This window comes from Haemaphysalis longicornis, unplaced genomic scaffold (assembly GCF_048455015.1).
Source record: "Haemaphysalis longicornis isolate Haplotype H1 unplaced genomic scaffold, Haemaphysalis longicornis Haplotype H1 scaffold_1, whole genome shotgun sequence".
Taxonomy (NCBI): Eukaryota; Metazoa; Arthropoda; class Arachnida; order Ixodida; family Ixodidae; genus Haemaphysalis; species Haemaphysalis longicornis.
In genome coordinates, this window is record NW_027526203.1 from 38,718,897 (window position 1) to 39,007,254 (window position 288,358).

A 288,358-nucleotide genomic window follows, 5' to 3' on the forward strand; every position below is an offset into this window, starting at 1 on the left:
GTGAAGTTCGTTATAGGGAATGTGTTTCGGGTGTATTTCCGTAACTGATTTATTTTTGTTCGTTATATAGCATAATTCGCTCTATGCGGGCTCGTTATAGTAGGGTTTGACTGTATTGGATATATTGAACTAATCGCCCGCATATTACAGTTAGGTGGAACCGGGTTTGACTGACATGAACGAAACTGGTGGCGTTGAGCCGCGCTCCGCCGTTACGGCGGTACTGTAAATGGCGTCCTGTGGGAATCAAAGAGCTGTCGTCTACGACGACGATTGCCCGGCCGCAGAATATCTCGGATAGCGGCCTTGACGGAGACTCTGGGTCAAATAGAAGAAGAGCAAGAGGGGGTCACTCTCTTCACAGACGCTTCGTTACCCAAGTTTTCCTCGAAAGCCACGCTGACAGTTACGACGCGGGATGTGCTCGTAACCTGCGCCTCCATCAAGACGTCTTTTCCGGAGGTGGCAGAAGAGGCCGCAATAGCGCTGGCGCTCGCGCAGCCCAACGTAGGAAGAATTGTCACCGACTCCCAAAAGGCGTATAACAGCTACAGAAAAGGGTGGGTGTCTCTTGCGGCACTAGGTATTCTAAACAGTAAATGCGACATATCTGAAAGCAAAGTTGAATTGATATGGACGCCGGCTCACTCTGGGCTGGAGGGCAACGAACTTGCCCACCAGTTCGCCCGAGAGATGGAACACCGGGTAGAGGAAGGTGAGCCACAGTCCATAATTAGTTATAAGGACATTACGAACCACTACAGGACGGAGAGGCGACGTTACCCCGATCCTCACAAATCGCTTAGCAGAGAACAGCAAGCGATTTACAGGCAGATGCAAGCAGGATCCTTCCCGCACCCTTACCTTCAAAACAAGATGTACCCGGAAAGGTACGACAAGGAATGCAATTTTTGCAAGATTCAGTTAGGCACGCTCCAACACGTCATTGGAGTATGCGATTTCTACAAGCCAATCCCCCCACCTCTTACCTTTCCCACTACCCCATCCCATCCATCATCCACCCTTACCGAGCGATGGGAGACCTTGTTAACGAGCCCCGCCCTGGAAGACTGGAAGACCAGCTCGTTCTGATCTCCAGGGGCCAGGCGGCTAGAGAAGCATATGGGTCTCGTGAAGAGGGAACCACTTCCATCGACGGCGTCTAAGAAGACGTCGTAGTAGCTCGATTCAATAAAAGTTGTTTCTCTCTCTCTCTCTGCCCGGGCACCGGCGACCCGCGTCGCAAACACATCCTGATTTTGGATTTCTTTATCAGGCGTAATTCCATCAATCAATACGAATGCAACGCCTTTGTAACGAGAGATAGGCTGATGCAGTGTGTATATGTGAACGATGTTTTTTTCTCTACCCACCTTAAAAGCCCTAGCATAAAACACCGGCGGTAAACTTAAAGGGATACTGAAAAACTTTTTACAAAAAAAGGGCTTTTGCTCCCATTTTATTATTTTTCATACGGCGAACTCGAAAATCAAGTCAAAACTTGGCATAAACTATTGCAAAGCACTTAATTTTGGCAAAAACGAACAACGGGTGCCTAGAGGCATTTGGCGAGCCTCACCGCCGTTCGTGATTGGTCAAGTCTTCGTGACGTCGTCGTGAGAGAGAGAGGAAACACTTTATTTGAGCACTAGTTGGGCTAACGACGAGTGGTGACCAGCGCTTGGAGGGTGCCGGTGACCTGAGCTGCTCGTTCAGCAAGTCCTTGCTGGACTTGAGGGTCCGAGCTGCGTAACGCCGCCTCCCAGTGCTCTTCAGAAGAGATGAGAGGGAATGAGTTGTGGGGGCATTGCCAAACGATATGAGAGACTGTTTCGGTGGCTCCGCAGTCGGGGCATTGGGGAGAAGGAAATATTGAGGGATAAATTGCATGTAGTCTGGCGCGACAAGGGAGGGTATTGGTTTGTATAAGGCGCCAGTATCGTTCCTCTGCGATAGAAAGCGACCAGTGGGGTGGAGGGTAGCGCCGGCGAGAGAGGCGGTAATGGCAGGTAATTTCCTGGAAAGGGCTGTCACGGGCTGATTGGGCTCCATGGGAAGGGATGCAACTTGGCCCAGCTCGGACGGTTAGCTCTCGAGCTGCAAGGTTAGCCGCTTCACTACCTTCCAGCCCCGCATGGGCTGGAGTCCAAATCAGCTCCGCGTGGGAGGTGGGAGGATTTTGAAGAAGAATTTTGAGAGCCTGAGGGGAAATGTTACCACGGGCAAAATTTCGAATGGCCGTTTTCGAATCAGAAATAACAATTGTTGGTGTAGGCCGGTGAGTGAGCGCAAGTGCAATGGCCGCCTCTTCCGCAGCGGCAGGGGAGCGCGTTACGATAGTTAGTGATTGGTAAGGGGGTGCTCGTCGTCGTGAGGACTCTCGGAGGAGGCTCAGCACGAAACGCGTTCACAGCGGGTCGTCGCCGTAGAAGACGCTGTATTTGCATTTGTTTAATTGATCCAACGATGGCCAGTCCGAGTAGTGAGTTTATAGTACACCCGTACTGTTCGAGCCTCTCGCCCGTGCACGAGCGGCGACGGCGACAAGTGCCGGCGACGATAACAACACTTCCGAGGAAGACGTGTCCCAACCGGCAACGTTCACCCGCCTGGGAAACCGACGAGTCGCCAAACCACCGGCCAAGTGCCGAGTTGCCCGACCGCGCTGTCATACTACGCCGACGGCGACACAAACACGTCGGCCGATGGAAAGTCGCCGCAGTGTGACTGACTCGCCGACCGAAGAAGCCAACAAAATCGGTCACCCGACCGGCCGCCCGACGCGTCGTCGGGAATCGACCGAGAGGCGAAAACTGCTCCCCGACAACATCCGTGCCGCAATGAATGCGGCTCTATTTTGATAGTTTCTGGAGTGTAATAAACTCAGTAAGGTCCACGAAGCCCATGCAACTCAACACTAGCGCTAATGCAATCCGTATTTTGGCTTTCGACGCTTCGGCTGTGCTCTTCGGCGACGCCGCTACCCCGGAGCTGCAAGCTGTAAATGCGTGTGCGATCGGCTCGCCTGTAGAAAATGTAAGGTCAGTTTCGTGCAGAAGAAGACTTACGTAGGGTAATTTGGGTAATAAGGAATCAATATCGGCAAAGGTTTTTAACGTTAAACGTAAAACCAAAGTACGGCGAGCACTATCCCCGCAGTGGGAAATCGCAGTCGCAGCCGCGCACACATTTTTGCGAGCGCTTTCGCGAAGCAGCGAAGTTGATGGCGATAAGCTATTGTGGGGGCTTCGGGGAACCTTGCTGTGCAAGCGCTATTTAAGAAATTTCAGTTTACCAGCCAGGAATTCTGCAAACCGGCTAGTAAACACCGACATATGACACGGAAGGATGGGCCTTCATCTATTACCTAGGCTATTTTGAACACTGTTACCATTTGTGCGGTGGCACAGTGCTCTCGCGCGTCGCGCCCGTGCGCTCAACTTTGCGGGTTCTATTGCCCGGGAAGTCAGTTTTTTTTTTTTTTTTGGTTTTTTTAAGGGGTATGGTTTGCGTATGCAATTTGTGAATCATTTTCTGCGCTGATTTTGAGAAGCAACTACCTTTGCAATGGAAAATTTCCTTCGAAACAGCGAGTGGCGTCTTGAGCCACAACAATTAATTTCCTTTTCTTGCACCGTGTTTCTCGAAAATGCGGTACCATGGTGCAAAGTAAGGCCTTCTTTATTAGAGGAGGTTAAATTTCTGCTGACGTACGCACTAATTTATATGCAAATTTTAAGTGCTACAGAGGTCTTTTCGCCGGGGGTTCATCCATAACATCCATATTATTACTGCCGCGGCAGCAGCGCACAGCTCTTTTTTCTTTGTCCGTGATCCAACAAGAAGTTAAGGAGTACATACTGTACAAGCAGCGCACACACCAGTACGCACGAACGGCTTCAGTCGTGCAGCGGTGACACGATACTCCAATTTTGATTAGAGAGAGCCGCTCCTCACAGCTGTTTTTTGCGACGTCACCACTGCTGTTCCAGATTTTAGAGCCGATATCCCGCCACTGGGGCTTTTGTAACTGCAGTGGCGTCGTCACTTAGTTCAGCATGAGCTGTATTGAAACGCTTTGGCCAGTAGTGGTCCCTTCTGAGGCACTCATATCCCGATAAGCACGTTTTCATAACAGGTGCTCATGCGCGCACTGCGTTACAATGACCGACAAAGAAGATTGCTGCTGTTGCCACGAGATACGGGAGGTTCGAGAGAGGCAAAGGCACCCCAGGTGCGCCACAACCACCAGAAAACTAAAAAAATGTGTGCCTCAACAGGGTTGTGCTGGAGGTTGCACTTCGACAGAATGGCACCCCGATACTGCCTAGAAGCAGCCTGTCTGGAAATGTCTGGAACACTACACACTCGCCTTTGTGGGCTTGAAGTGTTCCCTCTTTACAGTAGCAACCCACTGAGCAGCGAGTTTCGGCTCCCGCGGGAAGCTGTGAAAGACCACTTTATCGCGGCTGTAGGTGATGTTGCAACCGAATGCCGAGAAGAACCTCGGCATGGTTACTCCGCTTCCTCGGCACGATTGTGAAGCAGTACAACGCAGCACTGAAAAAGTTTCCACTACTAGTTGCTAAATAAAAAAAACAGGCTGTTTTAAAACTAAGAAAGAAGAATTACACCATCTTTCCGTGGGGAACCGCGATGAGGATGCGAAGCATCGTGGCGGTTCCGTGTGGTTCCATTGTGTTGCCGTTATGTTGAGTGATCTGGTGTTTACTAGCGCCAGAAAGAATTCCGCGCCCGGGTCCACACCAGCGGCAAAGGCACGCAAGTACTGTTGTGTTACGGTGAGTAGGCGGTGGTTCTCGAGGCGCCGAAACTCGTCCAACATGTTCTTGTCGATGTTGTCGTCTCTGTGGTAGAATCGGTAGTCTCCATCAGCGTTGGTGAGGTAAAGGTTGTTGACATTGGTGCACCGGCTGAGAGTAATGTACACGCCCTCCTCATCACAACTTTGTGTTCTCCTTTTTCTTCGGCGGTTTCCTTACGGGAAGATGACGACGGTGGTTGAACGCGATGCTATCTCGTGATGGATTCTTTGGTTGGCCATTCCCTAGAGGCATCCTGCCACAATCATTATCAGAGGTGCTGCGGACGGGGCGAGATCAACGAACAGGCCGCTCTTCGCAGCTTTGTATTCTTCTCCTTCTTCGGTTACTTTATCGGTTCACCTACGGGAAGATGACGACGGTGGTTGAACGCGAAGCTATCTCGTGATGGATTCTTTGGTTGGCCAATCCCAAGGGGCATCGTGCCACAATCAGCATAAGAAGCTCTGCGGACGGGGCTGGTTGAGCTGCAAGGCGCGTGGCGCTTCCCGCTACAGCTTTCCCACGGGAAATTCAACATTCTCCTCTAAAGTTTTCAGTTCGTCGTTTTCGTTGACATTCAGCTTCGCGTGCCTTCGCTGTATCAGTAGCTTCTTGACGTAGTTTGAATGAGTCAAGGACATAAGGCGCGTTCGTAGCACTTGCGCCTGCCCCGGTTTTGTAGCGTAGTGGAAAGAGCACCGCGTACCTCTAATTGCGGCCAGAGAGTCGTGGGGTTGAAACCAGGTGCCGCTAACTATTTCTTTTTTTTTTTTTAGTGTAGGAGGAGAGGTTCGTACAACGAACGGACGCCGGACATAGCCCCGAGCAAGAGATGCTTTGCATCTAAAACCCCCCCGTGGTCAAAGTTAACCCGGAGCCCTCCACTACGGCGCGCCTCATCTCCTGCCTTGCGTCGGCACGTTAACCCCTGCAATCCATCAATCTTAGAGCCATGGAACCATGGTACCATGGAGTTAGCACAGGACCGGTAGTTAGCACATGACCGGGATAACTGGACATTGATGGGAGAGGCCTTTGCCCTGCAGTGGGCGTAGATAGGCTGGGGATGATGATGGTGGTGTGATGATGATGATGATGATAATGAGCCGCCTAGGGTTTCATAGCTCTTGAATTCACACCTGCTCGGAGAGGTGGAATTTGAGGCGGCCGCAACGGCAGCGGCTTTCGGTCATTTTTATGCCCATTCGCGCTTGTGTGTGTTCTGTGCAATAATCTGATTAAGGCGCTACCGCCGTTGCCAGCCGGTAGCGCAACTTCTGGAAGAGGCATGGGTGGTAGCGCGAGGGGATAGCAGTTGTGATAGAGCGGATGGCAGTGGCGAGGACGAGCCCCGGTGTGGCACCCAGTAAATCGGCCTTACCGGAATGAAAACAGGGGGGTTAGACATATACTGCTTCGCAGTAAAAAATCAATTTACAGTAGCGCTCACACCGTCCACTTCGTGTGTCTTAATTTTTCTCACCATGTAACCTGAAGCGCACTCTCCAAAACGGAGGGTAAATTCATTTTATGTATTGAGGGCGTAATGATCGGCCTAGCAAAGTAGCAGACGCCACTGCCTGTAGCCTGCCGTTAAAGCTGAAAGACTGTCGCCATAGAGAAATATTTTTGTAGCTGTTGCGCTTAGCAACTGCATTGCCGCTTTGGGAGGTTACGTGTTACTCCTTTTTCAGCGTGTGCTTTTAACAGTGAGGCTGTTGTTGCTGGCCATGATGTGTGCGGTGTGCGGCGTCATCAAAAAGAAACATCCCCCTCGCGAGGGGCACGATCAAATGCAGAGCATTTCCGCGGGGGGCGCGCCTGCAAGTCGTATGGATTACGTATTGGTTGTTGTTGTAATTGTTGTCTTCCAGCGTAGACATTGTCGATGAAGTCGATGGTGAAACGTTAAACGTGCCGTGAACCCCCTGCCGAGGCTATGACGCAATGTGGAGCGGCTATGACGCAACGTGGCGCGGCTATGACGCAACACAATCCAAAACAATCCACTTTAATCCAATCCAATCCAAATCCAAACCAATCCAAGCCAAGCGAATCCAAGCCAATCCAATCGAATCCAATCCAATGCCAGCGCGAACCCAACGCGGTGAGAGAGGGTGTTGCGCACATCCCCACCTGTTGTGCGCCCGAACCGAACGCGGCGAGAGAGGGTGTTGCGAGCGGAGAGAAGGCGAGGAGGATGCGGGGGAGAGGGTGCACCTGTGGCCGACGGTTGAATGAGTCAAGGATATAAGGCGCGTTCGTAACCTTCCGTTTTGTGTCGGCTTTGTGGCCCAGTGGGTTGAGCATCATGTACCTTGCGTCCCGGCCGCAGAGTCGTGGGATCGAAACCTGGCGCCGGTAAGTATTATTTTTTAAATGCAGAGCATTTCAGTAACTCACGATGTCACCCGCGTTGGCGTCCGTAGTCCGCATCGCTCCCCCTACACTATATAAAAAAATAATACTTACCGGCGCCAGTTTTGCTGCGTCTCCACGCTTTTCATTAATGCCAAATATTTCTAGACAAAGCTCCTACAGATTAGGGTGCTAAGTAGCACCCAAGGATACTTTTAGGCTGAAAATGGTGTTATAAGGCACCCGTCTTCTGGGGTGCTTCACAAAGGGTGCTCCTGTGGCGACAGAATCCAAGCACCCTAAAGGATGTAAAATTTTGTATCTCCCCAGCCCAATACCTCCTCAACTGTAACTTCTGCCCTTCTCTTAATCGCCCTACCGCATGGTGTTGGCTTGTCAAAAAGCACCCCATCGCAACCCATCTCGCATATGAAAACACCCCTAATCCCAACCCATCTCCTGAGCAGCGCATGGAAGGGCCTGCTGACCACCTCCCATCAGGCTTTCCAGATCTTAGTAAGGTTAAAGTTGGGACTAGTCTGGTTAGCCGTACCAGAGCTGCAGCCAAGGCCCAAGGGTACCTGGACCGAGGACAACCTATCCCACCGAGTGACGGCTCAACCACCACCGTTTTCTCAAATAAACATTTATTCTAACTTTCAAAACACTAGTGATTGGAATTGTCTACCTTGCCACGTTGTTAGTGGGCAGAACAATGATGCCTGCTTTTTACATAGTGTACGGGGAGCGATGCGGACTACGGACGCCAACGCGGGTGACATCGTGAGTTACTGAAATGCTCTGCATTTAAAACGAAACACAGTACGGGGCCGAGGAAAGCTAACGCTGGCGGGCTGCACGCTGAGAAAGGCAGCAGCAGGGGCCGAACACCTACCGCGGCTGCCGATCGCTCCTCACGACGACGTCACCACGACCCCTTTCCCTCTCGTCCCACGATGTGAGCGCGTACGAGTCGGCGCCTAACGGTACGGTCAAGGGAGTGATACGGGGCGTTCCGCTGACGGACACCGCCCGAGAAATCCAAGAACTCGTGGTCCACGAGCACAACCCGTCGGCCCTCCAGGCGAGCCGGATAGGCAAGACCACGTCCGTCGTCATCGCCTTCGCGGGGCCCAAGGTCCCCAACTACGTCCGGTATGGGAACCTCGTGGTCGAGTGCTCGCTGTACCGCAAACAGATTGACATCTGTTACCAGTGCGGCCGCGTCGGTCATCGGATGGATGTGTGCGCCAATCCCCAAAACAGAATCTGCCGGGCGTGTGGCGTCGCCAACCCGGACTCTAAACACACCTGCAACCCAAAGTGCGGTCTCTGCGGGGGCAACCACCTCACCGCAGATCGGGCCTGCAAAGCCCGTTTCAAGACACCCTACGTGGTTCGGCGCCGGCGCTGGGAACGCCGACGGGTCGAAGCCGAAAAAATTCCCCCGCATTTCCCCGAAGGGGAGTATGAGGAAGTGCGAAGCACGGGGTGATGCTATGAGGGGGAGTTTGTTGAAGTTTGGTGGCATTTTGCCCGTTAGTTACATTAACACCCCCTCGTGATCACGTTCGGCTTAACACGCCTCGTTTGTCCCTCTGCGGAAATCTTGGTGAATTATCGTGTATGTTCGAGAGATGTTCGAGAGGGAATGTAATCACGCACACACACACACACACACGCAAAGTAAAGTGAAACGACAGTATTTATTTCAGCACTTGTTTGTGTTGTCGTTGTATGCGACGGTCATTACGACCGCCTTGTGGTCGCTAAAGTGGACCGTTAAGGGTTGTTGCAGGACAGCCCTTACATTACAGTTCCTAGCAAAGGCCAGGTCTATATACCCGCCGTTGACGGTGGTCGGAGACTCCAACGGTAGGCACGTCATGGAGTGATTGTCGAGCATGTAGTCCACCAACCACTCGCCGCCCTTTCGCACGTCCACGTTAAAGTCCCCGACCAAGACGACGGGGTCCGAGTCTCTTACGCGCGCACTCGCGCGTTTGAATGCGTTAAAGATATAAGGCGCGTTACTAACACTGATATCAGCGTCGCGTCCGTGGCTTAGTGGGAAGGCCATAGCCTTTCTATCTTTGCGCGCGCAACATTTTGCAATGTCTTCCTGGTCTCAAAACTTTGGTATATTATGCAGGCCCTCTCTTGCACTCGACTAAACGTTCAAAAGTTTCACCGCATTTTCGCGGTCTTTGTCTGGCAATCAGCTTTTGAGAGGACGAGTAGGAGCAACTTGTTTAGAAAAGTACAGCAGGGAGGGCTGTCACTCCCACATCTATTTGTGAGACAACTTGTTTCCCGTTTCTTGTTCCTAAGAGATCAGGAGGACCCGTTTATCCGTACTTTCTTGCAGCATACGGTCGCAAGCGCTTTACCCAACTTTGTAGTGTCGTCAGCGAATGTGACCCGTTACTCGGTTAGCCTCTTTTTGAAAGAAGTTGTTTTCAGTTGTCGTTTTTTAATGACTCGTTTTTCTTCTCAATTTTTGGCAGCAGTGAACCGCAAAAAACTCTCCTGTGACATTATCGATTGTCTGTTCCCAGAGCCGATGTATAGATCGTTGTACAAAGTCGGCTCCGGATAAGATGTACTACGGAGAGTAAAGAAAATGCCAGTGCCTGGTGCTGTGAAAACGTTCTTTTTTAAACTGCATTGTAATACACTCCCAGTTAAAACATGGATGTTAGAGAAGGGTTTATTTTTGCCGTGGGGTGCCGAATGTTCATTGTGTAAAAAACCAGAAAATGTTGAACACGTATTCATCGACTGTTGGGACGCCGTTTTCTTTTGGGATGTCTTGCAGCGTACCCTAAAAAAAGACCTTCCGATAACGGCTCGAGGAATCCGCTTCCTTGATGTGAAACCTGATGTTTTACCATACGATTTGTTTTTCCTTCTGGGTTTACATAGCATTTGGAGAAGCAGAATGGATGTGAGAAATGCAGATGTCAATGCAAAATCCGTGGGCAACCACTTTGTAGAGCACGTGTGTAAACTGCGGGAAGTTTTTGTTAAGCTGGAGTATGATGATGATGTGATCACTGTTATGAACGAACTAGCTGTATTGAAAGTTCACAAGAACGTAACCGCCAGCTAAAAGCTCGGCGGTTTCTTTGTATGTTCCTTCCTTTTCTCAGCCCTGAGGGCTGATTGTGTAGTAGTTGTTTTGTTGTGCGCAAACGGCAATAAAGAAAAAAAAAAAAGTCGCGTCCGTGGCTTAGTCGGTAGAGCGTCGCGCTGCGGCCGCAAAGTCCTCGGATCGAAACCTGGCGCCGGATGCTGTTTTTTTATATATAGTGTAGTGGCCTGGCTGGCGCGCCGAGAGAGGGTGTTGCGAGCTGGAGAGTAGTAAAGGGGCTTTAGGAGAGTAGGCGAGGGGGGAGAGGAGGCGCTATGCGAGCGCCCTCACGCGTCGGAAATCCGGCGCCGTTGCTAGGCACGGTAGCTAGCTCCGTTGCTAGGCTGCGGACGGCGGTGGAAGCAGGAGTAGGCCCGACTAAGAAGTGCTTCGCACTTAAAAAGTCAAGAACGCAGTGGTCCTACAGGGCGACCCCAACGCAGCAACAGCCCTCGCTGCCGATCGGCAACACCGGCCCGCAATGGGGGCCACCAGAGCCGACGACGCTCCACGTCCCGCGGCCCAAGGGGCACGGGCCGGACTCCATCGGGCGGCCCCTCGGGTCGCCGCCGTGCACCAACGTCGGGCGGTGCCAAGGATGCCAACGAGCACGGTGCCAAGGAGCAGCAGCCGCAGACGCGGGTCCCGTTCGAGATCGAGGTCCAAGTCCCGCGCCGGGTCCCTTCGACGGAGGAACGCCGAAAAACAGGTGGGCTGGACCGACAGGTCTTCCGTCGCTCTCGCAGATCGTCGGCCTACATGGCAGACGCTTCAAATTCGTTGGCCTACCTTCCTGCTATGGCCGAAGCCACCGACCCCAATGCTGCTGCTAACACTACAACAGCTGCCTTGCCTTCCCACCACATGGAGTGCGTGGTTGAGGGGGAGGACATCGACCCCCAAGTCCTCGAAGAGCCTGGCTGGCTGACCATCCGCCGCAAGATCGCCTTGAACTCCGCAACCACTGCACCTGACGCCGCGACGGCGGCACACCCCGACAGCAAGCAGACCTCCGGTCGCAAACGCCGGCCTCAGCGCCGACGGCGCAAAACTCCTCCGCCCGAAGACCCGCTACCTGAAGACGATGTCAAGGTGGTCCTCCGCCCTCAAGGAGGCCTTGACCTCACCACAGTCAACGCCGCGACTCTCGCAGACGTACTTCAGGACCAAGCCAAGCTCCCTCGCCATGCCGGAGACCAGGTTCGTCTCCATTATCGGTCCAACTTTATTGTGGTGAGCACCACCAATGAAAACCGAGCCCAACGCTACCTGGAGCTCCCTGCCTTGAACTGGAAAGGCACTGTGTACGCACTTGTTAACCACATCCCCCCACCAAGCGCCACAGCGGTGGGCGCCCTATTCACTGTGCCCCCCGAGGAAGACGCCGACACCATTCTTCAAAGCATCATACAGTACAATCCCTCGCTACGCATCATTGACGCCAAAAGACTTCATGGCTCCACGATAGTGCAGGTCCTATTTCAAGGTACCATCGTGCCGTATTGGATCCGCTACCGAGCCGCAACCATGAGATGCTACCCCTTTAGGAGGAAGCAAGAGGCTTGCTACGCCTGTTGGCGGCCTGGACACCGCAAGGATGTCTGCCCGCACCCACCCCCCACCGACCGCTGCACCACCTGCGGCACCACATCTCCTCAACCCAACCACCCCTGCACCCCGTCCTGCATCTTATGCGGGGCGGCCCACCTCACCGGAGCGGCTGGTTGTCGCAATCGCTTCCAGCCCCGGCGGAAGACTAGCACACCTGCCGTGACTCGACAGCACCTGGATGCCCTTTCGCCCCATGGACACTCACCGAAGTCGACCACTCTACCTGACCACCACCTGCATCACACTTCCGCCACAACACAAGCTCACGTCACCCATGTCGGCCCTTCTTCCTACAGCCAAGTGGCCCAAGGACTTCCCCGACGACCACACGTCAGTCACCAAGCGCAGGTGAGCCCCCAGAGCCTCCCAGTGACCCAAACCTCCCCTCCCACCTACTTCCACACCTCACCCAGCACCACCTATGACCACGTAATTCGTGAAATGAAAGCTCTGCGCGAAACAGTAATTCGCCTCCAACAAGAAAACGCCCGCTTGGTGCAGGAGAACCAATCGCTGGGCCAACGTCTTACCACCTCCCCCGCCATCCCTGCTACCCCCTCCGCAGCGCCCTCGCCTACTCAGTCATCCACTCCTCCTAATCCCGCCCAACCGCCCCCCTTGGAACGCAAAGCGGAAAGCGATACTCAGCCAGCCTCTACGGACGCGCCCCTTACTCCGCATGAGCTCCGCGCTGAATATCAATCTATGTTCGCGTCGCTTCAGGGCCAGTTGACGGCACTACAACTGTCCACACAAGAATTACATTCGGAAATGCTAGAATGGATGCGCTCGTTCGCTCAGAACCCACCGCCCTCTGCGAACCTAACTCCTGCGGACGCCCCCATACCCATAGACGCCGACAATGACCTCTAAAGACGTTATAGCCTGGCAATGGAACTGCCGCAGCTTCAAGACGAAGCGGGCATCGCTTCAAGCTTTCATCACCACACTGTCTCACACGCCTACAGTCATCGCACTTCAGGAAACGGGCCCTAATGTCAAAATGTTAAATTACAAAGCATACCGACACTCCGATTTTCCTCAGCTGGCAACTCTAATACACCGCAACTACAGTGTAGAGCAGCGCAGCCTGCCTTTCGACATTCCACACATATTCACGACCATCCTCCCCAAACGTATAGGACACAGACAACTTAACGTACTTAATATCTACAGCTCTCCCCGAAACACGCAACACACATTCCATGGCATCTTCCAATCGGCTCTCCAGCACGCAGGCCACCAACCCCTCCTCATTATGGACGATTTTAATGCCCCGCATATTGCGTGGGGCTACTCCCGCACAACTTGTAAAGGGCGCCTGCTGTGGGAGGCGATCCAACAACTCCACCTCACCACTCACAACGACCCTGACCTCGCCACACGCATAGGAAATAGTGTACAGCGCGACACAGCCCCCGATATCACTTGCTCACATCGTCTCGGCCCTGCCACTTGGCATCCTCTTCCACATACCTTGGGCAGCGATCACTTCATTACCGAGTTGCACACCATGATACACATCTCTTCAGACGAGCACCCACAGCACACGCATATAACGGACTGGGATGCATTTCGCTTACACAGTCAACATATTGCTCCCCCTGACCCTGACAAAGACACTGACCTCGAGCAGTGGGTCGCCAACCTGTTGCACGCTAAACAACAACACGAGAAACTCGTAGACCCGAAAATCCCCTCCGCCTACGTGGACTCCAAAATGATGCATCTATGGGAGGCTTACAGTAGCCGCGAGCGACGGTGGCGCAAACACAAGCACCGCCGAGCCCTGCGCCGCCGACTCGAACTCCTCCGCACCGAAATTACACGACACGCCGAATACCTTAGGCGGGCCAACTGGCACCAACTCTGCGACGAAATGCGGGGTACCCTCAACATGCGTCGCACCTGGGCTCTATTACGACACCTGCTTGACCCTTCCAAATCCAAATCCAGCCAATCCTTACGTATCACACAGCTTCTCCACAAGCAAGATGGCACCAAGCAAGATATCATATCCCGCCTTAAAGCCCTATACATACCGACCTCTAATTCCTCCGAGCCACCAATTGCACGCTACGCCGGAGCTCCCAACCTCACCCTCGATGCTGAAATTTCCCGCGAGGAAATCATACAGGCCTCACGTTCCCTGCGCCGCCAAACCGCACCAGGCGCGGACGCCATAACTAACAAGCTACTCCGACATCTTGACGATACTTGTATTGATCACATCACCACTTTGTTTAACTACCACTGGGAGCACGGCACTCTTCCCAGCTCGTGGAAACACGCAAACATCTCTCTAATCCCTAAACCCAACAAAACTCTTGCACTTGAACATCTCCGGCCTATATCGCTCACTTCATGCCTAGGCAAGCTCTTAGAGCATGTCATCAACACCCGCCTTACTGCCTACCTCGAAGAGAATCAGCTCCTCCCACCCAATATGATTGGTTTTCGTCCTAGCCTTTCGACCCAGGATGCTATGCTCCAGATTCACGCTGACATCCTCGCCCAGCCACCTAAATCTGACAACGCCGCCATCCTCGCACTTGATCTACATAAAGCTTTCGATCATGTTTCCCACCACGCCATCCTCGACTCCGTCAACCACCACAATCTTGGCAGTCGCACACACACCTACATAACAAACTTCCTTTCTAACCGCACCGCTACACTGCGCCTCGGCTCACTCCACACCACAACTTTCCCTATGCCCTCTCGCGGCACGCCCCAGGGCACCGTCCTTTCTCCGCTTCTCTTTAACCTGGCTATGACGCCTCTCGCTCGCGCACTTGAGCACACCCCCAACCTCCGATCTGTGATCTATGCTGACGACATCACATTATGGGTGCCCAGCGGTAGTGATGCCATGATCGAAGAGACCCTCAATCAGGGAGCCTCTATCGTACACCAGCATGCCCAAGCTGCCGGTCTCTCTTGCTCTGTCTCCAAATCAGAATTACTTATATTACCTCCACGGCGATCCCGGTCCACCTCCCTACACGGTGCCGCCGATTCCATCCAGGTCTCGCTCGATGGCACAATTATTCCCCATGTCTCACAAGTCCGCATCCTTGGCTTTATCATACAATCTACTCGCAGCAGCACACACACCATCGCCCAGCTTCGCACTTACACCACGCAGATCATTGCCCTCATTAAACGCATCACGACCCGTAAAAATGGCCTCGTTGAATCTGAGCGCCTTCGCCTCCTTCATAGCTTCCTCATATCTCGCTTCTGCTACCACCTACCGTATGCCACCCTCACCCTCACTCAGAAGCAGTCCTTGGACGCTCTTTTAAGACGTGCCTATCGTGCAGCGCTTCTCTTGCCTACACACGCCCCTACCGAACGACTTCTAGCCCTAGGTCTACACAACACGGTGACGGAGCTACTCGAAGCGCACCGCACTGCCCAAATCACTCGCCTATCCCAAACGCCCACCGGCCGCTGCATTCTTGAACGAGCGCATCTCGACCCACCCATTCTACTCGATCCTATGGCTACCATCCCTCTCTCAATCCGCTCCAGCATCCACATCAAACCCCTTCCTCGCAATATGAATCCCGCCTTCCACATTGGTCGCCGTTTAGCCCGTGCCCGGGATCATCTCAGACGCTACTCCCCTTCCCCGAGCGTCGTATATGTAGACGCGGCTGAGTATCCGAGCAAGCCCGCTTTTGGCATTGCGGTCATAGGAACACCTGGTGCCGACCCGCAAGCTTCAGCCACGGTGCTCACCTCGACCTCAGTTACCGCGGAGGAGGCGGCAATTGCCCTCGCTCTTACCCAAACACCCACCCCTCTCATTATATTATCAGATTCGCAACCCGCCATCCGAAATTACCTCAAGGGCCCCATTTCATCACTGGCCCTCCAAATTCTTCGCACTCGACCCCCTTCCGAACCCGTGACGCTGTTGTGGACCCCGGCCCACACCGGCATAGGTGGTAATGAGGCTTCCCACCACCAAGCCCGAGCTTTGACACACCGGGCAGGCGCTTCTTTTACACCTACACCCGGCGTTCCCGAGATGTCCCATTCGGTACTGCTCACATACCGGGACATCACCCAACATTACCGCCTCCTTCGCAGACAACTTCCCCCTCCCCACCCCTCCCTCACCGCCGAGGCTGCCCACATGTGGCGCCTTCTTCAGACTCACTCGTTTCCTCACCGCACTCTATTAATGCATACGCACCCTCACCTCTTTTCCTCTCCCAACTGCCCCTTGTGTGACGCACCGGACACGCTCTATCACTCGCTCTGCGAATGTCCGCGCGATCCTTTCCCACCTCTACCCTCCCCCACCCTCTGGGAACAGGCTCTGGGGTGCTCGGACCGCGACCTCCAAGAACTGGTCACCGGTCGTGCCCTCGACGTCGCGGCGGCCCTATGGGCCACAGCCACTCCCCCACCCTAAAACCAGAGTTTCAATAAAGTGGATTCTCTCTCTCTCTCTCTCTCTCTCTCTCGCTCTCGCATGCGAGAAGGAGTTCCCTCCTCTCAGTCCCCCTTCCTCCCCTCCTCCTCCCTCTAACCAAAGCGTTCCAACCGCTGAATGTAGCGAATGCGCGGATCTGAAAAAGCTAATCGAAAAGCAGAACGCTCAAATCCACCAACAGCTCTGCAGATCAGGGCGTTAATGGAGAAAATGGATGCGCTAGCTAGCGGAAGGCTCGCTGGGGCAGTTTTATCAAACGAAGCGTCCGGGGACGCCAACACGAAACGCAAGGTGCCACGGCGGGACCCCGCACCTCTACCCGATCGGGAGGCGGAACCGTCAACGTCGTTGTCGCCCCGTCACGAGAAAATGGACGCCGAGACCTCGAAGCCGGAGGGGGCGTCGCTAGAGCCAAGTCAGACGCAACAGCTAAAGGATGGCCTGGCGGCGGTCCCCGCGGCCGTTAACCAACTAACCCAACAGCAGAACGACATGCAAACGAAGCTGGAGCTCCTAGGGTCCAAAGTGGGAAGCCTGAAGCACGAAATGATCGAGATTGAGAGCAGGATGGAGGACTTATCCACCAAGCTGGACCAACAAGCCGCCAAGACCTCGTCCTTAGAAGCGAAAATTCGGTACACGGACCTCTCTGGGAAGAGAAGGGAGCGCGCGAGTACCAGTAAAATCAAGGGGGCGGTCGCAAGTAGGCGCGACCAGGTGACCTCGGACGACTATGAAGAGGAACAACAATAGACGCAACCGTGGGGGGGGGGGAGACCACGATCTTTTACCAATGGAACTGCAGGGGAATCAAGAACAAATCGGCAGAACTTCAATTACACATCGAGAACCTCGACCAGAAGCCGGACGTGATCGCGCTCCAGGAGACCCGCGGCAGACCCAGAATTCCGGGATACGTGACCTACACGGACCCGTCGGAAGAAGGGACGGCGGTCCTGGCACGCAGCAACGTGGCGGCCACCCAGCACCTCACGGCCCAGAAGGGCTGCGAACACACCCTGGTCGAGATACACACGAGAACCATAGGCAGCGGAGGGAACCTGTTCGTGATGAGCGCCTACTGCAGGCCGTCACGCAGGGACCTCGATTTCGACGAGACGGTCGGGCAGGCGAAGCAGCTGGCGGGGAACAGGCCGTTCCTGGTCCTCGGAGACCTCAACGCCCCGCACACCACATGGGGTTACAAGTTTCAATCCAAGCGGGGCAAGGCCCTCGCGAAGACGATGGAAGACCTGGAACTGGCGCTCCTCAACGAGCCTGGGGTAGCGACCCGAAGGGGAGCCGGCACAAACCGGAACACCGTCCCGGACCTCTCGTGGCTCGCGGGGACACTCGACGCGACCTGGCGCAACGAGGACGTCAGCCTGGGATCCGACCACGACATCCTGAGCGTGACGATCAGAGGACCCAAGTTCAGAGCGGAAATCGGCACGGCGAGGATCACCGACTGGGACCGCATGCGCAAGTGCGGGGCAGAAGCGGCCGAATCTTCCGCCGAAGCCGAGGAGAGTAGTGGAAGACCGTACGCGGAGTGGGCAAGAGAACAGAAGGCCGCGCTCGATAAGTTCACGGAGACCGTCGCCACGACAGCAAAGACACCGTTCATCGACGCCAAGCTCGCGCACATGTGGGCGGCTCGACACTCGCTGACTCGGAGGTGGAAACGGCAGAGAAGGAACACAAAACTGCCCAAGCGCATAGCCTCGCTGAACAAGCAAATCTCCGAGTACGCTGCCAAGCTCTGCCGGGAGAACTGGATGAGCACGTGCGACGGCCTGCAGGGCATGCTGTCCGCGCTCAAGACCTGGTGCCTCCTGCGTCACTTGGTCGACCCGCTAAATGGTAGGGCGGCCACGAACCGAAACCTCACCAAGGTACTCAATGCCTACGGCGGGGACGGCAAGAGGCTCATCGAAGACCTCAAGGCGAAGTATCTTAAGACGGAGCGCGGGCAGTTCCCGCTGCCGGAGGAATACGGGGGTTCCGAAAATCCGGAGCTGGACGAGCCCTTTACCACCACAGAACTACTGACGGCCATCGACGAGAGTAACAAAAAGAGCGCGCCCGGCATGGACGCTATTACCTACCGACTCCTGAACAACATGAGCGACGCGGCGACGGCCGAGCTCCTGGACCACATCAACCTGGCCTGGGAACGCTCGGAACTACCCGCGGAATGGAAGGAAGCAGAAGTGAGATTTATTCCCAAGCCGGGCAAACCGCTGACAATCGAGAACATGCGCCCGATCTCGCTCACGTCTTGCGTGGGCAAGGTCGTGAAACGCATGGTTCTCCGAAGACTCCAAGGGTTCCTCGACGAGACGAACCAGATGCCGGCCACTATGTACGGGTTCCGCCAGCACCTGTGCACCCAAGACGTCCTCCTCCAGCTAAACGAACTGGTGTTCAAGAAGGCCACAAGACACTCGCCCCGCGGGATACTTGCGTTGGACCTCAAGGGGGCCTTCGACAACGTGTCCCACGGAAGCGTGCTTGAGAACCTCCGCAAGACGGGCTGCGGCCGCAGGACGTACGGCTACGTCCAGAACTTTCTGACCAAGCGTACGGCGACCATAAGGATAGGAGAGGAACGGTCCGACCCGATCGAGCTCGGAGACAGGGGCACTCCGCAAGGGTCGGTATTGTCTCCGCTGCTCTTCAAGCTGGCCCTCCTGCCCCTGCCCAGGTTACTCCAAGAGATCGAAGGCATGGACCACGCATTCTACGCCGACGACATTACGGTGTGGACGTCCAGAGCGGGTTCCGAAGCCTAGGCGGAAGAAACCCTGCAGAGGGCGGCGACCACCGTCCATGAGTACGCCACGACCTGCGGGCTGAGCTGTGCCCCGCAGAAGTCGGAGCTGTTGATGGTGCAGCCAGGTAGGCCCAAGAAGGAACCGCCACCGAACGTAATCGTCACGATTGACGGCACGAAGATCGAGCCCACACAGCAGGTCCGCATCCTGGGCCTGTTGCTGCGCGACGACGGCAAGGCCACCGCGGCCATACACAAGATCAAGACCGTCTCCGAGCAGATCTCGAGCATGATCAGAAGAGTCCCCAACAGGAACCGAGGAATCAAGGAAGACGACGCCCTGAAATTGGTGCAGGCGTTCATCGTGTCCCGCATCACTTACTCTGCCCCGTACCTCCAGCTGACGAGGGCGGACCGTGAGGCCCTGGACACGGTGGTCAGAAAGGCGACCAAACTCGCCCTGGGAGTGCCCGTGCATTCGTCCACGCAGAAACTTCTGGGCATGGGTAGGCACAACACGGTGGACGAAATGGTGGAGGCCCACCTCTCTAACCAAAGGATCCGGCTAAGTCAGACCGAACACGGACGGGCCGTCTTGCGCAAGGTGGGATGGAGCATCGAACCACAACCAGACACCGAGACATTACCTATCGAGTGGAGGGACGTCGTAAAGACCAAGTCCCTTCCGAGGAACATGCAGCCCGGGAAAAGCGAAGGGAGGCGATCCGCAAGGGCCAGGGCGCTGTCCCGCCAGCTCGAAGAGGACCCCGACGTCCTCTACGCGGACGCGGCGCTTCCCAAGTACGGAACCAAGGCTACGGCGGCGGTCACCACCATAGACACCCTGGTGACCTGCGCATCGGTCCGCACGACCCAATCGATCGAAGCAGAGGAAGTTGCCGTGGCCTTCGCGCTAACACATCCGAGGGCCGGCACTATAGTAACGGACTCTAAGAAGGCGTACGCCAGCTTCCGAAAAGGGAGGGTGTCCCCCGCGGCACATGCGATATTGTCCAAGCGAAGGCCCCCGAGGCGAGCGATAGAGCTCGTGTAGGTGTCGGCTCACTCGAAGGTGGAAGGAAACGAACTCGCCGATCACCACGCCCGAGAGTTATCCGTCCGGGCCGAGGACGAGCCGGCGCAGCTGCGCCCCGTCACGAGCTATAGAGAAATAACTGAAATGTACAGAGAGCGTAGATGCAGATTTCCCAGGCCTCACCCACAATTGAGCCGAAAACAGCAGACCGTAATCCGAAGAATACAGGCGGGGTCGCTAGCGCATCCCACACTTCTAAACAAGATGTACCCTGACAGGTACGAGAGTACTTGCCCGTTCTGCAAGGAGAGACAAGGCACTCTGGCACACGTCCTAGCCGAGTGCGAGTCTCTTAAGATCCGCCCGCCCCCCACCCCTATTCCCACACCCGACCCCCGAGAGCGATGGGAGACCTTGTTGTCTAGCCCCGACCTGACGATCCAGCTCGCGCTGGCAGCCAGGGGCCAGGAGCTGCTAGACGCATATGGGACCCGAGAAGAGGGTTCCACCCCATCCGGTGCCTGCGTGCACTAGCCAATACCTCATTGGGCTCAATAAAAGTTGATTCTCTCTCTCTCTCTCGTGCCGTCCTCCTCCCCTGCGCTCTGCGCGTCGCGGGGGCGTGGCGATGGCGCTTGTTTATTCGCCTATTACGCCGCTATTTCAACCAAAAAAGAAAAAAGAAAAAGACCTCGTAGGTAAGGTGTTTAAGGTCAACGCTTCCGAAATTCTGTGTATTCAGCAGATTGAAAACTGCCTCAGTTTCCCTTTAACTGTACGTTAGCACTCAAGTGATACGATCAAACGGAATGGAGGCCCCACTGCAATTGCCCAGTTATGCTTTTTTTGCGGTGAATTAGGTCGGTGGCTGTCAGTTGCACAAACAAGATCCAGTGATATCTGGAAGGTGTGTATGGAACTTCCACTGCTGTACACATTTTCTGTACTACCTTATTTGTTTGAAGTTTACAATAAAATTGATGTCATTTGTTTTTCGGGCAAAGAAGTCTCTTTAATGAACACACCTTGTATTTTTTCGTCGTAGCCTCTGTAGCAGCCTGCCTACTGTGCCCCTAAACAGTGGTCGCTAAACAAATGCCCACTTGCCAGCCAGCTTCAGGGGCTTGCAACGATTTACTAGGATTTCTCATGGCCAACATAAATTCCAAGGAGTCCACGGTGGTACAATCCAGGGCAGTGCAAGTCTCGCAAGAAGTATGACAGCAGGACTGGACACTGTCACACAACTAACAGGCTTCATAGGTGGAAACCAGAAGCCTACCCACACAATGCCATGCAATAAGCCAATGCAGTGAGTCTGTAGTAGTAAGAGCGTAGGTTTTCATTGATTTTTATGCGAGGCACTCAACGTGTGGATTGACTAGTGAGGTCTAGCTGGCCAGTTTGGGCACAAAATACTCAGTTTTGTGATTTCAGACAGCTCTCAAAGCCCTATCTGGATGTCTGTTTTTTTTTCGAAAAAAAGAAGTGCAAGCTTACAGTTGTGGATCTTGAAAACATTGTTTAGCTTCTTCAGCAATCGTGCCAGCCTGAGGTAACCCTACCTATAGGTGGTCCTCATGTTTGCTAGCTCCCTCAGCAAGCACATGAATGCAGTGACTGAGAAAGATGGTGGCCAAAGGGAGAAGAGAGGGTGGTTCCTGAACAAACAGCCCTTGATCATCAAAACAGCAGAAAAGACTGCTGACGGCTCAGAGTCCTCGGCTGGGGTGTCAAAATACCTTCTGGCCTACGTGTACAGTGCATTCACAAACTTTTCTCTAAAAAACCTTGCGATTACACACACTCCCTCCATGGAAGGGGTTTGTTTCCAGCAAGGTGGTTGAGTTGAAATTTGTGATTAGTAACAACATCAACTCACCTTTCATCCCTTTCATTTATCATGATTCCGAGCTTCACTTTAAAAACCCTGCTTTTTCTAATTTACGTATAAATGGATTGATTACGCAATATTCTCTTATTTACCTCTGTTCAAATAAAACTGTGTTATAACTTAAACGCTGCTGTGTCCATGCAGGCGTAACATTCTTCGATGGTGTTAGGCGGGGTACATTAAGCTCAGTATTACACAATAAACCTAAAACCAGGGTAAGTGAATATAAATTTTTGTAAGCATTCTAACTGTCTACCAATACTTTGGGGGTAACTCAACTAGGCTCACCCTTTTTTCCCATGCCTTTATTATTGTTGTGCTCTACAAACACATTCCCAGCTGTAACATGCCTGCTGAATTTAGGGCCCAAACCATTCTTTTGCTATTTCACACGATTGCAGCAGTATGAAACATTGCTTTTGTTTAGTTTTATCCAGTGATTTCCAACAGGCCACTTAACTACCGTCAAAACCATATTAAAACATTAATTTCTATTTATAACAAACAGTATTCTTACATTTTACATAAAAAATTTTGTTGTAACCTCACTTGACGATTTTGTTACACAGCCAGCCTGGTTCATATTTATCTAGGTATGAAGGACAACTACACAACAAATGCTCTACTGTAATACATTCACATGCGTGTCTTACAGCTAATCAGCAGTGACAGAAGCCACACGTTTTGGCTTTCCAGCAGAGTTTTGGTGGCAACAAAAAAGGAATCTTTCTTGGCTTCTCTGCAGAGCTTTGCACTCAGGCAAAAAGATCGCTTGGTGGTTTGGCTTTCCTGCAGGACTGTTGCGTAGTGCTAGAAGGCATGACTTGCTTATTTGGCATTTTTTCTGTATATTGTGCCAGAAACCCTGGTGTTTTGTTTGGAAAAAGAACTTCACACCACATACTGTGCAGAGAAAGTAGAGCTACTCACTGACTTTTTTCACAGCCACGTAAGTTTGGTATAATCACTTGTCATTGACAAACACCATGTTTGCTTTCTGACTGAAGGTGTGAAGCTGGGAGAGTTGGTTTATATTTTGGGGAAAAATACAGCAACAATAACAGCACTGAAGTACAAGGAAAGGTGCTGTGATGAAAGTTTCCATGTGTTCGGAGCTTTTTTGTCCAGTTTCTTTCCCGTGTTTTTTTCATGAAGACTTGCTACAGTGCCTGATCAAGCCTGTTTTTGTGTAACATAAATGTCAACAGCGAAGCTCTAATCAATGCTCACATGCTGCCCATTGACACCAAAGCAGTAGTACGTTCATTGGAGTCATTTTATTGTTGAAGCCTTCCAGGATACCTACAGCTTTCAGCTGTACTGCAATATTCACAAACACCAATAAAGACATTCATGTCCACATAGGTGTCCTTGGCTCCAGTTCCTGCACAAGGTATTAAGTACTCTCGGGAGAGGGTAATGTCAAGCTGTACAAGAGCCATTCCCTCGTAGATGTGTTCCATAAATTGTTTTTTAGGCTTGTTAGCTTAAAAAATAGTTTCAGTGCCTTTTTTTTTCAAGCTAATTACCACCACCCAAGAATGTGCTTTCTAGCAGTTGGGCTCTGCTGGGTATGCATCATTGCAAACAAAATATGGGACACTGTATTGTGGCCCTTACGACTAAGCATAGTCACTTAGCAATTAGCCGAAACAGGTTTTTACACAGCACACAGTTACAAAGCAAAAGAACAGGAAATATCTCCTTGCAATTAGAAACTTTTACTGTTCACCCCCCTCCCACAAACACAGAGCAGACAATTACCAGCTGTGAACACAAGTATTAACGTCAAGTTGAATTCCACAGGGTGCTCCGGATGGGTACATTGATGTCACAGTCAATCAGAATTTGTGAATCCACTGTAAGCCTTCGAGAGAAGCTCTCACCATTACTGGCCATCCAACTGAGTGGGCATGAAAGTATTGTTGTTGGTTATGTTGACTTCCAAGCCAAACACGAGTAAACAAAAAACTAGCGTACCAAGATACATAATTAGAACAGATGCAGGATGAAGTTTAGTTGACTAACCGGGTTGAAGAAGGCAGAAGGCACTGGGGCAAATGTTAGGGAAATAAAATCCATACGGTAATTGTGAACGAAGTTATGAGATGCTGCTAGACCATCAGCTGGTGAAAAGGGAGGGCTATCCTATCCGTTGCTACCTCTTTACTATAATTGAGCAGACAACAACCTTTCATTCAACTTGCTAGCTGGCAGTTCCACGTACCCTATGGAGAAAATTTCAAGGTAGGCAAAACGTTTCTTGTGCATTCAGTGATGGCTGCCTATAGATTGCTTAGAATTCGCAGCTCATTTGAAGTCTTGCATATCTTTTCTGATGGAGGCGAAAAGCAAAAACGCCCGTGTGTACGAGATTTCGGCGCACGTTAAAGATCCCCAGGTGGTCAAAATTAATCCGGAGCCCTCCACTACGGCGCGCCTCATCGCCTGCGTTGCGTCGGCGCGTTAAACGCCTACAATCAGAATCAGAAGTCTTGCATATCATGAAAGCACAATAGTATTATTCGAAGCAACAAATTCGAAAAACGTGGATGAACAGCAAGTGTCACATGTTTACCTTGAGCACACCAAACTTGAAAGCACTATTTAACACAAGTGTCAAGCTTGGCACAAACGGCGATCTTATCGGCTTGACTTTTCCCGAACTGGCACATTAGGAGCTTGAGCCTCCTTGCACAGAAAGCCAACCAGTGAGCGGCTGGTTTCAGCGATAGCTTGAGTACCTATGCTGCCCATGGACGGGCGGCTGCTGGGCTCTCCCATTCACCAGGCCACCCACAAAAGTGGAGCTGCGCTCCCTGAATGCAGCGTGCACGGATCGTTTCCGCGGGGTAGTTAGGTTTCTTGCAGTGCCCCGCGAGAAAAATTGCAGAACAGGGTACATGCGAGGACGGATTGCGTTCGACGATGCCCTGCGCTACCTGACGATACTTGATTCGTGCACACACTGACGCCGCTGACACTGCGTCGCTCGCGTTATCACAAGTCAGCTACCTCGTTAGCCACGGCGCAAAGCGCTGAAAAACTGATCCGCACGTTTTACGCCAGAATCAAAATACAAGGCTTGGAATGCAAGTAGCGATCGGAACAAGTAGACAACGAATGCAGGAGCATAAAGCCGATGGCACGCGAACTGCAAGACAATATGAAGCTAGCAACATATTTAACGGCAACAAAGGAGCACGGAAAAAAGCGGGGCGAAGCAGCTTGCCAAAATAGGATGCGTTAGGCTTACCAAGACTAGCAGCAGCAAGTTCACGAAAAATACTCAATAAATAATTACAAACAATCCTCCCAACAAGAAAAAAGCGCCGCGAGGCAGCCGCTGTGCAAGGTGATAAGGACATAACGTTGCGCAGGCTTGCGGTTGGAGCCACGGCCGGAATTTTACATGGCGCGTGCACGCCGTCAAACAAGGTTCTCGATTGTGCAAAAAAAAAAAAAAAAAATAGTGACGTCACAGGAAGCCACGTGACTAGTTTAATTTGACGTCACTTCTGCGGGGCAGGAGCCACCGCGAGGGGGCTAGATCTCGTACCCCACGCGGGGCACGAGACTTACCCTTTTAAAAATTTTCCTGAGCGCGCCGCCGCTCTGTTCGCGCTCAAACTTGCCACGAAGGTCGCAATTTGTGGTCTTTTTTGTTTGATACCGGGAACAGCGATGGTACTCAGCTGTGTATTCTGAAAATAAATAACAACGATTTTCGCCAATGGGAAAATGGCGGCTGATTTGCACGTGCCAGCCAGCGCAAGTTGATGTTGGAACGACGGAACCGCCTGCAGAGTGACACGCACGTCTGGGATTCACGTACGAAGCCAAATGGTGCAGCAGACGATCAGAAAATGCACCTAGAAATGAGCTAGCAGACAATCAGAAAACCCGGTTTTCGGGCTCGCACGTCCAAATCGCCGCCATTTTCCCATAGGCGAAAATCGTTTTTATTTATTTTCAGGATTAACGGGTAAGTACCATCGTTTTTCCCGGTATCAAACAAAATAGACCACAAATTGCGACCTTCGTGGCAAGTTTGAGCGCGAACAGAGCGGCGGTTCGCCCAGGAAAAATTTTAAAGTGTTCCAATTACCGTCGCAACACACTGTAGAATGTAACAGAGGAAACTTGTCGAACCCAGCGGTCATTTGTGACAGCGGTACGGGCGTATTCGAATCGTCGCACCAAGAAAATGTGTGTGTGCGGCCACTTTTTGGTACCGTTGAGTAGAAGTTAGCTCATTTCTGTCCCGTAGCTCCCTTCTTAGCTGCCCCCCCCCCTTCCTTATCGAAAACGCCATCGGGTCAGGTTAGCCACACCGCGCAAAATTCAGGTGCTCACAAATTATGGCGCGAGCGGCAGGAAGCAGGGTCGAGTCGAAAAGACGTCGACCGCTGAGGAAAGTCGCACGGAAGTCGCAAGGAAAGTCGTTGCAAGGCTAGATCGCCTGGGTGCTGGCCGTCGCTTCCGTTCGGTGCTCGTGCTGACGCAGCGGCCTCAATGATGGCCTTGGGCCGCAGCGATGGAAAGCCTGCCAGGCCTTGGCGTTCCCTGCGGCTGGATCACCACGAAGGAGAGCAGGTCCGGAGGATGGGTCGCCTGGGGCCTGAAGGTTTGTGGGCTGAGCCACTTCTAAGAAAACTGCGACCGGTTCCTACGATGCCATGTCTACCATCCGCCAGCCCCAGCTTCTCGGTTCTTTTTTTGTAGCACAAGTTACACTACGCTTCCTCGGGCAGTCTTCGCGGGGCGACCAGTTTTCACCTCGCGAACTAAAGGTCAAACCACACCCCCTTCCGCAAGCGCCCGGCATGGATTGATTGATTGATTGAAAAACATTTATTAAGACAGGAAGACCACAGGTCCGAGCGTGGTAAGGGAAGAAAGGAGGGAAATGAAAGCCAATCACTTAAGCACTTGTCCACATTGATGTCTCGATGAAGTCCAATAGTTGAGGCAGCCGTAGGCCGGAGTCTTAATCGTGTCCATTGCTAAATAGTCCAAGCACGACAGTCACCGATGGCGCTCTTATACCAGTCGTGCTAGGCCACTATTTAGAGAATACGTCGCTATTTGTGCGAGTAAGGACGTGTCCAGTACAGTTGGGTCTGGTTGAGGGTTCGGGGCGGTGAAGGTACGCACGGTGGCGGTTGAAGGATGGACATATGTCCAGACCAAGTGGCGGAGGTCGGCTGGGAGGCTAGAGTGACAATGAGGACATCGGAGAGGAATTGCGAGGCGTGTACCATTTACGAACTGTTTCCGGTGTGAAGGCAGTGTTTGTTATAAACTTGTTGAGAAGATCTGGCCACTACGTGGTAAGGGCGGAAGTTTACTTAGGTAGCCTGTAGGAGTAAGGTTTTTTAGTCGTTGGCATCTATCCATTTTGTAGCGATGAATCCGCAACGATGGAGATGGTGTAGACGAACGAGACGGTTCCTAGTCAGAGACCAGCGGAGTTTGAGTTAATGTACACTCCTGTGCGGCCGCATGAGCCGCCTGGTTAACAGTCGAGTTCGGCTCGTGGCCAGGTACCCAGTCAAAGCGGACAGTGATGTGGTTCCATTGAAGAATTTACACTTGGTAGAGAATTTCATGCACAATGGTGTTAGTGGTGTTATGGGAGCGAAGTGCCTGTATGGCCTCGTAAGAGTCCGTGATGAGTCGACGCGAAGGTGGGAGAGCCGTAGTAGAGTCATACAGGAGGGATGATACAGCGGCGTTCAAAACGTGCAGTTCTGCTTCAAAACTTGTTAAGATGGGGTCCATCATGGTGCAATATCCCGACAGAGCAGGAAGTTTGGGGCACGTCCATGCAAGGCCAACACATTGAGGGGTCACGCTGGCATCAGTGTATCGACTGCGCCATCCTGCTGCGCCGATTGCATATGCAGAATGCGTTGTCTACGCAACTGAGGGTTTCTGCGTCCGATGGGGTGTGAGTGCGGCGCTGTGACTTAGTCACGTCGTGTCCAAGGTGCGATAGGCACTGGAAATGTGCATGTTGTGGGGATTTTGCGTTCGTCCCATGCAATCAGTGACAGCCCTTGGTGGGTTAGCGGCCGCTTGAAGAAGGCCTGTGCTTTGGCCTCTTCGGTGATTGCTGAGACAGGTGGAACGGGAACCGATTGCTCCAAACTGTGGATGGGGGTGTGCCGAGGCAGTCCGCTGATCACGCGAAGAGTGGCCCTATGTAGTACCTGTATGGTCTTCGTGCGAGTTTTATTGAGGTCGTAAGCCAGTGCCCCGTAAGTAAGAGGGCTCACTGTGACGGCCCTGGCTAACGCCTGTGTGGCGGCTTGAGTTGCTCCTCTATATTTGTTAGAGAGACGCCGAACGTTTTGAAGGATGCCTTTCCACTTTTTAGATGCAACGCATCTCTTTAACTCGCCTTGTCCCGCGTCGTTGTCGCGGCGTAATCCGCATCCCTCCCCTATTCTCCTCGCCGCGGCAGCTGCGCGCTCCGCCGCTCTCACCGCAGCGCCATCTGTGAGTCAGGGCAGTCAGCGCGCAGCTTGCGATCGGCTGCGCTCGCTCCCGTCGCCGTGCCAGCTGTGCGTTAGCGCGCAGCTTGCGCTCGGTTAAAAATTTACACCATCTTCCCGCGAGGGGAACCATGGGGTATATGCGACGCATCGGGGGTGAACATGTTGCGTAAATAGGATACACAACAACAGCAATCCACATGCTGACATCGCTAACATAATGGAAACGCAACGGCAACCCCCGATGCGTTGCATCTACCCCATGGTTCCCCTCGCGGGAAGATGGTGTAAATTTTCTTCAGGCGCTGTAGCCACGTGATAGCGCTGTTTTTCGTTCCAATGGGCAGTCCTAGCAATATTATTGGGTCTGTTGAGGCGATTATCGTCCCGTTCGAAATTGTCACTGGAGTGGTGGGGATCGACGGAGGCGGTTTGCAACCGTACACTGCCGAGACTTCTGTCTTCTCTGGAGCGAGCGTAAGCCCAACTCGGAAAATGATGACTCTAGACTGTGGGCAGCCGCTTGAAGTTCGTTTATTTGATCTTCCAGAGAAGGAAAGTCAGCTGCCTGTGTCCATATAGTAATATCGTCCGCATAACAGGTGAAGCGGGCTGCGGTTTCAGTGTCAAGCCGGCGTGCTGCCCGGGACGTTGCTAAGTTGAACAATAGATGTCCCAAGATTAAGCCTTGAGGGACTCCTCTATCCAGGTAGTAAGTAAGAGTATCCCATCCCGGGTGAGACCCCTGCAGTCGTATGGGGTGGCGTTGCAAGAAATTGCGAATGCAGGTTTGGGCTCGGCCACTAGTATAGGCTTGGGCTAGTTCCTCAAGTATCACCGCCTGGCTAACATTGTCAAATGCCTTTCGAAGATCGATGGCCATGACGAGGTCTGGATCTCTTCTGTTGTAAAGGGGCCTGTTCATGACCCGCCGTAATAGCCACAGCTGTCGTGCTTCCCTAAGTTGGGTCGAAAACCAGTCTGGGCAGGATGAAAGTAGGGCATTACGTATTCAAGGTAGAGGGTGATGCGGATATTGATGAGCTTCTCGATTAGTTTGAACAATACAGGTGGTAATGAGATAGGGCGCAGATTTTGGAGGTTATCGGCCGCCTTTGGCTTTGGTATGGGGAAAATGAGTGTAAGAAATGGTCCGGAACGAGACCTTGCTCCCATAAAGAATTAATTTGAGTGAGTAGGTGGGGCAGCGCCTCGGGAGGCAGATTGCAGAGGTGCTTCCAGGTCACGTTGTCGTGGCCGGGGGGCAGATTGTTGTCAACCCAACCTCATAGCCATACGGAGTTCCGCCATTGTAAACGGAGAATCTAATTGGGAATAAGGATTGTCGATGGGGATAGTGGGCAACGGTGGTGGAGGTAGCGTAGAAGCCGTAGGGAAAAATGGGGTAATGAGCCGTTTCTGCACATCACTTGCTGGTGCCGTCAGCGTGAGGGTCTCGAACAGTGGCTTGCAGCCCTTGCTTTTGACGCTCAACTTGCGATGCAGTTTCCACAGGCCCGAGAGTCCACGATCGTGGAAGACCGCTACACATTGTCGCCCAGGGATCCTGATTTAGTTACCGCTGATAGTCTGAAATCAGGCGATATTGCCGGCGGATTCGTTGTAAATCTCTGTGTCTTTTTCCTCTATCTCGGTAAGTGCGAGTAATCTCGTGCACTCTCCGCCCGAGCAGCAGCCTGATGGAAGGGAGAGATAGGCGAGGAGGGAACGGAGACGTGCGCGGCGTAGAATTTCTTAGTAAGTATATTGTAAGAAACTCTATGGTTTGCAGGACCCGGGTGTGGGACGTGCGCGGGACCTGACGGAGGAAGGTGAGGAGGCCGCCGCCGCAGCGATAAGCGCGGGACACGAAGGAAGCCGAGGAGGCGATGTGCGGCTCACAGCCGTGTGCGACGAAGGAAGACTAACAGCCAGCTCAGCTGTGGTCGCTCGTACAGCGGCGAGGCTTCAACAACGCCGTAAGGCGAAAAAGAGGAAACAAGCTCAGCTTCGCTACATTCAAGTCTTCCGCGTTAGTGTAAGCTTGCTCCATTTTTTTCCTCTTCCAGTCAGCCGCTTTTTTGCTGCATTTGCCACTGAACGTGCTGTCATCTCTTTCCCAAGCCTTCGCGCCTATACACTAAGAAAATGTCTGCATGTGGCCATTTTTAGGTACCGCTAAGAAGTTACACACAAAACAAAAGTTAGCCTGAATGGGAGTTTCTTGGCTGGAATACGTCTTTTAAACTCCTCACGACAGGCGGCCTGCTCCCACGTGTGGTAGTATGATGGTTGAAAAACTGCCAGTTTACACCGGGGGCCGCAAGCCGTCGTAAATAAGCGCATTTACCACGGTTGTACCTCTTCACAAAACGCAGTATCTGGCTGTGATTACTGCGTTTGTCCTAATGGGAGTATTAAAAACTCCCACGCCACCTCCATTTCCTTCTCCTCCTCCTTTACCCCTTCCTCCTCTACGCGTCCTTACAAAATGGCTGCCAGTTGGTGTCGTGTGTCGTGTGAACTCCCGCGTCCCCGAAAATTTATTGCCAGTGTGAACTTGCGGCCGGACGAACGGATGTGAAGTGCTTCCCAACAACCGAAGCTCGTTGCGAACATTGTGGAACCAGCCTGGACTGACGTGCGACGGACTGCAACGTCGCCTCCGTGTCACCGACCTTCGACCCGACGGAATACGCCAGCGAGCCGACGCGAGGCCTAAAAGCAGTGATCGCTGAGAGTGGCTCGTTAAAAACAACGCGGTTGTGCCTCTGCGAGGTGGTTGAAGGTAAGATTTTCACGTTTTTTATTGTACGCAACATTTTGGCAGACTTGTGCCCCTTCTAGCGTCAAATAAACTCATCGTGTTTCCCGCGCCACTGCACGGGCGATTCTCCGCCACTGGAGGTGAGCGTTGTGCGTGAAAGACGGCACCATGCCCGGAACGTCATTGCGGAGGCCGAACGGTGTGAAAGCAATGCGTATTTGCGCGGGCCTCGAGCAGAACACTCACTGGTTCACACTCGCAAGCAGAATGAAAACTGTCCGAACTCTGGACGGCTGTTAGGTGTTTTTGTTAGGCTGTGTCTGTGGCTTACTGGCAAGCGAGGGTGAAGTTGGCCGGTCAAACGTCGCAGGACGGCCGCTTTTCTTGAGAAGTAGGTGTGGTGCCAGCCGCGCCTGCTACGAGGAGGGTGACTGCCGCGTGCCGCCGGCGATTAATTGCTTTCACTGGAAAGGGAGAAGGTCGGGGCCCCGTGGGAGCTCTCCGTACGCTAGGCGCGTGTAACTATAACCAGCAAACGCCATTCGAGGGAGCATTCTGTAGAGTCGACAGACGACTGCTTATTTTATTTATTTATTTTTTTTTTGAAGGGGGGCACGCGCAGGCATCACACCGACCGAAATTTTTCCTTAAATTTCGGTGAGGGGAGAGAGGGGCAGTGCGGGGGGTAAAACCTGAAGCTCGTTCCCAGAACACTACACGCAAGGAAAAGAGGGAAAGGAAGCATTTTGAGAAGTTGGTCGCCACAAGGGTCGCGCACCTTTTTGAACAGCAGAACACTTCGTTTTGACGAACTAGTGAACGCAGGTGTCTCGGATAGAAGTGCAATAGACCATTTGCAAAATACTATCAGGCATAGCGGACAAGCGGAAGGCCAGTCGAGCAACATTGCGCGCGGCCATGATGAAGGAAACGGAGCGATTGTGCCGATATTGCCGGCTGCTCAGCTCAGCGCGCTCACGCATCGCCTAAGGTCGGACTTCACGGACTCGCGTACTGGGGTACTGGATGATATGGCATCTGCGTCGCGGGGATTTGTCTTTCCTATCACCGGGTGGGACACCAACCTCTCTGGTATACCGCGTTTGAGCGACGAGCGCATCCGTGCCGTTTGCAGAGTGGAACGCAGCAGTGAGTCGGCATGACTCCTGCAGAACTCGTAACCGCATGTGGTGATAAAATCATAAAATCAAAACAGCAAGCAAACGCTCAGAAACCTACCCGATCAGACCGAACGCCGAGGTCACTACGTGCTACGAATGGCTCTAAGAGAGCGCCGCGCAGCCGCGTTATGATGGAGCTGCGTTTTCTTTATCATGGCCGACGTTTGCGAATGACCTCAGTGTTGTCATCATGAAAGCTAGCGTATTTACTGCGTTGCCAACTTTTCTGAAAAGGGTCTATTTTGCGTAGCTTTAAACAAACATTCAGACATTACGGAAAGTTGGACACAAGAGTGACAAGTTCAGCGTCTTTACAGTGCCGTTTCTTTTTTTTTTTTTTTTTTCAGGTCAGATGCCCAATATGCTTATGTATTTGTTACCGCAGATTTAAAGCGTTTTGCTATCCCTCTAATGAATGTGCTGCTGTGGCTTCCAGAAGAACGTGCCAGGGGGTGCGGCAACGTCAGCGTTTGGGAGGCAGGTGCAAGCAAACAGCGCACCGACGACATGCTGACCTCATTGTTTGCAAATGGCTTAAATTTTTTTCGTTGAGGAGTGTTGTAGTAGATAAAGTTCTTACCAAGATACCTTGCGTTCTCGATGTAAGTGTTTTGTTGATTCAGTGTTTTTATTGTCTTATTAACGTGTTCACACGTATATCGTATCCATGTAATTTTTATGCAATAAATTGACTGTGCAGAAAACAAACTTTTCACGTTTCGCCATTCAACGTTTGAAGCGGAAAAAGACTAGAAATTACGTGATCCCTAACGAAAAATAAAAATGCGGCCTGTGCCCTTATTAAGAACTCCCAAATGCAGTAATAAATTCCACTGCAGCGCATATATATGAAGCGCACAAAAACACACACAAAAAAAAACCTCGAATGCAGGTCAACACTGCTCCCAATGCGCCCCCTGAAAACTCCCAGTTGGAGGAAACAATACACTCCCACTGGTACCCCTGGAAACTCCCATTGTAGTGGCAGTAAAATGAAACTCCCATATGCTACTGAAAAAACTGCCGAAATAATGGGAGTAAGGAGAAACTCCCATTGGAAGGAGTTTTGAAAACTCCGAATTGGTACTGAGTTATGACACAAGCCATTTACTCCCATTCCGGCTTATTTGTGTTCTGTGTGTAGTCCCCCCCCCCCCCCCCCGGCACCAGAAAACGTAATAGTTAAACCTGGATGTAACGAACCTCTGTGTAACGAATTCCTGGATTTAACGAAGTTCGCCGCACAGCAAACTACCGTGCGTTTCCACGTTTGAGTGCGGTGTCGGATAGGTGCTAGGCCTGCCTGTCGGCGTGTAGTCGTGCATCTCCACAGCTATCTGTGGTGTCGATTTCGTCGGTGATGAGTTCCGCTGCCAGAAAACAAAAGTTGTCTTTTCAAGACAACCTCGCAATTTTAAATGCTGTCTCCGCCAGCGAGAAAGAAGAACGACGCCGCCCGTTACAGTATCCCATGGAGCTATAACCCACTCAACAATTTTTAGTGCGGAAAAGAGCATCAAGTTCGCGAAAAGGGGCCCTTTTGGCATAAGTTTCGTTCTTGAAACGCGTTAAGGCACCGAAAAGTGTCAAAAGGCAAAAGTGATAATTAAGTTACGTTTCCCAACACGAGGCTAAGTGACCTGTGCTTCTTTGGAGTGCCGTGTAGTGACTAAGCTCGTGAGAAAGCAGCAGGAGCAAATCACGCACTTTTTCTTCGTGGAATAAATCCTTGAAGGGTAAATCCACAATCACTGATGTGTATCATTTTGGTTTTATTTTCTGCTTCATTTACGCAAGCCCTAACTCGAAACCAGCATGTAACGAAAACCTGCACGTAACGAAAAAAAATCGAATATTTGCCAACTTCCTTATTCGAGGTTTAACTGTAGTGGCATTTTGTTTAAGCCTGAACTATTTCCAGCCACCTCACCCCTGCATGAAATCATTACCGTATTTTGCTGGCTCACTATAATTGATTATTTTAATAATGTTCGCGGGTAGGTTAATGACAAAGCCCATAGCGACCTCTTTACGCATTATTCACGTCATCACAGAGATGCTGCACAAACAGCTCCTGCATTGTTGTCAATAGAAAAACCACTTGCGTAGCTAGTACACATTCAGAGCACAAAACTATAGTTTTGTGCACTCTGAAAGCAACACCGAGAGAGCTGGACTTGTTGGTAAATGGCTTGTCTGTTCGACGTTTTTCCCATCGCAGCAAACTCCAACTGGAACACAAACGGCCACCCGGGATGATCGAACTATATGAGCTCCGTCGAGTTTCCATTTCTGTGACCGAAATTGCATGCGTGAACCATTGAAAGATATTTCCCCGTGTTCCTGAAGGCCGCCGCACCCAGAGAACACCAACTTTTCAGCGGACGGACCATCGCTTAAAATTCAATGGCCTGTTTTCCACTCCGCCGGGCCTGAAATATGCTAGCCCCAACGAGGCCTGTCTCTTGCGCCTGCAGGGGCTTCCCCAGGAACCGAATCAAAGGTGATAAACTATACAAACTGTTTCTTTTTTAGTCCACTAGTTAAATGATAGACGTGTAATGTACGTTTCCCTTTTTCTCTATATACACCACCAAAGCGGTGTTTTCCGTTTAACCAGAAAAAAACTATTTTTTTAGAAATTCAGTTTTTTACCGAAAAAGGTCAGTATTTAGTTTTTAAATCTATGACCATTTTTCAACGTATGAGGGCATTTTCAAACTTGTTGCCAGGGCCAATGACGATATTTAAGTTTTGAAACAATGTTTATGGAGTACACGAATCAATGCTACAGAACGAATACATTCTGCGCTCGCAGTCTCTCTCCCTCTTTCTCTATCCCCAGTTGTTTTCAGCTATTCCCTTTCATTCCCCTTCTCCCTTTCCCCCGGACTGGGTTGTATGCTGGTGAACTTCAAATGAGTTCAAAATATCTCCAGTCTACTTTTTTCCACTTTCTGTATCAATAAATCACTCACTCACTCACTCATCCCCCACCTACAGCGACTCTAGAGACTCTCCCAATAATCACCAGTATCCAGGACCTCTCATTACGGCCCCCTAACCCCTCAGGATATACCATATACACTGATTCAATGCAAGCTATTCGCGCCATTCACATGGGTAGGATTCCTGAAGAACTGCAGTATGATCTACGCAAAGCCTTAACAAAACTACGTCCCCACACTGTCACACTGAGGTGGATTCCTGGTCACGCTGGAATCCCAGGCAATGAGGTTGTGCATAACCTCGCCCGCGAACTTCTGCACCGGGCGCCTGGGATTCCCTGGCCTTATCCACCGACGTGGGACACTACTCTCCACTACAAACAAGAAATAAAGCTTCACTACAAGAACATCAGAGAAACTCTTCGTACACTTCCTGTTCCAGACAAATCTCTAACAACCACGCAACTACGCATTCTTCGACGCGTACAGTTAAATACCATCCTTACACCTGCTCGTTCCTTCCTCTATCGTATCCGACACTCACCAGCATGACCCAATTGTCCCGAACCATACGCTAATTTAGAACACTGCATTTTCGCCTGCCCCATTGCAATTCGATCCCCACATTTTCCCCACCCACCTCCTTCAACGTGGCGGACTTGGCTAGCCTCGGACCAGCTCTCGGACCAGTTGGCGTTGGTGAACCTGACCCGGGACATTCTCGACGCTTAATGTTGCGTTTGAATAAAGTTTTTTCCTCCTCCTCCTCCTCCTCACTCACTCACTTCGGGTGTTTATGGTCACCATAGCGTGCTTATGCCCGAAGCGCTAACGGCAAAACAGCTCTCCTAGTGCTTCTGTACACGGCCCGAACATAGTACAGACACACACAACGCTCTTTCTGAGTTCGCGAGGGGCCGGCAGCACCAGCGCTCGCTGAGTCTGAGAGATGGGAAGGGGAGATCTCGGCTGCGTCCCGCCGGTGCAAGTTTCAACTTGAACCGTTGGCTGTCGCTGCAACGGCATGAGCCACAAGGCCGAGCCAACAACGAGGCGCCCACGAGGAAGGCGCACGTAGTGGTAGGCTCTGCCGCGAAGCACTGGAGCACTGCAGGAAGCTTGCAGTACGCTCGAACAGAGACTGACTAAGAGCTTTGTGGGGAAGTATACACATAATAATGAGGTATGCGTGGTCTGCGGAAAAGAAACGAAGTATGCCGCACATAATGTTAGAATGCGAGGGTATCCATCCAAATATAGAGGGAAATAGTCGACTTCCAGAAGCCAGTTGACTTTAAGGCTGTCGAGGCGACGAAAATATTAGAATGCTGGTGGACGAAAAGCAGAGAGGGGAATATTGCATAGGACAGCTACCACCTGCAGCAGAAGAAATGAGTAGATTGTGCCTAATAAGTATTTTTGAGCCTGCCCTAAGAGCAGCGCTAGAGTAAAACATGGGTATATTAGTTACTTTTTAGCTTTGGTAAGATGGCACGTCCTCCCCCAGCTTCGAAGGGGATACCACTATCACGGCCGCTCGATTGCGCGCACGAGGTGCGGCTGCGAAGTGGCCCGAAACCGGCGTGACGAGTCTACAATAGCTTTCTCTATGTCGCTAGTTCTGCATGCTTCGCGCAGCAGCCGCGCTTCGAGTTTACATTTATTGACACGGTATAGTGCATTGCATTTCCAAGAAAAATACTTTTACCTCAACGCTGCCTACAACGATATCAACATACACAAGTGGTCAGTATTGGGCCGCTAATGGCCTCACATAAGCCCGAACGGCCCACTTTTGCCGCTGGTTTCAAGCCGCACGACCAACATAACTAGCAAGTTGTTTATCGCTTGCTTGATTACCTGCTTCTCTTGATGCGCTTGTTTGCGCTTGAAAGAAAAACCCGTTAATTACCATTTATAATTTTCTGGTAGTTTTTTATTTCCAGCTTGGTAGAAAAATTAGGTCGAAGTCTACAACGGATCGCACGTTCAACTGCAATGGAGACGTGTTGGCACCTAAGATCGGGATGCAAAGAAAAATGTGTTGGGCGTGAATTGAGTACTCGCAATGTTAAAAAAAGACCGAGAGAGACCGAGCAAGGTTGAGTCAAGTCCACTGCTTTATTTAAAATATGTGCAGCCACAGAAAGCGCCTCGTTGGCCCGAAATCGCACCACCTTCTGTGATGAGGCTTGCAGGCGAGTTTCATCCGCTCTACAGTTGCTCTACTAATCCTTTCCTGGATTTGTTTGCTCTCCTCATAGGCCTGAAGTCGCTGCCTCATTGCGTCATGCTTGGACTGCAGCTTCTTTCCGAAACTCAATGAGATACCCAGACTTAGTCATAGTCTCTATGCAGACGACATTACCCTCTGGGTAGCAGGAGGCAGCGATGGGATGATACAAGATACCCTACAACAAGGAACAGAAGTGGTTTAGAGCTGTGCCATCCCTAGAGGTCTTTGCTGCTCCCCGCAAAAATTGGAAACAAACACTTGTCATCTATCCGAACGGCCGCCAGACTCAAGGTAGCCAAAGCATCTCAATCACAACCAAAGATGGGACTGCTATACCAAACGTAGATACCATTAGTATATTAGGCCTTCAGATACAAGCTAATGAATACAACACAGCAATTCTCTGAAAGTTGGCCTCATGATATCGAGAATCTCCAATAGATATCAAGGGGAAAGCAGCATCAGAAGACTCATTCAGGCTTTCATCATCAGTCGAATTGCATATGCCGCGCCGTTCTTACGACTACGAAGACTTGAAAAGGAGAAAATAAATACACTAATCCGCAAGATCTACAAACAAGCTCTAGGCATCTCTATTTCGGCACCCGCCGCGGTGGCTCAGTGGCTAAGGCGTTGCGCTGCTGAGCACGAGGTCGCGGGTTCGATTCCCGGCCGCGGCGGCCGCTTTTCTGATGGAGGCGAAAAGCAAAAACGCCCGTGTGTACGAGATTTCGGCGCACGTTAAAGATCCCCAGGTGGTCAAAATTCATCCGGGAGCCCTCCACTACGGCGCGCCTCATCGCCTGCGTTGCGTCGGCGCGTTAAACCCTACAATCAAATCAAAAAATCAATCTCTATTTCGGCCCCGACACACAGACTACTTGAACTGGGTATCCACAACTTTGTGGAAGAAATCATCGAGGCGCAACGCATGGCCTAACCAGTACGTCTCTCATCTACACGGACAGGACTAAAAGTTCTGAGCGATCTTAGAGTAGAGGTGAACACGGAGACCCCCGAGCAAGTTGACCTTCCAACTGCTCTCAGATCGCATATAAAATTCACTCCTCTCCCTAGAAACATGCGTCCCACCCAGGACGCAGGATTTAAGCTAGCCAGAGTCCGACCATTGTCCAAGGGACTTCGAGCGGAGCCCAATGTGTGATACACGGATGCAGCCGAATATCGGGAGAAGAGTGCCATGTGTATAGATGCAACCAACTATCCAGGAAATCAGCATGTGGCTGGCACAATTGTAACTACGCACACGGTTGAAGTAAAGGAAGCGGCTATCGCCCTAGCGATCTCCAGCATCCAAACGTCGGGTGTGGTCAGACTCGGGTGTGGTCTCAGACTCACAGGCTGCGATTCGAAACTTCACTAGAGGACGTATATCGCCCAAGACACTTGCCATTCTCAGACATCTAACCAACATGGAGAACCTCCCCACAGTCACGCTACTGCGGGTTCCTACACACGCTACCCTGGAAGGCAACGAGGAGGCACACGAGTTGGCTTGCGCTCTCACCGACCAAACCAACTTGCCAGTCGCATCCACAAACACTCCTCGGAACGGCGGCTGGCTTCTCACGTATCGGGAAATTCTCAACTACTAGATATATGGAGGGCAGCCGATCATATCCCGGCCCCCACCAGTCCCTTGATAGAAAACAGGCTGTAGCACTAAGACTATTGCGGACCAATTCCTTTCCAAACCCAGTCCTGTATCACCAGTTGTATCCCGACTATGCAGCGAAATGTAAATTTTGTTCAGGGTGGGCTACCTTCTCACACATGATGTGGAAGTGCCCGCACATCGGTACAAACTCACAGGAAAACAGCACATATTTGCTGTTGCACAGCATATATTGGCACAGGAAAACAGCACATACACAACGATGAGCAGTGGGAGGCCGCGCTGCACAGCTCTACCGCTGAAGATCAACAGGCCCTCGTCCGAATAGCAAGACAGGCCGAACTCTTGCAAGAAAGAAGACATAAGACCAGTCTTCCTATTTGGGCACAATAAAGTCTTGTCTCTCTCTCTCTCTCTTTCAAGCGCATCTTGCTGGCGCTGAATTTCCACTTTTAGCCGGTGCTCTGTCCTTTTCCCGTCGTCCAACACGCTCACGAGGTTCAGTGTCGTTCCGCATGGTTTGTAAACATGCGAGACAATTTCGCATGAAATTTGCGCTGGCGTCTGCATAACATGTTCTTGTTGCTTGTCGCCTAGGAGAAAACGAGGTCAAAGTCAGTATGCTGTTTCTTGGCTGTTGCTCCTTTCACTGCGTCAACAACACAATCACTGCTCTGACGTCGCTTTCGGCTTTGTTGGTGTCCATTTTCCTAGCGCATGCACTCGGGATTTATAGGAAAACAGTCGGAACAGCTGTTGGAATATCTCGATCTTTGTGGACTTCTTACAGTCCCCGTCGGTGAAATGACGTGAACACACCAACGGCCTGTCATTTGCTGCCACATGCTTCCTTTTCCAGTTATCCGTTCTTGAGAAATGTTCTTTAGCCGAGTTTTACGGTGCTATAAGTCGCACAGAAACTCGCGGTACCATATCAGTGGGTCCTTTCTTGCGTCCACTGTGCCACACAGCGCATGCAATAGTTGGGCGGCATAGCGCCGTGCGCTGCACGAGAAAGACCTCGACGCGTTTATACTGTTTATACTGCCACGTGTGCGGTCACAGGGCATGCAAGTGAGGTGCGGAATTTCTCCAACGCACACAGAAAACTCATTCTGCACTGTTCCGCAGTGCCTTCTCGGAGGGAGAGCCGGCAGAGTTGTCCTGTACCAGTGGCGCCCCCTCCAAAAAAAAAGTGGCGGCAAATGTCAACTTTTGCTTCACGGCTCCGCCTTTTATTCGCTGCGCGACGTAGCAGGCCACACCTGGTGCGCGCAATTGAGCGGTTCAGTAGAGCAGTAGAGAGGTATCTACAGCACGCTTATGCAGCTCGCATCAAGGCCGTCTGTCTCACCGTGGGCCATTATACCATGTACTCGCCTAAGTTTCACCATTGGCTCGCATTGAAACTTTTCAGTGGCCGTTAATTTAAATACAACGCCAGAAAAATGCAAAGTGTGTAATTATACATATATAGAATAATACACTCCCTCCTAAAGCTGAAGGAATGAAAAATAAAGCGCTCTTTTTACGGAAAGTCTGCCCGAATGGAAATGGCTACTGTTCTGCAGACCAAGCTGGTAGTTAACAATGTAACATTTTGGGAGAAACTCATAAAGGCTAATATTTTCAAGACATTTCAAATAATAAATTGTTTGAAAAGCTCAGAAAAGCTTTATGCACGTACCTCTGAAAACATCACCTTTGCGGTGTCTCGCAATGGCAAATTACCCACTCGGTCAAGATGTCCGGACGCTGCTAACACGTGTACTGCTGCTGCAGAAAAGAACCGGGAGGCGCACTCTCCTTACCACATTGTGGCCTTGTACTTGTGTAAATATGAACCGATGGTTGCTCGCCAGCACTAGTCCTCCCACTTGCTTACAGTGAAGCACAGCTGTCTTAGCATGAACTAACGGAGCTAATTTCGAGTTTCCAAGCGAAGCAAGAGAAGCGAAATGAGTTTTGGTAATGTTGGCCGGAGCAACTACCTCGCAGACGTAGCACTGCACAGAGGAGAAAGCAACCCTAAGATGCTTAAGAATACGACAGAAATGCCAAGCCAGCAGCTGTGGTCTTCCCATAAGGCCATAACCCACCCCGCAAACATGGATTCCAAGGTGCAGTTTCCTTACCCTAGCATACTTACTAAGAAACTCTATGCTTATCACGTTTTCTCGCGCGCATCAGATGGGCTGCTGCCCTCTCCGAGGCATCCATTCTTCTAGACGCTAAGAAATGCAGATCCCTCAAAACATAAACACGAAGTATAAGATAAAGCCGCGCTTGCAGTTTGTAAGATTGGGCAGCAGCACCTGATGGGAAAAAAAGACGAAATAGAGACTGTACCTCTGTTTCTAACTGGCATTCATTTGAGTGATGATAATCAAAGAATGATTGAAAGGTAGCTTGAGATATGGTTGGATTAACGCATGTTTTGTTTGTAGTGCGGTACAGCTTATAGTGCGGATTTTCACGGTTCCCACGATATAGATTGATAAGTGGTCTACACTGTAGTACTTATAAATTAGTCTCAATTAAGAACATTTACCAGACACACCTGCCCAATTTCTTGTGCAAACACCGTAAGCTCATCCCTGGGGCAACATAAGGGCTGGACAAGAAAGTGGATGGCGAAGCTCCACTACTTCATCTGTTTCCCTTAATAGCTGGCCCAACTGTTTAAAGTTGTCCTGGATACGGCACCACTGTTATTGGTGAAAAGCAGTATTTTGGATTTTTGCTTGTATTTTGTTTTTATGGTCACTTTAAACAAACTGGTTTGCCATTGTACTTCATTTACACCAAATCTATTGACGAGAGTTTCTTGCCGAGGGAATGGAAGACCGGCAGGGTGGTTCCACTTTACAAGTCAGGTGACGCGCATAACCCTTCAAACTACCGTCCCATATCCATTACTTCAATCCCTTGTAAAATCCTCGAACGCATAATATTCACTCATTTGGTCAACTTTCTCGAGTCTAAACAGTTTTTTCATAATTCCAAACATGGCTTCAGAAAAAACTTCTCTTGTGAAACTCAACTAATTACGTTTACCAATGACTTGCATGCATTTCTTGACTCCTCTTTTGTAACTGACTGTGTCTTTCTGGATTTTCCAAAGCGTTCGATAAAGTTAATCAACCTTCTCCTACTGAAATTACGCAATTTGAAAATTGATCCCCAAGTCTTACAATGGATAGAAGTATTTCTTTCTAACCGAACTCAGTTTGTGTCTGCCAACCAAACTAACTCCCCTGAGGTACCTGTGCGCTCAGGTGTACCTCAGGGATCTGTTCTAGGACCCTTACTTTTTATAATATACATCAACGACTTACCTAGTAATATTTCTTCTTCTCTTTGCCTCTTTGCTGATGATTGTGTGCTTTATCGTAACATTACTAGTTCCTCTGACGTTCAATGGCTACAATCTGATCTTAATATTATTTCTACTTGGTGCAAACTCTGGCATATGGAGCTCAGCATAACTAAATGTAAAGTGATGAGGATATCCCGTAATCAATTAATTTTTCCTGGTTATTTTCTTAACAGTACCCCATTAGAGTCTGTAGTAGAGTATAAATACCTTGGTGTGTACATGACTAACAATCTCTCGTGGTGCCGACATATTGATTTTATAACATCTAAGGCTAACCGCATGCTTGGATACTTAAAGCGAAATTTTTCCTTGGCACCTTCTTCTCTCAAAAAACAGTTACATGTTACTTACGTGCGCCCCATACTAGAGTATGCTTCGTCAACCTGGGATCCTGGATATACTAATCTCACTAACCAACTTGAAGCTGTACAAAACCGTTCTGCGAGATTCATACTTTCTAACTATCATCGTACGGCCAGTGTAACTTCTACCAAATCCAGCCTGAACCTAACTCCTCTTGCTACGCGTAGAAAACTGTCCCGTCGGTGCATATTTCAGAAAGTGTATCATAACAACTATGTACTCAAATCACGCTGGATACAACCCGCACGTTTCATATCTGAACGTCTTGACCATCGTCACAAAGTTCATATCCCGCACCAAAACACTGTCACCTACTCCCATTCTTTTTTACCGAAAACGTGCCGCGAGTGGAACCACCTGCCTGCTTCATTAGCTTGCATTACTAACCCTGACCATTTCCGGGAAGCATTGTCAAATTCAAATTTGTTGTAAGTTTTTTTTTGTTTTGTTTTTTCTTCTACTTCCTAGTAAGGAGCGCTTTTTCGTTTTTGTTGTGTATTGTTTCTTTCTTTCTTAGTGTGTTGTATGCTTGTGTCGACAGGCCGTTTCTGTGTTCTTTTACGGCGAATGATGTACGTTTACCATTTGCTTTTCTTTTGCTCCAAAAGTGATTGCGTGTACGGCTGCGTTTAGGGCATTTGCTTTACTTTCTTTACTGTATTTTTTTTTGTGTGTACAATGTCGCGTGCTTCTGACATCATTTTTGCTCTTTTATGTGAGCCCCTCCCCTCTACAATGCTTGTATGCCCTGAGGGTAAAATAAATAAATAAATAAATAAATTTAGTTGAACAGGAACTGAACTGGAACGAAATGAATTCATGTGAACCCGCACCGTCACCAAACCACTATTTCTTTTTGGTTAAACGCTGATTTATATATATACATACACACACACGGGAGAGAAAACCGGCCAAGTGGGCATAGCTTGGCACCAACAAGGGGCTTTGGCTCTGTAAGGCCCGAACAAAGACAAGACCCTAGTTGAAACGTTGGCACTGCCCACTTGCCCACCACCTGCCAAGTGTCATCGTTCTCTCCCTCTCTCTCTCTCTTCCTTGAAGGCTGATGCAACACAAATGTTTTAGTGCAAAACTGCGCATCTTCAAACCCGTGGTGCAGGGGACATTCTTGGTAAAGATCCCACCTTTTCAAATTCCATTAAGCGTGTCCTAGCTGTGCTTAGTTAGTTAAAACTCAGCTCATACTAACCATGGGCATCATAGGACCCCTGTCTGCATACGAAACTGCAAACGCCAGGTTATCACAAACACGTGCGGGTCACCACTTGGGGCAGCGACTTTTATTTACACAACAGTGCAGCACACGATGATAAAGGTGCACACCGAAACCGAGCAACTGCTCGCGGCCACCACAGCACAACACCAGTGCGTACAGTTGCAACTGCTATATTAGCTACATGGCAACGATTACAATACACATGTGCATCTCAGGTTTCACAATCGTACATCCAAATGACCCCAAAACAAGACGCATCTTAAAACAGTTGTGCGGCCGCGATGGAGGATCACCAGGAAAGTCCTCTGAACAAACGTGGAAACCACTTTGTGGGTGAACAGAACAGCAAGAAGGAAAAGAGGTAGCGTGAAAGAACACTAAAAATGTCCGTACGAGGAGACACTGCTACATCAGGCAGGCGACCTGTCTGCCATTATCTCACAATTGTTGAGTGCATCACTACGCCATAAGGGGATGAAACAGCACAATGAAAGGGGCAAAGTATGCAGGCACCCGTACGTAGATCAGTATATACAATTAAGAGAGTGGGTGTTCACACTTCAACGCTAGAGCGAGTTGATCCAACGACGGCCTTTGCGAATGCCTGCCACGTGCACAAAACGTCCCCACACATACGCTGAAATCTTCTTGCAGCGAGAGTCAGCTCTCTCGCCTTAAACGGGCAGCACAACTCGGCGTCACACAGCTGCTCCACATGGTGGCAGCCTGGGGAGGCTGCCCTGCAGTGCACTGTGCCCAGTGGCTCCCACCCCAGGGGCACAAGGGAGCACAAAGCGAACTGAGTCTCTTCCAGATGGGGCCAGGCGGCACTGGAAGACGGGGAAGAACACCCGAGGTCACCCGGCTGCAAGTTCCTGGAAGGAGAAGCTGCCAAGACGACAGCAATGTGCTGCTGCTGCTGCTGGTGATGGTGGTACAACGGTGCTCGGTACAGAAGGGCTACGCGTTTCGCGCCGCATCGTGTGTCCAGGAACGCTGGAACTCGACCCTGGGACAAGGAGAATAAGAAAGAGCAGACTTTAAGCAGTGCTGCATCAAAGCGACCAGAATGGGAGAGAGACACCTTCTTCTGACTTCCCTGAAATCCTGCCAATTATGCACTCGTTCTAAAAGCACAGCACAGTTCTGACATCGATACCGTGCTCCTTGTTGCATGCCAGGCTCGCTAAACACTGAGAAAGAAAAATCGATAATTTCTGACAGATCTGCCAAGATGGCTCAGTGGCTGAGAGCACTAAACAGGCACAAAGACTGCACAAGAATCAAGTTCAGATTAGAACCTAATTGTGCAGATAAGCAACCACCCTTTCCCTTCCCGAACCTCTGGAGATTGCAGAAGGTTTTGGCTACCTGCACCTTGCGCTGATAAGCCTTCTGCATCCGGAATGCGTTCTCATCACGTTGTCTAGCCAGCATAAGCCGGGCTTCTTCCCTCTCTGCGGCATTTATTCTTCTGGACGCTAAGAAACGCAGCTCCCTCAACACACAGAAAGCATACGTTAAAGCCACGCTTGCAGTTTGTGCGCAAACGTGCAGCAGCGTCTGATGTGGAAAAAACCAGATGGAATAAAGAAAGTATCAATGTTTTTAAGTGGTGCTCAGTTGAGTGATGATAAACATAGAATGATTGAAAGGTAGCCTCCGATATGGTTGTATTCGCACGTTTTGTTTATAGCGCATTACCACTTATAATGCAGATTTTCGCAGTTTCCGCGGCGTCCGTAAGATACTTATAAACGGCTTATATTGTACGACGTGTCAATTTTTTTCACTGCAGTGTTCCTTGCTTTTTTTTTATTGCACCACTGCGGTGCTCACTACACCATTTTTTTTACCTGCATTGTTTTCCTGGCCCATTCCAGCTAGCAGCGACTTGGAAATTAAGGGAAAAAAATATTGTTCTGTTATTCGAAAATTTGCAACATAAATTAGCTGATGACAGCTTGCAGTTTTAGTGTTTTTGAAGGCAAGAAATGTATGTAATTAGATTCAAAATTGCTTTCCAAAGAAATCTCCTTTACCCACTGGTCCCCTGCTAACCCAGGTCCGTCACTGTAGTTTTATTAGTTGGTAGCTGTTATAAGTCATGCACAGCCAGTGCAATATGAATGTCCTCTCATGGAATCTTTGCTTGCTACGTCTGTCAGCTAATGTAAAAAAAAGGTGGTGCCATTTTCTCATGTGGCCCATTTTTGGAGTACAGTCTACACCCATTATAACATACCCTCTTAATCCGAATAAAAATGTCTGCTATAGCTGAAGTATGCAGTATCCGACCAAGCGGGGGGGGGGGGGGGGGGGGGGGGGGGAAGGGGGGGGGAGGGGGTATACGAGCACAAAAGTGGGTACATTGACCGGTATTGCATATACAGTTAAACCTTGTATAACGAAATTGAAGGGGCGCCGCGATTTGCTTGTTATAGCCAATATTTCGTTATAGCCGTAGCCGACATTTACTGCAAATATTATGCATTGTAGTTAGCTAAAACAAAAAGCGTGCGAAATAGCATCTTGCTGCATGGCGATAGTCAGTAAAATAAACACATTCCGGAGGTAAAACGAAAAGTTACGAACCTACTTTATTGCAGTTCAAAACTCGTATTTCAAACAGACTTGGCTACGAAGAAGTCCATAATTGGACATTGATGCACCTTCCTGATGCGAGCGATGGCTCCCTCAGCTGCGGCTGCTACGTTCACGCCATCTTCACCGCCCTCGTGCGCGCCGAAGTAGCAACGCAGCACGTCCACCGCACCTAGTGCCTCCGACGCCGTCCTTAGCGCTTCTTTTCAAGCCATGTGCAACAGCGCTGACGATGGACTCTCGGTCGCTCACGATGGTGGACAGCGTACTCGTCCACCCGTCAAAGTCTCTTGCCACCTTACCACGGAGTGCACCTTACCTTCCTTCGCGCCCGATGCGACGGATTTTATCATAGCCGTCTTCTGTTCAAGCGTGATAGCCTTTCGCTTTCGCTCCCCGTCAGTCGCACTCACGTTGTTGTAAGCACGCCGGCAGTACGATAAAAGATAAGGCTGAAGACTGCCAAAACCCACGCACACACAACTACGCAGCGACGTCGGCGATACGAACAGGGGAGGAGGCGGGGGTGGAGAGGAAGGCGACGCAACCGCGCACGCCGTGTGCATTGGGGTTCTTCTCGGGCTCACCGCGGATAGTCCGCGGATTCCCTGAAGCCATAGGGGTACGTAGGAAAATCGAACGTCGGACTGCTTCTCGGGGAGCCCGCGGTGAGTCCGACACTAAATCGAAGACGAAAACGACACATTGTCTGCATACCGTGCGCAGCGAGAGGAGGGTGGGGGCCTCGCGGGCGCAGCGTCCGCATGGCGCGCCAGCCAGCTTCGTGCGCGTGGCGGGAGTTTTCAGCTGCTAATACAGTTGCCGCGTCTCAAATCCGCGTGGCGGACTGTTGTAAAATTAGCTCAAAATTTGATTTCTCAACGAAATTTGTTCGTTATATCCCGTAATGGGGAAATTTTACCTCGTTAAAATGAGGTTTTAAATACATTGGTTTCTATGGGAACTTTCAAGGGGAATTACGATTTGCTCGTTATATCCATTATTTCGTTATAGCCCGTCTCGTTATAACGAGGTTTAACTGTACATACTACCGACACTTTGTTCTTTCTACATGCCTGCAGCACCTCTGCACAGTGTTCGCGCGAGGGCAAAGAATCGCCTAAAGATCATTTCCAAAGCTTAGCACTGGCACCTGGAAAAGGCCTTCCGCACACAGTCAAGTGTGTAAAGCATGACAAGCTGAGCAAATAATGCAAGAATATACCATATTTACTTGCGTAATGAACGCGCTTTTTTTCGTGTAAAACAGAAGCAAAGTTGGGGGTGCGTTTATTATGCAAGGTAATTTTTCGGAAACTTTTTCGGGGGGACGAAAGAAGGCCCCAACGAAAAAAAATAATGCATTAGATAACATACCTTTGGCAGCAAATATACGCATACACACTTGGTCACCAAACAGCGTCTTTATTGAACTCCACTCGTCTTCGTTTGTCAAGACTTCACTTCGTAAATTCCGAAATGTCTACCGGCAGCACGGTTCCCTTCTCAACTACATACTCCTGAGCCTTTAACTTAAAACTGGCCGTGTAACTGACATTTCGGCTCATCGCCGACTGAAAGGTGCAAGACGAGCAGAAAAGCAAGTAAGTAACAATACTGACACGAAAAAAAGTAGGGCTAGACACTTAGCGGAGTGAGCGGACTGAGCGTCGTTTTGACTGGTTGTCCCACGACACCGCACCGGAGTGTTTGTTCGTTTTTTACTCCGACAGCTGGCTCTATGTTGCATGCGCGATCATCATCAGCGGGAGCGAGTGAAGTGGGTAAGCTAGAGTACGGTTTTTTGTGGGAGCGCAGGGTTGAAATGTTCGGGGTGCATTTGTTACGCGGGAAAAAAAAAAAGAAACCTAATTTTGATGACTAAAGTTGGGGGTGCGTTCATTACGTGAGTGCGTCCATTATGCAATAAATACGGTAACTAGGAGAAATTATAAACCAGCTACAAAAATCAGTCGTGGCCATGAGAATTAGCTAGGGTCTTTTAAATCCTTCATTAGGAAACAGAATTCCCCGAAACTGTTCGTCAGACAAATCGGATCGCTGCCTGACGTTCCCCCAAGGCAGCTGTCACATTTTTTATGATTTTAGTCTGGTCACTGAAACAGCTGATACGAAATAATCTGATGGACAGGTGTGAGATCGAAAGTTAGACCAGCTGGACTGCACACGGCCACCGGCAGATCGCACACAATGGAACCTACTTGAGGCATTTCTCACCTTTCTCACCTAGAGTTATGGGAACGATGCATGTGTGGGAATAATAAAAACCGAACTTCACAAAACCCGGGTTCTATATTAGATTCAAGAAAAACTGGCGAGGGCAAACTCGACCCTGGGTGGACCACTTTGCGTATTCAATAGCGCTGTTGTTCAATCCCACTGAAGTCGCGTTAATCGGCAGCGGCCTTGTCCTTGAGGGTAGAGCGGACTGCCTGCCTGGACAGGCCTGTACTTCTGGCGATGTTGGCCTGTTTTACCTCATGTTCGACAGTGTTAATTATCCTTAATTTATCCAACAGTGAAATCAGCTACCCTGTCGCTTATGCCCCTGGTCGCACAAAAAAAGGCCACTGGCACTGGCTTGGCTTGGCTGCGCCAAAGACCCGGCTGCCGATAATGTTGCCAGACATAATCAGTTTTCTTGCCGAACTAAAAGAAAAAGCACATCAGGTGCCGGCCCTGCGGAAGTCCGCTATAAACATTCAGTCGAAACAATTTTCGCATAAAATTTATTCTTTTGTAGCCGATAGTCTGCTCCAGCCGGGTCCGTTATGAGCGGAGTGGACTCCATTTAAAATGCATTGGGACCAAACAAACCAACAGAAACGGTCTGTTGTAATCGGAAGTCCACTGTTGCCGGATCCGATGTAACGAGAGTAGACTGTACTAACAGTGCAGATTGAAGTTGTTCTTTTTTGCCTTGCTGCTCCAGCAAAACTCCAGAAACTTCCTGCTGGTGCTCATTAACCTTCGAGGCTGAAAAAATCACATTCTAAAATGAGCTTACTTAGTGCTGTGTGTTGTCAGTAGTCTTAATTCTGTCTTGGGTATTTTTCTAACGGTGAGTGCTATCAAAGTGACAAAAAGATGTCCACAACAGCTCAGGCAATGCTCTGCAATTGGAGAAAATGTGTCAGGTTGGCAAGATTAACTCTACGTTAACGCTACATTGTACGTACTGTTGCATCGCAAACAAAAATGAACAGGATGAATCGTTTTGCACATGGGACAACCGAACAGTGAAGCTTAAATTTACAGTGGAATCTCGGTGATACGAATTCGGTTGATACGAATTTCGTTGTGATACGAATTTTCGAAATTCCCCCGCCAAAATGCATTGTGTGCAATGTAAAAAAATTCGGATGATCCGTACGCATTTATCACTCCGGTGCGGGTGATACGAACGCGCGAGCAGACGACTACGGCGTGGACGGGAGGCGGGAGTGTTGCTGCGGCCGTGCGGCCTTGGTTGGGTGCGGGCACAAAAGCATTAGTCCTCCCCCGTTGACGGTAATCCTCCTCATGGGGAGGTGCTGTTCCAAACGAACCGAACATTTTGTCCTCTCGACGCCTGTTCTTTCTCCCTCCCTTCTTTTATCTCCCGCTGCAATCTCTTCTCTCTGTACCTTTCGTTTGCGCTGGCTGCAGCTCGGGTACCTCTACCTTCCTTTTTTTGCATTATACTTATTTAATAAACCGCGGCAATCAAGCGTTCCCTCATTTCTGACGGTGAATACCCTCGCCATTTTGCCTTCTCCGCATTCCGTCTATGCCCTGCGCTCTACCTATCCTGTTGTCGCCTTGCCGTGTTGCCTGCCCCACTTGCGTGTCGATTATGTTGAAGCGGGAACCGTATGGAGCGTTTTCTGCTCACGAAAACACGCCGCAGGCGTGCTGACGCCGCCGCGAATACCACCCCTATGCTGCGCGTGGCGGCAACATGGCGGCGTCACCGGCCGCGAAGTCATGCGGGTAGCTCGACCGAACCGCTTCTGATCGCTCTTTAAGATGCCACTTAAGAAACAAATGAAGTCGCTTGTACAGTAAAGGAGCTTATAATGTGGGTGAAAACGACACTACAAAGCATCGTCCACGCGGTTAGGGAAAGCGCGCGTCCCCAATGGAGCAAGTCGGCAGACTACCCCCACTGCCGCGCGCGTCGCGCATCATTTTCCGAGCGAGGTAGAATCTGATGCAGGGGTGAAATCGTCGACGCAGGCGTGAAAATAACGCACGCGCAATGCCGACGCGCACGAATCGCATGTGGTTCACGCTTGAGTTCATGTGCGTGCGTCGCGTCGGCGATGAGCGCGCGTTCTTTTGACGCCCGTGTCGTAGATTTCACCCCCGTTATAGTGAACTAGAATAGTAGTATTCTAGTTGACTATACCCCTGCGTCAGATTCTACCTCGCTCGGAAAATAATGCGCGGCAGCGGGAGGAACCTGCCGACTTGCGCAAATGGGGAGGCGCGCTCTTCACGGCGGCAGTTTAAAAGCGCGCGCAGCAGCTGGTTGGGCCACCTCCGCGACGGATATTTGGTGCGGATGGTATTTTATAATGCAGTTTTCTCCAACACTGTTAGCTCCTTTTTACCGCATCAGCAATTTAGTTTGCTCCTTGAGCTGCACTTTAACAAAACGTTAGAAGCGGTCGCTGAAGCTACCTGCACCTCTTCACGGCAAGAGCCGACGCCATGTTGCCGCCGCCTGCGGCATGCGCGGCACATTTCCATTTTTTCTCGTTTTTTTATGATACGAATTTTCGGGTGATACGAATATTTTTGCCGCCCCTTGAGATTCGTATGACCGGTATTCCACTGTAGTGTAAATAAAGCCTTACCTATGTGTAGTTAACAATATATGCGCAAGCTCTGCCATCAAAAGGCATTAACTGGCCTAGATGAAGAGAACCATGTTGGGACCTACGCTGTCAAATGCTTATGGGATTCTGTAATGTGCCACCATTGTCTCATACACGAGAAGCATATACTGCTTCCCTGTTTCTTATATTAGACTGTTTGTATTGACAGCGGAAGGCATGAATTTGTGTGCCTTAATCGAGCCTGGAACCTGTCGGTTGACTACGTGCACGTACCTAAAATATCCCCGCCTGGCCCTTTGCCTTTACTGGGAAGGCGACGCTTTCGGAAGGTAACCCGGCTTCTTGGGAAAATGCACCCTTGCAAGGAACCAATAGGAAGTTGATTTTTTTCCTCTTAACCTTTTGCGTGTGCATCTCCACACAAATGTGATTTCTGTTCAATTACTGCCACTGATTTGAAGTTGCCCCGAGGCAATAGATCTCATTAGAGTTCATCAAATAAGCGAGGCCATCAAAGCCTAAGTTTTTCCCTTCTTTCACATCCTAACTGGAGAAATTGCCAGACTAAAAAATTATCCGCGGAGATAGTGGTTGTAAACAGCTGCAAGTATCCCAGTGTCTAGATTATGTTATGGTTGATATTTTTGTATGACTGCAACCGCGCACAGAGTCTGAGGGTGTCGTAGATACAAGTAAACCTGTGGATGGCTGAGTTTCTGGGTTTTCTGCATTTTAAATTACCGTGGAGAAAAAATCCTTTGTGTGGTTGTGATACCTTTACTTGTGCATTTTTTTTTTCATTCCTGGAAACGTATTTTCCTCTCACTACTGTGTATTGTCTTTGTTGTGCATTACTCACTGTTTATTATTATATGTGTGTTGCAAAGAATGATGACAATTTGAACTTGTTCCGTTTAGTGCCATGCAATAAATATTTCTTCATTTATGACGTGTCTCTTTTATGTGGCTCGGCAACATGTGAACACACGACAGAATTCTTAGCCAAGTGTGAGTGGTACTGTAAATTGCAATTTCACATTTTCAGAAAAAGGTTTTTTTTTTGTAGAAGCATACGGGCCCTAAGCCTGAGAGTGATATATTTAAATAAACACTAATTATTGCATGAAAGCGTCCAAATACCATACCGATGCCCGTCGCCGTGAGCAGCGCTTTCCAGTCCTTCAAACTACCCGCCAAAATCGGTGTCTGCGAAACCGAAACCGAAAGTGAACTATGAAAGTGAACGAAAGTATGGCTAGTAGTTTGGCTACCCGGCCGCTCGGTGCGCTACACTACAGTACAGTCATTCGGCCGCAGGGCTCTATGGGAGTGTCCACTCTTACCAGTATTTCTTCCTCTATGATGTCACTCAGAAACTTAAAGGTGCGTTGTACAGGAATCATGGGATCATCCGCTACAAACAATGCTGGGTGTAGTAGAATGTGTTGTCTGTAGAGGTCGGCGAAGTGTTTCTGTCATGTTGTGTGGAGTGCTTTGCATTGAAGTAGCACATGGATCACGGATAGGCCGTCTCCACACCTGCTACACAGGGGTCTTGGAGATCCCGTGAGCAGGTAGGAGTGCGTTGCATGCATGTGGCCTATCCGTAATCGAGCCAGGGTAACTTCATTGTGCCTGTTGTGTGTGTCAGTGGTGTATGCTCCCAAGAGTGTCTTTATAACGTGTAGTTTGTTGTCTGCCTGTTCTTTCCAGTGTGCTTGCTATATATTGCGAAGGTGTTGTCTGATGTGTGACTTAAGGTCAGTGTACGGTATTGTTGTTATGTCCACTGTGTTTGCAAGTGCAGCAGCAGCGGCCATTTGATCTGCTGTCTCGTTTCCGGCGATCCCCGAGTGACCTGGCACCCAGCATACGGTCACTTGAAGACTTAATGCATATGCTGACATAATGGTTTTGTAAACTACATGAATAACATGGTTTTTACAAAACTGCTTAGATGACAATGCACGTACTATACACTCAAGGAATCTGTGAAGATGATGGACTTGGGAATTTTATGATGAACTATGTGCTTTAAAACCCGAAATATGCCATAGGCTTCAGACGTAAAAATGCTGCTTTTCGAGTTTAAAGTGTTAGATTCAGGTCCGTGCGCAGCACACGACACGATGCGGGCTGTTTTTGACGCGTCGCTAAAAGATTCTGCACACTTGTATTTATCTTGAAGGAACAAGAAGTTCTGAAGAATTGCAGTTGTGGGTACTCGTTTTTTATTAATCGCTACAAAGGACAAATCGCACGACACGGGGCGCAGCTCCCATAGTGGTAAAAAGTCGGAAAGGGTTGATTTGTAGGTGTCTGAAAAGGTGACAGATAATTCTGACACTTCCTGTCTCACCCTATGTGAGAACAGAGCAGAGATAGATGGACGATTAAGAGTTGGGACATGGGTGTATCACAAATAAATGGTTTGAAAGGATGGTGGGTTATTGACGAAATTTTAAAAGCGTACAGAAGATCTATGTATCTATGTATGTTCGCTAATGATCTAGGGACCATTTATCGCACTCGACGTATAGGCTTTGTACGGGGCTTGTACGGAAAGCGCCAGACGCGAGGCGAAGCCCCAAGTGAAGCACTGGGTCTAGCATTTTCAGCGCTGTTTTTGTTGCCGACCCATAAACCACGCTCCCATAGTCCAAGCGGGACCCCACCAAGCTTTTGAAGACACGTAAGAGAAGTTGCTTGTCCGCGCCATAGGAGTGGTGTGAAAGGACCTTAAAGGGACAGACAACCGATTTTTCTCGCGTATATGTTATCTAGCTCATATGAAAGCCAGCGTTTTATATAGCCCGGTAACAACAAGCAATTTTTAAACAAACTAGCGGAAATAATTTTAATTTGGCAGCAAACTTCCTGAAATCGGAAGGGTGGCGGTTCGTAGTGTCGAAACTTGACACTACAATATGTGTCCCTGTCACGTGACCTGCAAACCTAGCAGCTACTGTAACTGCTGAAACGTTTATTTACATATTGAAAACCTTTTAACACAAGTATTTGTACAAGCTTAAATAGTACATGTATTTCTAAACATTACTTTGAAAATTCTAAAGACACGCCGCCCGCCGCCGCTGGGTTGCTCTCAGTGTGGCTAACTGAGCCACCATGCCCAGAATCAACGGCAGCGTTCAGTAAACAGACCCAGCGAAGGAGCTTTGACGATTCTGTCTGAGTCAGGGGCGTTTGTTTTGTCAAAATATTTGATTTCAGTCTCCAAATACGCCAACGGCAGCTTAAAAAAAAAAAAGAAAGAGTCGCGCCCGGGGAGAATCGAACTTCCCGCCTCCACAACGTGAAGCCAGATTCTACCTGTCGTCTACCCCAACAGATGGCGCATTCGTGCAAAATAGACCCTTGCATTAAAAAAACACATAAAAGAACAGGAAAGCCTGCGATTCACACTTTTCTTAGCTGGGAACAAGGTTTTAAATATCGTTTTTTATTTCGCATACAGACAAAAGTATGTTGCCGAGCTACTCTATATCATGGTTGCCAGCATTAGTTTTGGGAGGGACACATACGGCTTGTAGATCAGAAAATTCGATTTAAAAAGTTCTAGAGCGTTATCAGCAAAACCGTTTCTCGTCAAGGTGCTTTAAGTGATGCCCTTTCATTTGGGATAGAGAATATATACTCGACAAAAATCGGTTGTCTGTCCCTTTAAGTATGTTTATTGCTTTGAGGCATTTATGTTTTAGTTGTCTGATGTGAGGGATGAATGTTAGTTTCTCGTCTAATACGACGCCTAAAAAATTTGTGTTCCTTTATTACAGGAATCAAGTCACCATTCAATTTAATTTCAGGGTCGGGTTGGATACCGCCTCTTTGAGAAGACGACGCAGGTACTGTTGCCAGAATTAATCCCAAAACCGTTTTGATCAGCCCAGCGAGCAAGCTTGTTTGCCCCAAGCTGGATCTGTCGTTCACATATGGACATATTACACGATTTAAATGTTATTTGTATGTCGTCCACATACATCGAACAGGAGATTGTTGGTGGCAATGCCTTACGAACTGAATTCATTTTGACTATAAACAAAGTGCAGCTCAAAACACCACCTTGAGGCACGCCATTCTCCTGCACGTGAACGTTTGAGAGTGCCGAACCAACTCTGACACGAAATGTTCGTAAAGATAGGTAGCTGGACAGAGTGTTCAGCAAGTTACCAGATATACCAAAGGATTTGAGATCTCTAAGGATGTCATAGCGCCATGTAATATCATATGCCTTTTCAATATCAAAGAACACGGTCATGCAATATTGCTTATGTAGGTAGGTATCTCTAACGTAAGATTCTAGAGCTACTAGTTGGTCATTTGTAGACCGCCCCACCCTGAACCCTGCCTGGCAGCTCTCGAGAAGACCGTTGTACTCAAGAAAGTACACGAGTCTCCTGTTGATCATCTTCTCGATAAGCTTTCCCAGGCAGCTTGTGAGGGCGATAGGTCTATAACTGGTGGGACAAGAAGGGTCCTTACCCTCCTTCAGGAACGCCACTACAATAGCCTCCCTCCAAGATTTTGGGATGTGCCCCGAAAGCCATATGTTGTTGTATAGGTGTAGGAGTGTTTCAAGAGTGTCTGGGTGTAAGTGTTGTATCATGGTGTATGTAATCTTATAGCATCCTCGATTAACTGCACCGGTGCACACCGGGGCACACTGGTGCGCCTTTTCATCCTCGATAAACCGCACCGGTGTGCACCGTCCGTCCTCGATAAACCGGGGCGCACCGTCGTGGGGCAATTTTCGGTTGCACCGCCGCGCACCAAGAGAGTCGACGGTGCGCCGGGGCGCAATCCCGAGATGCATCGCGGACGACGCCGGCGAAGGGGCTTCCTCCGCCGTCTGCTGCAGCGACGGCGCATCGCCGCACTGGTGTCAAGGCGGGAAGAGCTCTGTATTGTTGCTGACAAGGATGGCGTGCTTGTGAATTGATCGGGCACCGATGCGACAGGCTCCTAACGGGCGGTAACAACGGTCAGAGATTGTAAATGAGGACGCGAACTTTGTGTACTTCAAAGACGGCTGCATGCATTGCCAGACAGTTGGGGATTGACATTCATTTCGTTCGATCAAATTATCATGAACCGTCACCGGAAAGCCTAGACGATGAAGACCTACTTGTTTTGCTGTAACGGAAGGGCGGAACAAAACAGGCACTCGCATTATGGCTCAAACGAAGATGAGAAGCAGCTTTATGTATAGCTGTTTAGTGGAAGCGGTGGCGGTACGTTGTTCCGCATGTGTGACGGATTTAAGTTGTGCGTACATATAATCATTGGCCTTCAATAAATACCACTTTCTAATAGCGCTGTGTCTCATTACAGTGCTGTATTGCTACTTGTGAACGTTTTTATGAGTTAATTTCTTAGATTAAGAGATGGCGCCTGGGTAGAACCGCCCCGTTTGTCCTCGATCAACGCTCCGTGCCGGTACGCACCGTCGAGGGGCACTGTGCACCGCGCTGGTTTTAGGGGCAACACCGGTGCGTGTTTATCGAGGACGCTATTATCTGCGCCTGGAGCTGAAGGTTTACATGTGCTCAGGGCAGCCCTCAACTCATAAAGTGTAAATTCAGAATTGTAACCAGATTTTGACCTGTTATTGTCATGTAGGGACTTCTTTTCAGAAGTATTTTTATGTTTCAGGAAAGTGTTTGTGTAGTGTGCAGAGCTGGAAACGTGTTGGAAGTGTTGTGCAAGTGTGTTAGCCTGGTCTTCGAGTGTGTCCCCTGTTGTACTGACCAGGGGCAGGCTATGTGTATGTTGTCCTTTAAGTTTGCGTATTCTTGTCCATACCTTGTGTGCGTCTGTGTACGAGTTAATGGATGTAAGGAAGGTGCGCCAACTCTCTCTTTTTGCCTCACGGCGCACACGTTTTCCTAACGCCTCGGCCCGTTTGAACAACAAAAGATTACCCGACGTGGGGTACCGACGGAGGATACCCAACGCCTTGTTCTGGGCCTCTCGCGCCCGCCTACAGTCCTCCTTTCACCACGGCCTCCTCTGATTGCGCGGGGCACCAGAGGCGTGGGGAATGGACTTCTCGGCGGCGTCGCGGATGAACGCCGTGAGGAGTTGGGTAGCTTCTTCAACGTGTAGGTGTTCAATGGATGTGTGGTGCAGTTTAGATGTTTCTGTAAATGTACTCCAGTTCGCTCTATCTTCATTGAACCTGTTATGGGAAGGTGAACTGTTCGAGCCTTTACCTATGTGTGTTAATGTGGTTGGGAAGTGGTAACTACCATATGGGTTAGTGCCAACATCCCGCTCAAGAGATGGAAAGAGTACTGCAGAGACAAGTCGGGGTGTGAATAAGGGTTGTGTCTTATATTATGGTATGTAGGCTTGTTTTATTGAATAGGAATGCTCCCGAAGATGTAGATAGTTTTCAATAAGCCGACCTCGGGCATCCCTGCGAGCAGAGCCCCAAATATAGTTATGTGCGTTGAGGTCGCCTAAAAGAATGAAAGGTCCGGGTAGCTGATCTACAAGGCCCCCGAAATCCGAGCTCAAGAGCTGGAAATCAGGAGGGATGTAAACCGAGCATAGAGTTACTAGCCTATTGAAAATTATGGTACGAATGGCAACAGCCTCAAGGTTGATTTGTAACTGGATAGAATGACACGCCAAGGACTTTCGGGCAATGATGGCCACACCCCCGGAAGATGTACCACCACCATCCCTGTCCTTCCTAAATACCCGGTAACTATTCAAAAAGTTTGTATGTTTGGAATTTAAATGTGTTTCTTGTATACACATGACACTTGGCTGATTGGAATGCAGTAACTCATAAACATCATCAAGATTTTTAAGAAGGCCTCTGCAGTTCAATTGCATGATATTTTCTCTTCCCATTATTAAAGTTTAGATCTACTGGAGTATGTGTGTGTTTATGTGTCGGCTTTCGGGGCTTGTACTCTTGGAGGGAGCTTTTTGATTTTCTCTACTGACCTGGACGCCGGAGCCCGTTCCTTCCGCCGTGGTGCATGCCGGAACGGCTCAACGTCTAGGTCGTCATCTGAGGCCAAGGGGGTGCCTAGTGGACTGGGCCCCCTAGACTTGGACTGGGCATCCTTTGCGGTGCCCTTCGTTTTGGCCGTGACAGGCAAGGGCGTCAGGAGCATTCCGGGTGGCACAGGCGGTGCGGCGGAGGTGGGAACTGCTGCGGTTTCCTCCAGCTCCATCTCCTCCGGGCCCTCGCATGTGCTTCGGGCCGGTGGAGAGGAGGAAACAGTGGGGGCAGCAGCATCCCCACCGGACGTGGATGCCACCACAGCCGCTGCTGGCTTAGCGAGCGGCGCGGAGGCAGGTTGGGCCGCCGGAGGCAACCCAGGGGGGGGGGACCAGGTCCGACTTGCGGTACTGGGTCCCCGCCGAAACAAGACACCGCTCCGCCCACCAGCGAGCTGCGTCGGCGTACCTGCCCAGAGGGAAGGAGGCGAACCTCTTTCGCGCCTCGGGGAAGGAGATGTTCTCGGTTACTTTCACGTGGATTATCTTCTTTTCCTGGTTGAACTTCTCACGTTTTCAAGAGTAGGCGGCATGGGGTCCCTGGCAGTTGGCGCAGGTGAGGGTTGAAGATGGACAATTGTCAGATGAGTGATCATGCTGGGCGCACTTTGCGCAGGTCAGACGGCCACGGCAAGAGTTGGTGCTGTGCCTGAACCGCTGGCACTTAAAGCAGCGGCGGGGGTTAGGGATGTATGGTCGAACCGAGCATCGAATGTATCCTGCGTTAATGAATTCTGGTAGTGTTGATCGATCAAAGGTTAAGATGAGATGTTTAGTAGGAATTTCTTTGTCTTCTCTGCGTATCGTTACGCGCCTCACTGCTGTTATGCCCTGACTTTTCAGGCCCTCCAGCAGATCGCTTTCAGTTTCAGTCATGAGGTCAGGATCTGAGTCACGCCCTGTGAACTGTTAAGGCTTCGGTGGGGCGTGACCGTGATGTCAAGATCTGCAATGCGTGTCTGGCTCAGAAGATTTGTTGCCTGCTGCTGGTTATTGACTTCGACCAACAGTTCTCCCGTTCTCTGTTTCTTTGCTTTGTAGGATTTTCCTATTATACCTTCTGTGAACTTTGTGATCAAGAAGACGAACAGAGAGGCAACAGGCTTTTCTTTTTCAACGGATTGAATGATCAGGAAGCGGGGATAGTTGGCTGGCTTTGGGATTGAGATCGTTGGTAAGGACGGAAATGATACTTCAGTGCGGCCCCTTTTCAGGGACCGATCCCGTTTGGAGGGGGGGTTTGAGAATACCATACAGCATGTATAGACGGTATTCGTTGAAAAGTTTAGCGGTCAATTTCTTCACTTGGCAACACTGGAAACGGCCACAGACATGGCCAATGTGCCACTGACACGGCGCAGCCTGGGCCACTGCGGCCACACACCGAAGAAAAAAAAAGACACCGGCGTGCGTCATCTGCTCCGTTCCAATCCGATTCTAAACTCTGGCGCCAATAGAGATGTTATTAATCGCACTCACAGTGAACTTGACGCAATACTTTAGCTCCATTCGATTCAGACGCAATTCCCTGCAACGCCTGCACCGTTGCACGGTGCGCTGCACCAAAGCGCTCGATTCGCCGCTGCAGGAATGGTGCCGTGCACCGTGTCGCTCGATTGCTCATGGTGCTGCAGCGGTGCCGCCGCGGTGCAGAGAACCGCTGTACCTGCTATGGAGGAGGTGCAGCGATTCGGTGCCGTGAGCGTTGGGGCGTTGCGGGTTGGCAGGCGGCTACAGGCAGTTTCGGCGACTGCCTGAAAATGGCCGTCAAGCTCGAAGATGCGTGGGACAAGCTTAGCGTCGCCGCTGATGCGTACGACGCAACCCAGATGGCCGTAACCATCCAGTTGTAGAGGACGACAGGTGAGGTAGCAGACGACTATGCCTACACCTCGCTCGATTGTAAACATGCAGGGGCGCTAGTGACGGTGCAACCATGACGCACGGCACCGCGGAACCACGCTGCTGCACTGCACCGGCACCACAGAACTTCCTCTGCAACGTTGCCGAGCACCCCTTCTGAATCGAATAGAGCTTTTGTGTTCGGCGAAGAGTTCGTAACGTGAAACACAGTCATGTGTTTCACAGTCGTGCTTAGCAAGGACAAGTGCCGCCATCCCGCGGAGCCCGACGTAACGAGTGACGGCGCACTTAGACGGCTGCATGGAGAAGAGGGGTGCCTGATCTGCGGGCCGTGCGCACGTCGCCTAGCAACAGACGCTTGGCCACAGATATGGGGCGATTCCACGAGAGAACGAACATGCGTGTACACGACCATTTTTTGTTCATTCTTGTTTTTTTATTATATATGCGCGCAATATGGAAACCCCCGAACATCAAGTTTGTTTTCTCCTGAGGTGCGTAGTTCGGGAGAAAAAAATGTTTGAATGTGCCCGGAGCGCAGCGGTGGTTTCGGCAACTGCAGATTTTTCCAAGTTTGCGTCTCTGTGTACGTCAAGGAGTACAAGGGGTGTGTATAAAATGTTTTGGACCATAAACTAGACCAGAATGCTAATCTGTATAACGCAAAATCAGCGTCCTGCAGTGAACAAAAAATTTAAAAAAAAAATCGTGAAATCGGCCCAGACGATAATTTGTTAGTGTTTTTGACGCCCCCTATCTACATTTCTTCTTTTCTGAAAAACTTGTAAGTCGGCCATTTTATTGGCCATACGTATCTGCACGTATAAACAAAAGATGGTGTTTGTAGAAAATTTAGAAGTACTAAAAAAAATTGAATAACTTCGGCTCTTTTTCAGAAATTGCGCAAATTCAAAACTCAATATAAAAAAAACCCCATACTCGATTTTCTTCAAAATTGCGAAAATAAGACTCCTTTACTTGGACAACAAAACTGTGGAAAAACATGTTGCATCATTTTGTTGAGAACAAAGTTATAAGGGGCCAAACTTGGGGCTCGCACGACGCGTCTTGGCGCGCCGCGGTAAGTTCTGGCCGCTGTTGCCGGACGTTGCGCGGGTGTACACGGGCGGTAATTCATATTCCACTGCCACATGCCGGCACGGTCAATCTCTCTCCAGTATTCCCAAACGAAAAAAACTATTCTGGAGATTCTTCTGTTTTTTTGTTTTTTTTATCCCGCCTGTTTCCCTAATGTGTTCTTTAACGAGCTAACTTTCTGGTCGATATCAGTTCGAAAGCGCTCCTTTGCGGCGCCAGTATTTTGCGGGATGCAAAAAAAAAAAAAAAAAACAAAGGTTCCTCCGATGCGCAGGCAACCGAAACAGATGGCGCTCGGGCAGTTACAAGGGAGGGAATGGATTGACCTTCAGACCCTAATCAGTTCCCCACCACGACGGGCGCATTTCCGCTGGTGGTGCATGGTGCGCTGGCGTCAGTACAGGGTATCCCACCGCATTCTTTGAGGCAAACATGAGAGAACGACCTTAAAAATAACTAAACAGGAAACACACACCTGCACCACGGCTTACGAGGCCGTAGGAGGCTTTTCGGAGACGCCACGTGCACGCGAACCTATTTTACTGGAATGAGAATCAGGTGCGGTCGGGTACCTGGCTTCTTGACGTATTATTAAATTCCGGTCTGTTGTCATATTATTGCCGTATATTTATTGTTTAGTCACATATCACAAAGGCGAAGCGTACATTACAGTATTACTAGCGATTTTGATACGCTTGCGTACGAAAATTGCAGTAAGGGGAGGCTACTGCCCCGTCCTTTTCTGTCCTTCAACTCACTGGTTGATGGGCTCTCAACGGATGCTTGCCTTTGCTTTACTCTTGCCATATTTTTGTTTGCTTTTGACTCCTCCCCTTAAAAGTTTTTTTTTTTTTTTTTTTCATAGGTGGATGCTTTCGTTTGTGCCTAAGTGTTTGCACGTGCATTAGTGCGCGTGTTTGCTTGCTCGACTACCCGCACACTCTTATCCAGATAGATGTGGCAGGGGAAGCCTAGCGGATGTTGTTCTGAAAAAAAAAGTATGACTCGTTCACCCACCCACAGTTCATTCCCGCCCAAGTCTTGCACTCACCCCAGCATGAAGTGTGCGTCTGCGTTTATTGTGCGAATGCCGACCTGTCTGCTTTGGCCCTGCAAATTGTTACAGGGGTTGACCGAAGAAAGAGCAACTTAAAGGAGCTTTGTCTTTGCACCTCACCATCGACGCAGTGTTTCTTGGGCGCGTGCCGGCAATTCCCAATGGCCGACAACCTTACCATATCCGCTTTGGGCGTTTCGGACGAAGAAGACGTCACATACGCTGTATGGGAAATTGGTTCTCTGATAAAAAAGAGTCTACCGCCAGCTGCATTCGTGAAGGAGCTAGGCAAATGGGTCACCAAGTGGATTTCCCATGACTCTATTAGGCGGACCCAGGCCATCGCCATAAACGAAGCGAAAAGATGCGAACGGCGATCAAGCATTGTACTGCACTTCGACTTCTCTGAAAATTGGACAGTTATTCTGCCAAATGAAGTCCAGTCGTACCACTGGCACAAAACACAGGTTTCACTGTTTACGTGCGTTGTAACTACAAGAAAATCAGTTCAGAGCTTCGCAGTAGTTAGCGATCACATGCAACACGATACCGCACATGCATGCTATGCGCTCGCTCCACAAGGTGCACGAATGCCTGGAAGAAAGTGCCCCTGTGTACAGCTACGTTGTTTACGTTAGTGACGGTGCAGCCAGCCATTTAAAGAAGAAATCTCAGCTGTACGAACGTTCCAGAGCAAACTACACGTCTGCGAAGTGGCTGTGCTTGACTGTATGAGCGCCCTAGGAAGCTGTGGTGCAGATATTATAAATATTTTACTTGAGTTGTATTCTCACACGTATGCCTTTTGCTGTGTTCCTGACTGTAAATAATTAATCACGATAGTCTGACAGCCAATTTCCAAACTTGTGTCTTTTTGCTTGAATAAATATTCTTGTGAAAAAACTGAAATACCTTCAGTAATTTACTCGTGCTGTGACCGAAGCGCCATAATAATAGAAAATTTCGACCACTCCTACCACTTCTACCCGATATAACCACCGGAAAAACTTTTCCTGTTGTTTCGAATCCTTCTTTCCTTTCCCTATAAGAAGAGTGGCATTCGCAAAGGAGCGCTTTCGAGCTGGTATCGGCCAGAAAGTTAGCTCGTTAAAGAACAAATTAGGGAAACAGAGGCGGGCAAAAAGAAAAAAAAAACAAAAAAAACAGAAGAATCTCCAGAATAGTTTTTTTCGTTTGGGAATACTGGAGAGAGATTGACCGTGCCGGCATGTGGCAGTGGAATATGAATTACCGCCCGTGTACACCCGCGCAACGTCCGGCAACAGCGGCCAGAACTTACCGCGGCGCGCCAAGACGCGTCGTGCGAGCCCCAAGTTTGGCCCCTTATAACTTTGTTCTCAACAAAATGATGCAACATGTTTTTCCACAGTTTTGTTGTTCAAGTAAAGGAGTCTTATTTTCGCAATTTTGAAGAAAATCGAGTATGGGGTTTTTTTTATATTGAGTTTTGAATTTGCGCAATTTCTGAAAAAGAGCCGAAGTTATTCAATTTTTTTTAGTACTTCTAAATTTTCTACAAACACCATCTTTTGTTTATACGTGCAGATACGTATGGCCAATAAAATGGCCGACTTACAAGTTTTTCAGAAAAGAAGAAATGTAGATAGGGGCGTCAAAAACACTAACAAATTATCGTCTGGGCCGATTTCACGATTTTTTTTTTTTTAATTTTTTGTTCGCTGCAGGACGCTGATTTTGCGTTATACAGATTAGCATTCTGGTCTAGTTTATGGCCCAAAACATTTTATACACACCCCTTGTACTCCTTGACGTACACAGAGACGCAAACTTGGAAAAATCTGCAGTTGCCGAAACCACCGCTGCGCTCCGGGCACATTCAAACATTTTTTTCTCCCGAACTACGCACCTCAGGAGAAAACAAACTTGATTTTCGGGGGTTTCCATATTGCGCGCATATATAATAAAAAAACAAGAATGAACAAAAAATGGTCGTGTACACGCATGTTCGTTCTCTCGTGGAATCGCCCTATGGCGGCGCACACTTGGTTGCCTGCATGCATTCCACGCCATTGAATACCGAGGATAGAAGCAGGGGACGGGGGTACTTTCTTCCACAGCCTTACCCTGATAGCTGAGGAGGTCCCGGAGCTCCCTGCCTGGTAAACAGACAGAGAGCCCATCCGCCGGAGCTTGACCTGGGCCCCGACGGCCACCGTTTGAGGTTCCTACCCTTCACCTTTAAACACATCACCACGGTAGGTTACAGCTTATGTTGGGGGCTCGGGGTCCGCGGTGTCGCCAACACCGTCACCAAAATTGCTCAAGGTGCCCCGTGCGGGGCATACGCAGCTTCCTTGCCTGCTCCCAGCAGGATGACGAGCCATTCTGCAGTGCCCCTGAAGAAGAACAGAAACGAACTGCCCTTCCTGTTGCTCCTCCCCCCGTCCCAAAACAAAATCCAGCATACACCTTGCAGTGCAGGATCAGTTGGACATCAGTGTCTCCCACCAGAATGCCTCCTCCTCACAGCTGCACACTGGAGCTGGCAGCAATGCAAGGGGGAAAGCCAGAGACAGCACCCAGCTGACTGTGCCAGACGGTGTGGCCAGAGATACTTTGACCAGTACCACTGTTAGCTTCTCGGGTAAAAGCCTTCAAGCAAAGCATTGCCCAAGATGTGATAATGTGCATGATGAGCTGTGGTGTTCCAGGGTGGCAACCCACTGCCACCCCCTGCCCACACCACACTCGTGAAGCTGCTGCACAAGTTCACAAATCCTTTCCAATCATGTTCCGTACACCTCCACAGCCGGGCAGGTTAACCAGAAAGAGGGCAGTGCCAGGACCTGAAATCTCTAGTCCTACAGAAATAGTTCAGGGGCAGTATGCAAAAGTCTGTGGACAAACAGGGTAGATAGAGACTACAAACCAGCCACTTGCCTTTGTCTATGCCGATATTGAAAGGACTCTGTTATAGCAATGACTGGTTTATGGCTACAATGTGAAACGAATGCTGTAATCGAGATCCCAATGCTGCCGCACAGGCCACCGCCAGGGACGGCTTGAACCGAACGACACTCACCTGTCGAGCACCTCCCAGAAGTTGAGCAGGTTGGCTCTGTCCAGGTGGCGCTTCTGCTTGCTCAGCTGGATCACGTGCACGGCCCACTTGGCCACGTTGTGGTCCAGGGTGATCTCGTCCCACTTCAGGTGGAACGCCTTGACTGCACACAGAGGGACACAAGAGGCGGCGGCTGCAGCCCATGTTATTTTGTGACTGCTCGCATGGCGGACGTATGCAGCGTACACAGATGGGACAAAAAGCCCAAAAGTCACCATGAGCACTGTTCAGCGGCAGTCGTTTACTACGCAGCAAAAGCTAAAAATCGTAGTCGTCATGGAGGAAGTCAAAAACTGCAAGTGGGAAGATGGTACGATGATCCCTGCGTGCGACAGTGGAGGAAGAACCAAAAGAGCTTACAAGCTGCTCGCCGCGAACGCAGGTCCTTTCGTGGCCCCAAGACCGTTGCCTACCATGGGAGACGCAGCTTATAAAGTTCATTGAAAGAAGAAGTTGGGGCCATGCTGTGTCAACCAAAATGGCCCAAGTTGAAGCAAGGCATCTATCTTGAGAATGAGACCTACCTCCAGAGTTCCACGAGCCATGGTTGGTTTCACCGATTTATGAAACGGCAAGGATGGCAGACGACCTTAAAGCCAACGCTTACCAGTCTTATGAAGAAAAGCTTGTCTCGACCGCAGAAGGCAACACAATTACTTGTTTTCACAGCTTGGCAATGCTGATCAAACGCCTGTTTATTTTGATGCCATCGGACACAACTCAGAAGAAGGGCAGCAGTACGGTGAGCGTGTTGATTGGCAGGAATATGAAGTTGCGCTGCACCATAATGCTGAGTGTAATGCTGAGTGCCCTTGCCGATGGTACGAAACTGCCACCTATTCTTCTCCTGAAGCGGAAAAATCTCTCCAAGATAACGTTGCCCGCCGGAGTGGTGGTGCACGCACAAGAGAACTCTTGGATGAACAGCGACTTGGTCATGGATTGGATTAAGACAGTGTAGGAGAAAAGGCCTTGTGCGATGCTCACACGCAGGTCCACGCTCATTTTGGACTCTTTCCATGTCCACACAACTGAGGGCGTGAAGAGACACCTTTCACGCCACAGCAAAGACCTTGTAGCCATACAGGGAAGTATGACTGATGCTTCATCCTCTCAATGTTTCACTGAATAGAGCATTCAAAGCACACGTCATGCGTCTTTATGCTGATTGGATGGCTGGGTTCATACAGGCTTCAAAAGCAAAAATTCAAGGGTTTTCAAGGTCTTTCAAGGACCAGAAAACACATTTTCAAGGTCCCCATCTTATGTTTTATCTGGGAATATTTATAACTTTTTCAACACAATGCAAAATTCTGTTATTGCCCAATACCTAAGAACATTAGTGCACATTTAGATAGGGGCTATGGGTTCATGAACGCTGTCCCAGCTTTATTTTTTATTTCATAGTTTGTACTTAGAGTTTTTTTCTTTTTTTGTGTGTTTTGCTGAGGCTGTTTGATTTCAAAACTTAGTTAATGTTGCCTGCATCTCCTGCTTTATTCTCCTGCTTTATCAGCAAGCGTATCAGATGAAATTAACTCAGCAAGTGTTGCTGCAAGGCAGGATGAACTATGTACACGTCCACCATTTGCACGTAAAAGCAAACGCAGATGGAGCGTATGAGGCACAGCAAACATGCAATGAAAGGCTGTCCACAGACTAGATGGAACATGCAAGATAAAGAACAGAAGCCGGCTTTCACGGGATTGTATCGTGACATGAATTCTATTGAGGAGTGCTGCTCCCAATGTTGCCTCGTAATAATGAGAATCCACAACTCGTAATTTCACGCAATACACTGAAACTTGATTGTTACAATGTTTCTTTACATTTTTAACACCTAAAATTTACGACAAACACTTTAAATACTTGTGAAAAGATACGGCCTTTGGTTCTCTCCAGAAAAATCAAGGGTTTTCAAGGACCCCTTAAAAATTCCAGGACTTTCCAGGCCTTTAAATTTACACGTCTAAATTCATGGGTTTTTAAGGTTTTCAAGGACCTGTGCAAACCCTGCTGAAAGTCTATGAATTAATGCTGACAGGCCGCGTCTGTAGGCCTGATGTTGCGCTGTATTGTAAGTGGATCAAGGCATGGAAGGCTATTCCAGGTGAGATGGTTCACAAGAGCTTTACGACATGCTGCGTTACAAACAGTACGGACGGAACTCAAGATGACATTGTGTATGGTGGTGATGACTGTGGCCCAAGCGACAGCTCTAGTGAGAGCAGTGGCAATGAGTGCATAAAATGCATTCTGAATGCAAAACATCGGTAAATTTTTTTTTTGCATCAACAATTGTGCCACAACGGTCGAGCAGTAGCTTTGGTCCAGCCTTTCCTGCATAAAATGTGCGGGCAATACATGGGGATATATATATTTTTATTTGTGGACTGAAAGTGGGGGTGCGGGTTATAGGTGTGAAAATATGGTTCAATGCAGACCATTCATAACGTAACTGCTTATAGTGCAGGGCCAGATATAAGGTGGCCTTGCCTCCAATAGAACGAAATGCATAACCATACCGCTGAAAACGCGGTTGCCCAAAGCACAATGCTGTTTATAGTGCCATTTTTTTGGAGGGTCTGCTGACTGACTGGTGCAGCTGAGGCGTTATTTTATGGTCGCAAAACACGAGAAAGATGGCAACAGCCATTCGGTGTAGCACGTGCTCCCTACTCCCCTCCACCTTAGATACTAAAAATAAAAAAAATACACAACTTTTAGTCCTGTGTTCCGTTTGCAGTCACGTGATAACCACAAATGCCCTTACTCTTGGTGCGCCTCTGAAGATAGAGAGCCCACCGCGTGTGGTAAATTATTTCTATTAGAATGCTGGGCAGACAAGCGATTGCCCTTTCCCTTTTTGAACACCTGCAGATAGCAAGCCACGATGGCAGAGGTTTCCACTACTTGTACCTTGTGCCTTCGGCATCGAAAACGCTTCGTGCATTGGGTTTGGCACACTATAACCGAATGGTTACTGCGCCAACAAACCACTACTACTACTACTTTATCACAAACGCGAGGTGGGAGGGAAAAAATCCAGCTTGCACTCTGATTGCCTCGCTGGCATAAGCCAGGCTTCTTCCCCCCTTGCAGCATCCATTTTTCTAGACGCTAGGAAACGTGGACATGCTCCCTCAAAACACAAACGCAAAGTTAAAGCCGTGGTCACAGTTCATAAGACCTTGCAGCAGCATGTGATATGAAAGAAAAAGAAAAAATAAAGACCGTGCCCCCATTTTTAAGAGGTCTTTGTTTGAGCGATGATCAGCAAACAATGATTGAAAGGCAAGTTGCAATGTGGTCAGATTCATGCATGCTTTGTTTATAGGGAGTGTGCAACAGAACATTGGCGCCGCCCTTGTGGGTACTTCCCACACTACGTGGTGGGCAGCCAAACAGACAGCCCTGAGGCTGCTACGGAGAGATGGTGACTTCATGATGTCGCATATGAACCTTTGCGTTGTGAACTGTTTATATTTTTATGCTAATTGCCCACCAGAAATTAAGTTTTTTTGTTTTTCAACTTTTAACACAGCCATGCCTTCAGGACCAGCGAAAGCAATGGATATGCTGTGTGTGCCACGTGAAGTGGTTGTTGTTGTTGATGATGATGATGATGATTTAGGGTTTTATGGCGCAAGGCCGACGAGGGCAAAGAGCGCCATGACAATGGTGGGATGCTATGAGGCATATTAAAATGGAATCTGAAAAATCCACTACATTAAAATTAAACTGGAAGTTGGTGTATAGGGCCATAATTAAAAGTAAGAAATATTGGTATGCAAGTTGTTAAAAACCCCACAATACCGCCATTGTTTTGTGGCGGAACATGAGGACAAGTGAGATCATGGAGAGTATGTTATATACTTTAAGAAGTCAACATCGGCAAGGTAATTAAAGACTCTTCTGTAAGAAAACATGGGACTATCTGTAAAAATAATGAAGGGTGCAAGGGTATGCAATGAGTGTATATTTCATGAAAGTGACGTTTTCTTTCTATGTTGCACATCTCGCATTCAATAAGGATATGAAGAACTGAGAGCTGCCCCCCACACAAATGACAGTGTGGCTTGTTTGCGTCTGTTAAGAGGTATGAGTGTGTGATGTGTGTGTGGCCAATTCTCAATCTGCATAAGGCTACCTCCACAAATCTGTCATGTTTTTCAGCAGGGGGCTTTCCTATTTTGGGTTTAACGACATGTAGTTTATTCTCTGCTTCTCTGTCCCATTGTTGCTGCCAGTGGTCCCGCAGCTTCCTTTTTACAAAAGGTTTCAGATCTTGATATGGGACCTTGTTTATGTCTATGCTGCTTCGAAGGGCGGCAGCTGCAGCACTACGGTCAGCAGCTTCATTTCCAGGAATGCCACAGTGGCCAGGAACCCAGCAGACTGTGACAAAGAGTTTCAGGCCATAAGCAGAGTGGAGAGCTCTTAAAACACAATTAAAAGTAGGGTTTCTACTGACCTTCCGAGATGAAAGATTTCAGACGACACTGAGAGAGTCTGTGTATATAACTGACTTCTTAACTTTGCTTCGAAGAATGTGGTTCAAAGCCAGTAGTATACCGTGCGCCTCTGCAGTCAATATACTTGTGTTCATGTTCATTGTTTTGGATATATTAAGTAGGGGGCCATTTGCAGCACAGGATACGGTTGTGGTAGTTTTTGAAGCATCTGTGTAAAATTCAGCTGCCTTGTATTTGTCCCGGAGGAACAGAAAATGCTGAGTGATGACAAAGTTTGGTACATTTTTCTTTTGAATTTCTCTAAAGGACATGTCACAGTGAATTGGGAAAGTGTCCCACGGAGCGACCAAATCATAAACTGAGGTACAGATGACATCAGTGAGAGGAACTTGGAACTCGCTGACGAGGTGTGAAACTGCCAGCGGGAAAGGTGGAGCTATGGATGGTCGGTTTTCAAAGAGATGATCAGTTGTGTTATTTTTCATTATGGTATTCAGAGGGTGTTCCTTCAAAGAAGTCATCTTTGCGGCATACATCAGAGCAGTGTAGGCGCGCTGGTACCCTAGAGACCACTGGTTTGATTCGACATGAAGGGATGGAATAGGACTTGTTCGATATGCTCCTGTGGCCAAGCGAAGCCCCAAGTTGTATACTGGGTCCAACATTTGGAGTGCTGTTTTGGTTGCAGACTGGTATACAATGCAGGCATAGTCTATTCTTGACCTAACAACACTATTAAGAAGTGCTAGCAGACATTTTGTATCCGTACCCCAGGACTGATGAGATAGTACCTTTAAAATGTTCATTGTTTTCAGGCATTTTACTTTTAGTAATTTAATGTGTGGTATGAATGTGAACTTGTGGTCGAGCAAAATACCTAGAAACCTGTGTTCCTTTTTCACTGGTATGGGCTGATCTCCTAATGTGATGCAAGGAAGAGGTTGTACACCGCGTATCCTAGAAAAGACAACAACAGCACTTTTATCAGCGTTAAACTTAAAACCATTTCTTTCAGCCCATGTAACCAACCTGTTGACAATTGGATTTGACGTTCACACACTGACAGATTACAGGATTTAAAGCTAACTTGGATATCGTCAACGTAGGCAGAGTATGAAACAGTCCGAGGCAGCACAGTTTTAAGAGAACTCATTTTAACAATGAACAGTGCACAGCTCAGCACTCCACCCTGGGCTACGCCATTTTCTTGAACAAATGTTCTAGACAGGGCAGTCCCCACACGGACACGAAATGTGCGATCAGACAAATAGTCTTGAATAACATTGAGTATATTGCCACTAAGGCCAAACGACTGCAAGTCCAATAGAATGCCATATCGTCACGTTCTATCGTAGGCTTTCTCCATATCAAAGAATACAGAGAAGCAGTGCTGTTTATGGACGAAAGCGTCTTTAACATACGATTCAAACGCAACCAGATTATCTGTAGTTGATCTCCCAGACCTAAACCCTGCCTGATTTTTGTCTAGAACACCATGAAACTCCAGAAAGTAAAAAAGTCGCCGGTTTATCATTTTTTCCAGGAGCTTACACAAACAGCTGGTCAGGGCAATAGGCCTGTAACTAGCAGCAAAGGATGGTTCTTTCCCCTCTTTTAGAAGAGGTACAATGATTGCCTCTTTCCATGCTTTTGGAAAGTGGCCTTTCTGCCATATTTTGTTAAAGAGAGAGAGTATTGTGTAAAGTGTGTCAATGTGTAAGTGCGTGATCATCTCATAGCTGATTCTGTCAGCTCCAGGGGCTGACTTACCACATGTGGACAATGCAGTAATTAGTTCGGGCATCGTAAATGGTGCATTGTATCCTTCATTTGAGCGTTGGTCCACAAGAAGGGGCTGGCGCTCAGCTGCTTTCTTGTGCTGCAAAAATGTTTGTGTGTAATGAGAGGAACTGAATACGTGTTCAAAATGTTTGCCGAGAGCATCTGCTTGGTCTTTTATTGTGTTACCCGCACTATTTACAAAGGGAGTAGGGTTGGTCTTGTAGCCTTTTAGTTTCTTTATCCTAGTCCATACTTTGCGAGAGTCTGTGGAAGAGTTTATAGACGATATAAACCTTGTCCAACTTTTTGCTAAGCGCCGTGCCCGCTTTCCTTTGGCTTTTGCCCGTTTAAACTTAAGCAGGTTGTCTGCCGTAGGATAGCGGCCTAAGAGTGCCCATGCTTTATTCTGTTCGGAACGTGCACGCTTGCACTCCTCATTCCACCATGGTCTAGGTCTGGGGAGGGTTTTAGGAGTGGTCTCTGGAATGCTCTTTTGAGCACAGTCAAGAATATGGGCCGTAATAAGTGAGCTTGCTGCTTCAACATCTAAATGACTTATTAGCGAAGGAGTTAGTCTGGAAAGTTCTTTGAATGTTTTCCAGTCAGCTGCATGTTGTTTAAAAGTTCGAGGCGAATCGGTGTCTTGGGAGTTATTGCTTATAGCTAGTAGTTTCACGGGGAAATGGTCGCTGCCATAGGGGTTGTTAATTACTTTCCACTCACAGGTGGGCAGTAAAATTGCGGAGCCAATTGCCAGGTTTATTGCAGAATGTGTTGTGGGCCGTGTTGTAGTATGTTGGATGTTTCTTATTAAAGATGCAACTGCCGGATGATGTGATGAACTTCTCAATTAGCCACCCTCGCGCATCAGCTCGCGCAGATCCCCAGAGAGGGTTGTGGGCATTAAAATCCCCAATAATTAAGTAGGGTTCAGGTAGCTCATTGGTGAGGTTTTCGAATTCGACGCTGGATAGACGATAGTCCGGTGGAATGTAAAGAGAACACACTGTAATTAGTCTATCAAAAATTATGGCTCTAACGGCAACTGCTTCAAGTGAAGTTTGTAGCCGCAGGTGTTGATAAGCAACAGATTTTTGTACTATTATTGCCACACCACCAGACGGATGGTAGTAGTTCAGTCTGTCTTTACAAAATATAGTGTATTGTGTTAAAAAGTTTGTCTGAGATGGGCGTAGGTGTGTTTCTTGGAGGCACAGTATGTTTGGTTTGTGATTTGAGAGTATATCATATATATCGTCAAGGTTGTTCAACAGCCCCCTACAATTCCACTGGATAACACTTTCAGCAGCCATAAATACAAAGAGAAGAGAGATACAGATCATGAGATGTTCTTTTTCCATTAAAAGGGTCATTAGTAAGGGAGTTTTGTTTTTGGGGCCCTTTGAGTAGTTTACCTAGGTCGCAGAGTGAGTTCCCGGTGTAGTGATCTTGGACGACTTCGGTTTGTTTGATTTACCCCGACCAGCGGAACTGCGGCGCTCCTGTTGTGTTTCAGAAGCAGGTGTGCTTGGAGAGACATCCATGGCCTCATCCAAGGTTTCTGAAGGAGAAGTGTCAGTGGAGACACTGTTTGTGCTAGAGGCCGCAGCCACAGCACTGGACATTGCTGCAACAGCAGTGACCGCAGGAGCAGCCTTCTGCTGTTTTGCAGATGCCCGGGACGGAGCCAGATCATCACTCATCTGGACTGAGCTCGTGCTTGAGGCCTTAGGCACAGCACCAGAGCTCGTGCTGGAGGCCTTAGGCGCAGCACAGGTGGTCGCGCTGGAAGCCTTAGGCAAGACTAGAGGAGGGTGTAGCAGCAGAAGCCACGGGAGCAACTATCTGCTGCTGAGCGGGGGGCTGTGGCGGGACCAGGTTGCACTGGGTGCCCGCATCCACCAGACGACGCTCCACCCCCTGGCGAGCAGCGTCTGCATAACTTCTGCCTGAAAGCAAAGCATGCTTCAGGCGTGCTTGTGCAAAGGTTAGGTTTTCAGTGACTTTGAGTTGAATTATTTCTTTTTCCTTTTTGAATGCGGGACATGCACGTGAATACGCAGCGTGTGGTTCCCCACAGTTTGGACATTTCACTTGTTCTTTTTTACAGTCATCACTGGTGTGGTCAGCACGTGCACAGTGAGCACAGGTGGGTCGGCCACGACAAGACTGAGTTCCATGGCCATAATTCTGGCACTTGAGACACCTTCGAGGACTAGGTATGTAGGGGCGTACTGGACAGGATATGAAGGCAGCATGGACGGATTCAGGAAGCGCTGGACGGTTGAAGGTCAGAACAACATGCTTAGTTCAAATTTCCTCACCTGCGCGAAGCATTGTGATCCGCCGCACAGCCGCGACGCCCTGGTCCCTCAGTCCTTCAAGCAAATCCTCATCTGTCTCGTGAAGCAGTTCCCTCTCAGAGATCACGCCTTGCGTTGTATTCAGGCTACGATGTGGTGTGACCGTTACTTTGAGTTCAGCCAGGGTGTTCTGTTTCAGTAGGTTCTGACTTTGGTTTTTTCGTTGCACCTCTACCAGCAGATCACCAGAGGCTAGTTTCTTAGCTTGGTAATCCCGGCCGACAACGCTTTCAAGGCACTTTGCAATGAGGAAGACAGATTTTTTAGCAAGTGGTGCATTTTCATCTTCAGAGTGGATAACCAGGTATTTTGTGAAAGTTTCACCTTGGGAGACTGGTTTCAGCTGTGTTACCTCGGTGCGGCCCCTTTTAGAAGGCCGATCAGTTTTTTGGGGGGGATAGAAAAAGCCATATGAGCATGGAATCAATTCGGCGGCAGAGCGGGTCGCCCACCACCGAGCCCAACAAGGGAACGTGACGTTAGAGTACACGCTGACTGTTACCCTGCCGCTATAACCCTATACTTGGTACCAAGGTTGATATCCTTGCACAGGGCTTACCCTTGCCGCCAGGAAAAATGTAGAAATCAGGAAGGAAGGAGATAACAGGACAGGGGTAGGAGAGGAGATAGGAAAGTGAAAGAGTGGAGAGAAAGAGAGGAAAAGGCGACTGGCTGATTCCCCCCGGGCGAGTCAGACCGGGTGTACCGTCTGCGAGAAGCGGGGGCCGAAGTGGAGTGTTGCCGCTGCTGGGGGGCCGTAAAGGTCCAAAACAACCCCAACTTTGGCTCAGCCACCAGGTTCCCCTTTTCCCCGGACACGGCAAAGCCACGCACAGCCGGGACGTGGGTGGGTCCAACCCACATGTGCTCGGGTCCGTGGTGTTGCAAGACACCAAGTGCCTACGGCAGTAGGCACCCCTGCGGAGCTCGGGACCGTGGTAGCGCTACTCACCAAAACACCTTGAGTACACAAGGTGCCCGGTGCCCCCAGCGGGGGAAGTGGTTGTTGATATTTTTGTCCAAGTATGCCCACATGCAATAGACAATTTTAATTCTTTTTTACATGGTGCCGATGGAACCGGATGGCAGCCGTCGAAGTGGGCATGAATATGCAGCGCCCACTTCCTTGCGGGTAAATGATCAATGGATTGAACATTGCCGTTGTATGCGCCTACGATTTTCGCACCAGCCTACCGTGAAAGGCCTATTACGAAAGATCAGCCTGTCTCCTCAATTACTTCTTATCGGCTAATTATTTTTGTGGCTGGGAATTTCATAAGCCATTCCAAGCCGATCAAATAAGCGTGAATTTGATTGGCGACTGCAAGCATCAATGTTGTCTCCTTTAGTGCCTCTTCTGCGAAGACTTTTCTTTTTTCTGAGTTATCGCAATTTTCTATCACCCCCTGCAAGTCACCGTATTTATTGATTAGCTGTGTAAAGTGCCGTTCACTAGCGACACTGTACGCCAACCGAGTCACCGGTGCCAATGATTTGGGTTAAAGAAAAATGAGCGTCTGAGTAGAGCACTCGTCAGCTGTTTCACACTTAGCGATCACAATTGGTTTCTTTCTTGTGCAGTGCACTGAATGAAGAGCAAGAACAACCATATTGCACACAGACAACAAACCAAGACTGTTCTTATTTACATTTTAATTTATCAATGCGGTGTGTAAATAGCATGGAAGAAAAAAAGGTTGAGAGAAGGGGCAGGGGGAGATACAGTGCTCAGACACTCTCACGGGGTGTTCCGACATCGAAACACCACCCCTAGCTATAACGGGTGGCGCCACCACTCGGCGCTCCCTTTGTTAGTGGAATGAGCCGGTGCCTCTCATTGTTTTTGGTGTGTTTGCTTCGGTGCTTTGAACGTTTTGGTGGTTTTACGAGTGGATATGTGCGGAGAAACGAAGTCTAGATAGTTGTGTTGGGTTCTTAGATGCAATAACGGCTACGTAAGCTTGTCGGACGCTAAAGTTGGGTATGGGCTACAATGACATGAGCCATTTTTGCAGCGATCTACGCTTGGCTCCACCCGTTCTGAGTGCGCATAAAACTACTATTATTAATTAGCATTCATTTCTTCTTAAATGCACTAACGGCTACATCAACTTGTTTGCCGCTTCTCAGTTTGGGAATGGGCTACATCAGCATGAGCACTTTTTGCAGCGCTCTGCGTCTGGCTCTGCACGATCTGAGTAAGAATATAACTATTAATATTAATACTCATTTCTACCACTTTGAATTATCTTCACTGGTTGCAATGGCTACGGTTTCCACGCCAGCCTTAACACTGGGATACCTCGATACATATGCTTTGAAGAGAAAGGCACTTACGTACGAGATCGATTACCGTGTGGCCGTGGAAACAGTTTACACTTCCTTTCTGTAACCGTGAGCTTTATGCCTTCGGTTTTGGTGAGCGACACTGCGACAGCATGGGAGACTGAGCCGAAGCAGAAGTCCCAATTTTTTTTCATTTCATGAAGAGCCAAAGTTATTCAACCACCCACCAGCCAAAGCTACAAACTATCACCCCTCCCCTTCCCTTCCCATTTTACCAAACCTGCATGGAATAAAGGCTGGTACCAATAGTTAAAAAAATGTGGCAGTGTTAACATCAGCCTGTGTTTTTTAACTCTTTGAGGGTGACGGCCGTACATGTATGGCATTGCTTGCATCTTTAAAAAGCGCACCTTTTTCGCCAACTTCTCTTGCTTGGCATGTGCTGCCACACTTTGGAAATACGTCAAATTTTTTTCTTGCGCCGATGGCTCTTCTTTTTATTTTTTTATGATTTACTTCAGCGGCACACCGGCTATCGCTTGCGAATCCACTAACGAGGGGGCGCGCTGGGTATCGCCCACCGGGTACCCGGGCCCCGGGCGCCTCTTGCTTCTTGCGCCTGCCACAGACCAAAGTCACCTGCGAAACTGATGAGGCTCTTTTCTCGTTTTTTTTGTATTTTATGAGCGGTGCGCCGTCTATTGCTCCCGCATCTGGCCGCGCGCGCCCACGCACGCCAGCCTGCGCCAGCGAGCGCGCAGCGGCTGGTTTCGGTATCGTCCTCCGGGTGCTTGCCGCTTTTTGTGCCCGCGAAACTGATCTCTAGATCTGATTTTGATCCACTCAAAAGGTGCCGGCTTGTTACTCTCTGGTTTTTATTTAGAATTTTTCTTGTGTAAAGCCATAATAAACCACATGTAACTGCAAGGTGGCTCGGTATGCTTTGCGGATGAGACCATCTACTTTCCTCATTTCGCTGTCGTTGAGGGGAAGATAGGAAAGAACATATGTGAGTCGGCTGATAACAAACGCTTGTACGAGTCTCAAGCGGTCTTGCTCTTTCAGGCCGTGCCCTCAGGCAATGATCCTAAGGAGCAGACCAATTATTTGGGTAACATGCGCTGAGAACTTTTTGATTAACTCCATATTGCGCCGATTACTCTGTAGCATAAGTCCTAGAATTTTCAGGCTCGTGACCTGCGGTACAGGCTTCCCGTCCACTAAAACATGGATAGAAGCCTCTCGCGAAGGTCCAGATCTTTTTGCTGGCAAAACAAGCATCTCTGATTTGGTGGGAGAGCATTGTAGGCCAACTACTCGGGCTCCTCGCACAATGGCTGTAGCACCAGCTTGAAGGGTTTCTTCTATGTATGCATCACTTCCTCGAGTGACCCATAGGGTTATATCGTCTCCATACACGCTGTATTGAAGACCGGGCACTCGATCCAGAGCACAGGCTGTGTGTGACACTGCTAGATTAAGGGGAGACGTGGGTCTTGAAATGAACTTTTTTATTAATTGGTCTGTGATAATGAAGATCACTGTGCCTATGTGTTTTGTCTTCCTCATTTCAAATATGTAATTAGTTTTCAAGTGGTATAATTATTTTTTGAGTTATAAAGAAAACACTGGAGCCTAATTAAGTAATTTCTTACGGGCCTTTAAGGAACTTTTTATTCAATTTTTTTTAAATAAATGGTATGGATGTGTAGCTTAAGACCTGCCATGCATGCTGAAGCTATTTATATTCCTGTAAAGATAGTTGATTGGATAGAATTAATCTAATTATGCCAAGTACAGTTTTCTGAAAACTTAATGACCTCTAATTATTACTCATAACATTTATTTGAGGCAAAATGAGTCAATTAAAATAGCTTCAGCATGCAGTTCATTTTATCCCGAATTCAACGGTATAACACTTGTAGAAATCCTTTGAAAAGAACTACCTCAAAACCCCTGTAAGGCTAGGCACATATGCAAAAAAAGGGAAACTGAGAAAATCGCAGTTGAAGTTTTACTACAAGTGACAGTTTTATCTATTGAGCATATGAAAAAAAGAAAGGTTCTAGAATGTAGCTCGCGTTTCGCTCAACACGAGCATACCAAGTTTGCTGAAATCTGTTGGTGGGAAAATTATGAAATCCTCTGTCTACAGATGGCACCTGGCAGAAAAACTGAACAAAAGCAAAGCTAGAACGTTGCTTCAATTTTTATGCTGTTGGCATCGCGCCGTCTCTCTTTGGCGACTAGGGCTGAGGTGCTGAGCGTGCACCACAGTTGTAAACGCTATTTTGTTATGTTACTGCTTCATTTGTAGCAATCAAATCGGATTTGCATCGCGTGAAGTGAGTTGCAGCGAAGGGGCTGGTAACGGAATGCCCGCCACTGTTCTGTAACGTGCATGCGCTTGGCTAGGTGGGATAACCACGTTTTCGGTTTAATCTACTCGTATATCACGTCACCAACGCGCATTGTGCACAGTGCGAACATTTGTAATTCTCAAATCGCTTATCTATATGGTAACCTGCCGACGAGGAAGCGCGCGCCGGAGTGCGGGCCGAACCGCCGCAGCATCGTTGATAACAGAATGAACACACTTCCCTTGCGACGTCGGCATGCGGCATCTTCCACTTTATCATTTCTTTTCTTTCTATTTGCTGCTCATCGAAAGATAGACGCACGTTAGTGCCCCCGCAGGCGTAATCATATCGCTACGCTATCGTCTCGGCAGCCCGCGCGGGCGCTAAGCCTACCTCCGTCTCGGCGCCGTTCTCGCGATAAGTCGTCGTCACAGGAGCAGAAAATCGTATTTCAGGCGCTTTTAATAATGCCTGTTCTTCCTTTCGGTTATCGATAGACATCTTTACTTTATTTTTACGCCATGCGGGGCTTTTGCCGGTCCTCGCATAGACGAATACATGAGCCATTGCCCTGTGATGAGAGTGCCGAGCAGACGACCCACGGCGCCCAGCCAATGAGGTTGCGCCCTGCGGTCACGTGCAGTCAGTAACCAATTAGGCGGCGCGATCCGTCTCTTTTCTACCCCGCTTTTACTCGCAACCAACGGACGAAACGGAGTGGTTCTGGCGGGGAATTGAAAACGAAAAGACGCGCTTTCGAATGAGACCAAGATGGACGCCGTAGCGCATGTAGAACCCGAGGGGCGAGTCGTCGAAAAAATGCTATTTTCGCGTCGAATCTTGGCCGATTTTAGCGGGCGTCAGTGCTATAAATTGATATTATGGCTCAAATACGTACTCCTGGGTCTGGATATTTTGCTAACCGGTAGAAAAATAGCTCTACTTTCCGAAAATGGCGATTTCTAAAAATCGATTTTTTGGCCGAATTTCGGGATTCCAAGACCCGCGTCTCCCCTTAAACAGTAGGGGGGGGGGGATATGACCGACCCCTCCGGTGTGCCGCATGACGGTAGCTGTATTTCAGGAGATTGTAAATCACCCGGTGTCAGCGTGGCTGTTCGGTGTGATAGGAAGGTGCGAACATAGTTGTACCGTATAATGCGGAATATAGGTCGAGATTTTTTTACAGAAAAATTTGCCGAAAAGTCACCCCTCGACCTATATTGCAGTCATTTGGCAGTTGTCATCTGGCGACCGGGCAGCCCATCGAGCCCATCCAAACCCCAAAGGCACCATCGCCACCACCATCAATCGGACGCGACGCCATCTTTGTTTTGTTGCTTCTGTCGCTGTCGGCGTGCGTGCTATTTTCTTCTTGCTCAAAATGAGTTTAGGCACTAGGTGCCAGTTTACAGCAGCGTTTAAAAGAAAAGTTGGGGGTTTTCCCAGGCCAATGACGTGTCCGCCTTGCGCCAGTTCGGTATCGCTAAAAGAAGTGTTGCTAGCAACGTTAGCTGAAGGGGCAGCTCTCGGTATGCAACACTCGGAAGGCCTCGTTTCATGGGCGCTGCTCTGTGCACCTGTGCTGCTGTACAAAGGGGCAAACTTTGTCCGCTAGTGTCGTGCGATGTCTCTACGAATGGATAGCCCAAGATGTTTGCTGACCGCCTGCAGAGACTGGCTGTCGCTCCGGTCTGCACAAGAGTGCCCCATGCTTTGCGCTCGCTTCACGATGACATGGTCTTGCGAGTGTTTAAGAAGTGCTGCACCGAGGACGACCTGCTGTGTCGGCGACAGCGAGCCATAAGCAGTCGTCCGACGATACTTCAGACAGTTTCAAATGAGTTATCTGAGACGAAACAAGTTATAGCCTCAATAAAACAATGGTTGGTACCTAATTATTTTTTTTGCATTTTTCAGCTACAAGGTAAGGGGGTCAACCTATATTCCGCCTCGACCTATATTCCGCATTATACGGTAATAGTATTTCCTCATGCCGGTGCACTTAAGGCACATTCGCACTTGTGACTTGGCACACGTGCGACGAGCCCGCTGCCACTTTTTGTCACTTTGCGATGGCGGAGCTCTCGGACCGAATTCCTTCATCGCACAACAGCATTGAAAATGCAGGGGCCCGCAAGCAACTTCTCGTGCACTTCTGTTCTTTGGTCAGTGGCCTCAGCGTACACATGTACGAATAAACGAACAGCATGGCACTCATCAGTGCAGAGAACGTGTTTGAATTGTAAAAGCAAGTAATCTTTGTATATAGCTAGTAGTGGGATGGTTGGCTAACTTTCAGCCTTTTCATGCCTCTCTTGGCGAACAGTAAACACAGAGGAGTTCCAAGGCGCCAGAACTTGTGCATCTGTGAAAAGAAGCGAACTTCGCAGACAGGGACGTGAGCGTTGTAGCATGAAAGCTAACGTGTATTTCTTCCTGCAATAGGTTGGAGAGTTTGTTATTTGCAGCTCCTACTGCAACCCGCAATGCTTTTGGCACTGTTCCTGGTTAGTAGCGAGTGTTTTAGAGTGAGTTCTACCTATCTTGTCGCACTAATGCAACATATATATGTCTTGGAGTGTAAATGGTGAAAGCACCTAGGAAGTCGTACAGGCCGGATAACAGCTCCACTAAATGCAGTCGCATCATCACTCGTCACAAGTGTGAGCACCGCCTCATCGCGTGACGTGCCCGAGTCGCAAGGAGGATTGTGCTTTTTTAGTGTGCTCCTGCAATAAATACACCTCTCATATTGGCGAGTGGATTTCTTTCGGGAAATCCCAAATCTCTTTCCCCTCTGAACAAAGAATGCATGCCAGCTTTCGACCAGAAAAATGCAGGCAAAATACACGCTGCCTTACACAGCACGCTCACCGCAAAGATTCCCCTTTGCCGTTTGGTGTACAGTCCAAACCACTTGTAACAACTGCCACTACCAGTAACTGTCCTAACTGGGTTGTGCAAAGGCCGTTTGCAAGCCACGTTGCGGCTTCCAATCCCGAAATGCAAAGCCTCCGCATCCCGCCCCCCTGAGCCTCGGCTTTCCTCTCCCCTGAAACCTCGGTGGTTGGTGTTGGGGGGAGAGGAGGGCCCTTCCCTGACGCCCCTCTCGTCCTCCCACTGCCAGGGCCAGGCTGGCAGCGCAAGGGGAGGGGGGCAGCAGGGGGGGGGGGGGAGGTCTTTTAGCAATCTGCACGCACACGACGGCTTCCCTCAGCCACAATCACTCACGCACCGCGCCGGCGATCTCCGACGGACCAACGTGCACCGTCGCGCCCACTTGCCGTAACCGATGAGGGGGAAAATGACCGCTGCAACAAGCATAGGGTTGCTACCTGCCCGGTTTTGGACCGGCCCGACCGGTTTTTAAACAGCAGGCCTGTTGCCGGTCCATACTTGAAACCGGCCGTCATTGGCCGGTTTTTTGGCCCTCGTGCCGTGATTATGTCAGTTTTGGCGTTTTATAAGCGTCAATTAAACAACTAAGACGACAAATATGTGTCGACAAGCTGCGCAAAGACATGCGAGCAGAGAAAATATGCGGGTCAGCGCACTGCCTGAGATGGAGGGGGACCTAAGGGAGGAACAAAACAAAATGCTACCGCTGCGGTCAGCAATTGCGATTACTTTGCAGTGAAGCACATACAAAGCAATAACCAAGCTCTCAATCACTTTCAGTACAAACGTTATGTTGATTTCTCCCTAAGAAAATGCTACAATAAATGGCACTGCATGTGAGAACCATGGTGTCTTTTTTTCAACACAAATTAAACATTCTATATACCTCCCCCCCAACACACACACACCGGACCCAAGAGCCGTTTTTTTTTTTTTTTTTTCAAGGAAAGGTGGCAACCCTAAACAAGCAGATTGTTTTTACCATACGATAACATACGTGCACCCATTATGTGATGACCGGTGCAGTGGGCCGCAGCCAGAGTTGGCTATCCGTGCTGGTGCACTGGGAGGGGGAGAAATACTCACTGCGTGAGAAGATCTCGATGGGGTTTCCTCCCCAGGGCCAGCCCTTGAACTGCCACGCGGGGCCCTGCACGAACACGGCCACCACACGCTCCCTGCGCCAGAGACAACGGTGGGCCCTGCTGATCACCGGCACCCACGGCAACGACCATCCCCAGCTGCTGTTTTTCGTACTCACTCCATTCGTCCGAAGAACAGAAGTGCACTTAAAGCTGGAACAAAACTTGGAGGAAACCGCTGAATCAGAACTGCCACAAGGCAACAAGCATCGCCACAAACCTGCTTGCACCCTCCCAACGTCGTGCTAGACATGGCCGTGCCCAGGTCACCTGCACGAGCAGGTTACCACCTCCACAGAGACGGTTCACTTCTTTTTTTTTTATTGCCTAGTGCTTCATTCACACTTACGTCATTTGAAAAAAAGGTAGGGAGAGAAAGAAATGGAACAAATCTTAGTGCATCAACACCCAGTGCAGGCACCTCGTTAAGTACATTTTTGTTGCCCCTTGACTGCCCAAGATACAAATACAATCGCCTTGTTTCACACACAGTAAAGCTTCGTTACAAGAGACACTTGGCCATAGAAGACATCTGAATGAAAGCAGTTCAGTTGTTTTCCATGTTTGAAATGTTTGAACATTGCATACAAGAGACCTTGGTTACCACAAGAGAGACGTTTCCCAGCTCCCTTGAGTGTATCTTGTAGCGAGGTTTTACTGTATACTTTGTTTTCTTTAGCTGCTCTAACCCACAGGGGTGGAAGCATGCTTCAGCCTTTCGGAGCAGCTCAGGGAGCAGGAATAATGCAGTTTTGGAGCAGCTTTGGAGCGTCAAAGGATGAGTTCGGGAGCAGTGCAAGTCTTTCTTGGGGTGGATTTCTGGAGCCGAACATCATTTATTTGCAACTTTTTATTTCTTGTAAACCCAAAAAAGTTCAAATTGTTCTTACCCACCATTAGATAAATACTGAGCCAACTTAAAAATATATTGTTACGGTACAACAGCGGTTGATTTACAGAAGGAGACGAGAACTACAGTTCACACCACAAGCTGCATGCAGCACTGTGGAGGCTACATTGTGGTCAATAGAGCGCCCACTGAGGGCGCCTAACTCACCGCGAAGGAAAGCGAGAATAGGCACCGGGGCCTTGCGGTTCCACCTGCCGAAAGGGGAGACTGAAAGGTCCTTTCAAAACCCCCTTTACGGCAAGTTAGGTGCCCTCAGTGGGCACTCTACTGACAACAATGTAGCCTCCACAGTGCTGCATGCAGCTTGTGGTGTGAACTATAGTAAGTTGAAGTAGGCGGGCCACTGGACGTTCCGACAGTACAAGCGGGCCCCGACATTTGTCTCCTCGTGTGGTTATCCTGCACCGCTTGAACCATATCCTTTTAAGGGGACTGATTGGCGTAACTGTGGAACAGTCTCTGCTACTGCTTTCCACCAGTTTCCAACCATCCATGCACAGTTCAGTGCGTGACAATATGTTCCCATAAGTAAAATACAACAGCTGACAGAGCAATAACTAACAGAATATTCGTGATATTACACCTCCACCACAGTCCCGAGAAACAAACAGGGAAGACTAGAGGTAGGCAAAATGGTCCTTTTTGCACCTAACCTGCTAAAAGTTTAACTTTGTTCTACACCAAATAAGGCTGTAGACAAATGAAAAAATAATAGGACTGAACAAAGAAATTGTGAGAAAAAGAAACTAACAGAAAATAAGAGAAACAAAGAGAGAAAGAAATTGAGAGAAAAAGAAACTAACTGGAAACAAGCGATAACTTGACGCACTGCATAACTAAACCTGACTAGACTCTGCAGAAATTAAAAATAAATGTGATCTTCAAAAAATACAAGAGAAAAAAATATCCTATTACAGGTTCTGTGGTGTTTGTACACACGGTGTCGCAAAGGGTTACTATTAACCAGTCTTGGGCAGTAACTAGTTACTAGTAACGCGTTACCGGTAACTAGTTACTTTTTTCAGTAACTTGTAACTGTAACTAGTTACTTTTAAGTTAGAGGAACTTGTAACTGTAACACTGTTACTTTTTTGTGGAGTAACTGTAACGAGAAATATCGTTACAGTTACTTTATTTCTATAAAAAAATTATCCAACAGCAACACTCATTAACGGCCGATGTACAGTTAGAGCGTTTCCCTTTTTCGGCCTTTCTTCCGCAGAACCTTCGTCTAGTTCATCTATGCCAGCTCACTCCCTTCGCATGGGTGAGAAACATCTGTTTAGGCGTGCACGTGTGCGTGGTGTCTCACGCGGTCTACTAAGGGCTCGAAGTTGTTTTTAAGTCTAAGCTGCAGTATTTTCCTCAGCAGCACGACATCGCTCTCACCCAGGCCATAAATAACGCTTGGGCACGCGTCTAAGCGCACGTGGATGCATGTTGACGCGTCAGAGCCGACGCGCGGCCGCACTATTTTCGCCACATCTGGGGCGCAGTAAAAGTGTTTGACACAAAGGCGAACAGGAAAACAAACACCCACAAATGCCGCACAACACCCTGAAACCTTTGCACTTTCGCGGAAGCCTGGAAAACTCCGGTCAGGGCGTCGCTTTCTCACTAGCGACGTGCAGCCCCGTTAACGGGGTCATAAAACGCCGCGGGGAGTCTCTTGGCGGCCTCGCGCTCGTCCAGCCCTCTGCGCACTGTAGAGTGTTCGATTCACAAGTCGCCGTTGCTTGCGACCATTGTGCTCTTTAGAGACGCCTGGCCGTATTTGGGACCACGCGTTTGGGACCCCTGGTCTAGAGGCTTCATCGAGCTGTCAACAGTACTCGAACGAGGTCGAAGAAGTAATAAATTTCACGCCCCTCCACACATACGACGACCTCAACGATGGTGGCCCCCGAGTGCCCTCACAATAGCCAGCATCTTGGCCGGCAGACGTCTGACCACACTGCCACTGCGCGAAGAAATGTTCTTGGAAAGCCTCGCGACTTCGTTTCGACAGCTGTGGCCGAAACGAAAACAGTAGCTACATCTGATTCTGAATGTTGGGGGCAAGGAATACTTGGGCGAGCTTCGTTCGGCCTACGCCTCAAAGCAAACGAAGGGAGGGGTTCCTGGGATCGGTGACGTGATTGCTGTGGAAGGCTGGGATTGTGAGAGCAGTGTTTCCCGGTCGAGACGGCGAAATCCGCCTTTGTGATGACAGGCGGGAGGAGAAGGAGTGGGGAAACTGTAAAACGTTCATTCCAGTTTATATTCCCTTTGGAAATATCTTGTCTCATTCCGGGGATGGGGGTGGCTGGGGGTTGGGGAGGGAGAACAACTCCGAGGGCCCACAGACAAACGTCGCTTCGGCAGTGGCTCAAATTGGTCTCCGTCTCCGACCACAATCACGAAATAAAAAGTTAACGAAGCGCATTTTTTTAGTATAGTTCAAAAACACCACGGCAACCGATGTACTCCCACGTCCGTTTCCCCATTCTTCCAAGGGCCTTCCGTCGATCCGCCACCTTCGCCCCCTTTTTCACATACTCTCTCACTAGGCGGGGCGGACAAGCGACGGCATTGCAGGCGAAAATAAATTCAGTTGACATTGAAAGATTGTTTCGGCTGTGTTGTCATCCAGCTCGGTATAGTATAAGTTCGGCCTCTCTGATTCCAATTTTGAAAAACAACTAATTCTGTGCTACAATTATTTTTGCAAAAAATTTCTTACAGCGAGAGTGCAGCAACAAAAAAATAAAGTTCCTTGTGATGAATAGCAAAACTTCTGTAATAAAAAAAAACTGAGGCGTACACAACGATTGTTGGTTTGGGCATGAGAGTGCATCACTTCAGGTTTCCCTCGTGTAGGCTTTACTACGTGTAATTTTTACTACCTGCATGCCTTCGTACGTTTCTATTAAATAAGACAAATCTTTTCAGTAACGAAAAAGTAACGACGTTACTTTTTTTTCAGTAACTGTAACTAGTTACTTTTGGAAAATTCGTAACTGTAACTGCAACAGAGTTACTTTTTTGGGTTAGGTAACTGTAACTGTAACACTGTTACTTTTTTTCGGTAACGGGCCCATGACTGCTATTAACCAATGTAAAATGAGTGAACATCGGAATGTCAAGAGGCTGAGACACCCTGAACCTACACTGCAAACCAGTGCGGAGGCAGACGGCCTCGGTATGGTGGCTAGAAGAAGCAGCGTCAGCATCGTTGTGCCAAAGAGGCAGCGAGAATTCATCCCGATGCGGCAGCGCTGCTGTCGGCTCCCAGATTCCCGTGCGCGCCCCACGTAGCAGCCGCCTTTCATTGCAGTTATTTCACGGTACCGCGAGGCTTATAACAAAGGCTAGTCAGCATACTGTTATGACTGCTCGCTGCAAAGCCTGTATTGGCCCTGAAAACTAATGGCTTGAACTTGCTTCCCTGTACACTAGCTGCATGCAAAGCTCCTGTTCCAAAGCACTGGAAGCTAGCAAATCAAGTGACCTGCTGTGAGCTTCTCACCAAAACAACGTCCATGCCCTTTTCGCTTTGGTGCCGCAGTGTATGCCGGAATGTCTGAATTTAGGTACACAAGCAACAGGAACCACACTAGGAAATGTTTATTTGAATGACTTGTACCTTGAAAAGTAAGCACTCTTTCGTACAAGCTTTTGTGCACATTTGTCACACACTTGCGAGACCGAAGTTTAAAAACACCAACAAGAGAAGAGGTAGGTAGAAAATGTGCATCAATGTTAGGGTGAACTATACAAGCTACAGCAAACTAGGCTATAGCAAGTAAAGGTGCGGTCAATATGCACTGCTAAATGAGCATACGCGCTCAGCATGGGTATTTAATTAGCAAACACAGATCACGTCATAAGCTACAGTTCCTGGAAACTTATTGCTACCTATCTCAAGCAGCCATATCGGGATATAAAATATGCAAATGGGGTCGTTATAATGCAGTGTTAATAAGGGACCCCGACATAAACCACAATGCGGGCAACGTACGTCGCACAAAAAATGACGTGTCAATATTTACTCTGTGAAGGTGGATGCGCGACCAGCAAAGCTGTATACAATGCACATCACACATGGTTAGAGAATGTGTATGCATCTACAGGGGCTCCGAAAGAGGCAGTGGGGCAGGGGGGGGGTTTCAAGCACCCCCCCCCCCCCTTCGGTCTTTGCATGATTAGACAAATCATGGCTTTAAAACAAAACAAAAGGGAAAAAAAACTGGCTGGAAGCAAGGCTCTATTGAGCCTAGGCATCATGATTTGAGCCATTTAGGCAGAACGTCCAACCTGCCTGCAAAGGCTAATCGTTATGTAATTCCCAATTCGCCTTGTTTGTTTTCTTCTTGTAACTTGTTCCGACATTACTATCACTTGAGTTTGGAATGAAGAGTAAATTGTTTCCTTCCAGTAATTTTATTCACTATGTCGATGTTGACTAATATCACTCGTGATGGCATACAGTGCAGTTCAAGTGCCATGCAGACGGCACGATTGCTCTTCCCTCAGCGAACATACAATAGATTTAATTACTACAATACGTAGGATGTTTGAAGTGGGTGAATGGCTGCTACTCAAAATAACTGGTGTCCCATCCATTCAAGATTCGGCTTGAAAAGCGAGAGCATACCTCTTTGGAAAAAACTTCAGTTCAGATGCCAAGGGGGGAGGGGGGGGGGAAAAGAAAAGAAAAAAAAACGCGATCTAGTGTCTAGAACCCCAAAATCATCCTCCCTGATTGACTTAAGCACCCCCACCAACACTTCCGAAGCCTCTACATACCTATTTTATTCATCATTTGTTAGTGGTAGTGACTATGGCTTTATGATTGCTTAATCATCATGCAGGGGTGGAACAGGGTCCATGGGTTTGGGAGCAGTCCTGGGAGCAGACAAAAGTGCCTTTTGTAGCAGGCTTGGAGCAGCCAGAAAGGCATTTTTGGTGCAAGTTTGGAGCAGCCAGAATTGCCATTTGGAGGAGATGTAACACCATTTCACAGCATTACGGTGCCTCCCTAATCTCCCTACCAGCCCCTAGCGCCTGTGCTAGCCACGCACTAGAGCCTGCTCTAAAAAAGGAACACAATTCTTGTACTATATCTGGGAGTTTACAACATGCGGAGTTATCTAACTTCGGCCCTAGCGAGCGCGCCGCATTATCACCATTCAAAAGTCAAACCTCACGTGCAGAGTCAAAAGATATCAAATAACAGGCTTTGCTTCGTGTCCCGCATACAGCAGTGTTTATGCTAACTCACAGCCTCAATCTTACATTTTTGCATTTTTGCTTGCATTTTTTTTTTTGATCGAACAGAGGTTTCAGTGCATGCTAAGCTGAACGTGGCCTTGTCTTTGCCCGTCACAGGGTTGCGAGAGTCGAGATACTTGCGCCGTAGAATACGTAACTAGAGCGTGATAGAAAGCATGAATAATGTTGGATCGTCCTCCACCAAGCAAAGCTAACCCCACAGTTAACAGGCAAAAAAGATTAATTACCTCACAACAAAAGCGAACTGAATTAACAAGCGCGGGCAAAGCGTCCAAGACCCTGTTTGTTCAATACATGCAGCAATGCAAAGTTGCGGGCAGAAAGTTAAGATCACCAAAAATGGGCGACTAAATTGATGTTCACTTCCAATAAAATAGAACATTTCATGCGAATATTATTCAATCTGTTTGTGATGAGACACAAAAACATTTTACTTTTGGTGACTTTCCATTGATTGTGGTGCCGCAGCCGACACCAGCCACACAAAACTGTGAAACTGCCACACAGAAGAAACCCAAAGTGAGGGTGGAGAAGGCGCATAGTGTCCGCGCCTTACGGCTAAGCCAAAGCCAACCTTCATACCTTCATAACCGCTCATAGCCTTGATGAAACCTGAAGCACTATGTTTGATCCAAGTTTTCGGGCGCTGGGCATCATGGCGGTCGCATATCGTAGCTCAATTCAGGTGCTGCGACGCAGGACGGCGCTGATAAACAAGTTCGGCGCAACAAAGGCAGTTCGGCGCAGGATGGCGCAGGTAAACGTGTTTGGCGCTCAAAGGCGCACGTGGCACAGCTGTTCCACCCCTGTAGTGAAACTAGGAAACACCAGAGTTTCATCCAACCAGACAAGCATATATGGGCTGTTCGTTCACCCTCCCGTAGAAGCCATGCATTGCCAGCAAACAAGAATTATGTACCACTTACAATTTCCTGCAAACTAACAAACACGGGGAGACAAGGGTCTACGATAATGAAAATCACTGTGCATATGTGTTCCGTTTTCCCCATTTCAAATACGCAATTAGTTTTCATGTGGCATAATTATTTTTTCAGTTACAAAGTAAATACTGAAGTCTAATTAAGTAATTTCTTACGGGCCGTTAAGTGGCTTTCTATTCAAATTTTTTTTGAAAATAAATGGTATGGATGTGTAGCTTAAGACCTGCCATGCATGCTGATGCTATTTATATTCCTGTTAAACTAGTTGATTTGATAAGATTAGTCTAATTATGCTAAGTGCAGTTTTCAGAAAACTTAATGAGATCATATAAATGCATCAGCATGCAGTTCATTTTATCCAGAATTCAACGGTACAACGTTTGTAGAAATCCTTTGAAAAAAACTACCTGAAAACCCCTGTAAGGCTAGGCACATATGCAAAAAAAGGGAAACTGAGAAAATCGCAGTTGAAGTTTTAGTAGCAGTGACAGTTTTATCTATTGAGCATGTGAAAAAAAGAAACCCTTTATAATGTAGCTCGCTTTTCGCTCAACACGGGCATACCAAGTTTGCTGCAATCAGTTGTTTGGAAAATTATGAAATCCTCTGTATGCAGATGGCACTTGGCAGAAAAACTGAACAAAAACAAAGCCAGAACGTTGCTTCAATTTTTATGCTATTGGCAGCGAGCCGTCACTCTTTGGTGACCAAGGCTGAGGTGCCGATTGTGTACCACAGTTGTAAACGTTTATTTTGTTATGTTACTTGTTGCAATCAAATCGGATTTGCATTGCGTGAAATGAGTTGCAACGAAGGGGCTGGTAATGGCATGCACCACACTTTTCTGTGACGTGCATGCGCTTGGCTAGGTGGGATAACCACAATTTCGATTTAATCTACTCGTATATCACGTCACCCCCACGTTGTGAACAGTGCGAGCATTTATCATTCTCAAATCGCTCATATGTATCCGACGAGGAAGCACGTGCCGGGATGTGGGCTGACCCGCCGCGGTATCGTTGAAAACAAATGAATACACTTCCCTTGCGCCGTCGGCAAGCGGCATCCTCCACTTTATCATTTTTCTTTTCTTTCTATTTGCTGCTAATCTAATGATAAATGCACATTAGTGCACCCTTAGGCGTAATTTTATCGCTAACACTATCGTCTCAGCAGTCCACGGGTGCTCTAAGCCTTGCCGCCAGACACGCAGTCCAGGCGCTTTGTAATACTGTTCGTTCATCCTTTCGGTTATCGATAGACATGTTTACTTCGTTTTTATGGCGTGCGGGGCTTTTGCCGGTCATCGCATAGACGAGTACATGAGCCGTTGCACTGTGATGAGTGTGCCGAGCAGACGACTTACAGCGCCCAGCCAATCAGATTGCGCCCTGCAGTTACGTGCAGTCAGTAGCCAATTGGGCGGCGCCTTCCGTCTTTTTTCTACACCGTTGTACTCGCACCCAATGGACGAAACGAAGCGGTTCTGGCGGGGATTTGAAAACGGAAAGACGCACTTTCAAATGAGACCAAGATGGACGCCACAGCGCATGCAGAACCCAAGCGGCAAGCCGTCAAAATAATGCTATTTTCGCATAAAATACTGGCCGATTTTAAGCAGTTTTCGGTGCAATAAATTGATATGGCTCAAATACGTACTCCAGGGTCTGGATATTTGGCTGACAGGAAGAAAAATATCTCCACTTTCCAAATATGGCATTTTTGAAAAATTTATTTTTTGGACAAATTTCAGGATTCCAAGACCTGCGTCTTGGAACTTGCAATAGTCATATAGTCGTCTCAGCAGCTAATCGTCTCATAACTTGTTGCAGGAAGTGTGTTTTAGAAAACAAGGGGTACAGCCGTTTTCTTTACCACTCAAACAATGTTTCCAACTTCAGTTAATTATCACACGTACCATATTTTCCGGTGTATAAGTCGCGGTTTTTTTCTGAAATTTTTGTTGGTGCATCTTATCCACCAGTGCGATTTATGTATGGAATAAATCCGGTTTGTGGCGGCCGTGCGTGGCCAGCGCACGTTGAGACACAGCTCTATGGTGTAAATGAATGCCAAGCCCACCGCTACGGCATTTCTCATAGCCCATATGTCACTTCGGGACGTTACAGCAAAGAATTTGCAGCTTTTTCTAGTCAAAAACAATGATAATGGCCTGCGACAACCGCGCGCCACTTTACGCCATGCACAGTAACTACAGTTCAGAATAAATAAAAAGTAACATCAAACTGGGTTGCAAAAACAAAATGCAGCTTATAAATTATTACAGAGTTACTCTGAAGGAGGTAAACGTGCTGCTAATTTTTAAAATGACAGCTTGCTGATAAGTTTTGATTTTCAGGCCCCTTCCGGTCGCGTCCCTTCCGTCCACCATGACACCTTCATTGCACTGATTTACAACAGCAGGCAAGAGACGCGCGACGTTTGGAGAGGTGGCCGAATGGGTCTGTGACTCTTGGGACTCCATTTCGACAAAAACAGTTGTAGCCGGGTTTATAAAGGCCGGAGTAATAAACGATGTTGGCAAAGAAGACATTAGTGAGTCGGAGGACGACAGTGATGTGCCGGCGGAACCCCCACTGAAGATACTGAATTATTTGTTAGCGAGTTGGAGGAAAAAGACTGATGGTTTTGCCTAAACGCCCTCTGTAAGTACATGCCATCTCTGTGTATCAAAAACCATTTTTGAGAAGTTAGTTCTGTCTAGACTTTGGATGTTATATGCCCGTGTCTAGCCCTCCTTACCGGGGGATGCATTCATAGGCGGCGGCCGCCGCAACCATGTACTTGCACCACACTTTCTAATGATCTGATTCACTACGAGTTTACCTAATTAACAAGTGCGTCTTATATACCGGTGCGTCTTATACACCGGTCCGACTTATATACGTTTTTTTTTTTTTAAACTGTCATTTTGAGGGGGGTGCGACTTATACAAAGGTGCGACTTATAGACCGGAAAATACCGAAATTCGGCATACTGTTAGAGTCATCTTAGTGGCCAATTGTTATATAATTTTTCTTGGGCGCTCTGACAAAACAAGGGTTGAGGCAGTTTCTGTAACCATACGGGCCCCAAGACGGTCATGTGTTGACAGCAGACGGGGATTCTGCAACGTTTGGAACTTCGCTGTGAATTGATTTATGACAAGTAAATAAAACTTGTAATGTAAAAGTAATAAAACAGTAATGATGAAGTTGTCCTAATGGCCAATCGTCCTATGATTGCTTTCGGCAAAGTCAAGATTAAACAAGGGTTACAGCCGTTCTGACTGATTGTAGGGCTTAACGTGCCGACGCAATGCAGGCGATGAGGCGCACCGTAGTGGAGGGCTCCGGATTAATTTTGACCCCCTGGGGATCTTTAACGTGCGCCGAAATCTCGTACACACGGGCGTTTTTCCTTTTCGCCTCCATCAGAAAAGCAGCCGCCGCGGCTGGGAATCGAACCCGCGACCTCGGGCTCAGCAGCGAACGCCTTAGCCACTGAGCCACCACGAGCGGGTGGGTCACAGCCGTTCTCAGTTGACCATTCACAATAAAGTTGGCTTCGCTGCAATGCATTTTTTTTTTTTTGGCTCCTCGGTTCACAATACACAGAACCTTAGCCCTATACAGCTTTGCTACAAAGTTGATGGAATCATATCCATAAACAACTTCAATGTAAAAAATCATACATGAAAACATGGCAGACATGAAAACACGTTTCCATGGCAGACATGAAAACACAAGCCCGTACATGTCTGTACGCAGGCAAGGCAGGCGCAGCAACAGCAGCAATGCTTCCCCGATGCATCTAGGAAACAATGTGCGCCACCGCCCCGCAGTGGCATGAAATACCAGCATGTTTCCAGACATGGCGCAGCAGAGCCAATGCTGACACCTCTCCCCCTAGCCTCCATAGCCTGGAACTGACAATCGAGGGTTCCCGCCGGCAGAAGACCCATCAGTTTCTTGTGCGAGCTACAACCGAGGGGCAGCCCAGATGCTTGAAAACTTCCCCACCCGTGAAGCAAACGCACCAGTCTTCGAGGGCCAGTGAGGAGGGGTTGTCGATGACCCGGTAGGACACGGTGGTGCCTCCGTTGCGCCTCCGCTGGATCAGCACCGCGTTCTCCCGCTTGCTGCCTTGGCTCTTCTTCTCCTCTGTGCTTACAAACCTGCAATAAAGGGGGCGCAAAATTCGAAACACGCTCCCCTTTTCCAGGGGTTTTGTCCAAAAGTTTCCAATCACCCTTGCAGGGGTGAAACAGCTGAATTAGATTTGGGAGCAGTTTTTGGAGCAGCGAAATCTCGATTTTGGAGCAGAAGAACGACATTTATTATGTCACCTTAGAAGCCTAAAAAAATCAAATTCTTGGCAACTCGGAGGGGAAAGTGCTCTCCTTTATCGATTTTGAACGTACATGACACTGAAGCAGCCTTCCATTAAAATTTTTCTAACATAGTATCACAAGGTACGAACTTAATTCTTAGGCTCTAGATAGTGTAGAGTTCTAGTGAGAATATCGAATTGAAAAACTAAGCAATCGTAAGGCAGTTCTATTATCATCTGAATGCCGAAATTATTATTTTTGCAATCCCAGACTCGGCTTTATGCACAAGTGTAGAGCCACGGCAAAAGTTGCGCCAAGCGAGGTGAAAGTCCCCCCACCAGCCCTCCCATTTCAATCCCCACGGTGCACGTTCACTACGGTCGTAATTTGAGTAACGTTGATATGTTTAGCCACCTCCTTTTCGGCCTTAAATTTCACTTCAGATAAGTGAACCATTATTACTAGCATGCAATAATAGCCCGCCCGCTATTGGACACTGCTTGAACATTTTGCGGCGATGTAGCCTGCGCCGCCACTTCTGCGGTGTCGATAATCCCATTCTCCCCGCTCGCAAGCTCACTGTGAAAGGCAGCAATAACTCAGCGTTTTACAACACCGCACTGAATCCGAAATTCCAATTCAACTGCGCACCGCGCCCCACACTCAAGGCCGAAACACGGCGAATTCGTGGGCACCACGTTGTTTTTGTGAACTCCTGCCTTTCGAGTCATGCAACTTGCCGCAACAGATCAAACCGACTAAATGTAAACCCAGCCACCCTAATAACCAAAACCAAGCTAGAAATTGGCGAAGAGCACTCTGCCTGAACCACAAGCAACTGCTTCACCCGGTGGCCATGTTTTCCAATCTGCACCACAACAAGATGGCGGTGCCCAGTAATGTCGTTCCGGAGATACGGCGCTCCAAAAATTGCCGTTCTTTCCTCAACTTGCGCAAGTAGTTTGACGCCTCAGTACGCTTAAGTATTTCTTCTAAAGTACTTTGCAATGGTTTTTGATGGGAAAACTTTAAAAACGCACAGAATATAACATGTGCAACCCGACTTTGTGACTTTAGAAAAAACTATCTCGGGGACAATTTACGCAGGTTTTTTATTGAATCCGATCAATAAATTAAACCTTTACAAACAGCATCACTTTGGGAGGGGGCTGGAAAATTATGCCTTCAGTAAGCATTTTTCCCCACTGGAACTGACAGGAACGTTAAAATCCTTGAATCCTTTACTCCCAGGCTGTTATGGAGCAGTTTGGCGCAATTTTTGCAATTTTCAAGCTTTCGGAGTCGCCTGGCGCAGGAAAACAAATTTGTATCAAATCTGCACAATATGCACAGCTGTCTCACCCCTGCCCTTGTCACACATGCTTCAGTAACTAGCCCGCAGGGCCAATTTACAATTTTCCACAGCAAACATTTCATGATGCTTTACAACTAAGCAAAAGCCAGCTTCAACAGCCACTAACACATCCTTGATGAAACTGAAACCATAACTGCACTGAAACACGTTTCAGCCAAGTTTTCAGGCACGCACGGGGCACCATGGCGGTCGTATCTCATGGCGCACTTTGGGCTCTGCGGTGCAGGACAGCACTGATAAACGATTTTGGTGCAATAGGGCCGGTTCAGCGTAGGATGCTGCAAACGGCGCAGCTGTTCCAGCCCTGTGTATACCGCCGGAACTCCTTCCAGCTCGAATGCCATTTGAAGTATTGAGGGCCATTCCACACAATGCTCCTTTCAAACGCTCATGTAGTAGAACACTCTTACTAATGCCCCTGTCCCACGGGCACTTTCAATCACAATTGAGTCGATCCGGATCGAGCTCAATCCAGATCGGGCGCTGCTACACGGCAGTTTCAAACGCGATCGAGCCCGATCCCGCTTGAACTCAATCCTGGTTTCTCAAGCGCGATTAGGTTTCCAAGCGCGATCAGACAAAAGCGTTGATACTCTCGTCCCCACTGAGTAATGGCACAGAAGGTGACAACTTCAACTAATGCCACAAATTGTATCAAATAACTTTACCCTAATAAGCGTGCACCCGCCGTGGTGGCTCAGTGGTTAAGGAGTTGTGCTGCTGAGCACAAGGTCGCGGGTTCGATTCCGAGCCGCGGCGGCCGCTTTTCTGATGGAGGCGAAAAGCGAGAACGCCTGTGTGTTCGAGTTTTCGGTGCACATTAAAGATCCCCAGGTGGTCAAAATTAATGCGGAGCCCTCCACTACGGCGCGCCTCATTGCCTGCGTTGTGTCACCGCGTTAAACCCAACAATCAATCAATCAAATAAGCGTGCAGTAACATTTATATGGCACCCTATAACTACGACCGCGCACAGTTACCACGCCGGCCTTGAAGTACATTTTTAGCGCCATCTGGCGTACATGAGTGCAACCGTTGCAACTTCTCGATAGGGATCGAAACGTGCCATGTAGCTGCGGCGGTGCGTCGAGCGCGCTCTACAAGTCAATCGCGCTTCGCTTCTATCCGGATTGAAAGTGCTTGTGTGACAGGGGTCTAAAACTAGCATTCTGATTCAGGCATGAAATGTCTTGGGCAGGACCCATCCTGACTATTTTTGGGACCTAAAATGTCAGCCTTGAAACACAGCTGAATTGCCTCTGCCCATAAGCCACATGGATAGTCCTACCATCAAGGAGGCTCAATTTTGTGCATCTTGCCATGCACATCCCCAATTCCCAGTTTCCTTCCTTGAAGGTTTGTCATTCCTGAATTCTGTCAGTTTTTATTTTTTTTCCGAAGTGATGATGCTGGTTTTATAGAATAACAGTAGTAGTAAGCATGCAACCGCAATAATAAAAGCATGGAATACAATATCAATAAAAACAATAGGCTTGTGCGAATATTCGGGGGCTTCAACTATTCGAACGAATATTACAGTACAGTTGAACCTCGATATAACGAACCTCAATTTAACCAAATTCACGATATAACAAATTTTTTCAAGTTTTCTATCCAAATTTTGCTAAATCCATGTATTTTTATCTCGATTTTACGAAGTAATTTCGTGCGGCGCTTTCAATTTAACGAAGCCATGGCAAGAAAGGAAGAACGAAATTCCGGTCGAGGCACGTTTTATTTTGCCTCTCAGAGCCTACATTGAAAACATTCAGTACTCACATTAACTCTTAAAAGGCTAAAATGAAAGAAAAGCGGTGAATTATGCAGTTGACAATAATTAAAAGCGATGAAAGAAGCTGCTCAAAAACCGCTAGCGGTCATGAACGGTTTAATAGTGCGGCCACCATTTTGACGTCTCCATCGTTGCCTATGCCAGCGCCCTCTATGCTTAGGCTGCCGAAGGCCGAAGCCTACTTCAAGTTTTTTTCTACGCATCCTTGCTCACGGTGCTGCTGCTCTAGGTTGTGCTCGCTGATAACCACATTAATATTTTGTTCGTCCATCATTAGACGAGTCTTATAAGCAGCATGAGCACTCCAAGGGAAAGAAAAGTGTTCCAAAGAGCCTGAGGAAGTGTCGGTGAAACCGAAGGCCACTGAAGTGATGGATGCCATCGACGTTCTGCGGAGGCACGCAGGCGCACGCGAATGTTTAAGAACAAGCCTTGTTAGCGCTGTCAGCATACGAGCGTCACGTAAAGCCCACCCTGGTCAAGAAACGCCAAGCACTGCTTACGGACTTCTTCACTACGGCTTGAACATCGAGTGCTGGTGGCAATAAATTGCTCTCCGAAACTGGTCAAAACGTGTTCATTAGACAGCTGCGATGTGGAGAAATCGGTTTCTTTAGGGCTCAGAGGGCATAAAAGTAATTGCTTAATCAAATTTGGCCAGAAGATATTTAATGTAAGCTTTCCGCTTTAGCGGGAGCACATAAGCGTTGCTCCACAAAGTGAAGCGGTCCGTGTGTACTCCGCTCAACCCTCAATCATGGCTTTATCTCGAGTGTCGTGGTTGCATCACGCGCCCATACTGCAGAGCCTCTGTGCTTTCGAAAGCTTTATAGCACCCTTCCGCTGTCGGCCCGCCGCACCCCTCAACGCCGCACCTAAGCCTACCACTGAACGGACGAAAAGAGGCGTAACTTTGAACCAGCACCTCGCCAGGGGTAAAGTTCATTGGGCATGGACACGGGTTCAATTGACTAACATTGGCATTTAGTAGTGACTGAAATGAAAAAAAAAAAAAAAAAAAAAAGTGGAAACCTAGTCTGCTATCATATTTAATGAGGCGTTGCGGAAAAAGCACCGGTTCTACGACGACACATGAACTACCATCGGGTATCCGAATTCCATTGCCTAAGTGTTGAAGCTCTTAATTCACACAATTTTCGTGGCCAGTTTTAGTACAAATTTCGGTCTAAGTGTAGAGGTAACTACATAGCAGTTGTTTCTTAGCGATGGGCAAGGTTTTGAAACCTCAATAACTGGTTAAATTAACTGTAAAATCGAAACCTCGATTTTACGAAATTCTCGATTTAACGAAATTTTCGCCCCCAAATACGACTTCGTTATCTAGAGGTTTAACTGTATTCGAATTCGCTTCGACTCGCATTTAAAATTTCCAGTATTTCGAAGTATTCGGGGTGAGCGAATATCGAAACTGCGTTCAAGTTTCGGTTCCGTTAGGCAAGCCGCACTGCCATTGACATCAGGCCTACATCTCGACTACATATGGAGCCAAGACAAGCTAAGCCACATTCAGAACGTTGTCGTAGCGTTGCCCGAATGGCACGCGCAATTTTTTGACGCCCACGTCGACAATTCCATGTGTGCGCAGAAGTGGGAGGAGCTTGATGATTTGCGCCAATGGGGAGGCAAGCGCCTCATGGCGGCAGTTTCGAAGCGCTCGAGAGTGCCGGCTGGCTCCACCAGAGATGTTTAGGCTTACCACACCGGCAGATATTGCATGGGCGCTTTCACTAGCGGCGCTGATGATGTCTTATAGTACCGTTTTCGCCCGCATTTTAAGATCCTTTACCGCACAAGCTAATTCGTGCGTGCCTTGAGCGGCATTTTAGAGAGCGCTTAGAAGTGGTCGCTCGAGCTCCCGACACCACTTCGCAGCGGCTGCCGCCGCCATGTTGCCGCCGCCGACCACGCCGCGCGCAGCATGTGGGTAGCGCCTGTGATGTGCGCGGCACGTTTTCGCGAGCAGAAAACAACAGCCCGGCCGTTCCTGGAGAAAGAGCAACGAAGAGGGAAGAGAGAGCTTGTACGTCGCCGTCGCTTGCTCGCTCAGCAGTTTGGCGCCTCGCCGGCTTGGTCGTATCATCCGCCAGGCCGCGCAGGTCCGTTCTTAAGAGCTGAAGTTTTTCCCATTGCAAACAATCCAATTTCACCGGGACTTCTCAGAAATTCGTATTAACCCGAAATTCGTATCACCCAGAAACGTATCATCAAGATTCCACTGCATAGAACTTTTTTATGAAGGTCCCGCCAGGCCCGGAAGCTCACTGTCTCAGTGACAGGAAGCTCAGCGACACCTGACAGCTATTCAAATTCACTTCGAAAGTATTCGACCCCTGGGACTATTCGCTTCAAACAAAAATATTACTATTAGCACAAGCCTAAATATCAATAAAAACAGTGATAGATAAGTGCAACAGGAACACTAACACTAATTTACCTTGACCAGTAGCTAATCCTGAAAGCTGAGAGATGGAAATTGCCTTCAAACCCCCAGCTGAGCTAAATTCCAACTTATTTATACAGTTAAACCTTGCTACAACAAGACGGGCTATAATTAAATCATGGATATAAAGAAAACATCGTAATTCCCCTTCCAAGTCCCCATAGAAACAGGTAGTCGAACTGTGAAACATGGTTAAGTAGCGCAGTAAGGACGGGACAAAAGTACAGACCACACAGGACTAGCGCTAGCTGCGGGGGGCCATTTAGCTGACCATTGCCGCCGCTGCCGGTGCGTTCAACAATGTGTTCCACTTTACGAGAAGACACAAATATTGCGTTGTTTTAAGGACCAACCAGCCGTGAATTGTTTGAAGCGTGGCGCATCATGAAAGGCGGTGATAAGTGTGTATAAGCACGGCATCTATTAGTTTGTCAAAAAAAAGAAATAGAGTAACTGAATGTAAACTTGCCACGTGTGTAACAAAATGCACCACTTGACCCTGTCATGATTTTTCTTTGTATTTTGAGCATGTTCACGCATGCGCGCTTCTGTATATATATTTCGATACGTGTAGTAAAAATTCAGTTGACACTAGCGCTAGTCCTGTGTGGTCTCTACTTTTGTCCCATCCTTACCGTGCTACTTAACCATGTTTAACAGTTCGAACCAACTAGCCCACATTTACGCATTGACAGGTAGTCGAATCCTGCTACAACGAAATTGACGGGACATGCTCAAAATTTCACTGAAGCGAAAATTCGTTGGGGTGAAATCTGCCCCAACACACCACAGAAACGCCAGAAAAATAGCCTCTTATATTTCCGCATCATTGGGAGCATAATACAATGTTTAGAAAAAGGAGAGAAGGCCATGTTTATTCAGATAACAAACATACCAATGCCATGGTTATCTGTTTTTTACCTGCACGCAAAGAGCGCATTACGGAGGGGGGGGGAGGGTGAAGAAATGCAGGTGCAAAAGGCATTGCTGTACAACAAGGCGTGTCCAAAGAGCTGATTACTTGCAGATTGCTGCTAGGCAGTCCCCCCTCTCGCTTGTGGCAGGCAGGAGCAGTGCCGTTATCTTATCCTCTGACAGGGCGCAGCAGCTACTCACCTTGGCAAACAAGACACGCACGCTTGCATTTAACTTGCGCGTCCGCTGCGCCCGAGAAGCCATTCCTACCCGCCTCTCTCTCGCTGAACATGGCACGCAGCCCCCCCATGTGGCACGCACGACCATGGCGCGCTCGCCTGCAACTGTCGACAGGCCTTCGCTGCCATGCAGCGCTTGTGTGTGTGCGGGTTTCTTTTGGAGTGCTTCAGCCGTATCTGTTGTCGTACTGCGCGCAATTCGAGCTGCATGCATGCGCCAGGCGGAAAGCGAAAGAACGTAAGACCAGGAGGCAGCTATGACAAAAGCTGTCACATCCTGTACAAAGCTCTCAGAGCCATCGTTCACACCAGAAAGATGCATCAACGTCCAATTGTGGACTTCACTGCAGCAAAGTCTGTTTGAAATAAGAGTTACTTATTTTGAATTGCAATGAAGTAAGTGCATGACTTTTCCTTTTTATCTCCGGAATGCGGTTACTTGGTTGTGCACCGCCATGCGGTGAGACTCAATTTCGCCCACTATTTGTTTTGGGTAAGTACAGTGCACAATATTTGCAGTAAATGCCCGCTACAGCTATAACGAAATACAGGTGATAACGTGCAAACCACGGCGGCCCCTCAATTTTGACGAGGTTTGACTGTATTAATGCGTGTTGCCGTGTTTGCAATAGGCCTTCAAACATTTATTACGGAGCTCATTACTCGGCTTAACGTTTTTACTGTAAAAGCTACCGATGCAGACTTAAGGGAGGACGCGGGGATCAGATTTCAAAAACTGACCAAAAAATCGTTTTTTCGGAAGTCACATTTTCGGATTGCACGTTTTATATTCTATGCGTTCACAAAGTTTCCCCACCGCAAACGATCACGAAGTGCCAAAGAAAAATTTTTATATCGGCTGAGGTGGCAAAATATTTCCTCAAAATGACGAAAACACGGCAATTTTCGCACCGCTGTATCTCCGGAACGACGCTACCGGCGCCGCCATCTTGGTCGCGTTAGATCGGACGACTCTAACTTTCGTTTTCCGGTCGTTCCTTTTGTCATCGCTCGCTCACAAACGCACAAACGGCAGAAAGAGAAAGATAGTGAAACGAAGCAATCGATAGATTGTAACACGCGATTGGCTGTCCGGCCGCGTTTTTTGATACAGCTCTCCTGATTGGGCGCCGCCATGACAGCAAAAACATGGCCGCTGGGCTGCTGGGCATTTTACGCACACTGCGCTCCCGATGTTTTCAAGGCTTCCCGGTCAACTCGGTAGCAGTTTACTCGTTTTATTTGTTGCGGTACTGAAGAGTGATATTACTGTTATCGGGGTGATAATGCTTGAGATCGTGCGCCAGATAGGGAAGTGCGTGGCTTGAAAGACGCATCGAAAACGTGCCCGCGACGTCGCCATGGTCTGTCCTTGAGTGGGAAGCGCGGTGCGTGCGCCTACAATTGCGGTTTGTGAAGCCAACTTTTGGACGCATTGTGAGCAATGCAACGTTATAAAACGCTGAGTTATTGCTGTGTTTCACAGCATGCTCGCGAGCTTCGAGAATGGAATGAGCGACTCGGCAGAAGTTGCAGCGCGCGCTGCATTGACGCGACGTGTTCGGGCAGCGACCGATAGCGGGATCGGTTGCTACTGCACGCGAGTAAAAATTGATGTACGCGAAAGAAAATTTAATGGAAAAAGCGAAGTGGCCAACCATACCAAGGTTACCTAAATTACGATCGTGGGGAACGTGCGTGTAGGGGATGTAGGGCTTATTTGAGAAACCCAGCTTATTTGAGAAACTTTTGCCGTGGCTCTAAACCAGTTCGTACAACGAAGTCTGGGATTACAAAATAATATTTTCAGAGTTAAATAAATTAGAAAAGACGCCGTAAGGGTGCAGCGTTTCACAATTCGATATTTTGATTGGGTTTTCTGTTTTCGCAATGTTTGCAATTCTGTTGTCTATTTTGCAATGATTGATTCTCCTGGAGGTGAAGAGCATGGTATGCTAATAATAATAAATGTTGTAATTGTGTAAAAAAACTATATTCTGCTTTCAAATAGCTCATCTTATGCTTGTGATGCCCAGATATAACTTTTTGACACTGAACAGCCTCATGTACTAAGCCGTAGCTTCGGCAATGTTATGAAACCCAGAAACCTGCTGAAAGTTTGCTGGAACATTAATATGAAACGAAACCATGCCTTACTCTTCATTTTGGAAACAGCTATGCATTAGGCATACATCAAGTAAAGTTTAGGTACCCTAGTAGCCCATAGTGAACTTTGTGGTACACTAGGTGTAAAACTGGTGCTTCTGCCATCTGAAGGCCTGCACATGAAAAACCTTCAATTGGCCAGGAAGGCCTCCCAGATTCACCAAATCAAAGGGCAAAGGTCTTTGAGGTTGTCCCCAAGCAAGGACAGCAAGGACTATGCTGCTGGTGCAGTTTGAAAAATCGTGAATTCTTCGTAAACTTTAAGAGCCGTTTTCTCAAAAGTGCGTTTTACAAGTTCTTCGTTGCTCGTGGAAAGGATAGCATGGCAATCACTGGGCGGATTTTGACACTGTTTGTTTTATTTCAATCCTTGAAGAGTTCTGCAGGGTATGACATCCTCGGATTTTCATTTTAGGGCCTATTTATTTTGTTAAGTGACATTTACGGCCAAGTCAGCTGTATACTACTGGGTACAGGTGAAAATAATGTTGTCTAAAAATGAAGGGTGTAAAAAAAATTCAAAGAATGCCATACCCTGTAGTGTTCTTTTGACTACAATTGAAAAGTATTCTGAACTTCCTACCATATGTCAATACCTTGCTAGGCTTTCCACGAGCGGGCAACATGTACACCTCTGTAACACAAAAACTACTGAAGGTATCATCCTGAAATTTCAAATTTCACCATTTGGAGTGTTTTTCAATGCACCTACCAAATTTCATTACTCTATGTCAAAAAATAAAAAAGTTTGCTCCGATATCCACTTCCCCTCTTAAGACATTACAAACTTCAGTTTCCGCAGTGGCAATGGCACGGCATTGGAAAACATTCCCTTTGATCTGAAACTACTCAAATGGAATCATCGCTCTGAGAGCAAAAGTCATTATTTACAAACACAGGCCTGCTCCTGCCTCTTCGTATTGCGGCCTAGAAATCCCGAAATGGCCAAATGATTTTCTTTTTTTTCCGGGCCCGTCACGATTGCACAGCCCTGCATCAACACCTGAGTGCCACTGAGAAAGGGCAGCTGGAGTGAGGAAGCACCCAGCGGCTCACCTGAGGTCCTGCAGGATGTCCTTGGCATTGTACATGGTGATGAGCGAGGTGGTGGCTGCTGGGATGATGATGATGGGTGTCCGCGACACTGCGAAGGGGGGAGGGTCATCTGCACACTTCCGCCACTGCTAGGCCGCCCGACTGGCTGCTCCAAAAAGCAGGCTTCCCTTGGCAATGGCACTCCGCAATCCACATACTAGCTTTTCTGGTTAGCCTTAAATTCCAGAAACCATCGAGATTACAAAGTTCTCAAGAAAAGCACAGCACGCACACATCCAGCATTTCGCAACCCCCATTGGGAAAACGATAGGCTCACTGTGCCCGCTCACCACCTTCTTAAGGTGATGCGTCACCTTGCAGATGTACAGCATCACTTCGGGCCTTATGGTGCTCTTTTGCCTTTCTTTCTCCCTCACCCTGTCCTCACCCATTATATTCCTGAATAAATTTCTGAGAGCACGAAAAAAAAAACATTTTTTTGCTTTTTTTTCTTTGAAATTTTGGGTCTTGAATTTGTAAAAAAAAAAAGAACATGTTTCTATGCTTGTTCAGTAGCACTAATTTCAGTGCTGTGCTAAAATTTCTCACCATGCTAAAATTTTTTTGGTGAAAAATTTAGAAAAAGGGCTCTTCCAGCCCTGAGGTGCCTATCCAGGAATAATCATAATGAATTTTATAGTGCCAGCATACTTGGCTAATTCACCAGGACTGGGATAAGAAACCCATACAAGACCAAGACATCTTGATATACAATGTAGACCATTCATAAACGTAACTGCTTATAGTGCACGACCGATTAAAACGCGGGTTTTTCTGACCACCGGTTCATCTCCCATAGAACTCAATGCAGAAGCATACCGCTGAATATGCGGTTGCCCAGAGCACAATGCCATTTATAGTGTGGTTTTTCGGTGGGTCCGCAGATCGACTGAAGAAAAAAAAAACAATCAGCCATCAGACACAGTGCACACTCCCTCTTCTCTAATTTTGACACACAAAGGAAACAAAATAGGCCTTACATGTACCGTTTGTTCTCCCGTGATAACCATAACTGCCCTTGCTTGAAGCACATCAGAAGATAGCAAGCCCCACGCCCACCCGCACACGCGGTAAGTTGTTTCTATTAGAGCATTCTGCAGATAAGCAACCATCCTTTCTTTTTTCCAACATCAGGGGATTCAGAGCCGCAACCCTGAAGGTTTTTACTACCTGCACTTAGTGCTGATAAGCAACCGCCTTCAGCATCGTGAGTGCAAGGTGGGGTATAAAAAAAAAATTCTGCTTGTGTGCTTATCACATCCTGCGGCATCCGTTCATAGATAAAAAAAACGCAGCCGTGTTCTCTCAAGACACAAACACAGAGGTAGTTAATGCCGCAATCGTGGCTTCTAAGACCATGCCGAAGGGACTGAGGGAGAAAAATATGACCAAATAAAAGACCGCACTTCTATTTCAAAGAGGCCTTTGTTTGAGTGATGAAGAAGAATGACTGAAAGGAAGATTGTGATGTGGTTGGATTCATGCATGTTTTGTACTGCTTACAGTGGTACTGCCTATGCGGTACTGCTTATAGTGCGAATTTTCACTGCTCCCAAAACATACATTATAAGCTGTCTACACTGCACCTACATAACCTGAGAACTAACCTGCACAGCTCAAATAAACTTGGCCCTTTTTCTAGTTCATCCTATAAGGCTACCCTGAAAACTTCATTCAGATCTCTTAAGGGGGGCGTGGCTTTCAAAATCAACTTTTTTTTTTTTTTGTGGATTTTGATGAAAATTGCACAGCAACTGAAAATGCTTATGTGATAACACCATAAAAATTTCAAAGTAATATTTGAAAACTTTCTTATGTATTAAATTTTCTTTCTGTTCCGCTTGTACCGAGCTTGAGCGGCTTATAAAACAAGATAGAAAACTTGTTTGAACTGCTTTGCATTCCCAAATGAATGGACGAGGTGGTGACAGAGGTGGTGACAGAGGTGGTGACAATTTTTTTTTTACAACACAATGTTTTTTAGTTTTCACTTTTTTAGAGGTTAATGTGCAACAGGCATGTCGACTGTGAACGATTATTTGAATAAAAAAATCACAAAAAACAAATCTGGAAAACCAAGAGTGTCTGAACTGTTCATCAAGGAATGTAATGCAAGAAACGGAATCAAAATAGACCCAGCGGTCACGAAGAAATCCCTGGAACAAGCGAAACAGGTGGCAAAAAAAAATGTTTTGAGAAAACGGCTTCCGAAGTTGCAACATAGGTTTCACTTATCAAAAGTCGTCGGGGTTATAGCCTTTCGTGTCCTTTTGAACATGGGGCATTTGGAAGGCCTTGCCTTGAAATTGGAGTGCCTTTTGCAGCCTTTCTCTTTCCACAAAACATCATTTTCAGCTCCTCTGTGAAGAGTACATAGCCTAGTTTGCAGACCAAACAGAGGGGGAGATGGCTTTCAATAGGCTATCAATGCAAAGTAGGTTAGCTGGTTGGCCGTATCGCACTGGACAACCTCCTTTTGCAGTGTTGTCCCCATGGCAACAAGCTAAGCTTTTTTTTACTTAAATGTGAACATTTTTGGCTTTTCTTTTTTGTTTTATAATCTTCCCTGGCACAGCAACTTAGTACTCATACGTGCAGGTGTTCATTGCCAGAAGTTTGCATACCACAAGGTTGAAAATGAGCTACTTTGAAGCTCGGTAGAATATTCTGCATAACTCCCAACTTCAATGCAAGAGCATATTTTTTTACTACCTTTGACATTCAAGGCATGCAATATTTCTCGCAGCACAGCCAGTGTGCCCCTAAGCAATGGTATCAATAATTTCCCTAAAAAAATCAGTTTAATGCTGCGACAGTAACGTACATTTTTAACGCAGAGAACATATTTTTATTCCTATATTACTACCTCAAACCAGTTTGCATGATTATTACGTGCACGGGAAACGTTGCGCAAGAAAGGCGATATGGCTCGCGCGCATCGCAGCGCACGCTTACCGCGACATATCGAACTTTGATTATCCCTGACATGGCTGGTCAAGTCGCTTCTAAGATTAAATCTAACATCGCACGCATTAATTACAACTACTGGCGTTCAATCCCAACCGGTTGCCCAGTCATGTGATGCTCCAATGCTCGTCGGCTATGCCATGCGCGCCGCAGCGTTTGACGCGTCGACCGTTTCTTTCTCAAGGCTAGCGAGCCCACACTCAAAACACAGCAATAACTAAGCGTGTAAAAATCGCAAATCCGACTAAAAGTTCACTTCGCGAGCCGTTATCGCAAGCGCGCACATGGCGTGTCACTTTTCGGGGTCTGGCGACGGTAGAGTCGCGCGCACCACTAAACGTTCGATGACCTCCGCCTTTCGAGCCACACAACTTCCCGTAATCTGGCTCGTTATCTCTGGCATTCCCATCGCGATAACGTCCGTGTTGAATACCACAGATTGAACAGAAACTCGGCCGAGCGAAGCGGCGAAAATGAACTCAAAACTGCTCGCTACGCAGCTCAGGTGGCCGCCATGTTGCGTTGCGCCCGCGACCTCCAATCAAAAGGGTCTTTGTATTGCGCTCGACCGAAGGGCCAATAGCGCTTCAGCATCTATTTCTAGCTTCGTTTGTGCGTCGTTTTTTTCTGCCGTGGAACCAGAAATACGATCGCTCGGCCGATCTAACCATATCAAAATGGCCTCGCGCGGTGGCACCGTTGCGGAGATACAGCGTTCCGAAAATTGCCGTTTTTTCGCTTTTTTGCGCTGATAGTTTGTCACCGCGCCTGACAAAAGTATTTTTTTATGCCACTTTGCGACGCTTTTCAGGGGAAAAACTTCGCAGACGCATAGAATAGGAAACATAGATGCCGAATATGTGGGTTTAAAAAAAAAACGATGTTTTGGTCATTTTTCCGAAGTTGAGAACCACGTTTAAGTGCTGTGCTCAATTTCTTTCCCTTGGAGCTCTTATTTTCTTTTCTTTTTTCTGTTTGCACTGCAGAAATTCTGGCACAGAATTTGGCAGGTGCTTCTTGTCGTTCTCTTGGCATGACTAACAGAGATCGAAGTATCACAAAGAGTGTTATGTATTTGTATGTAGGCATGCCCTATCTGTAGTACTCAGCGATGCAAAAGTATGTTAAATGAGTAAAATAGGCGTTATTCAAATTTAATATGAGCCGGAATTATCAACATCATGTTTATAAACATTGCAGAGAAAAATGAAGTTGATGTGTCAGCGAGTTTAAAACATATTGAGAAATCTGTAAAAATGCGCAATTTAGCCCCAAGTTCATATTTGCCCTACGTTGCGTACACCCGCAAGAATCAATTTGATGTCTGAATGGGCCTACAGCAGGGGTGAGACAGCTGAATAAGATTTGGGAGCAGTTTTTGGAGCAGCGAAAGCTTGATTTTGGAGCAGAAGAACATTGATTTGGAGCAGAAGAACGACGTTTATTATGTCACCTTAGGAGCCTAAAAAATGGAATTTTTGGCAACTCTAGGGGGGGGGGGGGGGGGGGGGGAAGTGCACTTTTTAACCGGTTTTGAAAGCACACAGCACTGGAATAGCCTACAATAAAGTTTTTTCTACCAGATTATCACAAGGTACAAACTGCACTACCTTTTTACGAACCATTTTTAAATTCTTAGGCAATACGAATAGATAGCGTAGAGTACCGTTTAAAATATCGAATTGAAAAATTAAGCAATTGTAAAGCATTTTATTATCATGCGAATGCTGAAATTATTATTTTTGTAATCCCAGACTCGGCTTTACGCACAAGTGTACTACGGCTAAAGATGTGCAAAGTGAGGTGACAGTCGTCGTATACCCCATCAGCCCTCCCATTTAAATCCCCAAGGTAGAGCTGTGCACGGGCCGCAATTTCTAGGCCCGGCCCGACCCGACCCGATACAGACACGGCCCAGGCCCGGCCCGGGCCCGAGAAATTTATAAAAATTGAGCCCGAGCCCAGCCCGAGTCCGACGAATTTTTAAAATCTGAGCCTGAGCCCTGCCCGAGCCCAACAAATTTCTAAAATATGAGCCCGAGCCCGCCCCGAGCCCGCCAGAGTGTTGTTAAATATCATCCCTAGTCCGACAGGATATTAACATGAACTTGAAGAAGTTTGCTGTTAACCTAAAAAGCGTAAGCACAAAGCGATTACGACTACTTTAGATATAAATTTCCTTTAAACTTGGACCGAACTTTGCACAACTTACCCTCACTTAGAAGCTGTATTTTCGGTAATCGTGTAACTTCATTTGCCACTTCATTTGCCAGTTTTCGAAATCAAGGCACACCTGAGGATACCTTAAATGATTCCGAGTAAGGGGATTTTTATTATTGCAATTCTTCAACAGATATTGCACCTTTCGTTCTTCCATTCCTTGCTGAAATTTGGTCCGGTTTCACCATTTGATTTTTGTCTTTCCCTCTAGTTATGCTGGCAGCATCACTTTATCTGCACTTCTGTTCTTTCTTGCCTTTAGTCATGGCTCTAAAAAAATTCTTGCGCGAAAAAATCATGGGCTCTGCTTGGAAAATTGGTTCTTCAAACTCTGCACACACTGTGAAATCCAGGTCACGTTTGTTCGGTTTGTTTTAGTTTGAAAAGGAGAGAGAAAATACAATCAAGTTGTAGTCTGTGGCTGGAGTGCCCTCGTTTTCTGGCCCGCTCTCTCCCACTAAGCTGATGGGACCCAGGCGTTTCGTTTATTGATGTGAAGGCTTTCTAAGTGCAATCGTCTTTTTATCATATATTTTAAAGGGGTCCTGAAATACCTTCCGCCGATGCGTGGATGTACATGTAACCAAATAAAGCAATGTGTTAGCAATCTCCTCCCGCAAGCATTTTGTTGAAGCGATGAGTAGTAGCTGAGAAATCGTAAATCAAAAACCGCGTACTATCGTCGCGCCGCGTTTCCTCCTCCTTTCGCTGTTGACGGCGCGCGAGCCTTCCCTCCCATGATGCTGCGCTCCTCGGCGGTGACGTACTTCCGCTATTGCGCTGCTCACACAACCGTCTGCTACGGGCAAGCTTTGTTGACACCATGAATCCCGCACTTCGCTCAAGGCTGGAAAAGCGAACGAAAAATCTGGCCGCATGAAGGGGTGAGACAGCTGAACCAGATTTGGGAGCAGTTTTTGGAGCAGCAAAATCTCGATTTTGGAGCAGGAGAACCTTGATTTGGAGCAAAAGAATGACATTTATTAGTCACCTTAGGAGCCTAAAAAACCAAATTTCTGGCAAATCAGGGGGAAGGAGGGAAGTGCACCTTTTAAATGGTTTTGAACATACATAACACTGGAACAGCTATCAATAAAGTTTTTTTTCTTTTTACAACCATTTTTACAAACCATTTTTAAATTTCTAAGCTCTATGCATAGATAGCGTGGAGCGCCGTTGAGAATATCGAATTGAAAAACTAAGCAACTCCAAGGCATTTTTATTATCATGTGAATGCCTAAATTATTATTTTTGCAATCCCAGACCCGGCTTTACGCACAAGTGTAGAGCCACGGCAAAAGTTGCGCAAGGCGTCGTCGCACCCCCCACCCCACCCCTCCCTCGCATTTCAATCCTCAAGGTACACGTTCACTACGATCGTAATTTGAGTAATGTTGGTATGTTCAGCCACCTCCCCCTTGGCTCCAAATTTCACTTCAGATAGATGAACCATTATTACTAGCGTGAAATAATAGCCCGTCCTCAGCCACTGCTTGAATATTTTGTGGCGATGTAGCCTGCGCCGCCACTTCTGCAGTGTCGATCGTCCGATTCCCACCGCTCGCAAGCTTGCTGTCAGAGGCAGCAATAAATCAGCGTTTTATAACACCGCAACGAGTGCGAAATTTCACTTCAAGCACGCACCGCGCCTCACACTGAAGGCCGAAACACGGCGAATTCGCCGGCACCACGTTGTTTTTGATGAGCTCCCGTCTTTCGAGTCGCGCAACTTCCCGCAACAGATCAAACGACTAAATGTAAACCCAGCCACCCCCATAACCAAAACCACGGTACAAATCGGCGAAGAGCACTCAGTCTGAGCAACTGCTTCGCCCGGCGGCCATGTTTTCCAATCTTCACCACACCAAGATGGCGGCGCCCACTGATCGCTGATGTCGTTCCGAAAATTGCCGTTTTTTCGTCAACTTGCACAAGTAGTTTGTCACCTCAGTACGCATAAGCATTTTTTTCTACGCGACTTTGGAATGGTTTTCGATAAGGAAACTTTAAAACTCGCAGAATGTGACACGTGCAAGCTCACGTGACTTTCGGGAAAAAAAAAAAACTATCTCAGAGGAGTTTTATGCGGGTGTTTTATTGAATGATCAATCTACTAATCTTTTACAAACAGCATCACCTTGGGGGTGCTGGAAAATTATGCCATCAGTAAGCATTTTTACCCACCGAGACTGACGGGAGCGTTAAAATCCTTGGCTCAGACTGTTTTGGAGCAGTTTGGCGCAATTTTTACAATTTTCAAGCTTTTGGAGCAGCCTGGTGCAGAAAGACAAATTTGTATCAAAACTGCGCAATATGCGCAGCTGTCTCACCCCTGCGCATGTGTGCGGCGGCCTGGCCTCGCCCTTTCGCGGTGTACGTTGCTGCAGAACTTTGCTATCGGCGGCACGCAACTCTTTATCGGCGGCGAACTCGCAGCCGCACGGGGAGGATCCTGCGCTCGCTCCCTTGGGTGCACAGCGCACTGTTTATCCAAAAAGCGCCGTATCAGATGTGGCCCCGCTGGTGCCGGGTCTTATTTTGTGGCGGTGGTAATTCCTGGCGGCGGCATGTGAAAAAGACATTTTAAACCGATACAGAACCCGTGCACAAAACGCCAGTTCAGCTTGGGGCGACGCATGGTGGAGAGCGGCAACGTTGGCAAAACATGCTCCTCCGTGGCTCTGAGCTTTCTAGCGCTGGAGCGAGCACCATTTCTTTGACAATATCAAACATCGGTTGCCCTGGAAACAAGGCACAAACCGCTCTAGAAGTCAGTTACGGTTGCGCGATCCCGGTTCAGCTTGGGGCCCCACCTCGCGGCATATGGGCGCTGCAGGCATACTACTCACTCCCATTTGGAAGTGCGAGATGCGTTTGGCATTACAGGAGGCGATGGTGTGTGTGTTGTGGACGCCTTTGTTTCGCGATGAAATGCGACGTTGTGCTTCTGCGGGTGGATAGTGCTTCCCATGGTCTGGATTATCTTTCTCAAGCGGCGTACGACTCAACCTCGCATGGCGTATGGGCAGTGTGCGTGGCTAAAAGCCATCTCGGCTTGTGCGCCAGAGTTAAGTCACTTGCTGTTCGTCCCCGCAAACCGCGCGCGAGGTGAGTGCCGAATTTACGAGGGGCAGGAGGAGGCAACCCATCGTCTGTCAATCGCGGTTCGGACTTGCAACGCATGTTGTGACGTTGTGTTCGTTCGAAACGCATCTCTGGATTGTTTGGAAGTTGAATAAAATGTCTGCGTCAAACCCGGGCATTCGGCTCAGGGCGTTCTCTGCGATTGCAAGAAAGAAGTGCCACGGGGCTTCAACGCTTTCTTTATGGAACGTACTCAAGTAAGAGAATATTCATGTCGTGTTATGGCCCTGTTGCATTCAATACAAACGGTTAAGCGTTTGTTTACACTTGTTTCGTTTTTCGTAAAATGTCCAAGCACTCCGGCACTCCGCTGGCAGATCAGCCGGCGAGCCGACGTTGAGCAGACGACTCATCTCTTTGCCGGAAGTGCGTGAAAAAGCCGCCCAATAGCAGGATGTCTAGCTCATGACGAACATCTGGGAATCGATGATGTAGACATGCGAAGATGGCGGCGTCCAAAAACACGAAGGAAAGGGTGAGAAAAAAGTTACAAACTTTGCAACAAAAGTGTGAGCTTTCCGCTGCGCGTAAAAGAGTAATACTTGGCACAGATGATGTTGACGACCCAATCTAACGATTGCGCTAGTCCATTTATTGTGCTCAAAACGCCTTTCAGGGCCCCTTTAACGGCGCGATAGTGAATTAGCACTTCCTTTTTTTTTTTTTTTTTTCCACTTTACCTGAAATAGCATCAAGAAAACTTGCCAACAATTTAGAATTTGCGGCACAGGATAACCGGGCTTCAGAAACTGCCCTGGCCGGATCGGACCGACACGGCCCCACAAAATTTCGGTTCAAGCCCGATTCCGGCCCGGGCCCGAGAAAATGCGTGCTCCGCGGGCCGGGCCCAAGAAACGCGGTCCGGGCCCGGGCTTTCGGGTAAGCCCGAGCCAGTGCACACCTCTACCCCAAGGTGCACGTTCATTACGATCGTAACTTCAGTAACATTGGTATGTTTAGCCACGTCCATATCAGCATTGAATTTAACTTCAGATAGATGAACCATTATTACCACCGAGCAAAAATAGCCCGACCCGCTACCGGACACTGCTTGAACCTTTTGCGGCGATGTAGCCTGCGCCGCACTTTCTGCAATGTCGATCGTCCCATTCCCGCCGCTCGCAAGCTCGCTGTCAAAGACAGCAGTAACGGCGTTTTCTAACACCGCAATGAGTCCGAAATTTCACTTCAAGCACGCACCGCGCCCGGCACTCAAGGACGAAACACGGCGAATTTGCGTGCACCACGTTGTTTTTGACAAACTCCCGTCTTCAGAGTCGCACAACTTCCCGCAACAGATCAAATGACTAAATGTAAACCCATCCACCCCAATAACCAAAACAAGGTATAAATCGTCGAAGAGCACTCTGCCTTAATCATGTTTATTTTTGAAGACTGCATCTATCTTCGCTTGGCTGCTAGTTTTTTGGCTTCTAAAAATGCCTGCCAGGCCCATTGCCATTGGCTCATACTTTTTCCCTCAACCAAACTGAATGACTGGGTCATTGAGCAAGCAAGTGAAAGAGGACTAAATTCGTATCTTTAGTGCAACACTTTCCAAAGGTTGTCAGGTTCTCCATCAATTATCAAATAATTTAGTAATGTTGTTAGGTATATTGAAAGATCTTCCGCTGAGTTACTTTAATGGCCAATTGTTGGTGGAAATTCTGTGCTTGTAGTTACCGCTGTATAACTCTACCATCCTGTCACTCCCATGAAATGCTCCAGATTTGCATGTTTCAAAGTGAAGATAAAAACATGCTTAGGTATCTACACTGCTCCACCAGGGGTGAGACAGCCCAAAGAGATTTGGGAGCAGTTTTCGAAGCAGCAAAATTTCGATTGTGGAACAGAAGAATCTTGATTTGGAGCAGGTAGGGAAATTTAATACATCGTCTTGTGAGCTTAAAATATCATAATTAAAGCAATTTGAAAGGTCAAGTACACATTCCAATATCAGTTTTGAATACACAGAAGACTGAAACAGCCTTACGTGAAAGAATATTTCAAGAGTATCACAAAGTTCTAACTGCACTACCTTTTTCTTAACTAGTGATATTGTGTTGCGGATGTACGCAACACTGACAACAAAACTGCCGTTCACATTATCAAATTTAAGGGCTCTGCAATTCTGGCGTGTTTTTTTTTACCGTTTCAATGTTAAAATTATTATTTTTGTAATCCCAGGCTGCATTGTACGAACGAGTGTAGTCACGGCAACTATGGAGATAACTTCGAGATAACGGTCGCATAGCCCAACCAGCCTACCCGTTGCAGTCCGTGGGGCGCACGTCCACCCCGGTGATCATTTGAGTAGCGTTACTGTTTAGCCACCTAGATTTGGACATTAAATTTCACTTCGCATACATCGTGTTATTAGTCACATGCTATGGCAACCATGCAGTCCTGCAGCTATTGGGCGCTGCCTGGACATGTCGCGGCACCGCAGCGCAGCCCGCAACTTTCGTGCCGACCGTTCCCTCCCGGACCGAGGCTCGCGATCGCGCTTCGAAGCTCAGCAACACCTCCGCATTTTATAACACGACAAGCCAAAAAGTTTCAATTCACGAACCCGATTATAGACGCACGCACCGCGTTTTGCACTCAAGGACAAACCATGTCGAAGTCGTAGGCCCCACATTTCAAAACTTTTTTACGAGCCGCGCAACTTCTCGTAATCTCGCACCAATCTCAAACCATATCCCCGCGTCAACATCACTGTTCAGAGCCACAATTGATAGAATGAATAGACTGGAACCCAGCTGATAGCGTAAAATATCCAGGGAAAATATCGGCGATGCGCAGTGAGCGCGTGAAGTAGGCAGTAGCAGGCAGGTCAGGCGGCGGCCATGTTTGTAGCCACAGCGATGCCTAATCGGGAAGGCTGTTTCAGCGAACCCGGACAGAAAGCCAATCGTGTTTTAGAAGCTATCGTTAACTTCAATTCAGTCTTTCTATTTTTGCCATTTCTGTGTTTACAATTGACACAATAAAAGCGGTCACCAGAATGCGGGAGGGTTTCGTCCCCTCCGAAACTGACATGAGCATCAAAATCCGTGCCGTTGAGGCTCTTGTGGAGCAGTTTGGCGCAGTTTTCGCAATTTTCATGCTTTTGGAGCAGCTTGGCACAGGAAAATGGAATTGTATCAAAAATGCGCAATATGCGCAGCTGTCTCACCCCTGCTCCACGCTCAAAGCAAGCCACCTTCGAATTTTCACTCAAGCTTGTTTCACCGGTCTCGATTATGCACCTTCTCCTTTTAAGGGGGGACGCGGCTTTCAACTTCGGAAAAATGACCAAAACATCGTTTTTCTGAAACCCGCATATTCGGCTTCTATGTTTCCTATTCTATGCGTCTGCAAAGTTTTTACGCTGAAAAGCGTCGCAAAGTGGCATAAAAAAATACTTTTGTCAGGCGCGGTGACAAACTATCAGCGCAAAAGGGCGAAAAAACGGCAATTTTCGGAGCGCTCTATCTCCGCAACGGTGCCACCGGGCGCGGCCATTTTGATATGGTTAGATCGGCCGAGCGATCGTCTTTCCGGTTCCGCTCGTCTCTTTTATCTTCGTTCATTCACAAACGCACAAACGGCAGAAAAGAAACGACGCACAAACGAAGCTAGAAATAGATGCTGAAGCGCTATTGGTCCTCCGGTCGGGGCACAGAACAGCGACCCTCCTCATTGGATGTCACGGGCGCAATGCAAGATGGCGGCCGCCTGAGCTGCGTAGCGAGCGGATTGAGTTCATTTTCGCCGCTTCGCTCGGCCGAGTTTCTGTTCAATCTGTGGTATTCAACACGCACGTTATCGCGATGGGAATGCCTGAGATCGCGAGCCAGATTACGGGAAGTTGTGTGGCTCGAAAGGAGGAGGTCATCGAACGCTTCGTGGTGCGCGTGACTCTACCGTCGCCAGACCCCGGAGGGTGACGCGGTGTGCGCGCTTGCGATAGCGGTTCGTGAAGTGAACTTTTAGTCGGGTTTGCGATGTTTACACGCTTGGTTATTGCTGTGTTTTGACTGTGGACTCGCTAGCCTTGATAAAGAAACGGTCGACGCGTCAAACGCTGCGGCGCGCACGGCATAGCCGACGCGCATTGGAGCAGCACATGACTGGGCAACCGGTTACGATTGAACGCCAGTAGTTGTAATTAATGCCTGCGACGTTAGATTTAATCTTAAAAGCGACCTGACCAGCCATATCAGGTATAATCAAAGTTCGATATGTCGCGGTAAGCGTGCGCTGCGATGCGCGCGAGCCATATCGCCTTTCTTGCGCTACGTTTCCCGTGCACTTGTAATTTTCATGCAAACAGGTTTGAGTTAATAATATAGGAATAAAAATATGCTCTCTGCGTTAAAAATGTACGTTACTGTGGCAGAATTTTACAGTGATTTTTTTTAGGGAAATTATTGATACCATTGCTTAGGGCATACTGGCTGTGCTGCGAGAAATATTGGATGCCTTGAATGTCAAAAGTAGTAAAAAAATATGCTCTTGCATTGAAGTTGGGAGTTATGCAGAATACTCTACCAAGCTTCAAAGTAGCTCATTTTCATCCTTGTGGTATGCAAACTTTTGGCAATGAACAACTGCACGTATGAGTACTAAGTTGCTGTGCCAGGCAAGATAAAACATAAAAAAAGCCAAAAATGTTCAAATTTAAGTAAAAAAAATGCTTAACTTGTTGCCATGGTGACAACACTGCAAAAGGAGGTTGTCCAGTGCGATACAGCCAACCAGCTAACCTACTTTGCATTGAAAGCCCATTGAAACCCATCTTCCCCTCCGTTTGGTTTGCAAAGGGGGTATATGTACTCTTCACGGAGGAGCCGAAAATGATGTTTTCTGGAAAGAGAAAGGCTGTAAAAGGCACTCCAATTTCAATGCAAGGCCTTCCAGAAGCCCCATGTTCAAAAGGACATGAAAGGCTGCAACCGTGGCGACTTTTGATAAGTGAAACCTATGTTGCAACTTCGGAAGCCGTTTTCTCAAAACAGTTTTTTTTGCCACCTATGTCGCTTGTACCAGGGATTTCTTCGTGACCACTGGGTCTATTTTGATTCCGTTTCTTGCATTACATTCCTTGATGAACAGTTAAGGTCGTGACACTTTTGGTTTTCCAGATTTGTTTTTTGTGACTTTTTTATTCAAATAGTCGTTCACAATCAACATGCCTGTTGCACATTAACCTCTAAAAAAATGAAAACTAAAAAATATTGCTTTGTAAAAAAAAAATTCTAAAACTGTCACGACCTCGCCCATTCATTTGGGAATGCAAAGCACTTCGAACAAGTTTTCTATTGTGTTTTATAAGTCGCTCAAGCTCGGTACAAGCGGAACAGAAAGAAAATTTAATAAATAAAAAAGTTATCAAAATATTATCTTGAAATTTTGATGGTGTTATCACAGAAGCATTTCCAGTTGCTGTGCCAATTTTCATCAAAATCCACTCAGAAATAAAAAAGTTGATTTTGAAAGCCACGTCCCCCCTTAAAACTGTTTGTATTTCTGCGCTAAGTTTATCAGACAAAAGCCATATCAGTTTTCATAGCAATGCATGCACAAGCGCTCAGCATTTTATTGGCATTTTTAACTGCGGACACCTTACACAAATGATTTGCTGAACCTGTTGAAATGCAGTTTTTGCGGAAGACCTCATCGATGACCAAACACATTAGAAGAGAACTGTTGCAGCCAGTTTCTCACTACTGCAAAATGTCCACACCAGTCATTCAGAGGTTAGCTCAGATTTTATAGCCGGTGTGTGGCATTGAAGTTGTTGCTCAAAAAAGCACAACGTGATGTATCTTAATAGCAAGACACAAGGCCAAACAGCAGCTGAAGAAATTGAAGCCGTTCCACTTCAATTCCACGTGAAAACTGTTGCAAGTACAGAGCAGTGGTTCGCTATAATGGCCTGTGGCGCTGTTATCCGCTCACTCTTGCCACCCTTCATCCAGTCTTGGGCAGTAACTAGTTACTAGTAATGCGTTACCGGTAACTAGTTACTTTTTTCAGTAACTTGTAACTGTAACTAGTTACTTTTAAGTTAGAGGAACTTGTAACTGTAACACTGCTACTTTTTTGTGGAGTAACTGTAACGAGAAATATCGTTAGTTATTTTATCTCTATAAAAAATTATCCAACGGCAACACACATTAACGACCGATGCACAGTTTGCGCGTTTCACTTTTTCGGCCTTTCTTCCGCAGAACCTTCGTCTACTTCATCTATGCCACGCACTCCCTTCTCATGGGTGAAAACCATCTGGACTAGAATGTTTAGGCGTGCACTTGTGCGTAGTGTCCCACACGGTCTTCTAAGGGCCCGAAGTTTCTAAGTCTAAGCTGCAGTATTTTCCGCAGCAGCACGACGTCACTTTCACCCAGGCCATAAATAACGCTGTGACACGCGCCTAAGCTCACGTGGATGCATGTCGACGTGCCACAACCTATAGTCCGACGCGCGGCTGCACCATTTTCACCACATCTGGAGTTCAGTAAAAATGTTTGACACAAAGGCGAACAGGAAAACAAACACCCACAAACGCCACACAACGCACTGAAACCTTTGCAGTTTCGCGGAAGCCTGGAAAACTCGGATCAGGGCGTCGCTTTCTCATTAGCGACATGCAGCCCCGTTTCTGGGGTCATAAAACGCCGCGGGGAGTCTCTCGGCGGCCTCGCGCTCGTCCAGCCCTGTGCGCACTGTAGAGTGTTCGATTCACAAGTCGCAGATGCTTGCGACCATTGTGCGCTCTAGAGACCCCTGGCGGTATTTGGGACCCCTGGTCTAGAGGCTTCATCGAGCTGTACCAAGTGCTCGAACGAGGTCGAAGAAGTAATAAATTTCATGCCTCTCCACACATACTCGGGGCCCACCGATGGTGGCCCCCGAGTGCCCTCACACCAGGCAGCATCTTGGCCGGAAGACGTCTGACCACACTGCCACTGCACGAAGAAATGTTCTTGGAAAGCCTCGCGACTTTGTTTCGAGGGCTGTGGCCGAAACGAGAACAGTAGCTACATCTGCTTTTGAATGTTGGGTGCAAGGAATACTTGGGCGAGCTTCGTTCGGCCTACGCCTCAAAGCAAACTAAGGGAGGGATTCCTAGGATCGGCGATGTGATTGCTGTGGAAGGCTGGGATTGTGAGAGCAGTTTTTTCCGGTCGCCGAGACGGAAAAATCCGCCTTTGTGACTACAGGGGGGGGGGGGGGGCAGTAAAGCTTTCATTTCAGTTTCTATTCCCTAAATATTTTGTCTCATTCCGGGGATGGGGATGGCTGGGGGTTGGGGCGGGAGAACGACTCCGAGGGCCCACGGACAAACGTTGCTTCGGCAATGGCTGAAATTGGTCTCCGTCTACGACCACAAGTACAAAATAAAAAGTCAACAAAGCGTTTTTTTTAGTATCTTTCAAAAACACCTCGACAACCGATGTACTCCCACGCCCATTTGATTTGATTGTAGGGTTTAACGCGCCGACGCAACGCAGGCGATTAGGCGCGCCGTAGTGGAGGGCTCCGGATTAATTTTGACCACCTGGGGATCTTTATCGTGCGCCGAAATCTCGTACACACGGGCGTTTTTGCTTTTCGCCTCCATCAGAAAAGCGGCCACGTCCATTTCCCCTTTCCTCCAAGGGCCTTCCGTCGATCCGCCACCTCCACCCCCTTTTTCCCATTCTCTCTCACTACGCGGGGCGGTCAAGCGACGGCATTCGACCGTGCGAAATCGGGACCAGGGCACACTGGCAGTGCTGCAAGAAATATTGGATGCCTTGAATGTCAAAAGTAGCAAAAAAATGCTCTTGCATCGAAGTTGGGAGTTATGCAGAATATTATACCAAGCTTCAAAGTAGCTTATTTGTATCTGTGTGGTATGCAAGCTTTTGGCAATGAACACCTGCACGTATGAGTACTAAGTTGCTGCTCCAGGCAAGATTATAAAACATAAAAGAAGCCAAGAGTCATTTTCAAACTTAAGTAAAAAAAATAGTGCATCACTTGTTGCCATGGGGACAACACTGCAAGGGGAAGTTGTCCAGTGCGATACAGCCAACCAGCTAACCTACTTTGCATTGATAGCCTATTGAAAGCCATCTCCCCCTCTGTTTGGTCTGCAAACTAGGCTATGTACAGCCGGTAAAACGCTTGTCTATAACAGCGATTTCAACTTCAACCAGCTATATCCGAAAACTGCCGAAACATACTCGTTCCAAACATGTCGGAGGCAAAAGCGAAGGGCTAAGACTTCAGAATTCCGCAGTAGTTTTATTCAAATCCCGCTCCGGCGAGGCAGGATAGGGCTGAGAGTACGAACGCTGTGTTATAGACAAGCCTTTTACCGGCTGTACTCTTCACAGAGGAGCTGAAAATGATGTTTTGTGGAAAGAGAAAGGCTCTAAAAGGCACTCCAATTTCAAGGCAAGGCCTTCCAGAAGCTCCATGTTCAAAAGGACATGAAAGGCTACAACCGTGACAACTTTTGATAAGTGAAACCTACGTTGCAACTTCGGAAGCCGTTTTCTCAAAACAGTTTTTTTTTGCCACGTGTGTCGCTTGTTCCAGGGATTTCTTCGTGACCGCTGGGTCTATTTTGATTCCGTTTCTTGCATTACATTCCTTGATGAACAGTTCAGGTTGTGACACTCTTGGTTTTCCAGATTTGTTTTTTTTTATTTTTTTTATTCAAATAGTCGTTCACAGTCGACATGCCTGTTGCACATTAACTCTTTCCGTACCGCACGCGCGATTTCGATCATGAGCGATCGAAATCGATCGCAGTTTTCAAACGCTGATTTGAAAGTCGTGCCGGGCGCTTTGAAACGTTTGGCGCCATCTACCGTGTAGCACAAGAAATAAGCTTTCATTTGCTGTGTAGTTTGTATTTTTTGAGCCAGGTGGCGGTGTTTAAAGCCCGCCGGGAGAAGCGTATACGCGGCGTAGTTGCCGCGGAAGATGGCTGCGCCCCCGCGAGCTCGACGCTTGCTCTCAAACACCGCAAATCGCGAGATTCTACTCAATCTTCGGTGGATTTTCGGGACTGTACTAGCAGCAGTGACTCTTCCGATGATTTCGATCTGTCAGACTTGCGTTCTGACAGTGACGATGACGACAATCAGCCCGGAACATCAGCGGCCGCCAACAGGTAAGCGAGCGGCTTGTTTCTCTAGTGTAGCCGGTTTTCTTTGAGTGCTCCGCTGACGGTTCGCGAGGTTTATCAGTGTCACGCATGGTTCTATCTTATCTGCAGGGTTTCCACATCCTTTGGCCAAGACTCGCTGCTGCCTCGACAACGGAGTTTTTGCAATAAAAATCTTTACCTAAAACAATCGAGAAAAGCTTTTTTTCTTCGTGGTTTTGAAGCGCTGTAAACAAACTTTTGCAGCTCAGGAACCGCTCAAGTTAGGGCTTTGATGTTTTTAGAGAACATTGTTAAAAAATGCAGAAAACATTTGTATATTTCAGAATTTCTTCTAAAAATTTTTCTTTGAAGTTATAAAGAGTGTTTTCGCAATTTTGTGCTAAATTTGCCTAAAATGTCTAATTTAACAATTTTTATTTTGCTTTTTCTCTCTTTACAATTTCATAAAAGTTATATCATTAAAAAGAGAATATATTTAGGTTCACTTTCGCATGCTTTATACATTTTTTCACTCAACCGGTTTTTCATAAAAAAAAACATTACCGGAACCCACAAAAAACGGCACTTTTCCCCCAGTACGCAAAGAGTTAACCTCTAAAAAATGAAAACTAAAAAACATTGTGTAGTAAAAAAAAAAATTCTAAAACTGCCACAACCTCGTACATTCATTTGGGAATGCAAAGCACTCCTAACAAGTTTTCTATCATGTTTTATGAGCCGCTCAAGCTCGGTACAAGCAGAACAGAAAGAAATTTTAATAAATAAAAAATTTATCAAAATATTACCTCGAAATGTTTATGGTGTTATTACAGAAGCATTTCCAGTTGCTGTGCTAATTTTCATCAAAATCCCCAAAGAAATAAAAAAGTTGATTTTGAAAGCCACGTCTCCCCTTAAAGGGACACTGAAGTGATTTGTAAACAATGCGGGATTACGAGCGCAAATTGTAGTCCGGAGTCCCTAGGCCCTGTTTCGACCACTCTGAGCGCGTTTACGCGAATTTATTTATTAGAAAAATCAATTCGAAAATGCTGTCCTCCTCTCTGCACTCTCGCCCATTTTCTTTGGCGTTTTCGTGTGACGTCAGCAGGAGAGGAGCTGGCAATTGGCTGCGCTACTGCACGGCTCGCCGACCTTCCGCGACCGAGGCAGTCGGCCCAACGTTTAGTCCGCCAGATGCCGACGGGTCATGGCAATTAGCTCGATCAGTTGAAACAACAACAACACGTTTGTGAATGGAAGAATATGACTTTCTTTACTTCGTTAGTTTGTACTCTGTATCTAGCTCCAAGTCAAGGTCGCTTCGCGCGCTGCACAAGCGCACATGCGACGCTTCGCTGACTGGTACGCCAGCAGGAAAATATAAGGCCTCTTGAAGGGGTAGAAGAGTCAGCGAAATCAATATAGGTACTAAGGAAATAAACTGACATTTTTACCGTACAGCGTAAACTAAGGTGCGGGAAGCACTTTCTTGCGCTGGGCGAACAAGCACAGCGGTAAGCAGCACGACTACGCATCTGCGAACACTTCAGAAGTGCAATTGCTCGACGTGAGCTATTGCGGAAACTCGGGGGACGTTTACTGCACAAGCGCAATACAACAAATAGTCACCTACGCTGCTCGAAATACTAAAACTAAATAAAAGTGTGAACTGGTTATACATTATATACATTATATTTCCACTGCCGGCAGCGTCCTCACCTGTGGCCGTGTGGTCTGGAGCGCTAGGTATATAATCGCAACTGTTTTGCCTGTCACAAGTTCGAATCCCCGCGGGTACAAGCTTTTTTTTTTTTTTATAAGGTAACTTTTTCGTTTTTCGCCGATGTTTTCTATACTGAGTTCACCTTTTTTTGGGCCGCAACGTTCACCGCTCCACGAACTAGTCCGCAGAACTCACACAGCCTGGCACTGGCGCGCTAGCGAATTCTCGTTGGCATGCTGTTGCCATAAGCACCGACTGCTTGCGGGCAGTGGGCACAGGCCAGAATCAACAGACCCTTGGACTGGTGCGAACACGCTTTTTACGATACAGGCATGAGTGAGGCAAGCTCCAAATATGGGGGAAAAACGCGTGGCATTTGAGCGTCTGCAGGGACGCGGAGGGCGGTCATCCACTGCATAGGCCTCGCCTAGTGATTGCTACGATTCCAAGCCGTCCTGGGAGGCTTATCTTGTGCATTTTACAGCCGACAACAGGGCAGAAGCGCGGTACGACGATTACTAAGATATAGAGAATGCCCATCTAACGTTGCCATCGGATGTCAAGCATGTTGTTTTACAGAACCGAAACCGAAAGCGAAACTTGTTTGATTGCTAACCTTGCGCATCGTCCAATCACGGTGCACCCTCCTCTCAACGTCACAGCTTAGTTGGTGTGGCCGCCGCAAACCACGCATGGTAGTTTTTCTTCTTTCGCGCTTTGTAAAATAATTACAGATTTGTCAACCGAATAAACGATGAAAAGTGTGCTAATTTGAGCCAGTCTACGCAGTGCAAGCAAAAACGGGAGCTTGACAAATTCACTTCAGTGTCCCTTTAAAGGCCAACTGCACTCAAAATTTCAACCGTGCGAAAGCCCGCGATGTACGAAGTATGATGCCTAAAATGTGCGTAATTACGCCGCAAGCGACCAGCAAAAATCTACGATTTTGAAAACGAAACTTGGCAAAACGCAGCCATTACGGGCAGCGGGAAGTGACGCATCAGCCGTCGGCGCGAGCGGCCAGACGGCCTGGCCTGGCGGCGCGAGCTGTGCGGACCGGCCAACGCGGCCGGCTCGGCCAGCCAGGAGGAGTGTGTGCGCGCGCGTCTGCGGGGGTGTGGGAGGCGCGCAGAAAAGCGAGTGCTTGTCCCGCAAGCACGACACTATTCGTGCGCTCCGACAGCAGCACACCGCGCAGGCATGATGTCGCAACGACACTCGAAAAGGAGAGAACCATACGGTTAATGAAGCCTCTTCGGAGCCATAAAAGCCAGGCGTACCGGCGGTGCGAAATATGAGTTTCCTGGATTCTCCCGCTGCGAGGCAGGCCGATCGGCCTGGACGGCTGGCATGTCACTTCCACTAAATAGCTGTTTGCGCGACACGTCGGCAGGTGCTTTGTCGTCTGGAAGGGCGTTATTCTGAGTGCCTGAAACTGAATAACCACGCATTGCACAGAGCTACCGGTCGCGTCGCATTCGAAGGCATTTACCCAGGGTGAAATTTGAGTGCAGTTGGACTTTAAGCAGCAAGAAACTTGGTGTTCAAGGGTAGCCGTCGACCTGAATTCGCAAACTATCGAGCTCATTAATAAAAAGGTGTTTAACAGTATACGGAATGGGAACAGGCTGTCTCGAAGTATTGTTTGCGTCATGCCGGGTGACACATTTTCAGCTTCTCTGTAATTTTTTGCAATGCATCTTTTCCGTGACATCAAGCCCTCACAAATAGTGCACCCTTCGCTGGTAAAAATAATTGCCCCTTACTTCCCACGTGTAACACTGCGTCGATAACAGACCACAAACTCCGCCAGTGCGCTCGCTGGCGGGGTGGTGCACCCCAGTGGCCACTCACCTCTCCTGGGCACCGGCCGGGACGCCGGTGGTGCCATGACGGTGGCCGGCTGGGCGGCGGCTGGCTGCGGGGCAGGGTTGGGCCGCTTGGGCTGGCTGCCCTCGGTCACCGACTTGAGGTTCATGCCGTGGTACGTGCCCATGGTGTCGATCTTGAAGCCCTCGGTCTCTGCACAGGGGAGAAGAGCGTCACTGAACGAGCTCCACCAGAGGAGGCACGCCACAAGGGCACAGTGCTGGGACTTATCTACCCCTGGCACTCTGCTGCACACAGCAGGATGCACGCAAAACTGCCGCCAAAATTCACAGCCTGGCCCCCTGCTCAGAATGCTGGCCCCTGAGCCAGGCTGCTCCAACGTTACGCCCTCATCTCTGAGCCGCATGCAAACAGAGGAGCCTAGATATTGTACTTGCAAAGCACTAACGGTTACCAGCAGAGCTGACTCAGCATTACCATCGATAGCCGCACCCACATAGGCCTAGTCGGTCGTGGATGTAGTGCTGTGGGAAACAGTTATCATTTGCCTTTTTTTGCATCTTTTCTGCAGACCAAGGTGCCAAAACAGGCTCGCCTACATGAGTAGAACACAGCCCATTAGTTCAGACAATTCTAAAACCACAAAAAAAGCGTATCCCACCACACACTACCCTGAGACATGTCAATCACAATCATGAAACACGATTTATTTTGTTAACCCTTTGAGGGCCGATTTTTGTTATTACTGATTTAAATTCTTCGGGTGAATCTATTTCGAGAAAAAATTTTCGTAATTTTTTTAGGGTGACCATAAAGTGACAAAAAAATTGTTTGTGTTGTTACATACATGTGGTTTATTCATGAGTAACACAAAAATTCTAAATAAAAACGAGAGTAACAATCCGGCTCCTTCTGAAGAATTGAAATAATATAGACATCAGTTTCACGGGCGCAAAAAGCCAGCCGCTGTACGCCAGCTGCACGCTGCAAGCCGCTGCACGCGAGCGCGCGGCCGGATGCACGAGCGGCAGACAGCGCACCACTCCTATAAAATACAAAAAAAAAAACGAGAAAAGAGCCTCATCAGTTTCGCAGGCGGCCTTGGTCTGTGACAGGCGCAAGGAGCAAGAGGCACCCGGTGGGCGTAAGGGGCCTTAGGTGGGCGATACCCAGCGCGCCCCCTCGTTACCGGATGCGCAAGCGATAGCTGTCGCGACGCTGAAGTAAATCATAACAAAATAAAAAGAAGAGCCATCGGCGCAAGAAAAAAATTTGACGCATTTCCGAAGTGGGCAGCACATGCCAAGCAAGAGAAGTTGGCGAGCACTTTTTAAACATACAAGCGATGACGTACATATACGTTATTGACCATTTTGAAGGCGTTTGCGGAGGACGTTTATGTACGTCCGTGCCCCTGAAAGGGTTAATCTGGGACTCACATCTGCACCACCCCCAAGAGGCAAGACAGGCCAAAGTCACCCTTCTCCACAACAAACCAGACGCCTGACACACTGCCCGCCCTGCTCACGCCCTGGCTGTTGTCAGCTCCAGCTCTGCTACCATCAACCCTCCCCCCCACACAGCTTCCTCCGTCTGCGTGGCCTGTTACTGTATTGGCGGTGAGATCTTTGAGTGGCGCCCCCTGGCTCTGACGTCGGCTTAGGGATTCGCGCCGCTGTCGTCTGCTACACTCCGCTTGTGAGGGGCAACAGTGCCTGGGCTAGAAATCGCCCGCTTCGTTGCTGTAGTGCGTTAAACAGCGTATTTCTAGCGACTCAGTTATTTTGCCAGCTTCTGACGCACCTGAATAATTTGAAGCTGTATCCCCCGCAAGTTTGCAACACACGAAGAGATAGAGAACAACTTCCTTCAGAGTATCGGTCAGAAGATCGTGTGTAACTCGTCCTTTCTTGCTTATTCGCGAGGATCAGCGATCAGAGCTTCTCGATAAGTATTCAAAATGCGTAGGCTTCCCTGCAGTATTTTTGAGATGCTCCTATGAAGACTCAACAGTCTAATACTACGTACCAAGCAGCGGCCTCTACACACTCATCGCACAGCAGGAAATAAAGCGGCTTTCTTCTGTTTCTTTCGTTGTTGTCTTGTATCGGGTTAATGTTTCTTGCTTTTTTTTCTGCCCAACGCATTAATTTTTCTGCGCCGTCACCAACTTCTTATTAGGAGGTTTCGGGATGTTTAGGAGCCTCACAAAGGTCGTGTGGATATTTCCTTCATTTTGTATGGCATACATTCCCTTCTTCACAAATTGGCTTTCATTACGGCTGCGTGCAAGAAGGTGCGTATCCGCAGCGTGCTTTGTTTATTCACATGCAAACACAATGAGAAGGTTTGTGCTACGCCACCGCGATCGCGCCCTAAACAACGTGGTCCACAGTACTCGAAGGCGGCTTTTGTGCTCCGAATTTCTATCGTAATTATATCGTTATCATAACGAACTGACTCTCAACTCGAACAATGATGACATGATTACGGTGTTGAAGGCATGGTATACTCGCTAACTAACGTAATAAATAGTATACCTGCATATATTACAAGACTCGAAACCGAAGAAGAATTCCAAGTAGCTCTTTATTGCTTTTCAACCCTTCCAGGCACGAAGAACAAATCCTATTGTACTCGGGATGGCGTTCTATGATTTGAAGAAAATTACTTTTACTCTCTTGTCCTGGACTGAGGACCCGGCCCACTAACCAGATCGATTTAATTGTTAAACAAAGTTTTCCCCTCCTCCCCTTACTCCTCCTCCTCCTCTTGAGTGCAGTTTTCCTACAACGTATACCCGAATATCGGGAAGATATGGCTGTGCAAAATGTTCCGAAATATCCCTCCAGGTCTTAACAAACATATATGTGTTACTATGAATTTAAAGAAGACGTGACTCGTTTTGCTCAATAAACCTCCATACTGGTTAGATGCCTGGTATAGAATCAGCATTTGCAACTCAACCTACAGTTTTTGCAGTCTATAGTGCATGTCGGCAAACTTTCATGCATGGAGGAAAGAATACTCAGGAGAGGCCCCTAGCACCCCAATGCATTGCAAAAAGTGTGGAGGAAGTCACGTGATTTTTCTTGAGCCCATGGACAATGTTGCTTACTTGTTTACAACTGCGGCGGCCAAATTTGGGCAAATAGAACGGACAAAATTTTAAGGCGCTTGGTATGTGGCTGCTTCGCTACGCTTGCAAACCAGCGCAGTCACTACGACCAACGTTTTTAGATTAGGCCTGTTTGAAAACTCTGCCGTCTGAGGCGTCTGCGTTCGCCATCGCGCGAGCCTGTTGCTATGACGACGACAAACGCTACTTTGCCAGGCTTAAGAGCTGAAAAATCGTCCTTCTATCTCAGAAACGAAGGCCGTTTTTCGATTGAAACTTTGGGTGAGGGTTAGAATGGGCAAATTGAAAGCGAAATCAACAGCGTAGAAGATGACATCGCACCGAGGAATTAGCGACGAAGCTGTTTTCGCTTCGAAGCGGGAGGGCAGGGCGACGCCATGTTAGTTAAATCAAACCGGAGACAGCAAAGGGTGATGGGATAGAGTTCTGGGCACGGAGCAAGATAAACAGGAGCGCCGACTTCGCTCTCTCCTGCGGGCTCTTAATGTCCACCACTCGCGGAGCACAATGTAGATGGCGCGGCGAATGGTCAAGCGACCGGCGTTCCCGTGCGATGACGGGCGCGTTGGCGGAACGCATTCCGTCGGCTTTTGTCGTCTGCTTTGGCGACGGTAGTTTTGGGCACGGAGTGCTTTCGGCCTGCGCTGGCGCCGCTTCGCGTTCATTGCGCTCCTCCTTCGCACGGCTTGATTAACTTGTTCGACAGCACCTTCTGGGTAACACGAACCCGAAGGAATTGAGTGGTCATACGGCACGGCAAAGATACGTTAAGGATTGGCTTGCATGGCGGGAAAACAAAATGTAGAGCTCACATATAGACATATGGCTGCTATACAAACACTACCTTTTGCGCAGTGCTTGACGAAAATGTGGCTCCGTTTTGTAAATTTGTGAACACCAATTCGGGTGTGTTAACAGGTTTTACAAAAGGCGAAAGGAGCAACTGGTTCTGATCACTAGCGATTATAAAAGTTGCCGCAGCTTTCTCGCCGTTCCCCAACTTACGTCCGAAACAGAGTGTGCCTAGAACACGGACCGGCACTCCCACGCTCATCAGAAAATAACAGAAACGCGATAACATCAACCGCGGCTGCCCGCGACGTAGCAATCTGCTCAAGATCGAGGCCCTGACAGTGCGGTCTTTTCACAGGCCTTCATTTCACGATATTTGAATTCGTCCGGACCCTATATCTCTGTGATGATGACTCGCTAAAAGAAAAGGTTTGACGAGCCGGTTGTTTTGCTGGTCAGCCGCTTAAAGAAAGAAAAAAAAAAAAAACGCCGGGAACCCTCGTAGGCCAAAAATTGGAGCCATACAAATCGCAGCATTTTATTTGGAGTCCACGGCGTTATCGACGAGACAACACGACCGTAGAGCGACAGTGAACATCGGGCGGTAAGTTGCGGTATGAGTTACAATGAAGGTTGCGTTTGATATTCTTGGGTGCCTTATCAAGATGACAGTGTTTTTGTATACTTATTACAATAGGGCAGCCGTCCAATTCAGTCATTGGCACAGAAATGTGTGTCTCATTGCCGTTTGCCGATGGAGACTTCGGGCGACCCTTGTAAGCGTTGTTCGTGCGCAGAAGCGGCATAAATAATTAAGCAGGCGTCCGGAGAGCGGGCCAACAACAGAGGGTAATTTTTGCGCTGCATCGGTTTGTCGTAAGCAGAATCACGCTAGACTGCATGTTGTGGCGTTTCATATTACTCTTGCTTAATTGGTGCTTCTGAAGTCGTCGTTCAGTTGCGTCTTACATCTGCTGGGTTAGTACAATATATTTAGCTGGTCATCATGATGTCAGAATAAACGCCCCCTGATAAGGAATAAGCGATCGCCACGTATGCGGTGGCGTGCGATTATCTGCGCCGTCTATTCTGCGCACGGGTGTTTAAATTCCGCGCGTGCAGGCATTCCTCCTGCATAGTAGGAGAGGCATACGACAGACGTCGTTGCGAAAGAAAAGACGCCTCTGGGGAGAGCGAAGAAGCGAAGAGCCATGTACAGAGGCACAGCGGCGAGAGGGCAAACGAAGGAGGAAGAAAGCAAAGGGAAAGCTGGGCGGCCGGCGGCGCGTGGACATTATCGGCCCGAGCAAAAGATTTTTTCTGGGCCACAGTCGGCGCTCCTCTTTATATCTTGCTCCGTGGTTCTGGGCTCCGTGGGCTCAAGTCATGGCGGGACTCGGCTTCACAAATGTGACGTCAGGGCCTCTCCTAACCTTTTCTTTCCTCCATGCTTTCATGCCTTGACAACGTAAAGTGATGTGACAAAACGCGTTCGAGCGTTCGGCAAGGTTGCAAAAGCTGTTTTACCTTACATATGATTACCGGGAATCGTGATGCGTTCTGCCAAAGCCGACAGCCCTGAAGGCCTAGAATTTGTTTTGGTCTTCCATATTCGCTGTTGTCGGTAGCAGCTGACTGTTCCTTTTGTTCGAATGCTTACATGAGAAGCTGACGCCTAGCTCCGACTCTTCGCGCTCCGCACAGGACCGGCTTCGCAAGGAATGGGGTGGCGCCAGCAATGTTTCTCCCGTAGCGGTATCCAAAACTATACTTTATTTGACACCATGAGCTAGTGTATGCGATTTTAAGCCTATTATTATGATAAAAAGTTACCCACACGCCAATTCTGGTGCGGACAAGCATCAGACGTTGACCGAGCGCAAAGAAACAGCAGGGTGAGCGATCCTGAGTGAAGCAGACGACAAATGCGAGAATCCCTAAGCTGACGTCACGGAGGCGCGCTTCGCAGTGCCGCCTGTGTTCGCGCTCACCGCCAATAGACCCCATCTCGCGCCATTACCGCTCAAGACCCTGGCCTCAATCCTTCCCCTCTTCCAGACTCAAGAGAAACGAGACCGCTGCCCACAATCTTGCACTCAGTGCACTTTCGTCAACAAAAGAGGACCACTCCACAATGTGCCCTTCCCAATACACTGAAATCTTGTATAACCATAGCCAACTCCAACTTGAACACCTATGCTCAATAAATGTTTCTCAATCAATAAAAACAAAAACAGGGACACAAAGATGTGAAATACAATATGTGCCCATTTCTGGTGCAACATGGTTTCAGAAATTGCTTGCCGGCGTCCGATACACAAGGAAGTCTGGCACAAGCACTGGCAGTACAATGCACAAACTGCAACTGATGGCTTTCCCTTTAACAAAGCAGTTAGGTGAATCCGTGCGGCACAAGTGTCAACCTGCTGCAGCTGCTACCAAAGGATAGTGGGAGCGTTGGAAGCCAACTTGGCTCTGCCAGGTGCTTTACGAAAGGCTCAGAAAAACAGAGGAAGCCAAAGTCTCCAATCATGAAGAGAAAATGCCTTTACTTCATTTTATCTGCCTGAACAAGCTATTAAGAACATAAATCCAAAATAGTACTTTCACAATTCACTGCTTATAGAATTGAGGACACGCCTTTCAAATATTTGTTCTGAGGCATATCTAAAGCAAACATGCGATACTATCAGTCGGCAGCGTAACTAGCAGCGACGCCATGTTAACAACATTTGAGAGTGAAACGCTCTTTGTGTATATTATTTTTTCCAGCTGTAAGCCCAACATTTAAAAATAATGCAACCTTTAGTGGTTGCCATAAACAGTTCTCCATCCCCGTGACCAGCAGCGCCCCACTTCAGAAGTCAGAAAGCCATTGCAGCAGAACTCAGACCTACTGGCTGTTTGCACACAGTTTCCCTTCTGAAGTTCCTGTTCTTTTTCCGAATTCTTTTCTGAATCTTACTTTTGTCGTACCTGTGGGAACAAAGCCACTCAAGAAAAAAAAAGGGGGGTTACCCCGCCTGTTTTTTCAACTTGCGGCCACGAGGCCGGCCTGTATTGGAGTCAGATACCTTGCCCACTCAACCACAGACGTAAAGGGCATGTGTGCTAAAAAAGGCGGCATAAAAACCGCTGGTCCATTTTGTTTTCACAAGTTCTTACCTACACAGTGATTTAATCGCCAAATTAGTGCTGAGCGCTCATGCAGTCAGCCATAGGCGAGCATGTCAAATAGACAAAACAACATTTGCAGCATAGCTTACTGCAGAAAAGCAATTTAACTGCATGATGGCGGGGCTTGGTGACACGCTGTATCACTGCTTCTTGCTCGTTATTTTTGCGCTTGGACAGTAAAAGGTGAAAGACTTTAATTTCCAACTACCGTACTTGAACTTCCTTCGACACATGCTGAAGCAGTAAATTCCCACTTTAAGGGGACGTGCTCCTCCAAACAACTTTTTTTTTAATAATGAAGTTAGGAGGCTGAAATTTTCACAGCTTATAGAGATTGAGCTCCTCTGGTCATATATGTAATCAGATTTTGAATAGCTGCTCCGGATAAAATGTTACGCAGCATGACTTTCAGAAAAATGGCTTTTTTGTGCACACTTTTTTTTTATAGTAAAAATTTTTTCTGAAACTTTTAAAATAGCCTAGGTGGTTCCTTATGAACTGCAGAGTGCACAAATCTACCTAAAAAAGCCTCATCATCATTTTTCTCACCACGAAAAAAAAATGACTGGTAGTGTGCCTTTTTTTGTTCTGTATATTTTTGTTTTATGACCGCCAGAAATATCTAAGGACACAAATTGCATAATGAACAAGATTTGTGCACTCTACGTGTTATAATGAACATTTGTGCAAAATTTCATCCTGATACGACAACTTTAACTGGGAAAATAAGTGTGCACAAACTCAGAAAACGGACAAAAACAACAAGCTGAGAAAAACGCAATTGAAAGTTTATTTCTTTGGCAGATTCAGAAATTCTTGCTCGAACAACATGAAATTTGGTGGGGATACAGTCTGAAATGTCCACATTGAGGTACTAAAACTAGAATGCTCCTGCTGCATAAGTTGCACCCTCACGGTTTTTGCTGGGGTAGTCCTTGGTGTGGGACCGTTTCACCAGGCTGCGGCAATGGGGGCTAGCCTTAGCAGTCAGCTTTGCACACATCTGCCTGACCCTCCGCTGGTCACTTGCATTGCTTAGTCTGACCAGTTCTTCTGAAGGGAAGATTCCCAGTTCTTGGAGAACTTGCTCAAAGCTAGTGTGGCCTCTGTTGAACCACAACCCTGTGAGGGCAGTGGCAGTCTCCACTTCAGTGAACTGCAGGTTGTACGATAGCGTCCTGTGCCAGATGCGCAGTGCTGCTTCCGTCTCCATGGCATGGGATGAGCAGTCAACATTTTTTTCACACACAAGAGGCATGAAAGGCTTGCCACACTTCCTCCTCTTGCTCATCAAGCTTTTGGTGGCAGCTACAAGTACAAGTAGTTTGACAGCACCTCAAAATCCAGGCAGAGACCAGTGTCAAGAGAAATGGCAGTGCTGTTGTGTCTCGTGTCTTTGCTTCTGCCAAGTACCATCAAAAATCACACTGAGGTCAGTCTGACCAGCTTGCAACGCAGTTGCTTGCCTTGCTTCAGCAAGGTTGTCAGAGACGCCTTTTGTGGCCGCAACATGAACTTTCTTGGCAGTGTTGTAGAACGTCTTTTGATGCTGTGGTTTTGGTAGACCAAGAATGGCACAAAACCTGCATAGCTGATCGTGTCCGATGCCAACCGCACGTGCAGCGAGTACCGCTTTCACATTGACGGCGAAACTATCACGGGGAGGCCGCAAACCGGAACTGCAGAGTTCCGGTTTGCGGCCTCCGCGACCGACGGCGGCAGCGCGCTGCGACGAGTAAACAGAAGAAATCACTCCCGAAGCCACTCCCGCAGGGCACTTCTCGTTTTTGCACTTCAGTTCCAGTACCGATGCGAGGCCCTTCCGCTTGTTCGCAACCTCGACTACGACGAGTTCGCACTTCCCGCACGTCGCGCACACGGCGGCACTCAAGGTCAGTCAGAGCGCCGACTCCACAGATAACTGCACCGCTCCCGTGGCTGGCTGTCTCCTCACCTTGGAAGGCTGCCGACTTCTTCTCCGATGCGCTTATAAAGTCGATATCTTCGCTGATAAAATCAGCCCCGCCTGGTAGAGCCGCGCTTGCAACGCTTGAAGGCCCGGCGCCGTTAGGCCTCACGGTGCCGGTCGTGCCGGCATTGGCCGTGGTCGTCACAATGCTGCGCCGCTTGCGCTTTCCTTTGTACCGGCATGAAGTACGCTGCTTCCGGCGACAAAAGTCACGCTTCTCCTCACCGTTCACGATTAAAAACACACGATAAGGAAATAGAAAAGATAGCGCGAAGTAGCGAACGGAACGATGCGGGCGATGGGGGCTCACAAGCGGCAAGAGCCAATGGCGGTCCCGCTTTCGCGTCACGTGATTTAAATGCCCAGTGGGAGCTCGCAAAACAAGCGGGAAGAAACATTTTTTTTTTTTTTTTTACGCGGAGATACGAAGCTGGCGAGCGGCTCAATCGAGAGAAGAAGGCTTGATCTACCTCTCTCAAGTGACCAAAATGGCGGCGAGCCACGCTGCCGTGCGGAATAAATTCTCAAACCTGGCCGAAATTTGGTTTGATTGCGCGATTTCTTGGGTCACCGCGAGTCATTCAGACACATTTTTCACTAAGTTCTCGTTCGTATTTCGTTTTCATTTTTTTACCCATGAAAGAAGGATAGTCAAAGATGCTAATGCAAGGGAAAACAAAAAATCGGTATATTTCGAAAAAATCGCGTTTTTTCGACCCGCGTGTCCCCTTAAGGGGGGACGCGGGTCTTATAATGGCCAGAAATGGCCGAAATGTCGATTTTGAGAAAATCTAATTTTTGGAATAATTGTACCTTCAAGCACCTGCCTTCGAAATATTAACGCTAAATACCATCGGGAAATACTCTAAAATCATGTTTTGAAACGCCTCAGGGGCCACGAATTGCCCCGAATCGGGCAAAAGTTGTTTCAAATTCCTGCGCGCGCCGCGGGCGAAGCAGCCGACCGATCGCTGCCGTCTTGGTCTTATTTTGAAGCTTGTTTCTTTGTGCGCATTTTGCGACATCTCAAAATGGTGTCGCTTGAGTAGAACGACCGCCCTTGCTAGTTTTCCGAAGGTGCCTTCTGGGCCGCCGATTGGCTGCAGCGTGCGCGGTTTGAGTTCGTCTGACACCTCCCATTGGTCGGCAACCCTGCTACGTCAGTTTTTTTTTTTTTTTTTTTTCCCCGCCATCATGGCGTCTGCTACGCGCGTCTGACGGAGTCTGCTCTTCTGGCACAGCACTGGCTTAGAGTAGTTTTGCTAGACATTTTTGCGGTTTCTTCAGATTCTTTCATCGCACACATTCGTGACTGATGCCAGGAGACGCACGTTTGAAGAGGACAACCCGTCATGCTTACGGGAAGCGAAAGCGTCATCCACCCGCGTAGTGCGACTTCGGGCCGCTTGACTCAGCTGGATGAAAATTGTTCGCCGCCTCGTATTGTTTCGCCTGTCCCATCGCTTGACCAACTACTTCGGGAATCCAGACCTCGTCCAAGTACGTCTTGTAGACTTGACACAAGATATTACACGGTGGAGGAGATCGCCGCACGTGCGGAACACGCAGACGAGGTCAAGCGCGGCATACAGACCAAATCACCAATGCAGCGGAAATTCGACCTCCTTGAAGTGGATCTGGCGCACTCGGCGGTAGAATCCGGCACAGATTTTGTCTTAGTGGATATGGCAATGCTGAAAGACCTTTTTGCGCACGTTGTGTGCGGCAAGTGTGGGCTGGCAGCGCCAGATTTGAGACGGCTGACAGGCAGTACGGACTCGCCGTGAGGCTCCAGGTGATGTACTCGGTTTACGAACATCGTGTGGAGTGTTTTTCGTCACCAAGGACCAAAGGATCTGGCAACATCACTCCTTTAGAGGAAAACATAACGGCCTTGAAAAGTATTCAAAGCATCGGAAAGGGGGCGTCTACCCTGTCGGATTTTTGTGCTGGGATGAACCTATCCCACAAAGGCTAGCCTACACCTTAAGACGTTCCAAGTGCACTTGAAAAAAAAGTGGTCCAGGTTTGCGAGGACACTGCAGCAGCCTCTGAAGGAGATAGATAGCTAGTGTGTATGTCGTCAAGGGCTTGTACAGGGACCTTGCTCAGCCGCCAAACATTGATGTCATGTTTGATGGCACGTGGATGACCAGGCGACGGTCTTCACACATTGGAGTGGTACAGCAAGCCTTCTGCAACTTGTAACACCCCCCTCCCACTTAAAACTTCAGTATTGCGAAATCAAAACTCAGTGTTTTGTCACAGGATCGCCCGAACGTTTCCTGCCATACTGCCATAGGCCAACAAAGCTTGCCCTTCGGCTACTTTTTTTTTTCTCAAAAACATCACGTCGTTTGACCCCTGTATCCTCTCTGCCCTGTATTTGACCCTTGTATCCTCTCAAACTTCCTGCGCAAAAACCACAACTAAAATAGCCTGACCAAAGAACAAAAAAAAAAAAAAAAAGAGGGCATCTGAAGCAAGTTTCACCCCTCCCTCCTCCGCCGTACCCAATATTCTGGGTACCAAAGTGCACTGTAGTGAATGATGCCAGTTTACAAAGGACTGTTGCAGTTTTCACAACGCCAGCGAGACTACACCAAATTTCACAACGCCAGCAAGACGCCAACCGATTTGAAGTCGATAAATTTTGCTGAATTCCTGATGGTGTACGTTACTTGGCCTCTGGCATCTCCAGTTGTAGTTGACATTTTTGGAATCCAAAGACAGATTTGGGAATGGGAAGAACATGTCTTTGTTATAGGGAAATACTGCAGTTACACTACTGACCGTTCATTTCATAACACATGGCCAAACTTCAAATGCAGTTTTCTCAGTTTCATATTTTTGGTCATTTACGTCAGCCTTACGCAGCTTTTTGGAAACTTTTTTGCTTCATAAGGTTAATCTTGGTACCATTTTTTTCAGTACAACATGAGGTACCCGATGATATTCTTCGTTTTTTTATTTAGGTCATGCATAAATAATGACTTACAGTTATCTTGATGAGCCAAAATACTGAATACCGCCGTCTTTTATACTTGACATTTTTTTTCGGTGCCATGACATAGAGAAAAACGAAGAATGTCATCGGGTATGGGAACTCTCTGGCTATCAATTCATGTAATAAAAAGCTACAAAATGCAATGCAAAAGCTCATTAAAGCTGCGTAAGAAATTACCCAATTACGGTTTAGACTTTGCCTGATAACTTTCAAACTAACAGCAGCAGCTCAAATATAATTGCATATTTGAAATCTACAGAGAAAAGTACATTTGTGTGCAAATTTTCACAAGTTTCTACCCATAAATAAAAAAGTTAGTTTTAAGACCCTCATCCCCCCTTAAGCTTTTAGTCCTATCTCATCAGGTCAAGAAGTTCACATCTGCGTCACTCACATTACAGGCTACATGAGCAGACATTGGCCAGCTTTCGCGAGAATAGCGGCAAGAACGACAGTTTAGATTAGTAGAAAACAGCGTAAACAATTTACAAATATACCCAATTTGCGTCAAACAATGGTTACAGCGCCACTAGCCCTATGTTGTGCCATGGCCGGTCTGGACCTGCGCTGGGCGCCGCTCGCTGCATCCAGAGCGGCCGTGGTTGTGCAGACAAGGGGGCGCTCTGACTGGCTTCTTAACATGACATCACTTCACCACTTGAGGAGGAAAGCCTCGGTGAAACCGTAATTGCATTTTTTTAGCCATTTGCCGATATTGTGCAACGAAAAAGCTATACATAGTTTGTATGTCAGGGGTCCACAGTTCTAAATACCCACACACACCATTTTTTTTTTTTTAATTTCTTCATGGCTCCTTTAACACTTTCCTGCCCGCAGGAAAAGCAGTGATTTTGGTTGGTCTAGCAATTGAAAAAAATATAAGTGGTATTGAATTGTAGAACCGTAAATTCCCTTTGCACTCAATTGTTTCAAACAGGAGTTTTTATTTGAAAAAGAAAAAGAAGAAGAAAGAAGGTATACAGAAAAGTCTTGGGACAAATAAGCAAAAACATCTGTATTGCTACACACAGAAAAAAACAAAAAAATGAAGATACCTCGTGGAAACTGCCCAGCGTCCCCGGCCAACATCTGTCAAGCCAAGCATAACCATTTATGTAGATTGGCCAATCTTGGCCAAAAAACCTCGTGTTCACCGTAACTGTGGCAACACCTGCTCGGATCGAGAAAGACACGTAATAGCGTGTGCCCCTCCAAGGTGATGTCCAATGATTAACACTTCCAAAAAAATGAAGCAAGCTCCCACTTGCAGCAACAATTATGGAGTAAAGGTTGTGGCAGCAGCGAAGAAGAAGCAAATCGGCTGCAATGGAGGACTTAAACCTTCGTAATGGTCGTGAAGGTTGCGCACAGCATTGCTGCCTTCAAGTTGTACGCGTTAGTGTGAGCAGCCTTCATTTTTTGCGAGTTCGATATAACCGAGTTTGACTGTATTTGATTCAAATTCGAATATTTCAGTACCCACACGGCCTAGACGTGCCTAGACGTCAAAAACGTGCCTAGACGTCAAAAAGATCAGCATAGGTGGGAGAGGAGTTTCCTCTCTTCCTTTTAGCGGCTGCACGTGTCCTGCCAGGGGGGCAAGTGCCATGCCGGCAGAGAGGGAGAGGGCACTAATGTACGCTTGCTCCCCACTGCCTCCCACTGACCGCCCTTCATGCCTGGCCAGTTGGTCTTGTACTGAAGGTCCACGTTGCTGCCGGCCACTCCTGCGTCTTGCATGCTCTCGGCTGTTCTCAGTGGTGCAGTTCGACGGAGCTAGGTCGCCGTAAGAACCGCCACCCTGCAGGGGTTCGGCTAGCACATCTGCATGTCCATCATTTGTTCTAAACGAAGCCCCACAAGAAATGGAACAAGAAAAACTAGGCACCAACACCATACCTGCCAACTTAGCAACATGAAAATTCCGGAGACGGCAGGGGGGGAGGAATGGGGGGAGGATTTTTGTTTTTTTTTTTTTTTTTTTTTTTTTGCAAATTACTGAGACTGGAAACACTGACATCCGAAAGGGGTAAGGATGTTTATTTTGAGCTGCTTTGTTCTTTCCACGAGGTCACGAGCCACGGAAACTCAGCTGTGTACCAGTCCAGAAATACCTGCAAGTACTTCTCCTTTGCTTTTGACAGTGCCATCTGCCTTACAACAGATTCCTTCACCGTGCTTACAACTGAACTCGGGAAAACATGCACCTGACGCCTAGGCAGGCGGCGTAGGCCTAGCGTACAAAATGCGCTCGCACTTTCTCCAAACTTGGTTGTGCTCTAAACAACGACTCCTATAGCAAGATGCCTGCCTGCCGCGTTCATGAAAGACCTGTTTTCAGTGGTGGTAGCCAGCGATCCTTGTGGAGGTCGCTCGCAACAGATTTCCGCACACACGGCCACGACCGCCTTGATCGGCGCCGCCGCCGTGGCGCGCATGCCCCCCTTCCACCGAACCAGCCAATCTCCATTGGCAGTTGGCAATCCAAAGTGGCCGGCTTTGCTACAAATTTCACGTTGACAACAAGCCGCATTAACGCAGACATTCTTCGTGCCAAACGCTCCGTGCCAATCAACGCTTCGTGCCAAAACTATGTGTTGAACGTCAGCTACGACAGACAGACGCGAAAGTTGTGGTTCGTTTTCCCTCGCCTTCTTTCGGTACGGTGGCGAACGCATCTCGCGGCCGGCCTCTGCCCAGATGCGTGGTACTCTGTAGCAGTCTATAGTGCCTAGAATATACTTAGCGGTACTCTACGGTATGGTTACAATAAACTCGAAGTTTTGTGGCGAGTGCTCTCCCGCAGCACCACAACTGTCGCAGCAGGAAAGACTCACATACGCGTGTGATTAAAAAAAAAAGCGGCTCTACTATGGTGGCCACTTTTCGGGAAATTCGAGATAGCTTTCGTACAATCGGGAGATTAGGTCAAAATTCGGGAGTCTCCCGGACAATTCGGGAGAGTTGGCAGGTATGCACCACCCACAGAAAAGTGCCCCTTCCCACAAGTCTAGGAAATTTTCCCAACCTAGCTCGCCTATCCACCCCATTGATTGATTGTAGGGTTTAACGCGCCGACGCAACGCAGGCGATGAGGCGCGCCGTAGTGGAGGGCTACGGATTATTTTGACCACCTGGGATCTTTATCGTGCGCCGAAATCTCGTACACACGGGCGTTTTTGCTTTTCGCCTCCATCAGAAAAGCGGCCGCCGCGGCCAGGAATCGAACCCGCGACCTCGTGCTCAGCAGCGCAACGCCTTAGCCACTGAGCCACCGCGGCGGGTCTATCCACCCCCATGGCCGGCAGCTCACATACATTGGTGTGCAAAAAACTGACTGGCCAGACGCAGTTTTTAGCAAACGTGGTGCCAGCCAGGGAGTAGGCAGCAGCAGCCGGCGGGCAGAGAAGTGCACTCACCCTCCTTGCCCCGGAACCGCTCCTGGTCGTATCTGTTGTACACTGACGGCTGGGGGATGGCCCGAACCGGGGTGGCCTGCAAGGAGCACCACCAGCACGCTGCAATCACTCACGATGGGCCCCAAAGCTGAGGCGACCTTCAGCTGTGCCTCACACACTGGCACACAATCTTTGCCTCTTCCCCCTGCTTCAGCACAACCATGCCCTCGCAGCAAGGGGGACAACCTACCATTCCACCATTTCCTGAAACAAATTAAACAAATGAAAGGAGAAATACAGCTACTGTGAAGCTGAGGAGTGACTACAACGACTGAATAAGGGCACATGCACCCAACTTCCTTGAAATTAATTCTGGTATGCAGTCGACGTTTGTTACGGTGAATCAGGCAACAGCAGACTTCTGGCTACAAGAGACAATTCCTGTTGGTTTCTTTGGTCCCCATGCATTTTGAGTGGAATCTACTCCGCATCTTAACAGACCCGGCTACAGCCGACTATCGGCTACAACCAACTAAATTTTGGGCAAAAATTGTTTTCACTGATTGTCAAAACCGTACTTTCGTGGGCCAGCATCTGATGTGCCTTTTCTTTGTTTATTCTGGCCACGAAACTACTATGTCTGGCAACATTTATGGCGTAGATCAAGACATTGGTGCAGACGAGCCAAGCCAGTGCCTAGGGCCTCTTTTTTGTTTTTCTTTTTTGTGCAACCACCAGCAGGGTAGTTGATTTCACTGTCAGATAAACAAGCATAATTAACGCTGTCGAACATGGCAAAAAACAGGCCGACATCGCAAAAGGACGGGCCTGTCTTAGCAGACGGTCTGCTCGACCGTCAACAACAAGGACGCTGCCGAAAAACGCGACTCTGGTGAGTTTAAAAAACAGCACTTTCGAATACGCTAAGTGGCGTACACGGAGGTTGAGTCTGCACTCGTCACAGTTTTTTATGTAATAATGAACTCGAGTTCAATGAAGTTTGGCATTTATTATTTTCACGCAGGCATCGTTCCCCTTTCATTTGATGAAAAAGGTAAAAAATGCCCCAAGAAGGGGTATGGTTCCTGAATCCACTCTGCAATCTGCCGGTGGCCGTGCAGAGTCCACAAGGTCCAACTTTCGAATTGCTCAGCTGTCCTTCATCCGATTATTTCATATAAGCTGTTTTACCGACCCGACTATGATCATTAAAAATGCGGAAGCTGCCTTGGGGAAACTTCAAACAGCAATCCGAATTGTTTCACGAACGGTTTCGGGTAAACCTGCCTTGTCACGAAGGCTTTGAAAAGAGCCTGGCTAATTCTGCTGGCCATGACTGATTTTTAACGGGGGGCATGGCTTTAGAAATCAACTTTTTCATTTCTTTGTGGATTGCGATGAAAATTGGCACAGCAACTGAAAATGCTTCTGTGATAACACCATGAAAATTTCAAAGTAATATTTTGAAAACTTTTTTATTTACTAATTTTTATTTCTGTTCCGCTTGTACTATAAGCTTGAGTGGCTAATAAAACACGATACAAAACTTGTCGAAGTGCTTTGCATTCCCAAATGAATGGATGAGGTCGTGACAGTCTTAGAATTTTGTTTACAACACAATGTTTTTTAGTTTTCAATTTTTTAGAGTTTAATGTATGACAGGCATGTCAACTGTGACCGATTAGTTGAATAACAAAATTACAAAAACCAAATCTGGGAAACCAAGAGTGTCCGACCTGAACTGTTCATCAAGGAATCTAATGCAAGAAACGGAATCAAAATAGACCCAGCGGTCACGAAGAAATCCCTGGAACAAGCGACACGGGTGGCAAAAAAAAAAATGTTTTGAGAAAACGGCTTCCGAAGTTGCAACATAGGTTTCACTTATCAAAAGTCGTCGGGGTTATAGCCTTTCATGTCCTTTTGAACATGGGGCATTTGGAAGGCCTTGCCTTGAAATTGGAGTGCCTTTTACAACCTTTCTCTTTCCACAAAACATCATTTTCAGCTCCTCTGTGAAGAGTACATAGCCTAGTTTGCAGACCAAACAGAGGGGGAGATGGCTTTCAATAGGCTATCAATGCAAAGTAGGTTAGCTGGTTGGCCGTATCGCACTGGACAACTTCCCCTTGCAGTGTTGTCCCCATGGCAACAAGTGATGCACTATTTTTTTTACTTAAGTTTGAAAATGACTCTTGGCTTCTTTTATGTTTTATAATCTTGCCTGGAGCAGCAACTTAGTACTCATACGTGCAGGTGTTCATTGCCAAAAGTTTGCATACCACAAGGATGCAAATGAGCCACTTTGAAGCTTGGTATTATATTCTGAATAACTTCGACTTCAATGCAAGAGCATTTTTTTACTACTTCCGACATTCAAGGTGTCCAATATTTCTCGCAGCACGGCCAGTATGCCCTAAGCCATAGATCTATGCAGTATCAATAATTTCCCTAAAAAATTCACTGTTAAATGCTGCGACAGAAAGGTAAATTTTTAACGTAGAGAACATAATTTTATTCTTATATTCCTAACTCAAACGTGTTTGCATGATTATTTGAAGTGCATGGGAAACGTGCAAGAAAAGCGATATGGCTCGCGCGCATCGTGGCGCAGACTTACCGCGACATATCGCACTTTGATTATCCCTGATGTGGCTGGTCAAGTCACTTTTAAGATTAAATCTAACGTCGCTGGCACTAATTACAACTACTGGCATTCAACTGTAACAGGTTGTGCAGTTATGTGATGCTCCAATGCGCAGCGGCTTTGCCGTGCGCACCGCAGCGTTTGACGCGTCGACCGTTTCTTTGCCAAGGCTGGCGAGCCCACAGGCAAACATAGCAATAACAACTAAGCGTGTAAACATCACAACTCCGACTAAAAGTTCACTTCACAAACCACTATCGTAAGCGCACACATGGCGTGTCACTTTTCGGGGTCTGGCGACGGTAGAGACACGTGCACCACGAAGCGTTCGATGACCTCCGCCTTTTGAGCCGCACATCTTCCCGTAATCTGGCTCGTGCAGGGGTGAGACAGCTGAACCAGATTTGGGAGCAGCTTTTGGAGCAGCGAAATTTCGATTTTGGAGCAGAACCACCTTGATTCGGAGCAGAAGAACGATTTTTGGCCACTCGGGGGGGAGGAAGTGCGCTTTTTAATCGGTTTTGAACGTACATAACACTGAAACAGCCTTTCAATAAAGGTTTTTCTACCTGAGTATCACAAGGAACGAACTACCTTTTTCAAACCATTTTTACATTCTCGGGCTCTATGCATAGATAACGCGGAGTTCTGTTGAAAATATCTAAATGAAAAACTAAGCAATTTTAAGGAATTCGAACCCGGGACCACTGCTTAACCGGAGCAGTCGCTCTACCAACTGAGCTAACCAGGAGGCTAGTCGTTAGCAGCGCGAAAGCGAATTGATCAACAACTCGAAGTGAAGGACAGGAGTTAATCACCAAATTTTGGGGAAATCCCTAAGGTGGAGTAAGTCAAACTTTCCTTTACAGAAACTTAATCCACCTTGGGGATTTCCCCAAAATCTGGTGATTAACTGAAAGCCACGGCAAAAGTTGCGCAAAGCGAGGTGACCCATTCGTCGCACCCCATTTCAAGCCCCAAGGTGGGCATTCACTACGATCGTAATTAGAGTATTGGTATGTTTAGCCACCTCCCTTTTGGCATTAAATTTCAATTCAGATAGATGAACCATTATTACTAGCGTGTGCTAATAGCCCGTGCCTCTATCAGACACTGCTTGAACATTTGGCGGTGATGCAGCCTGCGCCGCCACTTCTGCAGTGTCCATCGTCTCACTCCCGCCGCTCGCAAGCTTACTGTCAATAGAAGCAATAACTCGGCGTTTTATAACGCCACGAGCCCCAAATTTCACTTCAAGTACGCACCGCGCCTCACACTTAAGGCCGAAACACGGCAATATCGCGGGTACCCCGTTGTTTTTGATGAACCCGTCTTTCGAGTCGCGTAACTTCCCGCAACAGGTCAAACGTAAACCCGGCCACCCCCATAACCAAAACCGTGGTAGAAATCGGCGAAGAGCACTCTGCCTGAACCACGAGAAACTGCTTCGCCCAGCGGCCATGTTTTCCAATCTTCACCGCACCAAGATAGCGGCGCCCAGTATTGTCGTTCTGGAGATGCGGGGCTCCCAAAATTGCCGTTTTAAAATCAACTTGCACAAATAGTTTGTGAAAACTTTATATGGGAAAACTTTAAAAATTCGCACAATATAACATGTGCAACCCACATTGCATTGTGACTTTCGAAAAAACTATCCCGTGGACAACTTTAAGCGGGTTTTTTATTGAATGATCAATCAATTAAACCTTTACAAACAGCATCACCTTCAAGGTGATGCTGTAACCAGAAAGATTATCGCTCGGTCGATCTAACAATACCATAAAGGCTGCGCCCGGTAGCACCGTTGTGGAGATACAGCGCTCTGAAAATTGCCTTTTTTTTTCGCCCTTTTGCACTGATATTTGTCACCGCACCTCGCAAAAGTATTTTTTTATGCCACTTTGCGATGCTTTTCAGCGGAAAAACTTTGCAGACGCACAGAATAGGCAACATAGAAGCCGAATGTGTGGCTTTCAAAAAAACGATGTTTGGGTCATTTTTCCGAAATTGAAAGCCGCGTCCCCCCTTAAAGCAAAGCTTTAGTGTTCTCACTGCTGGCGTCTGTAACGTGAACACACCCTGCAGGAAAGCCAGCTTTCTCTGACGATGATGATGTTCGTGGGTGAAATGTAGCAAAATTCACTCTTTCGCTATCGCGCCTATCAAAATCGATCAATCTGATCGATACTTTTGGGAGCGCCTTTTCATAGCGTTCCAGGCGTTTCTCGACCAAGTAAAGCTGTTCAGAGTTAGATCAGAAAATGGCCTTCCAAAATCAGTTTTGTTTTCATTTTTGCAACGGAAACGTGATTTTTGACACGCTTTTGAATCACCTGGGTGTGGAAAAAGGGCGTGGCCATCGCGCGTCACGGCTACCAACGAAGAATGCGTGCAACTCGTAATTACTCTGCACCAGCGCTTGTTTTTTGCTATCAGGGCGTGAATGGGGAACTAGCAAATGATTTTCAATCGTCAGGTTCGCGCTCTGACAGTAATAATCCCAGAAATCGGCTGAAAATGTCAAGCAGTGCCTGGTTGCAAAGCTACTTTCTGATTTTAGGCAGTTTTATTGCCTTTGCGCACGTTGTTCTAAGTACTGTGGTAGTTCTACTTACCCCAGGACCATTCGCAAACAGTTTACAACAGTTTCGGTTTCGTTTCTGCATCGCGAAATTCATATTTAGCGCTACTACGCAGTTACCCAACTTCAAGGCTACCTGCCATGGCGCCTGAAGCGTCCGCGACTGATCCTCGAACAAAGCATGGCACTCCTGATTTCCCCCCACCCTAACCCGATTTCTGCGATAAGAACTTCAGATGCAAGTCAAAAGGTCACACCCAGTCGCCAGATATCTGTTCCGCCGAGGACAGCGCTTCAAACCGGCCTTACACTGCCAGCTGTTCGCCTTCCAGTTTTGTTTCCACGCGAGGGTATATCCGGGTGTCGAATGTTGCTGCTTAGTTGAACTGTCTATTCGGACGGAGTCTCTGATAAGTTTTTGTACTGTTTCATTTGAAAAATGTTAGGTGGTGCTGCAATAGAGGAGGCTCGTTGTGCTGATCTTTTTCAGCGCGCAACTGCTACTCGGCCAAAGATCACAGGGCACGATTCTAACTCATCGTACCTCATTTTTGCGAGTAAGGCTACAATTGCGAGTAAGATGATGATAATAAAGCTCAGCTTTATGTTTTGAGAGATAACTGACCGTGAACGACAAGCGTCAGCCACGGCGTTACGTTTTCAACTTCGTGCATGTTTTTTTCCGCATCGCGTGCTCGTCCCAAATATTGTGCTCGCTATAAATGCAAAGTCAGCCATTGACAAGATGTTTTTACGTTATGTGGGGGCAAAATGGTGCCTCTGATAATTACAAACCGCCAGATTTATTCCAGGAAACCACCCGAAATTGCACATTTTGAATTGGAGGTTGGGCTTCACCGCATGACACGAGCACCGTGCATGCTAACATTTTTTTTTTTATACAGTCGAACCCCGCCACAACGAACGCCGCTACAACGAAATTTTCGCCACAACGAAGGTTTTTCGGTTCCCCGTCAGCTTCCCATAGAAAGTAACACAAAACAGCTCCTTAATAACGAATGCGCTTTATTAGATATTTCCGCTTCAAAGAACTTTTCGAGAACGAAACTGGCACTTCACTGAAATGGGCATTGCCGAGCAGTCAAATTAGACGGCCCTTCCAAAGCTGCGACGATCGGATTCACGCTTCAACGAGGTTTTCGAAACCGAAACTGGAACCGCACTGAAGTTGAGTGGCCGCCATATTAGAAGACAAATCTAAAGTGCGAATTTGAGCCACTGCAATCCATAGCCACCCGTGGTCATCACGCGGCCGCGACAGCGATCTTCGATTTCCTCTGTGTTGCGTCGGTGTTGGTTGAAATGGCTACAAAAACGAAGAAGCGCAAATTTCTCTCTCTCGAGGAGAAGGCAAAGATTATTGCCGAGGCAGAAGGCGGTAGGAAGAAAGCGAACATTGCCCATGATTTCGGCATTTCACCGAGCTCGCTGTCGACGGTGCTGAAAAACAAAGACTCCATCCACAAGGCTCTTGCTTCTGGTACGTGTTCACAGCACAAGAAAGTGACGCTGCCCAAACATGACGAGCTGGACAAGGCCGTCTACACATGGTTTGTGGACGCACGAGCAAGAAACATTCCACTGAGCGGAGCGACTGTGCAGCAGAAGGCCCTTCAGTACGCGTGCTTGCTTGGCCTCGACGATTTCAAGGCCAGCACAGGGTGGCTTAGCCGCTTCAAAACCCGACACAGCATTGTTGGCAAGGTGCTGTCTGGCGAGTCAGCGGCCGCTGATGAGGAAGCTGCATCGGAGTGGATTTCCGATAATGCCGCGAGCTTGCTTGAGCAGTACAGTCCGTCGGACATTTATAACGCTGACGAGACTGGCTTGTTTTACGAGATGCTACCGTCAACGACGCTTGATTTTAGAAGACAGCGTTGCCACGGTGGGAAGCACAGCAAGAAGAGAGTTACGGTGCTGCTGTGTGCCAACATGGACGGTTCAGATAAGCGCCCACCCCTGGTAATCGGCAAAAGTGCTAAGCCGCGGTGTTTTAAAGGCAATCGAGGACTACCGGTAAAGTATGTAGCGAACAAAAAGGCCTGGATTACACGCTCAATTTTCACAGAGTGGGTTATCGCCTTCGACTGCGACATGAAGAGGCAAGGCCGCAAAGTTTGTTTACTGTTAGACAACTGCTCAGCCCATCGAATCGACGACGTTGTTCTGACGAACACAGAGGTGAAGTACTTTCCTCCGAACTGTACGTCTCTAATACAGCCGTTGGACCAAGGGGCGATTGTGAGCCTGAAACGAGCGTACCGCAGCCGGTTAATGCAGCGCCTTCTGCTGAACATTGAAACTGGCCGAGAGACGAAGATCGACCCGTACATGGCGCTTCAAATGATGGCTGCTGCGTGGAGCACTTTGAAGCGCGAAACAATATTCAACTGCTTCAAACACTGCGGTTTTGGGAACAACCAAGCGGCGACCAGCTCAACCGAAGCCGAAGATGAGCCCGCGTCAGAGCAGGCTGAAGACGCACTAATCACTTCACAGTGGATGGACCTTGAGGACAAGGGATTTGTGGCTGCCGATCTTCAGCTGGACGACTTCGTTAACGTCGACGCCAACGTAGAGGTGTATGAAGAGTTGACCGATGCTGAGATAGTCGAGAGCGCGCAAAAGCGTGGTGATGTTTCGTCGTCCAGGGAAGACGATCCCCAAGACACGCCGACTCCAGCGCCTGCTTCCAAAGTAATGGACGCTTTTGATATTATCAGAAAAGTTATAGGAGCACACGACGATGACATTGCGATGGCTCTTCTAACTGACTGTGAGGCTCGCGTAATGCCGTTGCTTGCTGTGAAGCGAAAGCAAGCCAGGCTCACCGACTTCTGGAAATAAAGTTCCGGTAAGCCTAAGCTTACCAAACTTGCTGATTTTCATGCATATACAGTTAAATTTCGATAATTTAAACTTTCACTGCGGCGGTGCATGTGCCGTAAAATGCGTGTTTCGCGATCGCCCGGGCACGAGCGTTGAGTTAGCGGTTGGCCGCAATGCAAGAAAATGGTGTAAGAGCGACGCTAAATGCATTCTCTGGTGAAGTTAGACAGTTTATTGACCGCCTTAGGTATGTCAACCTTTGGTTTCCCCCCTCCCGCCATCACGGAAATTTCACGGACGATTGTTTCGCTCGCGGCTTGGCCGTTTGGCGTACGTATAACAGTTATTTTGCATTAACGAAGTTCCGCCACAACGAAATTTTTCGTGTGTCCCGTGAATTTCGTTGTAGCGGGACTCGACTGTATATGACAAGCTGTTCCGCGCAAGTCGACATTTTTTCTAGGGCGTGTTTTTGAAATGTTTTCCTACAAAATGTATATTCTAATTTTTTTCTACTGCCGGTGGTTTGATATACACAACTCCTTTTTTTTATCATTTTTTTCGACAACCTGACAAAAATTTTGGTTTTGATATTTTTTTTTACAACTATGATATATAATAACCTTTAAAAAACTGGTATTATTGGAAATTCCGTTAAATAATCTGCATTTTGTGCTCCTGCAATTAGTGCCTAACCAATTTTTTAGCAGGAAAAAAATGTTTTCTTGGACCCCTAAAATTAGTCAATTTTCCGACGGTAGCGAAAGAGTTAAAACGCTTCCCTGCAAATCTTGGTAACAGCTCCGTTACGCCCCCTCCGCTAAAGGTTGATTGATGTGCAGCAGTGGGAGGAGGTGATGCATGCGTGCGACAGCACGACAGAAAGAAGCCTAACGTCATGCTGCGAGGTGAACATCGACAGCCAATACCCACAGGCTGCCATAGGATCAGAATGGCGTTGGCCTGCATTAGGCCTAACTTCATATCTTTGGGTTTAAAGGAGCCATGAAGAGAAAACACAAGTTTGGTTCATTCAAAAGATTGCCTCGTTAGAACCATAACGACACCACTTATAACGCAAACTTCGCTCAAATAAGCTACATAATTAGGAAAAAAGGAAATGACCATGCGACCCACCAGCTCATTTTCCGCAACAGAACCTGTGATGTCACTTGGGAATGCTCTGCGATTGGCGGAGGCCGGCAAAAGCAAACGCATGTTAGGCAGGGCTTACAGTTTGCATAGCGAGCTAAATGCCCGTGAAACATACTGCACATTCTTTTTATGACAAAGAACGGTGGAGTAAACGGTTGAAGGTCCGAACGAACACGCAAGCATGTGCGCCAATGCGTACGAAACTAGCGCCGGCCGACCTCGACATCTCGCCGTCGCGCAGACGAATTTTCGGGTTCGAGGCTCTTCGGGGCCAACGAACCGTTCCAGCACGCACAGCCGCGACCTTGCTTCGTATCGTAATCCCTTCACAGGAGGTTGGCCGTCATATCGCCAACCAGCAAAGGTAAAAATAGGAACGAGGGGAGTAAGGAACAGCAAGAAGCGACGAGATAGTGCCAGTCGTCGCGTAAATTTCGAATGGTGTTGGCTTGCTGCTGTCGTTACGAGCTTGTTTCCAGTTTACAACCACTGAAAACTTCAGTTTGTTCGAGTACTTTACAATGAAATTTCGTTGCTGCGTTTTGAAATGCCCATGTAGTACGGGCAAATCGTCGAGGGAGTGCGACATCTCCGCCGGTGAGGAGATCTCCTTTCATGCGCTGCCCAACGACGAACCTAGGCGAAGCAAGTGGCTACATTTTGTGAACTTTGCAAACGGAGGAGAAAGAGAGCTAAAGGAAGTACGAGTGTGCTCGCTTCATTACCGAGGAAGTGATTACGGCAGGGACCCTTACGTTAGCTCACTCCTGGGACATGCTGGCGCTCGCCGCCGACTTCGTCAAATCGCTCTGACCTTGGGGAAAAAAATGCCGTAAACACCGCGCATTGACGCTCGTATCTTTCTGGTCGAAGCAGAGAGCTCGCGCGAACGGCTTTCCATACACGACACAGGCCAACTGGCATAAGCGATACTGCTACTGAAATTGAACTATTATTAACCGTAATCAAAATACGGCACATACATACCAGTCTATATTCGTCCGTCGCGACGGGGCTGACGAGGCAGCGGTGCCGATGGCTGGGCGTTCGTCTGTTGTGGCTATCGCGGAATGGTCGCTTTCCCGTCCACCGCGTATCCCACAACTCCTGCCGCACGTGCACTTAGAAGCATTGAGCGTTTTTGTGGTGTGAGGTTGTTAAATGCAAGCCCAAGCTCCTCGGCGAGAGTTTTGTTCTCCGGATCAGGCGATTCCATGACTAGGGCTGCGGGTGCACTAGGTTTTACTAGTATTTTTAAAATGGCCGCCGTCTCGATCGACTCCCGCGTGTGGGTGCTATATGGAGTCGACATACTAAGTATCTGTTTCATGGACCGGCTCTATGACGCCATTGTACACGTCACGGAATGTTCAGTTTTAGCGGGAGATTTAAAATTTTGGCTTAAATTGCCTTATTTCTCAGTGAATAAAGCATCATTTGCTTCCGGGAAAGCGCTTGGGGTACTATGAAACACCTAATCTTTCAAATAAAACAAACTTTTGTTTTCTCTTCATGGCTCCTTTAACACCTCATACCGGCACTTACTCAAGAAAATGCTCACTGAACGCCAAGCAGTGGGTACCGATTCGCGCCGTACACCCCAAACCCAAACGTTAGGCCTCCGGAGTGCACACCCAAGAGTTGCTGTGGGTATTCTAGGAAAGTGGTGCGTACCTCCAGAGCAGCACATACTCCCAGAGTGAGATTGGCCAACGAATGAATCCATCATGAGAAAGCTTCGCGTTCAACCATCTTCATCGTTAGACGGAGGGATGCATGATTTTTTTATAGCTGGTGTGTAATTGCTCCTAGTTACATTGTTGCATTATTTGTTTAGCTTAGTGTGCGTCTCTACGCACTCGACCACCGCATGTGCCAGGCCTTTTCCAAATGCCGGTGCTAAGCTGTAAAAAAACCGCGTTAGGCGATTCGTGAACGTTGTGCAGAGATGCTGCAGACGTGTAGAAAGAACAAATTTTGTGTAGCTTTTACATGCAATACTCGTCAAAGTTCCCACTTTACGCTCATATATCCCCCCCCCCCCTCTTCTGCCTTTCGGATACTGCAGACTTTGGATACAGCGGACATTTTTTTACAGATTAGAAGGATCTATTGTAACGGGCGTAGACTTTCATACAGGATACTTTCAATAAAACAAGAGTTACAGCCGTTTTCTGTAGCCACAGTCTTTCCCTGGGTGGGGCTGAACTTACCAATCATGATCAGTAGGGGTGCCAATTTCATTATGATTTTCTTCTCACGACGCATACCTCAGAGCCACTTACACGATCCCCTATCCACACAGCCCAACAGACAGGGTCAGCTCTGCTGTAGAAAAACGAAGCACAGGGCATGCTGTTGCTATTTAAGAAGCTCACCTCACAGTGGCAGGGACTGTGTTCCTGGCTGAGAAGGAAGTTGGCAAAGGTGTGGCAGCAATGCTCAACTGTTGGTCTCAACTGATATCCTATGAACATTTCAAACCTACGAATTCACTGTTCCCAGACTGCACTCTTCTCATCACGACAGCAGTTTCTCAATGCACTTAGAGCTAACAAAGCAGAAATAAATCTACACACATATACATGAGACACACAGACACAGTGTGCAAATATCACTCCTTTTTTTTGTTGTTGTTGTTGCCGAAAGTTCAGGGGATTTCTGACCAATGTCTAGAACAGCAGCACTGTGTAACCCCAAGATTGTTCTTTATCCAAATGCTTGGAATGCAATTATCAGCTAGTTCTTCGCACTAAACAACTCAAGCCTTCCGGCCTGAGAAAAATTATTACACGAAAAGTTTGTTATATTTTGCCAAAACAAGAGTTTAAATAGCTCCCCAAGACAAGCAATTTCCAAGAAGCACCTACTTCCAACGATCGCTACTGATTTCACTCAAAACTCACAAGTCTCCCCCCCTCTGACACATCACCCCGGGTGCTAGCAATGCTCTAGTCCCAGAGGGGCGCAATGCGAGAAGGAACAGAAGTGAGCAGGTTACCCTGGGCGCCTGCACAGGGTCCGGCACGGGCTGCTTGGTGGTGACCCCTTCCTCCCGCATTTTGATCGACTGCAGGATCGGGAAGATGGACTTGGCAAAGTTCTGCACCAGGGGGAGGAGGAGGGGGGCGGGTAAAGCAGACACACTCAGTAACATTCCAAAGACCGCTCTGTTGTCCCCCCCGATGTCAATTTTATCACAGGGAATAATCGAGGTATCAAAGAAAACACACGATGTCTCCCCAGCCACTTTCAAGCAATTTTTTCCCCATGACGTCACAGACTCTTGTCTGTGCAATCCGCCTCTTTCACAACACTACTGCACAAGCGCACAGCCCTGGCGGAGGAGGCCGGAAACAGTCTGGCAGGGGTCGGCCGGTCTGCTCCGCAGTGATTCCACTGCTGTCTGCGGCTGTAACTGGACCCGTGTAGTGAAAGCATGCGGCCGGGTTCGGCCCCCATCGAGAAAACAAAATGCAGTACGTTTTACAAATGCAACTGTCGGCCAAACCATAACATGAAGGGTGAAATTTTTGTTTCTATCGACACACGCCAACCCCGAAATGAAAGTGAACAAATAGGAGCTCTCCGTAATGGCACCATGCCATTCTGCGTCCCGTCGCAGTCACACCAGGCATTCACACCGCCGGTGATAACCTGCTGGCACGCCAAATCCAGAGATCGCCTTGTCATATTACTCCGACGACGATACGAACACACCGGCCGACCGTAAGTTGTCGGACAGGCTCGTTGACCGAGGCAGCCAGTAGGCCCGATTAGATTCGAGCCGCGACGAATGTGCCTCTATTTTGTTAGTTTGTAGAGCGTAATAAACTTCGTAAGGTCAACGAAGCGAGCATACCTTCACCCTATGTATACGATCCGTATGTCGTGACTAGCGACGCTTTGCTGACTTCGCTTAACCAAATCTCTATATGCGTACACGTCTGGCACGCTTGTAGAAAATGTAAGGCATATTAAGTCCAGAAGAAGGGTTACTCAACTTCATCTAGGAAACGGAGAATCAAAATCAACCAATTTTTCTGTTGTAAAGTGCGAAACAGAAGTTTTTTTTTTTTTTTTCCCCGACTGGTGGACTCACGATCTGCTTGCGAGCTAAAATTTGCTATCGTATTTCCTGGCTTAAAGGGCTACTGAAGTGCTTTTAAAACCGGGCAAAGCTCTACTTTTTACAATTTTTACATTGGTCTGTTTATGCCTGTAAAGTTTTTTTCGTCATTTTTTAGCTTGGGGACAGCTGTATTCGTCGTTAAAGTTGACCCTACACCCCGCCCACCACTCTCCCTGCCGCATCGCCGGAAGAGCGAGAAACTGAGCGGCAGCAACCGGAAGTAGCGTCATATTAGGAAGACGGCCAGCAACGTGCGCCGCCGCTTCGCTGTGTCCCAGTTTTCTGGGCGAAGTTCCGAATTAAGCAGGCGTGTAATCTGCACTTTATTAATCATCATTGTCTAGAGTTGCTTCTGCGTTGATTTTTAACCGTAATGCTACTGCGTGATTCCCTAAAGCGACTCCTAGATACCAGAGATTTTCTACCCGAGCACCCGTGGCTACTACATTGCTTTCAGGAGTAGTCACGGGGCCGGCTGTGTCGTCGGGTGCTCGTGCTTCGTACGCGAAGCGACGGGCTCAAACTAATACGGAGGTACCCCAAGTTCCTGATCCATTATTATAAGGGAATTAGAAAATTTGTGGGACCACAGCGCTCTGGGCTTTCGTTTTCCCGATCAACGTTGTTGGCTGTGACGACAGCTTAGCTGAATAGCTAGATTGTAAGAAGAAATCAAGCAAGCTGAAAGCATGATGCGTTTTCTGCGCGCGGAAGCGCTCCGCACACTCGCTGGTCGTGCATGCCCGTACGGCGCACGAAACAGCTCGCACCACACATGCCGTGGCAGCGACCGCCCTTCGCTGCCATCCAGAATCAAGGCCGTCGCGAAAAGCAAGGTAAACGTGCAAGAGAGGATGGTAGTGTGGTGAAAAGCTGTGCTAGGGATTGTCATCCAAGGTGATTTCGAAAGAGGTGATAGAATTTGTATCGCGATGCGGAGCGCCGACCGGTAATGGAGGCTCGTCGACGGCAGCAAACGAACCTGCCCGAGCACGAGATGCGGCGAGAGGCCGATGGATGGCGTTACCTGCGCGCAAGAATGAGCACAGCACCGATCGCTAGAATGACTATCAACGTAGGAATAAGGTTCCACATGCGAGAAAGGGGATGATAGCGTGACGAAAAACTGTGTTAGGGGTAGTCATTCGCAATTGTAGAGATAGCAGCGATCTCCCTTGGTGCTAAGCCTAAAGTTCCCAACATCAGCGGTGATCTGTGCAACCTGAGCCGGCTGGAGCTGTTGGGGAAGGCGTTCTAAAGCTCGTCAGGGACCAGCGTGCTGCGCTTGGGTTCCTCTACCTTTTTGGGGGGCGACCAACGTTCGGCTTCCCTATTCTAAAACATGCGTATGTGCAGCAATGCCCCGTTCCGCTAACCGGCCGAGCAGCGACCCGGCACCAGCAACTCTGCGCGACGCGGCGACCGCGCTGCCTGTGCGCATCGCAGGCCAGTGCACAGAGCTTGTTGCCGCCTGCCTAAACGTAAAAACAAAGTTCCACATTCGAGGATGGGATGATGGTGGGTTGAAAAATTGGGCTAGGAATTGTGACTAGCGCTGGTAGTGAAAGCAGCGAACCAATACCTGCGCAACTTCCCTGCACCCGAGAAACAAGTCGGCCATGAATCGTCGGGGCAGAACCCCTTTCTAAAGCTCGCCGCGAGCGAACCTGTTGCGTTTATACTTCTCTCAGGCTCTCCTATTCTAAGGAAAGATTGTGTGAGCCCTCCATTCACCAGAGGACCTTCGAGCCCGTATCTGAACGGGAACAAAAAAAATCTTCAGGCCGAGCGGTCCCCGCAGCAGAGGCACTTCCGAATATGATGTCATCTGCCGCCCACCAATCGCGAAAGGCAGCCAGGGCTCTCGCCGCGCCCGCGGGCAGGGGTCGTTTGTTTTGACAAAAAAAGATGGTTTGGGTGTATTTACACATAAAATAAACATGTTTTTCGAATTCAGCGTCAGGAAAACCATAATGTAATGCCCCCAACAAAATTTTTTTGAAAAGCTCTTCACCAGCCCTTTATAAAGGGGACATGCGGGTCGAAAAATCGCCATTTTTTCGAAATATGTCGTTTTTTTGTTTTCACTTGCATTATCATCTTTGACTATCCCTCTTTCATAAAAAAAAAAAAAATGAAAATGAAATACGAACGAAAACTTAGTGAAAATCGTGTCTGAATGACTCGCGATGAGCCTAAAAACACGCAATCAAGCCGAATTCCAGCCATCTTTGAGAGTTTTTGCTGCCCGGCAGCGTGGCTGGCCGCCATTTCAGTCACTTGAGAGAGGTAGACAAAGCCTTCTCTCAATCAAACCGCTCGCCAGCTTCGTATCTCCACGTAAACAATAAAAAAAATATTTCTTCCCGCATGTTTTGAGAGCTCCCACTAGGTATTTAAATCACATGACGCGAAATCGGGACAGCCATTGGCTCTTGCCGCTTGTGAGCCGCCATCTCCTCCACCGTTCCGTTCGCTACTTCGCGCTATTTTTTCTATTTCCTTATCGTGTGTTGTTAATCACGAACGGTGAGAAGAAGCATGACTTTCATCGCCGCAAGTCCCGGACTTCATGCCCGTACAAGGGAAAGCGATTACGGCCAACGCCGGCACGACCGGCACGGCAAGGCCTAACGCACCGCGTCTTCAAGCATTGCGAGGGCGGCTCAACCAGGCGAGGCTGGTTTTATCAGCGACGCTATCAGCTTTGTAAGCCATCGGAGAAGAATTTCAGCCTTCCAAGGCGGGAAGACAGTCGGCAACGGGAGTGGTGCAAGCGCAGTTATCTCCGAAGTCTGAGTGACCTTGTGAGCGGCGCCTTGTGCGCGATGTGCGGGAAGAACGAACTTGTCGCAGTTGAGGTCGCAAACAAGCGAAAGGGCTTTGCATCGGTACTGGAACCCATTTGCAAAAACGTGGAGTGCCCTGCAGGAGTGGTTTCTTCTGTATACTCATCGCAGCGCGCTGCCGCCATCGGCCGCGAAGGCCGCAATCCGGAACTCTCCAGGGGAAGTCCCCGTGATAGTTTCACCATAAATGTGAAAGCGGTACTCACTGCACGCGCAGTTGGCATCGGACACGATCAGCTGTGCACGTTTTGTGCCATTCTCGGTCTACCAAAACCACTGCACCAAAAGACGTTCCACAACATTGCCAAGAAAGTTCATGCCGCGGCCACAAAAGTCGCCTCTGACAACCATGCTGAAGCAAGGCAAGTAACTGCGTTGCACACTGGTCACATTGACGTCAGTGTGACGTTTGATGGCACTTGGCAGAAACGAGGACACAAAAGCCACAGCTGTGTTGGCCCTGCCATTTCTCTCAACACTGGTCTCTGCCTGGATTTTGAGGTGCTATCAAACTACTGTCAAGATTGAGACACCCCCAAAAGCTTGATTAGCAAGAGGAGGAAGTGTGGCAAGCCTTTCATGCCCCTGTGTGTGAAAAAAATGTCGACTACTCATCCCATGCCATGGAGACAGAAGCAGCACTGCGCATCTGGCACAGGACGGCATCGTACATCCTGCAGTTCACTGTAGTGGACACAGCCACTGCTCTCACGGTGCTGTGGTTCAACAGGGGCCACACTAGCTTTGAGCAAGTTCTCCAAGAAGTGGGAATCTTTCCTTCAGAAGAACTGGTCAGACTAAGCAGTGCAAGTGACCAGTGCAAGTCTGCCAAGCTGACTGCTGAATCTAGGTCCCATCGCTGCAGCCTGGTGAAACGGGCCTGTACCGAGGACTCCACCCGCAAGAACCGTGAGGGTGCAACTTATGCAGCAGGAGCGTTCTAGTTTTAGTACCTCAATGTGGGCATTTCAGACTATATCCCCACCAAGTTTCATGTTGTTTGAGCAAGAATTTCTGAATCTGCCAAAGAAATAAACTTTCAATTGCATTTTTCTCAGTTTGTTGTTTTTGTCCGTTTTCTGAGTTTGTGCACACTTATTTTCTTACTTAAAGTTGTTGTATCATGATGAAATTTTCCACAGATGCTCATTATAACACGTAGAGTGCACAAATATTGTTCATTATGCAATTTGTGTCCTTAGATATTTCTGGCGCTCATAAAACAAAAATAACAGAATCAGAAAAGGCACACTACCAGTCATTTTTTTTTTTGTGGTGAGAAAAATCATTATGAGGCTTTTTCAGGTAGATTTGTGTGCACTCTGCAGTTTATATGGAACCACCTAGGCTATTTTAAAAGTTTCAGGAAAAATGTTTACTATAAGAAAAAGCGTGCACAAAAAAAAGCCATTTTTCTGCAAGTCATGCCGCGTAGCATTTTATCCGGAGCAGCTATTCGAAATCTGATTGCATATATGACCAAAGGAGCTCAATCTTTACAAGCTTAGAAAATTTCAGCCTCCTAACTTAATTATTAAAAAAAAGTTGTTTCGAGGAGCATGAAGTAACGTAGAGTAAAAGATGCTTAGTGGACAAGTGCTATTCAAAGATTGATGATCAGTTTCTGTGCCAGCAATACTATATAAAAAAAAAAAACTTTTTCAGAGAGGTGCAAAAATATAAGCTAAACCTCAGCTTTGTGTCCACAGCATTCGAGAACGGTCGTTTGCTGCGCCGTGGCCAAGTTGTCTAGAGCGTTAGAAACACCGGCCTGCTCGAATGTGGTGGTTCGAATCCTCTTGGGAATCTCCATTTCTTTTTTTTTTTTTTTTTTTGTCCTGACATGCTTGCAGGAAGTGATGTATTTTTTCTCGTTGTTTATCTGCATACAGCCCTCCACTGCTGGGAAATGTATTAATCCAAATGACTAGGAGCTTGCGATTTCAGTAGAAATGTAGTTCCGTGCAACACTTTTTTCACCCATGATATTGCCGCTGTTTGAAAGGAATTTATAACTTTTCAAACTGACAGTTCTTCTAAAGAAAATGTAATCGTGCGGCTACGACGAACAAGTGCGCTTACGAATAAAATGCACCCCAAAAAGCAATTTTCTGAGATAGGTACGTCGGGACTTTGGTTGATTTGGACTTCGCTTTCTTCGGTCAAAACGCTTACGAAAGTAATCTGCACATGCATTTATGCTCGTTATGATAAGAAACAGAAAAAAAGAACGGCGCAATTAAACAAATCTGCAGCCACGCATAACATTTTGCATCGCTGATATCCACATACCAGCTTTCAAGCAATGATTTGTAAGAAGATCGCATTAAGGGCCTGCGTTTATGCTGCTGTCTTACAGATACCCATGTCCCCATCCCATCTCTTTTAAGCGCTAGAAAAAAAAAATGCCGTAACAACATCGCTTCCACAGCCTCAGATAGCCACCCTCCGGTACTGACACTTGTGGAACTGCTGCAAAAAGAAATGAGCGTCGCACGCTTGTTAGGGTGTTTCCCACGTTGAAAACGTACGCTGCCAGCATAGTTATTCTTTTTGCAGCTTTAGGCTGGCAATACAATTCACGTGAAACAAACAAACACCAGCAACGCAGTCCTGATTCCCCTTCTGCTGCAGTGGCAGCTCACTTGCACCCCTGCCATATCGCTTCTCGGCGGCGCCTCCAGAGGCCTCCACAGCGCAATGAAAAAGGCGGATTGGCAGCCACCGACCTAAGCCACCGCCTAGAAACACGACTGGAGGTGCTAGTTCTGTTTGACTGCATCACTAAATACTAACACGCAGTTAATACACTGATACTACCGTGTTTTTAGTCCTGGCCCATATTCCTGCCCACTATTACATCAATGCACCACGAAATTTACAAGTTTTTCAATATTTCTTGCATTTTTTTTTTTTTTTTCTGTTTTAAAAACAGCTTTCGCGGCTGGAATGGAGGCGAGTAAGCTACCAAAGGCTACTGCTTTCAAAGTGAACAAAGTTGCATTTTCTGTTGTAAGCGAGCTTCAGGAGACATCAAAAATAAGGAGCGATCTCAGAAAATGAGAGGAGTTCAAATGCTAGACACTGCAAATCCATAAAGAAACAGCGTGGCTGCTATTCAACTGGACCCAGTTCCCGCTTTAAACATTTGCAATATACCACGCTGGATATTTTACAAAATGTACAAACAATCATGAGGCTAAACTTGGCTCTGCTCCACAAGAAAGAGTTTTTTCCAAACTTCACCATAATGCTGTACGGCGCAAACGCAACAGCCGAAGAGCACCAATACAGCGGTGCGGTCACTGCAAGAGTCAATGTCATGCCCGAAGCACTGGAATCTGAAGAGTCGCTGTAGCGCTCTTTCTTTAAGTGACAGCCCTCGAAGTGACCCACCTTAGCGGCACTCTGGAGCACGGTGGAGCGTGTACGCCACTGGCGCTCGCGGCTGACGATGTCGCGGGTGACGTCGACGTCGTACTCCAGGATGCCCTGCATGTCAGCCAGGCCGAGGTCGTCGTCGCCCTTGATGGTGGCCCGCTTCTTGGCCAGCCGCTTGGCTTTGATGGCAGCGATCTTCTCCACCGACATGGCCTCCGACAGGGATCTGAAGTGGGCACTTAAAACTTTTACTGCTGCTGCTGCTGGAAGTGAACTTCCGCAGCCACACCTCTGCAGCTATGTCCCAGTGTCCAAAGGGGCACTGAAGTGAAACACTTTCAGATCACTTGTGGAGTCCCTAAGCCTGTTTCGACCACTCTTCATGCGATTACACAAATTTATTTAGTAGAAATATCAATTGAAAAGTGCTTTCCTCTTCTCTGCTTCCTCTTTTCCCTTTTCCTGACGTTTTATATGACGCTTACACTCACAGGCTTTGCTTGACTGTGCCTGGAACTTAAATTGAGAATGGTTTGAACTCCTCTCCAAAAATACACAACTACATTCCGGCACATGTGCTAGTTGCGACTAGTACTAAAGTCCTTCCTAAAGAAAAAAAAATAACACTGACACCCACGCAAAGTGCGTATGCATGAACTTTGAAATCTTGGACATTGTCCAATTACATCGCACGACAAATACACGTCACTGCTGTAGTTGTTTAGGCTGCCGCATATGTCGCATGGTAGTTCTTCTTTCATGCTTTATAACTTAAATGCTGCTAGAGTGACCACACAAATGATAAAAAGAGTGTATTTGAGCCAGTCTATGCAATGGAAACGTAAACAGAAGTTGGACAAATTCACTTCATTACAAGACAACTCCTCGCGTGAGCAACACTGCTAGCAAACTGAAGTGGGAGGTTGCAAAACATGCAAGGATTAAATACTTACGAGCGCCTACCCAAAAGACGCAAAGGTCAAGAAGAGAACATGCAAACAGAGAGAAGAAGGTGAAGCTCAGTCCATGCAGTGACACGCACTAATGGCCCCAGTCAGCCTCAGCAGACGGTCCCACGCATCACAGTGAAGCACTCTCAGGTGATCATTACCACATTCATTGCATTAAGCCTTGTTAGCGGGTTATCTGTCTGAATGCACAAATAACTCTCACCTCACCCCATTGTAGCCCGACAAGTTTTTCCTTTAGCACGAAACGTTACCTTGCTATCTTCACTACCACCTGTGCCAGACTGAAACTACGGGCCCTAATTTATGTAGGAATATAAGTGTCTTGACTATATAAAACGAAGGCTTTCATACGCACTAGCCATCATATGCAAAGACAAATTGATTCAAAGTCCCTTCAAGGATAAGAAACAGATAAACTTTGCCCAATATTAGTCTCGGGAAAAGTGCCCGCAAAGACAAAAACCTCTGGCAACTAACTCTCAAGCCTAGCATAGCCTAGCACGGGCTGCTTGAAAAAATTTTCAAAAGCACGAAAACCCCAGCTAGTGGGACTGGAATCATAATTCCCAGCATGAAAAAACAAGGCACCATTTTTCAACTTGCTGCGAACCGCAAATTCAGTCCCACCGGCTGGTTTGCGTACACTTGAAGTTGGATTCTAGTTCTCTGAACACACTCCCATGTTTAGTTTCCAGTCAGTTTGGAAAACCTCGTCGTTCCTCTGATCCCCTTAGGCCGGTACCTCTCGGCACAGACGTTCCCAGTGAACGGGCCAATGCGGGTGACAAGCAAAGCGCACCTGATCTGTTCAGTGACCACGGGCGCCTCCTTGGGTGCGTCCAGGCGGGCCGAGAACTGCTCCTTGGCCCGCTGCATCTGCGTCTCCTGCAACATTCCGCCTCGTGTCACGTGCCTCCTCGGATGGAACAAGTTTCCCGGCTGCACGTTACTGCTCCCCCATGCTTCCGCCCCCCCACCCCCAAACCCCTCTCCCTAATTCACACCCACCTCCCTGGTGACACTGGTGTTACCCATCGTACACTACAGACTTCACACCGCTCAACAGTGAACAGGCGCACTGTTTTTGCCGACACAACTCACCTGTCCTGCAAAAAAACTGCAGCCGTTACGACACAAGCAGGTGGCAACAAAGTCACATTATTTAATACAGCAAGCAGCTAATAATGTCTTAATATAACACCCATAAATGCAGACGCAATGTGTGCAATTCAGTTAACTACCAGTGTCTCAATTTGCAGCTTCTACTATTAGACACCTAGGCCTCTTATTGTTCCATTTTATTCCCCCCTAAGTAACGTAGCTTAAAATTCTATCATAATAAAACAACCTCGTTGTGAGACATCACTACCCCAAATAACCAATCACTTCCTCATGTCAATTACTCTGTTACTGCTCCACAAAAGATGCAGTGACAACCATGTGGCCGGTCAGTGCATGCCAATGACACACAAAAAATCAGCCCGTCTATTCAGATCTCTTCAAATAGAGTGTCCCATTTTCACAGTACACCTATAATTAAAACTGAAGTATTCTCAACCTTACATGTTTAAATTTTAGTTCAATAAAGGATTTTTTTACGCATCAGCAAGCCCCTTACAATAGGCTCACTGTGTGTGGGTACAAGAACAAGAGCGAGCGCTCCACCTAACTAGCTTACAACTGTTGTGGTAAATTTATTTTATTTTTTTTTTGTCCCTCGCACGTTCCCACAAAGCCATGAGACTGCCCCCTTGACTATTAGCTCAGGCTTACAGGTTTACAGTACAAGGGGGGAGAACGGCAAGTCAATCATGTACAGTCAGTCTGTATGACAGTACTGCATTAGAAAACTAGCAGCATGCCTACAAGGTGCTTGAAAGTGGTCTATCGGCGTGCAGGGCCCTTAGCTCAAGACACGAAGACCGCCTTGACTGTCGATGGTATTGGGAATGGCACAGTAATCAGGGCCAAAGTGGCGCAAATTCCGACGCTGGTTTGGTACTGCAGCTGCCCTCATTTCTGAAGGGGTTCCGAGCTGCAGTTTCTCCAGAACTTAAAACAACACGTGATGCAGTGGAATTCTGCACTCAGTAAAGACATTATTTAAAGAGGGCAGTCCGTGCATAACTCATTCCAAGCCTGTGTTGAATGCGGGAGCAGACCCCTCCCCGATTCGAGGGCTGTGGCAAATGGAACTGTACTTGTTCACACCCAAATTGGCATCACCCAAGCCCAATGCTGGTGCCTCAAGCACAGCCTTCTCCCAGGGGGCCCACATGAACTGCAGACACACTCGCGCCTTTCATAAACCCGGCACCGAAAGCGCAAAAGACTCGGCCTCGCATGCATGCTGGACACAATTGCAGCCAAATCCCTTGCACTTTCCCCACACATTGACAGCAGGACAGAACCGCCCCCGGAGGAAGCAAACTATACTTACCCAGTCGGCCCTTCGCATCTGCAACACAGTTCACAACAGCCAACATGTTAAACACAGGGAAACTGAGAAGGGAATCACAAACACCTACCCCCTCCCCCGATGCCAACCACTGCGGCTGGGCCGCCGTCTCCCGTACCAGCCCCACTTTTAACCCCACCGACGAGCAATGAGCGCTACTGCAACTTGTTTCAAAACCAGCACCCAGCATACCAAAAAGGGACCCTGTCGCCCCAGTCTTTAGTTCCTCTCGGACGGAAACCAAGGGGCTTACCTCGAGACGTGGCTTTTTGACAGCCTCATTCTGGGGCTCGTCTCCTGTCCGCTTCACTGCAGGAACACAGAGAGAGGGAGGGAACCACTATTAGCAGCTGCTCAACTCAACTCTCTCCCCGCCTCGGTGCTGTCGCAGCCATCGGAATGTCCATTTGCACCCAGCTTGTCGCCAGTGCACTGCGCGCCAACGTTCACAAAGGCTATGTGCGCTCACCATCTGCTCACTTGGCATCACCAGATTGGCATTACTAAAGAGGCCATGAAGGCAAAGCACAAGTCTGGTTCATTCGAAAAATTTCCTCCTTGGAATAGCACTCATGCCACATTTAACGCAAACTTCAGTCAAATAAGCAGGCATACAATGAGACAAACACCAAAAAGGCATGCGACACACCAGTTTCTTTCCCACACTAGAGTTGTGATGCATTACTGTGCACTTGTGTGATTGGCTGAGGCCAACAAAATCAGACGCAAATTAAAAACGGGAATTTTATGCTATTTGCGCTGGACATTTAGTGCACGTTTTTCTAAAGCAGTGACAACAGTGGGGAAAAGAACACAAGTTCAGAACACACACAAACATTAACTCCACTTCTTCAACACCTGCCTCCATTGATGATGTCACAAAACATACGATGCGGAAAGTAACTTAAATTTCGTCTGCAACCGTTGATTTGGTCAGTGAATTAAGCATCATGTGCTGCCAGGAAGGTGCCACAAAACATCAACTTTACAGGGCACTGGCCACTTGGCTGCTCATACCTGTGGGGCGGCGCCGACTCCACTTGTATGGGTGGACACAAGCACACAGACAGCAGTGAAGATACGCGGTTCACTTCACACCAGCTCAATGTCATCCTTGCGCGCTGATCTTCCTTATTCGCCACGTTGCCTCAAACAACCACAGTTGAAGTTACGAAAACTTATCCACCCTGGCCTGCAGCGAGTTTTGTGCAACCAGTGTTGCCACGCCACCCGAGCCTGCTGCATGCTTTTTAGTGGAGTGCGTGAAGGTAAAATGCTCTGCCGACAGTGTTCTGGAGTTTAATTCAATACCATACTCAGCCTGAGCTCCCAATGAAGGTGAGCTATTATGCAAAGGGTCTGAGTGGGAATGATTGCATGGTGTGTACGTGTTTAGAATCACGTGCTGCGGCCACAACCCTCTGACTTAGGGTGACGAACGTTCCACCGATGAATTCCAAGTGCTTTCTTTGTCCAAACCAGAAATTAGAAACGAAACAAGCTGGTTTGCTTCATTCCGGAGTATGCATTATTATGGACAAGTCAAAGGCGAAGGGAGGCCCACAACTACCAGAAGATTGTGGCCTTGTTCAGCGTGTTCACCTCGAAGTCACCAGGTTAAGGCTGGGTGGCCAATCATGTTCGCCTCATACATAAAGTATGTTGGCTAGCCTAAATAGTGAAATTATTAAGCCCTACGTATGGCCACAAGCATGTTACAAGGAGTGACATGAAAGCTTCAATGCCGCATCGTCCTCACCTGCAATGAAATGCACAGAAGAGAGGCACTGATCCATCCCATCATTGATGCCTTCTTTGTGAATTTGTTGCACGCAGCAAGACCACCTTCGAACACTGCCATAACCTGAGACGCACTTGCTTTCATCGTGCCGCCTGTTTTGAGTGCAGTTGTAGGAAGCATAAACAGTAGAGTCCACCGTTCCGAAGCGAAAACGCCGCTGGCTACTCCTTAAGACAAGGCATTCACAAAACCACAAATTACACAGCAAGAGCACTGCCTGCACAAACGAACTTGCCAACACCACGCCGCAAACCACATTTCCCGCCGGGAAACATGCTGCCCGTGCAACGGCGTGCAACCATACAAATGGAGCCGGCACCAGCTCGCAGGTAGCTCCGCCGTGTGGTCGAGGAGCCAGTGCATACATTCTACAGAAAAAACCAAAGTTGCATGTTGCTTTCATGGCCCCTTTAAAAAAGTGCGAATGGTGGCAGAAGGAAAAGAAATAGTCTACGCGCCAAGCAGTCAAAGAAATCACACCACGTTTTCCCCTCCCTTCAATGACAGGGCGTAGCGGACATTCTCTGCTGACAAATAACAGCCCCAGCCATCGTCAGGGCCGAGCCCTTGCACACCCGTGCATCACCACCACCGAGGCCAGTGGCGACACGCCCCTTCCCAGGCTCGCAGCATGCACAGGTGAACAGCACCCAAGGCAAGGACCCCCTGTGGCCGAGCCCCGCTAACATGTCTGGCCAAGCTCCAACCAGGGCTGCACCAGTGGACAGTGCGAGGGGAAAGAGAGCACGGCCTGCGACCCACCCTGTGTCGGGATCTCGATGGGAGCGCTCTTGTCGATGTTGGCCGATGTGGCCGTCTCCCCGTTCAGGTAGGCCAAGATGTCCTGCGAGACAGACACCGCCCCTGCCAGCTGCCGTCGGTGGACGCTCAGAGTCTACCCAAATGCCGGCACCCATCTGGCCAGTTCTGGCAGCAGGCACAGCAAACAGTCAAGAGGACAGAGGCCATTCCTCTGGACTGTTTGGCGGCCGAGAACCAGACGCTGACACAGCGGTGGAGCAAATGGACGCCAAGCACAGTGCATGCAAGCGGGCTTCCTCTATTTCTTACCTGCCAGACACACCAAGCTCACACACTGTCACAGCTGCACACAGAGACATTACTTGGCACTGCGCCAGTTCACGGCTGATCAAAAGACCAACAACAATGCACGGTGATGCTGCACAGCCTTTAGCCCTCACTAGGCCTTCCATCTGGAAGAGTTTGGTGTTGGGCCTGTTGGTACATACTTGGAGAACGGTGAAAACCAGCCTTAAAGACGCTCACCCAGCGTGCGTGTGTCTGCTCCCTCTCGTGTTCGCGTCTTTAAGGCTGGTTTTCACTGTTCTTCCATCTCAAAGCTGCACATGGAGTGGCAGGTCTTGGGACTACTCTCATCTAGTGCCACTCGGTGTACTGCAGTCACGAAGCTCTTGGCAAGAAGACAAATCAGTTTACCTTTCTGTCAGGGCGTCTGACGACTGGGATGTTTTCCGCCTGGAACAAAGGAATACAAGTGAGGAGGGGAGCATCGTACCGTGCAGGCAGGTTAGGCAAGAGGCCACTGGCCATACTCGTTGCCAGGAAAGAGCAAGAAAATCCCAGCGTGGCTCAGGCGTTCCACTGAGGACCACCTAAAACTACACTTATCTAAGTTAGAAACAACCACATGCTCAACCTTCCTGTCTCTGGTGCCCATACTGCAGGTTTGGCATGTTTTTCTTTCTTATAAGGAACACAGCCACTGCCCGAGACTCCACAAGCTTGGCTAACATCCGTCTACTTAAACAGAGGCAGCTGATCAGTACAGTTCCCTCTGCTTCCTCTGAAGTCTGGGTATAAGTGCCACGCTCGAAAAACTCCGCACACACACACCTCTTTGCCATGCGCTGTGCCTGTGTTACCAGGCATGGCACATGACAAATGCACAAAAAATACCAGGCCCAAAAACACGACAGTAGATGCCAATTCTGTCTTTTCTTAACAATGGCCGGCCAGCATAATACTGGCCCCTAAGGTCACTAAGCACAGAATATACATGCACACATGCATCCCTAACGTATCCTAGTATTCCATGCCCGAATTCCGGTAATTATTTAAATCAAAAAGCCCATGCAATCACAAAAACAAATACTTCGGAAACTGCACGACAGCTGGCAGAAAAAGCACAACCTTTTGCACAAAAAAGTTACGAAGGAGAAGTTACGACGAAGCCTCGTCGGGACAGAACGGCACTTCCGGGCGCTCACAAGACCTGCACTTTTGGGAAGCGACCTGCGCGCTCGTTCGCCGTTTCGGTCTGCGTTTCCACTGCGGCGTCCTTCGCTTTTAAAGAACGAGAAAGCAGAGCAGGAACGGAAACGCACGCACGAACAAGCTCTTGTCGTAGACACCGGCGCACAACCATCGTAAATCTTAATTATGCTTTTCCCTTTTAGCGGCGAACCCCACAGGTCGATCTGGAGCAGCAGTCAAATCCGCCAAACATCAACCACATCTGGCTTGCAGCGAACGAATCGCAGCGGGCCAGCGAAACAGCTCGTAGTTCTGGCCTAATGCGCGGTATCTCGGCCGATAAAAACGTGCGCTCCGCAACGGAGCGAGTTTATCCCCGGCGAAACATAACATGCGCACATGTAACGCGGCTCATTCGAGACAGTGCGCAGTACGACGACTTTTCGGTACGAACTGCGGGGCAAGCGGCCCTTTGTGCAACACCTTCGCAATGCCGATATCAGTTGAAAAGCCACGTTACTCACCGCTGCCTGCCTAACGTACACAGGATGGGAAAGGTGCACGTTTTTGAGAAGGAACAGTAGGCACTGTAGCGTGTAGTACTCCCGGGGGGTGCCATCTTTGCCGGACCTGCAGGAAGAAACGACATAGTTTATCCGCTGAAGCTGCCATCCAAGCGGGTACCGCGTAAACGGAATCGCATACTCCGTCCCACACCAGCACCGCTGATACAACAGCCCTTCGTTGACGTTAAAAGCTCTTCGGTAATGTGCGAATACCGCGTAGCGTCAGACAGGACGGGGCTGTCTAGTTGCGCAGCTGCGACACTAACAAAATGACCTCTCTTCCATTTTCTGAGCTTGGTCTCAACCAAAGCAACTCAAGCCAGAGCTTCGTGAGACGCAATGTCGGCACACGCGGCCAGCATACGAGGTAAACAACGTCAAATTTCAGTCGTCAAAGCACGCGGCCTAAGCCTAGGTAGAAACGCTAACGCATTATTGAGCGTACCGGAACATATAACACGCTTCAAGCAACACTTACCCCCAGACTAGGTAGTTGGTCTTCACAGTCTTCGGCCACGAATACTCGTCAAAGATGATTTGCGAGTTCCTCTCCGTGATATCCTTTTTGTTGACATTGAACTGCCGCAACAAGCTCAATGGGTCCGCCATTTTTGCAAGAAACGCATGCGCGCGATCGCGCCGATCGCGCAGCAGCAAACTTTTCGGATCTCATCATTTCCGGTTCCGGTCATTGTAGCAGACGACGCCACTTGGGCATTGGGCACTTGAAAGTTGAGGCTATGGTTGGGGTCAACGTAACGTTGGGTTGGGGTTGCCTGGGATGGCAGCGCTTCTTTTCGAACCATTGTTCTTCCGTTTTTAGAACGCAGTTTCCATAATATTTTGAAACAGACCGACGTTTAAAGTTATTCGATAACTATATGCAGGAAATGTGGAATTTCGTTTGTTTGTTTTCCTTTCCAATCCTTGTCTATTTATTCAACGCGTTTTACGCTCCCTCCACCCACTCAGTGGCGGGCTAGCAGGCGCACCTGCGTAAGGGTCTCTACCTTTCTGCCTAGCCGTGCACGCCACTGGGTGGGCACACTGACTTTTTATTATTATTATCGGCGTCGTGCCCCGAAAACATTTTGTTTCGCAATTAACCACCGAAGTCGGGTAGGGCCCGAGAAACTATGAAAATAATTTAAAAGACAGACATTTTTTTTAATGAAGATACGAGAAATTGAAGAGTAAATAAAGATTCAATAAGAGGCAAAATTTAACAGCAAACATATGGTCCAGCTGCTGCCTTCAGAAGCAGGCATCCAGACGCCGCAAAGAAATTGACGGCAAACAATCAAAAAAGCATGTGAGAAGTGGTGCTGACCAACCAATCCCCGTGGCGACTCGATCCACGAGAGCGTAGAGTGTAAAGTCTGGTAAAGTTGGGCTTGTTGGTGATGCATTCTTGTAGGCAAAGCGCGAGGCAGACACAGGAGACAAGAGATGGAACGAGGACGAGCGCTCGTCCTCGTCCCATCTGGTTTCGTCCTGTGTCTGCCTCGCACTTTGCCTACAAGAATTCCCGTGAGTTACCCCTATAAAACAGAAGAATCGTGAATTTGAACATCTTTTTCTTTCCCACTGGTGACTGGCCGATCCCCAGCTGATGCGCCAAGAACAACAAGCAGGAATGCTTTGCAGCATGGAGGAGACGGCGTGGCGGCATACAGGCAGCCTTCGCAAGCATATCGTACCCATAGAGTTTCTTACAGTATACTTACTAAGAAACTCTATGATTGAACCGAGGCGCACCAGCCAGTGCGATAAACCGCAGCGGTGTGCACCGCATTATCTGTCCTCGATCATGTCTCGATAAACCGATGCGCACCGCGTGGTCTCCGCGGCCACGCGCACTGTCGCCGAGATAGCCGAGAACACCGAGATGGGTTAGGGTGTCTTCTAGCCACCCTAACCGAGAGCCATGGAGGAAAGAAGTTATTTTCTTCCTCCATACCGAGAGCGTCTGCGATCGCGCGCCACCATGGGAACAGGGAGGATTGGAAAGAAAAGCAAGAAAAGTTCCATGATGGATCGGATTGGCAGGAAGTGGCTAGTGCAAAGGGCCATGAATTAGGCTTCTCGGCTCTGAAGGTATAGTGCCTAGAATATATATATACTGAAGGGCTTGTTAGTTCCAGACCATGCCGCCCGGATTCTGAAGCGGAGTTTCGCTATTGGCGGTGAGCGCGACCACGGGCGGCGCTGCGGAGCGCGCCTCCGTGACGTCGGCTTAGGGATTCTCGCATTTGTCGTCTGCTTCACTCGGGCTCGCTCTCTATGCTGTTTCTTTGCGCGCGGTTCAGATTTTGTGCTTGTCCGCAGCAGATCTCGCGAATGCGGAACTTTTTTTTCGTAACAAAAGACTTAAAATAGCGTAAACTAGCTCGTGATTTTAAGTATAGTTTTTGATACCGCTCCGGAAAAAAACATTGCCGGCGTCGCCTATGCCTTGCTGCGAAGCTGGTCCTGTGCGGAGCGCGAAGAGTCGGAGCTAGGCGTCAGCCTCAGTGTTCAGCAGTCTTTCGAACAAAGGTAACAGCCGCAGGCTGACAACCGACAACAGCGAAAATGGAAGACCAAAACAAATTCCAGGCCTTCGGGGCTGTCGGCTTTGGCAGAAGGCATTACGATTCCAGCTAATCGCATGTAAGGTAAAACAGATTTGGCAACCTTGCCTAACACTCGAAACTATTGTATCAAGTCACTTTACGTTGTCAAGGCATGGAAGTGTGCCGACATGCACTATGGGGCACAAATAATGTAGGTTGATTTCCAAATAACCTGCTGTGTGTATAGGCGCGTGCTGGTTTTCTACCTGGCTTCTAACCAGTATGCAGGCTTATTGAGCAAAACGAGTTACCTGTAAGGCAAACATACAGTAAGACTATGTTTTTTCATATTTGGAGGGATATTTCGGTACATTTGCCACAACCATATCATCCCAATATTCAGACAGGCATTATAGTAAAACTGCACTGAAGAGGGGGAGGACCAGGAGGAGGAGAAAACAGTAAAATCGAGCTGGTTAGTGGGCAGGCTCCTCAGTCCAAGACGAGAGAGTAAGATTCATTCTTCAATTCACCGAACGTCATCCCGAGCAGGCCAGGACTTGTTCTTTGCGACTGAAGGGGTTGGAAAATAATAAAGAGCTGTCGGGACATATTCATTGGTTTCGAATTGTGTTATACTGAAAATTGGCATGTATACTATTTGTTGCGTTAGTTAGCAAGTATATCAAGTTTTCAACACCGTAATCATGTCAGAACTTTTCGGGTTGAGATTGAGTTCGTTACGTACGATATCGATGGTTGGATAGAAATTAGGTGCACAAAAGCCGCCTTCGAGTACTGTGGACAACGTTATCTGCGCCGTAGCACAGATCTTATTGCATTGAATATTCACACGAACTTTCTGAGCCTCGCAAACATCCCCAAACCTCCTAGGACGTTTAGGACGGTGCATAAAATGAATGCGTTGGGCACAGAAGAAAAAAAACGTTCATCTAACAACAACGAAAGAAAGAGAAAACACCCGTTTTATTTCCTGCTGTGTGACCCGCTGCTTGATGCGTAGCATTAGACTCTTGAGTCTTCATAAGAGCATCTCAGAAATAGTTAAGGGAAGCCTACGCATTTGATTACTTATCGAGGAGCTCTGAGCGCTGAAACTCGCAAATACGCTAGATAGGAGATCTGAGCGATGTTCTCTGAAAGTCGTTCTCTCTCTCCTCGTGTGTTGTAAAATTGTGCGGGACAAAGCTTGAAATTATTCAGAGCCGTCAGAATCTGATTGAAAACACGCTTTTTAAAGCACCAAAGCATAAAAGCGGGCGATTTCTAGCAAAGGCACTGCTGCCAGTGAGAACCGGACGACCGCGGCGCGGGTGTAGCAGCGCGGCGAATGTAGCAGACGACAGCGGAGCGGGTCCCTAAGCTGACGTCAGATCCAGGGGGCGCCACTCAAACATCTCACCGCCAATAGTGTACTAGAAGTTTTAGAGTGGCCCGAGCGGAGGCCTCTCCCTGCCTCTCCCATTGCTCCGCCGGGTCGACTTTCGCGCAGAAAATAAAGCCGGTTTAGCGGCGGCGCTGCTGTCGTCGACAACTGAACAGCCGGCGCTCCCCGGCACCAGCTCCCAGCCTGCGCGCGGCAATATTTGCGTTGCTCGCGGCGGTGTTTCGCGCTTGCGAAGCTGATTTATTTTGGATTATGAAGTTTAACGTGCCGGCGCTACACAGGCGATGAGGCAAGAGGTACTGGGGGGCTTAGGATTAATTTTAACGACCTGGAGATCTTTAACGTGCGCCGAAATCTCGAAGACACGGGCGTTTTTCGCTGTCATCCTCCATCACAAAAGCGGCCCCGCCGCGGCCGGGAACCGAACCTGCACCTTTGGTCAGCTGATTTAGAAAGTAGACGCAGAAACGTTATGACTCCGCTTGAGCAAACTTTAAACTAGTACGACCCGACAAAATGATTGACCCCCTACCCCCCCCCCCCCCCCCCCCAACGATACTTTCTCTTTTGTTATGCGTTTTCTGAAAACGTTAATTGCTGATATACAGTAACCTCTCATTAACTCAAAGTCGTAGCAGAGTTTCGAGTTAATTGAAATGCAGAAAATTTGTAGCCAGGTCCCTGAAATAACAGCTATGGTGCTAACAAAAACACTATTGCACAGGGGAGATTTCGTAATAAAGGCAAAATATTTCGCAGGAAAAAGAAACTTTTATTATTGCAGAAGAAAGAACTGTGTTGCGCTCGGCTGTTTCGCGTTCGCATCTGCACCCCAGAAAAGTGTACCCGAGCTCCTCAAATCGCATGGATTGGTGGTCACCACCGCTACATATTTTACCTTGTTACAATGCAGACGCAGCATGTATGTCGTTTCTGCCGTTGTACGCACGCACTTCTGGAGGCTCCTCCTCGTCCGCATGATCAGTAGCTGCGTCGTCCACAGCAATGATGCACGCGCCAGACAGCATTCCGGTAACGGGGACGCGTAGTCCGCGTAAACTTGCACTTCACGACCGCGTTCGGCGGGAGTAATCATTCGAACGGGGACCTTATCAGCTGCCAGCAGCGGACTTTGCCTTGTGTCCTCTCTGCCAGGATTTCGAGACATCCGTGGTCCTCCGAAAAAACGTTTCGAGATGGAGCGGGCAAATGAGTAGCGCCTATGGGAAGTAAACACACGGTGGGAAAAAGTCTCGAGAAGACATTTTGAGATAGCTGAGTTCGAGTTAACGAGGGATTAATTTGACGGACAGGCGCCAGGAATGTTTTTCCCTTCTCCTTCTTGATTCTGCGCATGAAGCAAAAGCGGCGGGCGCACATTCTATATAGGCTGCAAAAAGTTTACTGTTTTTTTACGTTCCTATTTGGAACGAAAATACCAAGAGCCTTCTTCTGGGCTACCCCTGCCGTTGATGCTTGTACTGTCGTTAGTGGGCTTTCTTATTTTATTAACTTGCTATGTCGCATATTGCAGGCACTTGGTAAGGAAGTGTGTACTGAAAATGAAGTGCCAAGTCTGCATGACCAATCCTGCATGCCAGGGGAAGATGCCGCTGTGTTTACTACCTCTTGTATTTTTTTTTCTTTGGGGGGGGGGGGGGGGGCTTCTGAATCCTTCCGTGCATTTTTGAAAGTTTATTATCGATCTCTAGGGCGTTTTTACCAGTTGATTCAGCGACAAGGAGCTCCACCATGATAGCGTTATGGGTGTGCCGCAGCCCTTATTCACAGCAAACACCTTAAACCAGAACGTGAGACCTTGACAGCAAATGTGGTTGGGTTATGCATACATTGTCACACGGATTCATTTCTATATAAAATGTTTAAAAGTTCCGTGATTACATGCAAAGGTGGGAGCAACACCCTAAACTTAGCCGTCACTAATGATCGAGGGCGAGTTACGAAAATGCGTTGGCCAAAAATGTCAATTTAAACTTCCATGTTATCGTTATTCATAAACCTTTACCTGTGTAGACTTTGTGCTTGATTTCCCGGGTTACATTTCATTTTCTGGGCTATTGAAAATGAAAACAAAATGTGTATTTTGTTCCAGTTCCGTTTATTTGAACCTCCATGTTTGCGTTCTTGAACCTTTACCAGTAGACGTGGTATATTCCATTTTTGTCGGGGTCAATATATTTTCTGATCTATGTTTTGCATTTGTTTTATGTGCGTGTAATTGTACCATCAGCATACTTGTGAATAAAATTTGCATTAATTTGATTCAACTCCTTTGTAGACCTAATCAGGTGAAAGTTGGTGCGATTAATAGAACGTTGCGGGAATAGTTCTATGAAAGACGGTCATGGGGACAACTGAGCTAACCACTGGGCTAACCCCTTTTTAGTTAAAAGGATATCTCGCTTGCGCGTGTCATTTTCTGTTCGGCCTCCACGGTGACCCGTAATTATCCCGAGCGGGCCACTGCTTAAATACTGCTATAATAACAACTCACGCAAAAAAAAAAAAAAAAACGCAACTTATGATATTAACCCGCATAACTGCAGTCCGAGCGTAAATTGCATGACAATAAATAAAAAATTCTTCTGAGAAGCTATCATCCCAGTCCTCATATATTTTTTCATGTCATTTGCGTCGACCAACTATGTCCATCAAGCAGCACAATAAGGACACAATCATAAAGCAATCATGAACTGGTTCATACCAGTCAATTTCACGCAAAATACTTTTTATGGGAAATTGTAATAGCGAAAATGTCGCTGCAATTACTTTATTTACAATCCGCTACGAATGCTGCAAAGGAATTCGTAATTTTCCTTGTTGTTGCGAGCGGGAAAGGCAAAACTAATGCAAAAAGTTACAGCGGTTCCACTCTACGTGAAAACTGTTGGAAATGCAGAGCACTGATTCTCCATAATGGGCTGTAGCGCCGTTATCCGCTCACTGCTACCACCCGACGCATTTCAAATTTCCCGCCTTCGCAGTGCTCGCGCGCCCCCTGCCTGAAACTGCGCCAGTAGGAGTTCTGTTCTTTTTGTGCTTGTTTTCCCTCCCGCATCGCCGCCCGACGTTCACGAATGGCTGCGGCTTCTCGCTGGCGCAGTTCGGCGTCGGCGTCGGCGGCTCGCTTGCGGCGCTTGCGCTCAGCATCCGCAGCACGCCGCCGCGCCGCCTTCTCTTCCCGCGTAGACATTGTCGATGAAGTCGATTGTGAAACGTGAAACGTGCCGTGAACCCCCTGCCGCGGCAATGACGCAACGTGGAGCGGCTGACGCAACGTGGCGCCGCTATGACGCAACACAATCCACTTTAATCCAATCCAATCCAAACCAATCCAATCCAAGCCAATCCAATTTAATCCAAGCCAATCCAATCCAATCCAATGCCAGACCGACGGGGAGCGATGCGGACTACGGACGCCAACGCGGGTGACATCGTGAGTTACTGAAATGCTCTGCATTTAAAATGAGCTGCAGCGTTTATTTTTCATTTCGTTACCCATAGTCCACTGTACCTACAGTATATTTAAGCAATTGGACGACCTGCAGAACAAATTTCGAGCGCCCCGCGCGTAAAGAAGCAGCGTTTCCTGGCCCGCGCGCAGCCGTGCGCGCGGCCAGCCGCCGCTTTCGCTTTCAGTTGTTGACTACAGCGCCGCCGCTATTTTCTGCGCAAAATGAGCACCTCTCGGGGCGGCCGCTTGGGCCACTCTAAAACTTCTAGTACACTCTAGTTTCGCAACTGTCTATATTGAGCAACTCTGGGTAGTTCTGTTTTCGGTATGCTTTTCCGTTTTCGGGTTGCCACTTTCTGGCATTCAATGGCTATCACAGATACATATGTCTAAATAACAGCGTGATTAGCACTTAACGCATGTGCTCGCGTTAGCGGCGAGCTTCTTAAGATGAAGGGGTGACCATATGTAGCGACGGCGGTAAGCGACGCGGAAAACGTAACTCAAAAGGCAACGTAACTAAAAAAAACGTAGCAGAATGTACTGGGGCGACAGCGACAAGCGAAAAAAAATAATACACTGCCGCCAATGTCGTCTGTCGTCGTCGCCACAGTTCACTGTATCGTTGCCGCTCGCTTGTGGGCTGCTTCTGGCCGGCAAAAAGCGAGCGAGGGGTTTGTACTAGAAGTTTACCCATACTCTCACACTACGCACAGTTTCATGGCGGCGTGCGTATGACGGTTTGGAGCGAGTTTTCGCTTTAAAATCGGTAATATGGAAAAAAATATATGTTCGCAAGCCCACCTCCGTTGACGCATTGACACACGCCGAAATTTGAAGGATACTTTTAGCCATAGAGCTTTTAGCGAAAAAGTTGCGTGTTGGAACCGTGCAAATACGGTACTTGGGATACAGGCGGTGTTTTTCCCCAGCAACACTTTACATTAACTGCAAAATATTATGCCTTAACATAATTTTTCAGCGAGCAAACGTAAACGCCCAACAATTCTCATAAAGCGGAACTGACGTCATAAGTTAGTGTTGCTTTTTTGGAGCAGTTTTGGACTAAATTCCGGTTTCCCTGGGCAACCCGCTTCTTGGGGGGGGGGTGACGGTGACTGGTTCACAGAATTCCCTATTTGTTTGCACGACCTGCTTCAATTGGTGCGCATTCTCGGAAATGACAAATTTGTGTGCATGGAAAGCTCCTGATTAGGGACGTGGACGAAGAAGCCGGACGCGCGGAGGAGCTAGGGCGCGAGGAGCGTGCCACCACCGCGCGACCGTGCCACTGCGCGAGCACCCGTGCCCCGAGAACGCCGCTGGTGCCAGCAGTTCGTCCGGGACAGCAGCAGTCGGGGCCTAGCTTCGATACGCGCCTCCTCGCATCGTCTGCTCGCCTAGCATCGAGAGCCTCGCGTAGGCCTCGCGTCGTTTGTCGGCATCTTGGGAGGAGCGTATGTTTTTCGGCACTGCTGACGGAAGGGCACGGAAACCAACGTTGGAGGCGCTCCGGTCCGTCTCTCGCCCCGCGGTGAGCGTCCCTTTTTCTTTGGCCGCTCGGTCGGTGCTCATTTGGCGAGAGCGGTTGTGGCCGGCTGGGGTCGGGTGCGAATATTTCGGGCGTCACCAACCGTGTTCGAGTCTGCCGATGCGGCGGCGTCCGTCTGTGGCCAAAGGGTGCCGCGCCGTCGTCTTTGTCCCCCCTGCCGCCTTTCGGGTGGTCGTGGGCGGCGTTCTGACGGCCTCCGTCGCCGCCGCACGACCGAATTCGCGGCGCCAACTGAGGGGGGGCCGCCCGCTTGAAACCACGCAGGTTGTACGACGACGACGACGAACGGTGCTATGGCCACCAGCAGCGTGATAGAGGTGCTCATCGAGACCCTCCACGGCACGGCTTTCGAGCTTCTGGTGTCGCCAGACGATACCGTGCATTCCATCAAAGCTCGGATCTCTCGTCTCGAAGGTGAGCCGCCCGTGTTTTTTTTCTCCTCGGTCCTGTGTTCGGAACTGCGCCGCACGAAGGTGCGCCGCATTTCAGAGCGCGCCGAACTGGCTGATATGTGTGCACAGTGTGCTCTTGTTTTCCAAATGCCTCTTGCCCTTCCCAGTTGAGTGCTTGTTTCAATGCGTGGCGCGCGCGGCGAGATTTGTTTCGGACGCCGTAGCCCTACTCAAAGCCTTGTGCAGTCAGCTGCGCTGTGGCGTGTAGACCGGCCCGGGTTTAGGCCGGAGCCGATGTTACTGGGGGTAGATATTTGCGCCGTTTTCCTGCTATGACTGCTCTCCCTCCGATACCCTCGTACGCCAGTCGAAACCAATGCGGGTTATGTAAAGCAGCCGAGGCCTTCGTAGGCGCTATTCCCGAAAGTGTTTTTCACCCAGTCAGTGCGAATCCTTCCGCACCCTTTGTTCGGACGTCGGCGCCGAGGGTGTGCTGTTTGCCGTTCCACCACCAACCACGGCGTCCCCTTGTCAGGCTTCGTTTTCGTCGTTGTCTGCTGTAAAAAGCCGCTCGATCATCGGGTTTCCGCGGTGGTGGAACGGGCTTAGCGCGTGCGTGCACTGTGCGACGTGCGACAACAGTGGGGGTTTGCCTTTTCTGCTTTTCCCGTGGCCGCCAGAAGCGTCCATGGCGTTCGAGTGCTCGGCACTCGTGGTCACAGCCGTACTTGCTTCCGTTGTGCAACACTTGCAGCCTGTTTGGTTCAAGCACCCGCGGGCACTGGTCGTGTCGGCCGGACCGATCTGCACCTGTGCTCCACTGCAGTCAATCGTCCGCACATATCGGGTGGCGTTCGGCATTCGCTGCTGTGGGTTAATTGAAATGAACTCTAGACATAATTTGGCAGCTTTTCCTCCAAACTTGGTCTCCCTTGTTGAATTGAGGTGTAAATTCCCCTTCCCAGGGAATCGATAAGAACCACTCCTCCCTAACACATGGCACTCATGGGGACGAGACGGGGTCCTCTAAAGAAAAGCTCACACTGTCGTGGTTTTGATTTGCTTTCTGTAGCACTGGTGGGCATAGTAGAGGGGTCTGCACATCTCGATGAGAGCAGATTAAGTACACAGTGGCTCTCATATCTTTGTTTGAGAATAGGGCCAATGGGGAGATGGCTACGCAGGGGGACGCAAAAATGTGTCCTCAAAGCATTTGATAGTGTGAAATGTAGGTAAACAGTGGTTGGAAGGGGGCTAGTTGATTTCACGCTGCAAACATTGCTGGTGCTAGGCTAAGGCAAAGAATTACTCACTAGGTAGCGAAGCACCCTTATCGTATCATGTGAAATTCTTTGTTGGTGTTAGCTTAGCGCCAGCCAGCAATATTCGCAGTGGGCAATATGTTTTTGGTGTGCTCTGTTGCGACCGAAATGGCATTTCATTTATTAAATGTTTTCGGGCAGCGTGACATTGCAGTTGAATCAGTGGCATTCAGGCGCGTAGCCAGGAATTTTTTTCGGGGGGTGCCCGTGGTCGACCAAAAGATGGGACGGGGAAATATGTAGGCAAGGCTTCTTGCGCGTTGTTTTGCAAACGAAGCTTGAAATAACTGTCTTCAACATGCGATTTGTGTGTGCTGAACGCTAACAGTAGAGCCCGCCTTAAAGGAGCCATGAAGACAAAATGCAACTTCGTTTAATTTGAAAGAACTAGGATTCAGTATCTCACTCAGTTCCATTAGAGCCACAAAAGATGTTTTTTTAACAAAAAAAAAAAAGCAAGAAGTATTTAAAAACTTCCAAATTTTGTGCCACAGTGACGTGTTATGAGCAAGAATGACGTCATACGGGCCAACAATAAAATATAATTTTCAGTGCATTAACTGCATGTTAGCATTCAAGTGATGCGGTCAAATGGAACTAGAGGCCCCATTACAGACGTCCAGTCATGTGTCGTCGCAACAGGTCAGTTAGGTGGCCGCCAATCGCACAAACAAGTTTCCGTGACGTCATAGAAAAGTTGCGGGAAATTGGCTAGGGGGTCGCGACTGCTTCACACGTTTTCTTTAATATATCCGTTATTTGTTCGAAGATTGCGATGATATCGGTATCATTGTTATCGGGACTAAGCAGTCTTTCTAATAAACCCAACTTGTATTTTGTCTTCATGGCTCCTTTAAGGAGCTTAGATGATGATGACGACCTAAATTCCCGCTTGCCGGTCTATGGGTAGGCCACGGGTGATTCGTTTGTCCATAGAGCAGGTGGTTATGCAGGTATGCTGTCGTGAGCGTGATCATGAGTGTGCTCGTGAGTGGCCCGCGGTCCCCGAAGTTCGTCAGGTGGAAGTGGAGGCCAACACTGGGTGTTTACTATCAAGATTCGCGTGTTTTAGATTTTCCTTTAGGAAAGGGACTAATAAGTTTTGTTATCGGCTATGAAGCTATGACTGACTATAACTATGACTTACTATGACTGACTCTCCCACTAATCTGATGAAAGAACATGGCATCCAAACACTGCAAGCACGTCGTAAAATAGAGAGACTAACATTTCTTCACCACCTCAAGACCAACAAACTTGGAATTAACCCTGACCAGTATATTCAACCATTAACAGCCCGACGTACACGGCATCAACATAGCGCATCACTAACCCCCTGCAGTGCCAGGACAAATGTGTTCAAATTTTCTTTCTTTCCGCGCACCATATCTGAGTGGAATGATCTGCTATCAGCTGCATAAATGAAATCGATCGTTTGGAAAGTTGAAGTGATGTCTCTTTGTGTGTGTGTGTGTTCTTTTTCTTTTTCCTCTGTTGCTATATTTTTACCCTATGTTGTCAGTGTGTTACAGGGCAGTGATTCTGCCCCACCTGCTTGGACCCCTAGTGGGGTCTGCAGTATGTCATAAATAAATAAATAAAGTAGAGACGAGCACGATTTGAAGGTTATCACCCCAGCATCGAGAGGCCACGCGTGCCACCGTCCTACGGTTTTGTTTCGGAACCATGAAAATCAAGTTTTCGCACTCTTCTCTCCCTTGTTGGCTGTTCCATGCTACAACAATGGCCCGCACGGCTGACTTGCCACCCTTTGGGTTTCAAGCTTTACATTCATTGTTATCAAGCAGAGACTTGGTTGCCTTTTATCTACGCCGACGATAACGAAACTGGCATGGAAGATTTGCTAAAGCTGGTGTTCTGTCTGCTTAGTTTGAAAGAGTAGCTTTCCCGCGATATCCTTCGAATCGCAGTACGTGTGGTACTGCAGCACATTCGTATATTATGGCGGTGAAGCTAGCAAACGTGCATCTTCGTCCTTAACTAATCGCCTTTTTGTTATTTTTTGTGCTAGTAACATGAATAGTAATGAGTGGTTGTAGGGTTTAATGTGCCGACGCAACGCAGGTGATGAGGCGCGCCGTAGTGGAGGGCTCCGGATTCATTTTGACCACCTGGGGATCTTTTAAAACGTTAATAGTAAACTTACACTTAGCTCAGTACCTTATTGCACTTCTGTTGAATGTTGAGCTTGTTGCACATTTCTTAAATTTCATTCTATTTCTATCCATTATATCAAACAGACATTGCTTCAGTAAAATTACGGTTAAGCAAATACAGAAGGCTGATTCTAACCAAGAGGGACGTCAAAGAAACAATGGAATAGTGCCAAAAAGACAAAGGTCCACAATAAAAAGAATTGTACAGTTTTGTTGATGTGGAGGAAATACAAGATGGGCAGAGCAATGCTTTTCATACAGCAGAAATTATGGAACTGCAATAGTCAATGAAATGTGATGTCGGTAGAAAAATAAACATATCAAGGATTGATAGTTGACTGAACAAAATACAGTGACATGCTCTGTTATGTGATTACACTTTGTACCAGTGTAAAGCCAAGGAATGACATGCTAAAGTCCAGACCACATGTATTATATGAGGCTTTTCCTGCTGTTCCGCCATGTCTCGGTTGTGCTGTTCCGTCAGCGAAACAGCAGGACTGCCTCGATCGGCTCGCGGCAGGCTCCCGGCGCTGCTCGGTGTATCGGGCGCAAAATGCAGCCGAGCTGTATATGTTGACATGTATTATACAGTGATGGAAGTGCTGCTCCAAACTGCTCCAAGACGAAACTTCTGCTCCATGCCGCTCCAAACGTGCGCCGTAGGGGCATTTCGAAAGCATTTGGTAGCACTTCTAACCATCTGGTGCAAAACCGGAACTGAAAATAAACTTGTGTCTAATGTCACCTTTATTTAAAGATTCAGTTCAAGCCTGCTTGTAAGCCGAGTTTGCGAACTATGTATGCAGACATATACTGGGTACATATACTGGAAGTAAGGATAAGGATAACTGTGGTCTTGTGGCTTTTGCCCTAATGGTGCTTGCCCTGTTTTAGTTTTTGGCTACAAGTAGAAATATGCGTTTTAAAACTAGGACAGTTTAGTGATGTACCTCAAGTATTTTTATCCTAAAGTTGAAGGTAGCAAAGATCTTGTTCTGATTTTTGAAATGATGTGACTACTGCATTTGTTCGCTGGTTTTTACATGCACTATCGCGCATAATAAATATTGAAAACTTTGACGGTTTTCTTCTGAATTATGTTCACCCTTATAACTGTATAGAAACATATTTTGGCATCTGCTCCAAAGTGGCTTATGTCTGCTCCAAACTGGAATTTGCCTGCTCCAACAGCTGCTCCAAGAAGTAAAATGCCACTTCCATCACTGTAGTATAGCATCTGGAGCATTCACAGGAATCAGACGTTGACGTAGCCCTTGCTTTCAGCGTTATATGAGCAAGAATGTCCTTAAAACTGCAGGTTCCGCGCCTGCAGGTGAGGTGACTTCAGGCGGTTCTTAAGGCTACTTCAGTTTCAGTTTCAGTTTATTCTCGTATTGAAAATACAGTGTGTAAAAATACATATACAGAAAGGGGTCCCAGAGTTATAAACTGCAATGGGACCCCTTTTTATTTATTGTACACAACTAAGCATTTAGTAGCAGTCATGAACGCGAATAATATGCATAAACGGACAGCTGCAGTAATAATAATTAACTATGACATGGAAAGAAACTCTATAATTATGACAAACGTGTAGGAATAATAAATACCAGAAAATGAAGTACAAGTACACAAAACATTGGAACGGAATACATTACTAAGCAACTACATAGCGTAAATTGTTAGAGAAAAGAAACGTCCTGAGAGCATGCCTGAATGATGGCAAGGATGATTTAACATTAAAAGGCAAGTCGTTCCAAGCTTTTATAGCAGCAAACCCGACTGTATTTTTCCCATAGTGTGCACTGAAGGCAGTAAGAAGTTATTTAGCTCTGCAAACCTAGTTTTATTGGGGTTAGAGAGAATATGGCGGTCAATTATGTGAAGAATACCGGGATCATGAACCAGGCGGTAGGCAATGAGGCATAGATTGTGGCTTATAAGCTGTGTGATTGAGTACAGAAGTTGGCGCAAAAGAGGTGTGACATGTGCGCTGTAAGTGCTGTGTGTAAGTATTCGAATAGCTTGTTTTTGAACGTGCTGTAATGGAGGGATATGGGAGTTGTATATTAGTCCCCAAGATGCTATGCAGTAATTAATATGGCTATGTATAAAAGCGTAGTATAGCGTGAGGAGTGTTGAAATAGGAAAATATTGCCGTGATTTAACTAGCACTCAAATGCCGTTTTTTTTTCTGAGGGAATTAATATGAACATTGAATTTCAAGAATGGGTCAAGTTGAATACCGAGAAATGAACACTGTTCTGTTGAGAATATTGCATGGGAATTAAAGCGCAAAGGTGGAATATTGCTTCATTCTTTGTGAGGCGAGCTAAAAACCATGAATTTAGTTTTGCTTGGATTTATCAGTAGTTGGTTTTTGCGGCACCACGTGTTAATATTGGTGAGGTCACGATTAACATTTTGTGTTTGATCGTCTATGCACGTATGCGACGAATATATGGGGGTGTCATCTGCATATAAAATACAATCAGATGCTGGCGTGAGGCAATTAGGAATATCATTGATATAAAGCAAAAATAGAAGTGGGCCAAGAATAGAACCGTGGGAAACACCTACGTTAATTGTTTTAGTAGTAGATGATACGCCAGATATAATGACTGTTTGTTGGCGATTTAATAAATAAGTGCATATTAACTGTAGGGGAGGGCCATTAATACCATAAGATTCGAGTTTTTGAAAAAGAATGTTGTGATTAATTGAGTCAAAAGCTTTCGTAAAGTTAATAAAAACAGCACCAACAAATTTACCCCTATCAATTTCATTTTTGATCTTGTCGGTTAGTGCAACCAATGCAATATTAGTGGAATAACCGCTCCGGAAGCCAAACTGCCTTGGAGTTAGTAGGTTGAACTTGCAGATATAGTTTGAAAGACATTGTTCTATCAACTTTTCACGCACTTTGCTAAAAAATGGGAGAATAGAAATGGGCCGATAATTTGCTATGGATGTTTTATCACCCTTTCTGAAGACTGGGGTCACTCTGGTTTTCTTCATTTCGAGTGGAAAAACAGCAGTTTTAAAAACCAAGTTAACAATGTGAGCGAAAACGGCAGATACGGTATCAGAAATTGCTTTGATGTGTTGGGCATGAATGTTATCAAAGCCGGGACTACAACATTTAAGATTAGTAATGACTGATCGAACTTCCACCGAGGTGGTAGGAAAGACCTAAAAGGAGTGCAAAGAACGCTCCAGGCTATCGTCAGGTCTAGTTAAGTTCGCAACTGGAGGAGCAAAAAATGCGTCACTAAAGGCATTAGCAATGTCACTGGGGCTACTTAATAAAGTTCCATTTCGTAATATTTCTGAAATTGAATTGTCAGCAGTGTTTCTGTTCAAAAACGAGTTAGTTATGCGCCATTGCTTTCCAGTATTATTACCTGCTTCATTTATTTCTTTTTCATAGTATGTACGCCTGGCTCGTTTTAGTAGTGTATTGAGTAAGTTGCAGTATTTCTTGTAGCGTAGCTTGAGTTGGCCGTTAAAAGGTTTCTTTTTAATTTTCCGGTATAGGTTATCTTTCTTCCTTGGGCTAACTAGTAGGCCCGGCATGAGCCACGGAGTTTGTGGGGAGGAGTACTTACGTCTGCAGATTACATCATGAGTTGAGGAAGAAATGCAGTTTGCAATGATTTCACAAAAATCACTGTAAGACATCTGCGCATCCGAGGAAGAAGTAATTCTAGTCCAATTACACTGATCGATTAATTCTATGAATTGTACCTTATTAAAAACAGACTTCGTAAACTGTTTACGATGCCTCTTCCTTGGAGGTGGAAAACGCAATGCTACTGGATAATGATCGGTTATGTTGGCGCGTAAGATGAAAGCTTCGGGAGGGGAAAGTAGGTTGGATAGTGCATGATCGATTAACGTGCCGTGACCAAGGTTATTACATAGAGTTGGCAAGTTAATTAGGGTTTCAAATCCAAACCCCTGATAACAGTTCATGTAATCCAGGAGAAATGAGTGGCTGTCATCCAGCAGATTTATGTTAATGTCCCCCATAATTATAACATTTTTTGGTTCTTGTGCGACAGTTTGAAGCAGAGAAGTAAGAGCGGAGCAGAAGTCGGAGACAGAAAAACTTGGTGAACGGTAAATACCTCCAAAAACAATGTTTTTATCGTTAGATCCAAAGGCGGAGCCATCAATTTTCAACCCTTACCGATTCGCAATCAGTGACATTAACTTGAAGGTCAGAGCGACGTTTGTAGCTGATTCCTGATAAAATAAATATTGCAGATCCCCCATGGCCAGAAGAAGCACGATGAAAATATTCACATGAATACGAAGGAAAGCTGTACAGATCTTACTCCGATTCAGTTAGCTACGTTTCCGAGATGCAGAAAACTGAAAAAGGATGCCGGATCGAAGAAAAGAGCAAAACAAATTCGTTGTAATGCTTACGAATACTGCGAGCATTGAGGTGGACGACAGAAGAATGAGGAGCGGAAAATAAGGACGAAAGTTCACTATCGTCTGCGTAGGACAGCTTGAAGTCGGTGTACAAGTTTAAGAAGAGTGGAAGATTGCAAGGTCACACTCAGCCCGGATACGAAAGATCGGCTGCCGGCGGCGCGCCGTTGCTCCGGCCGTTCCAATCGCCCGGAGAGAGCGTAATTCCGAAGGAAGAGGCCGTTTCGCCGTTTTCCGCCGCACCGCGGCGCGCGTAGCTTAAGGTCTCTGGGCTGGTTGCAATGTCTGGGAAGGTTGCAACAGGACCACAGGAATGAAGAAAGGGGGAGGTGTTGGCATGCTCATTAAACAAGGGACCGACTGGCAGAGAGTGCATGAAAGTTGTAAAGAGCATCTATGGGTTAGAGGCACCATAGAGGGGAAAAATACATGGTTAGGAGTGGTGTATCTGTGGACTGGAAGTAGTGCTAGGGAGGAAAATGAGGAAATGGTAAACTGTTTGAGAAGAGATATAAACGATATTAAAGATTCGGGCGAAATAATCATAGTTGGAGATATGAATGCCCATATAGAAGGTTTGGATGGATACACAGACCACAACGGTTCTCTAGTGATAGATCTATGCCAGGAAAACCGGCTTGTAATAGTAAACACGGAAAGCAAGTGTGACGGACAAATAACGTGGGAAAGCGGTAACAGACAGTCCAGCATAGACTACAGTTTAGTATCCGAGACAGTGTACGGAAGGCTGCGGGAAATGAGGATAGATGAAAATGGAACAGACAGCTTAGGAAGCGACCACAAGCGGTTTAGCTTGCACTTTGGAGGAGCAACCCGGACAAATGCAGAAATAGGTACAATAGGAGGAAATAATTTGAATAAGGAGCAGTTAAAGATCATCGCTGATAGATTGGAAGATGAAATCAATAAATACCCAGGCAAAAATTGGGATTACGACGAAATGATTGCGTTCGTAAAGGGTAAGATGAATGAAGCAAAGGAACGAAACCGATGGAAAGGGAAGAGAAAGCCGAGAAGCTGGTGGAATAAGGAAATAAGAGGCTATTGACCAGCGAAGGAAGGCGTCAAGAGAACATAGAGAAGCAAAAAGAACTGGTATGGAACCGGAGGTAGTGAAGGAAAAGTGGGATGTCTACCGTGGGAAAAAACTAGAAGTGCAGAAAATGGTGCAAGCAAAGATCAAGCAGAAAAGCGAACAGAAGAAAGTCAAGTAGGGTTTAGCCTAACCCATATGCTGCAAGGCGAAGTGGTACAACAGCATATTCCGGGAATGTTATACGCAGACGACATTGTTCTTTTAGCTGATAACCAAACCGATATGCAGCGGCTAATAAATATTTGCGGCCAGGAAGCCACTGACCTCGGGTTAAATTTCAGTGCAGAAAAATCAGGAATAATGGTTTTCAATGACGCTACCACCGACGTAGTGTCTATCCAGCAAGGCGAATTACCTAGAGTGAAGGAATATAAATATTTGGGAGTGTGGATAAACCAAGGGGATAACTACATAAGTACTCACGAGGAGCAACTTAAGGTTAAGGGAAAGCGAAACGCAGCTATAATGAAGCATAGAGCTCTGTGGGGGTATAACAAATATGAAGTAGTAAGAGGAATGTTGAAAGGAGTAATGGTTCCAGGCCTCACGTTTGCGAATGCTGTACTCAGCTTAAAATCAGACGTTCTATCAGGCCTTGAAGTAAACCAGAGAACGGTAGGACGTTTGGCCTTAGGCGCGCATGGAAAAACAACTTACGAAGCAGTTCAGGGAGATATGCGCTGGGCGTCGTTTGAAGTTAGAGAAGCTCAAAGTAAAATATACTTTGAGTTGAGGTTGAGGGCAATGGATCAACGAAGGTGGGCAGCTAAGGTTTTTAGGTACCTATACTTCAAAAGCGTGGACACGCAGTGGTTAAAGGGAAGGTGAAGCGGTTTTAGAATTAAAAGAAAAGTTGACTAGCAGCAAGTACACATTGAATAGTTCATGTGTACGAAATATTTTCGCAATACATGCAATAGAAGCGGCGCAATGAGCAAACAAAAGTGGCCCGATGCCCCGCCCCCATCACGCCGCGCGATGCCGGAAGACCGAAGAGCGCGGGCGAAAACCGGCTGAAAAACGTCATACCTGGACTTCCGGCCGGATCGGCCGCCTCGGCCATGCTCTTTTCGCCGTGTTTCCTTGTGAATGATACTTGTTGTTGTGGTTGATAGCACTCATTTGTACAATTTTCGTGTTCAAAAAGTATGTACGAACGCCAAACGAGGCATACGTTATCATGCCGTATTCCTAAGCAGAATAATGCCACGCCGGGATGCTTGATAACTTACGGAAGCGACAGCCGAGGTGGCTGTGCTTGATGACAGAGAATATACTACACTACGTAAAATACTTTGTAAACCGCTCCAATGCGTTTTTTTTTTTTTTTTTTTTTGTGCGACGGACGTGAATGTTCACATTAGATTCTAGATTTAGGAAGGATGGGGAATACTGCTGTACTTTGGCCGGGGAGTGAGTGAGTGAGTGAGAAATATTTTATTGAGCCGGTGAAGTGGGAGTGGTTCCTTATTCCAGGAAGCCATTCGCTGAGCCGGCAGCCTTCGCTCTGGAGGCCAAACGTGTCTGGACGTCCAGATCGCTGCTGGTCACCAGGTTCTCCCACAGCTCAGGGGTGGGAAGGGGGGATGGAAGAGGGGGGAGGTTGGGGTTGTGCGGGGATGTTTCGTTCCATTCTAGAAACCAAGTCACATTTGTTCAGGAAATACTTGTTTCGTTAAACGCGTCGGTTTTCTTTCCCTATGGGCTCAGGACAGTGTTAAAAAAACAATTTTTTGACGAAACTAAAACAAGGGGCCAATACTGATAGATGTTCTCTCCCGGCTAAGAGGTAAACAGTATTCCTACAAAGTAAAAGAACCAAGACAACCAGATTACTTATTTTGCAAGTATACATGTCACGATAAAGTGATGTTTGTCTGGAATTAAAAAAAAAAAAAACACCACTCCGAACCACACCACCGTGCCATCATTTCTGTTGACTGCGGGGGCCTAATTTTTTGCCCAAGATTCCGTGTGGCTGCATATTATAACCTGGCAAGCACTTGTTGTCACTGAACCTCAAGTGTGCTCCACTGATAGTCGGTGATATATATAATAATGATACTAAAAAAATTAGGAGCGAAGAGTAAATATACGGCCTCCGTCCGACTAGCGCGGTAAATGCTTAAATCTAGAAATGCTGAAACAGGCCAACAATTCATTATCACAAACGTTTGGTGACTGTTACCTAAAGTAACGTAACTACAACGTAACTGCCTTGTCCGAATGGTTTGTTAATTATAACGAGGTGGTCGTAATATTGTAGCAGAATGCGCAACGCACAAGCGAAAATCAAGCCCTACTACAGCCAATAATGCTGAGCAGGCACTAGTATGCTGCAGTGTTTTCAGAATAAATGCATGTGAAGCAGTAAGACGCCACTCATCGAAGTGCAGCTAGCAATCGCGGAGGCGCCGTAGCGCCGCTGCCGAAATGGCGCGCGCGTGTGGGTCTGTGTACGGGGATGAGTAACGGGGCTGGGGTGGGCGACAACGAACAAAGGAAATGCGGAAGCAGAGTCTGCTTGTTGGTTATGCGTGTACCGGCAAGATGTGTCTCGGATATACGTTTACAGCGCATGAACGCTATTTTTTCGCGCAGTGCACATACGTGCTTTTCGCTGGTAGATTGTTTATAAAACGCCCATTAATCTTCGGCATAAATGGTTTTGTGTATAATAAGAAACAGTTAAGGCAGTACCTAATATTAACATAAGGTATAAAATCTCCCTATGCTGGTTGCCTAATTCAAAAATATTTTGATGGAACCCACTAGTCGACGTCACAGTCACTGCTTTGGGGTTCTCTGTCGTATAACGCAAATTTAAGCTCCAAGATAATTGAACCAACAGCACGGGAAATTATAAAACAAACTTCCAGTCATGTGCGAAAATTAAACGGCAAGCTAAATTGCCGCAAAGGCAACCGTGCGATCGTTCGCAATGCTTCCGACAACCCGCGCGGCCGAAGGGTGTCCTCCTTTGACGTCATGACGGGCGCAACCAATCAGGGGCGTCAAAAGACGAAAAGCGCGCGTCTTTCAAACGGGGCCGCGCTTTTTGCAACATAAATGCCACTTGGACTCATGTACGATCAATTTCAATGTGATATTCGGAATCAGCGCGCAAGAAACTACATAACTGTTAATCTAACTCAATTTTTTTGGAAAGCGCTTCAGCTTCCCTTTAAGGAAGACTAGACGGCTAACGATGAAATACGGAAAGAACAGTGGGGAATCCAAAACAGCCAAGGTAACCAAAAAAGAGGCAAGGCAGATTGAAACGAATAAATGGAGGGAAAAAATGGAAGCTAAAACGTCGTTAGAGATGTACAGGGCTGAGAAGATGAACATCAGAAAGGAAAATTTCTACGATAATTCCCAGGGCAGTGCTTTGCTTTTTGAGGCTAGAGCAGGTTGCCTGCGAACTAAGAGTTTTGTGGGGAAGTATTCACAAAATGATGGGGTATGCGTGGTCTGCGGAAAAGAAACAGAAACTATGCGGCACATAGTGTTAGAATGTGAGGGTATCCATCCAAATCTACATGAAGGGAATATTGGGCTTCCAGAAGCCCTAGGATTTAAGGGTACCAGAGAGGAAGTTAACTTCAAGGCTGTCGAGGGGACGCAAAGATTAGAATGCTGGTGGACGAAAAGCAGAGAGGGGAATATTGCCTAGGGCAGTTACCACATGTAACAGGGAAAAGAAAGTATTTCGGGCCTAATAAGCTTTAGTGCCTGCCCTAAGCAGCGCTAGTAGGGGCATTTTTTTTACCTGAACTGGTGCAGATTAGTGCAGTGCCGTGCAGACCAGTGCAGAGTGCTACTGGGGATATCAATTAGTAAAAAAAATGAACATATGCTGCACTGCTTGCACCAGTGCAGCCAGTTCAGGTAAAAAAAATGCCTCTAGTATTATACCAAGAGTGTAAAACATGGTTATATTAGTCCTTTTTGGCAAGGTGACATGTCATCACCCCGCTTCAAAGGGGAAACCAATAGCAATCATCATCATCAATCATCATGCAAGTGCTGGCAAAATCGAGAAAGGAAGAGCAAAGGAAAAGTTTTGAGGGAGGCTTTCCGGACCCTTAAAATGCTCTCACGGACCCCCTGGGGTCCGTGGACCCCCATTTGAGAACCACTGCTCTAGAGAAACAGAGGGACGGTTTACACGGATGCAGCGCAAGGAGGGAGCAATGGTTGCAAGGAGTAAACGCAAATGGTGGCTGTGGTGGTAACATTGAGGTCGCTTTCCTGATGGAGGCCAAAAGCGAAAACACCCATGTGTTCGAGATTTCAGCGCATGTTAAAGATCCCCAGGTGGACAAAAATAATCCGGAGCCCTCCACTACGGCGCCCCTCTTCGCCTGTGTAGCATCGGCGTGTTAAATTCCACAGTCAGAACCTGAGCCCACCCCTATTGTGACTTATTGTGACATCACCCAGCATTACTGGGTATAATGCCGAATCTATCCACCACCACACCTGCAATTAAGTAAAAACAAGGCACAACGTTTCGCTTACTTCAAATAAACATGTTCCCTCACCCAGTCCGGCTCCATATGCAGTTACCCAATGAGCAATCACCTCAATGCAAGTTTGTGGAAATTGAGGCTGCTATAGCTTGTATTCACTGGCGAGGCACGCATGCAGGCAACCATGGGAGTCTGCCGTCACTGGTTACATCGGCCTCCGCGGGATGGTGGTATTTATCCGTGCTAAGCACATGATTTGTGTTGGACGTTCCAAATTCTACCCTACTGAATGCAAAGTAATGCCTTGAGTCCAATGTGAGTTTGATTAATAGCATATCTGTTGACACCACCGTTGGGAATCGGGCTGAAACGAAGCAGACGATGCACGCCTTTTTTTTTTTTTTTTTTTTTCCTTCAGCGTGCGGGCACAGCGGCACAAGCCGCGCCATGTCCGTGGTGCAGCGGCCATGTATGTGGCCGTTTCCAGTATTGCCAAGCAACAAAACTGACAGCTAAACTTTTCAATGAATACCATCTATACCACGTAGTCTGGGAATGTAGCCAAAACCCGGACTTGCCACCGCTTTCCCCAATCCCAACCTCGAGCAGTGGGAGACAGCGCTGTCCAGCGCACACCTCGCTGATTAGGTCATGCTGACGGAGAGGGTGGAACATGCAAAGACGATGCTTGGACTTGTGGACTAAGAAGCCATCCCCACTCATTTAGATGCTCAATAAGTTTTGCTCTCTCTCTCCTAGGGTAATAACCCTGTTCTGGAGCAACTGTCATGTAATGTAACACTGCTAGTCATAGCCCACAGAAGGTGTGTATTACACGCCACGTGCTGTCCTCCTCCTACCATAGCCGTGTCAGCCATGGTGCGAGGAGGACAACGGCACTCGTTCTTGCCGCGGCTCCAAGCATATGCAAGTGGTCCCCCCACTGTGAGGAAGAAAACTCTGGGGAGGCCACCCAGTACGAGTGCTGTTCACGTTGCCTTCACACCATGATGCCTGGTGTTATCAGAAAGTGTTTTCAAATGCAGTGTTATTTATACGTGTGGCATTGCAATGCTTCGACTCGCAATGCAGATGTAGTGAGAGTTTTAAATGTTGCATTAGTTATTTGTCACAACGGGATGACTGTTGGCAAGATTACCATAGGTGCAGTGTTTCCCAGAGACACTCCATCAGCAAACTTCTCCCGTGCCAGAGCACGGTGGGCAGTGCATTCTGGCGACAATGTTTCCCTGGTGTTGCTTTTCTGTGCGCATTGCACCTCAAGCGGAAGTCCTGTTCAGTCAGGCAAGAAGTTTGGTTTCTGAGACAGTGATCGTTCAGAGTTTGCTTGTTTATGGTAGAAGCTTGGTGCTTGAGGGCTGAATGCCCCGTGTGCGTTTTTGTTCTTGGGTATTTGTTGGAGTAGAAAGGGATCACAACTTACCCTGCGAGAACTTCATCCAAACTTGATGGGTGTGCAGTGCTTTATCAGGTGGGGGGAGGGGGGAACTGTTTTCATTGTGGCTACCTTGCAACACTGCTCTTTGCTAGAGGAATCAATTTGTTGGACCGCATGAGGGAGGGAAAGGGGAAGTGTGAGTGAAAAGGGCTGGGGTTATTTGGATTAGATGGGTCAAACTGACTGACCATCATCGTTATCATCAGCCTACTTAGGTCGATGAGAGAGTATTCAGCCATAAAGCTAAGCAAATGTAAAACCTAAGCAACACGTAGCAATCCGGCTAACATTTCACGTTGTGTACAAAGATCCCATTCGAATTGTGGGAGTTTTGAAATGTTTACAAAACATTCCTGCGTGAAGTTCGGTAAAATCATTTTATTTTAAGCGGTGCTAGGCAGATGAGCACTTCTAAAAATCGTGGTGCAGCCCTCTGAGTAAAATGCCCCCGATAGCACATTCAATGACTGGAGGGCCCACGGTAAGCGGAAGGTCGCACCTGCTGCCACAGTGCAAGCGGTTGATGTGCGAGCTGCCAGTGGATTATCTTGGGGGCAGCCAATCAAACTCTGCATCGCCCCTGTCAAGTCAGTAGTGAAATCACCCTGCTTGTAATCGTATGAGCACTTTTAACCCTTTGAGGGTCGAATTTCTTTGCCAAATGCGACCCCCTGGGGTCGATTTTTTTCTATTGCTGATTTAAATTCTTCGGATGAATCTATTTCGAGAAAAAATTATCGTAATTGTTTTAGGGTGACCATAAAGGGACAAAAAATCATCTGTGTTGTTACATATATGTGGTTTATTCATGAGTAATACAAGAAAAATTTTAAATAAAAACGAGAGAGTAACAAGCGGGCACCTTTTGAGTAAATCAAAATCAGACATCAGTTTCGCGGGTGCAAAAAGCGGGAAGCGCCCGGAGGGCAATGCTGAAACCAGCCGCTATGTGCACGCGGGCGCGCGTGGCCAGATGTGGGAGTGATAGACGGCGCACCGCTCATAAAATACAAAAAAAAAAGAGAGAGGGAGAAAAGAGCCTCATCAGTTTTGCAGGCGGCCTTGGTCTGTGGCAGGCGCAAGAAGCGAGAGGCGCCCGGGTGCCTGGTAGGCGATACCCAGCATGCCCTCTCGTTATCGGATGCGCAAGTGATAGCCAACGCGCCGCTGAAGTAAATCATAAAAAAATAAAAGAAGAGCCGTCGGCGCAAGAAAAAAATTTGACGTATTTCCGAAGTGTGGCAGCACATGCCAAGCAAGATAAGTTGGCAAAAAAGGCGCGCTTTTTAAAGATACAATCAATGCCGTACATGTATGTCATTGACCATTTTGAAAGTGTTTGCTGATGCCGTACACGTACGGCCGTGACCCTCAAAGGGTTAAGACGCACAGGGGCTTAGAAATCTGGCTCCTCCTACTTTTTTGTGGAGTGTGCATCACAAGGTGGTTCTTCATGTATAGATTTCCCTTCCCGCTCTGGAGTTTGGTGGACATGCAGTGTCCTCTAGTGCCTTGCCGCCGTGGGTAGTACAAGAGCAGACGTGCTTTCATTGACTGGCAAATGGCTGGTCGAATTTTTGTTTCTAACAGAGTTTAGCGAGCTTTATCGGTATCACAGTGGTTAACTCTTTTGTTACTGCACCTAATCAAAATCGTTTAATTTGGACGATACCTTGGGAGCACCTTTTCATAGTGTTCCAGGCTTTTCTAGAACAAGTAAAAACATTTGGAGTAAGCTCAGAAAATGCCCTTTTAAAGTCAGTTTTGTTTTCATTTTTGCAACAAAAACGCGATTTTTGACACGCGTTTGCATCGCCTAGGTGTGGAAAAAAGGCGTGGTCATCGCGTGTCACTGCTACCAACGAAGAATGTGTGCCACTCGTAATTATTCTGCATCAGCGTTTGTTTTTGTTATGAGGGCACGAATGGGGAATCACAAGATTCTTTTCAGTCGTCAGGTTTGCACTCTGACAGTAATAATCCCTGAAATGGGATGAAAATATCAAGCAGTGCCTGCTTGAAAGCTTATTTTATGATTTTTGGCAGTTTTATTGGCCTTGCGCGGGTTCTATGTCGTGTTGGAGTTGTATTTACCACAGGACCATTCCCAAACAGCTTACAACAGTTTTGGTTTCGTTTCTGCATCGCGAAATCATATTTGGCATATGTTTGGGGCTGGTATGCAGTTACCCAATTTAAAGTATCTGCCACGCCTTCAACGTTCGCTACTGATCTTCGAAAAAAACCATGCTGCTCCTTGTTTACTGTGCTCTATTGCCATGGCTCATACTTCCGATATTAGGAGCAGATAGCCTCTTTACTTTCTGTGGCTCAGAAGCTATTGCCCATGAGCTGGCCCAATGTTTGGTGGTTATTCGTAAATTGAAAAACGGCTTTTAAATTTTGTGGCATGTTGGAATGATTGGCGCCCGAAAAAAAGTGTCTCCACAACAAGGTTAGAATTCCCTATTGCTGTATGTATACCTGAGTCATTAATAAATGGGCCATGCAGACAAAAGTTTGGTTCATTGGAAAGGGTGCCTTGTTAAAATCATACTGACACCACTTTTATCGCATACTTCACTCAAATGAGCTGTATAATTAAAAAGGGAATGTCCATGCGACCCACCAGCTCATTTCCCGCAACAGAACCTATGATGTTACATGCGCCCAGCTGCGTGATTGGCTGAGGCCAGCAAAAGCAAACGCAAATTAGGCATGGCTTATAAGCTTGCCGAGCAAGCTCTTTGCGCCTAAATGTACTAACGCATATTCATTTTGCAGCTGTAAGAATGGCGTGGTAAACAATGAAAGTTAGAAAATGCACCGAAGCATATAAGTTACGATGCGCACTGCTGTTGGTACTGGGCGCACTATGCTTGTTTTAGTTGCACAGCAGTCCGCCGCTTTGGAGTTGTCTTACATGACACTGGCCGGTTGGCGTAAGTGACGTCTTACGTGACCCTGTTTGTCGAGAATATCCCATGTGCCCCCGAAAACGGTTACTTTCTATCGTAACAAAAACAAGCCAGGTGCAAATGTGGTCAAAAACAAAGCAACTGCGGACAACGGTTCGTGGATGAGTATGGTAGGGCCATCTGGGGGGACAGACTGCAAGCAAGGATGCAGAGCCGAATGACAGTGGAGGTTCGTTTGAATATGCGCACTCATGACTTCATTGCTGATGTCCCGAAAACACATGCTTTGGCGGGAGAATCAATTCAATTTTAGCAGTAATTGAATAATTTCTTAGTGAATATGGCATTATTTGCTTCCGGACAAGCGCTGGGACATTCTCAATGTCAGGACATCAGGCAAAGGAGCGCGTCGTGGCCTGCTGCTGGTGCATCGGCGAATTTTCTGCACCTTTTGAGTAAACCCTGCCGTTTACATACAGACAAGATGTCCTGACATTGAGAATGTGTCGGTCTAATTTTGTGGAGCAAAGGTGGCCAGGAGTGGCCAGTCTTGCGCGTTGAAAGAGGCGTTTTTTTGGGGGGGGAGGGGCTTGGTTTTCGTAAGTAGTGCACCTGAAGCGAGTAACAGTTTCTCAGTGTGCCTGGAAATGGAGGAGTTGTCACCTTTGAGAAACATCAAATGAGACTACATTGGGTTGACTGGTCCCTGGAGGGATTTCATGCTGGGGCCTCCTCTGTACATCACCTACGACATTGACATGATAATGTATGGGCTCACACCTTTTGAGATTAGGCTGGGCTTAATGCTTGTACAAGTGGTATATTTCACGAGCTGGGTATTTTACGAGGTTGGGCGACAAATCTCAATGTAGTGGGGTGTCCCAGGCAAGACTTGAGGGCGCATTTGGTTGAACCGTAGGGGAGCAACTCTGCTAATGTGGATTTTGCAGAGTTCTTGCTGTTGTCTGGCACTCGTTGGTGGTAGCTGAGGGGCCTTTAATGGAGCTGCGCACGGGCAGAAAGGCACAGCTGTAGAGGAGTCTCTGTGCCCAATGCATTCCCATGAAATCAGCACGACTGATGAGGCTGGACAGGTGTGCTGAAGCTACACCAGGGTTCTGTACGTCCTTGGTGGGCCTGCGCTCTGAGAAACTGTGGCTCAGCTGCCCAGTGCCTGAGCCACTGGGCGGACCCCGAGCAGAGGGATGGTTCTTTGTGTGCAGGGATCCCGGTGTCGCACCAGCACCTCATCTGGAGGGACCAGGAGCTGTCCGATGCTGCCTCGCTGCGCGAGTGCAAGATCCGAGACGGCTCGGCCATCAAGCTGGTCCTTGGGATGCGGGGAGGGCCCATAAACACCCGCAAAGGTCGGCCTCCTTCCTCTCTTCACTCGGTACACCTCTTTAGGGTGGCACCTTGTCGGGGGCCCCAGTTTCCTCCATAGTGGGGAGGCCTGTGTGGTCGAGTGGAGACTGTGCTGCCCCCTAGGGCTTGAGAGGCTGTTGTTCTGGTCTAATATCTCTGGAAAACAGAGGAGCACCGTTGCACATTTATGAAGTTGTCTAATGCATTGTATACTGGTTATCACCGCCTTGGTACGTTGAAAGACCTTAGCGAGGCATCAGGTGGGCACGGGTCAGCTGAATTGAGTGGTGTAGTTGTTCCCCAATGTGTTGCCTGGCATTCCAACATTCCAGGTACGCCAAACGTGAGCCCCAACTGTGTTCCGTGCATGTTCAGGTGCCCCAAAGAGTAAACTGAGCACGGGCTGGAGATTTTGAGCTGATTTCTCCGCCACGTGCCTAGCCAGCAACCTCTGAGTGACTTTTCAAGAAAGTCATTATAAAATAATATTGGACCGAACATTTTCTATTTATGCTGGCAGCCGCATACTAATTTCACGAAGCTGTGCTCCATTTACTTTTTGGGGCACTTGTACAGTCGGTAAAACGCTTGTCTATAACAGCGATTTCGACTTCAACGAGCTACATCCGAAAACTGCCGAAACATACTCGTTCCAAACATGTCGGAGGCAAAAGCGAAGGGCTAAGATTTCAGAATTCCGCAGTAGTTTTATTCAAATCCCGCTCCGGCGGGGCAGGATAGGGCTGAGAGTACGACAGCTGTGTTATAGACAAGCCTTTTACCGGCTGTACATGTTTTCCACTTCACCCTCGGAACACCTGTGGGCCGTACCTCTGGGCCCAGGGATGCTGGCACATATCCTGAATTACTCCTCTGGAGGGAAGCTTTGTGGCTGCTGCTTGGCATGGGGCTGAAATTTCACTGGGAAAGGCAGATTGCCGACAGTGGAAGTTGCTTCCAGTTAATTGCACTGACTGCTACTCCGTCTTACACTAGTCCCTAGCTGGTAAAATGGAGCCTTTCCTTTGCCAAGCACCACTGGGACACGCTTGACTCAATTGCACGCTCTGCCTGTACATTTGTCAGATGATAAATGCTCGTGAAGGGCAGTTTCTGTGACAGCTGAAAATAATACGGAGTGTCCTCTGCCGCTGCCTCTCTTGTAGCCTGTTTGACCTTGGTGATACCTTGCTTACCACGTATGTACTGCCCCACTGTCTCTCCTATGCAACCTGTGGGCCCCAAAGTGTTTTGCTCAGGCGGCGTCTCCGATGTTCTTTTTGTAAACAGGTGCACCACGTAAAGTATCTCCCCTCTCCTTTTTTTGATGAGCGGATGAGTGTTGTGGAAATGGTGGGAGTTGGTGTTCTTGGCCCTTGCCTTGCAGCCTCAGTGGAAGAAAGACCCACCCTCTTCGAGGTTGCAAAGTACCTGGACGCCAAAGGGTGAGTGGTCTTTCTGCTGGGGAAGTAACAAACTGTTTTTTCTGCCACAAAGCCCATGCTACCACTAGAGGCATTGTGGTTGCTCTGAAATTTGCAGCTGGTATGTGTGGGGGCCCAGGCAGGCAGCACTGCAAAAGTGGTCTGACTGTTCCTAGATAGCATGGGGAGAGTGCATTACAGAAGGGACTTTCTGCTGCAGACAAGCAAGGTTCACTGGCAAGACAAACAAAAGCTCAAACTTTGCCTGCCCACGTTTGGAGCAGTATTTGGTGCTAGGATGAAATAGCCCGAGGTGGAGCACGTTTCTGTCCCATGGCCTTGGCCCTGGGTAAGCTGCAGTGTCTTTTCTTCTTTTCCTTGCATGGCCGTGCCTGCAGCGAGGAGGTGTCTCTGAGCATTCCCAAGATGCGAGCCATGCGCATGGTGGTGATGCGCGAAGGGGACAAGGTGCACTTGTACACCGTGGTGGATAGGCCCTCTTCGGGGGGCTTGCTCAGGTGAGGCCGTCCCGAGGGGGAGTGGAGGGTGTACCTGCAAGGGGGCCTCTCTGGTGGTGTGCAGGGAGGACTTGTGCCTGCCCCACGAGCCACCCACCGAAGAGGCTGGTGACCCTGTGCGACGCCAGGAGAACCTGATCACCCGCCAGAAGGTGGACGAGCTCCAGCAGAGGATGCGCATGTGCCGCCTGCGCAAGGTGAGTGGAACCTCCTCCAGGGGGTCTAGTGACCGGGAATTGTCAGGGAAAATTGTCAGGAGGTTAACCTGGTCAGGGAAGATGACCAAGAAATGGCATATAATTCTGCCTGGAGTGGAGCGTGGACTCTGCTCACCCAAATGAATGCGGAGGGAATGATGGGGACAAATCCAATCTAAGCAAGTGGGCTTTTGTCCGGGGACCTGGCAGCCTTGAGTGGTGCGCGCAGGGTATGCTGGATATGTATAAACTTTTGTTGTTTTTGTCCACAGTCGTGTTTCTGAAACGATGGAACCTTCTGTCGGCGTTGTTTTCATCGTGTTTCCAGAGGTGAAGTAATCCGGACTGCATGAACCCGAACATGCCAGGTTATGCTAGCTGGATTAAGCACGTGCAGAATGATCCTCACAGTGCTTGTTGCACTATGGGTTGCAAAACATTTTCATTAAGCAACATGGGAAACACAGAAGTTTCCAGTTGCGCGTCCAGCAAAAAGCATCTTGCTGCTTTGAAGTCTCGGTCAAGCGCTTTGTTCGGCCCAATGTAGTGGAGACCGCACATGTGCCACCCGGGGGACTTGCAGCTACCACAAGTGCAAAGACATCGATGGGCGGCTGTCTTGAAAAGCGCTGTGGCAAAGGTCGGCATAATTTGGTACTTAAACATGGCAGTGATTAACGGATCCCTTTGGTCAACAGCAGTGCCAGCTTCACTCGTCCCTAATATGTTTGTGGGATGTGCAGTTGCTGCAAAACTTCAGCTAGGGAAGGAAAAGGGTGCGGTATACAGTTTGCCACGGTATTGCATGTGCTGTGTTTGATGTCGCTAAACAAAGTGACCCAGAAGCAACAGATGGATGCACTCGTCCGATATTGGGGTGGCACTGTGAAAATGCAGTACCTCGCTTCATGCTTAGGGCACACCTCTACGGAGGGCTTGGCATCTGCATTCAGGAAGGTCACAGGAGACAAAGCAAGCCCAGATAGTACTAAAAGTTTCAGTGGATGGGCCTAATCAGGGGTGAGACAGCTGCGCAGTTTTGACACAAATTTGCTTTCCTGCGCCGAGCTGTTCCAAAAGCTTGAAAATTGCAAAAACTGCGCCAAACTGCTCCGAAACAGTCTGAGAGCCAAGGATTTTAGCTCCTCTTCAGTTTCAGTGGAGAAAAATGCTTACTGACGACATAATTTTCCAGCCTCCCCCCTCTTCTTGAGGCGATGCTGTTTGTAAAGGTTTAAGGTTTAATTGATTGATCATTCAATAAAAAACCAGCATTGTCCCCAAGATAGTTCTTTTGAAAGTCACAATGTCAGTTTGCACATGTTATATTCTGTGCGTTTCCCATCGAAAAACATTGCATTCCTGTAGAAACATTCCTGTAGAAAAATAACGTACTGAGGCGACAAACTGCTTGTGCAAGTTGATGAAAAAAACGACAATTTTCGGAGCACCGGGTTGGCAGCAGGCTCTGTGGACAGTCGAAATTACCGACAAGATGGTGCAGATCATTTGCACTTCCTGCAGGGTCTTTAGAGAGGAATTTCAGAAACAGAAGACTGAAAAACAGGTGGAGTCAGATGTTCAGAAGAAGAAGAAAAGAGTGGCTGCTCTTGTCAAAGAACTAGAAGAAGCGAAGGCTGCTTAGTGAATTGCTAACACGTCGAAGGAAACAGTGCTAGGTGAGAAGATTGGAAAGCCACAATCCCGTGTGAAGCGTGGGAACACGAATCCGAGACTGAACCCAAGTAGTCATTTGCCCCCAATTGTTTGAGCAGCCAGAACTGGTGTCTCGGTAGGAGGCAAAGGCACAGCAAATGGGTCAAGTTGGGCGAGGGGAAGACTCGCCTTGTGGTGGAGTTGAGTGCACGTGCAGCAGGCCGTTGCAGTGCCTAGGGAATCCAGGGCAAGCGCTTCAGTATGGAGAGTGGCCTCCCAGCTGGCCCTGTGACGGCTGCGCTGCTTTTGTCCCATCCTCCGTTGCACCTGAAGTGGGGGGTGGCCCCTTGTCTTCAGAGCAGGGCGGGAGCATGTTCTGCTGCTTGTCCCATTTGTGTGCTGCACATCCCTGAGGGGTGGACGTGCTTGTGGGTCCAAGTGTGCCCCAAGGGGCATGCTACGTTGTTAGCTTAAGGTCCTTGAGCGCTTGTAATCAAAGTGGCAGGTTCCAAATGCACCACGGCTTCGGAGGCAGGTAGCAGTGGGGCTCTTGAAATTTCCACCTAGCACTTTGGCTAGAGTGGGATCTGTGCAAGCGCTTCGTGCCTCCATGGGTGGCAAGTGTGTAGTTTAGCCGGCCTTGCAACTGTGCAGATTGAGTTTGTTGTTGGAAAAATTGCGTGTACATCCATAAATGTTATGCTGCACAAGGAAATGCTTCTCTAATCTGCTTAAGGTTCATAATGGCACTTGCCCCCAAATTGAGCGGGCCATTATATTGTTACGTGGCGGCAGGAAACAGGAAATAGACCATGGAAGGTGCGAGGGATGTATTTACACTGTACACGATGTCAGCCATAAGGGAGCCCGCCCAGCTGGGTCTTCTTCTTCTCCGGAGGTTGGGCCAATAGCTTTCGTCTTCTTCCCGTGACAATATATATGATTTAGCATTACACCGAGCGGAGTATTTTTTTGTTTTCAGTAGTAATGGGAGGACAATTATTTAGATCGCCTTTGATGTCATTTTCACACCAAAGGAAAAGTCTCAGCTTATGCAATGCTACGCAAAGCTCCTGACTGTTTACTCGTCTGCAACTTCAATTATGGCGATGTACATTTCGACCCTTCGCAAATTGCCTACATTGACAAACCATTAACCACAAACCCTCACTGAGTTGTTCAACTGAACGCAGAATGCAATTTGGCAAGCGTCGCCAGATCTCCTGCAGGCTGCACCCTCCATGCGTTATGATGCGGGCAGTGTGATGATTGCCAGGGTGGAGGGTGACGCTTAGTAGGCCTGCTGCTGGCTGCTGCCAAGTGGTGGCACAGCTGACTTTGGTGGTCACTCTGCACATGCTGACCAACGGCGCATCAGCACACATTATGATAGTGCCAGTACATGCAAGCATGCCTTGCCCTGCCCGTCGCCACACAGGGCATCAAGGTGGCCGCCCCAGTGCGTGGCACGATGCCAAGGTGTCCTTCTTTCTCTGCAGGACGAGGGCAAGGGTGCCGCCCAGCCGCCTGTTCTGCCGCCCGTGCAGCCTTTTGGCTTCCAAGGCAGCCGGCACTGGGCCAACAGCTCTTGCTGGAACCGCCCCCCGGCCGGTAAGCGGCATTCCTTTGCACACAGAGGTGGCACCGTCTGCTTCCTAACGGCAGCGGTAACGTTGCTGCCGTGTTTTGCCGTGGCACCGAGCTAAGGCTGATGTATTACTCTCATTGAGGGTATTTGTTGCTTTGTTTTCACATTTTTCAGTTCAGTGTGTTTCAAGGGGTCGTGAAGACAAAATTCATTTGTCTTTGCTTAATTTTGTCTGCTTGAACAACCTTTTGAGAACATGAATCCCAAATATTTTCACAGTTCATTGCTTCTGGAATTTAGGAGGCGCCTCTGAAATTCTCGTTTTGAGGTGCATCGCAAGCGACCATGCACGCGCCATCAGTCGGCAGCGCAACTAGCAGTGACGTCACGTCAAGTGCATTCGAGAGTTCAACGCGTTCAACGTTCTTTGTGTATACAGTTCTGCAAAGCTGCAAACCCGATATTTTAAAAATAATGCATCCTTTATTCGTTGCCAAAAAACGGTGTTCTATCCACATGAGCGCTGTCGTGACCCCTTCAGTTGTCTGGCAACCATTGCAGCAGGACTCAGACCTACTGGCTGTTTCTACAGTTTGTAGCCCGTTTTCCTGCTGAATTTCACGTTCTTTTGCCGAATTCTCTTCGGAATCTTACTTTTTATGGATGAAATGGCACAAAATCGCTCAATCAAAAAAAGTGCCCGTGTGCGATTCGAACTTGCGGCCTCCGGGCCAGCCCAACGCTTCGGCCAGCCTTATCGGACACTCTATCCACTACAGTATTGACGTGAGAAGCTCGCGAAGCGGAAAACTGCTGCATAAAAGCCTCTTCGCATTTGTAACCCAGAAGTCTGTCGTGTTTTGAGAAATCCTAATCAACCCGCCAGCTTACTGTTGAACGCTTCTCCAGTAAGCCAAAGGGGAGCGTATACAATCAACGGAACAGCGTTAACAGCATTGTTTATTGCAGGAAACAGGAAAGCAATCGTCGAACTGCGTGATGGTGGTACTCGGTGACTCGGCGCTGTATCGCTGCATCACGCTAGTTACTTTTACGCTTGATGAGTAAATGATGGATGGGTTTTAAGTTCTGACTACTCGAAGTTCCTTCGGTAAGCGTGTTTAGGTAATAAATTCTCATTTTACGCATTCGGTCATTTATCTCGTCAGGTCAGAAGTTTCACGTTCGTGCAACTCACATTACAGGCTACGTGAGACAGACGTCGGCAAACTTGTGCAAGAATATTGGTTAACAAAACGACAGTTTAGGCTCGTGCGAAACAGTGTAAAAAATTTACGAATGCCCAGCTTAGATTAAACGTGGTTAATTCTGCCTGCGCCACTCGCCCGCGTTGTTGACTGAAAGTTCGACCATGTTGACCAGTCGTATCAGAGATCAGACGTCTTCCGTTCCCGTTCAGTTGCAGAGCGAGTTTCATCATGGTGCCGATGTTGTAGCTTTATCTGACTCTTTGCAAGCCCGCTCTATGCCGACATTGTGCAGACGAGGGAGAACTGTGAAAGCCTCGGTGAAACCGTAACTGCATTTGTTTCCCTATTTGCCGATATCGGGCAACGAAACGGGTATGCATTGTTTGTTAATCAAGGTTCCACGGTTATAAGCGCACACACAACACAATTTTCTTGAAAATCTCTTCACGACCCCTTTAAGTTCTCGTTCAACATTGAGAGCACAAAAATTGCCATTCGGAATGCCGACATGAATGACCTCATATGCTCGTTTTGTGCAGGTTACGTGCTCAGTTGACTGTCATAACCTTTGTTTGCATTAATCGCGAGATGCGGGGAGTTGGTTGAAAATGCCCACGGCCCAAACGAACTTCGTTCATGTGCAGTGCCACGCGCCACAACCGGCGTGGTGCTTCCTCAGATGATGCTTCCCGTGCCGCCGGGGTGCCTGCAGCCCAGTGGCTGCCATTGGCGACTGCCCTGCCAGGGGTAAGATTGTTTTTCTCGCACGGGATTACAGAAAGTCTTGGGCGCTCATTAGAGCCCGTTCTGCGCACCTGATGGGCCCCCGTAAAATGCGCCAAATGACTCTTCCCAGAGGAAGTGTGTTGTCGCTTTGCCTACTGCTGGTATTAGAAAAACCCAGCCATGTGCATGCCAGGTTGGAGCCACTTTGCAATTGCTCTCCTGTGGTTATGGGGGGCAGCAAGGAGGGAAGAGGAGGGTACGAGAGGCCCTGACGTCCCGTATTGTAAACCCACTGCTTCCAGGTCGAGACATACACTGGGTTAGTGCCCTTTTTACACCCTTTCCTACTCTCCGCTGTTTTTCCCGTTCAAAGAGCAGCGCATAACACATGCCAGAGTACGCGAAGGCAAAAGAAACCTGCGGACGCTGCGAAATCTTTTGGCCATCCTTGCCTTCTGCGCCACTAATCTCATTCCCACCCAAAGCTCGGTTGGTGCGCGGTAAAAAATTCTTTCGCCTCTATGCTATGGAGATACTTGTTGCAGCACAGACGATTACAAACTTGGATCTACCATTTGCTGTGTCTGTTGTTGAGGAGATGATGGACGTAGTAGACATCTTGCGTCTTTACATCAGCCCGCCGGGCAACAACGGCGGAGCCTTTGAGGATTTAGTGTCCTTGGAGCGCCGTGTGATGTTCTTCACTTGTACAGAAGTGCCAGAAAGCGAAACAGTCTTTTTATGTTAGCTGAAGTGTTTCAGAGGCCTTAGTTTATACCGCTTGTACAGTTGAACCTCGTTATAAGAGACATGGATGTAAGAGACAAATGGGTATAAGAGACACTATTCACCCACATGGCTGGCTGCCCTATCTTTCCCATTAAATTGACCTCTTTTATGACAGACATCTGGTGTAGAAGACAGTTGGTTATAAGGGACAAGTCATCCTGGAACTTCAATCAATAATCTCTCTTGTAACAGACATTTTAACTTCAGATGCAGAGCCACCGGTCACTAATTGCAGTTGCTTCCATTCTGGAAACACAGGTGGATAACAAACGCCTGCAGTCACTATTTATTATACCTTCAGCAAACACAAAGTGGTTCAGTCAGCTATGAAATGACGATGAGAAGCCCTGCCAATGGAAATGCAACTCACAGAAGTGGTTGAAGCTTACTGCCATCCATTGGAGCGCGATTGCACATGCGGGCTTTCCCACTCGCGTAGCTCCCAATCAAGAAGCATCACAAATGTTGAGTCCTGCAAGCATAATGAATAGCCTGAGCACACAGCGGAAGAAGCTGTGCGCCCTGGCTATTCATCAGGCTTGTGAACTCAACATCTACGATTCATCTTCCACAAACAGTGAAAGAAGAAAAAGCTCGTAGAATCGGTTGTAAAAAACAGTGTAAGTACAGTCATGAAGCAAACAAAGATTCAGAACTGTTTCATAAATTCTGGGGGCCAAACATAAATTAAAATGCATCTTTTGAAACATACTGTAGTGTTCTTTTGAGCTTGTTTTAGTCATACGGTGCCCACATTGAACTAGGGTCTGATTAGTAAGTGAAAACACGGTTCCCTGCTTATAAGAGACATCTCATATAAGAGACAGAAACTGCTCCCCAGTACGTGTCTCTTATAAAGGGGTTCAACTGTATTTCGGTTTCGTTCTTGTACAATTTGTACTGGTCTTGAGGTGAAAACTGTATGTGAGGAAAACCTCGATTTAATGAAAATAACTTTTAAACTAATTTACTGGGTTCACTCGGGTCCAGCACCTGGTCCTGGCTGCTTGGAAGGAAAAGGGCTTGCTTGTATGCATTGCCGTGGCCGAAGCATGCCTGCTCCTTGTGGGAGCAACTTGCAGGCCCTTTGCGGAAGGGCTACTAGCATTCCAGGTTGGTCTTGATGCGAATAGAGCCGAGTGAGGGCCGGCTGTGTACCTGAAGGCTGGTGCTGTGTTGCAGCGTGGCCGGCCACGGCTGTCAGCAGCAGCAGCCACTGGCCAGGCCCACTGGATTTTCTGGCGCCATTCCCAAGGAGCGGGGGGGCCCCAGGTTTCCCCACGCGCAGGACCACTGCCGCAAGGTGAGTGCACTGCAGGCCGACCTCGACTAGCAGGGCGGGCAAGTCCAGAGCTGGGATCCGCTGTGCCCCAGTGGGGTTACATGGAAATGGTTTCGCCATGAGGGCAGGCTGCAGTGTCCCTATTACCAAGGCTTCTGCCCCGCAGCAGCAGCATTTGAATTCTGGCTGCTCAGGTTCTCCTTACCTGTGGCCACTGGGAAAGAGCGGCTTCAAAGGGAGATCTTGGTAGCAGTTGCTGTGTTTTTTGGCTAGCAGATCTTGTCGTCATCCCTCTCGTTCGGGTTAGGGGCGCCTCTCGCTGGACAAGCGTAGCATACGACTTCATCAGCATTTGATAAAAGCAGTGAAGTGCTCGACAGAAAACACCCCCATGAGCGTGTTGTAGGTGCCCCCACACAACACTTCCGGGGTTCTCTAGGTTAGTCCGGGACTTGTCCTAGCTGGCTAGCTGTAGGGATGGGCAGTGTGCAAAGAAGTTTGCCTGTGTTGAATGCTACCCGCGCCACTGGCCTTGTTGTGATGGGCCGAACAGGCGGAAACTGGAATGCCATGAGCTACATTCTTCACCGCTTGTTTGGTAGCTTTTTCAGCAGGACAGGACAGTAGGGGGTGCTTGTAAAGTGCATGCGTCCAGCTGTGCAAGCACTGCTCGCCTCTGTCCCAGTTTTCGGAGCACAGCTGTGGTTGCTGGGAGCGTTCTTAGTCACTCCAGTGCCCCAGTGTTGGTCCCTCACCCTTCAGTATTGGCGCCCTAATCTCTCTCCCCCTTTTCGCAGTGTACCGCTCTGCTGGAGCGCATGTACGGGCTGGACCGGCGCGGAGGTGCGGAAGGGTGGCAGTGCAGCAGCAAGCAGCCAAGCGTAAGTGGCCCCTGGCAGAGTTTACCACGCCTCGCCTTCAAATGTTTCGGCGCAGGTCCTGCTCTCGATCGGGCAGATGGATGTGCCGTCGGCGGCGCCTGCCCGCACCTCCCCTCCGCGCCCTGACGAGGGACCCGCTGACCCTCCGAGGAACTTCTTCAAGGTGCCCGCTCCTCTCTGCACTCCCTTCGCGTGTTCGTGCCAGCTGTGGCAGTTCGGCGGCGGGCTGCGCGAGGTTGCGTTTTCATAGTTCCGACCCTCAAGCGCAGTTATTACAAAGGGGAGTGGGGAAGACGAAATACAAAAGTGGAAGACAGTGGAGCTGGTGCTGTTCACTAGCTTTAACCATTTGCAGTCCAGAACTTTTACCCATTTTCCGGCCATTCCGGTCCAGAACTATTTTGTCAGTTTCTGGCGCCGTGAAGAAAAACGCAATTGGTGCAAGAAAAACTTGCAGGCATTCTGCTTGCAACCCCTTTACCGATATTTGAGCAGCATGTGAAACCACTCGAAGCATTCTCCTGGGTGCAGGCTTAGGTTTTTTTGCCCTGATTCTGCAGTTTTGTGGGCCTCCAAATACAATTATTGACAATGGAAGCCTCTAGATGCCAGGGAAAAAAATTTCGCCACCATTTTGTCGTCTTTCAACAAAATGCGTAGCTCGCAGAGTAATGATCGCAGAAAGTTTCCCTCCTGCCTCCTTTTTTTTTTCTATCGCTAGAAACAGCACAGTCCTTGCTGCTTTAGCCTGGGAGCTTGTAGATAAAATGGCTCATCCCAAATAGCCTTTCCACGCACTTCATATGTGCAGACTGGCCCTGCTCTTTATTTGAGCCCTCAGATCACCCACCAGCTGTTGGATGAGGTTGTGGCGGTATTGCAGGTTTCACTGCTCTTTTTTGCCCTGATTCTGCAGCTTTGTGCACCTCCAAATGCTATTGACAATGGAAGCCTCTAGATGCCAGGAAAAAAACTTTTGCCACCATTTTGTCGTCTTTCAACAAAATGCATAACTCACAGAGTAATGATCCGCACAGTGCTGTCTCCACCACTGTTGTGGTCTTCGTCACTCACTTCTGTCGAATCACTGTCATCACTAACTGATGGAAGCATGCAATTCTCTTCGTCACTGAAGTCATCATCGCTTTCGCTAAATGCACCGCTGTAGAATGCACACGATGAGAACGTGGCCATGTTTCTCAGCAAACATTGCATGTGTGAAAACGCTCTGGAATCCAGGAGACCTGGGCTGAACGTTGTGCTGCACCCTAGTGCAAAAAGAAGAAAATATCAGCAAAGTTCACTTATCCTTCAAGAGATGATGTATCATGTATACAAAGAATGCCCCCGAGGTGGAGTAAGTTTTAGTTCACTAGTACGGATTCTTGGGCACGTTGGTGTGGCGATCTTGATGAATTCATAGTGCAAAAAGGACATAGGAAACCATGTGTTAAGTGCGCAGTCGGTGTGGTGTATGATGTTCCCCTTTCGTGTGGAAAGCGTTATATAGGCCAAACCGGCCGTTGTCTTAACGACCGGTTAGGCGAGCACAGGCGGAAGGTCAGCAAATACAGGGATGGCCATTTGTCTGTTCACTGCCACGACTGCGGCTGCGTGCCACGGTTTGAGCAATGTGTGATACGGTCGAAACACAAGGAACAAAAAGCAAGAGAAATAGTAGAGGCAGATTTGATTAGTCAAGCGGGGTTGTCCTGTGTGAGTGTGCCGTCACTGAATTTGTCGGATAAGGAGGCAACGTTTCTGCGCAGGGCTGCAACACGTCAGCATTGGCGGTGACGGTGGGAAGTGATTGCGGGTAGGCTGGGGATTCATATATGTACGTTTGTGTGAAATAAAATTAGTTGGAAGTTGGCGCTGTGTTGTGTGTTCTCTCTCTGTCCTCGTCCGTTTTGCGCTATGAATTCATCAAGTTTTAGTGAAGGAAAAAATTTGACATCCACCTCATTGGAGCTTTACGGCTACTGGGGAAACCTGTACTGCTTTTTCAGAAACTTCGCTGTTGAAGAAAAATTCGTCCTGGCCCAGGATGTAGCCGTAAGGCTGCATTGAGGTGGATGTTAAACTTTCCTCCACAGTAAGACTGATCGGTATTTTGGCTTCGAAGTTTTTTGAGCAAAAGGTGATGATTAATTTTATCAAAGGCCTGGGCAAAGTCTAAAAAAAGCCGTTGGCCCTTTGCAGTTGATGGTAGTGGGAAAGAATGTATTAAAGTTATTGTGTTTCACAGAATTTTTTCTAAGTGCTGGGACGATGTAAAAAAGTCCAGAAAGCTCGCTAGTTTTGAGAATATTATATGTTGAAATGTTTTGCATTGCTTGCCTAGCTCCTCCACACATTGGCATTTAGTGGTTAGTGACCAGCCTCATTTCTGCTTCATTTTGAAAGCTGCTGGAGGGGGGCTGAACGCTGAATGAACGGATCGCTGCTCGGGCAACATCATTTTGCAGGGAATGAAATGCCCCTTCTCTTATCATGACCATGCCAATGATGCACGCACTGACCTCTCCAACCAAACACCGGAGCAAGTTTTAACCTTGCCTAAAGGCCTCTGTTATTTGTGCGTACTTTTTTTCGCCCCTGGAGCATTTTTTGGCTGCCCAGGTAAATGAGAGCGCCTGCAAAAGGGCCCTTCCTGTAGTGGGCTCCTTGCCTATGTCTAGCTGACATGCAGCGTAGGGGGCTTGACAAGTAACATTTCCCAGGTGCTTTCAGAAGCACTGCAGACCAGTAGGGTGCCGTGGCGGCCACTACGCAAAACGCCGCTCCCTCTTCACTGCCGCAGCCGCTTTCCTTTGCCATCATAAGAGGCGAGACGTGCAGCCCAAGCCAGCACTGTTCATGCGCTCAGACAGCCTAGCCCTGCTTGCCTAGGGTGGGCCCACTTTTACACAATTCTGAAGGGGCTCGGGCCTGAGAGTAATTGCCAGACCTGTGGTAAAACTGGGAGGGCAGCGAAGGGGCTTCCACCCTCCTGTTGTGCTTCCAGCTATTTCCTAACACAATTGGTTTAGACTGGAAAGCAACCAGTCGGCCTTCGCCCATGGTGAAACGAATGGAGTCTGCCCGTTGCAATGTGACCAATGTTCACAGCCGTAGCTCAGTAGCTGAAGCAGAGCCATACATAGCGTGCAGTGCAAGGGCAGGCCAAAAAGGCGCAGTGCTTGGATAGCTGCATTGGTGCTCCCATGCGATCTCACTCGGAGAGTTATCCACCAGTGGAAGTTTGTGGGGCTCACGAGAAGTGCCGTGTGGGCGGAGCGGCCCAGTTCCTTCACTTGTGGGTGAGTGCTCTGTCTGTGTGCGGCAGGTGCTGCCCCCCGTGGGTGGTCAGCGGCGGCAGCAGCCGCGCCGCTGCTGCTGTGTGCGCCCGGACCGGCCGGCCGAGCAGGACGTGGCCACTGCTTCTCCGCCGCTGCCCCTCGAGCCCCTCGAGCTGGACTGGACCCTGGAGCGGCCCCGCACGGCGCCCACCGCACGGTCCGTCTCTGCCCCTCCCGGGGGCTGGCTTTTCTCTTCAGTGTCCTTGGAATGAGAAGCTTTGTCTGAAAAATAGATGCATAAGTGGTCACATGAATGTGGATAAACATTTGAATAGTGCCAATGGAGATTGTTGGTCATAGAAGTGGTAATGTAATAATGTTGTTCAAATAATATGCAAACATTTTCAAGGAAAATATGTAGCAGTTTCCAGTAAAACTGAAATTAACAATTTCTCTAGCATACTTAGTAACTAGCCTGTGGGAAAATGAGTGGTTCATTTAAAAGGGTTGGGGAAATTTTCTTGTGGCATAGAACAAACGCAAAGATGTGGGTTCGGGACAGCTTGTGTATTTAAGGGGATGGTATTGGCAACACCGCGGGCCCCCGAGCTCCCAAATGTAAGCTGTGGTCAACCGTGGTGAGGTGTTTACTGCTGGAGAGCAAGAAACCACCAATGGTGGCCATTGGAGTCTTAATCAAGCTCGGGCCGATGGGCTCCCTCCAGGCAAGGAGCTCTGGCACCTCACTGACCATCAGGGTAAAGTTAAGGGGGGACGCGGCTTTCAACTTCGGGGGAAAAATGACCAAAACATCGTTTTTTTTTTTTTTTGTTTGAAACCAACATATTCGGCTTTTATGTTTCCTATTCAGTGCGGCTGCAAAGTTTTTACGCTGAAAAGCGTTGCAAAGTGGCATAAAAAAATGCTTTTGCCAGGCGCGGTGACAAACTATCAGCGCAAACGGGCGAAAAAAACGGCAATTTTCGGAGCGCTGTATTTTCGCGACGGTGCCATCGGGCACGGCCATTTTGATATCATTAGATCGGCCGAGCGATCGTCTTTCCGGTTCCGTTCGTCTCTTTTATTTTCGTTCATTCACAAACGCACAAACAGCAGAAAAGAAACGACGCACAAACGAAGCTAAAAATAGATTCTGAAGCGCTATTGGTCTTCCGGCCGGGGCGGGGTAGAACGACCCTCCTGATTGGGTGTCAGGATCACGGCGCAACGCAATCATGGCGGCCGCCTGAACTGCGTAGCGGGTGGGTTGAGTTCATTTTCGCTGCTTCACTCGGCCAAGTTTCTGTTCAGTCTGTGGCATTCAACACGGACGTTATCGCGATGGGAATGCCTAAGATCACGAGCCAGATTACGGGAAGTTGTGTGACTCGAAAGGCGGAGGTCATCGAACGCTTCGTGGTGCGCGTGACTCTACCGTCGCCAGACCCCGAAAAGTGACACGCGATGTGCGCGCTTGTGATAACGGCTCGCGAAGTGAACTTTTAGTCGGATTTGCGATGTTTACACGCTTAGTTATTGCTGTGTTTTGATTGTGGGCTCACTAGCCTTGAGAAAGAAACGGTCGATGCGTCATACGCTACGGCGCGCACGGCATGGCCGCTGCGCATTGGAGCATCACATGACTGCACAACCGGTTACGATTGAACGCCAGTAGTTGTAATTAGTGCCCGTGACATTAGATTTTGTCTTAAAAGCGACCTGACCAGCCGTATCAGGGATAATCAAGGTTCGATATGTCGCGGTAAGCGTGCGCTGCGATGCGCGCGAGCCATATCTCCTTTCTTGCGCAACGTTTCCTGTGCACTTCTAATAGAGTTAGGAATATAGGAATCAAAGTATGTTCTCTGCGTTAAAAATGTACCTTACTGTCGCAGCATTTAACTGATCTTTTTAGGGAAATTATTGATACCATTGCTTAGGGGCACACTGGCTGTGCTGCAAGAAATATTGGATGCCTTGAATGTCAAAAGTAGTAAAAAAATGCCCTTGCATCGAAGTTGGGAGTTATGCAGAATATTATACCAAGCTTCAAAGTAGCTTATTTGTATCTGTGTGGTATGCAAAGTTTTGGCAATGAACACCTGCACGTATGAGTGCTAAGTTGCTGCGCCAGGCACCCGCCGCGGTGGCTCAGTGGCTAAGGCGTTGCGCTGTTGAGCACGAGGTCGCGGGTTCGATTCCCGGCCGCAGCGGCCGCTTTTCTGATGGAGGCGAAAAGCAAAAACGCCCGTGTGTACGAGATTTCGGCGCACGTTAAAGGTCCCCAGGTGGTCAAAATTAATCCGGAGCCCTCCACTACGGCGCGCCTCATCGCCTGCGTTGCGTCGGCGCGTTAAACCCGACAATCAATCAATCACTTGGCGTTACGGAATCCTCAGTGACCTTAAGTCATTCGGTGTTTCGGGCAACATTTTGACCACCTGTCTACCTGTCTAGTTGCATGTCTAAGAGAACCTTTCACATGAGAGTTGGTAGTGCGCTCATAAAGGTTCACATGCAAAAAATGGTGGGCTGCAAGGTGACGTTGCTGCACATGGTTCTATTGTATGCAGACGATGTCCAAATATCTTTTAAATCATAGGATATGTCAATTAGCTGGCCTGATAAGAATGGATTTAAACTCAATGCGGAAAAAAGTATGTGTGTTGTGTTCTCTAGGAGGCGTGGGATCCAGGCAGGCCTTGACATTGCTTTTAATGTCGTGTCGATTCCCGTCTGAAAGGTCTTGGATGAAAAACTCGCATTCTTTCCTTAAACTTAACAACTGAAACATAAATGCCTAAAAGCAATCAACATTCTTAAAATCCTGTCACACCAGTCCTATGGTGCGGACAAGCAACTCCTGTTACGTATTTTTACCAGCCTGGTGTAGTCTCGATTGGACTGTGGAAGTGTGGTGAATGGGTCTGCAACAAAAACTGGACTAAAATGCTCGACCCAGTGCTGCATCTGAGGCATAGCCTTGCGTGTGGTAGAGCACTGCACGGGCCCGGGACGGCCCGAAAGCCCGAGCCCGACCCGGCCCGCGGGCCGGGCCGGGCCGCCCGAAGTCGATTATCGGCGGGCCCGGGCCGGGCCCGGGCTCAGTTCCGCGGGCCCGGGCTGGGCTCGGGCTCAGTGCCGCGGGCCCGGGCTGGGCTCGGGCTCAGTGCCGCGGGCCCGGGCCGGGCTCGGGATTGAATTCTTAGGCCCGGCCGTTAATAGTTCCGACGTGAAGTGTAGAAAAGAGCATAAAATTGAATATTCTGAGTATACTTTTACACGCTTCTTGATGTTTAGTTGTACAAATTGTTTTAAAAACGTGTTTGGTTAGGGCTGATAGTCACTATAGTGTAACTTTAATGACATTTCATGTACTGCATCAAGATTTTATATTTTGGTGTATAACATATCAAAGATACGGTTACAAGGAATGCCCTAGCGGGGAAGGAATTAAGCCACCCTGGAGCTGTGCACCTATGTCTATGTACGTGTGTTTTAGATGTAGAATCAATCTAAATGCGGCTGCCGTGGCTGGAAATTAAACTCGCGTGCTAGAGAAGCGCCACTGCATAACAACCACTCTAGGGAAAATGTTTCAACGCACGCACATACTCCTGGATTCAAATGGAGAGCAAGAAATTTCATTACCACAAACTTGTGACCGAAACAACCACATGAAGTTGCCAAGAGTCTGGTCATCAAAGGTGATAGTGTCTCTCGTGTAAGAATACGAGCTATTATTACGCCCATGTGGCGTGAACTGCAGATGGTGTGAGCTAAACTACGTGTACTTTTAAACCCTTATTTTTTGCGTTACAATTCAGGGCGTGCTTCTACGGACTAAATGCTCCGTCAGATTTCCCACTACGAAGACACTCGACCAAATATAATAAAGAAATTTTCTTCGACGTCTAAGACAAGGCCTGGTCACACACATGCGGGCCCTCCCTAGGCTCAAAAAAAAAAAAAAAAAGACCGTGCCCGGGCTGGGCGTGGGCTTTAGACGACGGGCCCGGGCCGGGCTTGGGATTGAGACGACGGGCCCGGGCCGGGCCTGGGCTTGAGACGACGGGCCCGGGCCGGGCCTGGGCTAGGCTCACTTATGAATTCCCGGGCCTGGGCCGGGCCCGGGCTCGGTGTTACGGGCCCGGGTCGGGCTCGGGCTTCACAAAGCGGGCTCGGGCCGGGCTCGGGCCTTAAAATCAGGCCCGTGCAGTGCCCTAGCGTGTGGCGCTTTCTGCACTATCCCTGTCCATAGCCTTTACGTAGAGTGTGATAAATGGTCCCTACATCACCAGAGGATATACATGGACTTTCTTTATGCCTCGAAACTGTGCCTACCCGTTTTTTTAATGCGGCCATTAACGACACATCCTCAGAGCAATTTTTTAAATTATCCATCTATGTCCGTGCCTTTCCCTCTCAGAGTGAGAGAACATCTGAACTAGCCGCCATGGCAGCTCCGCCCTGTGTCGTGCAACTTGTCGTTTATTGAAATTAAAAAAAAAATTAATTGCCAAGAGGTGCAACTTTGCGGCACTTGTTGTTTTCACAGGGAAAATATCGGTGTGCAGAAATTTGCAGTGACAAGTCCTAAACTGCTTTCACCGTGTTCTGTACTGCTCATGGTCCCAACTTTCATAAAAGTAGAACCATGAATGTAAGCACTAGCAACTTCGCAGTGGAGGCATATGGAAGTTTTTCGTACATCACATTCTAAAGTCCCTCATTTACATAGATCTTTGAGTGTGGTACGTTCGTTGTCATCGGCAGTCTTCCAGGAACCATATCTTCAATCTTGTTTTTAAAAATATGTCGGCATATGCCTCAAATCTGGAAGACTCTATGCTGGGTTCCAGGACACCGTGTGATCGTTGGCAGTGAGGCCGCAGATCAAATGGCTGCTGCTACTGCACTCACGAATACGGTGGACATAGCAGTACCCTACATGTACCTCCAGACCATGGCTTCGTAAAACATGGCAAGCAGGCTCGAGTCAACAGACAAGCTACAAGTGATAAAACCAAAATGGCCTTAGCTAGGTTATGGATAGACCACAGACCTGTAACACACACTGACCTGCTCACTGGATCTCCAAGACGCCTCTGTAGCAGGTGTGAAGAGGGCCTGTCTCTAATCCCAATCTTCACTCAATACAAAGCACTCGACACAAGACGCACACCTCCCACAGCTATACAGACAACACATTCCGCTACACCCCTCATACTTTTTAGATGACGGCCCCATAGTTTCCTATAAGCACACTTTTCAGTTTATCAGCGATGTCAAGATTTTACACCTCATTTCTTATCATGCATATTGACAACCTAGCCTGGCCCTTTAAACCAGCCAGCTTCATTGCCTTGTGTTTCCATCCACATGGATGTGGGCATGCAGAAGCAATGTCACCTTTTTGTCATGCTCGGAAGAGACTGCACCTGTTGAAAGGGCTCGGTAGGTGCATGTCAACGAAACAGCGACCAGTGATAGTGGGGCTGGTCTCCTTGAGGTGCAAACAGTGCACGCCCAAGATGAAAGAAGTTCGCACCTGCCTTGTACACCCCTGCGACTCCATTGTGTTGCAGCAGCAGCCTTGTGCGGCTGCCATCGCTGAGCCGGCCGCCCCTGCGCTCACCCGTGCCTCCGGAGAAGGGCGCATCGTCGGTGGGGGCAGCAGGGCCCAGCGGCCACGACACCTGCTGCCCGCTGCTGGACGAGGAGATCCTGGACGGGCGCGCTGCCGAGCCGGCCTTCCGCCGGGAGGCCCCTATTGCCGTCCGCAAGCGCGGCCCCCCAGGTGCCCCACTTTCCTTCCTCCCAGTTCCTGGCCAAGCGAGACGAGGGATTTCGGGCAGCAGCAGGGGAGCAGTCTTTAGGGGCTTTGAACACACAGTGCGGGCGAGCAGGATTTGTTACTTACCACACAGCAGGGTGGTCCAAACATAGGATCGTTGTTTGGCGGCCCTTTTCTGATCCGAAATAACTTGTCCAGCATGTTTGGGTGGTCATGCATGCGGTGTGAGCTCTAAAGGAGGAGGCAGTGTCCATGTCACGGAGCAAGAATAAGATAGGAGGGGAAAGGAAGCTTCCTAGCGCGGCCAGGTAATGTCACAAGTGCTCGTCATGCGTTAAGCTAGCGGCGTCTGCTGCGGGTGAAGAAACTGCACGGCCACCGCGATCGGCATTGCACTGCGCAGCCACGGAATGAAGTGCGGCCGCTATCAGTTGGTCCATCAGGTGCCGCTGCCCTCTGCTTCGCCGTCCCAGCTACGAAGCTTGGCAGTCCGCCTTGGTTTCCATTGTGACCTTTTCTGGTCACTCGCCCGCACTTGCCGCAATGGGCCGTCTCGCCTCCTGTATATTGCTGCTCCGTGGAGCACGTACAGTAAAACCTAATTGATGCGGTCTTCACGGGAACCAAAAATGGGCTTTAAAATGAAGGAAACAGGCTTGCTTCATGACCAGATTTGCTAGCAAAGCTTCCTGTTGTCATGCGGAGCAGCACCCCTCAATGCCACATGAATCGGAGTCAACCAGACGCGAGGACAAAAATAGCAGTTGGTCGAGTCTGCATGGCACCAGTTTCTCGCGCGTGCATCACTGATACCGCAGCTCCCATTGGTCTCTTTGCTTGCAGCATGCTTGCTGCTGCAACACGCGCGAGTTATATCCGTTAACAGTTATCACATTTTAAATGAAAATGGGCTGGTATCAATCGTACCAAAATACATTGTCCCTGTGAGGTGTTGTCTGGGAAATTGAAAAAAAAAAAGCTATCCCGAAAAACATGTTCCACAGAATCTTATGTGCTTGAAAAAGTTTGCCAAAGCGTGTGCAGCAGATGCACGGCCCCGTGGCAGCAGTGCTGGCCAGTCGCTGAGCGGGGGCATCTCCACACCCCTTCCTCGCAGCCGGTGTGGAGGGCATCCGGTGGGCCCTGGGCGATGGGGGCCGGCGTGCGGCCAGCACGCTGGTGTCGTCGCGGGTGCACGTGCCGTCGCCCCTGCTGCAGCGGGTGCACGAGCAGCTGTGGCGCGTGGAGAACCCCTTCCGCCACACGGGCCAGTGCTGGGCCCGGCTGGCCGCCGACAACCGGGGGGACGACCCCAAGGAGCGGCCCCCGCCTCCTCCCCCGCCTGCGCAGGGTAGGTGCCCGCTCCCAGCCCCACTGCAGGGGTGTAATATGGGCAGGAGGGACACCAGAAGCGTAGTCAGTGTGTGAACTGCGCGTCTGGTGAATCACTCTATGCATCGCACAAGATTCTGCGATGCATAGAGATGTCGCCCAAAGGTGGCCAAGGCACCGCAACTGCTTCGTGTGTGTTCCTTGATCTTGATTATTTGTTCCAAGTTTGCCTTAAATTGGTGTCCCTGTTATGGGGGACAAAGCAGTCGTTTTAATGCACCGTGCCTGCATTTTGTGTCATGGTCCCTTGAAGAACTATTGTTGCATTGTCGCTTTACTCATTAGCTGCTCCGTTAACCCCCGCACGGGGCACCTTGAGTAATCTTGGTGACGGTGAGTGGCGACACCGCGTACCCCGAGCCCCCCCATACTTAAGCTGTTACCTACCGTGGCGAGAAGTTGAAAGGTGAAGGGTTAGAAGCCGTGAACGGTGGCCGTCGGAGCCCTGGTCAAGCTCCGGCCGATGGGCTCCCTGTCTGTCTATCAGGCTGGGAGCTCCGGGACCTCTTTGACCATCAGGGTAACGTCAAAGAAGAAAGTACCCCAGTTCCCTGCTTTATACTATGTCGCATGGTATTTTCGAAACCCTCTCTTCCAAATGATCGGGCCCCAAAAAGGGCCCGCACCGATGTAATTTTTAAACCTCTGCCCAACATGAAATTTAACACCCCGTACAACTTTCCTCGCTTCTTAGTGATACAATCTAAGAACAAGGAATCTCCAGTTACCTGCAAGTCGGTCTTCTTAATTGCCAAGTTCATTGAGAGTGTAGTTGGCGCGAACTACAAGGCAAAGAAGCTGACATCAGGGGACGTGCTTGTAGAACTATCTACTAAAAAACAATCTGATAGTCTCTTGAACCAGACCGACCTACTTGGCCTTGAAGTAGCTGTAACTCCACACCGGAGCCTTAACAGCTCGCAGGGCGTCATATCCGAGATGGACCTGCTCAATGAAAGTGAGTCTGACCTCCTCGAGGGCATGCGTGACCAGGGCGTTACTGTGGTAAGAAGAATAATGATCAGACGCGATGGAAAAGAAGTAAAAATGAAACATGTGATCTCAACTTTTGAACCGAAGTGTCCTACCGGAGTCTGTCACTGCAGGCTTCCTTCATTGCAACGTACGACCTTACATACCCAACCCAAGCCGCTGCTTCAAGTGCCAGCGGTATGGGCACAGTACTACCACCTGCCGCGGAAAACTGACATGCGCCAAGTGCGCAGGACATCATGACCCTTCAGAGAACTGTGCTTCTAACATATTGAAATGTGCCAACTGTGAACAACCCCACGCTGCATACTCTCGGTCATGTGCTAAATTCAAAGCCGAGAAAGAAATCATAAACATGAAGGTCACCCAGAACATCACCTATCAAGAAGCACGACAGAAACACTCAATGTTTTCGCAAAGGTATGCCGATGCAGCTCGCCGGGGGGCGGAGCGGCGTCCAGTCACGCCGGCCACCCAGTACTGCGAAGCAGACTTGGTGCCGTCCCAGCCCCCCCAGGTGCTGCCCAAGGCAGCCCAACCATCCGACACGACACCTGTGGCGCCCGCAAGTGTTGTGTTAGCTGCGAGTGTGAGGAGTGACGGCTCTGCCGTCAATCCTCCTCTTCCGGCTGCCAGACTGCCGGCGGCCATGGGCGTAGATGTGGTCGGTCCCACGACCACTTCTGTGTCCAACAAACAGTCGGGGACGGCAGGGGCTCCTGCCTCCACTTCGAACATATCCCGAGGTGGAGCCCGCAAGGACTCCATCTCGTCACTGTCACACCACTCAGATGATGACATGGAGGTAACACCGTCTCTGCCAGTGCCAAAGGCGGAAAGAGAACAGCGCACCATGGCGGGGCGCGGCAAAAAGCCACCAGCCACCCGTGTCACAGGCCCAAGTCAGAACTGATAGATAGTATACATCCAGCCCGAGTCCTCATCTACACCAGGTAAAATCTCCTCCCTAAACATTTATGTTAGCACAAAACAAACCACTTCCCAGTCATCTTGAAAGGCATTGATAAAGCCCGTAACAGTTCCATCTGCCATAAAAATTTTTAGGAATCTGGTGCTGATTGGTTAAAATTTAAACAATTATCTCAGCTTTCATACACGTCCTTAAGAGGGACACTGGTCTTAAAACAACTTTTATTTTCAAGTAAACTCTGTGAAACTTGTCAGTCTTGCTGCTTTTTTCCCACTGATTTCAAATATGCCAGTATTTTTTCGGTTGGTCAATTAGTTCCCAAGATAATTAGAGTAATTAGCCGTTTTTGCACCCCACAATTAACAAAACAGTGTTGGTCACAAAACTGTAATCTTTATATTTTCCAATACTATGAACCCTGCTGAATGCAATAATCGAAGCAGTTTTTTGATGCACCGCTTGGAACTAATTTTACGGCTCATTACACTTCGGTGGCACCAGTGGCAAGGAACCATTTTCAGTGCCCATTTCAAACACCGAAGTTTAATGAGCTGTAAAATTAGTTCCAAGCGATGCATAAAAAAACTGTTTCCATTATTGCATTCAGCAGGGTTCATAGTAATGGAAAATATAAAGATTACAGTTTTGTGACCAACACTGTTTTGTTAATTGTGGGGGAAAAAATGGCTAATTATCTCTAATTATCTTGGGAACTAATTGACCAACTGAAAAAATACTGGCATATTTGAAATCAGTGGGAAAAAAGCAGCAAGACTGACAAGTTTCACAGAGTTCACTTGAAAATTAAAAGAAGTTGTTTTAAGACCAGTGTCTCCCCTTAAGCTATTTAGGCATTGACGAAGCCTGTGAACTGGTGACTGCACGCATTCTCCTTGCTGCCGAGGGCTCAATTCCGCAAACATCTGGTGCCACACCTAACACTAGGAGGCCGTGGTGGAATGAAGAGTGTAGGCTTGCACGGCAGGCTCAAAATAAGGCGTGGGGTGTCCTTCGCAGGTACCCCACTACGCAAAACTTGATTTCCTTCAAACGTGCAAAAGCACAAAGAAGACGCATTCGCCAGCAAGCAAAAAGAGATAGCTGGCGCTCTTTCGTAACTTCTATCAACTCGTACACAGATGCAGGCAAAGTATGGAACAGAATTAAAAAGTTTAATGGACGGAAAACACACACCCTACCTTTGGTCAACAGTACAGGCGATACCCTAGAGGACCAGGCAAACACACTTGCGAAATACTTTTCATGTGTATCGAGTTCTGCTCATTACACGAATGCTTTCTTACGACACAAAACATCTATGGAGAAGAAACCGATTCGTGATAACAAAAGATCTGACGAACCATACAACACCGAATTTTCCATAACAGAGCTTTTGGTCGCCTTGGGAACATGTAAGGCTTCAGCGCCTGGGGCAGATAGTATATCATACACAATGATACAATATCTGCACCCAGAAACTCTCCGAACACTCTGCACTTGTTCAACAAAATATGGGCGGCGGGATACTTTCCGAGAGCTTGGAGAGAAGCAGTTGTAGTTGCCGTATTAAAACAGGGGAAAGATGCCTCACTACCTGCCAGTTACCGACCAATAGCTCTGACAAGTTGCTTAGGAAAGGTTTCTGAAAAAATGGTAAATAAGAGGCTAATCCATTTTCTTGAATATAACGGCATCCTGGACAGTTGTCAGGCTGGTTTCCGATCAGGTCGAAGCACAACTGGCCAGCTAGTTGCCTTTGAGTCGTATGTCAAAGATGCTTTTATCCACAAACAGCACTGTCTTTCTGTTTTCTTTGACTTAGAAAAAGCATACGACACAACTTGGCATTACGGCATACTGCTTGATCTCAAGGCATTCGGTGTGTCTGGACATATGCTAAACACTATTGAAAGTTATTTGTCGGAGCGGACATTTAGGGTAAGAGTAGGGACAGTGGTATCAAGAACATACCTACATACAAGAAAATGGGGTTCCCCAGGGTGGAGTATTAAGCTGTACTCTGTTTATAGTTAAAATGAATTCGCTTGGAAAATCATTGCCACCCACAATCTCCTACTCAATGTACGTTGACGACGTCCAAATAAGCTTTAGGTCATGCAATCAGTCCATATGTGAAAGGCAGATACAGTTAGGTGTGAACAGGCTTGCAAAATGGACGGAAGAAAATGGTTTTAAATTGAATCCTCACAAAAGTACATGTGTTTTATTCACAAGACAGCGTGGAATTCGTCGAGAACCCGATGTCACACTGAACGGAGAACGAATTGCTGTCAAGAAAGAACACAAGTTTTTAGGTGTTGTACTTGACGGAAAACTAACGTACGTACAGCACTTAAAGAAACTCAAACAAAAATGCCTAAACACCATTAACATTTTAAAAGTGTTGTCACATCAGTCTTATTGTGCTGATAAAGACTGCCTTCTACGTCTCTTTGTGAGTTTAGTTAGGTCACGTATAGACTATGGAAGTGTAACATACGGGTCCGCGTCTAAAACTGCCTTAAAAATGTTAGACCCAGTGCTACATTTGGGCCTTCGCCTTGCCTCTGGAGCCTTCAGGACAAGTCCAATCCAAAGTCTTTATGTAGAATGCGACCACTGGTGCCTAGAGCACCAGCGTGCTTATACAGCACTCCTCTATACTATTAGGACAATGTCTATGACGAATCACCCATGCAATTCTATTGTGAATGACATCTCATCCGCCCATTTGTATTTAGCGCGCCCGTCGATACGTGCCCCTATGTCCTTGCGTGTCAAAAGCCTTGCAGAGGAAATGGGTGTATCTTTTGATGAGGGCATGAAGACCTCCATCGCCGATGTAGTCCCGCCTTGGGAAATGTCAGCGATTTGTTGCGACACATCCTTTAAACTCATTGATAAGCGCCGTGCACCTCGTGAATTGATCTTACAGCATTTTTTACATTTAGAACACACATATCCATACACCTCATTTTACACGGATGCCTCGAAGTCTGCTTCCGCTGTGTCATGTGCTGCACATGGCCCGGATTTCGCCAGCACAAGGACCTTGAACAGAAATACCAGTATCTTTACAGCAGAGGCTTATGGTATTTTAATCACAGTGGAGCACATTACACAGAACAAAATACAAGAATCAATTATCTACACAGACTCCCTAAGTGTGGTTACAGCACTAGATTCCTTTCAACCTATAAAAAATGTTGTCCTCAATCACCCTTTTTAAACCTCTTGTGACTGCTTATAAATTAAAACTAAAAATACTTGTTTGCTGGATCCCTGGACACAGTGGCATTCTGGGCAATGAAATTGCCGACCAGAACGCCACTTTGGCTGCCCTCCGTAGTGGTGTTGATGTAGCGCAGGTCCCTTACCTTGATTCGAAGCCAGTGATCCGAAGGGGAATCCGTAAATGCTGGCAGAACACATGGGACACATACGCAGACAACAAACTCCACTCAGTAAAACCACACCTAGGAAGGTATGCAACAGAAAAACTAAACAGATTCATTGAAGTATCGATTTGCAGACTACGCATAGGTCACACTTACGCTACCCACGCATATCTCTTGAATGGTGCACTCCCACCAGTTTGCGACAAGTGTGGGGACCGGCTCTCCGTCCTCCATGTGTTAATTGAGTGCACATCCTGCAATGAGGCCAGAAAACGGCATTTCCCAAAAATATATACCTTCAACATTCCACTACACCCTTCACTGTTTTTAGGAGATGAACCTATGTTCACAATCAAATCTCTTTTAAGTTATCTTGCAGAAATCAAGTTTTTAAAGCTCATCTAACCAGTGCGTGACCTTAGAGCCTACGAGCATTGAGCAAGGCCCGATGTTTCCTACGAGGGGCCCGCTCATGTACCACGCTCTTCGGCTCAAGCTACAGTCATGTTCTATCCATAGTCCCCTTCATCTGCCATCATGAACATCTCCATGTTTTAGTCTTCGGGCCGTCTACACCCATATATACAATATTTTAAGATATATCATACTCATTTCATACATATTTTAAGCACAAACATGACTATTGAAAGACCAGATAACATACTTCTGGCGCTCTTTGGTCTTAGAAACCCTTGCGCCAATAAACCACAAACATACATACATACATACATACATGCTCCGTTAACGCCTGGTTAACATGATTGCACTTCTTCAAAGGAGGTGGATATCGCTGCCCTAAACAATTTGCGATATCACACAAGAGCAGATGGGCACAAGTATGCAAAAAAAAAGGTGCAAGCTGTCACAGATAGCTTGTGTTCGTTGCCACTTTTGACATTGCTTGTGTAGCTTCGGCATGAATTTGTCACAAAAGGAGGCTGTTATTTCTAAGCAAAGTGAGCACGCAACAAGCACGAGTGCAGTCTTCCTGTTTGAACCAAAACCCCATTTGCCTCTGGTGTACCGTAATAAAAATTACACCATCTTCCCGAGGGGAACCCTGAGGTGATGCGAAACATCGCAGAGTTACAATCCAATCCAATCTAATCCAAGCCAAGCCAACCCAATCGAATCCAAATTCAATGCCCCTCGCGAGAGAGTGGTCGCTATCGGAGAGGAGAGGGGGTGAGCGGCAGAGAGCGCAGCTGGCGCGGCGAGGAGAATGGGGGAGGGGTGGACGCCGACAACAACGCCGGATGGATGCAGGGACAAGGCAAGTGAATGAGATGCGTCGCATCTAAAACACAGCGAGTATGCACTCGCCTTATAAGGAGTCTTAAGTCATACCCCACCTTGTATTGGAAGCTCGGTATAGCAATATGGCGATTTTGGTGTTGGTTTCCGCCTTTCAACCATTTCCAAGCTTCCAGAAGGCCCAACAACACTGCTAAAAATGTAACAAAGATTGCAGATAAAATGTATAAAATTTTACACATATGCAGGGTGCAGATAGTAATTAACGAGTTTCAGCAGCTGCAAGTGTATGGAATAGCTCGCAATACAGCAGAGGCCATGGCAGCACACGTCTTTGACTACGCCAACAAGCTGAGCCAGCAGTAACTGCTTCAATCCAGTAGTACCCACTAAAGTTGTAAACAAATCGGGACGCCATTTCGCATTGGCGTCCCGGGCATGACAAGCCAACTACAGCCGCTAGACGTTTGCCTTAAGCCTTTTAAGGCACACTTCAGACGGCTGTACAATGAATGGATGGCGTCCGATAATGTGGCCCTGACACTGTCGGGACGTCTAAAGCAGGCGTCCCCGCCTGTGCTCGCCCAGTGAGTGGTCAACGCATGGGCAGCGATCCCCAAAGCCATGGTGTGGCATTTCTAATACACTTGAGGAACCGAGAATGCTCACCTCTGAGTGCGGGAGTGATAAGGAAGATCCAGATACCCCCACCTCTGAGGTCGACAGTTTCCAAGTTTGTCTGTCGTCTTGCTCCAAATAACTTTGTGCACAAATAATTAATGATTACTTGTGTTCCAAACTGCACCCTCGCCCTATAATCATGACCGCCTTATAATGGAATAAATACGGTAGTCAGTTTTCTGAGTGCGGGCGTACAAATGTTAAAATTTTTGAACACAAATCAAGTAGGAATAAGGCAAGAAAGTGCCTTCAAATATGGGCGTAGTAATTAAGGGGCGACACTCGCCTTTAAATGAATTTCTTTCATAAATGCATTTATTATAATGAAAATCACTGTGCGTGTGTATATGTGTATTTCTATATGTAATTAGCTTTCAAGTGGCATAATTTTTGTTATAAAGAAAATACTGAAGCATAATTACATTTTCTTTCAGGCCGTTAAGGGCACTTTAGTCAAGTTTTTTTCACCAACTGTATTGATTTGTAGCTTGTGACCTGCCATGCACACTGATGCTATTGTATTTCTGTAAAGATAGTTCATTAAATAAAATTAGCCTTCTTAGTGTTCCTAATTATAAAATTCAGAAAATTAGTTAGAAAATTTATTGAGCTAATATTATTACTCATAACATTTACTTGAGGCACATTGAGCCAATAAAAATAGCATCAGCGTGCATTTCATTTCATCCTGATTTCAATGGTGTAACGGTTATAAGAATCGTTTAATAAACACAGTTCCTGGAGTACCATGTGACGGCGTTCGAATTTTTTAGACATGGCTGACACAGGCAAGAGCGTCTGCCGCTGTGTTGTAGTGGTTCCATCCTAGCTTCCTGTTTCTAAGGGCGGTGGTTCGAGTGTGGCTATTGCCTCCATTTTTTTTACATCACAAGTTTTAGTAATAATTTTCATGTCTTAGGTTAGTTTTTGGTGTTTTAAGGGATTTTTTCTGTCTGTTAGGTTATGTTGTGTTCGTTTACGTTATGTTAATGGAAGGCGAAGTAATGCCAGATGCGGCATTTTTTAATCGAAAAGCTGGTGGACGTCGCTTTAATGGAGTGCTTGTAATACCATCGGATGGCACTCTAGTAGGCATGGAACTTGGCAAAAAAAGTGAAGCTGAGAAGATGCAGTTGAAGGTTCACTACAAGTGAGTCTTTTCTATTGAGCATGGGAAAGCCTCAGCATATAGGTTGCTTTTTGCTCAACACGAGCATACCAAGTTTGCTGAAATCAGTTGATGAAGAAATGATGAAATCTTTTGTATTACAGATGGCACTAGTCGTTTATGTTCCTTGCTGCTGGCAGCGTGCCGTCACTCGTTGACAACCAGGGCTGAGGTGCTGGTCGAGTACCACAGCTGTAAATGTTTGTTACTGCGTTATTTTTTGCAAGCAAATTGGCTCCATGTAATTCACTTCATGTGCTAGTGGCTTGCAACGAAGGGGCTTGTAACGGAATGCACCCACTGTTCTGTGGGACTTGGCTAGGTGGGATAACCACGTTTTTGATTTAGTGTACTCATATGCAGGAGTGAGACAGCTGCGCATATTGCACAAATTTGATACAAATTTGTTTTCCTGCACCAGGCTGCTCCAAAAGCTTGAAAATTGCAAAAATTGCGCCAAACTTCTACAAAACAGTCAAGAGCCAAGGATTTTAACGCTCCCGTAAGTTTCAGTGGGGGAAAATGCATGGAGGAAAGAAAAGGTTCCATGGGAAAAATGCGTACTGACGGCATAATTTTCCAGAACACCCCGAGGTGATGCTGTTTGTAAAGGTTTAATTGATTCATCACTAAATAAAAAACCTGCATAAAATTGGCCCCGAGATAGTTTTTTTATAAAGTCACAATGTCGGGTGGCACATGTTATATTCTGGGCATTTTTAAAGTTTTCCCATCGAAAACCATGGCAAAGTCCAGTAGAAAAAATACTTGTGTACTGAGGCGACAAGCTGCTTGTGCAAGTTGATGAAAAAAAACCAGCAATTTTTGGAGCGCCATATTCTCCGGAATGACATTACTGGGCACCGCCATCTTGGTGAGGTGAAGATTGGAAAACATGGCAGTTGGGCAAAGCAGTTGCTCGTGGTTCAGGCAGAGTGCTCTTCGCCGATTTCTACTGTGGTTTTGGTTATGGGGGTGGCTTGGTTTACATTCAGCAGGGGTGGAACAGCTGCGCCATTGAGCACCAAACGTGTTTACGTGCGCCATCCTGCGCCGAACTGCCCCTGTTGCGCCAAACCCACCTGAATTAAGGGGGGAGGCTGCCCTTGACATATAAGTTTTTTGTTTCTTAAGATATCTGAATGAAATTTTCAGGGTATTGTTGTAGCATCAACATTAGAAAAGGTGCAAAGTTTCATCGAGCTACGGAGGTTAGTTCTCAAGTTCTGAGGGTATACCACGGTGGTTTGTATGGGCTTCTTATCCCAGTCCTGGAGAATTAGCCAAGCGTGCTGCGACTGTGAAATTCATTATGGTTATTCCTGAATATGTGCCTCAGGGCAAGACAGAGCCCTTTTTCTAAATTTTTCACCGGAAAAATTTCAGCACAGCACTAAAATTAGTGTTGCTGATCATACATGCAAACATGATTTTATTTTGATTTTTTACAAAATCAAGAGACAAAAATTTTCAGAAAACGGGCTTGTCTTGCCCTCGGAAATTTGTTAAGGAACAGAACAAAGAAAACGGGATGCAAATCTGACAAGCACTTGAGATATCACTGGGATAAGCAGTCACAAAAGGGAAAAAGTTCATTTTGAGAAAACGGCCTTCAAAGTTTGTGTACACATCTTCACTTCTAGAAGGACCCCGGAGTACAGCTAGAGGGGTCTTGGCGCACTGTCTTCCTTCTCTGTTGCTTTTCCATCTTTTTCTTTAGTTTTCTGGCCTTGTTCATGTGCAGGGCGTCTTTTTCAGCAGCTCGCTGGAGGGCTAGATGGCCTGGTGTGATGAGCCCCACAGACGCGGATATTTCTCGAGTAGCCCTGTAGCAGCCCGCATTGTACCTCAGCATGGCTTCATGCAGTGCTGTCTCGACAGCAATCAATGAAACATGCTGCATGGGCATCTGGGACCACAGGACTACTTGCATTTGCGCTAAGCGAAACTTCCCACCTTGGCAGGCACAGGGTAGGGCTCTGCGGCTTGGAACTTCCTCTGTGTCGCCGACATAGCACCAAGTTCGTTTTGAACAGCGGCACGTTGTCTGTTCGCTGCCTCGACCTCCTCGAGTGTCAGGAAATGTGTCTCCAAGTGAACTGTATGCGACACGTTCCCGCCTGTCAAGGTTGAGGCTACTCCGAACTATTGAAGTACATCAGCGATTGTGAGCACGGCAAAAAACTAAATAAACGAAGTAGAATGAGCGGACAAGCGAACGAAAAGGTGGTAAACAGTGAGGCAGAACAACAAAGGAGCGGCGAAAAGCAGACGATGGCACAGGGAATCTGGTGGATGCGAGCGGCGCAGGCCGCCGGCCGGGAAGAAGCACGCGTCATCACGCGCAGCAGCCAATAGCATTCGCACGTCAGCTCGCTTGCCAGAGCAGCGCGCGCACGGTCCAATCGTAGCTTCGCACACGGGTTGCGGGAAACTTGAAAGCACTGCAAGTCCCCCGATCACAAGCGTATCACGCCTAGGCCACGCCTCGGCCACCAGCAGTAATGGCAGCAAAAAAAAAAAGCACAAGAATCCACAAACAAAGCAAGATAAAAATGGCGGCTCTACGGAAAGCGGCATGGCGGCTGCGTTCGCGCGAAATTTGGGTCCGTTTCGCGTTTGCTCGCTCCTCGGGAGATACCGCGGCATTTTTACAATGAACTAGGAGCTGATAATTTCAGAAAAGCTAGTTTATGACATGTACAACCCAAATACATGGTTTTCCAAAATCGCTTATTTCGCGGTTTTTTTTTGTTTTGTTTTCAAAGGCCGAGGGACGCGGGTCTTAAAATGGTCGAAAATCGCGAGAAAATGCATAAAAAAAAAAAAAAAACATTTTTGAAGTCTCCATATCTTCAAGCACCTACTATAAAAGTTTCACCGCTGAATTTGGTCGGGAAAGATCTTAAAATCGACTTTGTAAACTCAGTGGGAGCCGCAAAACGTTGAGAATCGGACTAAAAATCTTGAACTTCGCGCGCAGTACACTCGAAGCAGACTGCCGGTAGCGGCCATCTTGGGCTAGCCTTGTAGCTGCTTTGTGCGTATTTTGCGCTATGTCAAAATGGCGTTCCATGAGGAGAATGAGCGTTACCGCCGATTTTGCGAAGATCATTTACGAGCTGCTGATTGGCAGGAGCACGCGCGCTCAAGGCAAGCCCCCCCGTTCCGCGTCTCTTATTGGCCGGTGTGGTTGAGCCGCTTTTTTTTTTTTTTCATTTTGTTTTTGCAGGCGTGCATCTGCCACCACAGTATTTTCAATTCGGGTTTGTTTTCTCTGCCATTAGTGTTTGTCGTTCTGTCACGTCTTTTTGTCTCGTGCCGCAATGCTTGGAGACCTTTACCTCAACGATTTACGTGCTGCAAGTGCACGAAAAGACGACAAACACGCCGTAAACGGCGGTGCCAGGAACGCCTGTTACGTGCGAATCTGGTCCGAGAAGCGCCGCGTGGAAACGTCCGGATTTAGTTAGCTGTTGTGCTTTGGTCTTATTTAGAAAAAAAAAAGTTGGCAGCACAATATGTTTGTGCTTTTCATTAGTTTGCATAGACGTTAAAGAAAGTGCAAAGTAGCAAGTACCATTTGTGAAGTTCAGCAAAAAGTGTAGTTTTCCAGCGCTGTTTGCAAAGGTTCTCGTTACCTGCATAGAGCTTTTCCGGTTATTTTTGTGGTACGGTCGCATTCTTGTTTTTTTTTTTTTTCCCTTGAGGAACAGAGGGACACGGTGCTTCTTATATTGTGGCTATGCTGTAGTAAGTTAGAAACTAGAGATGTATATCTCTCTATCTTATTTTGCGACATCATGCTCTGCCTTGCGGAGGGTTTCATTATCTGACTTTTGGCCTAGGATGATAAGACTGGTATCATTTCATTTGCAATAAATAGATCAAGCAGGTAAAGCTGTTTATATCACTCTGGCATTGATCGCCAAATTGAGGTCCACCTGCAGCTCTCCAGTTTCTTATTTTGTGAGATCACGATCTTCCTTACGGGATGTTTACTTATCTTACTCTTGAGCTAGGATAACAAGACTGGTATAAATTGGTCTAGCAGGTGATGCTATTTATATCACTGAAGTGTTGATCACCAAAGTGCATATCGCCTACAGCCTTGCTGTAGGGTGGAGATGTATTGTAGGACAAAGTCTAGTTCTGGGTGGCTGCTGTGCTTTAAAAGTCTCATTGATTGAACAAAAATAACAACACGGGGTTTGACTAACACATGAAAACACACTGAGAGAAAAAGTCAAAGAGGATATACAGTGTCTGAAGTTTAACAGTAGAAAATTTAATTTACCTTCAAAATTTGTATGGTATTTGTGTAAATTTGTCAGTCTTTCCAGAGTTATCCTTGTCACATACTTGGTGTGCTTTTTTTCGTAAAGAACAGAGCTTCAAAATGATGCAAATTATATTGTTGGAGCTATGCCATAGCAAAAGGTACCATGACCTGAACTTTCAAATGCATTTTTCTCAGTTTCTTTTTTTGCAAGACCATGCTCTGCCGTACGAAGGGCTTTGTAATGTTGTTCTTGGGCCAGGATTACAAGACTGGTACCATTGAATTCGTACTGAACTGATCTAGCAGGTGACACTATTTTTATTACTGTTATGCGCACCTATTTGCAAAAATGGGTAAAGATTAGACAATTTTATACGAATTGGTGATATTTAATGTTCACCTCCTTCATGCATTGCAAAAGTCTTCAAAATGAGTAAACATAGCATAGCCTGGCAGAGCAGACCTTTTTCATTATATCCGTACTTTATATCCGCGAAATTGCTCTAAACCCCCGTAAGGACTGCCTCAATAAATAAATTTTAGAACATTGCATTTCATGAACAAATAAAGCTATGTTATAACTAATTACATATTTGAAATCAGTGTAGAAGCTCATCAAGGCTGCTAATTTTTATCTATCTGGCACTAAAAATTAAAAAAAGAAAAAATGTCTAGAGACCCACCTCTGCGTGATACGACCGCCATGATGCCCAGCGCCCGAAAACTTGGCTGAACATTGTGTTTTTAGTTTCATCAATGCGTTAATGGTTTCGGTTTCATCAAGACTATGAGCAGCTATCGAACTTGGCTTTGGCTTAGCCATAAGGCAGCAGGCAGTACGCGCCGTCTGTTTGAAATTTTGTGTTGCATTGGCATGGTTGTGTTTGCCGGTGTCGGCTGCTACGCCACAATCAATGAAAAATGGCCAAAAGTAAAATGTTTTTGTGTCTCATCACAAATAGAATAATATCCGCAAGACAGGTTATAGTTTATTGGAGGGTTAACATCAATTTAGTCACCCATTTTTGGTGATCCTAGCTTTGCTCCCCGCCACTTTGCATTGCTGCATGTATTGAACAAACAGGGTCTTGGACACTTTGCCCTCGCTTGTTAATTCAGTGCACTTTTACTTTGAGGTATCTACTCATTTTCTCCCGTAAACTTGAAACGGAAATGAATTTGAAACTTGAAATGAACTTTCTGCTAAACGGAGGGATGCTGGTTCCCTTTGCCCCCCCCCCATGGTTTTCTGTATTGAGAAAAGAACAAAGAAACTTCAATTCAATTCAATTCAACTTTGGGGTTAGCTTTGCTTAACAAGGGATGGTCTAATATTAATAGGTGCTTCTGACACGCTCTAGTTAGGTACGTTGTCCGCGGCGAAAGTTTGTAGACTCTTGAACCCCTGGGGAGGGTGAAGAAAAAGCCATGTTCAGCTTTCCACGCACGGAAACCGCTGTTCGATAGAAAAAACGCAAGCAAACACCTTGTTTTACGGAATGTCGCCGTGGGGCCGCATAAACACTGCCGTTTGCTGGACACGAAGCAAGGCCTGTTATCTGATCCCTTTCGACTCTTCGCGTGAGGTTTGGCCTTCGAATGATAATAATGCAACGCACTGGCTGGGGCCGAAGGTAGATGATTTCGCATTTTGTAAACCTCCAGATATAGTACAAGAACTGCGTTCCTGGTTTAGAGTAGGTTCTAGTGCATGGTAGAGCACCTGAGAATAGTATTAGATAGATAAGGTACTTCGCAGGGGACTTGCACAGCGGCCTGTACGGAGATTAGGGAGGCACTGTAATGCTGTGAAATGGTGTTACAGTCGAATCCTGCTACAACGAAATTGACGGGACGTGCAAAAAATTTCGTTGAAGCAAAAATTCGTTGAGGCGAAATCTGCCCCAATATACCACGGAAAAGCCAGAAAAATAGCCCCGTATGTTTCCGCATCATTGGCAGCATAATACAATGTTTACAAAAAGGAGTGACACGCAATAACTTCATGTTTATTCGGATAACAAACATACCAATGGTTATGTTTTTTCACTGCACACAAAGAACGCGTCACGGAGGGGGGTGAAGAAATGCAGGCACAAAACATATTGCTGTACAACAAGGCGTGTCCACCGAGCTGATTACTTGCAGATAGCTGCTAGATCGTCGGAAGCCCCCCTCTCACTTGTGGCAGGAGCAGTGCCGTTATCTTATCCTCTGACCGGCATGGCAGCTACTGACCTTGGCAGGCAAGACGCGCGCGCTTGCATTGAACAGCACCGCGCGCTCGCAACTAAGATAGGATGATTGGCTTCAAGACCGAACACGCAAACATGATTTTTGCTCTTGGCTATGAAGAATGGTAGAAGGAAAACGGCAAGGACAGCTGCTCACAATGCATACATGACAGCGCCGCGCCAGCAGCGGAGCACATTTGTGCGATTTCAACTGGATACGGATTGGCTGTAGCTCCGGCTTGGCGAACCGGCCTGCCGCCTCATGTAAAGACAAGACGGCCAGCCACATCGTTATCACCATCAAACAATAGTGTCCGCCTATGACTTTATTTTTGTTTTGGGTGGCAGTGTGGGTGCACCGCGCATGTATTCGGTGAAACTAAGTGTCCTGAATGTATAAAAAGTTACAGACAGCTGGCGCTATGCTTATTTTATTTTAAAATAATTGTTCAAACTCAGCCCAAATCATCGAAAATTTCGTTGAAGCGAAAGCAAGCCTGACAAATGGTTCGTTGTGGCGAGGACTTTGTTGCATTGACTTCAATGGCTAGCTAACGGGGAATTGTAAATATTTCGTTGAAGCTGAAATTTCGTTGAAGCGGAGTTCGTTGTAGCGGGGTTCGACTGTACATCTCCTCCAAATGGCAATTCTGGCTGCTCCAATCCTGCTCCAAAAATGCCTTTCTGGCTGCTCCAAGCCTGCTACAAAAGGCACTTTTGCCTGCTCCCAGGACTGCTCCCAAACCCATGGACCCTGTTCCACCCTGACATTCAGTCGTTGGATCTGTTGCGGGAAGTTGTGAGACTCAAAAAACGGGAGTTCATCAAAAACTACCTGGTGCCCACGAATTCACTGTTTCGGCCTTGAACGCGAGGCACAGTGCATGCTTGAAGTGAAATTCTGGACTGTCACAACAGCGGTCTTGCAAGCAGCATGAATGGGATGATCAACACTACAGAAGTGGCGGCGCAGGCTACATCTCGGCAAAATGTTCAAGCAGTGTCCGATAGTAGGACGGGCTATTACTGCAAGCTAGTAATAATGGTTCACCTATCTGAAGTGAAATTTAATGCCAAAAGGGAGGTGGCTAAACATAGCAATGTTACTCAAATTACGATCGTAGTGAATGTGCAACATGGGGATATAAATGGGAGGGCTGGTGGGGTGCGGTGGTCGTCACCTCGCTTTGCGCAACTTTTGCCGTGGCTCTGCACTTGTGCGTAAAGCCGCATGTGGGATTAAAAATAATAATTTCGGCGATCACATGATAGTAAAATGCCTTACGATTGCTTAGTTTTTCAATTCAATATTTTCAATAGCCCTCCACGCTATCCATGCATAGAGCCTAAATTTAAAAATGGTTTGTAAAAAGGTAGTGCAGTTCGTACCTTGTGATACCCTGGTACAAAAAAAAAACTATTGAAAGGTGGTTTCAGCGGTATGTACGTTCAAAACCGATTAAAAAGTGCACTCCCCCCCTGAGTTGCCAAAAATTTGATTTTTTAGGCTTCTAAGGTGACGATAAATGTCGTCCTTCTGCTCCAAATCAAGGTTCTTCTGCTCCAAAATCGAGATTTTGCTGCTCCAAAAACTGCCCCAAATCTGATTCAGCTGTCTCACCCCAGCATATACCATGTCACCACTTCACAATGTGCACGGTGCGATCATTTATCATTCTCAAATCGCTCGTCTACTGATGGTAACCTGCCGATGAAGCACGCGTCGTGATGCGGGCTGGCTCGCCGCGGCATCGTTGATAACAGAATGAACATGCTTCTTGCGTGGTCTGCAAGTGACCTGTTCCCCCTTATAATTTTTGTCTATATGCTGCCGATCTAAAGAGGTACCCTAGTGCAGCCTCGGGTGTAATATCGCCGACGCTATCGTCTTGGCAGCCCGTGGGTGCGCAAAGTGTGCCTTCATCCTGGCGTGGTGAAATATGTTGTCGCCAGGCACGCTGTCGGCAACCTTTTAGGTGCTTTCTAATAGTGCTCGTTCTTTTCTTCAAGTTATCGATGGATGTATTCACTTTGTTTTTACATAGTGCGGGGCTTTTGCTGGTCCTTGTAGGAAAGAGTACATGCGTTGTTGCACTGTGATGAAGGTGCTGGGCAGACGACCCATGGCGCCCAGCCAATCAGATTGCGCCTGTGTGGTCACGTGCAGTCAGTAGCCGGTTGGGTGGTGAGTTCCATCTTTTTTCTGCCCCAGTTTTCCTTGCAACCAAAGCGGTTTTGGCAGGGAATTGAAAGTGAAAAGCCCCAAGATGCACGTTTTGGCACGTAGAACCCGAGCGGCGAGTCATTAAAAAAAATGCTCTTTTCGCATCGAATCTTGGTCGATTTTACCAGTTGTCAGGGTCAAATACATACTCCTGGGCCAGGACATTTGGCTGGCCAGAAGAAAAATAGCTGTACTTTCCGAAAATGGAGATGTTAAAAACAATTTTTTTTGACAAATTTCGCCATTCTAAGACTCGCGTCCCCACTTAAAAGATGCAAAACATAAAGTAACAATAGTTTTATTACCCTCCCAAAATAAATTGTTGCATAAATAGATAAATGGGAGTAATGCACGATTGTAGGGAATGATCGTGCAAAATTAAAAGCTAACTGCTCAATGTGTTCAGAAACTGTGCACTTCCTATGCTCCCTCACAACACTTCTTCAGGAAGAAAAAGAAAGAAAAGCGCAAGAGCTTTCTTCACACAAGACGAGCCATTTATGGCTTCAAGAAATTCATTTATTATTGCGCTTGGGCAGCTGTCACCTCCTTCAAATTGCAACATACCGTAATTACCCGATTCTAACGCGCACCTTTTTTTCCGGAAAAATAAGCCGAAAAATTGCATGCGCGTTAGAATCGGATACGAAACCGAAACTGCCGAAACAGCGGAAATTTCGTCCCACCCATCGCCATCGCCGTCTGAAGATGGCGCCAAAGCCTTTAGCAATATTTTTTCGAACGCAGGAAGCCTAGGCGCCTAGGCTTTTCTATCGGCGTTCACACAAATCGTCAAATCATTCCACTTGTGCGCTTGATAACAGCAATGGCAGCAGCGGCTCTCGTGCGTTCAAAACGAGTGGTCGGCTGAAGCGTGCGCCTCGGGAGAAACTCGCAGGATGGGCGTGCGAGGCAAGGGGCCACAATCCCATCGACCATGGTTGAGCGTTCGTTCAGAAGTGCGGCATCGCGAACGCGCTCGACGGCACCGAGGACGAGATGTTGTGGTCAGCGGAGAGCGACGAGGAGCGAGATGAGTGAGATTACTTCGGGAAATAAATCGCCCGTTTCTCTCGCATTTGTTTTTCTTGCTCACAAAGTTCCGTGCGTGTTACAATCGGAGGTGCAAGTTTTTCGTTTTTTTTGCCAGGAAAATCGGGTGCGCGTTAGAATTGGGGGTGCGTTACAATCGGGTAAGTACGGTACTGTATGGCAAATGCACATCAATGTTGGGGTGCTTCCAAACTCGCGTAAATAAGACTTCGAAAAATAAACAACGAATGTTCAGCGAGAGGCTGTTAGGGGGCGACAGTCTTTTTACTTGTAGAAAGGGGCATACTGCACAGTACTGCATGAGCTGTCCCTAAAAAAGTGGGTTCATTATGCGTGTAAATACGGTCCGCGACCATGTAGTTATGCCTTTAGGAGGATGCGTGGCAAACATATACCGTATTTGCAAGATTCTAACGCGCCTTTGATTGTATCGTGCAGGTAAGTTTAGTTACGAAAAATTGAAAAAAAAAAAAATGCTGATTCAATCATGCTGTTGTGAAAGACATGATAGCACGTACTTGGCAGAAGACATTTTGACGTCCACAACGGTGGACTTCATAAGCTAGCTTATCCAGCAATTGCAAAGCATGTTGAAAGCCGATTTCGGTTTTGAGCCTGATTGTAATGCACGTGCAAATTTTAAGCCTACTTTTAGTGAGAAACAATATGCTTTAGTATCGTGCAAATACTGTAGTTTGTTACGTGTGCGAATATTTTCCGCTTTTTCAGAATATTTGTTCGTTGCCGAATATCTAAAACTTCTTTGACCATGCATTTCTCAAATCGGGTGCGCTTCGAATAAGGAAAGTATTCAATCTGTATTCAAAATTTTGCATATTCGCATGCCTCTACTTCCAAAGCTGAAGATTGTCAAGGCCTCACTTGATGTGCAGCCACACTGGGCTTCCTTGCACGAAAAAGCCCTGTTAACTGGTGCATAAAAAAACCAGGCTAAAATAGACTGTAAAGCCTGTGTGCCCTTAAGGACGGTGTGTCCTTAAGGGATGAGTTGTAGCTCTGTCGCATGACGCTGTGTGCAGGTGCCCCCCCGACCAATGGGCACCCAAACGCTGCCGACCAGGACCGGAACGCCTCCGCTGAGAGCAAGGAGCAGGTTAGTGGCTTTGTGCCTCCCCGGCCCATGTGGGGCGCGGGGGGTGATCGCATGCTTGCCCCAACCAGAGCGCCGGTGAGGCGCACGACCCCCTGTCCGTGGACACCCGTGGGGGCGGCTCAAGCGAGCTGAGCAGCAGCAGCGGCAGCGGGGGCGGTGGCCCAGCTGACGACGACTCCAACAGCACCTCCGAGTCCAAGACGGACGAGGGTGGCTCGTCGGCCGACGCCCAGCACCCGTCGCCTGGGAAGGCCAAAAAGAAGGGCAAGCGCTGCTCCTGGTGCAACAAGAAGACTGGCCTGGCCTCCACCTATGTCTGCCGGTCAGTCTGCCTCGCCTGCCAGGGTGTCCTGTTCTATCGCACACTGAGTAATGTTTGACAGTGTTTCATTCTTGGCCTGGCTTGCTACGTGGCCTCTTGTCACTCCTAGCCAACAAGGGAAGCGTTTTTATTGATCTTCTTTGAGAAACAGAATTTTGGCCACACACAACCTTTTTGAGCTTGACCACTAGCCGTACCAAGTAAAAATGGGAGCGCTTCTTTGTGGTGCATGACGTCATGCTTGTTGAGGCGTGGCGTGTCTAGACACTAGTGCCACATTTCCCTCTAGCATACATTAGTAAGAAGCTACGCCCAGCTTCAAGCCTGTCAGGTCACGCAGTTGGCTTGTAAATGTGTGGGGAAGAGCTCCTGAGGGGGAGATGTGAGCAAAACATTAAACATTTCTGAACCTCATTAGGAAACAATGAAGTAGCACGTGTGCAGTAGTAATGCACCCAGGAAATTAACAGGAGCCACGAGTGCAGAACTTGCACACAAGGCAACTTTAAAGAAATGTGAAATTTAAGCCAAAACAAAGCTGTTCTCGTCAGAAACGATGAGATCTCAAGGCCAGGGCCCAGCCAAAGTGCTGGGAGGTGACAGCTGTAGAGCCCTTACTCCAAGTACAGTCAATGCTCATTACACTGAATCCATCAACAATGGGCTTCCGGTTAAAATATTTCTGTTGGTTTGTTTGGTCTCCAGGCATTTTAAGTGGAATCCACTCCACTCATAACGGACCCAGCTATAGCAGACTATTGGCTACAGCAGACTACTTAGGGTGAAAATTGTTTCGTCTGAATGTTATAGCAGACTTGCAGGCTGGCACCCAGTGTGCTTTTTCTTTATAACATTATCAGTGATGAGGACGTCGTTTGACAACACAAAGCTTTAGTCATTGAGTTTGTCGTTTGATCGTTGAGTTTGATCGTTTGCATGGCTTCGATTTAGCGCTGGTTCGGCGGGTTTGATTTGGTTAGGCGCACTAAAGCTTCGTGTTTTCCCATCGTCGTTGTTAGACAGAGGGGTAGTTGATTTGTTTGAAGTAAGGTGAGAGAATGAAGACTCGTTTCTTACGTCTGCCAGTCTTGACAAATGTATATAAATGGCAGTCGAAGTGTGATCAGGTGCTGCTCTACCGCGCTTAGTTTGGATAGACCTGTGGGCATCGGAGGGTACATGTATCCGTTTGCGCAGTGGTGACCCGCTAGAGAGGACATAGCTGCATCACCAATACCATCGTTATCACCATATTTTCTTACTATTACAGTGAGAGGAGTCTTGTGTTAGCGTCTATGCAGCTCGCATCAATGCCATCTGTGTCGTCATGGGCTGCCATTATATCTTGTGCTTGCCTTAGTTTCATCATTGGCTCGGATTGAAATGTTTCAGTGGCTGCTCAAATACAATGCCACATAAATGCAGAGTAGAGTTTGTAATTATACAATTATAAAAAGATACATGCTGTTTTAAAAAGCTAAAGGAATAAAAAATAAAGCGCTCTTTTTACGGAAAGTCTGCCCAAACGGAAATGGCTACTGTTCTGCAGACCAAGCTGGTAGTTAACGATGTAACATTTTGGGAGAAACTCATAAAGGCTAATATTTTCAAGACATTTCAAATAATAAATTGTTTGAAAAGCTCAGAAAAGCTTTATGCACGTACCTGTGAAAACATCACCTTTGCGGTGTCTCGCAATGGCAAATTACCCACTCGGTCAAGATGTCCGGACGCTGCTAACACGTGTACTGCTGCTGCAAAAAAGAACTGGGAGGCACACTCTCCTTACCACATTGTGGCCTTGTACTTGTGTAAATATGAACCGATGGTTGCTCGCCAGCACTAGTCCTCTCACTTGCTTACAGTGAAGCACAGCTGTCTTAGCATGCTTTTCTGATGGAGGCGAAAAGCAAAAACGCCCGTGTGCACGAGATTTCGGCGCACGTTAAAGATCCCCAGGTGGTCAAAATTAATCCGGAGCCCTCCACTACGGCGCGCTTCAGCGCCTGCGTTGCGTCGGCGCGTTAAACACCACAATCAATCAATCAAGCTGTCTTAGCATGAACTCGAGTTTCGGCCATTTCGGCTGGAGCAGCTACCTCGTAGACGTAGCAATGCATAGTGAACAAAGCCAACCCACGAAGACGTTTAAAAGGACAGACAACCGATTTTTGTCGAGTATATATTCTCTATCCCAAATGAAAGGGCATCGCTTAAAGCACCTTGACGAGAAACGGTTTTGCTGATAACGCTCTAGAACTTTTTAAATCGAAATTTTTAGATCTACGAGCCGTATGTGTCCCTCCCAAAAATAATGCTGGCAACCATGACATAGAGTAGCTCGGCAACATACTTTTGTCTGTATGCGCAATGGAAAATGATATTTAAAACTTGTCCCCAGCTATAAAAGTTTGAATCGCAGGCTTTCCTGTTCCTTTATGTGTTTTTTTAATGCAACGGTCTATTGTGCACGAATGCGCCATCTGTTGGGATAGACGATATATGTAGTCTGGCTTCACGTTGTGGAGGTGGGAAGTTCAATTCTCCCCGTGCACGACTTTTTTTTTTTTTTTTAAGCTGCCGTTGGCGTATTTGGAAACTGAAATCAAATATTTTGGCAGAACAAATGCCCCTGACTCGGGCAGAATCGTCAAAGCTCCTTCACTGCGTCTGTTTACTGAACGATGCCGTTGATTCTGGGCATGGAGGCTCGGTTAGCCACACTGAGAGCAACCCGCGACGGCGGTCACGCCGCCCGCATCTTTAAAATTTTCAACGTAATGTTTAGAAATACATATACAATTTAACCTTGTACAAATACTTGTGTTAAAGGGTTTTCAATACGTAAATAAACGTTTCAGCAGTTGCAGTAGCTGCTAGGTTTGCAGGTCACGTGACAGGGACACATATTGTAGTGCCAAGTTTCGACACTACGAACCGCCACCCTTCCGATTTCAAGAAGTTTGCTGCCAAATTAAAATGATTTCCGCCAATTTGTTTAGAAATCACTTGTGGTTACCGGGCTGTGCAAAACGCAGGCTTTCATATGAGCTAGAGAACTTATACGCGACAAAAATCGGTTGTCTGCCCCTTTAAGAATCCGATAGACATGCGAAGCCAGCAGCTGTGGTCTTCCCATAAGGCCATAACCGCCCCACACCGACATGGATTCCCAGGCGCAGTTTCCTGTCTAGTATACTTACTAAGAAACTCTAAGGTTGACGCTGCCAAGTAGTGCTAATGGGCGCCTCCCCCTCTGCGACCAGCGGCAGGGTAGCCAATTTCACTGTCAAATAAAGCAAGCATAATTAATGCTGTCGAACATGGTGAAAAACAGGTCGAGATCACCAGAAGTACAGGCCTGTCCTAAGCAGATGGTCCGTTCACCCATCAAGAACAAGGACGCTGCTGAAAGACGTGACCCCGGTGTAACTGAAGAACAGTGCTTTTGAATATGCCAAGTGGTGCAAAAGGAGGTCGAGTCTGCACTTGTCAGTTTTTTATGTAATAAAGAACTCGGGTTCAATGAAGTTTGGCATTCATTATTCCCACGCAGGCATCGTGGTGAATGCCTGAGGTGAATGCCTGAAGCAGGAGGATGGTTCCCACCCATTGTGTGCAATCCATGCGGAGTCCAACTGGTCTAACATTCGATTGCACAGCTGTCCTTCATCAGATTATTTCGAATCAGCTGCTTTACTGACCAGATTGAGATCATTAAAAATGCGGAAATTACTTTGGGGAAAACGTCAGGCAGCCATCCGAATTGTTTCACGAACGGTTTCAGGTAAACCTGCTTCATCACAAAGGGTTTAAAAAGAGCCAAGCTAATTCTCATGGCCACGACTGATTTTTGTAGCTGGTTTATAATTTCTCCTAGTTATATTCTTGCTTTATTTGCTCAGCTTATCATGCGTCTCTACACGCTTGACCTTATGCGCTAGGCCTTTTCCAGGTGCTAGTGCTAAGCTTTGGAAACGCTGTTCAGGCAATTCTTTTCCTCTGTGTGAATGCTGTGCAGAGGTGCTGCAGGCGTGTGGAAAGAACACAGTGTGTGTAGTATGTATGTGCAATATCAATCAAGGTACCCACTTTTGCGCTCATATATACCCCCCCCCCCCTTCCCCCACTGTTTGGATACTGCATACTTCGGATATAGCGCACATTTTTTCCAGATTAAGAGGGTTCGTTGTAACGGGAGTAGACTGTACGTTACAACGGACCCTCTTAATCTGGAAAAAATGTGCGCTATATCCGAAGTATGCAGTATCCAAGCAGTGGGAGAAGGGGAGCGCAAAAGTGGGTACCTTGATTGATATTGCACATACATACTACACACACTGTGTTCTTTCTACACGCCTGCAGCACCTCTGCACAGCATTCACACAGAGGAAAAGGCCTAGCGCATAAGGTCAAGCGTGTAGAGACGCATGATAAGCTGAGCAAATAAAGCAAGAATATAACTAGGAGAAATTATAAACCATCTACAAAAATCAGTCGTGGCCATGAGAATTAGCTGGGCTCTTTTTAAACCCTTTGTGATGAAGCAGAATTCCCCAAAAACCGTTCGTCAGACAAATCGGATTGCTGCCTGACGTTCCCCCAAGGCAGCTGTCACATTTTTTTATTTTAGTCTCCACTGAAATAGCTGATACGAAATAATCTGATGGACAGCTGTGAAATTGAAAGTTGGACCAGCTGGATGGCGCACAGCCACCGACAGATTGCACACTCTTTCGTTACTGCGGGAAAATTGACCGATTTTTAAGGGTCCAAGAAAACATTTTTTTTTTCTGCTAAAAAAATTGGTTAGGCACTAATTACAGGAACAAAAAATGCAGATTTATTTAATGGCCTTTTCAATAACACCCGTTTTATAAATGTTTTTATATACGCCTCGAGCGCGGCACCACTGAAATCCTCCTAGCGGCCCGTTTCGAAAGCAGGCGCGGGAGTCGCCGTCCCGCTCCCCAGTGTCGCCGCTGCTTTTGCGGCATGTTCACGACTGAGATTTAGCGTTTGCGGGCGTTGGAAATCCATGTTAATGTGGAGCAGTCACTCTGTTCGCAAATGGGATGTGTTTACGAGAGTGTAAATGTTTCTGACGCGATATTAGTGTGGTATATTCGGTCTTTAAAGCGCCAGGTGTGTGTGACAGGCCAGCATCGCGGAACCGGCGTATCATGGAGCCGATTGTAGATACACTGCCCTGCATTTACTAGCAGTGTCTCCGTAACCACCGGTTCCTCAGATGTTCATGCTACGGCTGTACACTACGATGTAGCGCTTACGTACTGATACCTGACAGCACGCCAGTTACGTTTGCCAATATCATACCTCATATATTGATCCCCACCATTTACAAGCAAGTGTGTGTTAATTTCGGGAATATTCAATGTAAATACGACGGATAATGCAGAATTACACTCGGGGATCACCACACGAGAAAAAGTCGTCTTGTCGTGAGGTGAGCGCCCGCAAACATTCATCCGCTACGTATATCCTCTGCGAGCAGCGCGCAGACGGGCTTAGAATATAATCGGCGTCCGCGACTTAACGCTTCTTCGAAATATCATCACATGGCACAGGGAGCTTGCAGAATAAAGGAGAAACTGAAATCAGATAGCCTTATCATACCCCACTCTTCCAACGACACCTTTCATCGCTTATTTGTGAACCGCCTACCCTATATACTTCCTAAAATGCGTCCGCCGAACGATCAGCTGTTCGTTGAAGTCGAAAAACAAAACGACAGTGAACGCGAGGTTTGTGTGTGTGATTACTAAAACGTCCATTGCTTGATTCCGCTCTGCATTTGTACACAGCGTCCTCCTCCTCCTCCCCCCCCCCATATGTCTCGCGATATAGCAGTGCATTTCGTGTATTGTTGGTCTGGTGAGCCCTACCTGGCTCAAGTTTTGACGAACGTCTTTAGCATGTCAGAAGCTGCACTGTGTTTTTTTTTTTTTTTTCATTTCCGTTAGAGCTATTATGTTTCTTCCGCACTTGCACAGCATGTATTTTTCCGTGGTTTCATATTAGATTGCCTTGGTTCTTTCTATAGGGCGTGTGTGGGCACATATTTAACGAAGTACAGGCTTGGAATATACTTAACATTTTTGCATGGTTTATATTCTTATAAAAGACATAATTTATTGTCCGGGATGGGTTCATCACATCCCCGAAACATATTTTTCTGCGACGTATATATTCGAAACGAAGCCGCATTCGTTGTCCACGCTGCAAAATGAAGCCAACCTCTCCCTGTGCAGTATCAGGTCTAAACAAGACGACAGTAGAATTCATTTGTGCCTGATGTATTTGGAGGTGACAGGGGTGATATGCTGCTACCGTCGCCGATGCCCGGAAGAGCGGCGACGATGCGCGCAGAACCGCGTCCTTGCGGGTGGCTCTTGCAGGCGATCGCGTGCTCTACGAAGACGCAGCTGCCTTTTAAGTGACCTAAACGTACTCTTTGCTTATAGACGTCATCATAAGTTTTTTTTAGGGCGCCGAAAGGCGAAAAGAAGCGAAACAGAACCAAAACACTGCACGAGCCCCTATCAGCCACGCAGCGCAGATCCCGTCAACGCCGCGGAGAAGTGGCGGCAGGCGGCGCAGCGATCGCGAAGCTCGAGGCGTATATCATAGTTGCGAAAAAATATCAAAATCAAAATTTTTGTCAAAATGTTGAAAAAAAGAAGAGGAGTTGTGTTTAACAAACCACCGGTAGTAGAAAAAAATTAGAATATACATTTTGTAGGGAAACATTTAAAAAACACGCCCTAGAAAAAATGTCGACTTGCGCAGAACAGTTTGTCAGATATATGAAAAAAAATGTTAGCACGTGCGGTGCTCGTGTCATACGGTGAAGCCCAACCTCCAATTCAAAATGTGCAATTTCAGGTGGTTTCATAGAAGAAATCTGGCGGTTTCACATTATCAGAGGCACCAATTTGCCCCCACATAACGTAAAAACATCTTGTCAATGACTGACTTTGCATTTACAGCCAGCAAAATATTTGGGACAAGCACGCGATGTGGAAAAACATGCATGAAGTTGAAAACGGAACGCCGTGGTTGATGCTTGTTGACGTTCACGGTCAGTTATCTCTCAAAACATAAAGTTGAGCTTTATTATCATCTTCTGACGCGCAGTTGTAGCCTTACTTGCAGGAATGAGGTGCGATACGCTAGAATCGTGCCCTGCAAACTTTGGGCGAGTAGCTTTTGCATGATAAAAAAGATCAGTGCAACGAGCCTCCTCCATTGCAGTGCCACCTAACATTTTTAAAATGAAACAGTACAAAAACTTATTGGAGACTCCGTCCGAATAGACAGTTCAACTAAGCAGCAACACTAGACCCGCATAGATACCCTTGTATGGAAACGAAACTGTAAAGGCACATTCCCACTGGCGATGCGCCTCGTCGCGCGACGAAAAGCGACGTCGCAAAGCGACGAGCCGGCCGTCGCTTTTCGGCGTTTTGCGACGGCGGAGCAGGTCGCTCCCGGTCCGAATTCCCTCGTCGCGCGACGGCCCCGCAAAACCGGTAAGCCAATCATGGCCGTGGAGTAGGCTGACGTAGCCGGAAACAAAACGTTTCTTTACATCCGGTATGCAAACGCTGCGGGCGGGCAAGCGAGGACGAGCCGCCGCCGCCGCCACCGCCGCTGGCTCACTGGGCCAGGCGCTTGGCCCGCTATCGCTGTACCCGCCGGGTCGGGCCGGCAAGCAACTTCCCGTGTGCATCGGTTCTTTGGTCAGTGGCTTCAGCGTACGCGTGCACTAATCAACGAATAGCGTGGAACTCATCAGTGTGGAGAAGCGCGTATGGATTGTAAAAGCAAGTAATCATCGTATAGAGCTAGGTGGACAGCGAGACGGTAGGTTGACTTGCAGCCTCTTCGTTCTATCGGCGACTGGTAAACACGCGTAGAGTTCGGTGGCGTCAGAACTTTGCGCCTGTGAAAAGAAGCGACATTTGTGGGCCGTGATGCGGGTGTTGTGGCGTGAAAGCAAGCGTGTGCATTTCTTCGTGCAATATTATGTTGAAAAGAGCCTTCTTGAGTTTGTTATTTTCTGCTCCTCCCGCAACCCGCAAATGCTTTCGGCATTGCTCCAGGTGTTTTAGTTTGATTTCTACCTGCTTTTGTCGCGTAGCATCATTTTCTTTGACTGCGAATGGTTGACGCACCAACGAGGTCGTACAAGTCGGGAAGCAGCTGCGCTGAACGCAGTCGCATCATCGCTCATCGCAAGTGCGAACACCACCTCAAGGCCTCATCGCGCGACGCGCGCCGTCGCGCGACGAGGCACATCGCCAGTGGGAATGTGCCTTGAGGCGATCAGCTGGCATTGCGCTGCTGAGCACGAGGTCGCGGGTTCGATTCCCGGCCGCGGCGGCTGCTTTTCTGATGGAGGCGAAAAGCAAGAACGCCCATGTGTATGAGATTTCGGCGCACGTTAAAGATCCCCAGGTGGTTGAAATTAATCCGGAGCCCTCCACTACGGCGCGCCTCATCGCCAGCGTTGCGTCGGCACGTTAAACCCTACAATCAATCAATCAAATCAGCTGGCAGTGTGCAAGGCCGGTTTGAAGCACTGTCCTCGTCGAAACATATCTGGCGACTGGGTGTGATCTTTTGACTTGCATCTGAAGTTCTTATTGCAGAAATCGAGTTCGGGTGGAGGGAAATCAGGAGCGCCGTGCTTTGTTCGAGGATCAGTCGCTGACGCTTCAGGCGCCATGGCAGGTAGCCTTGAAGTTAGGTAACTGCGTAGTAGCGCTAAATATGAATTTCGCGATGCAGAAACGAAACCGAGACTGTTGTAAACTGTTTGCGAATGGTCCTGGGATAAGTAGAACTACCACACAACTTAGAGCAATGTGCGCAAAGGCAATAAAACTGCCTAAAATCATAAAGTAGCCTTGCAAACTGGCACTGCTTGACATTTTCAGCCGATTTCTGGTATTATTACTGTCAGAGTGCAAACCTGGCGATTGAAAATCGTTTGCTGGTTCATCATTCAAGCCCTGATAGCAAAAAACAAACGCTGATGCAGAATAATTACAAGTGGCACACATTCTTCGTTGGTAGCAGTGACGCGCGATGACCACGCCCCTTTTCCACACCCAGGTGATGTAAACACGTGTCAAAAATCACGTTTTTGTTGCTAAAATGTAAACAGAACTGATTCTGAAAGGCCATTTTCTGATCTAACTCCAAACAGCTTTACTTGTTCGAGCAACGTCTGGAACGCTATGAAAAGGCGCTCCCAAAGTATCGTTCAAATTGAACGATTTTGAATAGGCGCAGTAACGGAATTCACCGAACGGTACGGGAACGATGCATGCGTGGTAATAAACGCCGAACTTCACTGAACCCAAGTGCTTTATTGCATAAAAAATAAACTGACGAGGGCAGACTCGATTCCGTTTGCACCGTCGCGCTTATTGGCAGCGGCCTTGTTCTTGACGGACAAGCGGACAGTTTGCTTAGATAGGCCTGTACTTCTGGCGATGTCGGCCTGTTTTTTCCCATGTTCGACAGCGTTAATTATACTTAATTTAGCCGAATGTGAAATCAGCTACCCTGCTGCTCATGCCGCTGGTCACACAAGAAAAAGCCACTAGCGCTGGCTTGGCTTGGTGGCTTGGCTGTGCCAACGACCCGGCTGCTAACGTTGCCAGACATTCTTGCCAAACTAAACAAAGAAAAAGCATATTGAGTGCCAGCCCCGGGAAGTCTACTATAAACATTCAGTCGAAACAATTTTCGCCTAAAATTTATTCTTTTGTAGCCGATAGTCTGCTCTGGCCGGGTCCATTATGTGCGGAGTGGACTCCATTTAAAATGCGTGGGGGGCAAACAAACAGACAAAAAAGATCTGTTGTAACCGGAAGTCCGTTGTTGGAGGATCCTCTGTAGTTTTGTCCTGAATGAAATCAAAGATAAATCTGTACTGTTTTTTCCACACAGTTTGCTCACATAATTGAGGCTGGAGCGTCCAGACAAAGGCTGCTGGCTTTAGCCAACTTTTTGGTGCTGTGAGTTGATGTGCTTCCTGGGGGAATCGCCATTGGATCTGTTGGTTGGCTAGCACCTATTTCTACTTGCAGTCGCTAATTGGCCCAAATCAGTTGGGAGCGAAGAGGCCACGTGGCAGGTGGCCACACTGCAGTTCCCTTGCTTCTGATGCTTACGAGGGAGTGCGGGCGTGTTCAGGGAAGCGTGTGGACACTGGCCCACTGCTGCTGCAGCTGCACTGGTTGGCCCCATAATGTGAACATTGCTGAGCGGCACTTGCCGGTGCTGTATTGTAGAGCATGGTGCATGCCCTGCTTCAGGCCCAAAGGGCCTCCTGTGCTAAGGGTGGATCAGTTTCAAGGCAGGCAGCACAAACCGCCTTTCCTCTTCAAGTGGGAATGTTCGATGTATTTGGTCGCGTAATGAATGCACCCTCAACTTTGATACCCTTCAGTCCCGCAAACAGCCGCACTGTAGCTCTCCCACTTCACTCGCTCCCTCTGATCATCACACATGCAGTCATGGAGTAATCTCATGGAGCAATCTCATGGAGTAAAAATGAACACTGCAGTGGGGAGTCGTGGGACAGCCAATCAAAACGACGCCCGGCTTTTTTTCTCGCAGCTATTCCCACTCAGTGACGGTGTTGTCGGTTGTTCGTTTCTCTGCTTGTCTTGCACTTCAGTCGGCGATGGGCAGAAATGTCAGTTACACGGCCGGTTTTAAGTTAAAGGCTGTGGAGTAGGCTGTAGAGCATGGGTACTGTAGGCATTTTGGAATTAACCAGGTCCGCACGTGTCACTGTGGCGGAAGCAGCACAACAAGCTGCGTGCTATGAATTTGGAGCGGTGTGCCTCCAGGGGACCGAAGGTGTGAAAGAAATCCTGGTGATGTCCGGGACCTGCGAAAGGCAGGCTGTGTCTTCTCCCTATGAAATTATTGGGATGCACGCGCGAGCCACAGCTAAGAAGCATGGCATCAGCTGCACCGCTGAAGCAATGCGCTTCATGCGACACAACAGCCTGGGCTTGAGGAGGCCCACATCGCATCTTTGCTATGAACAGAAGGATTTGAACTTTCACAAGTTTGTGATACGCCTGTGATGAGACAGAGAGTTTGTCCTGTCGCAAATCGGGAATGCTGACCAGACACCCATCAACTTCAACGTGCCCGCAAACAGGACGGTCTAACAAAGAGGAGCACATACTGTGCTCGTCAAAATGACAGGCGCCACAAAGTGTAATGCTGGCCATCGTGGCAGGTGGCAGGAAGCTGCCACCGTATGTGATGGAAAACTCTGCCGAAGGTGAACTTTCCAGCCAGCATACGTGTATGCGCCCAAGAAAAAGGCGGGATGTCGGCCGACCTTATGGCTGACCTGGCACCCTGCTTCCTCGGTCTCCTCCAGCTGGACAGGTATCGCGGCCACGTGAGAGAGAACATATGCCGGGAGCTGGTAGAGCTGGTCACCGAGGTTGCCATCATTCCGGGCGGGCCCATTTCGGTGCCGCAGCCCCTTGACGTGTGCAGGAACGAGCCATTCAAAGACAGCAAGCACCACTTGTGCACAGACTGGATGGCCCAGGGAGGCACGCCTTGGCGCCGACCGACGAGATGCAGGGGCCACCCCTCGAACTCGTCTGCTCCAGGTCTTGGATGCATGGCGCTCGCTGCCAGCTGATATGATCTCCAAGAGCTTCAAGACCGGAATCTCAAACGCACTGGGCAGCAGCGAGTACGACCATTCGTGGGAGCACAATTCGAAAGTGGCCAGTGACCCTTGTCTAGAGACTCGGATGAAGAGTGGAGCATCGAGAAACGGAAGATGAGTGTAGTGGTATAAAAACGCTGTCTGTTTGCAAATGGTGTATGTGTAATTTACTGCAAAAGGGTAGGCTATCAATGCATCTTATTATTTTTTTTTCTTTTTGCATTACGGCCTCCTTTAATCATCCTGAAAATTTTTTGGGAAAAATGCCCTGCATAGTAAACACACCCCCGACTTTGCTTCGGTTTTACGAAAAAAAAAGTGCGTTCATTATATGACTAAATATGGTAATTGCAGATTCCAATCCTATCCAAACAGACCATTAGTGAATGACAATTGTGACCCCAAATTATTTGCATTCCTTGAACTTCTTGGACAAGTGCAGCAGTGGGGGGGTATGGTGTATTGTATAGCATAATGACAGTCTCTCCCAGTGTTTATTTCCGCTCACATGCATGCATCTTTTTCCTCTGTTTAGCGAAGTACTTTGGCACGGCAGGTACGAACTTAACGAAGTGTTACTGAATGCCATCTTGTATATAATTGCACCACCTCTACACCAGTATAAAACTGAATCTTGTAATGCAAAGGCAGTTTCGTTTCTTCGTGGCAGTGTGGCTGTAAAGATGTGTAACTAGGGTGTCGGGACTTCCATCTGCTTTTGAACGGAATCATGCTTCAACTTCTCCAGTCCGATTCAAAATCCCCCTGCGTGCTTGGTGCAGACATTGCCGTGTATGCCTGTTTGATTGGAGTGATTTCAAAGTGCCCAGCATCCCCAGCAACGCATCAGCTTCGATTCTTGCACGCAGAGGCCTTCCGGCTTCACGTGTTACAGCGTGCTTGCTTGTGAATCAAGAGGTTGGCGGCTTGAATTGGCAAACCAAGGGCTTTGTTTCTCGTAGTTCCAGGTCGCGAGTGAACTCGGGTGTCCTCCTGTGGTTAATTATGCGATTCCACATATGTAGAGGCAGGGCATTCCGCTTTGTTCTGCAGTCATGGCAATGCAGCGACTACAGTGTGCAATTACCGTATTTATTCGAATATAAGGCAAGGTTTTTTTCCAAAATGTGCAGTCTCAAAGTCATACCCCGCCTTATATTCAAAGCTCAGTTTCCCAATATGCCGATTCTGGTGTGACAGTTTTGGTTTCCACCTTCCAACCATTTCCAAGCTTCCAAAAGAGCCCAACGACACTGTTGGAAATGTAACAAAGAGATTTCAGAATAAAACGCATAAAATTTTACACGAACGTAGGTTGCAGATAGTAATTACAGAGTTTCGGCAACTGCAATAGTATTAAATAGTTCGCGATACAGCAGAGGCCATGGCAGCAAACGCCTTCGACCATGTCAACGAGCTGAGCCAGCAGTAGCCGTTCCAAGCCAGTAGTAGCCGCAAAGCTTGCAAACAAGTCGGGACGCCCATTTTGCATTTTTCGTTAGAGCGTTCGGAGTCCCTGCTGCAAGATTTTCTTTCTCTGTGCTTGTTTTACGCAACCAGCGCAATGGCGAGTCGTCGTTGCCACTACGATGCAGCCTTCAAGAGGAAAGTCATAGCAGAGGCGGAAGTCACTGGAAACTGCGTGGCAGGTCGAAAGTTTGACGTTCCCGAGAACAACGTGCGTCATTGGCGCAAACAGAAGACGTCGCTCTTAGCATGCGCCGCGACGAGGAAGGCTCTCCGTGGCCCACAAAAGGTAGCATTTCCCGAAGTGGAAAAAGTGCTGACGGACTTCGTCAAAGAGATGAAGTTACTACCGACATCGTGCAGATGAAGGCGCGCGAAATCGCGTGAGAGCATGGCATTCCCGCTCTCAAGTTCAAAGCCAGCCGTGGCTAGGTGCAGAAGTACATGAAGAGGGCCGGGCTTTCGTTGCGAAGGCGGACCTCCGTGATCCAGAAGTTGCTAGGAGACTGTGAAGAAAAACTAATTTCCTTTCAAAGATATGCTATCGGCCTGCGACGTGACCACGACTTCCTACTTGGGCAGATTGGCAATGCCTACGAAACTTCGATTTTTTATGCCGTCGGCCCAGACCATTCACCAAAAAGGTGATCGCCAAGTAAGCCTGCGCACTACAGGCAACGAGAAGGCCCGGATGACCGTGATGTTAGCCTGCACCGCCGATGGGCGGAAGTTGCCCCCCTTCATCATCCTGAACAGAAAGACTATGCCAAAGAACGAGGTGTTCCCGCAGTTGCCAGGTGAAAGGGTGGATGACGGAAGAGGTTTTTCTTGACTGGATAAAGTCGGTGTGGTGCCGGAAACGAGGGGCACTTCTCGCCCGGAGGTCAACGCTGGTGCTCGACGCCTTCCGCGGGCACCTCACGGAAGGTGTGAAGAAGCAGTTCATGGACAACCAGGCGGAGCTGGTTGCAGGGTTCGCACAGGTCCTTGAAAGCCTTGAAAACCCTTGAATTTAGAAGTGTCAATTTCAAGGCCTGGAAAGTCCTGGAATTTTTAAATGGTCCTTGAATACCCTTGATTTTTCCGGGGAGAATCAATGGCCCTGCCTTTTCACAAGAATTTAAAGTGTTTGTCATGGATTTTAGATGTTAACAAATGTAAAGAAACATTGTAACAATCAAGTTTCAGTGTGTTGCGTGAAATTGCAAGTTTGGTGCATTTTCATTATCACAAGGCAACATTGGGAGCAGGCACTTGTCAGTCCAATCCATATCATGATACGATCCAGTGAAAGCCAGCTTCTGTTCTCTATCTTGCATCTTCCATCTAGTCTGTGCCTCATACGCTCCATCTACGTTTGCTTTTACGTGCAAATGTTGGACATACACGTAGTTCATCCTGCCTTGAAGCAACACTTGCTCCAGCTGATGCTCTTGCTGACAAAACAGCAGATGCAGGCAACATGAACTAAGTTTTGAAATCAAACAGCCTCAGAAAAACACAAAGAAAAAAGAAAAACCTGTAAATATTAGCCATGAAATAAAAAAAAAATAAAGCTGGGGGAGCATTTACGAACCCGTTAGCACCTATCTAAATGTGCACTAATGTGCTTAGGTATTGTGCAATAAAAAACCTTTGCATTGTGTTGGAAAGGTTATAAATAATCTCAGATAAAACATTACATGGGAACCTTGAAAATGTGTTTTCTGGTCCTTGAAATTCCTTGAAAACCCTTGAATTTTTGCTTTTGAAGCCTGTACGAACCCTGTGGTCGTCATTCTGGGGGGCATGACAAGTCAACTACAGCCGCTTGACGTTTGCCTTAACAAGCCCTTTAAGGCACACGTCAGACGGCTGTACAACGAATGAATGGCGTCTGACACTGTGGCCCTGACGCTGTCGGGACGTCTGAAGCGGGCGTCCCCGTCTATGCTCGCCCAGTGGGTGGTCGACGCTTGGGCAGCGTTCCCCAAAGCCATGGTTGCGGCATCGTTCCGCAAGTGCTGCATTTCAAATGCTCTTGATGGTGCTGAGGACGATGACCTCTTTGAGTGCACAAGTGACAAGGAAGACTTGGATACCACCACCTCTGAAGACAGTCTCTAAGTTGCATTTCCATCTCGCTCTGTATAAGTATCGTTGTGTGCAGATAGTTCATGAATACTTGGTGTCTGCTTTGCTGAAAGGTAAGGAATTTAGTTGCCTTTTTTCTTTCGTTATTTCGCCTTATATTAGTGTGCAAACTTTTCCTTTTTCTTGGGTCCTTCAACTCCCCCCTCGCCTTATAATCGTGACCGCCTTTAATTGCCCAGTGGCAGAATGAGCGGGCGGGTGGGCAGGTGCTGGAGGGAGGGAGGGAGGCCCTTTGAACTACCCGCTCAAGCGGCCCTTTCTGGGTGTGTGCAGGTGCGGCAACATCTTCTGTGCTGCCCACCGCTACGCCGAGGCCCACGCTTGCTCCCACGACTACAAGGCGGAGGGTCGCTACATCCTGCAGCGGAACAACCCTGTGGTCAAGGCAGCCAAGCTGCCCAAGATCTAGCTCCTGCTCCCACTACTACTACTCGCATCGCCCCAAGGATCACCCACCTGGACAGCGGACAAAGTTTTCTCACAACAGGCGCCTGCTCAAGAGCAGTCCTGCGCTTTAATCCCCCTCTTCCCACCTCTTCTGTGTGCATGCTTGTCCTCCTTTTCTTTTTCCCCTCTGCCTTCATTTTCTACATACTTTCACACAGATTGCGTGAGGGTTTTCCATCTTTGTCTTGATAGCTTTTCTTTCATTTTTTTTTGTCCTTCCATGAAGGTTGTGCGAGTGGGTTCTTCTTCTCTTAACCTTCCCCCCCCCCCCCCTTTTTTTTTTTCATTCACGCAGGTGCATGCCTTTTCTGATCCTCCTGCCCTTTTTTATCCCTTGTCTGTTTTTTTTCTCCTTCCGCGCAGGTTGTGCGAGGCTTTTTTTCTTAAGCTTTCTCGTTTTTTTTCTCGCCCTTCCCCCTGCCGCCTCTCCGGGCATGGGGGGTGCTTTGTGGGCACCAGGCGGAGACTTCCCCCTGAGGAACACTCCGCCGTAGACGACCTCCTTGCAGGCCTTTGTGCTGCAGAGGACTTGCCGGGAAGAGACGTGTGTGCAACTGGACTGAAGGACTGCACGGACTAGTGCGTGGTCGACTGTGACCTCTTCCTTTCTCCTCCTCCCCCCCCCCTCACTGGCAGTGCCCTCAGGTTTGCAAAATCTGCGCCGCGTTCCAGCGGTTACTCTCTCCCCTCCCCCTGCCCCCTCTCTATTGGACTGGGTGTGCCACGACGACAGGCTGCGTCTCCCTCTCCTCCTACCCTTCGACTAGGACTAATGTTTTTGAAATTACACTTGAATAAATTGCAGTTTGTGTGAGTCTTCTCTTGGCTGTGGTGCGTGTGTTGCTTCTTCCTGGCCAATGGGCAAAGTGCAGCCAGATTGGTTGTGGCTGGAGTGAGTTACTAGATTGAACTGGGTTTGAATTTATTCAAAAAGGTGCCGGATTTTCGAACTGGTTATGGCTGATCGCAGTTGTGTGTAAGGCAGACATCAGCAGCCAGCAGGCAACAGGTTTCCCGAATTGTCCAGGAGACTCCCAAATTTCTATGGTTTCAAGATCACTAACGCGCAAGGCTTGAAGGTAGTGAAGCTGTATGCAACCACGACCATCGTGAAGGTTTAAGGGGGACGTGGGGATCAGATCATGAAAAGTTTTTTTTGGAAGTGGTAGTGGTGGTGGCAAAACTTTTGAGCTTGAGGGGAAAGGGAAGGGGAAGTGGTCAGCCTCCCATGTCCGGGAGGCCGCGAGCCCGCGCCGATTCCAGAGCTCATTTTACCAGGGCGAGTTGCTGCTCTGGTGCTGAGCTGGTCAGAGCGGATTCCCACTGCTCTAGGTTTGGGGAGCGAAAAGGGGTTGGGTGATACTAGTAAGAGGAAGGCCACACGCTTGGCAGTTATGGGGGAAGAAGGATGGGGAGATGTGAGAGAATCGTGCGATTCTATTATAGAAAGTTTGTCTAAAGGTGGCAATATGCATAGGCTTCACGTGGGGTAAGGGATCGGTGGGGAGCAGGGTACCTTCTGTTTGTGTAGTGGAAAAGGATGGAGCTATAGGTAGAGTTGAGCAGTGTTAAGGTAGTGCTTGCGGAATCTGGACGTCCCGTGGTGTCTAGCCTTACAGAAGGGAGTGCCCGGTTGTGGAGAGCGCGGGTTGCGGCATGGGCCGCTCCATTCCCAGCAAGACCAGAGTGGCCAGGGGTCCATACTATTGTTATGTCTATTTCTTCGGGGAGACAGTGCAAAATGGGCAGAGCTTAAGGAGTCACATTTTCAGATTGTGCGTTTTATAGTCTACGCGTTTCCAAAGTTCCCCGCCGAAAACTATCGTGAAGTGCCAAAGAAAAATATTTGTCTGCTGAGGTGCCAAAATATTGGCGCAAAATGGCGAGAACATGGCAGTTTTCGCAGCTCTGCATCTCCGGAATGGCTCCACTGGGCACAGCCATCTTGGTCTGGTTAGATTGGCCGATTCTTTAACTTCCGTTAACTGTTTAAATGTTTCTATTAATGTATTCCCATTCGCTGTTGCTTTATTGAGCCTTTTATGGAACAGTTAACTGTCTGGGCCTTGACCTACGTGTGTCAGCGTGGTTGGGAGAGAGAACTGCGGAGCCAATAGCAGCCGATCTACCAGCGCCTGAAAATCAGTGCCCCGTCCTTGGTCGGCCCGGGGGTCTTTTTTAGAGGAACCCAAAATTATTTAGGGAGACAGCTGCTTTGTTAATGGCACATGCAGCCAAGCTCACGGTTTCCTTTCCTCTAAATTTGTTTGCTGCTATGCTTTTTTCAGTTCTGACTTCTTCCAGCCATATCCCAACGACAGATGGTATTTTATAAGATTATTCCACGAAAATCAAGGTGTTACAGTAGTCAGCTATGGTTCATACAAGGACCCTGTTCTGCATATTGTATGCCGTTTATTTCATGCATATTCGTTCGCCCAGCTTTATCATTTATCCAAAAAGGAACCACAAAATAAATTTCCGAACTATGTACCTAGGCAGGATGACGTACGTTGCCAAAATATACTACATAAACTAAAGGGACAAGTAACGCTGAGGACGTTAGTTTTCATCCTTTGCATAACACAAAGTTTATCTCGTGTGGACAGGGACTATGAGGATTTACCACGGCCACTGCCATCTGTGGTGTTAAGGGGACCAAAGCCGCCCACGGTTAAGCCTTGTATTTAACGTCAAACAAGATCTGCATAAACCGGAGTTTGACGCATTCCCGCTGGACGTTGGACATCTTGCGAAGTGCTTGGATCAGTTGCCCACAGAATAGAGCATTGCAAGTGTCTTTGGAGCATAGGGTCAGGTTTTCTGAACTACCTTCGTGTTGTCTTCTGGCATTGGCGGTGCTCTCCAAAGTGCCATTGCTGTTGGCTTCTGACATCACTGAAGGATGGAGAGTCCTGTTGGGACCAGGCAGTGTGGGCATCTTTGGCTTCTCGCAGACCTGAACTGGTGACGGAGGCTGAAATGTGGATAGGACAGATTATGAACATGTTGGTGAACATTTCAAGTAGCACATAAGTTGGACAAAAAATTGTGCACGTTGTAGAAACGAAATTTCACAGCTAAATGAACCGCAACATCAAAAACCAAAGTTTTATTGTCAGAAGCACTCCACGCAGTTCAACTTTTCTGTTATATTTCAGGTTTATATGAAAGATCGTAGGCGGCTGTTTGTTTGCTAAAGCACAAGAGAACAAAAAATGTAGCCTTCTTATAAGTGCTATGCAAAACCGTCTGTTTTCTAGCAAGTTTGGCTGGTAGCACAGTTTTCTCAGTTCCAGGTTTCCTGGTAGGTTAATAGATACCATACACATGGCCAAAGTATTCTTGCTTGATTCCAAGCAACGACCAGAAATAAATGATCGGCCCGATTTATTTTCTCAGGCTTGCCTCGATCTGCAATTTTTATGGTGCAGGGAGATGTTTCGCAAGCTTTTTCAGATGGCCCAAGTTAATGTGTGCGCTGTTGTCACGACCTCGGAGCAGTATCGCACAGGAGGCGCAAGTATTTATAGCAACAGCAGCTCTACATTCACAGGCACATACAGCTAGGGAACACTGCATAGAAGGTGCGCTTTTGTGTCACTGGTGTCGGCGCATGTAGTGGGTCACCTATTCAAGGCCACGTAAGTGTTGGCATTGTTACAATGTGCAGCTACCCACTACTCGAACAGCTGTTTGTTCTTGGAATACGAGTTTCACAGCGAAGCTGTTAGTGTAACGTAATGCCAACAAACTGTAGATACGATACACAGCATTGACGGATGGTCTATAATAAATCCTTCATTCCCGTGGATGATATTTTACTCGACAACCATTAACTGAACACTATGCTAATGTTTTTGAGATTTGAGTTCGCAGGGTATAGTACTTCTTAGGCCCAGAACATCCTCACACTCGTAGTCGTCTTTGGCTTTCTAGTTGTTGCGGCAGCAGTGGTGCGAATGTCAGTGATGACAGGTGGTGAGGCTTGGGTGGTAGCGAGCCTGTCGCCCGTAGAAGCCGAGGATGTGTAACCCCGGGCACAGTCAGGAACCGCTGTGCATGGGTTTTGGTCTTCGTTTGTTGCTTGGTTGCTAACCTCGGATCAATGTGGGGGATGATGATGGTGATGTTCTTTGTTGAATGGAACTTCGCCTCCTTCGTGATTCCATCACTTGGCTTCTTCCTGCCTTCTTCCTTCTCCTGCTGAAATGGTCTTAGACCATTCTTTCTTGGCATGGTGGCGCTTCTTTTCTCGATTGCTGTCTTCTTTGACGCCAGTACTCTTCTCCATGAGGGTTGTCCATTGCAATCTTTGCGACCCCCGCAATGTCCACAGTAAAGGAACCCGCCACAGTCGGGACCTACGCTCTCAGTAGTTCAGAAAGTGGTTGAACCCGCTGCGGTGGCTTAGTAGCTGAGGCGTTGTGCTGCTGAGCACGAGGTCGTGGGTTCGATTCCCGGTCGTGGCGGCTGCTTTTCTGGTGGAGGCGAAAAACCAAAACACCCGTGTGTGCAAGATTCCGGTGCACGTTAAAGATCCCCAGGTGGTCAAAATTAATTCGGAGCCCTCCACTACGGCGCCCCTCATCGCCTGAGTTGTGTGGGCGCGTTAACACTGGTAATGGATACCTGCGAAAGCGACAGCGGGGAACCGTTCGTGGTCGAGCTCCGGGGCACTTGGTACCTCGTGGGAATTGTGAGCTGGTCCCATCAAAGCAAGTGTGGCGTCCCTGGTCGGTACTACGGCGCCCCTCATCGCCTGAGTTGCGTCGGCGCATTAACACTTACAATCAATCAAGAAAGCGAGAAAGCGGTTCATGACAGATTCAGCCGCTCTCACTGATTAAACACACCTACTGGACTTGTTCTCACCTTGCGCTGGGTGATCACCCCACTCCCTCATCCACACCTTTTACCACCCCACCTGGGATAGCTGGGCGGCTCCTCCACCAGATCTTCGCCCCACCCTCCGGTCTCGCCTCGCCTTGCACATTGTCTACGTGCAAGGCCTGCAGAGTTCCTGTTTAAGCGCATTCCCGGTCCACTTCCCATGTTCGGCAGCCCGGACATGGGCCACTTCAAATAAAGTTTTATCTTTTTCTCTCACTGACGTCAGCTGTGAACTGATGTCTGAAATTGCTTTTGGACAACATCTCTGATTTTTGTGAGCAGTGGGATAAACTCGGTGTTTTTTCATGAGTTATTTGCTAGTACACACTGGGGGGAATCGGCCGATAAGAATGGCAGCGGTCTATTATCCCTCCACGCTGCAGGAAACATTCTGGACAATCATCTCTACACATACCCTCATTTCGATCATTTGTATAATATTGGGCCTATTTTTGTTGGCAAAAACACAAACTACAATGCACCTTACCAAACATTATTGTTAGAACCCCCATTCTCGAACCGATAGTACCTATTTGTGATGTTATGTTTAAATAGAGCATAACTGCTTGCTTCACGGGTCGCGCCTAATTCTTTGCATTTGTTGGTACTATGGTGCTTATTCTATTGCATTGCAGTTTGCTGTTTGTTTCTATTCTGCAAAATGATACACTTATAAGTTGCATCCCATGCTTTCTAATAACTTTGCGTATTCTTAACATTTGTGTTTGTTCACCTGTCACGCCTCCTCCTACTTATTTGTATGATTATGTAAATGGCTGCATTTATATAACTACAATTGTGAAACTCTTACGTTTTTGCTATTTTGAACATTTTTCCCTCTGGTAACCACTTCCCTCCATTCCACTTTATCTGAACATTAAGGGTAAAGTGAATGAATAAATGATGATGATAAATTCTTTTATTAGGAAGGGGAGGACCGAAGGTCGCTGGAGGGGGAAGAGGGGGAATAGGGAGGGAGGCAGACGCCCACTTCATCACGCTCGCCAGGCCACTGGCAACGCCAAACTCGGCTAAGGTCACCAGGTGTTGAGGATGTTCGAGAATGACCCTATGTAATGCTTCCATATCTGAATTTTGAAAAACACGATGGTTTAGTCTATGAAGATCAAAAGCGGAGCACTGCAGAACAAGATGGTCCATGTTTGCTTCACACACGGTGTGACAGAAGGTACATGTGCAGGGGGCAGCGGTGCCAACGCCCTTCTTCTGGTCAGCAAGTGTCTGCCATTTATGGATGATATGAGGTGTAGTGGCCGTGTTGGCAAGTACTTTGTTAATAAATATTTCTTGCGATCGGCTGAGGGGTAAATTCTTAAAGATTTGTGGAGGGGTAATGCTTTTTAATCTCTCGCGGTGAAGAAACCGGAGGTAGCATCGTACTCGCGCCATTTCGAAGTGGCCGCCTGGCAGCGAGTCCGCGTAGGGGTGGTCACGGAGGTCGGGAGATCCGAGCAGGAGAGGCTGGAGATGTACAGGTATAACTCCAGATTGTGAGGTGGCAAGACCATGGGCCACCTCGTTACCACCCCCGCGATCCCCGACGTGTCCCGGCGTCCAGCTCACAATACAGGGCCAAGACACCTTGCTTTGGGACACCCGACGAGTCTGTACAGAAGCCCGGGTTACTCCAGGCGAAACAACCACCTTGAGTTTCCCTACTCTGCACCCCTCCAAGACTTGCACGCCCCCCGCAAATGACGCCACTTCAGTCAGAGAGAACCTCTCCCATAGGCACAATCAGCACAACGCCAATGCAGTATTTACTAATAAATAAATAAATAATTCTTAATAAGCATCCAGTACACATGACTACATTTGTACTGTGTTGCATCATTACTTGCTTTCCCCACAACTACGTTGTGGCTTTGACCAGTGCCAGCTGAAAAACCCTGTTTACCGGCCACTTTCTAATCATTGTTCTCCGACAGAAATGCTCCACCAGAGAAGTGACAACGAAATAATGGAGGATTCTTGGGGGCATCTTTAAGAATGCGTGAAGATCTTTTCCCCCTACCACTTCTTTTCAGCACGAGGTGACGCTGACCTATAAGGAAACCTGACGTCATCGTCAGGTTGTTCCTGTTGTGCGTTGTGCACGTTGTTCTTTCACTTGATCGGTAGCCATTGTGGTGATTGTGGTTCCCCGTGAACCACACTGTGCGTACCATCACAAGGATTGTGTCACGGCCCTTCAGTGTTTACGAAGAAAACGTGAAGCTTGCAGAGATGCAAGCAGACGTTCTCACACGGAGCAATGTAAGGCAAGAAACCATTTGAATGAAGTAAAGTTCATTTTTGTGACTTGCGGATTTTTTGGACTGCTCTTTTATTCAAACTATTCTTCGTTCCCCTCCAGGTCCAAAAAATCGGTCTGCTACTGTAGTCCAGGGTGCGGTGTTTTTCGCACGCCCCTCACACGCCATACCAACCGTGCTTTTGTTTCAAACCACCTCAATGGTCACGTTTGCTTGCTTACGCAGCGGCATGGGCTGCCAGTCGCTCCTTTCGTTGTTTACCGGTACCAGCATTTCGTCGCCGTCAATCCAATTTCAGCCTTTCTTGCGCCTACTCGGCCCTGCACTCATATCGCATCCCATTGCATGCTGGGACGTCTGGCGACTGGAATGTATGAAGGCGAGAATTCCAACATTCGTGCTGGCGTAAAATTTCCGCCCCACGAACTTGGTCGTGGCCGGTCGCTCGATGTGTTCTGACCTTCAGGCCCTTCTCGCGAAGCTGCGCGAAGGCAGTGCCACCACTACCGGCTCGGCTTGACGTCGCCTCTGTCCGTGCGCACTCTGTCATCCTCTGTTCCTCAATCGCTATGTGTTTACGGTACGGCGCAATATTTTGTCGACATACACCATCCATTGCTTGCAAAATCATAAAAAGCGAACCACTGCGTACCTCCTGACTGCTGGAATGCTGAGGCCTCTTGTGGAGTGCATCAGCAAATGCTGTGACGTGTGCTGGGAGTGTGGGAGCTCTCAGTGGTGACTTCGGAAGGCGGGGTTTTGTCTCTTGGGTGTGGCCCCGTGGCGGCAGTGACTGCAGCGTCGACACCTGCCTTATATTGGCTGATGATTGTAGGTCCAGCAATGAAGAAAGGACTCTTGATTCATGGCTCTCTGCCACGTCCTGTGGCTCAGCCTTGATTTCCTGCACCTGTGCAACCACACAAAGCCAGAAACACTCAAATGCTGGCATGCATTGCTATCCCCTAAATTCGAAACATATAAATGTGATTTATAATGTCACAGAGAGAGTTTGGCCACGCCCATGAACACAGCGTCACATGCGTGTCCCTTTCCGTAACGGATGGCCCCATGAAATAACCAGTGATGACAAGTAAGTGAAACTCGTAGCAATGATGTTACCAGTCAATGCCTGGACGGTGTTTGCTAAGATATTTACATTACATAGGGAGCTGCAAAGTGTTCCAGAAAATTTTCGTTGTCCCAGGTCGCGATTGAACCGGGTACCTGTGTACAGCTTTGACGTAAATAATAGCCTTCTAAATTAACAAAAAAGTGATCCCGAAAAGCCTCTATTCCCTTGAAGTTGAGCGGTTAGCTCGGTACCATCCCAGCCAAGAGCTGTGGCAACTTGCATTTAGGAGCTTTCAACTTTGCTCACCTTCAGTGAAATGTGCTATAAGAGTTTTTCCGCGCTATAAGAGTAACACTTGCAATCCATTGCTTGAGTACAGTGGATCGTGCACTTTGCGATGGTTAACTCTTGCTCCTAACAGAGCTCAAGCAGCACATGATGGGTCTTCGCAAGCAAAGACAGCGTCCATGACACTACCGTTACCTGCAGTCGGATATTTGACGCAATCAGCATATGAGCACAAATTCGACCAGTCATTTCTGGCCGTCTCGCAATTAACTAGACCGTCAGCCTATAGCGTGGCAGCCGTCCAGCGGCTTTGACGGTACGTGCGGCTAAAGAACAGAAGCATCCTGTTTGGTTTGTGGCAGGAGTTCCACGTCTTCCACGTTGTTAGCTTGTTACCACCGAACAGGGCACGTAATCCTACCTACACGCCTTGGCAGCTGAGCGGCTGATGCGTTATGCTGCTGAGCCCAAGGACCTGGGTTCGATCCATGTTTCGGTGGCTGCTTTTCTGATGGAGGCGAAAAGCAAAAACACCCATGCGTCGAGATTTTGGAACACGTTGCTGATTCCCAGGTTATACGGGGCGGGCGCCTCAGAGCCCAGGTGTGGCTTCGGTGCTTTAAACACAAAATTTGAATAAGAAACGTAATCGTTCCAAGTTCTCAACAATGTCGACGGTGGCGCTGTAACGGCTCCGTTTATGAAGTAGGCCGTATTAACTTTTAGCGTTTTGAGAGTTAAACGAAGTTAGTTTATTTTATGCAGGTTTTCTATGGGCTTTCAGAAATCTCACAAGATTGGTTCAAACTGGTAAGCTTTAAAAGCGCGTACCTCTGCTTACTGTGTGCCGCGAATATTTCCATAAATATGTTTCATAAATTCATAAATAAAAAGGGAGGAAGGAGAGTAACATCATCATCACCGGCATCTCTTGCGATGCTCATTTGAGTGCACAACATTCGTAAATGTCGTTACATTCGTCGCAGTGAAATGCACTAGTAGTATACACTTGACCGTGGCAGAGGGTGGAACCAAGTTATTAGCCAAGTTCATTCCAATCTTACAGTGACACCGTTTCGATTTTGACCCGAGTTCTACAGGTAGATTCTGTCGAGGGCAAGTGTAAGAGGGCAATGCATGCCCTGAGGAAACGGGCAAGATTACGTTAACAAGCATTTCAGGGCACAGCGCTCATCGCTTAGCTCGAAATTTCTTACGGCCTGCGGCATGTTGACGCTGTTCGGAGTGGTGGGGACGCTGTAGAGCACCTTGCGCAAGAAATTCCAGGCATTGAAATGTTTCCAACGTGATAAGTAATGCCTGGGAGGCGATGACTGTGCAGCAACATGTTCCTTCTTCAGCTCCTTGACGAAGTAGTCACGCATGTTCCTTATCTTCTTCTTCACGGTCAGCACTACAAAGGAAAAGTGAAATGCCGGTAATAAGCAGTCAATTTGGGGAACGCGGTTGAATAGTACACTTCTTCCTTGGCAGGTGCAACTTTCTGCTCCTCGCAGTTCTGTCAAGAGTGATTAATCTGTAATTGTTAAGTGTAACGTAACACATTTTCGCGCAGCTAATAATGATGGCAAAAGCTTGCTTTTTGCGTTGTTTTAAGTTTAGCAAGTTCCTCTTCCAGGTTGCGGAGCCATGGAAACTGTCCCACTTACATCTATGGCCGGCAACATTTTCCAGTGAATTATTCCACAACTATTTAAAGCTATCAAAACAATTGTTATAGTGCACATATTGAAGCCGTAGCATTGCTGCATACAATATTTCACCTTTCTGTGGAAATCTTGTGTGTTCCTGAGCACCCAGAATTTTGAGCAAGAATGCAGGGGATGGCAAAAACAAAACAAAACAAAAATGAAAAGCAAAGCATCTGGCCGTGTTGCTTCGATGCAATAGGAAAAAAAAAACCAGACTCGCAGTCATTTCAGAGTAGAGTCCCGATGAGATGTATTCAGATTCCTATGAATGGATGAATGGTATCACTGCACGAGTGCGCAATTCATTTCATAAACGAAAGCGTGCTTGTAACGTTTCAGTTCAGTTGACACAATTCGTCAGCATAAAGTGTACAAACGTTTTCTGCTTCGTTAACCATGACAGGGACACACTGCACTAGTCACTGCAAGTACATAAACCATTTATAAGCAAAGCGTGTTAAGTAGATGGACGACTCGAGTTTGGCAAGCAATTGGCTTTATTATGCTTTGTCGATTGGTTATTGCCACTCGAGTGTGCCATGACTGACTGCAGAGCGAAACAGACAGAATAAACTTGACTGTACGAGGAACAGCAAAGCAGAAGCGTTGCATCAGACGTTGGCATTTGGTTCGATTCTCGGCCGCGGTGGCCTCTTTTCTGATGGAGGCGAAAACGCCGTGAGTTCAATATTTCGGTGCACGTTAAAGATCCCCAGATGGTCAAAATTAATCCAGAGCCCGCCACTACGGCGCGGCTCATCCCCTGTCGGCACTTTGAACCTCATAATCAATCAAATCAGTCGTTGGAATATGGGAGTTTCTGAAGTGCGTGATCAAGGTACGTTTCCCAAGACACCATTTCTGTGAAATGTTCACATAGTGCTTCCATACATAATTAGCATGGGTCATTAAAACGAAGTTTTCAGGATGTAAAACGTGGGGGTCGACCTAGATACTCCCTGCACTGACAGCGGATCCCAGGAGAGAGGGAGCAGCCGGAACCCAGCCGTGTGAAGCGGTTTTGGATGGCGCTGTAAAGTAAATACCCTTAAAGGAGCCATGAAGAGAAAACACAAGTTTGGTTCATTTAAAAGATTGTCTCGTTAGAATCATACTGACACCACTTTTAACGTAAACTTCGCTCAAATAAGCTACATAATTAGGAAAAACGGGAATGGTCATGCGACCCACCAGCTCATTTCCCGCAACAGAACCTATGTCGTCACATGGGCTAAGCTCTGCGATTGGCGGAGGCTGGCAGAAGCAGACGCAAATTAGGTATAACTTACAAACTAGACGAACGAGCGATTTGCGCTTAAATTTAGGGCACATTCTTTACAAAGCAATAAGAATGATGGGACAAACCGTGGAAGTTACGAAAGCACATGTAAACATAGAAGTACTGATGCGTTCTGCTGTTCGTACTGCGCACAGCATGCCTGGTTTCGCTGCACAGCACTACGGGGCTTGGGGTTGTCTCAGACGACACTGGCCGATTGACGCAAGCAACGGTGTCTTACGTGACCCCATTTGTCGAGCGAGCACTGTTTCAGGGAACGAATATTTTCTCCCAGAACAAAAACAAGCCAGGTTTAAATGCGGGCAAAAACAAACCAAACGCTTGCCACGGTATGGTGGCGCCATCTAGGCTACGGAACGTAAAAAAACGCGGGAACAAACCAACACCGCTGTTCAGGGTGGAGACAACCTTCGAACGGTCCCGTGCCGCCGCAATTGGGCCAACGGGCTCAGCGCGTTATTCTTTTCGTTTCCCACGAGACCTAGCAACGCGAAACAGATAATATGATTCAAACTTCTTCAGTAAACCGCGTTGCGGCGATAATTTTAGCGCGGTTTTGACACAATGACTTGCTTCGGCGGCGAGCGAGCAACCAAAAATGGCGGCGCCAGCGTATACGTGTCTCTACCCTGTACGGCGGATGCGTGAATGAAGGTACTCTAGGCTGCAGAGCGGTCGGTTTCAGTGATGTCACTTGGCACCACGAAAACGCACGATTGAGCGGGAAAATGAAAATTTTAACCTAAATTGTTTAATTTCTCAGTGAATAAAGCACCGTTTGTATCCGGACAAGCGCTGGGGGCACTATAAATCACGAAATCTTTCGAATAAAACCAACTTGCATTTTCTCTTCATGGCTCCTTTAAAGTACGTACAGTGTTTTATTCAGTAGCAATCGTCGCCATCCCTTTCGTCGTCCTCTTCCAACGGCCCAGCCGCGTAGGGGAAATCCTCTTGTGCGCGTCCTCGCCCTGGTGGACCTCCACTTCTTCATCAGCTGGCCTGGTGGCCGTCTCCATGCGTGGATTGTGAAGGGATGGCTTGACACATTCGTCGTCACCGTCTTCATTGCGGTGGACCCATGGCGCGCCGGTCACTACACGATGATGACGAAGGAGGGAGCTCCTCATGTGGCATAAGCCCACGCGCAAGCCTGGACGACGCCGGGCGGTCACCGCGAGGCACGTGCTCAGGTGCGCTGAGTATTTTTTTGCGGCGAAAGCTACACTACGTTACCTCGGGCGCTCTTAGCAGGGTGACCAGCGGGTGAGAACTAGAGGTCAAACCACACCCCTTTCCGCAAGCGCCCGGCATGAAGCAGCGGCCCGATGACGGGGCGAGATAGGCGGCAGGGGAGAGATAGGCATATTCTTAGGTGAAAGTGGAACGCAAGTACAGCCGCTGCCCTAAAAACTAAAGTTTAATATCGAGAAGAGTGAATGTAAACTCTTCACACAAAACAATAAAGAACACTGCGCATGAGCAGAACAAGTTTACAAAAGCCAAGGTGATAAGGCAACTAGATAGACACCGGCTACAGTCAAGGCCCACGCCGATATGCAGTCTCTGAAATGAAGACACGCTTGCTTGGCAGACACACTTGTCTACTCTTGCTGATGTGGAACGCTTCCATAATTTCGCGGGGCGCTTGTCCACTGTGCCTAAATAAAATGCCAGTCAGTAAAATTAGGTTTACATCCGCGGCACTTAGTACAATGTAAAGAAAGATGGGATGATGGGGGTCCCTTTAATGACAGTTCATGCTCTCTCAAATGCACGTTGATACAACTGGTGTTGCACTTCCTTTGTCTTTGTTTGAGTTCGCGCTGGTTTCATCTATTTGTCTTTCCAACTGGCCCAGCTTGCAACCATTCTGGCGGGAGATAGGCGAGGAGGGAACGGAGACGTACGCGGCACCCTTGTCGCCACCTGGCGGATCTCCCGGCACGAAGCAGCGGTCAGATGGTGGGGAGAGAGAGGCGGCTGCTAAGGGGAAATAGGCGAGGAGGGAACGAAGACGTGCGCGGAACCCATGTCGCCACCTGGCGGAGGAAGGCGAGGGGGCCGCCGCCGCAGCGATAAGCGATAAAGGCCAGGAGGCCACGTGCGGCGCAGAGCCGTGTGTGATGGAGGAAGACGAACATCCAGCTGTCTTGATTGAGGTGAACGGACGTGTGCCCCTTTCCGGACACGAAGGTGTGCTTTGCGTGTAACGCGCCCAACCCCGGCCCGGATCACGAGAGAGAATGCAAACCTCGATGCAAGCTGCAGTGTAACGGAGCGCATTCCACCGGCGCGGCGGGGTGCAAAAATCGGTACAAAGTTCCGTACGTGCACGCGCCGCCGGTGGGAGCGGAGGCACGTGGAGGCGCAGCAGCCCCGATTAGGCTTAGAGGCGTTCCCGCAGCGTTCTGCGAGCCGCAGCACGAGCCGAAAGAGAGAGTCTAAGTCGAGAGAGCGCGTGGCGTGGGCCGACGTGGTCGGACCGCAAGCGCCAGAGCGAAAGGCCGTTCCGCAGCAGACGGCGAGTCAACCGCAACCCAGCCCCGAGATGCTCAAGCTTCGCAACGAGAACGAGCGCCTGAAGAAGCGTATCGCCGAGCAGACATGCGCATGCTGGAGATGAATAGGAAGCTGGACCTGCTTCTTGCCAACCAACGCCAAGAGCAGGCGCAAGCGCAGGCGCAGGTGCTGGCGCAAGCCATGGAGGTACAGACCGAGGCGCCGGCCGAAGAGGCGGCGAGAGAGGAAGCCACGACCGAGGGTCCCGACCCCGAGCCAAGAGGCGGGCGATCGAGACGAGGGCGATCGACAGGCGCATCCAGCGGCTGGAGGAGCGTTTCGACAAGTTTGAAGAGTCTACGAACAGGAGGCTAGTGTTATGTACCAGCAGACTGCAGCCCCGAACCTGCATACTGCCACTCCGTTTGCGTGAACTCTGCGGGCGCCTCGACGCCGCGTCTCGTGTTACAGCCCGCCGCTGGCACGCTCGGGTCTTTGCCCTCTTTATGTTCTCGCTTCTCTCTCTTCTCTCGAGACCCACTCGCTCTCAACGTATACTGTACGCTTGGCTCCAATAAACAGTTTTGCCTCGGACCCCGACTCGCGAACACCTCACTGGCGACGAGGATGGGATCGCCGCGGTCCCAAGCACGCAGCATCAGCCCGCTCTGACTGCGTTAGCAAAACTCCCTGGATCCGCTCCAGCGCCCAAGAGCCCCGCTCTTCAAGCACCAGCCGTCGACAATGGCAACCATGCTGCCTCCAGCCACCATCGGCGAATTCTCTCCGGCCGAGCCTTCTTCCTGGCCTGTCTACCTGGAACGCCTGGAATTCTTCCAAGCGCACGACATTACGTCGGACGACAAGAAGCGCGCTTTGCTGTGCAGTGTATGCGGTGTCGACGCGTATGCTCTGCTGCGCTCGCTTTGCGCACCTAAGGCACCGTCAGAAACGCCGTTCAAGGACATCATCACGAAGCTAAACGGACATTTCATCGGAAAGCCGAATGTCACGATGGAACGCTTCAGGTTCAACAAGCGCGACCAGCTCCCTGGTGAATCCGTGCAAGATTTCCTTGCAGCGCTTCGACAGTTGGCTCGCTACTGTGACTTTGAGAACTGGTTGGATCGTCTTCTGTGTGATCGCCTGGTTTGTGGCCTTCGCGACGAGACGATTCAGAGGCGTCTCCTCGCCGAACCAGACCTTAAGCTGACCAAGGCCATCTTACTGGCTCGTGCAGCGGAGGAAGCAGCCGCCAAGACTGAAGAACTGCGACGCTCAAAGGCTAACTCTGTGGTTGATGCCAACCAACTACAAAACAGCGGTAAGCGCCACGGTGCAAAAGGACCCGCTTCTCCTAAGCAACCGTGTTGGCGTTGTACTGGTGAGCATGACGCACAAACTTGCTCGTACCGTTCAGCTGTTTGCCACTTCTGCGGCAACGAGGGGCATCTCGAGAAAGCGTGTCGGAAGAAAGCAGCAAAAGAAAAGCAAGCTTCAAAATCCGGTCATCGCAAGGGACACAAGAAAAAGTCGCAACATCGTGGACACAACCACCACGTTTCGGAGTCCTGTGACCCAGTTGAGGACGTCAACCCTGTCACTGCTGCTGATTCGTACTCCGACGAGCCTACGTATGGAACGCCCAAGTCCGCCATGGTGAACCGAACTTCGCCTGCCGTCTGTGTGGACGTGCGCATCAACAATATGCCACTGTCCATGGAAGTCGATTCCGGAGCTGCCTGCAGCATCATCAGTGAGAGAACCATGGATAAGCTTGGTCTACCAAGGCAAGAGATACACCCCAGTTCTCTGCAACTTCGTTCTTACACAAAAGAGCACCTAGCGATTCTGGGATTCCTGGAAGTGACAGTCTCGCACAAAGCAAAGTGCGCCCGCCTTCGCCTCTTTGTTGTGCGTGGATCTGGCACTAGCCTGCTGGGGAGAGACTGGTTTCCTGCTTTGGGGATCTCACTCTGCGGAATAAACTACGTTCCCGGAAGCGAAGCTCCACTTACCAGGTCAACAGCAATCTCTGAATTCCCCGAGGTTTTCGCTGAAAGACTGGGAAAGAGCAAGGGGCCTCCTGTGCGCATAGAGGTCAACGCGGGAGCTACTCCAGTGTTCCGAAAAGCTCGACAAATCCCCGTGGCTCTCCAATCGCGAGCAGACGATGCCATTGACGCCCTCGTTCAGGAAGGTGTCTACCAGCCGGTGCGTTCATCACGCTGGGCTACTCCCGTGCTCGGAGTCGTCAAGAAGAATGGCAAGATCAGAATGTGTGGAGACTACAAGAGCACTGTGAATCAAGCGATCAAGTCTGAGACTTATCCGCTTCCAACAGCAGACCAGCTTTTCTCAAACCTTGCTGGCAGCACAGTCTTCTCACAGCTTGACCTAAACCAAGCATACCAGCAGCTCGCTGTAGACGACGAAACAGCTGACCTTCTCACAGTGAACACTCACCGAGGACTGTTCAGAGTCACTCGCCTACCGTTCGGAGTGTCAACTGCCGTAGCCATATTCCAGCGCTACGTGGAAGAACTCCTTGTTGGGCTTCCAGGAGTTCACGTCTACCTCGACGACATCATTGTTGGAGGCCGAGATGCTAAAGAGCACAACGAACGCCTGCGATCCGTGCTGAAACGCATCAAGGATGACAACATACGTCTCAACCAAGATAAATGCACTTTTGGGACGTCGGAAGTGACCTTCCTTGGATATCGCATAGACGCAACTGGTATTCACCCAACGGAAGAGAAGGTTGAGGCTCTCAAGAATGCACCGCAGCCTGAGAACAAACAGCAACTACAGTCTTTCCTCGGACTGTTGAATTTTTACAACAGGTTCCTGCGTGGTGCTGCGCATATTCTTGAACCACTTCATCGTCTCCTTGAAAAGAATCAACCCTGGAGATGGCGCCAAGAAGAAACCAACGCTTTTAAGCGCGCCAAACAGCTCGTACAGGCATCGAATGTTTTGGTACACTACGACTTGCACAAGCCGCTCACGCTTGCCTGCGATGCATCTCCCTATGGAATAGGATTTGTCCTTAGCCATGAAGACTCATCTGGACAAGAAGCACCTATTGCATTTGGTTCCCGTACTCTGACTACGCCGGAACGGAACTACTCCCAAACGGATCGAGAGGCTTTGGCCGTCATTTCTGGGATCAAGAAGTTCCACCACTTTCTCTATGGGAGACATTTCAAGGTGTACACAGATCACAAGCCGCTCCTAGGTCTTCTGCACCACAGCCGCCCAATGCCTAACGTACTTTCACCGCGAATGCTTCGTTGGAACCTTCTGCTTGCTCAGTACGACTATGAGCTCATTTACAGACCAGGACGACAAATGGGCAATGCGGATTTGTTCAGCCGCCTGCCGCTTCCGTCAACGGATGCTGAGAGTCCGGTTATGGGAGACGTCCTGCTGCTCGAAAACCCATCAGAGGCTTTCGCAGACGCAGCGAAGATCGCTCAGTTGACGAAGAAAGATCCTGTGCTCTCTCGAGTGCTCAAATGGATCCGCACTGGGTGGCCAGAGAAAGTCGACGACCAGTTTCGACCCTACTTCGTGCGCCGCGACGAATTGTCCAGCTACCGCGATTGCATATTGTGGGGCTGTCGTGTGGTGATTCCACCTGCACTTCGCGCCGAAGTACTCCAGCTGCTGCATTCATCGCACCCAGGAATTGTACGCATGAAAGGACTCGCAAGAGGCTACGTTTGGTGGCCTAAGCTTGACAGCGCCATTGAGTGCCTAGTTCGCTCCTGTCAAGTATGCCAAGAGTCGAGAAATGCTCCGCCCCGCGCTGAAATCCACCCTTGGGAACAAGCTACGAGGCCATGGTCCAGGCTTCATGTCGATTTCGCCGGACCGTTTCAAGGCAAGCTATTCCTCATAGTCGTCGACTCGTACTCGAAATGGCTCGAAGTCATCATTGTATCGAATACTTCAGCAGCCAATGTAATCCGTGAGCTAAGGAAGCTGTTCGCTACGCATGGACTTCCAGACGTTGTCGTCTCTGACAATGGTTCTGCATTTACATCTGCCGAATTTCGACAGTTTCTAGCAAGAAACAGGATACGCCAAGCTTTGGTAGCCCCGTACCACCCTTCTTCAAACGGACAAGCGGAACGTTTTGTTCAAGAGACCAAGAAATCTCTGAAGAAGTTGAAGGGAAAGGACGTTGAACTCTCTCTCACTCGCTTCCTGTTTCAACAACACATGCTACCATGCACAGCTACAGGAAAGAGCCCAGCCGAGTTACTTTTCTGTCGCCAGCTCAAGTCCGCTCTCGATTGCTTGCACCCTGATTCCCAGGAAGGCATCAATACCGATCAGGATCAACCCAGACAGAAGAGCTCCGTCCGAACAACTCGCACTTTTTCACCGAGTGACTCCGTGTTCGCCAGAAACTTTTCCTCCGGACCACGATGGCTTCCCGCTATCGTTTGTTCAAGAAAAGGACCTCTTTCCTATGAAGTCCGCCTTTCAGATGGTGTGCTTTGGCGAAGACATGTGGACCACCTTCGAAAGCGAAACCACAACCTACCCGAATTCCAAGACCACAGGTCTGATCCTGCGGCACATCTTCCAGATTTCTTCAGTGAATCAGAGACAACAGCCAACGCAGACCCATCTAGCGATGCACCTGCAAGCGCGTACGGCCGCTCCGAAACGGATAACACCAACGGATCTCCAGACACTTCTCCGGGACGCTCAGTGCCGGACATTCCCCGCCGCTCCACTCGCCAGCGTAGGTTCCCCTCGCATCTTCAGGACTACGTGTAGTGTGTCTATCTAGCAATGGGGGAGGGGTGTTATGTACCAGCAGACTGCAGCCCCGAACCTGCATACTGCCACTCCGTTTGCGTGAACTCTACGGGCGCCTCGACGCCGCGTCTCGTGTTACAGCCCGCCGCTGGCACGCTCGGGTCTTTGCCCTCTTTATGTTCTCGCTTCTCTCTCTTCTCTCGAGACCCACTCGCTCTCAACGTATACTGTACGCTTGGCTCCAATAAACAGTTTTGCCTCGATCCCATCCTCGTCGCCAGTGAGGTGTTCGCGAGTCGGGGTCCGAGGCAAAACTGTTTATTGGAGCCAAGCGTACAGTATACGTTGAGAGCGAGTGGGTCTCGAGAGAAGAGAGAGAAGCGAGAACATAAAGAGGGCAAAGACCCGAGCGTGCCAGCGGCGGGCTGTAACACGAGACGCGGCGTCGAGGCGCCCGTAGAGTTCACGCAAACGGAGTGGCAGTATGCAGGTTCGGGGCTGCAGTCTGCTGGTACATAACAGCTAGCGGCACTGGAGGCGACGACGGCCGACATCGTCGTCCGCCTGACCAAGTTGGAGCAGATGTTCCAGGCTATCCAGGAGACACTGGTGCAAATGCAGGAGGCCATAGCGAGACTGAGCGCCGGAACCCAATACAAGCACCCTAACCAACGCCCATCATGGCCCGAGCAGCAGTGAGACATGAGCTCGTTGTGTGGCAGTGGAACGCGAACGGCTTGCGCGGCAAGAAGGCGCGCCGTTACAACAGTACATTGGTCAAGCCGGCCGGCGGCCGAACGTGATTCTGCTGCAAGAGACGCACAGCGAGGCTCCCCCGAGCATGCCGGGGTATCGCTCGTACGCTAGTCCGCCCAGCGCGAGAACGTTCGGGAAGGGTGCCGGGCAGGGAGTGTGCACCCTGGTGAAGAAAGGGCTCACGTACGTGGAGCACGAGCTACTGAGCAACAGCGCCATCGAGCACCGGGCGATTGAGGTCGTCACGGGACGGAAGAAGAAGGAAAGCGTGTTTGTGATCAATGTTTACAGTAACCCAAAGCAGTACCAGCAGAAGTTTCGGACTATGATGCACAAGGTGGGTCAGCTGGCCGGGGACAGCGCCACGGCGTGGGGGTACCCGAAGACGACGGCGAAGGGGCGCAGCCTGTTCGAGGAGACCACGTACGCGGGGCACCAGCTGTTGAACGACCCGTCGGAGTACACGAGACACGGCACGTCCGTGCAGCGCGACACGAACCCGGACCTGGCGTTCTGCAAGAAGGCCGGAGTGCGGTGGCGAAACACGGGCGAGACGCTGGGCAGCGATCACTGTGTCCTGGAGATCGTGGTACCTTTGCGCGGCAGGGCACCGACGCCCCGGAACCAGTGTGTGACGGACTGGAGTGTGTACAGAGAGGCCCTGGGTGGCGTGCCGGAGCGAATCGACGACATCGACGAGTGGACGCGAGCCCGGCGGCGCAGGCGGCCACGACGGAGATGGAGGTGGACGACGAGACCCCGCAGGTCGACAGCCGGCTGGCGCACCTGCTGGAGGCGCGGAACTCGCTGAGAGACAGGTGGAAGCGGCAGCGCCACAACCGCAAGCGGGTAGCCCAGCTCAACCGGGAGATCGAAAAGCACAGCGCGGTGCTCTGCAGACAGCAGTGGCACGCGGTCTGCTAGGAGGCGGACGGTCAAATACACAAGAGCCGCACCTGGCAGCTGCTTCGCCACTTGCTGGACGAGAGCAAGACCAAGGGGACGCACCACCACATCCTGGCGCGCACCTTGCACAAGGCAAAGCGAGAGCTTGGCGAGGCGGAGGTCCGCCGGCGCCTGAACAACAAGTACCTTCCGTCCACCCCGCCAGACCCCCTCCCGAGCTACGCGGGCGCAGCCAACGCCCGGCTCGACGCAGACATCGAGGAGTGGGAGGTCCGCGCGGTGCTTCAAATGATCAACGGCAAGTCGGCGTCGGGGCCGGACATGGTGTCGAACAAGGCGCTGCGCAACCTCAGCGACGCGGCGGTGACGGCGCTGACGGGGTACTACAACGGGTGCTGTCGCGCCGGCAAGCTGCCCAAGAGCTGGAAAGACGCGCGGACGGTGCTGATCCCGAAGCCGGGCAAGCCACCACATATCGAGAACCTGCGGCCGATCTCGCTGACGTCCTGCGTGGGGAAGGTGCGCTCGAGCACGTGTTACTCAACCGCTGGCAGATGTACCTGGAGGAGGAAGGGCTGTACCCGGACACGATGCTGGGCTTCAGGGCCAACCTGAGCACGCAAGACGCGATGCTGCTGATCAAGCACGAGGTGATGGACCAACCGACCCGTTCCATGGACACCGCGCGTTGCTGGGCCTGGACCTGCAGAGCGCGTTCGACAAAGTCCACCACTCGGCGATACTCGAGCAAGTGTCCCGACTGAACATGGCAGAACGCACGTTCGCTTACGTCAAAGACTTTCTGACGGACCGTACGACGACGATTGTGGCCGGCAACATGGAGCTACCGAACAAGACGCTGGGGAGCGTGGGCACGCCGCAGGGCGCCGTGATCTCGCCGGTGCTGTTTAACATGGTAATGATCGGGGTGGCTGAGCGACTGCGGAGTCTCCCGAACGTCAATCACACTATATACGCCGACGACATAACACTCTGGGTGACCGGCGGCAGCGACGGCGAGATCGAGGCGTCACTGCAGCGGGCGATCGACGAGATCGAAGACCAGCTGCGGGGAACGGGGCTGGTGTGTTCGCCGGCGAAGTCGGAGCTCCTGATCGTACCGGCGCGCGGGAAGAGCCGGAGTGACACGACCTGAGACGACCGAGCCGGATATCAACCTGAGAACGAGGGACGGGACGGCCATCCCGCACGTGAAGACGCTACGGGTGCTGGGGCTGCACATCGATGCGCTGAGGCACAACGGCCCGACAATTGCGAAGCTGGACGCGAAGGTGTCTACGGCCATTCGACTCATCAGGAATATAAGGTGTCGACGCGGCACGCGGGGATGAAAGAAGCCAGTCTCTTAAAGCTGGTGCAGTCGTTTGCGGTCAGCCACGTGGCCTACGTCGCGGCTTTTCACGACTGGAAGGCGGCGGAGCGCCAGAAGGTGGACGCGATTTTACGCAAAGCATACAAGGCGGCACTGGGGCTGTACACGCACACGAGCACAGAGCGACTCCTGGAGCTGGGGGTGCATAACACGCTAGATGAGATAGCCGAGGCGCAGCGAACGGCGCAGCTGGCTAGGTTAGCGCGAACTAGGACGGGGCGTTCGATACTGGAGAGAGAGAGAGAGAAACAACATCTTTATTGGCCTGCGTTCAAGCCCCCGTTGTAGGGGCAAACCTACTGCCTATTACTGTAGAAAAGAAGGACGAAGCGGGCGTGAGCACGAGCCACGATCATCATCGCTAGTGGTTCGATGACAGCGAATAAAGAAACACGTATCGCTCCGTCTAGGGCTCTGGGCCGTGACTCGCGGTAGCTTCCGCGACATCTTTGGTGCCGATCAACCCGGGAAATCGCCCTTCGGAGCATCATCCGCATGGCTTCGTCCATCGACCGCCTTCGGAAGGCTCGTGGCGTCGTCAGGAGCGGCGTCACGCGAGCGCTCAACCAGCTGAATGACCTGCTGCAGCAGCCGTCTCCCGACGCGGCTACCCTGAGCTCCCACGTCGAGTACATCGTTAAGCGAGAGCCGGAGCTCACCGCCCTCAACGAGAAAATCGCCGATGCCACGGATGACGACGGGCTGGAGCAGGAGCTCGAAGGAGCGGCAGAGTATACCCGCAAGATATCCTACGCCGTCTCTCAAGCACGCTTCCTCCTACGAAACGCCCAGCAAGCGCCCAGCGCGACTGATTCCAGCGCCAGCGGAGGGACAGCAGCTCCAGTTACTGCTCCCACGGGTGCGTCAGGCGGGCACACGCATGCTTCACGTCATCGGACGGTTATGCTTCCCAAGCTCCAGATCCCAGCGTTTTCGGGAAATCTGCACGACTGGCAAGCGTTTTGGGATCATTTTAATGTGACGATCCACGAAAATGCCGAGCTGCCGAAGATTGAGAAGTTCAAGTACTTATTGACATACTTGATCGGCGACGCCAAACGAGCCATTGAGGGAATCCGGCTTGCTGACGCGAACTACGACCTCGCGGTGAAGACCTTAGTTCAGCGGTTCGGCCGACGAGACTTGCTCATAAATGAGCACATTGATCAACTCATGGCAACGAAGCCGATCAGAAGCTCAATGGACATCGAGAGGCTCCGCGAAATGTACGACAAGGTGCAATTCCGTGTCAGCGCCCTCGAAGCCTTGGGAGTTCCGCGAGAGCAGTACGCCGTAATCCTGAACCGTGTGCTCCTCCGATGCCTGCCGGATGACCTGACTTTAATGTACCGGCAGAAGGTTATGGAGACGGACAAGGGGCTAACGGACGAATCCGCGACGCAGCAACAAGGAGCTGGCCAGGTAAAGGAGCTGATGGAATTTCTAAGAATTCAAATCGAAATACGCGAGGAAGGAAGACAAGGACAGCCTCCATCTAACGCAGCTCTCCATCTCCATCCATAGGGGGCACAAAAGAGCATTTCACAGAAGCTAGCAATTGAAATGCTCTTTTGTGCCCCCTATCTATTCTCTTGACCCGCGGGGGGCACACCATCTTCGCTTCCCCCTGAACCAGTCTCAGCAGTCACTGAATACCTCAGTATATACTCTCCCCTTTCTTTTCAAACCGCGGTTGTCCAGTTTCCCCCATTGTCTGAACTTGCAGCCCGCGCGGCATACGTTGACCCGTCATGGTGCAACCTTGAACGCTGCATTGTTAACACGACCCCTTTTTCTCTCTCTCGCTCCCCCCCCCCTTTTTATTTTTCTTGTTTGTTTGTTGATGTTGTAACATAGGCGTAGCCTGACTGTATGCACACTCCCCATTTCCGAAACATTTTCCGCTCTTTCTCACAGTTTTATGCAAACCTATATAAGAAATGTGTTCAAAATGTTTGTGATCTATTCATGTTTGTGATCTCTTTGTGATCTATTCATGTTTAACCTTTTGTGACCCTACCTATTTCCTGTTCAATTGCTAGCTTCTGTGAAATGCTCTTTTGTGCCCCCTATCTATTCTCTTGACCCGCGGGGGGCACACCCATCTTCGCTTCCCCCGAACCAGTCTCAGCAGTCACTGAATACCTCAGTGTATACTCTTCCCTTTCTTTTCAAACCGCGGCTGTCCAGTTTCCCCCATTGTCTGAACTTGCAGCCCGCGCGGCATACGTTGACCCATCATGGTGCAACCTTGAACGCTGCATTGTTAACACGACCCCTTTTTCTCTCTCTCGCTCCCCCCCCCCCCCCTTTTTATTTTTCTTGTTTGTTTGTTGATGTTGTAACATAGGCGTAGCCTGACTGTATGCACACTCCCCATTTCCGAAACATTTTCCGCTCTTTCTCACAGTTTTATGCAAACCTATATAAGAAATGTGTTCAAAATGTTTGCGACAGCAAAATCATGTAACTTTACTCTGATGAAGGCAAGTCCCGTTGCCGCTACGTAAGTAAACATTGTTTGTTATTGTTCTTGCTGTGTATCCGACTCTTTACTTATACTATATATATATATATATATATATATATATATATATATATATATATATATGTGTGTGTGTGTGTGTGTGTGTGTGTGTGTAACGCAGGAGACATGGCGTCCGTCGAACCAACACCTTTATTAACAACTTCCTCGTCCACCACTATCACACCGCACCTTCTCTTGGTGGCTAATCTCCCATTCCGGCCAACTGCCCTGCACCATCCATCTGCGGGACGCCACACGCTTCCCCCTCCCCCCGAGAGAGTGTTTGGTGTAGGGGCGGATAATATCGTCTTAGCCTCCCCACATGGACAACAACGCCAGTCTGAGTCTGACGACCGAGTGGAGCCACGCTGCGGTCGATCTCGTATTTTACCGCAGAGATCTTGCTTAGGACAGTATACGGCCCTTCCATTATCGCACAGAGTTTGCCGCGGTTGGGATGCCAGGGTGTCTCATATAACACACAGTCTCCCACCTGGAGCTCTGACGGAAGAAACAGATGAGCTTATTCTTCTCGTGATACGCGAGGGAATTGCGGACTGCGTTTGCGCGAGCTTCTTGCAGGGTTTCGACAGTGTTGGAGAGGAGGCAGGGGTATGATGGTGTGCCATACATGAGAAAACATGGTGGGTAGCCGGTGACTTCATGAGGTGTCTTGTACTCATCGACAACCTCTATAGAAGAAGGGGTGTCCATGGTTTTCGCGGTTCGTCGTTGATTTTGCAGCGGAGGCGAGTAACTATTTAGTGCGCTCGTTTAGGCCATTACACTGCGGACGTTGAGAACTTGTGAAAAGCTGATGAATGTTGTTGTGTTTGAGGAACTGCTTGAATTTGCCTGCGGTGAATCCTGTTCCGCGGTCGGAGAGGAACTTCCGAGGCTTTCCAGCAACGAAGATGCTCTTCAGGCATAAATGTACGCATCGCAGGTCTCATTTCGGTGCGCAAAAGCCCATACGTAACGAGTGGCATGATCAACGGCCAAGTGAATGAACCTTTTTGGAGAACCGTAGTTCGCAAAACCTCCGATGGTGTCCATGGCCAGAAGATCAAATGGTTGTTCAGCTGGTGGTATACTCCAAAGATCCGAAACGCTTGGTCTTCGTCTTCTTGCAGCGCTGGCAAGTGTCACAGTGGCGAATATATTTTGAGACATCGGTGATGATGTCAGGCCAATAATATTGTGGAGACAGAAGTCGCAATGTCTTCTTGACTCCAACGTGACCAAAAGCGCCATGAGCCTTCTGAAGAAGAGAAGATCGAAGAGCAGCAGGAACGTAGGCTTTTCGAATCCGTCTGCGCGTCACTATGGCCATTCCGTTCTCAATGACGTGCTTGCAAGGCGGTTTGTCGTTGGGATGCTCTTGCAGTTGGTCAGCTGATAGAAGCTGAATAATCGGGTTTCGCGATAGTGCATCAGCTTCGATGTTTTCAGCGCCCTTTTGGTGCTTGATGTTTACATCGTACATGGAGAGTTTCAAGGACCATCGAAACAGACGGCCTCGCGGATTCTTGATGTTTTTAAGCCACTGTAGCGCAGCGTGATCGGTGACCACCGTAAAAGGTTTCCCATGTAGATAGCAATGCCATTTGTCGATAGCGTCAATAATTGCCAAGCATTCAAGCTCTGTAATGGCGTAATTGACTTCATGCTTGAGCAGCTTGCGTGAGTGGTATGCAACTGGGTGCTCCCGGCGTTCTTCATCGGCCTGCTTCAAAACGGCGCCGATACCTTTGCTGGACGCATCACAGTACAGCACACAAGGTTTGGAGGCATCGTAGATGGAAAGAACTGGCTCTTCCGTGACACATTTCTTCAGCTTAGTGAAAGCCAGTAGGCAGTCAGAGTCCCACTTCCACGTAGCGTCTTTGCTGAGGAGGCACGTCAGTGGATGGGCAATTTCACTGAAGTGAGTGATGTACCGACGGTAAACATTTACGGTACCGAGAAAACGCTGCAGCTCTTTCGGGCGCGATGGTGTGGGAAACCGCAAAATCGCCTCCAAGTTGCTTCGTTTCGGAGTGACTGCGCCATTTGAAACCCTGTGTCCCAGGTACTCAATGGATGTTTGTGCGAACTGACATTTCATTGTGAGCCTGACGCATTCGCTTTTAAAAGCGTTTAGAATGGCGTCGAGATGCTTCAGATGGTCAGAAAACGTGTCAGAATACACCACAATATCATCGAAGTAGTATCGTGACGTGCGCTAAGCGGTGTTTTGCTAGGATGGACTTGACAGCCCGCTCAAAAGTGGCTGGGGCGTTACGGAGACCGAAAGGCATAACAAGCCATTCGTAGTGACCGGTACGTGTCACAAAGGCTGTTTTCGGAATGTCTTCCGGGTGCATCTTGACGTGCCAGTAACCTGACGTGATGTCTAATGTTGAAAAGTACGTCGATTTCCCGAGAGAGTCTAGAACGTCGTCAATGCGAGGGATGGGTTGGTAGTCGGGCACCGTCACTGCGTTCAGCTTGCGGTAATCTATGCAGAAACGTGTGCGCCCTTCTCCCTTTTTCTCTGCCAGAAGTGCCGGGGCAGCGTACGGAGGCGTAGACAGCCGTATTACGCCTTGCGTGAGAAGGTCGCTGACTTGTCCGTCCATTTCGACGCTATCGGCTTCTGAGCATCGATAGGGAGCCCTGCGGATGGGGACGTTGTTTGTGACGGGAATGCGATGAATCTCGCTACTGATACACCCAATGTCAGTTTGTGATTTTGAAAAAATGTTCTCTCACTTGTGGAGAAGTTGCTTAAGTGCAGACCTCTGAGTTTCATTTAGGTGGCCCAAATCGGAAGCTTGAGGTTCCTGTACACAAGCGTTTTTGTCAGCCGCGTAACGGACTTGTGGGCGTTGAGAGTGGAGGACATCATTTCCCTGGCGTAGGGTGGAATGCGGTGCAACTTAGCTCAGTTCATAGCAGCCTCTACTGTAAGCGCAGCTGAAAGCCACGCTGCTGGGGTGGATGGAGTAAGCCCAGCAAGAGCCATTTCCATTTCAGCAGGGAGGCCGTCGATGAGCCCTGATATGAAGTGCGCATTCATTAGTTCAGCGAGGCGTCCCAGACATTTTTTTTCATCGTAATACTCCTTGAGGCTCTGGCCCGATTTCAGGCGGCAATGAATGAACTGACGGAATGGATTCGCGATGGCGCTTGCGAACCGTAACGCAGGAGACATGGCGTCCGTCGTCCACCACTATCGCACCGCACCTTCTCTTGGTGGCTAATCTCCCATTCCGGCCAACTGCCCTGTACCATCCATCTGCGGGACGTCACACGCACGCACGCATGCACGCACGCACACGCGCACGCACGCACACGCACGTGTATATATATATATATATATATATATATATATATATATATATATATATATATATATACAAATAAGGGTAAGATAAGGTTGTGGTAGGTCATTGAAACAGATAAAGAATTTGGAAAGAAAGAAAGAAAGCGGAGAAAAAATGCCCGCCAGGTGGGATCCGAACCCACGACCTCCAGAATACCGGTCTGGTGCGATTCGCACCATATATATATATATATATATATAATATCTAACTAACAACCTAAATCAATACACGCACTTGTCTGTCCAATATACACATGACCACATGGAAATGGAATAAGGTAGACAACACATGTTTTGCATGGTACAAAAGGAGACACATGTTTCACCCAAGGTGTTGCCTACTTTATTCCATTTCCATGTGGTCATGTGTATATTGGACAGACAAGTGGGTGTATTGATTTAGGTTGTTAAAACATAAATGGTCTTTAGGAGGGGGGCACATACTCGCGCGTGGCTCAGCACGTTTCAGAGTGTAAATGCGAACTTGAGTTCCAGGAAACAATGATACTATCTGTGCACAGGGACAAGTTGACCCGCGAGATTATCGAGGCATATAAGAAAAAAGGAGGTGTGGTGCTTTAGTCTGCCTTCGATCCTTTTACATGATAGGGAGTTTGAATTTTTAAATCACTGTCGAGCGTAAATATAAAACACGCGCCTTCATCCACACAGTTTGTTCGAGCCTGTCACGTTTTGGAAATAATACGATGGATTGTGACGAATGTATGGTGTGGTCTCATGGGTTTGGGTTGTAGTATTTAAATGTGTGTCTGTTCTAATAAAAAACAGTTGTGAGTCAGCGCTGTTGTTTGTCGTCTCTTTTTTTAGTGTCCGTGTGTAAGTGCGCTATCTTCAAGATGTTCCAAATACAATACCAACTAGCCCAGTTGTCACTTCTGCTGACCTTCTGCTCCGGACGTGATCTGGGGCTTCATTTTTCCACGTATTTCTATGAGACCTACGGTCCTTGAGCAGTCCTCGGACTGCTCAAGGACCGTGCAGAACAGGTAAATCGAGGAGGCCCAATATTAGTATCGCCAGGGGCAGCCATAATGCTTTCGCATTCAAAGCCCGTCAGTCGACTTAGTGTCGCGAGCGATTTTCGCATTGTATGCAATTAAATATACAACCATTTCCCTGTTTCGCAGAGTATTTCTGTGAATAAGCATCGAGTTCTCCGATCTTGCGCTAAACAAGGAAATCAAAGTGCGTTCCAAGCACGGCCGAACGTCGCTGCAGAAGCGTAGCCACAGCATGGGAGGCGTTAACGCAAGCACGCGACCGTGTTCAGAGTAATGTGAAAGGTAGAAAGCGCAGGCTCACCGTCAAAGTCGTTGTTCAAGGCTGCGGCGATGGCCCGCATGGCGTGCTCGCGCCTCTCCCTCTTGTAGTAGTCTGGATGCCGGCGGTCCCACAACAGGCTGAACTGACTGTACAGGCCAATGAGTCGCTCCTCCTTGTCCCTCGTCCAGAACGTCGCCTGCCTCAAGAGTGCCGGCGTGTTGTTGCAGTCCATGGTCGCGTCTCGGCGTCCACCAGACATCCCATTGTGAACAAGGCTTCGAGGTTCACGCGAAAAGGAAACGGCGTGTCGCTGCGCGAGAAGAAAAGGAGTGCAGGCGCTGGCGTCTCACGGGGATCTACCGGTGTTCGTGCAACGTGGCGCTGGCTGATTGGCTGGCTTCTGCACTCTCTCTGCTCGCGCTGCTGCTTGCCGCTGATAATGATGATCATCGAACAGACGAACCTTCTGCATCAGTGCCCTCTGAGTGGAGCGCGTACAGCAGCCCAGCTATAGCACGTCATTCTGCTCGAGCACGGGTGCGTGCCGGAGCGAGAATCTTCCGCTGTCTTTTTGATTTGGATGGAATTGGAAAAAAAAACTTTTATTGGGCTGGCGGTTAAAGCCTTACACTAAGACTTCAGACTTGGCCGGAGTCGCCCTCGCCGTCGCCGCCAGGCCCGAGCCTCGCTTCCCGTCATCGGGACGCTCGGGCTCCTGCCTGGTCAGCGCTACGAGGACCCGCTGGACGGCCTGGATTTGGAGGTCTTGGGCTTCGGATCGCTTCGCCTCCTCAAAGGCGGGTGGCAGTCTTCCTGTCGTGGATTCTTCCGGGAAGCTGAGGCAGTCCCAGACGATGTGCTCGAGGGTCGCGGTGGCTTGACGACACACCCTGCACGTGTCGTCTGGGTGCGTCTCCGGGTACATCTTGTGCATTAGGGACGGGCACATGATCGTTCTTGTCTGGAGCTGACTGCTTGCTCTCTGCTCAGCCCTTTGCAGGGCGGTGGGAGCGTTCGCCTCGCGAGTCGATATGCCTGGGTTATTTCCTTGTAGCCCGTCATTCTGTCTCTCGTGCTGTGCCACGGGCGTTCCCCGCTTGGCCCGGCGCGGACTGTTAGTTCGCGCGCCCAGGCGTGTGCGGTTTCGTTTTGGTTCGCACTGACGTCCGACACCTCTCCTGCGTGTGCCGGGAACCACTTGATTTTCTTCTTTTCCACGATTGTTGGCGCCCCTCTCAGGATTTTCTCCGCAGCTCGGGAGACCCTTCCTCGTGAGAAGTTCCTGACCGCTTGCCTTGAGTCACTGAGCACGGTCCCAAGCAGCAGAAATTGCCAAGCCCAAGCATGGCAAATCATCAGTGGCCAATGTGTCCGAGCTTGGCAATACCTCAGCCGCCAATATTGGCTAGTGTTTGGGAAAGGTGACAAGCCAACAATTGGCCAAGCCCTGGAAGGCCAATATTGGACAACGCTTGGCAAAGTATCTTGCCATGATAATGCCAATGGGTGGACCCCACGCTATTTTCATGCACATTTTTGGCTTTGTGGCCAGTCCTTATGACCAATGCTTATTTTATGAGTTGCCTCGCGGCCCGATTTCTGCGTTATACATGCCAGTATACAGGACATTATTAAACGAGTGCGCATTATTTAATTAATGCGCACTCGTTAAATAATTTCCTGTACAATGGCATGTATAAAACAGAAATGGGACCGCGAGGCACAATAAGCAAACTGCATCAACTTTGCGAAGCAATTATAGATAAGTGACTTGCCAAAAACAATTGAGCAACACAACACACCGGGTCTCTCTGTGTAGCTTTTTTATTATGCACATCAAATATACGAGAAACCTGGCTTAACTGGCAAGAATACGAACACACACATGAAAGCAAACACAAACACAACAGGAGGAGGAATAAACTTTATTTATGCGAGCCTTAGGTGCTGCTGTCTGGGCACCCGCCTGGTGGGGGGTTTAGTCGAGAAAAAATTTTAAAAAGCGCTGCTCATGAAGCGCGAACCGATTATCATTCGTTTAACTGCTTGAGATGCCTACAAAACAGAAGCATTCAGGTAAATGAAAACAGGGCCCTCATTCCCGGTAATTCGCCGACGTGCCAAGATCACAATATGTTGTTGAACAGCACTGTTGTAGAATAGCCCAGCTTGGAAAGCTTGTCACTGCTGCACCCGCCACTAATTGTCCACGGGAAACACCTGTGCGTCGTAGCGCCTGTAATAAGTAAAAAAAAAATAGTTCACTATAATGCTAAATTCACGCTGCTTACTAAATACAGCACCTATACAAGCCTTACCACATGTCCGTGTGAAAATATTCAGCCTAAAGTTCTAGCTTGTTAACACTCGCCATGAAACATAAAACGTACTGCACTATTCATTTTTCAATACTGCGTTTTACGGTAGCAGTTACTTGGCTCGTTCTTGAGAAAACAGTCCGGAATTTCACCGAAAATGGGCTTCACTCGTATTGCAGTCGCGCAAGGTAATATAAAAAGTCCAATAGACAAAGCAACACGCCAGCGGTTCCGTGAAATTTTGTTGTGCCTTCGCTCACTTCTGCCCCGTCAGACGCGCAAGATGCGAACGGAACCGACGGAGAAGCCCAGCGGTAGTATAATTACTTTGTCGCTCGACAATACCTTTACGTTGCTCAAGAAAATAATGAAACGAAAGCTTCATTAATAGCTAGAGTTTAATTAAGCCAGCTTAATACATCCGCAACTCTTATAATGCACACGAGTCTTGCTTCAACGCATGCTGAACGTCGTGAACTTGCAGTGGGAGCACGGCTGCTTGTTCGGAAAACACAAAGCCAGAAAAAGGACAGCTAGAACTGGCGTCACACAATTGGAAGCACATGTATGTGACCACTTTTTTCTTCGCAAGTGCTGTCGTTCGCGAGCGCCAGAACTCGCGAACGACAGCTGAAGTTTTGGCGGGAACGAGCGCGAGCACTCCCGCACCGCGAAAAAATGAAATGGTGACTTACGTTTTCAGCGGCTGCCGTAGCAGGCAAACGATGTTATTACACCAGTCAGGTATACTTCACACAGCCACCGACACCAAAACGCACCTCACAGACACGTACAGGAGTACTACCGCAGTTTCAATGCCACAAAAGAGACGGAGCCGTCGGTGCAACGCGTCCGTCCACCGGCCCCGCCGCGGGTTCAAAGAACGCGCAAAGGCACAACGCTGAAGTAGTCCGACGTTCACCCTTGCGTTAGGACACACAAATGACCAATTCCTACTGAACGTTTAACACTCTCTCTCACGCTGTTTTGAATAAGCTGCACTTTAGTTTAAGTACGCTTTGTTTCGTGGCACGGTGCTGTGGCTCTTTAGGTAACTACTTTTTGCTGCGTTTTGGCCTGTTCACCGCGCTCTAACCGTCGTAATCCGTCATGTTGGGGAACCGCCGCGGGCAACGACCGCAGTGCTGCCCTCGAGTGGTGCTGCTTGCGCGCCGGGTGCGCATGTATACACGCAAAATAACGCACACGAGTGCTCTACAGTGAGACTTCATGCAGCGGTATGCAACAACAGGTAAGGCTGTGGGCATTTACACCTGCCAATACTTTTTATTTAAACGTGATACTTGACACAAGCTTGAAAATGGTTTGGAACTACTTTTTGTTGTGCGCTGCGCGTGAAAACAAATTCAAAAACACGGCAACTTCAGTAATATTTTGAGTGAACTTGAGTGGTCATTCAACTAACAAGAACATGCCAAGACGTGTGTAAAGACACTCATAAATACCTGCGCCGCATATAGGCGACTAGTCTTCATAAAATTTTATGATAAAAAATTACGTCTGAATGAGCGCGCTGTCCAGTGCGATTTTTCGCGCACCGGCCAATGCGTGTCCTCAAGGCCGGTCGTATAGCGCGCGTTGTCCACGAATGGCTTTTGCGTACAGGCCGGCGTGTGGCCAAGCTATCGGAAGCCAAAGGGGGCGTCCAATGATTGGCTATCGGCCTATGCTGCTTGAGGTGGTGAACCCTAGGTCTTTAAGGTCCAGTGCTACGGTCACTTCCTCAGCTTCTTCTGGTTTGTCGCTTTTCGTACTGGCCGCCGCCCTGACGTTGCCTTCCGCGTCGACCACGGTTACAGCGAAACCGATTCCGTTCTCGTACTCGGCTGCGTCTACGTAGCGGGCACCCGCGTCTCCGGCGTGTAGTTCCCAGTGCCTTGGCCCTTGCTTTTCGTCTGCCCTCGTTGTAGTCGGGGTGCATGTTGCGCGGGATCGCGTCCACCCGGATCATGCCCCTGACCTCGTCCGGGATTGGCATCTTGACTCCCTGTTGCTCGTGGTATCGAAGCCCCAGTCTTTCCAGGATTCTCCTTCCAGTCTTAGTTGTTGCCAGTCTCTCCGGCTGCGCCGTTCTCTGAGCTTCAATGAGTTCATCTAGGGTGTTGTGGATGCCTAGGCTGAGCAGTCTCCCGGGGCTTGTAGACTCGGGTACCCCGATGGCCGCCTTGTATGCCTTTCGGATGGTCGCTTCCAACTTATTCTTCTCGTCATTCTTCCGCCTGTGGAAGGCGGCCACGTTCGTGATGTGGCTCATTACGAAGGAGTGCACGAGTCTTGTGAGGTTCTCCTCGCGTAGCCCCCTCTTTTTGTTTGACACTCTCTTGATTAGTCTGATGGCATTGGCCGCCTCGCCGACGACCCGTGCCACCGTACTTCCGTTGTTTCCGCGTTCGTTGAGGAGCATGCCCAGGACGCGGATGTCTGATACCCTGGGGATCGCTGAGCCGTCTTTGGTGCGGACCGCGATTTCTTCTCGTTCCGTTCTCTCGGCGCGCGGGCCTTCCTTGGGTCTGTACAACAACAGCTCGGACTTCCCGACCCAGGGCGATTGTGCCCCCTTTCTATTAAAGTTTTTACTATATACTACTAATCCTCCTGGTGGTGGTGGTGCCAAAAGAGATGGCTCATACCCACTCAGGGGGATTGGCCAGGAAAGGGGCGCTCACAGAGAGAAATTACAAAGTAATTAAAGAAATACATTTAAGGAGTTAAATACAATATTAGGGAAATATATACAGAAAAAAAAAACTGCTGAAACATGAGACGTAGCACCAGGAAGTGTTGAAACCAACATAAAATAAAATAAAAAATAAAGGAAAGAAAACATGAAAAGTATGTAGAGAAATAAAACAAGGGAAGCTGGCGAAGGAGAGGCAGTGGGCGGGAAGGCACTGATAGCAGCGATCATACACGCAGGGATCTTTTTGAGGAAAACCCGGCATGGCCTGGGGCTAGCACGGGAGACGGCCAGATTCCGAAATGAACAAGTGCACGGCGGAGCAAAGATCTGCGCGGCTAAAACCCAGTGCCTTCGCCCCGAACGATAAGATCAGAGGAACAGACAGTGGGAAGGCCAATTTGTTAAAGCTGTTTTCTAAGTATCTTTTTCGTATGGAGGAGTACCGTCGGCAGGAGAGGAAAAAATGTTCAGCTGTTTCTAATTCGTTACAAAATGCACAGAGTGGTGAAGGGGCCAGATTGCAGCAATACAAGTAATAATTTAAGTTTGGGACACCGCACC

The 288,358-nt window shown here is 48.4% G+C and overlaps 2 protein-coding genes across 4 annotated transcripts; one reads left to right on the forward strand and one right to left on the reverse strand.

Annotated features, from left to right (window-relative positions):
* Window positions 1–45,153: 45,153 nt before the first annotated feature.
* On the reverse strand, window positions 45,154–169,507 carry LOC144175960 (parafibromin-like). 2 transcript variants are annotated; one of them, XM_077705041.1, is made up of 16 exons: window positions 169,352–169,507; window positions 168,832–168,937; window positions 167,531–167,569; window positions 166,835–166,916; window positions 164,525–164,580; window positions 164,254–164,271; window positions 162,613–162,698; window positions 160,858–161,068; window positions 153,482–153,583; window positions 141,269–141,344; window positions 125,790–125,957; window positions 104,707–104,794; window positions 94,409–94,546; window positions 83,189–83,280; window positions 65,897–66,038; window positions 45,154–45,340 (listed from the first exon to the last, which is right to left on the reverse strand). In XM_077705041.1, the coding sequence occupies exons 1-16, from the start codon at window positions 169,480–169,482 to the stop codon at window positions 45,292–45,294; spliced, it is 1,584 nt and encodes a 527-aa protein (XP_077561167.1). In that variant the 5' UTR covers window positions 169,483–169,507; the 3' UTR covers window positions 45,154–45,291. The 2 variants fall into 2 exon arrangements, with proteins under 2 accessions (XP_077561167.1, XP_077561175.1); XM_077705049.1 differs by lacking the exon at window positions 164,254–164,271.
* Window positions 169,508–177,384: 7,877 nt separating this feature from the next.
* Window positions 177,385–254,538, forward strand: LOC144175974 (AN1-type zinc finger protein 4-like). Of its 2 annotated transcripts, none has more exons than XM_077705059.1 (17): window positions 177,385–177,845; window positions 178,128–178,277; window positions 197,393–197,536; window positions 198,922–198,979; window positions 199,357–199,476; window positions 199,541–199,673; window positions 202,829–202,940; window positions 204,773–204,875; window positions 206,826–206,946; window positions 207,723–207,806; window positions 207,862–207,969; window positions 211,135–211,304; window positions 216,676–216,887; window positions 218,002–218,235; window positions 237,535–237,608; window positions 237,677–237,930; window positions 253,547–254,538. In XM_077705059.1, exons 2-17 carry the CDS (start codon window positions 178,157–178,159, stop codon window positions 253,680–253,682), a joined length of 2,184 nt encoding a protein of 727 aa, XP_077561185.1. In that variant the 5' UTR covers window positions 177,385–177,845; window positions 178,128–178,156; the 3' UTR covers window positions 253,683–254,538. The 2 variants fall into 2 exon arrangements, with proteins under 2 accessions (XP_077561185.1, XP_077561186.1); XM_077705060.1 differs by having other exon boundaries at window positions 216,679–216,887.
* The last annotated feature ends 33,820 nt before the right edge of the window (window positions 254,539–288,358 follow it).

Bases quoted from the DNA above. Each gene is read 5' to 3' on its own strand.
- LOC144175960 (XM_077705041.1), bottom strand. From the start codon at position 169,482: ATGGCGGACCCATTGAGCTTGTTGCGGCAGTTCAATGTCAACAAAAAG. The intron at 168,938-169,351 runs GTAAGTGTTGCT...TTCTTCCTGCAG, and splicing joins ACCAACTACCTAGTCTGGGG to GTCCGGCAAAGATGGCACCC. The intron at 141,345-153,481 runs GTAACCTGCTCA...TGCTCCTTGCAG, and splicing joins ACCCTGTGCAGGCGCCCAGG to GCCACCCCGGTTCGGGCCAT.
- LOC144175974 (XM_077705059.1), top strand. From the start codon at position 178,157: ATGGCCACCAGCAGCGTGATAGAGGTGCTCATCGAGACCCTCCACGGC. The intron at 199,477-199,540 runs GTGAGGCCGTCC...GGTGGTGTGCAG, and splicing joins TCTTCGGGGGGCTTGCTCAG to GGAGGACTTGTGCCTGCCCC. The intron at 211,305-216,675 runs GTCCGTCTCTGC...ATTGTGTTGCAG, and splicing joins CGCACGGCGCCCACCGCACG to CAGCAGCCTTGTGCGGCTGC.